Raw genomic sequence first — 288,358 nt, forward strand, 5'->3', positions numbered from 1 at the left:
CCTTTGCACCATGTGTTTTACATGGTTCACTCTGTCACGTCCTTTGAGTCTTTACTCAAATTAACTTGCTCAGTTAGGTCTATCCTGTCCACACTGCATAACAGACTTACAGCAAATTTTTTAAATTAATTTACATAATAATGGCTAATTTTTTGAATATTTTTATGTAATATGTAAATTTACAGATTCATTAAACACATTAACACATTTCATCCTAAAAACAACTCTGTAATGTAGGAACAACTATTTTCCACTTTACAAATTAGGAAACAGGTAAATTCTCAAAGATAATACATGGAGACTCCAAGATTAGTAGTCATATTCTTTATCTTATTTTCTATCTTTCAAAAAATTTTACAAAAGTCCTCCAACTACTCCTGCAGTGTTCCTCAATAGTTATTCATGCAATAATTCCGTGCAAGATGTATTAGCTGAAATCTGTGATTCTTTTTCTTATATCGACTATTTAAATGCTGATTTTCTATATATCTTTTATCCCTGCAATTAGCTCCTGTGGTTATACCTACTTTAAAAAAATAAATCTCACAAGTTTTAATATAGTGCTCATTTATTCATGTCCTGATGAACACTGGATGATAAATATTTGGGTTTATACAACTTTGATAAGAATGTATGTTTGTGTGTGTGCATTTTGAAAGTAAGAGCCTTTTTTGTTTTTGTAAAGGAGTTACTAATACACTTGCTTCTCTTCTTTTATATTGAACTATAACAAATTGAAGGCCTTCAGCAAGCTAAAAGATTCTCTAAGCAGCCCTTAAAACATGTCAATGAAATAATACAGGGTAATTATTTTGTGCTATTTTTAAAGATGGCACTTAGAGGTTAGGTAATTTTCTTGAAAGCAGAACATTTACATACTGTATTTTTAATTAAGCATCTTAAATTACCTGTCCAATTTACTCCTAAAATTTTTATGAATGTACATGTGGTTCAAAAGCTAGCAACCTGATGATTCAGAAGGTAAAGAGCCAACAAGTTTGTGGTGAAAAAGAAAAAAATCACCAACAATCATTACAATCTCTGTCTACTAAAATGGCCTAGTGATATGTAATTGTAGTCATTATTTAGATGAACTGAGTAATGGAGGTTAATTATAAATCAGCACAGTGTAAAGAAAAGTAAATATGGGTTAGTTAAAACAGTCTTTGTGAATCAAAATTCCAAAGCAGATTAATCTCTGAAAATCCAAACCAAACTAAATAAAAGTTAAATGCTATATTTTATTTGGTATACGGGCACTTACTAGGGGAGTGACAGCATTAATCTATGCCTTCCTGATAGGTATGCTTGTGTGTGTGTGTGCATAGGCATACAGTGAGGCTCGTATATGAGTGGTAGTTTTTATAAAACAACAAAAATAAAATTTAGCAGTTGACAAAATAGTATGGTATTTCTTTCTCTAACATGATTACTAAAGGTAAGATAGAGATTAGTGAAGACAAGGAAATTAGTAGAGGACTGAGGTGATATGGCTTTTGTGTGTATGTTTCATGTATGGTACACAGATACAGAGAGCAACTTTACTAAAGATCTACTTCTCAAGTCTTCCCATTCTGGGCATTATTTCTTCATTGAATTTGCACATACCTTCTGTGGTAGATAGGTATTTAAATGAGGGCCATCATTTCCTTCCCTCTCTGTATGCGTGTACTGCTTTTCATTTGTTCCTGGTCTAGCCCTAGTGATTTGTTTACCCAACAGCACGCAGTATAAGTAACATTCCCTGGTTTTACAGGATCAGATCAAAAGAAGTCTTGCAGCTTCTATCTAGGCCTCTTGAATGCCTGTTTTTGGGATGTTTTCACCGGGAAACCAGTCCCTAGGCTGTGAGAAGTTAGTGGAAGCCATGTTGAGAGACCATGTGTCACTCTCTGGTAGGCAATAAAGATGAACTTCTAGGAAAGAGTTAGCATCACTGACAACAATATGAATGAGCCATCTTAGATATCTAGCCCAGTAGAGCCTTTATATACTCCAGCCCCAGCTTCCAACTTACTGTCACTTCATGAGAAATCCATAGTGACAATCAAATAGTTGAGACCAACCAACTTACAAAACCAGGGGAAATCACAATAAACTGTTGTTTCAAACCATTGAGTTTGGAAGTATTTTCTTCACAGTAATAAATAACTAGAACAAAAATTAGTACCAGAAGTTAGCTGCTGCCAACACAAAAACCTAAAACATTCTGGGCACCTGGGTGGCTCAGTTGGTTAAGCATCCGACCTCAGCTCAGGTCATGATCTTGCGGTACATGGGTTCAAGCCCTGTGTCGGGCTCTGTGCTGACAGCTCAGAGCCTGGAGACTACCTTGGATTCTATGTCTCCCTCTCTCTGTGCCCCTCCCCCGCTCGGGTTCTGTCTCTCTCTCTCTCTCAAAACTAAATAAACATTAAAAAAAAAAAAAACTTAAAAAAAAACCCAAAACATTCTTTGTAACTAAAAGGCAGGCACAAACTGGAGGGATCTCGAGGAGATTATGGTAGTCTTGAAAGGCAAAGAGGTAATTTTGTTAGAGCATGGATAAAAGTGACCCATTTTATGTAGCAGCAAAGTGTCTGCAACAGTATAGCTAGGGATTTGAAAGAAAATAGAAAATACATCAAAATGAATACATCAAAATGAATTTTGATTAAGATTTCGAACACCATAAAAGTCCAATTGTTTTTTGAAAGCCATATATGATTAAGTACATGTAGAGAAGAGATAAAAAGTGAATTGTTCAGTTTCGGGAAGAACTTTGAGGAAATATAACAGAGCCTGGAAATTCTGGTTCAAAACTAAACTGTTTCTCATTCTCGGACTTTCATGATGACAAAAAAGCTTTCAAAATAAGGAATGGACTCAGGGAAAAGATCAAATACAAGGTGTTACCAGTAAAATGAGGCTACAAGGTAACAATGTTCAGACTGAGGGTGTGGTTATACGACCTTTTGTTAAGACCTCAGAAATATTTAAGGCAGTGCTTTGTGTACCATCTCAGCTAGATGAAAAGACTTCTAAGAATCTTAAAGGTATACTTCCTAGACATTTCCAGCTGGGAAGTCTAATAATGATGTATCTTTTAGATTCTCTCTCAAGGCAAAAAGATTTCTAAAATCTTAGTAACACTATGCCATAGCACCATGACTCCCAGCCCTCAAAGAAATTATTGACTATGCCTTCAGTCAAGTAAATTGAATTTCAATAAGATTTATTAGAAATATCTATCATCTTAGGAATATTGGATTAACAAAAATGTCATGCTGCAGAGTAAAAAAGGCAGAGGTAGTTAAAAATGAAAGCCTTTGGGGCCTTCCACTTTCTGTGGGCAGAAAGCAAGAGAAGAGGTATTTAGCTGCACACATAGTCTCATGGATGACTTAGACTTCAAAACCAAGGGTCCAGAAGATAGAGTCAAGAGCCACGGAGAATAATTCCTAAGGAGATTTTAAGCTAATGAGGCAACTGGTAATATGTATAGAAGGGACTTCAAATTGCTCTACACTGGTGGTGGCTATGTACTATCTGTCTTTTCTCTCACTGTTGAAATGGCATGTCTATTGCAATTATCTTATCGCTGCATCAACATTTTATATTGAGTTTGGGATGTGGGGTGGAAGAGGCAAAGAAGTCACCTTTCTAATTCACAGATTCTCAGACTGAGATGAGTCTGAGATAGCTGAAGACTTGGATTCAAACCCAAGTTAGATGCTAAAACACTGGATTTAGAGCCAGTAATGTAATGAGATGAGTTTTGAGTTCTTGGTTGGAAAATAAGTGGATGTTACAAGTGGAAGGAACATAAATTATGGTTTCTACAGTGTAGTCTGTGGAGAACAGTCTCAAAGATGCTCATCATCAGTTCCTTTCCCTGGTATATATGTCTACTTCTCATATCAAGAGGTCAGTTACTTCTCCCCCTAAACATGAATTGGATTTAGCAACTTATTTGACTACTGTAATATGGTGAAAATGACATTCTGAGGCTAAGTTTTGGAGTTGTGGTCCATTTGGATACCTTAAGAAGCTGACTCTTAAAATTCACCTTAGAAAGCACCTACCACAGTATAAGAAGCATAAACCACAAGTGTAGCCACTCCCTGAAAAAATCAATCTGAGTTTCAGTTGAGATAATCATAATCAATGATCAGCCATGGGAATGAATGAGCTATTTTGGACATTAAGGCTTCAGGTGACACCAGTCACAGCCTTCTTCTGATGTCAACTACAAGGAAGACCTCAAGTAAGGACTACCAAGGTGAGCCTGTCAACAGAGAGAACTATGAAAGATATTAAAAATTAATCTTAAACCAGCAAGTGTTATTCTGTCCACAGCAGTAGATAACTGACACATCGTCATTGTAGCAATTTCGGAGCAGGATCAGAGACTAGAGAGAGCTTATCCATGATGGCAGCATGTAGGAAATGATTGCTGGATATTGGGGACAGGCACTTCTGTGGACCCTTCTGTATATGAAACAAAACCTTAAGTTGCTTGGGGAGAGTCAGCAAACACTCTTATCCACAAAGTGAAAATGGAATGATAAGCAGTAGCACAAGGGAATAGAGGTTCTCTTTGATGAAACAATAGCCTCTGGGGGAAAGGAAAATTCTCTTTGGCCTTATACAAACACCAAGAAGAGGTTTCTTAATACTAGAGTAGTGGTAGAAAATTGCCCTAATTCCAACTACAGACACAAGGTTGAGTTAGGCTACTGTGGGAAAGTGCTAAAAAAAAATCCCACCCAAGATCCAGGGGCATATGCCCTCCTCTCTAAGACTAAAGTGAGATCAGAATAACATATAACCTGCCCACCTCAAAAACAAAACAAAACAAAAACAAAACAAAATAAAACAAAAAAAAAACAACAAAAACAAAGGTAGCACATATTAACAAGCAGTATCAGTCAACTATTGAAGGATGAACAAGGATGTGGAGAGAGACCTTTTCTGTGGTATAGGCATGTGTAGATGGTAAAAGCTGAAGGTGAAACACAAACACTCTAAAAAAAATTGTCACCCCCAATCTGCCCTCCCATACATGTAACACAATTGCAGTTGACAACTAGAGGAACTAAAGCTTGTGATATACTGACATTAACAATAGAAGCAACAGAACTGAAACTCAGCTCAGTTTCTGATTAGACTGACTCAACACCCACTCTAATGGCATGAAGGAAGAAGATAAATGCTCATATTTAGGTTAAATACTACTTACCTCATGCTACAGAGCTAAAGACAATGTCTAGAATTCAATGAAAAGTTACAAGACATACAGAAAAAGTATGAAAAATTCCTATTGTCAAGTGATAAGTAATCAATAGGATAAGATTCAGACATGACTCACATGTTAAAACCCAGAGATGACTATGATGTTGGAAATTTAAAAGAACTATGATTAGAATGTTAAAGGATCTAGTGGAAAAGGTAGACAACATGTATGAGCAGATGGGGAATTTCACAGAGAGATGGGAAAAATAAGGAACCTAGTGGAGGTGCTAGAAAAAAATAAAACAGTGTCTCAGATGAAAATTTCTTCATTGTGTGCATCAGTAGAGTTGACATAGTTGAAGAAAGAATTAATGAACTTGCAGATAGTTAACTAGCAATAACCAAAACTAAAGCACTAAGAGAAAAACAAAAGGTAAATAAATGAAGCAAAAAAAATCCAAAATCTGCAGGACAATACCAGATATCTTAACACATATATAATTTGGTTTTACAGAAGGAGAAGAAACAGAGAGTGATGCAGATAAAATATGTGAAGAAATAATGACTGAAGATGTTCCAAATGTTATAAAATGCATCATATCACAAATCCAAAAAACCCAAAGAACACTATATAGGATAAATAGAACACAGCACTACAGCAAAACTACCACAGCACTACAACAAAAAGAGACCTCTAGACACATTAGGGTAAAACAGGTAAAAAGCAAAGGTGCAGAGAATATTTTCAAGGAGCCAGAGAAAAATAACATAATGAACAGAGGTGGGTAGTGGGGATGTTAAGAATTGGGGATGTTAAGATTATAGCAGACGTCTTCAGAAACTACATAAGCTGGATGACAATGAAGTGACATTTTAGTAGTGGTGAAAGAAGTATCAACCCAGAATTCTATATCCAGTTGAAAGATTTTTCAAAAATAAAAACAAATGAAAGATTTTTTAAAGTTTATTTATTTTGAAAGAGAGACAGCATGAGATAGGAGGGGCATAGAGAGAGGGAGAGAAAGAATCCCAAGCAGTGTCCATGCTGTCAGTGTAAAGCCTGATGCAAGGCTCGATCTCATTACCTGAGCCAAGATCAAGAGTCAGATGCTTAACCAACTGAGCCTCCCAGGCATCTCAGATTAAAGATTTTTTAAAACAGGAGAAGAAGAAGAAGAAGGAGAGAGAGAGAGAAAAAAAAATTCTTTTCTAGCAGGCCAATACTACAAGGAATGCTCTTAATGTAGACAAAATATGGTACCAGAAAGGACTTCTTTCTACACAAAGAAATGAAGTGCTCAAGAAAGAGTAAAAAGGAAGGCACATATATGTACCACTATGTGTCACTTTCTCCTACCCTAGATCCTTTGTCTTTATCTCTCTCTTCTTTTTCTACAACACTAATTTGCATGGTGGAGGAAGAAGTGCCTGGATAAATTTTTATTTTCTTCCCAGTTCACATGATAATAACAAGTTCTAGAGCTCCTAAGTAGTCCTCTATTTAGATTCTTGTAAAAGAGTAGTTCTAGGTGGAGAATCAGGGGTAACTAGTTTGATATTATATCTTAAAAAGTCTTTCTTCCTTTCTCCCTCTACTCTCCCTTTCATTATTTATGAAAATGGAAACTGTACTTCTTAATGGATTAATAGTATATGTTTTCACTAACCTTTGCTTTCTGTGGAGCTTGGGACCGACACTGGGCAGCTACCAGATTTGTTAACTAAACTGATTGCAGAGGGATATACAGCTGTACACAGACCCAGGCCTTTTCCATGTTTCCACTCCACCACTATCGTGCTAATTTTTCTCTTGGTTGAAAGAATCTGTGGATTTTATTATCATGATAACATCTCAGATCAGAAAGAGTTTTTATCAGAGTGGAAAACCTTTCCCAAAGGACATCCAATAGAGTTCTCCTCAAGTAACATTGGCCAGAGCCCTGTTGTGTGCCAGCACGAAAATAATCACTGCAAATGGAATGAGACTACCGTGACCCATTTAGACAAACAATGACTTGTTCCTGGGCCAGAGGACAGTGACCATCTCCCATGAAAGATATGAAGAATATGGGTGTAATCTGAAGAAAATTCGAGTTTGGTTAGAAAGGAGGAATATGCCCTCTATAGATTTTAATCAGGCAATCGCTTCCCCTTACCCAACACTTTGTCCAAGAGTTACTTCAAACTCTCAGACAAAGAATCAAGCATAGAGAAAGCAAGCAGGGCTTTTCCAGATTAGAGAGCATGGCTGACTGAATATGTAACACAAAAGCTATCCATCCACTAAGTAAGCATTCAAGCTATTGGAATTTTGCAGTGTGTGTTGGGGAGGAGCAAAGCTTCTTTGGTAATAACAACATGTCTTAAAATGAACACTTAGTAAAGACTGATGATATGTGTCCTAAAAGGGATGATGACTGAACCAGGACAGAATAGAATGGTACATGAATAGTGTGGAAGGCAAGTAATAGGATTAAGCTAAAGCTGCAAAATAAAACAAGAGGAATTCGTACCAAATCAGGACAACTTCATCCAGTTTTTCTCACTTCCTTGAGAGTAGAAATGGATAATAGCACCATGCAGAAACTTAAGGGAAAAAAAAGGTCCATGTAGAAACTTAAAAGCTGTTGAATCTTGTTATGTCCAGGTTAGTTCTATATTCAATATAATCCTATTCGCTAGTAGATTCCCACATACTCTCTCACTCTCTCTCCTTCTCTCTCTCTCTCTCTCCTGTGTCTCTCTATCCTCTCTCTCTGTGCTCTCATTCTCACACACACACACACACACACACACACACACACACACACATAATCTTTATAAAATCTGGATTTATATCTGGTAGATATTAGGAATGAGTGGAAGTTATAATTGTATTAAAAATTGTCACACCCTTACAAAACATTGCATTAACAAGTCATAGATTGTATTTTTGTGTTCACTCGTTACAACAGCACATTCCCTTTCCACAACGGCCACTACAATTGCACAGTGTTCTGTATTTGGCTTTGTGGGTATACACACATCACTATGTCCCATAAGCATGTCATTAAGAACTGCTTATGGTCTATTTATTTCCCTGTCATGACTCTTATTTTTTCTCTTCCATTGACCAAAATTTCTCACTTTTTAATTTCCATTAAGCTTCTATTCATGTGCATTGTTCACTTATCTTTCTTACTTCAGTTGTTTTTAAATTTGACAGGCTAAAAACCCATTAAAGAATTGAAGTTAATACCTCAGAAAAGGGCATGACTTTAGAATTCATACTTTTATTACAGTAATATCTTATGCTTTAATGCATCTAAATATACAAGCAGCTTATTCTTAAATGGAAATAACTTTTAAAAGTGTACAATAACCAAAGCTTTGAAATTCTCCCAATATTAAATGGCCAAAAGTAATTAACTTAATATTACCATTCTTCCAAAGGCTTTTATGCAGTGCCTTGCTGTTATTTATTTTCTCCACAAAAATGTATACTTTGGATATTTAATTATAAAATTTCTATAGATTTTACTTAAATGAGAGTCACCTTCCAATTAACTATATCACTGAGATTAAGGCTACATTATGATTCTCAGGTGGATCATTTAAAAAAGGAATTTATATTAATAACCTCAGAATCATTATTAATCACTGTTTTATATTTTTCTTCTGTCTGTGGCATGCTTTTCTTAACAATGATCTTATTCTATACAGTCAGTAATTCACATGTCTGCCCCTACCATTAAAATACATACCTAAGGAGAGAATCTGATACACGAAGGTCCTGAGCCTCTCATTTAAAGAGTACATGGATGAATAAATAAATAAAACAGTTCAGTACATCTACCACCTATTGGGGGCTATATGGTATAACTAATATATCTACAGCAAAAGCTTTGCTCTTTTAAGAAAACAAAGCAAGTCCTCCTTCGGCCTGATGCCAGGGGCGGCTTGATTAGCTGTGTGTAACTAGCTGGCAAAGTGAAAACATCTTATTCCTTTTGTCTGCTCCCATTGATATTCTGTCTTATAAGCTTTTAAATTTCCAAGATTTTTTTCCTCTCTGCAGTATGTACATTTTGCTTGTCTTCTACTTTCTGTTTTTCACATATTTGCATAATTTTTCCTTGACTCGTAACCTCTTCTAGCACTTATATGGTGCATGATAGGTGCTTCAGTGGAAGTAAGTCTATATGTCAACATGTACAGGGAAATGATGGTCAGGATGGACAGAATCTTGAAGAATTGACTCAACATCCATGCTAACTCATCCCATGATAATTTTCAGGTTTTTTTTTCAAACCATCATGTTTTGCTTCTTGAAAGCAATAAAAAAAAGCTTTAATAATGAAAGGTATACATTCTTTATTGGAAAAAAAAAGTCTCTTTGGTAGAATTCTATAGGAATGTTCTGCTGCCCAATAGAAAGCCCCTTTGATTTCAAAATTTTCTGGTAGAACATCAGTTGTACAATTATTGCTAATAAATATTTTCCAACTGTAGTAAATATCCTCAATTATGATAAAATTTATTGAGTACATTACTTTCTCAATGAGATATTTTAGCTGAAAATAATATAAAATAACAAGGCTATGGTACATGTACCCATGTAACTAATTTTTAATTCAAATATAATCTCGTAATTTTTATAAGTATTCAATTTTTAAAATATAGGTACAAGTGAGATTTATCCGTTTATGGCTTTAATCTTGGAAAGGCAGTAATACATTTATTGTATTTGCATCAATATTATATCAAATTAGCAACCTATCTCAGGAGTATATATTTATGTGCATATTTACATACTAACAAAAACATACTGGCACATAATCTGAACACAACTAAGCGTCTTCATTGTCAAACTTACCTAAACTAAAATAAAATAAAAAATAAAAGTCTTTTCAGTTCAATAAGTTCAAATCCATCTGGTGGCAAAGAGAAGTGAATTGGCAATCATTGAATTAAGAGGAAGAGACTATATTCCAGTGCACTGAGCCAAAGCATTATTTTATTATTTCCTTAAATGTAAGGGCTGAATAACTTATTTCATTAAAAATGATAGTGCAGTAAGTTTAGATTCTCTATTTGCATATTACTTCTGCATCTATGAATTAACATTTGATGTACTCTCTTTTGTCAATTTGTGCATATGCACAGACAGATTTTCATTAGAGCTACAGCAAGCTGCTTCCTGAGATCTTAAAGTCAAAGAATAGACCCTTCTCAAATGGTCTAGAAGACATCTTCAAGATTAATAAAATGTTAGTTGAGCCCTCTGGATTTAAGAATTAAAGATGAAAGAAGAGAAAGATAAGAAAAGGAAAAGAAATATGTTTTCAGTCAGGCTTTTCTCTGATGAGCTTACTTGTAAAGTCACTACATGTGAAGCGACTTAAAATATGAAAACATTGCTCAGGAAGCAGTGGTTACTTTCCAAAAGGACTTGTTTGAAAACAAAAGTAATAGAAAGGGAGTGTTATCACTGCCAAGGGTAAACACTTTTTTAAAAATATTGTTTCAGTGGAAAATTAGTAATTTCCATAGGCCCTAGTCTAGCCCCTGCTTGAAGAGCCAGCTGTTTCTTAAGGAAAATTCCCTTGCCTGCCCTGAGAGCCCCCTGCAGAAACTGGGCAAAGTGCCCTGGCTGAGGGCTCACCGTGTGCAGCGAAGGTGACCGTAAAGACACCGTTTCCCTACTTATCTTTGAATAATAGGTCTCTTCGAGCATATTTCTCATAGGGTATGTGCCTACTTAACTGCTTTAAGCACTGGATAGGAAAGATTAAAATAGCTCGTCTTCCAGATTAAAAAATAAAGCATCTATAGTTGTTGCTCTGAGTCCTAGCTTCTCTAAGGTGGCCTTCCTTTGGGAACCTTGCTTTAGCTCTTTCCCAGCAGAGAGTGGAGGTCAGAATTCAGAGTTCCTGTTTAAACAGTGCAGTCCCACGAGGTCAGCAGGTTAGCTTTTCTAACAATTTACAGAACAACTGGTTAACCCAGGAAAAGATACTGCCCTAAAGAATGACAAAAAAATAATGGAGTTTGTAGTGGAATCTGTTATTAAAGCACACGCAGGCACACATGCATCTGAAATCTGCAGCCTTTACATTTTAATTTGTTAAACAAAACCCTTCCTAATTTCTATCTTGTGTGCGTCTCTGGGAGGAAATGCACCACAGAAGTGTTTTTAAGTCACTTAAACAGATTGAGGCAAGATGACAGGAGGAAGAAAAGTAAAGAGTCACCTTGTGCTGAACCCAAGAGAAGCAGGCACATAGAAGACAGCACGCAGGGAAAATCAAACTCCTCAAAATGACCATGTCTGCTTTTTAAGAATGGGAGTGGGCCTCCAGCAGAAAATAACTCTAGAAGTAGCTAAATTTGGGTTCTTTCTCCGGACGGATATTCATCCAGGAATATTGAGCTAGCTTGCAAATTTAGGAAAGACCAGAATGTGTCCTAATTTAAAAACATTAACATAATGAAATTTGGCATACAATGTGTGTGGGAGTGTAGATGATTAGATTAGACAGTTTTTACATTTTACATGAAGAGTTGGATTACTGGGAGTAACCAGTAACCACAGACACAAACAACTTGAAACTGCAACCCTGCCTCATTATTGTTTAAAGTTTTAATTTTTTCAAGTAAGAGTTTCCCTTAATACAATTACATATTGTCTCTATTTGCATTTGTCGAAGTGTGTTTCTTATCTTTTTTATTACCTTTTCTTTGTCGGGGGGAGGTGGGACAAAGGGATTAGGAAGGCTTTGGAGGGGATCTGGGAGAAACACAACAGATCTAAAGTTCTTTCATCTCCATCCTTAGTAAATCTCTAGCCTGGACAGGACGAAGAAGTATGGCAGCTTTTCTGGCTTAGAAAGAAGGCCTACTCAACTAATCTGCCAAGCATGGCATGAAAAGGCAGGAGCAAAACCTGGTTCTCACTTTACCCTCACGCTGTTGGACGCCGTTGAAAGAAATTAATCTGAGCAGATTTAGGACTGAGGGCTTTATGTCCATATGGATTGGCAGTTGGTGAGACCTCGCTATTAACGGTGCACAATTAATAAATAATATGTCTCTGTTTGCTTCAGTAGCTGTTCAAGCATTAAAAAGCTTATAAAAAGATTGCCTAGACAAAACCCCCACATATGGGCAAGGTCTTGATCCATGCTGGATGTCGTCCATTCAGGAATCCCATTTGCATTTTGCATGGTACATCGCCCCCCAAACACCAATTTGTTATTCACTTTACCATGATGGACCAGATGAGTTAGGTACACTTATCGGTGATTCAAATAGGTAAATAAATAAACAAGTGAATAAATAAGTAGCATGAAAAATAAAAAGAACAATAGTATCCTACAATGGAATGCTACTGTTCCAGCATGTAGGCGGAGCTGGGGATCTGAGCAGCTACCACTTACAGTGTGAACCTGTGGTTCCTCAGCATTTATGTTCTCCCGCATAATAAATGACACTGATACACTACTTCCGTTCTAATTTCAGAAGCAAATTAAATTTCAAAATTAAAACAAATTTAATTTTCAGTGTCTCTTTTACAACACCTGTCTACAGCAGACCTTACCAAGAAAAACTGTAGGTTCTGTGATCCTAAGAGATTTTTGACCTGATTTAAACCTTGGGACTGGGAAGTATAAAGACCAATGAAGGCTTCCGCTAAAATATCTCATCCAGCATATGCTAACTCATATTTGATGGCTGCTCTGTGTTCGCGGAAGCTTAGTCTGAATTATATCAAACCCAATCCATAAACTGATACATTTTAATTATTTTAATTATTTGTATTTTATATCGATAGCAATGGAATCCATGCAATGCTGTTTAAAGAAGAATCTGATCCCCTTATAGTAACAGTAACTTTGTGAATGAACTGAAATAAAAATAAAATGGAAATGAAAGCACCTGAACCCTATGTCCTTAAAAATTGGCTCATATATCATAGACATATGTTGACATTATAGAATATGGTATTATAAGGGTATCTTCATTCTCTCTTTCTATAATTCTTCCAGGTGAAAGTATGTGCCTGAATTTTCTTTTTCTTTATTATTATTTTTTTTAATTTTAAGGGAACTCTTACTTACTCTTCTACAAGTGAAACTTTCCAGGAAAACCTATATGGTATTACTGTTACATGAGTGACATTTGCAAATATTGAGCATAATTCAGTTTCCTTTGAAATTGGTCACAGCTTTTCTACAAGAAATTCAGTTTAATGGATAGGTTGTAGTGGATCTGCAGATAAATCAGGTAATTTTGGATGTACTAAATAAAGTCCCAATTCTCTTATACTCTTTATTGTATCACTCTGTAACACACACAGGTAAGGCTAGCCTGTGTTTAAAAGTATTACATTGTATTTCCTTTCAAAATTAGGACAATAATTTCATTATTTTGGTTGATTTATTAAATTTATTCATTGCCAATAAGTCTGGGCAAATGAACAAACACATTCATTAAAGGGGGAAAAAATCAACCCTACCACTACTTTTTCTGGAAATAACACTTCCTGGGCCTTCAGCAAAGCAATTACTGAAATAGTTGCTGCATTCTCTTAGAAATTACAGGGTTACCTGCAAACAAGACTTCGTGCAGGATTTTCAAATGCAGATTTCTAGGAGTAACTTTTATTCAACTGAGAATCAGGAGAAATTACACTTTATATTGTAATGTAGATTTCGTGTCACCATGGTAAAATGGGGCAGGTTGGGAATCTTGTCAGTCATTGCTTTATGGTACAACTTCAGGAAAACACTGGAAACAACACCCCCAGGACTGTCCTAAACTCTTCTTTATTGTCAAGGTGTCAGAATACTACATCAGGTAGCCACTAACCTTAAAAATGATGTATGCCTCAAAAACACAACTAAAGATTAGTTTGGTTTTATCATTTTGAAAACTGCCAGAGAAGATCTTTTAAATTGTATCTTTTTTTTTCCCTGCTCTGAGCAATACAACCCACAACAGAGCAGTTAGCTCATAAAAAGAACATACATTATAAGAATGTTCTAAATTTTCACATTTTGTTTATATTTTATTGCTTTTACTTAGGTTAACATGTGGTACATTTTTACAAAGCCTGATTGTTCACATATTTAATTTCTATGCCCATAAAGCCATATATTTTTAATACAATTCAACCAGCAGGAAATGATCAGACTCTACTAAATATTTTAATATTAGCCTGAAGTTGTGAAGTGAAATATAAAAGGGAAAGTGGTTTTGGAGCCTGTGACATTTCACACTATTCCATCAGTAATAAAGATATATAAATCAACTTTTCTGGAATGTAATTTGGGAATTTTAAAATCCTAATGCCAATGCCATGAAATAATTAATGAAATATGATACGTAAAGTCAACAATGAACATAACACAAGAGTATATATACTTTTTTGTTACTAACCCCCTTTCCATTATTAATACAAGGAGTGTTCATTTTCAGAGACAATCCATTCCTTACACAAATAGAAATTCTGGTGGTTTGTAAATTGAAGTCTTATATTGTTCTCATGTCTGCTACATAAAACTGCTGTTCAATTTAGTTGTAAATTTTAGGCATGTTTAAAAATTCACATCTCTGTTAACAAAACACTATTTTTACATTTCCTTTTTTCTCCTACTTATAAATCATTTGAGTTTTAAATTGTAATTCTGTATACATCCCAATTATATGCCAAATGGAGGAGCGCTGATCATCCCAATTACATTAAATGGAGGGTTGTTGCAACTCTTGTGTGGCAAGCAGGAAACGGTCAGATAAAAAATCTCAGAAATAGGTGTACTAAAGATTTTTAACTCCAATTTCCGAAGCCAGACTATATTTGAGGGACAGGAAAAAAAGTATAAGTAATTTTTATATTTTTGAATAATGAAGGAAGATCATCTAAGTGGACTCTTCAAATGTTCCTTTTTTCATATGAGACCAGAAAACAAATAATTGGTAGACATTTTGTAGGCACTCTTACAGAGGATATTTTGTGAATGTGTTCACATTAGAGAAGGGTCCCATCTCTTAAGAACATTTTATGGAATTGGTTTGTTCCATCAGAAAACAGAAACAGAAAAAAAAATAGCATTTATAATAAAGAGACCAATCACATCTGAGACACAATGTCTCAAAGCTTTAAAGGCAAAGATTGAGCGATGTCAGAGAGAGAAGATATTTCAGTGAGGCTCAGGTCTTCTACATGGGTAGAATCTGTGTGGAATGAATAAGGAAATCAGAGAAACAGAACCCAGGAAAGGACAGAATAGAAGAATCTGTACCAGATTTTGGAGAAAAGAGTATCTGATCATTGCTATTCTGCTCTTTAAAAGTCTTTGATGTCTTCCTAATTCCTAGATCTAACATACTTTCTACATTCTGCTCTTTAATTATTTCTCTAACTGCTCACCATTTCCCCAATAAACCTATATCTTAACTGCTTATAGATCCTTGAGTGTAAGCTGCATCTACAGCTTTGCACATCCTTGGCCCCATGTTTTGAAATGCCCTTTACTTCCTAGCCTATCAGGAACTTCTATTCACCTCTGAGTCAGCTAACCTGTCACGGGGGGTGACGGGGGGGGGGGATATCTTGTCTGATTTATATTTTGTACTTTATGCCACCATTATAATTTGTATGGATTTTTATTATATTTCTCAAAATGTATTACAAATATTTATGCATATCTTTTCTACCTCCTAGGCTTTAAACTCCTTACTAGAACAAAAATTAACTTATTTCCTATACCTCTGGTTCCTAACATAATACATGATATGTGGTAGAGATAGAATTAATTCTTGGTGAATAAATGAGTGGATAATGGAAGGATATTTGCTTAGGTACTACCAGTTAGGGGCATTACCAAGTAACAAATAAAAAACAGAATTAGACATTTTGTTTCACTGTTATATTTATTTTCTACTGCTTAAGATATTCTTTGAGGGTACTATGAAAAAAAATATTAGAGATGATAGAAAAGAAGAGGGGGCCACCTGGGGGGCTCAGTCAGTTGAGCGTCTGACTTAGGCTCAGGTAATGATCTCACAGTTTGTGAGTTTGGTTGAGACCCACATTGGGCTCACCGCAGTCAGCTTCAGATCTTCTATCCCCTCTCTCTCTGCCTCTCCCCCACCAGCACTCACTCTCTCAAAAATAAACATTAAGAAAAAAAGGGATTAAAATAAACATTAAAAATAAAAGAAAAAAGGGATTAAAATCATAGATGTGGTAATCTAGTATTTGAATCCACTTGCATATTTTTTAAAAGTGCACGGAAGTGGGTGCCTAGATGGCTCAGTCGGTTGAGTGTGGCTCAGTTGGCTCAGGTCGTGATCTCCCAGTTCATGGGTTCAAGCCTGGTGTGGGGCTCTGTGCTGACAACTTGGAGTCTGGAGCCTGCTTCAGATTCTGTGTCTCCCTCTCTCTCTGCCCCTCCACTCGCTCTCTCTCTCTCTCTTTCTCTCTCTTTCAAAATTAAAGAAACATTAAAAAAAATTAAAGTGCACAGAAGATATATTATTTTCTCAAACACTTTAATCAACTGGATTGTATTTTTCTCTGTACATAACTGCTTTTTGACTGGACCACTTGAGTTCCATGATTATAAAAGTTACCTACTTGCAGCTTTCTATCTATTCATTCAAGGGCATTCTGCTAACAATCTCTAGGACAGCAGGAAAACTAAATTGCTTTATTAGCTACTGCTGCAAAGTTACAAGGCTCCCAAACAAGATATACACATATAATTTCTTTATAATAACAGCTAAACATTAGTGAGCTCTCACTTTGTGCCAGGCACTGTTGTAGATTCTTTATATGTACTATCTCCTTTATCTCAGCAATTTATGAAGGCAAGTGTTTTAAGCCCATTTGTAGACAAGGAAACTGAAACACAGGTAGTTGCCCAAGGTCACATTGCTAATCAGCGAGCACATAAGAAAACTAAGTCATAGGAAATTTACTTGAGAAAGTATGAAACTTGTTTTTCACATATCAACACAAATTCCTCAGTGAATCTTCCATATTTACATATGCCATTAGCTATTTGTGCAATAACTGATCTTATTTCTGAGTTCAACTTTAAAGTCAATAGAATGATTAGTATTTGAAACAGGGGGAAAATAATCACTCTTCTCATTTTAACCGGACTTTCATATGTGAATCTATGCTTCTTCACCACAATCCTTTAAAAAAAAAGTCTTCTATATTTTAAGAAAGCAAGAAAAAAATGATTAATTAAATTTTAGCTAATATTAATATTAAAATAATGTTTTTAGCTACACCTCATATCATATTGAGACTTTTTTAATAACCAGTGCATAATTTATTATCCTTTTGTACCTCTTGGAAGTTAACTATTTCAAATTTTATACATGCCAGTAGTTCTATTATTTTGAACTTTGTTACATATTGCAATATATTTACTACATACATTTGCAGCCCTGACTTGGTCCCTGGGCTTTCACCCTAAGTCTTCAATTGCCAGCTGGATCTCTCCAGAGATATTCAACCATTACCTATTTTTTAGTTATCCAAAAACACATTCATTATCTTTTTCCCAATATAGTTCACACCTCAGATGGCTTTCTTCCTATCATTGACATAATAATTCTCCCAAGGTCCTAGCTTGAAACCTTGGAGTTATGCCTGACTTCATTCTCAATCACTCTCTCTACAGACATTAAATCACCATGCCCTTTCTCTATTGACTTCTATATTTTCCTTTTCTTTCCCACTTGACCTACCTTGATCCAGATCCTACTACAGCAGCAGAGACTATCACCGGAAATGCACATTGACGTTCCTGAAAACTGCTTTGACACATCTTTCCTAAACATTTAAATGGTATGTAGCCAATTAAATGACATTCCATTTTTTTGTTTGCTGTTTAGCATATTTGGCTATTAGCTCTTTCTCCATTTCTTATCTCTCTAAACATATCCTCATCTATACTCTCCCAACAATTATTCTTTTGTTCATCTGAATCACATTTCCAGTTGTTCATTTTATTCCCCCTTAGTTTTGTTGTCTAAAGTGTCAGACCTCCTCTCTTTTTTCTTGCCATACCACGGGCATCATTTTGTCCTCAGGGCTTAACTCGAGCCCCACCACCTCCATAATGCTCTCACAACCATCCTATCATATCTCTTCTCTTTTGCACTTACTTTCTGTGAGAAATAAGCTCACTGACCCAATCAAAGGAGGGACACAGGGGTTGGAGCACAGTGAAGCGAGGCTTTAACCAACGTTCTAGCAAAAACAGGTGTCTGATAGGCAGGCTCACTCAGGGCAGTTACAGCAGACAATTTATCTTCTAGCACGAGTCCCTTCCCTGGTTCCTCATTGGCTGAGTACTACAGAAGTTACAGCCTTACCCAGAAGTCGCCTATGGTCATGTAAAGCCAAAAAGTAGTCTGATTGGAACAAATGTACATTCCTTGAGGTGACGCAGAGACTTCAGTTCTTTGGTGCATGCTCATTTGCAAAGCCCGTGAAAAATAAGCTCACAAAATGGAGAGGGGAAGAAGAACCAGGAAGTAAAGTGGCTAAGTGTTTGGGACTCCACTGTGGAAGTGGGGGGCAGGGATTCATACATATTTCCAATGGGGTGTGAACCTAGTGTTAACTAGACAGCACAGTTTTTATTTGGTAGTTCTGAAAATGAATCATGTCACTTAATTCTCACACTTCCCATGTCACTCATTGGGCATATGTAGCTCTCTATTTATCTCCTTAACTGGACTACAAATACTTAAAAGCAGGATTTTAAAAAATGTAACCATTTAGCCTTTTACCTTGTGTTTGTATGCATAACCACTATGCAGCAATGCATCTGTTTATTAACTACTATTGAGTGCACACTGTGTCCTTTTTTTTTAATATAACCATTAGTTACTTTTTCCTAAAATGCTAAGTTTGTTCAGTTCATAATATATTTAACCTCAAAAATTTAAAATTTAATCTTCAATGACTGTCAATTTTCAATGGAAAATAGTCCTACTTTGGTGTGCATCACCTTAACTGTGACATTTCCCTTCACAATTTTACACATTTGTATTGTTCAAGTCCAAACACATAATATGCTGACTCCTGTATTGCCAGATGCACTTTCATGAATTTTTCTGTTTTTGCTAATGAGAGTCCTTCATCTTAGAATTCAATATTCCTGTGAAATCCCAGTAAATTTTCTATGCTTCACTAAAAAGTTACTTTGTCCAAAAAGTTTCCTTCCTCTTTGCTGCCAAAGCACTTTGCTTGCCTTTCTATTATAAAACTTCATTCATATTTGTGTTTTAGTCATGCATGCATGCATATTACTTTGCCTGTACTAAATTGTAAGCCTCTTGAGGTCAGTTGCTGTGTAAACTATTTCTCTACACCCCTATCGATATTCCAGCATTACAATGCAGCAAGCATGCAATGAATTTACACTAAATAATTTGTTCTTTATAATTTAATACAGGGTCCTATTTTCCAGTTTGGGTTCTGATACTGAATACAGCTTTGTACTCATATAGAAAGAAGACAGCAATAGGTGCTGTTTGTAACTGATGCATGTGTCAACTGTTAGGAACCAAGCTCCTAGGCCCTATGGAATGAGAGTTGGCGCAAAGAACCACACGGCACTCCGACTTCGGCAGAGAGTCTTTACTGGTGCACCAGGGCTCCCCAGTGTTAGAAAGCGGGAGAGCCCCGATATACGGGGTTACAGGTCTTTTATACCATTTTGAGTTACATTTGCATACAGGCTGGTGGTAGGCTCTCTGCTCGGTGGTGGTTAGGGTTGGGGGTAATTTCGTCCTGGGAAAGCTTGGGAAATGGAGTTTCTCTCGGCTGATGCAACTTGGAGCCCGGGTGCGAAGCGGCTGGGGACTTCCGGTTAGGGTTGGGAGCGTAAGCAGGTTTACAGAAGCGAGATGAAAGCGGTCATCGTTATTTATGTGACAACCTGTTCCTGTCTTGCGTAGGGAAAGGTGGGGGTACAGCTCTCCCAGGGTACGGATGTCTAACTGCAGATATCCTGTTTGTCAACTGGTGGAAGTGCAAGCCCTGCAAGTGAGGCGTTACGGAACTGAAGATAGGGTGGGGGTGTGTTATTAAGCTAAGCAGGGGTCTTTCATTCCCCCATTTTCTTTTGGCGTCGAATGAAACCTTTCATTCGATTGTATCTGGCCTTTCTGCGTCAAATTGTCTTAGTTGGTGGTACTGTTGAGTTAGGACCAAGGCCTGGATGACAGAGAGTCTTTCTCTTATGAATTGTACCAAGCGGTTGAGGATGCAAGGTCCGAACATCAGTATTAATAGTAGGAGTATTAAAGGGCCCATGAGGGAGGAGACTAGAGTGGTAAACCAGGGGGATTTGTTATACCACCCCTCAAACCAGCCTTGCTGAGATTCGAACAGCTTTTGTCTTTGTTTGAGTCTCTCCCTCAGCTTGGCCATGCTGTCTCTCACTATTCCTGTGTGATCAGCATAGAAGCAGCACTCTTCTTTGAGGGCAGCACATAACCCACCTTCTTGTAAGAACAACAGGTCAAGTCCCCTCCGATTTTGTAAAACCACTTCTGAGAGGGAGGTTAGGGATCTTTCTAGTGCCGAGATGGATTCTTCTAGTGCCTGTATGTCAGAATGCATAGCGATTTGTAACTGCTTGAACTGATTAGTTTCTATGAGAGCTGCGGTGCCTGTCCCTATGCCAGCTGCTAAACTTCCCATAGTTAATCCCCCTAGGAGCAGTGCTACGGTGAGGGAAACTGGTTCTCTCCGGAATCTGCCGCCGGGTTCGTAGTGGCCATAAATATATTCTGAGTCATGGTAGAAGATTTTTGGCCAAAGTTCAATTAGGATGCAATAGTCGGCAGTATTATTGAGTACCTGGAGCGAGATGCATGGCGTGAGTCCGGTGTTACAGACCCAGTACGTTCCGTTGGGAGCGGTCAAATAATAGGGACCCTGCCCGACAGATGGTATGGTCTGACTACAGAGATTCTGGTGTGAGGGTGGAATTTTCCCAATACATAGGCCGTGACCGGTGACTTCAGTTAAAGTGAGGCCGTGTCGAGGTGTAGTGCTACATCTCAGTGGGGCATTCGTATGGTTAGTAAAGTTCCCAATTATAGCAACTCCCTGATAGTAAGGGGGTTTAGCCGTTAGGCAGAGCCAACAGTCCTGAGTTTGATTTGGGGCCGTAAGGTTGAGAGTTAAGTATACCCCTTGTACAAGGTTTAGGAGCCTATCTCCTGTGCCCGGTCGAGAGGGGGGAGTCGGGTATCCTAGACTGGGGCTTAGAGTGGAATTAACAGGGTTAATTCCCGGTGTCTGAGTTGGGGCCCTTGGTGGCTGGACTGGGATGGCTAGCTGGACCGGAGCTTTTTGATCGGCCAATACTAGGTTGGGACCTACGGTTTGGGTGATTGTATCTATTTTTAATTTGATTTTTAGAACAATCCCCCTATCTTTTCCCGGTAGGTACCATCGGAGTCCCCATGTATAGCCCGTCTGCCATCCGAGAGCCCGTTTTCCTGAATCTGTAAAGGTAATCTTAAGAGGTAGAGACAGGGGACTTATCCAATGATGATACCCTTCCGTGCCCTTTTTATAGTAGCAAGTGTGTCCATCGGGGTCAGGTTTGGTGTAACCTCTTGTAATGGTGATTAAGTCCCAGGAAGAGGTAGGTTGCCAGTAGGCATCGCCAGTAGTTTCGCAGCCCCATGCCAAGCAGAAATATTCTTTATATCCCCCACATCGGTGGGCAGTGGCCCTATCCCTATTGTCTCGAGGACAGACATAGAACTCTGCCTGGGCTAATCTACATCTGGCAGTGGGACTACTGCATCCATGGGCAGTCATCTGCTGGATTCTTTCCCCCATGTAGGACTGCAGGTTCTTGGGGCTTCTAGCTGGGATATCCCAAGTGTCTAATCCAGCTGCCAGCTGGCAAAAATCAGGGGTAAGTGGGGGCCACCAAGTATTAAGCGCATGGTTACCTTGGACCTCCCAGACAACTTCCCCACTCTGGGAGTAGATTTGCCAAGTCAAGGTATAAACCTGATGTGGGTTCCCCTCTTTGACAATTTTAGCCCCAATTCCCGCCCCCAAGCTTGTGAGGACCCACAGAAAGACCATTCCCGCTGGGGGTTTCATTTTGGGTTTGTGCAGGGACAGGGTGGATTAGCAGTCAGACACGGGAGAGTCTTATCTTAAGAGGGTTCTCCGAACGGTGGAGCTTCCAGGTTTTGGGAGTTTCCGGTCCAGGGGTTCTTGGGGCTGCCTTGGCGTGCGATGCGTGAATCCAGGCGGCAATCCCGTCAACCTTTATGGCGGTGGGCGTGGTCAGCAGGACGATGTAAGGTCCCTTCCAACGAGGCTCCAATCCTTGAGAGCGGTGCCGCCGGACGTACACGGAGTCTCCTACCTGAAATGGGTGGCTAGTTTGTGGATGTCCTGGCCGGTACAGTTCGGCCAGGGGTGTCCAGATTTGGGCCTGCACCGCTTGCAGCCCTTTTAGTCGGGCTTGTAAATCAGTCTTAGGATCGGAGGGGGAGAAGGAATTGAGCAAGGTTGACAAAGGGGGGGGTCCCCCATAAAGGATTTCATACGGGGTGAGCCCGAAACGGTTGGGCGTATTTCTGGCTCTTAACAAAGCCAGAGATAGGAGGCGTCTCCAATCTTTTAAGCCAGTCTCTAAGGTCAATTTAGTAAGGGTCTCTTTTATTGTTCTATTCATTCTTTCTACCTGTCCTGAGCTCTGGGGCCTATATGCACAGTGTAATTTCCAATTAATCCCCAGTGTCCTGGCGAGCCCCTGACTTACCTGGGAAACGAAGGCCGGCCCGTTATCTGACCCGATTACCTTGGGAAGTCCAAATCTGGGGAAGATTTCTTCTAAAATCTTCTTGGCTACCACGTGTGCCGTTTCTTGTCGGGTGGGGTAGGCTTCTACCCATCCTGAAAAGGTGTCTACAAACACTAATAGGTACTTATACCCCGCATGGTGAGGCTTTACTTCAGTAAAGTCTATTTCCCAATAGACTCCTGGGCGGTTACCACGAGTCCGTTTTCCTTCCGGCACTCGGGTAGCCCCAGCGTTTACCTGTTGACAGACCTTACAGGCGGAGGTTACCTGTTCTATGAGGGTGCCTGCCTTAGGGATTAAGAAGTCAGTTTTTTCAATCAGTAACTTCAGCTTCTGATTACTTAAATGTGTCCAGGCGTGCATTTGTTGGATCATTGCCAGGGCTTCCTTTCGGGGAGGGACTATCTTTCCTTCTTTTTCCCAGTCTTTAGTGTCCTGATTCAGTATAGCCCCTATGGCCTTTGCCTCTTCCTGGTCTTCTGGGGTGTAAGCATATTTGTTGGTCGTAAGATTGGTTTCTTCAAGTTTTGTGGTCAAAGTCAACGTTTCTGCCACAGCGACTTGCCTGGCTACTTGGTCTGCCTGTCTATTTCCTGTTGCAATTGGGTCTTGTCCTTTCTGATGCCCGGGGCAATGAATTATGGCTACTTTTCGGGGAAGAAAAAGGGCCTTTAATAATGCAATGATTTCAGCTTTGTTTTTAATTTCTTTTCCTTCTGAGGTTAGTAGGCCCCTTCTTTCATAAATACTCCCATGTGTATGAGCCGTTGCAAAGGCATATCGGCTATCTGTGTATATGTTAGCCTTTTTCCCTTCGGATAGTTCTAGGGCCTTGGTGAGCGCTATCAGCTCGGCCTTTTGTGCAGACGTGCCAGGAGGTAGTGATTGTGCCCATATGATGTGGTGGCCATCTACTACCGCCGCTCCCGCCCTCCGGGTACCTGAGTCGATGTAACTGCTCCCGTCCGTATACCAAGAGTGATCCGCATCTGGGAGCTCTTGATCTTTAAGGTCTTCCCGTGTCCCATGGGTCTCAGCCAGTACTTGCCGGCAATCGTGTGCGCTCTGTTGGTCTTCCGGTGCCGGTAGCAACGTGGCAGGGTTCAAGGTAACCGGAGGTCCAAATTGGACGCGGTCTGTGTCCAGTAGGAGGGCCTGGTAGTGGGTTAGGCGTGCGTTGGTTATCCATCGGTCCGGTGGCTGCCGCACTATGGCCTCTAAAGCATGCGGGGTGATAACAGTTAGTGGCTGTCCAAGGGTTAATTTGGCAGAGTCCTTGACCAGCATAGCAGTGGCTGCCATGATACGAAGACATGGGGGCCACCCCGCTGCCACAGGGTCCAACTTTTTGGACAGGTATGCTACTGGCCTCTTCCAGGGCCCTAATTTTTGGGTTAGAACTCCTTTGGCAATTCCTTGTTTCTCGTCTATGAAAAGGGTAAAGGGCTTGGAGGTGTCTGGCAACCCGAGAGCCGGGGCGGAGAGGAGGGCCTCTTTTAGGGCCTCAAAGGCTGACTGATGTTTTTCCTGCCAGGTGAAGGGTGCACTCTCTTTCGTGAGGGCATAGAGGGGGGCGGCTAGCTCAGCGAACCCAGGTATCCATAAGCGACAGAACCCAGCAGTTCCCAGGAATTCACGTACCTCTCTGGGGTTCTGGGGCGGCGGAATGCGAGCCACAGTTTCTATTCGCCCAGGGGTGAGCCATCTTTTCCCCTCACTCAGTATGTACCCCAGGTAGGTTACCTTGGTTTGGCAAATCTGGGCCTTCTTGGCGGATGCCCGGTATCCTTTTTCTCCTAATTCCCGGAGCAGATGTCTGGTACCTAGTATGCAGGCTTCTTTTGTGGGGGCGGCCAGAAGAAGGTCATCCACATATTGGAGTAGAGTTACTTCTGGATGTTGAGTCCGGAAGTCAGTTAGGTCCCTGTGAAGAGCCTCATCAAAGAGAGTGGGGGAGTTTTTGAACCCTTGGGGTAAGCGGGTCCAGGTTAATTGGCCTGAAATTCCTCTTTCAGGGTCCCTCCATTCAAAAGCAAACAGTTCCTGGCTCTGGGGGGCCAAGGGTAAGCAAAAGAACGCATCTTTTAGGTCCAGTACTGTGTACCAGGTGTGGTCTGGGCTCAGGGTGCTGAGCAAGTTATAGGGATTGGGGACCGTAGGGTGGATATCCATAGTCCTTTTGTTGACTTCTCTTAAGTCTTGGACGGGCCTGTAGTCCTGGGTGCCAGGTTTTTTTTTACTGGTAAAAGAGGGGTATTCCAAGGTGAGCGGCAAGGTCGCAGGACCCCAAGCTCTAGAAATCTAGTAATGTGTGGCTGAATGCCCATATGAGCCTCCTTGCTCATGGGATACTGCCTGATAGACACAGGCATTGCCGTGGGCTTTAGGTCAATTATGATTGGGACTTGGCATTTGGCTCGACCGAGCCCTCCCGTTTCTGCCCAGGCCTGGGGAAAGTCCTGCAGCCAGGCTTCGAGGAGGTTAGTGGTGACCGGGGTTTCAAAAAGTCTGTGTTCGTCTTGTAAGGACACAGTTAAGACTTGGATAGGCTGGCCATCCCGGTTTAGCACTTGGGCCCCCGTTTCGGAGAAGTGTATCTGGGCTCCAAGCTTGGTTAGGAGGTCTCGTCCCAGAAGGGGGTACGGGCATTCGGGTACCACCAGAAAGGAGTGTGTCACCGTCCCTTGCCCTAAGTCAACCGTGCGGCGGTTAGTCCATTTGTGAATTTTTCTTCCTGTCGCTCCTTGGACCCAGGAGGTACGCGAGGACAGAGGCCCATTTGCCTTGGTTAAGACCGAGTGTTGAGCTCCCGTGTCCACCAGGAAGGTGGTGGGATGCCCCCCTACAGATAGGGTTAGCCGGGGCTCGGGGGGGGCTCCGGAGCCCTGACATCCCTATTCGCTCTCTTCGCCTAAGGCGAGCACAGAGGCAGGTTTCTTTATGTTCCCGGGGCGCTTAGGGCAGTCTTTGATCCAGTGCCCGCGTTCTTTGCAATAGGCGCACTGGTCTTTTCCTACTTTGGGCCGCCTCTTCGTTTCCCCTGACTTTCCTGTTCCGTTTTCTGTCACTACAGCTGCCAGGATTTTGGTTAAATGTTTATCTCTCTTTCGATCTCTTCGTTCCTCCCGTGCTTCCTGCTCTTTTGCTAGCCTAGCCTCCTTTTCCTCTGGGGTCTCCCTTTTGTTATATACCTTTTCTGCCTCCCTAACTAGTTCCTGCAACCCATAGGTTTGAATCCCATCTAGCCGTTGGAGCTTTCCTTTTATATCAGACGCTGCCTGATCTATGAATGACATGGCCACGGTAGCCTTATGTTCTGGAGCCTCGGGGTTAAATGGAGTATACATCCGAAACCCCTCTAGAAGCCATTCCATAAAGGCTGCGGGGCTCTCCTCTTTTCCTTGGATTATGGTCCTTACCTTGGCCAAATTGGTGGGCCGTTTCCCTGCCCCCTTGAGACCCACCAACAGAGCCTGGCGATAGATTCGGAGACTCTCCCTACCTGGAGCCGTTTCATAGTCCCAGTCCGGGCGGGTGAGGGGAAACCCTTCATCTATTTCATTGGAAAGCTGAGTTGGAAGACCTCCAGGCCCCGGCACATTTTTCCGGGCCTCCAGGAGAACTCGTTGCCTTTCCTCGGTAGTCAAAAGGACCTGTAAGAGCTGCTGGCAGTCGTCCCAGGTAGGCTGGTGTGTGAGGAGGATAGATTCTATTAGTGAGGTTAGGGCCTGGGGTTCTTGGGAAAAGGAAGGGTTATGAGTTTTCCAATTATAGAGATCGGATGCAGAAAATGGCCAATATTGGACAGTCCGGTTGACTGTCCGGAGAGGAAACAGGGAAGATTGCCAAGTGGGAGGGCCGTTCGGGTCGTCCGATCGCGGGAGACGGAGGCGGGGGGTCTGAGGTGGGGTCTGGGGAGTTAGATCGGGTGGGGCTGGAGTAGAGGATGGGGCTGACGTACAGGCGGGGGAAGAAGTTGGGGAGGGGGAGGAGGAACTGGAGGCAGGAGGGGAAGTAGGGGGCACCGGGGACAGGACGGAGACGGGGGCCAGGGGTGAATTATAGGGTGGAGGTAGTAAGAGGGGGTTGTGGGGCGGTGAAGTCTCTTCGGGGGCGTGGGGCGGCGAAGACAAAGCGTCTAGGAGGAGGGGGTCCCTTTGGGACTCATCGGGAAGAACCGGTTTGGGCGGATCTGGAGTTTGGGTTGAGGCTCGGTTTTTGGAGGTTTTCAGGGGAAGGAGGGTAGACTGAGAAGTGGGGCAGGAAGGAAGGAAGGGTTTCACCCATGCCGGAGGATTCCGGATGAGATCCTCCCAGGTGAGGATATAGGCCACTTGATCTGGATGACCTTGTGGTCCAGGATCCATTACCTTCATCTTAACCTGTAATATAACAAAGAGGTCAAAAGTCCCGTCCCGGGGCCACCCTACAGATAGGGTGGGCCACTCCGATGAACAAAAAGTTCGCCACCGACCTTTTCGAACCTCAACGGATAGATTGCGAGCTCTTGCCTGGACGTCCGAGAAATGAGTCAGAGTCAAAGATAGAGGAGTAGTCAGTGTCTGTCCCATGGCTGTGTCGTCCTGTCCACGCGTCCACACACGCACACTTACACACACACACACGAATATGACTACAATGTCGATACAGACCAGACAACACAGACTAGACAACAACCAAGGAGCCGCGGCCAGGTATTCAGATTCAGATGGCAGGGGAGGCCTGCCTTCGGATTTGGGGAGTCTGACGAACTTGTCAGTTCTCCTCTACAAGCACCACCGAGGCGTCCCTCGGGGCCGGGGTGTGAAGGTTCAGGACACGTCTGTCCTCCTTCAACACTCCTACTGAGGTGGCCGGCCGGCCTCAGAATTCACAGTTCAGAGACAAAACATAGAACACAATACCTGTGTGCAGACAAAGGCACAGAAGTCTGTCTTCAGTCAGTCCGTCAGTGGCCCGGGCCGGAGAGTCATCTACCGACGGGGCCGGGGTTCTCCTGCCTTCCCTCGATTCCCAGCCAACGCACCAAATGTTAGGAACCAAGCTCCTAGGCCCTATGGAATGAGAGTTGGCGCAAAGAACCACACGGCACTCCGACTTCGGCAGAGAGTCTTTACTGGTGCACCAGGGCTCCCCAGTGTTAGAAAGCGGGAGAGCCCCGATATACGGGGTTACAGGTCTTTTATACCATTTTGAGTTACATTTGCATACAGGCTGGTGGTAGGCTCTCTGCTCGGTGGTGGTTAGGGTTGGGGGTAATTTCGTCCTGGGAAAGCTTGGGAAATGGAGTTTCTCTCGGCTGATGCAACTTGGAGCCCGGGTGCGAAGCGGCTGGGGACTTCCGGTTAGGGTTGGGAGCGTAAGCAGGTTTACAGAAGCGAGATGAAAGCGGTCATCGTTATTTATGTGACAACCTGTTCCTGTCTTGCGTAGGGAAAGGTGGGGGTACAGCTCTCCCAGGGTACGGATGTCTAACTGCAGATATCCTGTTTGTCAACTGGTGGAAGTGCAAGCCCTGCAAGTGAGGCGTTACGGAACTGAAGATAGGGTGGGGGTGTGTTATTAAGCTAAGCAGGGGTCTTTCAAACTAACTAGCTCATTCTCTTGTTTCTCACCAATGACTTTAAAAAACATGTTTTATTATTGAGAGACAGAGAGACACAGAGTGTGAGCAGGGGAGGGCTAGAGAGAGGGGGAGACACAGAATACGAAGCAGGCTCCAGGCTCTGAGCTGTCAGCACAGAGCCCGACATGGGGCTCGAACTCACGAACTCTGAGATCATGACCTGAGCTGAAGTCACTCGTCAGTCGCCCAACCAACTGAGCTACCCAGGCGCCCCCCACCTTTTTTTTTTTTTTTGAAATACAATTTGGTAATGTTTAGTTGGCATTTTAGCTTCTCTAGCTGACAATTGGAGGAGAGTCAGCTTGCCAGAAGTTTTAAACTTTGTTCTTGGGAGACTTTATATGCAATACTGTGATACTTTAGGGCCATCAAAGACTATTTCTAAGAACAATAGGATTCTTCAAGTTTTAATGAGTTTCTCTAAGAGGCAGAGGGTCTAGGCATTTGCTGTGCTCATTGGGGGTAATTCTGTCAGTTTTATAGAGTATCAGCGAATGCATAGCTTTCTTCCTATGCCTTAGCTGAATCGTTAAGAACTCTGCATTCCATCTCTTTGTGGTGAGACATACCATCAAATTCAATCCTGTCATCTTCACTGTGCTGTAGCGCAACACTGTATCAAGCAAAAACAAAGAAACCAAAACTATCTGAAGTAGCAAGGGATTAAGAGAGTCATTTACAAAAATAATTTCTGTGTTTTGGAATCAATTTAGAAACACACTTGGCTCTTGATATTTATTCCTTAAACATTTTTATAACCACCAATACACAGCCCGATATATGCAATACAGTGTTCAACTAGGATATAGTTTGCCATGAAATTCAGGGTTCACTTGAAGTTATTGTGTTAGTAGAAGACAGCTCCATGGATGAATTGAGGGATTCAGTAACCTTTACATCAACATGGTCTTTTTATGTTGGAGCATCAAAATTCATGGACCCAATACTGATTGTTTTCTAACAAAATCTGATTGAGGACCTTTTGCTGAATTAAAATAAAATTTAAGAAACTCAGAAGATCTGTGTGAACATTGTAGTTATATCTGTACTAGCAGAATGATAGGTTACCGTATACATTTATGCCCCATACATTATAATTTCAAATGTACTGTATTAAATAATTGCTCCTAATTTGAAATATCTTATTTACTCAGAATTAGTGTCAGACTCCACAGATTTAAGGACTCAGTCCTACAAGACTGCCTTCCCTTCAGAGGCCAGCAACAAGTAACATATCCCCAAAGTACCCACTTGTATTCAGCTTGGCTACAAAGTCAGGGCTCCCTTCCTCATCCATTCAATAATTTGTTATAATGGCCCATGAAACTCAGGCAAATATTTTACTTATGTTGACAAGTCTATTATGAAGGATATTGTAAAGGATAAAGATGAATGACCAGATGAAGAGGTACATAAAGTAAAGTCTGCAAGGGTCCTGAGAACAGGAACTTCTTTCCCTTTGGAATTAGGGTATGCCACCCTCTCAGCACATACATGTGTCCACTAATTTGGAAGCTCTTCAAACCCTTTCTTTAGGTTTTTATGGAGATTCCATTATGTGGATATGATTGATTATATCATTGGCCATTGTGATTAAATCACTCCTCACCCCTCTCCCCTCCCTGGAAGTTGGGGGGGTGGGGGTTGAAAGGTTCAACCTTGTAATCACTTGGTTAGTTCCTCTAGTAACCAGCCCCCATCTTCTGAGAGTCAGTTAGTACAAACGCAGGTATGGTTGAAAAGGGCTTGTCATGCAAAATAAAAGATGCTCCTCTGACTCCTATCACTCAAGAAATCACAAAGGTTTTAGGAGCTCTCTACTAGGAACAAAGGATGAAGACATTCTCAAGTAAATGAATGATCAAAAAGACCATTAGGGCAATGAAAATAATAAAAGCATGAAAAGCAGAAAACATGAGTATTTTAGCCATGCATGATTTCAAAATCAAGTCTACTAATAAATGTTTACTTGCCACAGTTTTGTGAAGGTCATAGAATTCCCCAATAGGCTTTTAAAATTTTCTGATTGGGAGAGGAATTCCTTTCTTTAGTGCTTTAAATGATGTGAGGATTGGGCATTACCAATTTTTTTTTCCTTACTGGTATTGATAGATTTTTACTTCAACTTTCTTTTGTTATTTAGCACAAGTGAATATTTTTTAAACATGTTTTCCCTAAACAATGTTTATAAACATCTGTTGTTTTCTATACTTTGGTGATATTTTCAATGATAATTTTTTATAATGCTAATTTTCTTGTTTATTCCTACTACCTATTCTATTATTAAAGGAACTTCAAAGGAATGTAAAAAGAAGTCTCATTCTGCAGACACATTTTTACTCAGCTTTGAGGTTATGTCTTACCAAATTGAACAACATATTCCAAAAATTTTAAAATAAGCCTATCAAAAATAAAAATGGTGATTTTAAATACTTTTTTATATTATAAATGAGCTATCGTATACAAATATAATGATGAAATTGAGAAATTTTTCTTTGCCATGTTTGCTCCTTTCTATACCTCTTCTTGATTTTTTAATTAAATTCCAAAGAAAAAAGATAAGTATACAAAATTAGAATTTCTATCAAAAAATAGAATCATCTAGATGTTATTATTAGTTTTTATTATCAAAGTACCTCTCTCAAATAAAATAATTCATATCTATATTTTAAAAACCAAAGAAAAAAATAAAAGTGAAGAAAAACACATTTAAAAATTTATTCTGCTTCTTCTTATATTCTTTTCTTTCCCTAAGTAGGAACAGAAACACTGTGAATACAAGATGGTGAAATTTAAATTTAAATGATTATTGTTCTTTTCATTTTCTCCTTTTGAATCATTTTATTAATTTTTACATTGTTCTAATTATATATTTTGGATTTAAATACCATTGAGGACTTTATTTCAGTTAACTCATGTTACAATTTGTCAACTCACACTTAAAAAATTATACGCATAAAGTGCCACCATTGAATACAACATGGACTTTCTCAAGAATCAAATTTTTAAAAATCCATACACCAAAGTTTAATAAACATACACCTCAAATTTTCAAAAATTATAAATTTTTATTCTAGAATGTACTCTCATACTTCTAATTTACCTCCCAATTATTAGATAGAGACAATTCTGGATGTGTAATCTATAATACCTGATAGCTAATAATTATACAACACCTCTCCAGCAAGACTCTAATGAGACTAGGATGATAAAGAATATTTGAAATATTTCAAAGTCAGTATCATAATCAATGACTTGCACATGGTCCAGTGGCTTTCCATGGCTGAGTGTGTGAGAGAGAAGGAAGAGTAGAGAATGACAGCTAGATCCCTAACGTGGGCAATTAGGTAAAAGGTGATGTTTATATCTGATATAAGGAATAACAGAATATTTTATGGGGAGGATAATGAGCTCATCTTTAATATAGAAAACCTGGTGCTTATGGGACACTCAATGGAAGTATCTAGTAGGACATAAAATACATAGATCTGAGCTAAGGAGAAAATCAAGCATTGACTTTATCAGCATATATATATATTATAATTGAAGCCATGAAGAAGGGTGAGATCACCTAGGGATAATGTGAAAAGAATAAGAAAAATTGCTGGAGAATATCAGAATGAAAGTTCATCTCATAATAGATTTTGAGAAACTCTTATCAGAGGAGTGACAGGGATAAGAAACAGTGGTATCACACAGACACAAGTGAAAATAATTTACAGATGACATGATACTATACAAAGAAAATTCTAAAGACTCCAAAAAACACTATTACAAATAATGTACATAAATCTGTTTCATTTCTGTACACTAATAACAAAATAGTGGAAAGAGAAGTTAAGAAAATAGTTCCATTTAAAATTGCACCAAAAAGAAACAAATACCTAGGAATAAACTTAACTAAAGAGGTGAGGGGCGCCTGGGTGTCTCAGTGGGTTAAGCAGCCCACTTCGGCTCAGGTCATGATCTCGCAGTCAGTGAGTTCAAGCCCCGCGTCGGGCTCTGTGCTGACAGCCCAGAGCCTGGAGCCTGTTTCAGATTCTGTGTCTCCCTGTCTCTGACCCTCCTCTGTTCATGGTGTCTCTCCCTGTCTCAAAAATAAATAAAACGTTAAAAAAAAGAGGTGAAATATCAGTACTCTACACTATAAAATGTTGATAAAAGAAATTTAAGATGATACAAACAAATGGAAAGATATTCTATGATCATGAGCTAGAAAATTTAACATTGTTAAAATGTGCATACCACCCAAAGTAGTTTACAGATTCAATGAAATCCCTATCAAAATTCCAATGGCATTTTTCACAGAACTAGAACAAGTAATACTAAAATTTATATGGAACCACAAAAGACCCTGAATATCCAAGCAATATTGAGAGAAAACAAAGATGAAGATATTATAATCACAAATTTCAAGATATACTACAAAACCGTAGTGATCAAAACAGTATGATACTGGCACAAAAATAGACACATAGATCAATAGAACAGAGAATCCCAGAAATATACACATGCTTTTATGGTCAATTAATCTATGACCAAAATAGTAAAAATATACATGAGGAAAAGACAGTCCTCTCAGTAAATGGTGCTGGGAAAGCTAGACAGCTACATGCAAAAGAATAAAATTAGACCATTTTCTTATACGAACACAAAAATAAACTCAAAATAAATTTAAGACCTAAGTGTGAGACTTGAAACTATAAAACTCCTAGAAGAAAACACAGGCAGTAATTTCTTTGACATTGATCTTAGCAACATTTTTCTAGATACGTTTCCTCAGGCAAAAGAACCCAAAGCGAAGATAAAGTATTAGGACTATACCAAAATAAAAAGCTTCTGCACAGTGAAGGAAACCATCCATGAAACAAAAAGGCAGCCTACTGAATGGGAGAAGATATTTGCAAATGATGCATCTAATAGGGGGTTAATATCCAAAAAGGACTCAGACAAGTCAACATTAAAAGAAACCAATAATCTGATTAAAAAATAAGTAGAGAACCTGAATAGACCTTTTCCCAAAGAAGACAAACAAACGACAAACAGGTACATGAAAGGAGTCTCCACATCACTAATCATCAGGGAAATGCAAATCAAAACTATAGTGAGATATCACCTTACACCTGTCAGAATGGCTGGAATCAAAAAGACAAGAAATAATGACTGTTGGTAGGGATGTGGATGAAAAGGAAATTTTGTGCACTGCTAGTGGGAATGTAAGTTGGTGCAGCCCCTGTGGATAACAGTATGGAGGTTCCTCAAAAAATTAAAAAATATAATTACCATGTGATCCAGTAATTCCACTACTGGGTATTTACCTAAAGAAAATGAAAGCACTAATTTGAAAAGATATATGCACCCCTATGTTTATTGCTGCATTATTTACATTAGCCAAGATGTGGGAGCAACTCAAGTGTCCATTGATAAATGAATGGATAAAGAAAATGTGGTATTCATTCAATGCAATACTACTCAGCAATAAAAAAGGATGAGGTCTTGCCATTTGCAACAATATGGATGGGCCTAGAGGGCATTGCGCTAAGTGAAATAAGTCAGACAGAGGAAGACAAATAACCAATGACTTCATTTATATGTGAAATCTAAAAACAAAACAAAACAGCAGAGACAGCCCCATCAATATAGAGAATAAACTGAGGGTTACCAAACCGGAGGAGAGTGCGCAAAATTAGTGGATGGGAGTGAGAGATACAGGCTATCAGTTATGAAATGAGTCTGTTACAGGGATGAAAGGTACACTGCAGGGAATGTAGTCAGTGTATTATAACAGCATTGCATGGTGACCAATGGTAGCTAGTTACACAGTGTAACATCAGAGATGTGGAATCACGATGCTATACACCTGAAACAAATGTAACATTGTGTGTCAACTAGGTTAATTTTTTTTCAAATAACAAAAATAAAGGTGTCCCTCCACTTGTAAAAGACAAAAAGAAAATTTGTTTTCATCCCACATCAAAATCACGTTTTGCATGATGTTTTTTTGTCAATTGCTCAGAAAGATTTTTTAAGTCCAAGATGAAAAGGATTTCTACTGTCTCTCTCAAGTAGTCTCTGCTTTTCGTTTTTTCTCCGTGTGCATAATTTCTCCACTCTTGGTTGAGATGTTCTACTTTGGGGTGGTTATTTCATCCTCAAAAACTTTTACATGCATAATTGAATTAACATGCTTAAAGTCAAGGAAGACCTTTAAAACCAGGTGCCTCCAAGGCAGCAAATAATTCTCTGGCTTTCAGCTTCCTTTTTATTTTTGGCCCCTGGAGGATTTAGCTTGATTTCTCAAAAGCTAAGCTATACATTTAAAAAGATGTTTGTTATATAGTATCCAGAATGTATTGACGTTTTGCCTGGATGATATTAGTGATATCTGCCATACTAGTAGAAGTCACAATCCTTGGTCAGTTGCTTCTAATTCTAGCAGTATCTCCTCTTTACTTTCATCCTGTGAATTCTATCTCCAAACTCTTCCTGAATTTTAATTTTAACATGAATACATCCAGGTCAGTATTAAAACCAGTAAGAAATTCTGGAAGGAGAAAGAGGGAATACGGTTCTGAACTTCTGAATCTGAAGTCTCCTGTGTGCAGCTCTTGCTTTCTAAGGCCCTTCTGAAGAAGGTGTGGGAGAGACACCTGTGGGATGTGGCGCTCCATTCCTATTTGGACTATGCAGCACCTTGGTTGTCCCTGCTCTTGGATACCAGTCTTCTCTGTCCCTTGGATTCCTCCTCCCAAGATTGCTGGGTTTCACCGTGTGAAGCAGGGTGCCAATAAATTAAATCCCCTTTCCAGGAAATAAAATTTTCCTCTTGGAGTCTGAGCTGAAACTCAATATTCCATTTGAGCGGTACAGTGACATTTTCTGTAGAACACCACTAATGCCCGGCTTTCCCCTCCCCCTTTCTGCTTCATTATTCCCATCTGTAAAATACTCCCTCTTCCCATACTAGGCAATAGTGAATTTAACCAATGCCACAATCACAATCACATATATAAACATTTATTATTGTCATGTCCTGGGGTCTGCTACAACTCAGCAAGAATCCTAGTTCTCAGGTGTTGAGAGAAATGTTTTAACTCAAAAAAGGATGTGATCAGCTAAATAATGGCCCCCAAAGATGTCTGTGCCCTACTCCCTGCACCCTGTAAATATATGTTGCGTTACATGTTAAAAGTTAGGACTTTGCAGACATGATTGAATTATTGGTCTAAAGATGAAGACATTATCCTGAGTACCCCGTCATAATCACAAGGGTCTTTATGAGCAGGAGGAAGTAGAATTACAATCAGAGAGAAGGCTCTGGAACGAGAACAATCAGAACAGATTGGAGTGATGTGGGCAATAAGGCACGGAATACCAACAGCCTCTAGAAGCCGGAAGAAGCAGGAACAGATTCTGCCTTGGAGTCCAGATGGAACCAGCCCTGCTAACACCTTGATGTTAGCCTGGTGAGCTTCATTTTAGACTTCTGAACCATAGAGAATGTGTGTGTGTGTGTGTGTGTGTGTGTGTACTTTAAATGTTTATTTATTTATTATTTAGAAAGAGAGAGAGAAAGTACCCGGGAGTGGGGGAGGGGCAGAGAGAGAGAAGGATGGGGGAGAGAGAGAGAGAGAGAAAGAGAGAGAACCCAAGCAGGCTCTACACTGTCACTACACTGTCAGCACAGAGCCCCATGTGGGGCTCAAACCCACGAACTGCAAGATCATGACCTGAGATAAAATCAAGAGTAGGACTCTTAACCGAACTACCCAGGTGCCCCAGAATTGTGTTGTTTTAAGCCACTAAGGTTTGGTAGCCACTAAGGTTTATTATAACAGGTAGAGGACACTAACATGACCTGCAATTCAAATATACACAAGAATATGCCTTTGTCTCCAAGATAATAACTGTAAACAGAGACAATTTAGTAGTAACAATAGCAGTAAGTAGTCGTAGCTTCCACTTACTGAGATTCCTTTATTTACAAGAAATCCCTCTGGGGGGTTTACTTTATTTAGCCCATGTAATAGCACTGCAAAAAGCATATTACTATTTCCATTTTGCCAAATTAAAACGAGAGAAACTAATTTACACACTGAATGAGTAGCGGAGGCGGGATTTGAACACAGGACTGTGATCACACAGTATTAATGTATCAATTTAAGAATTGGTACATTATATAAGCAAAACACAAATTTATGAAGAGAAGTTAAACATGACTGAAAAAAGTGTGGAAACCTGTAATAAGCAACATTATAGGTTGAAATGTCTCTCTCAAAAAAAATTATATTAGAGTCCTAATGCCAAGTCCCTCAGAATGTGATCTTATTTGGAGATAGAGTTTTACAGAGGTACTAAAGTTAAAATGAGGTCATTAGAGTTTCTCTAATCCAGTATGTGTGATTCTTTATCAAATGGAGAAATTTAATTACAGAGAGAAACTTGTTGTTTGGGAGGGGCAGAGAGAAAGAGAGAGAATCCCAATCAGGCTCTGCACAGTCAACACAGAGTACGAAGTGGGGCTCAAACTCATGAACCATGAGATCATGACCAGAGCTGACACCAAGAGTCAGAAACTTACCTGACTAAGCCACCCAGGTGCCATAGTTACATAGGGAGAAACTTGAACATAGGGAGAACACTAAGTGAAAACAAAGGCAGAGATTGGGATAAAGCTTCTATGACCAAAGATTGCCAGTAAATCCCCAGAAGCTAGGGGAAAGGCATGGAACAGAATCTTCCTCACACAGCTTAGAAGGAGCCAACGCTTTTGACACCTTGATCTTGGATTTCTGGCCTCCAGAACTGTGAGACAAAAAATTTCTGTTGTCTAAGCCACCCAGTTGACAGAACTTTGTTATGGAACCCTAGGAGACTAATACAGGCACCAATGATAATGGTGATGATGATAATAATGAATTCTGTGGTTGTTTTTAAAAATCAACATCCATTCCTTACAAAATTTTAAAGTGTAGTCCTTAGAAATCCTTTATATATATATTAGCTTAGCACATTTTAGCAATCACTTTAAGGGAGGGGGTCTTTGAATAAAATTTGATCACATTTCCAATTTAATTAGATACCTGCAAATGTTATAAACAGCATCGATAAAGAGAATATTTTCTATTTCTCTTTTAATATTTCACTGTCTGACTTAAAATCTTCTTAAGCACTTAAATAACTTCTAATTAATAAATAAATATGTTGAATCCTAAAGACTATTAAATGTTCTAACACTGTATATAAATGGTAAGATTTCAACTTAAAATCACAAGCCTAAATCAAGTATGCTTAAATTTATTTTTACGGTTTACATTTTTTTTAACCTTTCGAGCACATAAAATACAAAAACTCCTTAATCCAAATATATAAAAGTTATGGAGTAGATATGCTCAAACATTCCTATGCTGAATTCTAAATCTTTCTCAGGTTGACAGATCCTTCTGAGGGAACAGAAACAACGTATCATCCCACACAATTCTGGGGTTACCTTCTCATTTTGCTGACGCTACCTCTAAAGAAGAGAAGATCATAGCTGACGTGTGACTGGGCTCCTGTCTATGTGCAGGTAGGAATTCTAAGCCTTACTCATGGCCTGCAACAGGGACGTAAGGAAGAAAATTGTCTTATGTTTCATATGCCTGAGATTTGAATCAAAGTCTTATCTACTTTTTAAGCAAAACAAATTCTTTACCCTGACCCCATGTGGCTACACCAGTTGAGGGTTTTTGCTTTTCTCTGACTCTTAAAAGCAAGAACTAACATGATATTAATAATGTGCCAGAGATGCCTGGGTGGCACAGTCGGTTAAGCATCCAACTCTTGGTTTTGACTCAGGTGGTGTTCAAGCCCGGCATTGAGCTCTGCATTGGCAGTGCAGAGCTGCTACTTGGGACTCTCTCTCTCTCTCTCTCTCTCTCTCTCTCTCCCTCTCCTGCTCGCATTCTCTGTCTCTCAAAATAAATAAATAAATAAATAAATAAATAAATAAATAAAATAATGTGCCAAGCATAGGTCTAAGTACTTAAAATATAGTAACTCATCTAATCTGTGAATTGAGGATTTATGTTTCAGTGCTGGACTCGGCATTATATCAGCATCAATAAATGAGGAATGTCTACTTTGCATAACAGAAATATCCTGTAGCTAGAGGGCCAAGGGCAACAGAGACAAATTTGTTCAATAATCATATCTAGGAACAAGACATTGGAGTTCTTTAGTTTGAATATAACCAGTTTTAGTAGGGAGGGAAAAGGAATGTCCCAGGGTGACAGATCAGTCAGGGAATAGCAGGCTGTGCAGATTATAACTCTGTACTATACCAAGTATGACAACTCATAGCTCAAGGTGACTTGCTGCCACAGCTGGGTTGCATTTTTGTCCCTCTACTAACTCTTGAATGTCATAGTCTCTGGCTGAAGCTTTAGGACCTCTCCCTGAAGAGGTCTGGCATAGGATTGACACTCAGTAGCCTAGGAATGGTGAAAATATCCTTCATGACCAGGTAACTGATGGGCCATCAAATGCATCCAACCTAAAGTTTGAGGTACTGTGGCCTTGAATACCAACTCTAGTACATGGTTGTATATTGTATTTGTTGATTAGAAAGCTTATTCTGAGTAGATTAATTTCATAATGGAACATTTTTATAGTAAATATTCCAAAAATAAGTATAAGTGATTTCGAAAGTTTACCTTTTGTAGTTTCCTCTTAAACATATAAGCCATTTGGGGTGCCTGGGTGGTTCAGTTGGTTAAGTGTCCGACTTCAGCTCAGGTCATGATCTCGCGGTTCATGAGTATGAGCGCCGCTCTGGGCTCTGTGTGGTGGCTCAGAGCTTGGAGCCTGTTTCAGATTCTGTGTCTCCCTCTCTTCTGTTCCTCCCTTGCTCGCACTCTCTCCTTCTGTCTCTCAAAAATAAATAAAAACATTAATATATATATATATATATATATATATATATATATATATATATGCCAATGAACTGGATATGATGTGCTTCACCATAGAATTCTAACACTGTAAGTTTGATAATGTCTTTCCTATATCTAATAATATAATTTTTACAAACCCATGAGTTACCAATTAAGAAACTGAGTCTGATAGAAGTTAGTAAGAAGGCTGGTCAGTAAGAAGCAAAGCTTTGATTCAAACCCAGAGCTGTCTGAATCCCAAATTTGTGCCTTTGAATGTTCCATTGTCCTTCCTGCCCAGTGATTTCAATGGGCTTTTAGCCCATTGCCCCTGTTGCAATTGGTTTAGGAAGAAAACCCCCATTAGACCACTATATTCTGAAATTGTGGATTAAAAAAAAAGGAAGAAGAACATGAGAACTTTGTTAAACTTAGTCCTCCTTTCACTTAATGATAAATGATAAATAAAAAATAAAAATGGTAACCTTTTTGGAGTTTGTGACAAATAGGAATTAACATATTGGACAACAAAGAAAAAGACAGAGATAGATCCTCACTACATTTTCTTTGGATTGGGGATTTGGGGTGGGCATATATCAGGTGGAAAATAGGAATGGAAGGTGTTTCAAGTTTGGCATTTCAAGCTATCAAACTTGAAAAACGGCAACATTTCTAATCATTATCTCATAATGGCTATAAATCTTGGTGCAAATCTTGCCTTTATTTCTGTGATTTAATACATACAGCACCCAGCAACTTACATTTTAATAAGATGACAATTTATTGCTGGAAGTAATTTTGTTTAAGCTATTTTTACTTCTTATCCCCCTCTTGTTAACTGTTGGAAATACTCCGATCAGCATATTCAGCCCTTTCCTTGTTATGGAAGTGTTACATGCTGCTGTGGTTTGTAGCTTTCCCTTTGTTTAAGGCCAGGGAAAATATTCTGGATAATTCATTTTTATTATTCCCTTTTCTAAGAGTTTGTGTTCATTCTTAAAGCAGTAAGCTTTATTTTCCTTTCTGCCAGACAATCTGCAAATTATAAACATACCACAAAAATTCTTGAACATAATGAATCCATACCTTTTGCAAACTAAAACCAAAACTTCAGTTTACAACATTTTTTCAAAACAATGATCTCTGTATTTATTCCTTTTAGCCTGTTTAATTTAAAACACGGTCAGAGTCAACATTTGGCATATTTCAGTGCTATCCAGACTTAATTTTCTCCTCCTCGGCAGCCTCTGATCTTGCTCCAATGCTACCTTGAAGCAGGATCAGCATTTTGGTGGATCCTAACTCCACGAGATTAGGCTTTTCACCAAGGACTCCATGGGGAAGGAAGACATTTATTTAATAAAGTCCCCCAGTCAATGTGTCTGTTTCCCCCAGAGGTCCCCTGAAACTTCCATTAAATATTTTATCTCCCCTTTCTGAGATGTGATAAGACACCCAAATAACACATTCAATATTTTTTCAATAAACAATTTTGAAAAGATGGTTATAACTTTGCTTTTTAAGTTACTTAGCAAGAAGTGACTTACAATAAAATTACAATTGGTTCTAATTGTACTGTATTAATCATGATAACTCATGGATTCTTGCAAAGTGAGAAACTGTAACCTAAAATTGTTCTCATATATCATGACGTTTATTTTAGAATTCAAATTTTAATAGGGCGCCTGGGTGGCTCAGTCGGCTAAACATCCGCCTCTTGATTTTGGCTCAGGTCATGATCCCAGAATCATGGGATGGAGCCCCGCATGGGATTCTGTGATGAGCATGGAGTCTGCTTACAAATCTCTCTCTGTCTCCCTCTCTGTCTCTCTCTGTCTCCCTCTCTCCACCCACGCCCTGCTCACTCTTTCTCTCTCAAAAAAAAAAAAAAAGCATTCAAAATTTAACAATTAATGAAGTTGACATAAGGTTATGCATTTGTAGACATTTAATTAAAATTTAATTAAATATTTATTTTCCACTATGTAGGTTTTTTTCCTGTGATTTGAAGCCAATGCTTCCCTGAGGTCTGACATATTTTCAGAGGACCCTGTAGATGTTCAGCATAATGCCTTTGAGTGCTAGTGGATAAAACATCCACAGCACTAGGGAAAATTCCTTCAGCGTTCTCATCCTGTTAGCACTAGCCCTCAACTCAGATAATAATAATGCACTCAGAAAAACAAATGCTTGATGATTAGCACTCCATAGCCCCTTTGAAAGATTTATATAATTTTTTTTCTCCTGTATACCATGACATCATTAAGAAATATAAATTTGATGAAAGCAAATCTTCTACTTGAGAGGTTGCTAACTCTAAGAATAATGGTTTTCCTCCTATTAAATACCTCCTTCTCAACTGGTGTATATTTGCTACCCTCGGCAAATCTACATAGGCCGTTTTCCAACCAGATGTGGGTCAGACATTGTGCAAGAGTCTCCCTCTGGAACAGAAGGAAGTGTAACAAGGGTTGCGCCATCACAGCCTGCAGTCTCTGCATCCAAAACACAGCCAGAAGTGGACCGGATCTCACCGCCTCACCTACTAACACCCTGTCCACGCCACCAAGTCTCTGGCTGTGCTATTTGAGTGGCCTCCTAACTGGTTTCCTGCTTCAGCCTTTGGCGTTCTGCAGCCATGATCAACACAGCAGCCAGGATGGTCTTCAAAGTGTCACCCCTTTGTCATTGCCCCCATCTCACTACACGTCCTTACGATGGCCTCACCACATCTAGGTCCCTTTGCTTCCTGACCTGTCCTTTTGTTGTGTCCTATCTAGTACACTCCATTCCAGCTGCACTGGCCCCTTGTTGTTCCTGGAACATAAGACTTCCATTGAGGGCCTTTGAATTTGTTTATTATGCTGGGAACCCTCTTCTCCCAGTAGTCGACCAATTTCCCTCCTTTACTTCTTCCTTAGTCCCTTTTCAGTTTCCCCTTAGCACTTACCACCATTAGAACACACTACATATCTGACTCACTAATCGTGTTTGTTGTCCCTCTTTCCTCACTAGACTCTAAGTTCCATGAGGCAGGAGTTTTTTGTCTGTATTGCACAGTGTTGGGCCCCTTGTACCCAGAATAGTACTTGGCTTATTTTATATGATATTTTAATATTTATTCAATTAGTGGGTACGTGATGTCTTCTTTTCTTAAAGGAGTCAATGAGAAAATTGACATGGTATTTACTGGTAGTATCTAGGCCTCTATCACTTCAAGACTCAAAGATTCCTCCCCTAATCCAACGCCCAATTTCCTTTCCCAGGGGGCTGGGCTAACTCAACTGGGAGACCATTTTTAGGAGAGTTTTTACCTTGGGCAGGTGATTTCTACCTGGAGAAGGTTCATGTCTCCTATTCCTTCTAGGCATTCCCCAGTAAGAGCCAGGCTACATCTCTTGCCGTCTGTGTCAGTCAACTCTGTTGTGATAAATATACTAGAAATAGGGTTCAAAAAGGAAAGGAACTGGGAGACGGTACTTGCTTCGAGCTGGGTCCAGCACATTTTAGGACAAGATTCGAGTCTATTATGAAGCCCACGATCAAATGTTGAGAAGGTATCTGCTTATCCTCCTCTGATTGACTCCCTTGCCTATGGAGGACCGCATTGCAAGGACAAGCATCACTTCCTACTCCCCAAACACACCACACAGCCAAGCCGGTTGCTCTTATTCTGTGTAGAAAACACAAGCTACCTCCTTACTTTCCTCCTCATGTTCTCTCAGAACTGCAACAGCTCAGGAAGTCCTTGGTGACATTTTTCCAGCAGTAGATCCATAGTCCACATAAATTTCTCAAATGGTTCTGAACCCCTCAGGCCAGACTCTTCCAGCAGCTCTTATTAGCCCTTCATACCAGTAGAGTCCCTGTAACGCTCACAAAGTTCCCTTCTCACAGCCATCCTTCCTCTCCTGCTCATGTCTGCTGCTCTTTTATAGGGGTGGCCATCCTGGTGGCTCCTCTGGTGAATTATTCCAGCACAACTCAACTTATTCTTCTGGTCCCTGGTATTTCACTCCCAACACATGCTGTCTTTCCTGCTCCTATGTGAGAAAATATGAGCTCCTTTAGTTCATGTGACTGGTCCAGGCACAAACTGGCATACACAATCTGAATCTCTCAAGATCCCTTTTAGACACTAAAAAAAAAAAAAAAAAAAGTCAAAACTGCCTCAAAATAGTTGTCACGCTGTTAGTGGCCACTGAGTAATTGAATAAGAAAAATTGTGTGTGTAAAATATACCTATAATTTGCCTATAGAATCACTGATTTTTAATTTTTTAATGTTTATTTATTTTTGAGAGAGAGAGAGAGAGTGAGTGGGGGGAGGGACCAGAAGAGAGAGAGAGAGAGAGAGAGAGAGAGAGGGAGAAAGAGAGAGACACAGAATCAGAAGCAGGCTCCAGGCTCCAAGCTGTCAGCACAGAGCCCGATGTGGGGCTCGAACTCAGGAACTGCGAGATCATGACCTGAGTTGAAGTTGGGTGCTTAACCAATTGAGCCACCCAGGCCCCCGAGAATCATTGATTTTAAGTTAGACAAATTTCTTATAGTAAATGTATCAGGAGTTCTGATAAAATATGGCATACTTAAAATAGGATCATTTGAGATGAGTTTATTTACAAAAGGCAATTTATTTAAAAAGTGTGAGCGTAGGGGAACCACAAAGGATAGTGGAATAACAGAGCAAGTAGCTGCAAAGCTGTTACCACACTCAGCCTGAAAGGGGCTGGGGAAAGCAGTTCCAGGAAGCTGGGAGGAGAAGAAGTTGGCTATCTTGACAGAAGCAGTGACTTCTGGTCACATGTTATAAGGGAGCCAAGGGGTCAAATACCCTGAACACATTTTCCTCTCCCTCATTTTCTGCTGGGATTTCCTTTGGTCCTACATAACTGGAGGTCTGAGGGCATATTTAGTCCCTTTAAGTTGCCCCCACCCCAGGAGAAGGGGGGTATATTTAGAGTGAGTACGGTGAGCTTGTCTCCATTCCTAAACTATTGCAATCCCGTGGCAATTCTTCATTCCTCAGACATTTCTGTCTCTCAGTGCGAGACCATACCTTAGAAGAGACTTCTTTTTTTTTTTTTAATTTTTTTTTAACGTTTATTTATTTTTGAGACAGAGAGAGACAGAGCATGAATGGGGTGGGTCAGAGAGAGAGGGAGACACAGAATCTGAAACAGGCTCCAGGCTCTGAGCTGTCAGCCCAGAGCCCGACGCGGGGCTCGAACTCACTGGCTGCGAGATCGTGACCTGAGCTGAAGTGGGACGCCCAGCCCACTGAGCCACCCAGGCGCCCCAGAAGAGACTTCTTAAACCTGCGCTTTTTGCCCTTTAATGAGGTTTCAAAAATAAATGGTCATTAATAAATGCTAGCTATGAAAATAGAAGGAAAATTCAAAAAGAGCAATAGAAAACACTATACTGAATATTTCTTAGACCAAAGAATTAAAAAGGTAGAAAATCCTACAGAGAATTTCTGAGGCTGAAATTTTAAACTGCATTGAAACCATCTGGAGGTTGATTTTGAAGTTTTCATGTCTGAAAATTTTTTTTCTTTTAAAACTTCCATTCAGGTTTTCAGATGTTGATGTATTACCCACAGGGAATAAACTGCAATCCACAAGGCGGTAGGTTGGGCTATAGAATTCTTCAGCCTCAGGTTATATTACCAGATATCTAGACTTTGGATTTGTTAAGAGGATCCTTGCGGAGAATCTTGCTGAATTACAGTGTTCTCTTTGCATATTGATACTGAGTACATAAGTAACAGAAATAGATTTTTAAAGGTGTGCATATTTTCTATGTGAAACAATATGTATTAAATAGGTTAAACTTATTTTAAACACAAGAGAATATTTTGTCCCCCTAGAAGCATTTAGTAGAAACAAAAAAGAAGCACAATCCAGTTAGCATAATGACAGTCTTAACAAAAAACTTGATAAGATGAAGGGGTTGTCGGAAATTATACAAAGGGAATTTGGGAGGCTATTTTTAAAAGTCATTTCTAATTACTTTTTAATGGGAAGATTTCATATAGAGTGTGTGTGTGTGTGTGTGTGTGTGTGTGCGCGCGCGCGCGCGCGTGCACACGTGCTTTAGATTAGCTCAGATGAACACCAACTACAAAAGAGCTGACTGTTTTGTTTTACAGATGCATTTTTAATTTGTCTCTATACAAATAAACAGATCTCTATCTTTAATTTCACAGCCTTTCCATTTCATGTTTTGATGAAAAGACTCAATCCTTTGGCTTTCTTATTATCTGAAGTGCTTTTGTATTAACCTACTTGGAAAGAAAAAGAAAAAGAAAACGGAGCTCATATCCTAGGAAAGAAATTGTCTGGGCCAAACAGATCAAAGTGATGCTTTGAGTTTGTAGTGGACAATTTTTATAATAATGTTGCCATTCGAATGCATTTGAGATTTTACAAATAAAGAGTAGCACTTTTCATTTAACTTTGGGTGTAAATTTTCCCAAATATCTCAGTCATATTCCTTTTTTTGCTCAATCTGAAATTGTCTTTGGTATCTTCTGCCTATGTCCTATTGGAAAAGATTGCTGTCATAACGCATTATTTATTTTTTTTGGAGAATGCAGTTAATATAGCAAATCATGATTTGTTTTAATTCCTCCTAATTTTATGTTTGCTTTTGATATTAAATTTTAACTCTGGATGTTTAGAATCGAAAATAGTTGTTGTGACACATTTATAATAATTTTCATTGATTTAACAACCAATTGTTAATTCTATATTTGGTGTTATTTTTATGAAGAAAAAGTAATGGCATTGGTTTAGGGCTTGGGCCATTTTAAAATGGCACAGAGGGAAAAACTGATAAATTTTAATGCATTCAAATTAAAACTTCTATACTAAAAGAGACATGATTAACTAGATTCAAGGCACAGATCAGACTGAGAACATACATTTTCATCATATGCAATATACTATGAATTACTATCTAGATTACATAAACTACTTCTAGGAAATAAAATGAAAACTATGAAAAATGGGAAAATAATCAATGAATATAAGTAATTCAAAAAAGAGGAAGAAGATTGTCTAAAAACATAAAAGTTACTAAATTTTAATGACAAGAAAGTGAAATTTCAAATAATGATCATGCTTTTCAATTATTGAACTGGCAAAAATAAATATCTGATAATACCAAGTTTCAGTGAAACTGTGGAGAGTCAGGAACCATCATATAGTCCTGGTAGGAATGTATTGTGCTACAAAATTAACCAGAATTAGTAAAATTATAAATACAATCATAGGCAGAATTCTGAGAAGGCCTCCATAATCATCCCCTCTCCCTACTCTGGTGTTATGCTTTGTATAATCCCCACTCCTTGAGTTGAGCAGGACCTATCATTTGTGACTAACAAAATATGGTAAAGGTGATAGAATGTCACTGTTGTGGTCAGGTGACAATATATAGTTAGTCCTTGCTTTGCACAGTTCTGACATGCACAAATTTCATTTACTATAGTAAATGATCTAAATAGTCCACTATACATTCTGATACCCTATGTCTTTTGGATGGCACATTTAGTCCATTTACGTTCAGTGTTATTATAGAAAGATATGGGTTTAGAGTCATTGTGATGTCTGTAGGTTTCATGCTTGTAGCAATGTCTCTGGTACTTTGTCTCACAGGATTCCCCTTAGGATCTCTTGTAAGGCTGGTTTAGTGGTGACAAATTCCTTCAGTTTTTGTTTGGGAAGACCTTTATCTCTCCTTCTATTCTAAATGACAGACTTGCTGGATAAAGGATTCTCGGCTGCATATTTTTTCTGTTCATCACATTGAAGATCTCCTGCCATTCCTTTCTGGCCTGCCAAGTTTCAGTAGAGAGATCGGTCACGAGTCTTATAGGTATCCCTTTATATGTTAGAGCACATTTATCCCTAGTTGCTTTCAGAATTTTCTCTTTATCCTTGTATTTTGCCAGTTTCACTATGATATGTCATGCAGAATATCGATTCAAGTTACGTCTGAAGGGAGTTCTCTGTGCCTCTTGGATTTCAATGCCTTTTTCCTTCCCCAGATCAGGGAAGTTCTCAGCTATGATTTCTTCAAGTGCCCCTTCAGCACCTTTCCCTCTCTCTTCCTCCTCTGGAATACCAATTATGCGTAGATTATTTCTCTTTAGTGCATCACTTAGTTCTCTAATTTTCCCCTCATACTCCTGGATTTTTTTATCTCTTTTTTCTCAGCTTCCTCTTTTTCCATAATTTTATCTTCTAGTTCACTTATTCTCTCCTCTACCTCTTCAGTCCGAGCCGTGGTCATCTCCATTTTATTTTGCAGTTCATTTATAGCATTTTTTATCTTCTCCCGACTGTTCCTTAGTCCCTTGATCTCTGTAGCAAGAGATTCTCTGCTGTCCTCTATGCTGTTTTCAAGCCCAGCAATTAATTTTATGACTATTATTCTAAATTCACTTTCTGTTCTATTGTTTAAATCCTTTTTGATCAGTTTGTTAGCTGTTGTTATTTCCTGGAGATTCTTTTGAGGAGAATTCTTCCGTTTCATCATTTTGGATAGTCCCTGGAGTGGTGCAGAACTGCAGGGCACTTCCCCTGTGCTGTCTTGAATAACTTGTGTTGGTGGGCGGGGCGCAGTCCGACCTGATGTCTACCCCCAGCCCACGGATGGGGCCACAGTCAGACTGGTGTGTGCCTTCTCTTTCCCTCTCCTAGGGGCGGGATTCGCTGTGGGGTGGTGTGGCCCATCTGGGCTACTTGCACACTGCCAGGCTTGTGGTGCTGGGGATCTGGCGTATTAGCTGGGGTGGATCAGTAAGGTGCACGGGGCGGGAGAGGCAGGCTCAGCTGGCTTTTCCTTCGGAGATCCACTTCAGGAGGGGCCCTGAGGCAGCTGGAAGGAGTCAGACCCGCCGGAGGGATGGATCCACAGAAGCACAGCATTGGGTGTTTGCGTGGTGCAAGCAAGTTCCCTGACAGGAACTGGTTCCCTTTGGGATTTTGGCTGGTGGATGGGTGAGGGAGATGGCGCTGGCGAGTGCCTTTGCTCCCGGCCAAGCTGAGCTCTGTCGCCCTGGGCTCAACAACTCTCCCTCCCATTGTCCTCCAGCCCTCCCATTCTCCGAGCAGAACTGTTAGCTTATAACCTTCCAGATGTCAAGTCCCGCTTGCTGTCGGAACACACTCCGTCTGGCCCCTCCGATTTTGCAAGCCAGACTCCAGGGCTCTGCTTGCCGGCGGGATGCCCCTCCGCCCTGGCTCCCTCCCGCCAGTCCGTGTAGCGCGCACCGCCTCGCTGCCCCTCCTACCCTCTTCCGTGGGCCTCTCGTCTGCGCTTGGCTCCAGAGACTCCGTTCTGCTAGTCTTCTGGCGGTTTTCTGGGTTATTTAGGCAGGTGTAGGTGGAATCTAAGTGATCAGCAGGACTCAGTGAGCCCAGAGTCCTCCTACGCCGCCATCTTCCTCTCCCACCTCCTGACTTATTATTTCTAAAAAGTCCACTATATAGAACACAACCCTATTAAGAACTTTTGGAGGTAAGATACAGAATTGCAAAATGACCATAAAGGAGAGGCTATTGTTATGGACAATGGAGAACCTAATAAATGTGAACTGATTGACACAGATGATGGAAGTGGCCATACTGGAAGGCACGAAGATGTCCAGAAGAAGAGACAGACAGAACACCTTGCATTCAAGGAACTCTGAGAGACCTCTCATGATATTGAAGGTAAAAAGGTTAACATTTTGGAAGCTGACTCAAACTTAGAAAGGACGATGACATTTCACCAAGGCATGGAAAAGATATTTGTTACATATAATAATTATATAATGAGAAATAGGCAAGCACTGTTCAAACGACTTGTTATTTTTTTTTACAAAGAAATCAAACATGAATTATGCACATTTCTACTGTGAAATTACAGTTCTAAATATATTTTTGTTTTACTATTTTAAAATATTTTTTATATATTTTTAACATACAGTAAGAGAGTTGTCAATGCTTTGACAAAAGTTTGACAAAATTTTTTTATGAGGGACAGGAAAATAATAATGAGAATTATAATTTATTCCTGCTAGTTAAGATCACTCTGCATGGTTTCAGCTTGTACTACCATTTTTATATTATATATATAATATTTTCTATTGCCAAAATATAAAAGAGAGGACTGCTTATGTATCTGATATTCAGTCTTCCCTGTCACACACCGGAAGACAGATATGCTGACCTTGAAGAATTAAGTTGTCCTGTTGTGAACTGCCAGTAGAGAGGGTCATGGGGAAGGGAACTACTGTCCTCAACACTACAACTGAAGGATCTGAATTCTTCCAACAGCTTTATCAGCATAGAAGAGCCCCTCAATCTGTAGATGAGACTATACCTCTCACTGTTACCTTGATTATGGCCAGTAGACTCTGAGGAGAGCACCAGGTAAACCATGGCTGGACTCGTGACTCATGGAAATCGTGAAATAATAAATATACATTGTTTTAAGCTACATTTATCTTAAATCCACGTTGATTGAACTAGCGTTATCTTTATCAGCATGTATAGTTTAAAACCATTTTGACTGACAAAATCAAATATCAAAATGTAACACATAAGGGGCGCCTGGGTGGCTCAGTTGGTTAAGCATCTGACTCTTGGTTTTCGGCTCAGGTCATGATCTCGCAGTTTGTGGGTTCAAGCCCCACATCAGGCTCCACTCTGACAGCATGGAGCCTGCATGGGATTCTCTCTCTCTCTCCCTCTCTCTCTCTGCCCCTCCTCTGCTCTCTCTGTCTCTCAAAATAAATAAACTTAAAAAAAATTAAAATAAAATGTAACACATAATATTATGTCATTTATGTAAATAAGAAAAACACTCAAAATGCTATATATTGTCGCTGAGAATACATATATATATAGTAAAGAAAATGAACTAGAAGTGTTTACACTGCATCGCAAATGATGGTTGTCTCTTGGGGATGGGAATGAGGTATCGGAATGAGACCTGGAGGGTCAAACAGTGAGAATTTTAACTTTAACAGAAACAATTTTTTTTGGTAAAAAAGAAAAAAATCACAAAAATGTCGATAACTTGAAGTTAAATGGCAGGTTCACAAGTATTTATTATTTGTAATTATCCAATATTTTGATTTGCTATAAAGCGGATGACTATAAATTCTAATCTCTAACACACATTTAAACCCTAATTTATATCTAGCCGTGGAACGAAGATGATGAGGAGTTAGTAAGGAAAATGTTCAAAATGTTTTGTTGACGGTAGAGTAATTAATTGTTGGGTCCTGGAGAATAAAATCAAAACTAGGGAGATTCTTCCTTTCTGCTCCAGAATGGTTGCTCTCTGGGTTTCAGGAAAAACTTTCTTCAGTCTCCTGCTAACCACTTGCCCTTATTCCTGTGCAAAAGCGAGACTCAGCTGGCTTCCACTGGGAGGAAGCTCAAAAGCACTTCAGCATCTCTCTCCAGGTAGTTTGTGATGATCTCTTTCAGAATCGCCCGGAGTGAGTGCTTATTAATGACACAGATGCTTGTGCCCACAGCACATTTATGGAGCTAAAATTTCTGGGGAATATGGCTAGGAATGTTCATTTTTACAAACTTGCTAGGAAATTCTTAGGCACTCTCATTTTTAGAGTAATTATTACTATTTTAATAGTAATATGGGTCACGAAAAAGACAAAATGTTGAAAAATTTAACAGCTATATACACGAGTAACATTTTACTAGAAACCCCTCTTTTAAGGACATGGACAGGAAGTATTTGTTGTGCCATGATTAAAAATGTATAGTTTTCCCTTTGACAGACTCCACTCCCAGTCTTGGGTAAGGTACCAAAGTAAATTCAGGATGAATGAAAAGGACCTCACTCCTTTGTTCTTTCTATTTTTCTTTGAACTTCTAATTTGAAAAAATTACAAATGAATTAAAAAGTTTCAAGAACACTTTAATGAACTTTCTTATTTTCTTTACCCACACTCACCAATTGTTAGCTTTTGTCATATTTACTCTGTGTGTGTGTGTGTACATATTTCTGTTCAATTTTAGAGTAAATTAAAGATATCATACATGCTTATCTCTAGATATTTCAGTTTGTATGTGTTCTTTAAAAAGGACATTCTTTTAGGGGCACTTGGGTGGCTCAGTCAGCTAAGTGTCTGACTTTGGCTCAGGTCATGAGTTCCTGAGTTTGAACCCTGCACTGGGCTCTGTGCTGACAGCTCAGAGCCTGGAACCTGTTTCAGATTCTGTCCCTGTCTCTCTCTCTCTCTTTGCTAATGCTCTGTCTCTCCCTCTCTCTCTCTCAAAAATAAATAAATATTAAAATAAAAAAGGGCATTCATTATACACAGTGCTATTATAAAATATTTGATATTGTTAAATACTATTATTTAATTTACTATTCATATACAAATATTGCCAATTGTCCCAATAAAATCCCATATAAAATTTTTCTTCTAACAGAGGCTTCATGTCTCTTAGCACTCCTTTATTTTGGAATTGTTCATCACCTTTTGCCACTTATGACATTGGCATTTCTTAAAAGCACTAACCAATGGTTTTATTGAATGTTCCTTAATTTGTTTTGTTGTTGCTGTTGTTGTTGTTGCCTCATAGATAGATGCAAGTTCTGTGTTTTCGTCAGAAATACAAATGATTTCTTGTCCATCTCAGTGCATCACAACAGAAGACACATGATGCCAGTTTGCAATTATTTGTTAATGTTAACTTTGGTGATTTTTGATAATGTGTTGTTTGATAACGTGTTGTTTGTTAACGTTGTTGTTTTGATAACGTGTTGTTGGTGACTTTTGATAACGTGTTGGTGACTTTTGATAATGTGTTTGATAACACTGAAAAGTTACCATCTTCCTTATAATTGATAATAATCAGTTATGACACACACTGAAACTATAAATATTTTATCCCCACCAAGCTTTTTTTGGTTTTAGCATACGCTGATAATGATTTATTTTCCTGAATTGATTATTTCTATGATTATTAAAAGGATTTTATGAGTCTAATTTTTCCATTTTATTGTAAGGAATATCTTTCTCTTTTCTCATTTATTTATTTAGGATTAGCAAAGACTTATTGACTTTTTAAATATAAAATGGATTACCATCACTATTTATTTTGATGCTCAAATTGTTGGAGATTTAGCTATTGAAAGCCCTATGTGTGTTTGACATGGTTCTGTCATCTTTATTTTATTTTATTTTTAACGTTCATTTATTTTTGAGACAGAGAGAGACAGAGCATGAATGGGGGAGGGTCAGAGAGAGGGAGACACAGAATCGGAAACAGGCTCCAGGCTCCGAGCTGTCAGCACAGAGCCCGACACGGGGCTCAAACTCATGGACCGCGAGATCGTGACCTGAGCCAAAGTCGGCAGCTCAACCGACTGAGCCACCCAGGCGCCCCGACATGGTTCTGTCATCTTTTGAGCACTTTAAAACTTTGTGGCACCATAAAATATTCCAGACTAGTTTGCACTTTTCCTCTAGAACCCTTCAATTAACCGTTTCTCCTTAGTACCTTGATTCTCCTTAGAATGAAATAGTATGTTAGAAGTGAAAATGTGCTCAATTTGTTCACAGCTATGTGAAGTAAAGGCATTTCTCAGCTTTTCAGCCAGCAGTACTCATACCTTTCATTTGGTCCTTCAGGATTTTCCATTTCCTTTCCCATTCCACATTTTGTCTTTCTTATTTCATGGTGAGATTCCTGGATCCAAAATGTATAGGTGATTTTGAGAACCAATGCAACAGTGGCTCTGAAGGCACTGTGGGTGAATGCCTGAAGCCAAACACAACCAAATACATGAACCTTGGGAAGCTAATGGTTGTATGTGGTTTCCCCTTGGTTCTGTACTCAGTCACACGGGACAATGCTATCCAATGACTAGAGAATATTACTAAGACATTTTTCATCTATACTGGAAAGGAAAATAGGGCGCCGCTGCCCTGTGAATGAAGTATTCTGAACAATCAAGCTGATTTACCTTAGGCTTCTTTTTTCTTTTCTTTTTTTAACTCAGGGACTACAGTCAGATGCAATAAAGAAGGAGGTTGATAGGTATACTGTATTCTATACTTGATTACACCTTTGTAGATTTATATTTGGACTTTTAAACCACACTATATGAGAGTAAGCTAAATATTCTCATCCACTCTCCAGTAAGATTTCTTTTTTAAATTTTTTAATGTTTTTATTAATTTATTTTTGAGACAGAGAGAGACAAAGCATGAGCAAGGGAGGGACAGAGAGAGAGGGAGACACAGAATCTGAAGCAAGCTCCAGGCTCTGAGCTGACAGCACAGAGCCTGACGCGGGGCTCGAACGCACAAGTGGTGAGATCATGACCTGAGCTGAAGTAGGACGCTCAACCGACTGAGCCGCCCAGGCGCCCCTGTCCAGTAAGATTTTAATACAAATCAGAAAACAGAGTAGAAGTGAAAATAAATTTTATTCCCTTCTTGGAAATCTCCATATGTAATTGAATAAAGGCAAAATTAACAGTAAAAGGGAGAAGGCATTAATTTCTTCAAAAAATATTTCCTGGAGCGCCTGGGTGGCTCAGTGGATTAAGCGTCCGACTTCGGCTCAGGTCATGATCTCACACTTTGTGGGTTCGACCCTCTTTTCCGGCTCCGTGCTGAGAGCTCAGAGCCTGGAGCCTGCTTCAGATTCTGTATCTCCGTCTCTCTCTGCCCCTCCACTGCTTGTGCTCTGTCTCTCTCTCTCTCTCTCTCTCTCTCTCTCTCTCTCTCAAAAATAAATAAACATTAACAAAATTAAAAAAAATATTTCCCTATTTTAGTTGCATATCAGCAAAAATAATTTCATTTACAGCTTTTACTTTTCTGTTTCTCTTTTAACACAATAATAATTACTAATATTTATATACTGAGTGGGATGATAAGCATACCACATGCATTGTATTTATGTCTTGAAACAGTTATGGATGGAAGAAATTGCTGTCCTAGTTTACAGATACAGAATTTGGAGTTTGGAGAAGTTGAATGATTTGTGCATATCCACACAACTGGTTACTGAACAAAAGTTCTGTCCAGTTGAAGCCAATATATGCACTGATATAACACATTAACTAAAATGTGAAAGTCAACAATTTTAAATTTTAAGAAATAAAGAGAGTCTTTCATGTAGTTTATTTTTGCTCCTTATAACTTAGGAAGAGTTCATTTTAATTCATTACTTTCAGACAACTTAATTCTTTTAATTCAATAGCTAAAAAGAGTAAAGTATGATTTCCTATCTTTCATTGTCATATCATCACCATCTAAACATAGAAACATTATACTGCACTGGATTCAAAGTACTCATCGTCATTAGAAAGCATTTAACAAGATTCAAAAATTATTTGAATGTATAGTGTGTATTCTGGAAGTTCAGCATCAGTGTCAAGCTAAAAATAGTTATTACTTAGATTAAATTAAGATACAATTTTCCCCTTTATTGAATTATTATTAAAATATTTCTTGTGCCTGTGCTTTAGAGCTTAGTTCTTATATAAATCCATCATTCTCTCTCTCTCTCTCTCTCTTTTTTTAATTTATGTTAGAGTGAGAGAGAGCAAACATGAGAGAAGGGCGCAGGGAGAGAAGGACTCTCAAGCAGACTGAATGCTGCACCTGGGGCCCCAGGCAGGGCCTGAATCCCATGACCCTGGGATCATGGCCTGAGCCGAAAACAAGAGTCAGAGACTCAACTGACTGAGCCACCCACGTGCCTCACAAATCCTTTATATTCTTGAATAATTGCCTTTTTTTGAGAGAGAGAGAGAGACAGACAGACAGACAGACAGGGGGTGGGCTTGGGGGGTAGAGACAGAGGCAGAGGGAGAGAGAATCTTAAGCAGGTTTCACACTCAGCACTGAGCCGAACATGGGGCTCTATCTCATGACCGTGAGATCATGACCTGAACCAAAATCAAGAGTCTGATGTTTAACCCACTGAGCCACACAGGAGCCCTGAATAATTGCCCTTTTAAGAGCCTGCCTATTCTAACTGGAGGAAACTCTAGCTCTTCTTGGTCCTATAGGTCACTTGATTAGTCACCTGACTAAGAGAAAAGCAGTCTTTGTGTATCAGTCTGGCCTGGGAAACAACCTTAGAACTATTTGGATGGGTGGGATGCCTGGGTGGTTAAGTCGGGTAAGCTTTGGGCTTCAGTTCAGGTCATGATCTCAAGGTTCATGAATTCAAGCCCCACATCAGGCTCTGTGCTGATAGTTCAGAGCCTGGAGCCTGCTTCTGATTCTGTGTCTCCCTCTCTCTCTGCCTCTCCCCCGTTCATTCTCTCTGTCTCTCTCTCTCTCAAAAATAAGTAAACATTAAAAAAAATAAAAAAAAAACTGTTTGGATGGGTGATAAAATAATACTTTGCAATACTCCTCAGGTCTGGGAAGTCTTTTCCTCTGTACTTCCCGAGAAAAAAAGTCCTTATGCTGCATTCTAGTTTAAATGTAAAACATCACCTTTAGAAAACTTTCCAAGACAAATTAAAACGTTTCACTGTAAATTCTCAAAAAAGAAAATGAGTCAGGATCAGTTCTTTGGGTTTATGCTTTCCATTCTATAAAGAAATTACAAATGTGATAATACTTTTATACATTTAATTTATATGTAGAAACATTTCCTTTCTTTTAGTGAAAAAATATTGAGAACTGGCTCTTTTCTGTAAGAGTATAATTGTGGTATAAATAAGCTTTATTTTTATATTTTTTTAATTAGAGAAGAGGTAAATTCTTACTTAAAGCAATATAACTTAGAAAATAAGGAACACAAATGCTGTGGAGTCAATTCAATATAATTATAAATCACAGATGATGATGGTGAGGATAATGATGATGCATACATTATGTAGCACTTACCATTTACCATGCACAATTTGAAGCATTTACATACACACACACACACACACACACACAGACGTACACACTCTCTGTGTATGTGTACATACATACATTTTATATAACTACTTTATGAATTAGTACCATGCTTATTTTCCTTTTACAGATGGGGGAAAATGAGGTACAGAGGTTTAGTAATATGCCCAAGATCACCATTAGTGAGTACCAACTATGTTAAAGATCTAGGTGTTTCTATGAGGATTTAATGACAGCTGGAAGACCCCACATTACTTCAGAACTGGTCTTGGATAGAGTAGATACGAGGAACATGGAACTTATCTTTAAAGCACTGACATGAAAATGAGATTAGAAAAGAGTAGGACATAATATCACATGTCAACCATATTTCAATTACAAGAGTGGGACAAAAGTCAATATATGGAGAATGCGATTTAAAAACTCAATGTAAAAACTTTCTTACATAGCTGGGGGCACTCGTCTGTTTGAAAATTGTTCTATTGTTCCCAAGGCAGGCAGAAAGGACGATTGACAGGACATACCTTTAGAAGTAGATGGACGTGGATTTGAAGCTCAGCTTTACAATACCTTTTTCTACCTGAATAACCAAGGACAAGTTACTATCTCGTCTACAATTCTGGTTACTCATTAATGGGCTGGACACATTTCTTTGCAGAATGTGAAAGGATTTTATGAGCATCCTGTGCAACAGAACCTAGCACAGATGGTTGGTTCAACAAGGTTATTTTACTGCAGTTTTCCTTCTTGCACCGTTGACTTCTCCTATGTCGTATACATTTCCTAATTTTATTCTCCCAGCCCTTTACTCCCTTCCTTCTTGCTCTCAGCAAAGCATCTTGCCTTCTACATCACGGAGAAGTACATCAGGTATATCAAGTATAAAGTAAACTTTATCAGTTTAACTTCCTCTAGTTGGGAGGACAGACACTAAACTAGCAAAGACTCCAACGTTCTGCAATTATAATCACGTATTCTCCAGAGGAAGCACAGTTCTGAGGATGTGTAATCTGTTGCCGTTTTGAAGGTACAACACACCACTGGGATAAGTGAGTCTTCATTTGTGACCTCTAGACTCTAGACATCAAAGTGGACTAGAGTGTCTATTAATATGAAGACTGTTGTTGTTGCTGTCACTCCCACTCCAGAACTTCTGAAGCAGTGTCTGTGGGGATGGGACCCTGTAATACGTATTCTTAGTAAGTTTCCCAGGTGCTTTTAATGACCTGACATTTGAATGTAACTGAGTCAATGAGTCAGGATTACATAATTTTCACTCACCGGGAGACTAATGCCTCCTGCACAGATAATAGAAAAATATTTGAAAGAAAAACTAGGTGAGACAAATAGAAATCTCTGTTATTTCTAGAAGAAAGCCATTTTTGTTCAACTCACCAGACGTTGCATGGATAGCTTTTGGTATTTACTTTCTTAACATATCTGTGTGATTCATACAGTGGCAGAGCAGACGACCTTTGCACTGAGGCTCCCTGTCTGCTACACATGACTTTACGTGATCCAGCTTCCCTTTACTACGCTCACCTCTTCTTTCTGCTCTGCCCCAGCTCCATGGGCCTCACTGCCTCATACACAAGGCACATTCCCCTCAGGGCTTTTACACTTGCTGCTATGTCTTTCCGGAAGTCTCTTAGATGCTCACAGTTTTGCTCTCTGACTTCCTTCAATCTTTGCCAAGTGGCCCTTCCTAATGAGGCTTTCTTGAGCTTGCCCATATAAAATTGCAACAAAAGGGGCACCTGGGCGGCTTAGTTAGTTAAGCGTCTGACTTTGGCTCACATCATGATAGCATGGCCCATGGGTGTAGCCCTGCACATTGGGCTCTGCCCTGACAGCTCCCAGCCTGGAGTTTGCTTTGGATTCTCCCTCTTTCTCCATCTCTCCCTTCCTGTCCCCCACTTGTTCTCTGTCTCTCTTAAAAATAAATAAACTTAAAAACATTGCAGGTACATCCTTGTCCAGGGTTCTCAACCCACCTTCCCTGGTTTGTTGCTTTCCAAAGCACTTAATAGCTTTGAATATGAAAAATTATTTATTTTATTACACGTCTCCCCAAACTGGATTATAAACTCCATAGTGGCAAGGCTTTAGTTATTTTTTTTTTCATTACTATAACTGGAGTGTCTAGAAAAGTACCTGACACATGAGTGTTCAATAAACACTTTTTGACTAACCTGCTATGTAAGTTTTCAACCTTCCATTAGTCAATAGAATCCACCTAAATGTATACATAACATGTAATTTCTTCCTCTTAGAATTTGAATTATTAGATGACAGGTAACATATTTACTTATTCAAATTCAGATAAAGTTTACATGTAAGTCAGAAAGTATATTTTTGATACCGTTATTTACATAAATAGCAATGGGGAAACATGATTACAAACAAAATAGTATAAACATAAAAACACTGGGACTTAATAGTAATTCAGCCGTGAAAGTTGACAGCTTCTTTTATTATTATCAGCCATGGAAAAGTGTATTATCTAAAGATTTTAGGTTTAAAAAAATTAAATCAGAGGAATAGCAGAAGGTAGTCCTTTCAAAGTTCTTAAGAAATATAAGAAAATTTCCTTATATGTTTGAATGATAAGAAGATGCTTGTTCTTTCTGATATGGTGGATTATAATTCAAATATTTTTCAACCACTCAAAATATATATAAATTTTGAAGAATTGGGGAGTGCATTACATTTTTTAGTTTAGTTTTTAGATACTTTCTCCCCTTATCTATCACTGTGTCTCACTGTTCCTTCTCTTCATATCTCACTAATCCTCTGCCTCCATTTTAGGGCAAACCACCTTCATCTCTGTTCTAAACAATCTCTACAGGTTATTCAACTGCATGTAGTACTTTAAAAATTGTTAAAGAGCTTTTCTCTTTTGCCTTTCTGATTATATGATTTTTTGTCTTAGTGTTCTGGAAACACCTGTCTGCCTCAAGATCTAGGGAGGGGGCTGTGTAAATGGAATTTGTTGCAGAATGAAGACTGAGAAATATGGTGTACATACCCTTCTTCCATGAGGGTATTTTGCAGGGAGACTATCTCTTGGTAGTGAAGTTTGTTGAGAGAGAATAATCTGAATTCTTCCACCTCCACTTTATTTTTACAAGAGGCAAGAGATTAGAACTCAGTGTTTCCTATTACTTAAAAAAATTTTTTAAATGTTTATTTTTGAGAGAGAGAGAGACAATCTGCAAGCAGGGGGAGAGGCAGAGAGAGAGGAAGACATAGAATCGGAAGCAGGCTCCAGGTTCTGAGCTGTCAGCACAGAGCCCCAAGCTCAAACTCAGGAACTGTGAGATCATGACCTGAACCAAAGTCAGTCGCTTAACCAACTGAGCTACCCAGGCACCCCTAGTGTTCCTATTATTGAGGAAATTTTTTCCATGTAATGGCACAGAGTGCCTCTTCCTGGTGTTAAGAAGATTTGACAGAACTGAAGTAACATGAAAACCTGGCTTTTTCTGATGATTTGGGGAGTGGAGAATATAGTGTAGAAGAGAGGGAGGGAAGGAGAAGGCTGGAGAAGGAGGAGAATCTGAAAGTCACCACACTTCCTTCTCCATTTCCTACTCCCATGAAATCACCCAGCTGGCCAGTACCTTGGAAATATCCAAATGACACCTTTAGGGGGAGAATCAGGGAGTAGAGAGGGAAGCTTGATGACAGTGTTTTCATCACAGAGAGATTAAACATCAAAGGAACCGTAAGTATCAGGTCTGATTAATCCTTACGCAGAATCAAACCTTTATTACGCCCCTCTGTGCTGACCAATGGGTAAGAGATAGGAGGAAGTTAAAGACAAATATGAAAACTTATAGACAAACAACACAATCCATATATTGTTATGCACACTTGTAATGTTGTTTTAATTAAATCCTGTGGGTAATTAGATTCTGTGATCTAAATCAAATTATCTCAATCCCATGTTTAAAAACCTTAATATCTTTCCTTTAGTATAATATACAAATCCTTAATATGCTAGGCCTAAGGTCTATGGAATCTGGCCTTTGCTTATTGAAATAATATCACCTTGCTCCAGCATCTGCCTGGGTCACAGGCTCCAAAAGATAATTTCAATTCCTTAAATGTGCCAAACACACTGCCACATAGGATCTGCCTAGGCCACTCCACTTACCATTTTTCACCTGTGTATTCTAACTTTTTCTCGAGTGCTTACCTGAAATGCTAGTTTCTATTAATTTTCCTATGATTTCTCAACCTATAATGGCTCTCACATTATTATAATAATAATTATTATTATTAGCATTCTCTCCTTTTCTTCTTTGCACTATAATATTCTGTAATTATATACTTACTTGTGGATGTCTGTTTCATGCCTGCAAGCTCTGTGTTTGGGGACTGTACATATTTTATTTATTCACCTCTACCTATTCATGGCCTGGAACATAATAGACATTCCATAGATTTAGAGAATTAAAACTAAATTTTTCCCATGAAAACTGGCCATATGTTATTTTCAAGGCCACTTTGAAATTCCTATAATTATATGAATTATATATGAAGTTTCTGTAATTACAACATCAACATTTTGTGGTGATTTATACTCTTTAGCACCTTTAATATTGTCTGGTCTAGTTTTAGCCCAAGTGATTTTAACCTCTAATAAATTGTCTTAAGTGAACTGGGTTTTTAAATGTGTATAAAGTCTTTGGAACGGGAGTAAAAGACAGATAAGAAATTATGAACTGCAACTAACTGGGAGTCATTCCTACTCATCAGTGACTCACTCTCATCATTAAGATTAAACACCAATAAACTACTGTTTCAGAGGTGCTCTTAGATCTTAGGAGAGAAAAAAAAAGATGTGTATAGAGAAAATGGAGTACAGTTAGCAATTTTCCTGTTACATTAACATGATGATTTGTGTTTGAAGAAATGAAAAAGAGTATATTTCCATGTGTTGGGACGTACTTGAACAACTCCAAGTGTGGATACATTTATTGCATGTGTGGTGAGATTACAATTTAAGGAGTCACAGGAGACTCTGAAGGTGTCTTTTTATTCTTAATGTCACAATGCCTCTGAGGATGGCTCTAGAATTTAGCAGAAATAACATCAAGTGAAGGGTTACAGAGTTTCCCTGTTTGCCCCGCTCCCTCATCAGCTGTGTGAGCTCAGGTAACTTGGTTAATTCTCTGAACTTTGGAGTCATTTGCTGAAAAATAGGGGCACATATAAATGGTCTCTATCATTGCTAATAAACATGAAGCACTAAACACTGCCACTTCACATAGTAGGTACTCAATTAATGGCAGATATTTAAAAAATTTTTTTAATGTTTTTTATTTATTTTTGAGAGAGACAGAGACAGAGCATGAGCAGGGGAGGGGCAGAGAGAGAGGGAGACACAGAATCTGAAGCAGGCTCCAGGCTCTGAGCTGTCAGCACAGAGCCTGGTGCGGGGCTCGAACCCACGAACTGTGAGGTCATGACCTGAGCTGAAGTCGGACGCTTAACCGACTGAGCCACCCAGGAACCCCAATAGCAGATATTTTACACCATAGAGCTGCTTTCAGCATACAGTGGCTGCATAAATACTGTGTGATACACAGTTCAGCCTCCAAGAACTTCTGTGGGTTGTACAAGTAAGAAGCATTAAAAGATCACTTACTTTTAACTCTTCATTATCGGGAGCATCATGTGAAAAGTGATTTTATTTTTCTTCTCCATTACACAGAATAACAATGAAATTGCTTATGCATTTATAAATGACTATCTTTGGGGCATGTCTACACAAAGTGGTAAAGAACTTATTGCTGAACTGAGGTCAAGCATGGTGTTCTGCACACACCAGGTACTCAATATATATCTGCTAGTTAGCTGTTGCCTTTTTTTTTAAACATTTGCTTTTCAGATTTTAGCCTTTTAACTTTTCTCTTGGGGTTCTTTTTCATATACACCTTAATCGTGCTTGTGCTCACTTTTTTTCTCATTTAAAAACTTTGATTGTTTCTGATTCACTGCTATTTCAGAATCATCCCTGTTGTTAAGACTTGTACTGGAGCAGCTGGGTGGCTCAGTGGGTTGAGCATCCAACTCTTGATTTCAGCTCAGGTCATGATCTCAGGGTCGTGAGATCAAGCCCTGCATCAGGCTCCACACTGAGTGCGAGACTCACTCTCTCTCCCTCTTCCCTTCTGTCCTGCTCGTGCTCTCACTCTCCCTAAAATAAAAAAATTAAATTAAAAAAAATTCTGTGTTAATGATAGTTCACTGCTCTCGCATTCAAATATGCCAGAAATACAAGTCATAATGACTCTGTACACAAATACATATTAAACAACCATTTTATAACTGAATAACTGAAGACATGGTTAATTAGTTAGCAACTGATATAAACCATCCACCAACTGGGAATTTGCATAGACTCATCGGTATGATCTGGTCAGTCACGTCAGTTGAGATAAAGTATTGTGCACGTTAGGAATATGAATGTAATAATATTGTTGACACTGGCACTTTGGAATTTAAAAATAGAGTCAAGATTTTAATCAGAAACTATTAATAATAATGGAAAATTTATATGTACAATAAAGAAGTATTAAAGTCTTTTTTTTTCAGGCAACATTGAAATCTTCATGTCCTCTTTCTACTTTGTCAAGAAGAGCCCTGTGTAAAGTTCTGTACACTTACTCTATTTCTTTTAGTTTTGTTTTCATCCAGACATTAGAGACTTTTGGATCTCTAACAAATACACAAAGTCTCTAAGAAGAAGGATTGCTAAATGTGAAATCTGTATTAAAGGAGCTGCTTCAAAAATGTGCTCTCTTTGAATATGAGAGATATTGAAGGAGGACACATGAAGAGAGGTATTTGGCAAGTGTAGCCAGCAAGTAATCAGTAGCCAGAGAATCACTAGATGTCCTTATTCAACTTATTAAAATTATTTATAGGACATCCTTACTTTCTTTACTGTTCTCTTCAATTATGAACAATAGATTCTTGACATTTTACATTGACATTTACTTAAATTTTCAACTCTACTGTGATCCTGATTACTGGTAATGAAATCGCACAAAATTTTAAAAAGTAAATTAAAAAAAAATTACCTTCACGTGTGTTTCTTATGTCATCGTTGGCAAAACATCAAGATAAGCAAGTAAACTCCATTTTCCGTACTTCCTTGGCTATTGTAAAATGGAGCTACAAAAATAAGATCCTGTAGGGTAAATACATAGACTGATCTTATGCAAAGAGCAGATAGGAAAGTATATTGGGATGTTAGCGACATGAATTTATCGCAAACGAGAGTGGTCGTATTTTCTGAAAGCAAACCTTGGGAAATGATTGACTAGAAATAGATTTAAGGATGAACTTCTGGAAGTGTAGATTTCTCCAAGAAATCAAAAGAATCTTGAAAGTAGAGGCCCTATGGGAGTCTATTTGAAAGTGAACATTAAACATTTCCCTCAAATCACCTTGGGAAATTCTAGGATTATCCTTTATCTTAGGAGAATTTCTGAATTGGGAGTGGGTAGGCTTATACACAGAGAGACCCTTTGGAAAAGACTGAGTTAGGCATAATCTCTTGGAGGTCTCTGTTATGGGGCCTTGTCAGGTCTCACAAAGCTTCCCTAGAATTTCAGATTGTGAGTTCCAAGGTCTAGAGTCCATCTACAGTAGACATAAACCAATGATATTTAGGCACAGAACACTTTTGACATGTCAGTTTCTGTCAGTGAGACCTGGTTATCAGGCATTTTCAAGGTAATTTATATGAAGAACCTCTAACAGTGCCAGTTATCAAAGCTGAGTGGAACAAATATGCAATCAAACTTTATTTATTTCACTTGAATATATGAATTAGTTCCTGCTGTTTTAACAAGTATCCAACTGGCATTCGTTAGAATTAAATGATGATCTCCAAGTGAGAAATATAGTATGTTAGTAATCATTAGCATTTTATTGACCAATTTGGAATCACTGAATAAAACTGAAATCAAACAAATGGCTGTTAGTATAGTAAATAAGAATAAGAAAAAAAGAAAAGATCTTTCCCCTGTTGCAATGTTCTTTTCAAATGATTAATGAGGAAATATGAACAGAAAGTTAAAAAAATAACCCACCTATCAGATTTAGCATTAGCCAAAGGGCACGGACCATAAAGTCAATTACTGAAATTCTTAGAGATTTCCAATTCCTATTTATATTTTGGAAATAGTGTCCTTAAAATTAACAGAATTAAAATCTGCAATATTTATGGTCTCAAATAAAACTTGTTTTCACTTTGTTTACTTAGCTAAGGTAACGAATTTTTGCATAAATATTTGAGTTTTATTGTTTTCCCAAGATGTTCACAATGCTTTCTTAATACTTTCTCTAATAGTGTTTTCCCTGTTTGGTGATACCACAAGGACATACAATGGTGTCTCCAACATTTTTATATTTTTTTATAAGGCAGGGAATTTAGAAAGTTGTGAATTCTTGAGGTAGGTCAGGGACTGCAGCAGTAGCGGTCTGTGAAGTCACACTGAAGGAAGTAAAAGAAAGGAGAAAAAGGAAAATAAAGAGAAGGATGGAATGGGGGAGAGTTCAGGAATTCATAGGGCACTACTTTCACGAGAAACATTACATGAGTCCTTTCATTTACTCCTTACACTTACCATGGATAAAAAACAGTGCTCTAATTTTAACATTAAAACCAATGAGGCCCAGATAGTTAAGTAACTAGTTAGACAGCTAGCCATTCTAAAAGAAGAAGGATTTGAACTCAAGTCTATCTTAAACCGTAGCACATTCATTTTCACTAACATCCTGGAGGGCCAGTATGTTTCAAAACTCTAATCAGTATTTAGACACTATGTGAACAGGGATAAAGCCTGATGGTGAAAGTTGCAGACTTGCAAAACTCCAGTGCACATTCCCACCAGGTCTCTTATGGTAAGTTAAGAGGGGTGGTTAGAAAAAAACAGGTCCCACAGATATGCCTTGGGGTCAGACACAGATAAGGCTGAGAATTTGAATCCTCGAATCTGTCCAAATATTCTTCCTTTTTTTAAAAGTAGACTTCCCAGCCAGTGCAGGGCTTGAACTCACGACCCTGAGACCAAGACCTGAGGTGACATCAAGAGTTGGACGCTTAATCAACTGAGCCACTGATGTACCCCTGTCTGAACATACCTTTCTAATGGAGTAACCCCTCCTACCATTCTGCCTTTCCCAACTACTTATTCCTGTCTAAGAGAACCAGTCTTGTCCCACATTAAGAATTAAAGCCACAACAAACAAAACAAAACAAAACAAAACAAAACTTCAAATGATGTTACCTGGGGCAGATACTTCATAAGGAGGCATTGATTCTCTTTGGTATGCACTCCCAATGTCCCTCATTGACTCCATGTCCCAAATGAGAATTAAGTCCAAGCATAGCACAGAGAGATAAATTGGGGCCTCCTCCAGGAGAAGACTGCTATTATACCAAGACAGTTGTTGTCTGGCAGGAAATTCTCTTCACTAAGGCATTAAGGAATACGTCGCTGAGGGGATCACTGGAATTCATGAAACGGGGTTGTACTCTGTAGGCTAGAGAAGACAGTGAGCTCTGCTGCAATGGAATTAGGCTCCCTGGTGGAAAAGATGGGACCCCAGAGTGGTAGAGGTCAGGTGTTCGCATGTAACCTTTAGAGATAGAGTGGGCACAATTACCATAATTAGCCACAGAGGTCTAGAGCAGTGGCTAATTATTCCCAGGGCTCTGGGAATGAAGTAGCTGAGCGGCCTCCTAATTGCTGTTTGACTTAGGTAAGCAGAAAAATTCCAGGTCTGCTGAGCAAAAACAAGACTTGAAGTAGTGTAGTGGGGTTCATGGCCTCTTACTCAATCCTAAACCTAAATGATCTCATGGACCAGAATGACTTAATTGGCAGGAAGGCCAGCCCTTTTTGAGGAAAGACTCTTGGAAAGGGCCTCAACTCTTTACTGTGAATCTCCCTCCAAGTCCTCTCTGGAGGCTTAATCCCTTAATAATGTGACTGAAAAAAAGCAAATAACCAGACCATAGGTGATTATTAGATACTGGCTCTGAACGGAACAGGGACTAGTGGAGATTAGGTGAAAGACAAAGTCTTGGCAAAGTCAATGTTACCCCAAATTCTCTGGGATTGTTTCTCCTGTTAACTCCCTAGTCCTGAACTATTTGAAGCAAACATACACTAACTGGTTCTCTATACGATGGAATGAGGCTAGAGCAGACAGTGAGGTCTGCTGCAGTGGAATTAGGGATCCCAGAGTGGCAGAGGTCAAGTGTTGGCAGGTAACCTTCAGAGATATAGTGGGCACAATTACTCTAATTAGCCAAGGAATTCTATAGCAGTGGCTAATTATTATAGAAATGTTCCATACAACTTCCTCTTATGGGATCCTCCCCCCTGAGATGCAATACTCAATCAAAAGCAATACCACATTCTTGGTGGATACTGCCGACACCATTAAGAACTTAAGAGATAACAGAGTAAATGTTTCTATTTTATACCCATTTGACTTTCCTGCTTGACTACTGCAAAAATTAGAAGGATCATGGAGAATGACTGTTGATTATAACAACCTTAATCAGATGTTCTGGATATATGTTCACTGGAGCAAATGAAAAGTAACGTTGACCGTGGTATGCTATGTTATTACCCTAAAAACATTGTCTTATTTGCCAGCTACTTAACATAATCCGAGACAGTGTGCATTCATGTATCGGGGACAGCAGCACTATTTACCTTTTTTTGTTTTTATTCTATGACAAATCTTTTGCTTTCTGTCTTAATCTCACATGGAGGAAACTTTGTTGTTTACTTGTGGCATTCCATAGCCTACACACTGATTCATTGCCTTATGCTAACTGAAGCTGGTCAGAAGGAAGTTACAAGCACCATAGTTGCTTTAGTGATATACATGAAGGCCTGCCAAGTCCATGTCAGGAAGGCATGTCTGGGGATACTTTCCTAAAGTAAAAGACAAGGTGCTGCACTTGTTACTACCCTCCAAAGAGAAAAAAAGGCAGAAATGCTTAATTTACTTCTGTAAAATTTGGTGCAAATGTATAAAATATCTGGGCATGTTATTTTTTAATGTTTGTTTATTTTTGAAAGTGAGAGAGAGACAGAGCATGAGCGGGGAAGGGGTAGAGATAGAGGAAGACACAGAATTCAAAGTAGGCTCCAGGCTTTGAGCTGTCAGCACAGAGCCTGACGTGGGGCTGGAACTTATGGACAGTGAGAACATGACCTGCACTGAATTCGAACACTTAACTGACTGAGCCACCCAGGCGTCCCAGGCATGTTATTTTAATATATTTACCAGGTAGCGTATAAGGCTGCAGTTTTGAATAAGGCCCAAAGCAAGAGAAGGCTACACAGCAGGCCTAGGCTATAGTGCAATCATCCTGACATATGGACCTTATAACCCAGCAGGCACAATGATGAAGGGGACTGTGGTATACATAGATATTTTATGAGATCTCTGCCACATCTGAACATGACAATAACAATGGAGACCACTTGGGTTTTACATTAGATCCATGCCCTATTCTGCCAGTGATTATTCTCCATTTGAAAAGTAGCTCCTGGTGTACACCTGGGTTTTGGTAAATAAACCCCAATTGCCTAATCATGGGACACCAAGTGAGTTTATGATGCAAGTTGCCCAAAATGGAAAAGCAGACAAGAACAGATTCTAAGGGGTACAATGCTGAGGGATGAATTGTGCTGATTTTTCTGTTTCTTCTTCCAGTTCAGTTCTTTACTCTTTTTACCCTGCTGTGTGCTCTGAAGTATATCCTGGGCCCCCTTGCACCTGCAGCTTCTAGTTGTGTTTGGCCAGTGAGAAGTAATGAAATGGAGGGCAGTGGGAAATTGATTACTACTTTATTTCCTTTGCCTCCTCTCTGCTGAGCTGAGGTTTCACAATAGTTGTGTTTCCTCTCTAGATCAACACCTCCTTTCCCTAATGGCCACAACTAAAACTCCTTGAAACAGTCTGAGAATAGTGTTGCCCCCCACACCCCCACCCAAACCCGTTGCTAGTCCTTGGGAACTTCAACATTCTCTTTTGTTGCTCCTAACCTATTTCACACCTCTGTAAATAGTTCCTTTATTTAACTCTCAGCCATTATTCCTTTGAGTATGCAATCATTTTTTTGTCCCCTCAGAATCAATGACAGAATGAAAAGAGGATCCTGGGAAAATATCAGGTCATACTGTACTATGCATTTATGGGCTTTTCAGTAAGAGATAAATAAAACCTATCTCTTTTAAAGATACTGTTACTTTGGGGTTTTCTATTGTAGGCAGCCAAGCATAATCCTCAATGATATAATTCCTCACTTTGGTAACTCTTTCTCCCACTTGCCTGGAAAGTGCCGCTGTTTTGGACTCATCCCACTATCCACTGTATCCCATAGATGTCTCTCCTTCCTCTGAGTATCAACAGACTTAGTGCCTTTACTGCTTATTTTGGGCTGAGAATGTCTAAAATGTATCATTATCTACCATTCCCATATCATCCACTGTCCCTTAACCAAAATTCAGCCAACATGCCCTGAACTCAGTAGGTAATCAATGTATGTTGTTGATAAGATGGTATTTCCCCCATTTATTTAGGAGGAGTCAAATTTCATAGCCTTTTAAGTGCAGAAGACTGATAGTTTAAGTAGTTTCTTTCTGGATTCTTGCCATAAGTCTGTCTTATGACAAGCTTTTTTTTTTTTTTCCTCTGACTCTGCCAGAAAAGCAATGTGGAAGACTATCAGTGGGGGATGCTTTAGTAAAGAGGGAAGAAGAGACTCAGGCCGTGTCATCTGGCTCCACGGTCACGTGCTAGGGCAGCCTCTGGTGCACATGGTCCTCAAAGACCTTTCTGCAGGTTGTGATCCTGTCAATCTTCTCATTTCACTCCGGTGAAAACTCCTCTTTCTTACCCACACCTATTCTTCCAAAAGCTGTAGCTGAGACTGCTAGTCCCTCACTAAAGGATGATTTTTGTCAGTCTGTGTGTGACTGGCACATATCTCGTGAGATTAGAGGCACTAGAAGGGCAAAGGCTTTTTCTGCCTTGGGTACTTTTATATCCTTAGTGGCTAACACATGCCTGCGTTATAGCAGAAAGTCAAAGGAGTAATTTTACATAAAATAGTAAACACATCTCCAAGATCTCAGTCAAAATCCAGCATAGTATTCCTCCATAAAATCTTCCTTTCTACTATTTTTCGTCACCTTCAAAATGCTACATGTGATAGATTTTACTCCCTCTATAATTCCATAGTAATTCATATGTTTCTCTTATACATATTTGTTATTTGTCATGCTACCTCACAATTACATGTGTGTTTCCTACTAGCCTATGTCATTATCAAGCATAGTAGCTATACAACTGAGTGCTTAAACACCTGGGCTCTGAATTCCAGCTCTGCTACTTTATACCTATGTCTTCTTAAGTTAATGTAACTGCTAAGAGTCAGTTTCCTTATTTGTAAAGTGGAGACAATTTATTTATCCATGTATTTATCATTGATGTGTTTGTTATGTGTTAGGTGCCAAGGTAGGTATTGGTGATAGAGTTAAGAGAAAAGAAAAAGAAAAAGGAAAGGAAAGAAGAGGAAAAGAAAGGAAAGTGGACAATGTCCTTGCCCTGATAGACAGCACCTTCTAGCTATAGATATATCCATATCTAGCCATGTCAAGATCTTCAAAACAAGCAAACAATACAATTTCATACATTTACAAGTCATCCAAAAAAATAAAGGAAGATAAGGGAGTAGAGCTTGATAGAGCTGGCAGACGGTCCTGGTGTTTGTTAGGGAAGCTGATTTGTGAATTGAAGAAGACCCTCAAGTCCTTATGTTCTGTTTCTTCTCCTTGAGGCATTGGTATGATTACACATTCTATTGTCTCTGGAGTTAGGCATGACCTTGTGAATTGCTTTGGCTCATGAAAGGTGGACAGAAGGGAGTCTCATGCAGAAGCTTTAAGACAAGCCAATTAAAATTTGCTGTAACTTCTTTCCCCTCCTGGAATTATTATGGAAATATTTATTGAGAAGGGGCCTTCATTAGCTTAGGGGACCCACACTGGACATCGGCCCATGATTTGAGAATTGTTTTTGCTACAGCGTAACCTATGTATCCTTACTGACACATGCCTCTCATCACAATGTCTGTCACCCAGAAAGTGCTCGTAAGTTCTTCTTATTATTAATTTTATTTGGGTAACATTTGTATTGCCAATGTTGAAACATAGTAGGGAGTCAATATCTTTTTCCTAATAAGCATGAGTTTTAAGGCATTAAAGTGCAAGTCTTTCGAGCCTACCTTCACAGATAGGAAAAGTAAAGTCCAAGTAATTCAAATTACCTGTCAGAGGGGGCACAGTGTCAGCCTGCAGATCCAAAGAGGACCCCCGGGGGGAAAATTAAACTTTAGGTTTCTAATGCTATTTTTCTATTGATTAGCAATATAAAACTAGATACACACACTTTTGAAGTTATTTTATTCGACAACATAATAAATCTAATTATAAATTCAGAAAACCTTTAAAAATCAAGTATATAAATAAAAAATGTTAACTCAAGTAAAATACTATTAGGAATAGGAAACTTTGCCTCAAAATGCCAATATAAACTAACAATGGTTATTTATTTTGAGCCACAAAATTAAATTTTAAAAGAAATAACTAAGTAACTTAACCAGACAGAAATGTCTGTTTGAACTGAAATATAGCTCAGTTTCTCTTAAACCTTTGCAAGGGAGCCACAGGAAAAAAACCCATAACTTTTTCTTGTGGCAGAAATTGCTAACAGCACCAGAGTAAATCTGCTGGTTGTGAAACATGTAAGGACAGATCTGGAGAAGGGGGAGAAATGCAAAACACATCAGAGGCAATTTTTCAGTGGATAAAATTAAATCAAAGGAAAAAGCAAGTTTACTGGGACATAAATATAAATGATAAAATGAGAACTACATTTTCTAAAATAAGAATGTGTCCCTTACGTATTTGAGTACTATCTATGAAATCAACTCCATGATTTAAAATTCTATAAATGAAATTTTAAATATTCTATTTCTGATGTATACTAAAAACTAGTGAATTGATTATATTGTTTCTTTTTAGAGCTCGCTAGCTACCACAACAACTGCTGGAGCAAAAGAATAAAATTGAATTTGTATTATATGTTGATGACAAATACAGTACGATCACAATAGTAGCTTTAATAGACTTGACTTGAAATAATGTGCTTTAATAGGCTTGATTTGAAAATATGCAGGTAATGGTTTTTCTAAGTTGTTGAAATAACCAATACAATTTCGTCCACTCTGGGAACTGAACAAGAAAAAAATTAGTCAGTAGACTAGGCCATAGAGTTACACTGCACTTTAATTTTCCTGTTGTTTTACAAGACATGTTAACCTAAATAGAACAGATTTGTGAAATGTGTTCTAGTAAGAATGAGAAATTGCCTTTTGCTTTGCTTTTAGATTTTTTTCTTTTTATTCCAAGCTTGTAGCGCTGATTATGTGACTATCAAACGAAACCTTAACCAATCAACCAAGTTTCCAGAAAGAGTTTTCTAGGAACTGCATGGTTCAATTTGTGTAGGTATAAAAAACAAACACACCCATACAAAAATTACTACAACAATAAAAATGACGTAGTTCTTAAGTTTGTATCAATAAAAGTTTATTTTAATTGATCTGTATATTTATTTCAGTTGACAAGTAGCTTTTAATTTGGAAAATAGAATATAAAAATCTTTTCAAATAGTAAACCATTAAGAAAAATAATTATTTTTCAAGGAAGAGATATTCATATATATCCTATATTAAGTCATATATACGCTCTCTATGACTATATACACACACATTCCACATATAGAGGCATACGTATGTATATGTGTGGCTTCAAGTCTGTGTTTGTGTACAATATTGGAAACAATATGAACAAAGTTTGAACTTATTTCTTTCTCATTTGTTTGAGAGAGAGCCTGCAAGTGGGGGAGAGGGAGAGAGAGAGAGACAGAATTGTAAGCAAGCTCCCCCGTGACACGGGGCTTGATTCCACAACCATGGGATCATGACCTGAGCTGAAATCAAGAGTTGGATGCTCAACCGACTGAGCCACCTGCATGCCTCAATTTCTTTTGTGATAAAGTGAAAGCACAGTTCCTGTCGTTTTCTTGAGTTCAGTGAGGTTGCTTTAAATGGCTTGACATGGGGCGCATGGGTGGCTCAGTCGGTTAAGCGTCCGACTTCAGCTCAGGTCAAGATCTCGGGGTCCGTGAGTTCGAGCCCCGCGTCGTGCTCTGGGCTGATGGCTCGGAATCTGGAACCTGCTTCTGATTCTGTGTCTCCCTCTCTCTCTGCCCCTCCCCCGTTCATGCTCTGTCTCTCTCTGTCTCAAAAATAAATAAACATTAAAAAATAAATAAATAAATGGCTTGACACAACTGTATTAGCAGGGGTAGTCATACTCCCCTGAGTTTCTAAAATGTATTAAAATAAAAGACTCTTCCACTAACAAATTCTACTAGAATTATCAATTCTTCACCACTGAAGTTTAGTCATTAGGCAGATGGATGGGTTTTTACTCCTCCTATCATTTTTAATTGTCATGGAATTACATTTATCCTCCCTAAACCAGTACAATGTATGCTGTTCTTGCTTCAGTTGAAAGGGATGCACCCTAGAAGAGATAAATTATTCCATTATCACCAAAACATTTATTAAATGTCCATATTTTTAGGAGGCAGGGATGAATGTTATAGATGGGAATTAATTAGGCTCAATTCCTGCCTCATTGGAGGTTAGAGTGTAAGATGTCCAGACAGCAATGATGCAGGCATTTTAAGGCCATGCATCAAACACGGGGAAAGAGATGAGTTAAGTAAGTTTCTATCAAGAACATTTGCACCCTTGAGCAAAGTATATCAGTGAACTGGGTGAAAAAGGACACCCTCGGGTGATGCATGTCATGGTGATTCACAACCACTCCACCAATCATGTAGGAAAGACCCCTGCCGAAATCCCAGGATTTAACTGAGTGCTGTTCAGGATAAGAAGGGGTAGGCACAGTGGGATTTTCCCTAAATCTTCCATATCTCATCTCAGAAATTACTGAAGGGAAGGGATTGCCAGCTACATCTGCTCTACATATTTTGTAAATGTCTTATGTGCTGGGGGGAAGAGGGGTCAAATAGGGAATAAGCCACTTATTGGCAAACATCATGGAGAACTACACTAGAGCAGTGGACACCTTTCATACTGGTAGAGTTTTAAGTAAGTGCTTAGAGAATTACACCCATTTCACATATCAGATATCCCTAATACACCAATATATCACTACCTCTCCTTTACTACCCACCGCTAGGTGGTTCCCGGATCTTACTAATTCTACCACATTTCTATTGCTCAACTTATCTCTCCTTCATCTTTTGCAAAACAAACCAAATTAACATAGATTGCTAATGTTTTCTTTTTTTTTCTTTTTTTAAATGTTTTTATTTTAGAGAAAGAGAGTGCCTATGAGAGCAGGAAGGAAGGGCAGAAGGAGAGGGAGAGAGAGAGGGGGAGAGAAAGAGAGAGAGAGAGAGAGAGAGAGAGAGAGAGAGAGAGAGAGAATCTCAAGCAGGCTCCACGTTCAGTGCAGAGCCTGACACAGGGATCAATCCCACGACCCTGGGATCATGACCTAAGTCATAATTAAGAATCAGTCATTCAACCAACTGAGCCACCCATGTACCCCTGTTTATCTTTTCTTTCTGAATAACTGCCTAGCCATTTTTTTTCTCTCTAGTCTGTCTACCAATTCTTTCCATAATAGGTCCATGTGGCCTATTAATTTGAGATTAATTTTTTTCAAAAATATGCATCATATTATACATTTTTCACTTAAAAAAATCCAAGAGCTTTCCATCAGTTAGACAATGAATGCTTGACTCATGAAATTAACACGTAAATGACTCTGATGTATCAGTTTTTTCTTCAAGAACTGTTCCCTCACTGCCTTCCTGTTCCCCCATCTCAGCCATGAGCTTGATGAATGAATGCATTGTGAGTTTTCCCGCCTATCTGTATGTATATATATTGTTCCCTCGGCTCGAAATATTGTTGTCGTTCTTCTCCACTTGAAGAGCCCTTTATTTACCTCCAATATCAAGTCTAAATGTCGTCTCTTTTACATAGATTTCTGGTGTGTTCCGAGTCAGCTCAGCACTCCCTACTGTTTTACCCATTACATTTTATGGGTCTGATTCTTCCAATGTAGGAGAGCTCTTAGAAGGCAGACACGGTCTTGTTCATGCATCCTCACTTGCCAACACTATCGGTGAATTAATATCATTTTCTTACGTGTTGATTTTTATTTTTATAGTTATTTCAAGCACATCATTTCATTTTATGCTTTCCATAAGTTTGTAAAGTATTACACAGCAGATGTTGTTCCCATATAACAGATAAGGAAATTGAGTATTAAAGCCAACACATCACTGAGAGCTTTTGCTTTGTTTTAAATATTTGCTTTGTTTTGTTTTACTTACATTACAGCTTAATATCTTTCCAGCATATTATGGCATTTGTTTTATAAACATTACATTTAATCACATGTGAGTGTGTATGTGTTTCCCTCTGCTATGGGGTAAAAAGAAAAACTACCCTTTTGCATGTATATGACTTTCTTTGAACATTCATTAAAGATCAGCATATTATAAACAACAAAAAAACCCTCTTATCCCTTACTTCTTTCATTTTGACTCTAACCTCATCATGACATAAAACTACTGCTTGACAGATGATCCAACCAAGGTATTATAAAACATTCTTGATAGGTGCTTTAGGTTAATGATTTATGAAATAATTGTTGAGGTCAACTACTATGAACAGAGCATTCCAAAAGTCTTAGTACAAAAGTTCTAATAGATCATATCCTTTGTGCACTTTAGGGGAGGTAACCATAAATTTATTTTGATAATGTCTATGTCAGTTGGTATGTTTTATTTTTTTTCATGCAAAAGAATGAGTATTAGTATAAGGGAAAAACCTGTGATTAATAGAGGCAAATGCAAAAGGAACTAGTTAATGTTGTTCCTACATTTCTATGTTGAAAATAAACCAGATTAAGTTTTCAGCATATATGAGAGGAAAGAGGGGAAATAATTATTAGCCAATAAAACCAACTCATTTTTCTTTCCAGAAAACAGCAAGATTTAGGAACATAGATAGGGAAATATTGAGAGAAAGAACATTCAGGCATTTTTAGAACTCTTAAAAGGAAAGGCAAATGACTAGATGATGGGTTTTGTGGGATAATCCTGTGTTTTCCTATACACGACAAAGTCACTCAGGCAGCTGTCAGTGGGGCACATTGCTTCAATTGCTTCTATAGTGGCTGTGATGGTTTTGTCCTGGCTCATTCACATTCGGGAGCCCGATCCCATTTGTGTGCACAGCCCTGCATTTATAAGCCGATGCCTGAGATCGGTTAGTGATTTTCTTCTGACCAAATGTGTGTGTACAAATATCTCCTCTTATCTGAACATTTTGAGGAAAGTTTGGTAAATAGTGCAAGAATCAGGAGGGAAGACATAAATCAAAAGTAAAATCATGATTTCAACGCCTTGAACTCTTGCTGTGTATTTTGTCACTCTTGGGCCTTACTCAAATGGTTAATGAGACCAAAACTATTTGAAATGCATGTCTCTAAAATTTAAGTGGGATGCCACCACATTTGAGCAAAGAGCTATTAAAATGATGAAATCATTATATTGGGTCCAAGGATGAAAGACCTTGTAAATATTTAGTCTTTCTCAGTCACAAACCACTTAAATGGATGAATATAGTCTAGTCATTGGTTTATGGTTCTAATAACCTCCAGGAAATGTCAAATTCACATGCTGTCCCAGAACACAAGATTTAGCTTTTGGATTTTTAATTTAACTAAAAGATGTGTAAAAGCACACAGTCATCCAGCTCCCTATTGGCTCCACATCTGTGTAGGATTATATGCAAACAATGTTTGAGTTAGCATTGGCAGTCACATAGGCTTGCTAGCTGAAATGTAATTAATTGTATTTTTTTTTAAGGTAGACAAAATGAATGAAGGAGGACAATTTGGAGAAGCACTGTTTTCAGCAATAATCTTACATATGAGGTAAGGCTCAAAGTTGCCAAAATGGAATCTGGAAATAGAGATACATCAGCCTTATGTCTAAAGTAAATCATAATTGTTCCGAAAATGATTAACGCTGGGTGACAGCCAATGTTCCTTTGATAAAATAGTACTTAGTCTGATTCTACAATTGAGCAGACAGGAAATGGCTCACCTTTGGTAATGAATTAACTCTTTCCTATAGGACTTCAGTAATTCCTAAACCTAAGCCCTCAAAATGTCTAGGATACTAGGAAATTAAACAGAGTTTCCAAGGGTAGCAAACAGTTATTCTTTCTCTATAATTATCTTACATTCCTTAGTTTTACTCTTATCTGAAGATTATGTTGGACAATATACCTATTGCTGAGGGAACTTAAAAATTCTCTCTGTTGATTTGGCTTCCTCAAAGTAGAAGTTCATAAACAATGGCATGGCAGTACTCCTTGGTGACATTTTCAGCCTGCAAAAGTTACACAAAATATTTTTCAATACTTGATAATAAAGTGAGACACAAGCAGAGCAAATTTCTACAATTTGTCAAATGTAGTCCATAAATTTGTAATAAGATTTGCAATTTCCTGATTCCTGAAATGCAAAAAACAAAAAGCAAAAAAAACCTTGAAATACCCCCCCCCCCAACCTAAAACAACAAAGTATGAAGCTGGGTCTCCTTCATCATACTGTGTATTTAAATGCCTCTGTTAGACACATGTCTCCCCATTCCACACCATGCACCCTATATGCAACGTTGCCAAGCCCAGGCTCTTCCTTCCCATGGGGATAAGTTAAATCCATCTAGAAAATGATTCGATCTGCAGAATGCAGATCATTTTAAACTGGAATGAAGAATAAAGCCTTGGAGACAGCACAGAATGTGGTTATAGTAGTCCACGTTAAAAATGACCAGAGCATCAACAAGGGATTTGGCTGCTAGACTAGTGTGGTTATTAATGGACAAATGCTCTTTCCTCAACCGGGGAACTGCTTCTACTCCTTGTGGTTATGGGAATAGGAAATGGAAGGAGACAACACTTTACTGGCAGACACATTACTGACCCTGCAGAGGCAGCAAGAATAATGAGCAGAGAAGGCTTTAGAGAAGAGTGTCCTGCCAAGCAGAATAATTGCTACAAGAAGTACAGGATACATTGGACATGATGGTGACTGGGTTGGATCATCCTCTATCAGAGTAGGGTGGATCAACCAAATGTGCTGGTGAATCAAATTATCCTAGAATGTTGAAATCACTGGGTAGGAAGCAAGGGCATCCTAATTCCTGTCCATTTATGAGTCATGGATATTTGAAGGAACCAACTTTTTATGTCAGTTATGACACATGTAGACAGCTACTTGCTACCCATATATCTGGAATGGTCCTGAGTTCAGATATCCATTATGCAATCTGAATATGTTGTGATATATTTTGCTTTAATCAGTATTGCAATATATCAATATGTCGTGATATATTTTTGCTTTAATCAATATTGCAATCAAAATTGTGTAGAAATGCAGTTTTAGACTAGAACAACTCTCCAAGACATGCTTAAAACCAACCAACAAACAAAAGGGTTACGATGTTTTTTTGTAATTACAAGTTTTTGCAGTTATGTTTGGTTAGAAATGAACAAATATTAAATGTATGTTTTTTGGTTTGATATTTTGCTTATTTTGCGTCTCAAAACTATTTACTTATGACAGAATCAAATCCTTGTGAAAAACATATCTGGAACAGAGTCAAGACAATATAATGCATCAAAGAGATGAAGGAGAAATAAATAATGAAAGAACATAAATAAATAAAATAAAGTGAGAAAGCAAGCCATGTTACTGTAGGCTAAATGATATCTAGACGGGCCCCTCCTTAGAAACAGATATTCTGTTTAGTGTTTTTTCTCTTTTCTCTAACACCTTGACTTAGGGAGCCCAAAGAATAGCTTCTCCTGAGAACAAAAGCACAATTAAAGGAGTCATGCAGAGGGACAAACCAGTCCTCACCTCTGCCACTTAGAACTTGACACATAAGTGGATAATTTCTGAAGCAAGACAGCTTTTGCAGAACTATATTTTTGAGATGCTTAAAATTCCTCCACTAACGATATATTCTTCCACTTGTGATTTATTATTGAATTTTAGAGCAGGAACTTATCAAAGCTTTTTGGGGTCTCTAAAGAAACAATTTGTTGAAATGAAACTGCCCCTGGTAAGGGTCAGAACATTATGAGCAGGCACTCGGGCGGTTTTCTTCATAATCATGTTAGAAAATCTTGCTTGCTGGAAAGGGAAAATAAGATGACCCCTCTAAGGAGCTATGGGAAAAGGAAAATAGGTGCTTTGAGTGGGAAGCAATGCAAGTGAAAAGGTATTAAAATGGACTTTCTTTGGATCCCTGCCTTTTCTGCTGTTTGCCCCCACTCTGCATACAAAGGGGTCCAGCTCTGGCTGCTCTTCCTGATGATATTATTGGCAGTCAGCTGAAAGTCTGCACAGAGAATGCCACAGTCACGGCAGGATTGTTTCTGTATTGAAAAAGCAGAGAGCAACTTCTTGGCACTCCATCAGAAGAGATGTGATTTCCTAACGAAAGTGGAATGCTCGGTCAGAAGAGTTGTTGGAACTTCCCCCTCTGCCATGAAACCTGGTGAATGGTTTGAGTTTTTCCAAAATTATTTCAAATTGAGCTGCTAGGAGGCTGTGCCGACCGTTCCAATTTTCCTCTCAATTTTGCATTTTGTTGGATGCTTCCCTCAAGTCTTCCAGTGTAGTTCAGTCATTAGTCAGAGCTGGAAGGTTTATTATTTATTTTGACAGTCACCAGCCTATTTTGTCAAACAGTACACATTACTGCTCCATTTGACAGGTGTTACTCTTAAAATCCTTCAGTTTCTTTTTCCTCCTTTGAGCGAGGCTTCTGTGTCTGCTGTCTTGTTTGCCTTCCCAAAGGAAGCACGGTACATTTTCTGGTTGATAAAAGCTTTATGTTGTTGCTACTTTTCAGTGACAGATTAGGCAGCCATTGGTCAAAAACTTTTTTCTTGATTTAATCTAAATTTTGGTGATGTGCTTAAGCTGGGATCCAGTGGGAGATTAAATAGAAGGATAAAAGAAAGGATGGTGGGCACAGTGTAACTAGAGGCAAGAAAGCACTGCCATTTCGCCGAAAGATGAATATTATGAGGTTACAGAGGTCAAAACGAGCTTTAAGTTTAACGGTGTGAGGATTAGGCTAGAGGGAAAAAAAGCCACATCATTTATTTGTTGCTCTTACAAAAGGAAAATGCATGTGACCATAATGACCTAGAAGAGAATGGTAGGTTGGATGAAAGAGGTTAGGTAGGTCTTTGTGGAGAAGATGGCTTCTGAATTGATTTAAAAAAAATAATGTTTATTTCTTTTTGAGGTGAGAGAAGAGAGAGAGAGAGAGAGAGAGAGAGACAGAGAGAGAATGAGTGGGGGAGGGGAAGAGAGAGAGGAAGACACAGAATCTGAAGCAGGCTCCAGGCTCTGAGCTGTCAGCACAGAGCCTAATGCAGGGCTTGAGCTCACAGACCATGAGATCATGACCTGAGCCTAAATGAGAGGTTTAATCGACTGTCCCACCTAGGCGCTCCATGAATTGATTTTTAAAGGTAAATGGTAATACAGACAAAAGAAGAGGTAGTGAGAAGGGCTTTCTATAATGATGCCAATATAGGTGGGATGGTGAATTTGATTTTGGATATGTCGCTTAAAACATATTATGAAGTGTTTGGGAATGAAGTTTTCTCTGATATTCATGGCCCATCACTGTTATCCATTTGGTTGGCTAACTTCCTTATCTACTCAAGTGTCATTTCCTCAGGAAGACTTCTGACTTCTGACTTGCTGACAGTGTGGAGCCTGCTTGGGATTCTCTCTCTCTTCCTCTCTTTGTCTCTCCCTTGCTTTCTCTCTTTCTCTCTCTCTTTCTCTCTCTCTCAAAGTAAATAAATAAACTTAATAAAATAAAGTAAAGTAAAATAAAATAAAATAGGTATGATACTTTCATCTCAGGATGATTGTGGAGATTAGTTTTGAAAAAAAAAAAAAAACTTTCTAGAAGGCCTGAATTTGTTAAGTACTCACCAAATGCAAATTTATAACTTCATGAAATCTTTCTATAGCACTCATCTGCACCATACTGATTGGTAACACTTTAAGTACATGCTATATCTTCACAATTAAGGAGTAAACTACTTGAAGGCAGTGACTTCCCAGATCCTTGGCATAGGGCCATACACATTTAGAATTTGGAACATGATAAAGTCTGTTGATTAAGGCATTAACATTACTTTAAAAATATAAGCACCATTTTGGGGGGAGTAAATGTGAACTCACTGGCTTTACTGGAATTAAGACAATGTGTATTAGTTTGTTATTGTTTTGCATTCTACATTATGCTGTCTTCTCTATAAGGCAAACTTTACTTAAAAGAAATGTATATAAGAAAATAAGAGGGCTAGTGTTTTGACAGTCAGAGGAGGGTTTTCAAAACCTAATGCCAGATGTTAGGTCAATCTTGGGAATCATGGTCATTTTAGTTTTACATTAAGAATTTTATGTCTCTTTTTAAGACATCCAATAATATTGCAGCAATTACATTTTTAGGCAAAAGCATTTTAGAGATCAAATGCTTTTTTCCCCTCTTTCTGAAATATGATTATTTCAATTACTAGTAGCAACAATTAATCACTAACTGATTCATCAGCCTGCAGCTGGGATTGGAGAGCTGACTTCCTTTCTTTATTCCTATTTTATGTTCTACTGTGCTCAGCAGGGATTGACTAATAGCAAGCTAATAACCTTTCCCTGCTCTCAGTACCTTTTTCTAATACCCGCAAAGAAGAAAATTTTAAATACTTTTTCCAAGTACATCTTTACCTCACAATTTCTGAAGGGAACTTTAACATTACAAGTGTCGATCCATTTTGTTGTAAGAATAAGGAATTATAGGAAGACATTTCCTTAAGGTTTGTCTGACCATTCTTTGCTATGTTTCGCTAAACAACTCATGCTAGAGGGATGGTTATATAAGTCACTCCAAATGGGTAACGATTTTCTATTTCTTGGAATTTATCTGAGTCATATGACTCCATATCTATAATATACCAATATATACATACCCATCTATATAGCAATAGATCTTCTCCAAGCATTCTAGTGTTCTGATTATCAGTATGTTGTATTTCCTAGAATTCAGTGAGAAGATATTGTAACCTATTTGGATTATTCCTAGGAGATGCCAGAAGCTTGGCCCAGAAGAAGCATACTCATCCGCTACTCCAGAGGAGTAGGTTCTTTTAGAGCAAGGGCTCTCAAATAAAAAATCCATAGACTTCAAACTATCTGCAAACATCAAAGAACAATTTGTGTCATTGGGCATTTTCCATATTTTGTGTAAGTTTCTCCAAATTATTAACATAAATCCTCTTAATGGAAACCAGAGTTCCCCTCAGGACATACAGAATAACCTTCTAGATAACCACATTCATTTATTTACTTAACTATTTTAAAGTCTAGTATCCTTGGAAAATTTTTGCTACAAGATCTATAGGCTAAAATTCACTCTTCTTAATGTAACTGAAATCATAATTAGTAGGCACTGGTCATACAGCTGTCAAGAACTTAGAAGGGTCTGAAACTTTACCCTACCTATGTGCCAAGTTAGCTTGCTACAGTTCCATGGGTGATGGCAGAAGACATGACACCCCTGAATAAGACACAAAGAATTTTATTACTCACAGCAATGGTAGTAGTCAGAATATTGGCATTTTATGCTGGTGTCCCACAGGGCAATGCTAAAAGGGTGAAATGCCTGCTCACACATAGTGGTTGTATTATAGGAGTAGAATTCCAACCATAGGAATAATGAATCTTTTATAATGGGCAGTAAACCTGACTGATCTTTGCCCTAAAGAGAAACAATATCTTTGTTGTATTGAACTGTAAACATGCAGGACCCATGGAGAATTGTCTTCCAACTATACTTACCCCTTGATTCAACACTCTTTTGACTACTGGAAAAGTTTCCTATTAGTACACCACTCTGTCAGGTGCATTGATCAATGACTCATAGAGATTAGGACCAAATCTCTTAAATTTGTCTCATACTATATTTAATAAGGTTACTATCAATAGGACTCTGAGCAGCAGGATAAGGCAATATTCAATATTAACATCAAATGTTCCAGACCCAATCATGTGAGCAAATCTTATAAACCATCTCGATCTACCTTAGAAATCCAGGTGTATTTCTCCTTAAGTTTCCACCTTGACCTTCCCATCTGGATCAAGGCACTAATCCAGGTATAGTAGGATATATCAGTGATCACACAGACTCTACCTTGCCCTGCAAGAAGAAAATTTATGGCCAATATCATCTATAACAAGCCTGGCCACTGAGTTAAGGTTAACCTGAATACATTCCAGGACTGAGGTGGTATCTTTGATCACCTCAACTAATATTGAAGAGAAATTTTGTGTCACTTTTTCCTTCATGAACTTGTGTGTCATCCTTGTGCAGGGGCTATGCTAATCTTCGCTGTATCATTGCAATTTTAGTATATGTGCTTCTGAAGCAAGCACTTATATCACCTTGTCTAATACAATTTTCTAATTCTAATTTTTCCTACTATGACTCAGATTGTAGGGAAAACTATGACATTGGTATAAGTAGCAAATCAGTTACCCCTCTAGAAGGCTCCCCAAGCAACTAAGTGTAGCTCATTTTGGAGATACAATACAGTCATTTAAGGGTTACATTACCCACTGGGAGTGTTTTTTTAACTTGGAGACCTCTTGTGATTACTCTTAAGAGGACAATAATAATTTTATGGGAGAGAAATAAGGTAATACTTGGCTTCCACACAAGACCTATAATCCCAAAAGTACTCTTGATGTCCCTAAAAGGATGGAGCCATTTATAATTATTGGAGCTCCTAAAGTGGAATCTATATCATCCAAATCACAAGTTGACATTGCCCAGTGTGGCCTCCAAGCCATCTGGTAGGTCTCAGGTTTCTCAATTCAGTCTGAATACTTCAGTCTAGTCATTGTTTTTGTAGGTAATGTTTGAGGACAGTTACTCCAATCTGTCTTATGTACACCATCAGCCAGATAACCTTCATCCATTCCAGAGAATCACTCTGCTACAGCAGTGGAAATATGGATGAAACAGATAACTAAAGGTGTTTACAAGAATTTTACTGGGAAGTATAGGGACTAGGATTATCACCTTCTCTTTTGATAGACTTTTTGGTAATTTTAAGATGAATGGCAATCAAACGGTGGCCAGAGCTTCCTTATAGGAAATTACAGACCCAGAAATCAATTAAATTTAAGTGCTTATTAGTTTGGGAAAGATACACAAGAGGATTTTTCTTGAAGAAGGCTCTAGGAGTGGTCTATAGGAAAAAAGAAATATTAATGTTCCTTTGCCATCCGTCTTTCCAAGGGTCTAAGATGATCTTGCCCAAGTGACAGTTTGTTGCTCTCCTCCAGTGCCTGAAATATTTGTATCTCATTACAGTAGCTGTAACTTTACCTTTTCTCAATCATCCCCTCTTGACAGTCACAGTTTTAATTTTGAAGGGACAGGTACAAAAGTTATAAGAACAATTTAATTAAAATTATAAAGCTCTGTTATTTCCCTTACTTTGGCCAGTATGGGCGACTGTCGGCAACTTAACAAGCAATGTACTCAACCAAGTGGTCATTATCTTTATAATGTAACTATTCCACTCTTCTAAGATAATCTAGGTGGTTGAATAAGAATTAAATAAAGTTTGTACAAACCAAGATATCCCAGAGTTGACATTAGGGGAAAGTAAAAAGTACCATGCTCAATAATGGTCAGGGTGGAGTTCCAAAATCTGTATCTATCTCTATCTCTATCTCTATCTCTATCTCTATCTCTATCTATCTCTATCTCTATCTCTATCATCTCTATCTCTATATCTCTATCTCTTTATCTCTATCTCTATAATCTATTTCTATTTATCTATCAATCTATCTAATCATTTTATCCTTTTTGGAAGCAGTGACTGAAAAAAGATGACCCATTTCTGAGCACAGCTTTATTTGGTGGCAAAGTGATATACTAAGGTGTGTAAATGAGGAAGACTTGAGGGAGATATGCCCAGAAACCTTTTTAAGTCAATTTTTGAGAGTATTCCAATGTTCTACAATACAAGATGCCTGTGGTTCTTATGTAGTATAGGAAGTCCATTGAATCGCTTAATTATTAGCTCATCATCATGTGACCTTTAGATAAAAGATGCACCAGTATAAGTCTGTAAGTGGTCTATAAAGCTGAACATGTGACATAGACTAGTTTAAAGAGCTGTTGTAATGTGTCAGACTATGCTGATCAGATATGGAACTGTAATCTGAAAAAAATGTCAAGAGCTGTGAGGCATTGCTGATCCCCCTGAGAGGGCTCCATAGTTTGGTTTAGTCAATATGCTTTGAACAGGTGAGTGCAACACCCAATTTGCTGTGGCTTCTCCTACCACAGGACAAACACATCCACTTATGGTAATATTCATACGTCTGGCATGCTGTGGTAAACTGTAGATTATAAATTTATGGTCCTTGGGACGCCTGGGTGGTTCAGTCGGTTAAGCCTCAGACTTCAGCTCAGGTCATGATCTCATGGTTCATGAGTTCAAGCCCCACATCAGGCTCTGTGCTGACAGCTCAGAGCCTGGTGCCTGCTTCAGATTCTGTGACTCGCTCTCTCTTTGTTCCTCCGTCTTTCCCTCTCTGTCTCTCTTTCTCTCAAAAAATAAAAATAAACATTAAAAAAATTAAACTTATACTCCTTGACTTTGTGCTCAATGTATGGCGATGGATATGTTGCCATATCTGGTAGGAGGCAAATCTAGACAAGAACAGGAACACTCTAGACAATGCAGCATACCAATTCCACTTGGTCTCATCAAAGAACAGGTCTTCACCGATCACTGTAAGCATCTCCATGATTGGCCCAGATGGTTCAATAAGCAGTATGGTTTGTTTCCACAGTTTGTAGTCCTAAAGAGATGTCTCTAATCTGCCAGTCTGTAGTTCACCAGAATAAATAATATAGACTACTGGCAACAGCTCAAGAGGCAGTAAACATAAAATGAGTTTCATCAAGGAGTGTATTGGTTAACTGAATTGAACCATCATGTCCATGTTCAGTTATGCATAGCTGGTGTTGCTGTTGTACAGCTGTAGCAGTCCAGTGGATACCACCAAGTGTCAGTTTAGATGAAATATCAGTGAACAAGGCCTAGGCATTTAGGGTAACCTCCGTGAATCAAGGATCCTGTTGGATCCAAGGTCCCAAAGCCAACAGCTTTGCTTCAATTGGTGGAGAGGAGGATAAAGATTTCCTCAGAGAGATGATTAACATTTTTTTTTCTTTTCATATAAAGAAAAGATGCTATAGGGGCCAGGCAGGCACTATTTTTGAATATACCATTTCTATTTGACGAGTGAGGATTATTGGACCCTTCCTTGTTAGCCATTGTTACACATTGAATCCAAGTCAACCCTACCCCAAATGGTAATATTAGGCTGGAAAGTCACAAAGCCTTCAAGGAATCAGTGTGCAGTTTTAAGCAGAGTCTTACAGCAGCTGATTGCTGCTTTTCATAAGGGGTAACTATGTCATGGAGGCAACAAACCCAAAATATCAAAAAACATCTCTGAATGTAGGGTGCCTCCTTTTGCCAGAGACTCCAGACAGCAAAACTGTCAGTCAGAGACACTTGCAGCTTCAAGAGGATAGTAGTTTAGAGAACATGGAAAGCTCATTGGATAGCTTCCAGCATACATTTTGGTCTGGACCCCATTCAAAGGATGCTTATTTGTGGTCTAGCCAATATAATGGTCCAAGTAGAATGCCCACTTGCTTCAAATACCCAAAGAGTTCAATAAATTATTGGATCTCTCTTTGGTGAATAGCAAAGTGACAGTAGTTTTTCCTTAACTGCTGGAGGTTTGAGAGTTTTTATATAAACTCACATAGGCCCAAGATACTCCATGGCTGGTAGCCCTCTGAATTATGTTGGAATTTATCAGCCACTCTTGTTGGTAGAAATATAATAACACTGCAGTCAAGGCCATTGACATAAAGGCTTCTGACTTGCCAACCCCCAACTCATCTTTTTAGTGAAGACTTCAGACGTTAGAAAGTAGAGGCATTAGTGTTATCCTGGCCCAACTCCTGGTGGCAAATGGCAGGGGGAACTTACGTACTCATAGATGAGTACTGCAAATGTATATTGAAGGTCTTACTATATGAAGGCACTTTGGTCTTGGTCCTTGGGTACCAGTGGGACAGAAAAGAAGGTACTGGCATTGTTCAACACAAAACACCAAGTGTTATCATTCTGTGCAATGGATTCCTTTATAGGACTATAGCAGCAACAACTGGATCCAGTTAGCAATAATCTAAAGTAAAGCTTTATCTCCTGTTATCATTTTTCACTGACCATAGGTTTGTTGTGTTAATTGGAACCTACTCTTGCTACTTTAAGATTTAACCAAAGCTGTGATTTCCATTTGTCCTCCTTATATTAAATATATATTTTTGTTGGACCACTCTGAGTTGGACAGGCAGACACATTGGGAAGTGATTTATATGTGCCACTAGCAATTTTCTATATGTAACACTCCCTGGTTGGGAGAATCCACTCTGGATTTTATAAGTGTTCACAGCACACAGATTAATATACATAAATGTGTATAAAACATTAATATACATTACTGTACATTCAGCAGTGGAAATCCTAATAGTATGTTGAATTGGCCCAAAGAGTCTCATCCACAAAAATTTATTAGCTCTTCTTCCCCAGTGTGTACCTAGCCTAAATTTTATTGCCTGAATCTGGATACCCCTACACCTATGGAACCAGAGAGGATTGTGAGTTGGGCACCTTTCTCCAAAAGAATTATATAAGTTTGAGTTTCTTTTTTTCCCAAATTTTCCAGCTTACCTAGATGGGTGCACATGGCCTTTAGTTCTACTTGTGTTTCAAGGACACCTAGAACTCATTCAAACCATCTTTCTCAAAGTGGCTTAAGTCAGGGTGATGAACAGAGAAGAATCAGAGAGCCTGGAGGAATTAGAAGGCAAGGCACACTTGCTTTCAAATTTGAACAGTGGTGACAGCATGTAGCTCAACCAAATGAACCTCTAATATTTTCAGTCCACCCAAAGCCCTATATGAGCAGCAGGATCATCCTGACACCCGATATTTTAGGTTTGGGGACCCCTTCATTCAACTGCCATTGTCACATTGCTTTCTGGTTGAAGCTGCGCAATTCATTTCCTTTGGCTCATTTGTATTTAATATACAGAGTAATGCTGCCCTCCTCCCCTTCCTCTTTCTCTTCCTCTCCCTCTTTCTCCTCCTGTTCCTTTTTCTCCTCCTTCTCCTCCTCCACCACTTCTTCCCCTTCTTCTTCTTCTTCTTCTTCTTCTTCTTCTTCTTCTTCTTCACAGATTTCACTCTAATCTAGGGCATTTTCAGTTACATTATCAAAATAACAACTAGTAAGTTCTTGCAGAGTTTCAACATGAAGCCTAAGGGAGTTTTTCACGGTGGCATAACTTGCTAAACAAATTTATCTAGATTTTCTTGGGTCCATTCTCATTCGTTAGTGGGCCATTTCCATCAGCACTGTAAAGCTAATTCAGGGAAGTAAGAACCCCAATATTAGTCAATGCCTCATCCATGGTTTCTCAGAAGAGTTTGTCTTTCCCAAGGAAATATCCTTTAAAGGGACAAAACTCCCTCAAAGTAGCCAGGACCCACTGCAAAAAAAACCCTGAGGCCATTACTGTCATCTCTGAAAAGATCTAGGGTTGGCATGCTATGTCACAGAAACCTCTAAGCCATAAGACAACTCATCTATGGCCATTCTTTGTTAACAGGCAGTATGTGCCCCAAGTTAAGCATTATATTCCTCATGTCTCATCTCCCAAATCAACTAACAAAAACTCTAATCCTTTGCCTGATTTCTGCCCACAGAGGTCATAAATTTCCCTCTATTTTCCCTTGGCACATCTCATTTGAATGAAAAGTGGTGGACCTTTCTGTCATCAACCCCCAGGAAAAATTTTAGTACCAGTTGTTGCAAAGCCAAAGATCTGAGGATGATCACTGGGGGGGGGGGGGGGGGGGGCAGTTTCACCTCTTACAAGAGAATTAGCAACACCCTGGGCATCATTTTAGTAGTTGTCTTTATACTTACTTCCTAGTGCTTGGTCTGAAACCATCTCTTCAATTCCTCTTAATTAAAGGATTATAAAGTGGAAGATCCTACTTAACCCACTTAATGATACATGAACTTTCCTCTACCCCTATTAATAAGCCTGTGAGACCCTAATCTTTCTGCTTGGAGAAAGCCATGTCTCCATCAGCATCCCATCTCTCAGAAAAATGGAGGGATTTGAGATTTTACCTAATAAGTTATTCTACCTCTCTTTCACGGATTCTCAGAGAAGATGATCAATCAGGCAGTCAGTCTCTTGGATAAGAAACAAAGAACTTTATTATTTCCTATGACTGTTATATCAGTATTTATGTTGGTTCCTCAAGCTCCAGTTCCCATAGGGGAGCACAAAGAAGTTCATGTAATATCTATATATGTACTGGGTTACAATACCAGGAGAAAACCTGAGTTAGAAAAACCAAATCCTTTCTACCAGGTAGAAAGTATGCCTGATTTTTACCCAAAGGGAAAGATATTTTTGTTGTACTGGACAGTAGTATTAATGACAACAACAAAAATCAACAAATCCAATGAACCAACCAACCACCAACCAACCAATAAAACAAAACCAAACAAAACAAAAACACCAACACCAAAACCCAACCAACCAACCAACTAACCAACCAACCTACCAACTGTTCTTGCTCCAGAGGAAAGAACTACCTCTATTTCCTGAGGCTATTTGCTATGCTAACATCCTTGAAATAATAGTCCAGAACAAAGGCATAAGACTTGCAGAAATGTGAGAGACCCATGAAGAATTATCTTCCAACATTACCTGTAAAAATGTATTAAAGTGCATGCTCTCCCTATCTTTGTCTCTGTCTCCATCTCTGTCTTTTCTACAGTCTCTCTCTCTCTCTGTCTCTCTCTCTCTCTCACACACACACACACACACACACACACACACACAAACACACACACACAGCAAATGTTGAAGAAGTGTTTCTGAGGTATCTTACAGCTTTAAAACAATTCTCAGGAATTTTATAATAAAAAATATGAGGATGTTCATTTGATGTGAACCTTAGAATTTCTTTAATAGCTGATAGGATAAGAAACTCTGACTTCTTCAGTAATCATTAATGGGAAATGGAATAAATTCCTACCATATTCATAAACTAGATAAGAGGAATGGTGGCAGAGAATAAATGGGAAACTGATATGTGGCAATGTTGAAAGTCACAAAATTAGGAGCCTTATGTGCAGCTAAGCAGATATCAGGCTGAGGAAATAGGCTGGAATGAGAAAGTTTGGCAAATATTTGAAAAAAGAAAACAATTTGAGTTAAATTTATAAATGAAAAGAAATCCAGTCAGTTAAGGTGATGGAGGAGGAGTGAGGGTAAAGCAGTCCCGCTTCACTGAGCAAGATAATAGTCTGCTCAGTGTATTCTGGACCCTGGAATTTTAGAGACTAAAGATTTAAGGTGGCTATAAAAGAATGAATTGTAGTAGTTGACATAGGAAGGATGAATAAGGATATCAATTGAAGCCTACTCAATGTAAGAAAAATCTGGCAATGTTTCAGAGATGATGATAGTCAAAACTATATATGGAAGAAGAAAAAACTCCTCTCAGAATTTTTCAGTACAGAAGCCATTTAACTCACATGGAAGTGAAGGTCTTTGGGACAGCCAGCTATTTCACAGGACATAAAGATCTTCTCCAGTGGGAGGTAACAGATATAGCCCTCCCAGCTCCTGTCTGAAGATATATGCAGCCCAAGTTTAGGAAATGCCTATTATTATATTATTTTTATTGTACCATAAATATTCATAGCATCATACCACAGAGGAAAATTGTGCCGAAGGAGAGATAGAATTCCAGCATCAATGAGCTTATGGAGCAATGTAATATGCAGAAGGAACAGAAGGAGAAATGTAATATACTGACTTTTAATTTTTATTTGAGACTGATGTTCATGCCTATCTAAAGCCAGGCTCATTAGCAGAGGAGCAAAATAAATTATATTAGTACAGGAGGGAAGCATACTACAAATCCCAGACTCTAGTTTTGACAGACTTATTTATTGCATAAATATGATGAAAATGTAATGATTACCATTTATAATTATGTTTTGCAGCCAGGTTTTGTTAGTCCTTTTTAGAAACGAACACATGTAATGTACAAGAGATATAGAATAAGGCCAGTTTATTCTCTCAAGAACAAATATCTTTGTACAGTGAAGGGTCTCACACATAGAATGGACACTTCTTATTTGATATTCCCATCTGGATCTGCCTTGAAACTGGGAACTAAAAAGAGCAATGCAGAGGTTTAATACATCAAGACTTAGTCTTCCTAAACTCTCTAGCATAACTCCACAATGAAATACAGTCCATTTGTACTTAGCTTTCTCAGAAGCCACCTACTTTGATTGACTCTTGAATCATGCTGCATGTGTAGTCTATCTTGCAACAAAATCTAAGTTTATGTGTATATGTATTACAGAAGCTAAACACATCTGGAAAGTAGGACTGTGGAAACACATTTGTATAGATTTGTGTACATTGTCATGTACACAACAAAGTGGATTTTGAATTGCAACTTTGGAATACAGTTCTATCAGTAGCTTTGTGTAGACATGAGTATGTGGAATTGACTTTGAATTCTAGAAGTATGGGTTCAGTTTGATTTTACTTGCAACATCTCTAGGGAAACCACTGAAGAAAGTTGTATTATCAAGTAAATAATAATTTTAACATTTATCCAGTCTTTTCTATGTGTCAGGCATGAGATAAACATTTATATGCAAATTCTTATTTAATTCTCACTACAATCCCATGAGGCAGATACTATCTATTATCTCAATTACATACATGAGGCTTAGGAAGTTATGTAACTTTCCTGAACTCATAAACCAGTTAAATGATATTATCAGGACTTAGGCCAGGTTCTAAATGACCTTGGAGTCCAAGTTCTTCATCAAGATCTCTGCATGATCTTGAGAAACACCTAAGCACAGTCTAGGATTCTGCAAAGAAATAAATCTAAAATTGATTTGAAAAAGAAAGATGAGGCATGTAATTCAGTTAACTCAATTTGTTAGGACATGTTATTTAAAAAATGTTTTCTGTTCTACTCTCCCACATTGGAAAGTTATCTTTATCAAGAATCCTGAGTCACAGAGTGGAAATCCAACCTGGGAAACTGCCCTGCAAATACAAGCTGCTTTTTTCCAAAGGGCCCTGCATTATTGTGGGTGGTTCAGCATGAAATATCACCTTTTTCAGAATCATACTCAGTCCATTATAATCCCAATGATAATTTCAACATCTCAACTTTATAGCTAAATCTCTCAACAATAGTTTGTTATGAAAAATAGGGACACCTGGGTGACTCAGTTGGTTGAGCGTCCGATTTTGGCTCAGGTCATGATCTCATGGTTTTTGAGTTCAAGCCCCGCTTTGGGCTGTGTGCAGATAGCTCAGAGCCAGGAGCCTGCTTTGGATTCTATGTCTCCCCCTCTCTGCTCCTCCCCTGCTCATGCTCTGTCTCTTCTGTCTCTCAAAAATGAATTAACATTATAAAAAAAATTTAAAAAAAGAAAAAGAATTTTAAGAATTAAAGAAATACCTTAAAACGCTGCAAGTTACAGAGTCCATGTTTAGACATATCATTGAGTACAGAACAGTCATACTTAGTAGTTCAATGTATATTGATCAGAAATAATAGTTCTCTAATCTTGCAAAATGATTTACTCAATAAAATATTTAAATGATCTATATAAATGTTCAGGTGAAAGCTGAACAATTACATTATTTAATTGTGCTCAATTATTTTCCTGGGAAAATAAAATGGATTCTGCTTAAAATTTTGATAGAATAAATGAATCACCACTTTGTATGAGAACTAAGAGACAAGAGTTTTAAAAATATATAGCCACAATAATTTGTTAATGGATACACAAGGTAAAAAAGATGTAAATTATAACATCAAAACCATTAACTATGTGTGGAGGGGCAGTGAGAGAGTTAAAATGTAGAGCTTTAGTATGTATTCAAAGTTAACTTAAACTAGACTGTTATAAATATAAGATGTTTAAATATAGAGAATAAACTAGTGGTTGCCAGAAGGGAGATGGGTAGAGGAATTGTTGAAATAGGTGAAGGGAATTAAGAGGTAAAAACTTGCGGTTATAAAATAAATAAGTCATGGAAATGAAAAGCACAGCATAGGGAATATAATCAATAATATTGTTATAACTTTGTATGGTGGCAGATGGTAACCGTACCTACAGTTAACATTTCATAATGTATATAAGTGTCAAATCACTGTGTTGTACACCTGAAACTAATATAGTATATGTCAATTATACTTCAATTTAAAAAAATAAGTAAAGGATGTTTTATGTAAACCTCATGGTAACCACAAAGCAAAAATCTATAGTAGGAACACAAAAGATAAAGAGAAGGGAATCTAGAATAGAATATCATCATATAGAATATCATCATATCACGAAGAAGAAAGCAAGAGAAAAGGGAAGAAAAAAGGAATTACAAAACAGGCACAAAATAACAAAATGGTGACAGTAAATCCATACCTATCAATAATTGCTTTAAATGTAAATGGACTAAATTCTCCAATCAAAAGACGAAGAAAGACTGAATGGGTAAACAAAATAGCACCCAACTATATGTTGCCTATAGGAAATCCATTTCAGCATTAAGAATACACAGACTGAAAGTGATGGGATGGAAATAGATATGCCATGCAAATGGAAACCCAGAGAGGGCATGGGTAACTATACTTAGACAAAATAGACTTTAAGACAAAGTTTGTAATAAGAAACAAAGAAGATCATTATATATTGGTAAAGAGGTCATTCTAACAAAAGGATATAACATTTCTAAATATTTTATGCACCCAACATCAGACTGTCTAAATATATAAAGCAAAAGCAACAGATCTGGGGAGAAAGAAACAGCATAACAAAAATAGTAGGGAACTTTGATATCCCACTTTCAATAACTGATTGATCATCCCAACAGAAAATCTATATGGAAACATTAAACTTAAACTATGCATTAGACTAGATGGACCTAACAGGCATACACAGAATATTCCATCCAAAATCAACAAAACACACATTCTTCTCAAGGGTACATGGAATATTCTCAAGGATAGATCATATGTTGAGCCTGAAAGAGGTATGGTGTCCATGCAGACATGGCCAAATAGGTCCAAGAGGACTCATCCTGGATTGTGCAGGAGCAGGAGGTTGGACCAACATGAATATCTGGCACTGGACAGAATGGGTCATCATCAGCTGGCCCAAGGGGAAGCTCTGTGAAGTCCTGATGGACATTGTTGTGGAGAATTCAAGGTCATTGAGCTGAAGGAAGTGGAAGGCAAGGTTTCCAGCAGCAGCCACAAAGGAAAGCCGATTTTCCTCAATGAGTGGAACATGAAACTGGGGTGGAAAGGTTCAATTAAAGAATCTGGTGTGAGGCACAAAGGATTGATTGAAATTCTGAATCTCTCTGAAGAAAATGAAGTAGATGACGCTGAGGTAAACATGAGTAAAAAGAAAAATGATGGAGATATATGGAAGGATATTAAGAAAACTTTAGGCACCACCAAGTCAGGGAGGTTCTTGGAGATTACCTGAAGCAATTTAAGACAGAATTTACAATGGGAATAATTTTACCATTGAAAACTTTGGCAACCCAGGAATTGACTGCTAAAAGGAAAGTGAGTGAGAGTACTTTACAGGCCTCATTTCCAGTGGTGTTGGGAATAAGGATTTTAACTGTGGCATTACTCATGATGAAACTGTTTGGCACAACTGTGAAACAGCTGTGCAGCATCTTCACTGTGAAAGACTTTGTGCAAAATTTTCTAAATCTTCAGTTGTATTAGAAGCTGTAAAGGGAGGGAAATTCTAGGAATAAAGGATACATCACTGGTGAATATATAAAATTGTTAACAAATAAAAAGGTCATCATGAAATGGAGATGTAGGGACTAGCTAGAAGAACACTATTCGACAGTTGCACTGAATTTTGTGTCCTCATCAGGGCAAATGAAATTACAGTTGAAAGGTAAAAGTGTTCCTGTCCCTAAAGAAGAGAACATGAAATTCTGTTGCCAGAAGCAGCATTTTGAAGAAATAAAAGGTTTGCTGCAGCTGACCACCTTAAATTGTGAATTGGAAAATTTTATAAGGGGATTACTTTCTGTAAGTAGAAAAAGTGCCAAGTTTACTTCTTCCCCATTGTTACTTTTAAAAAAGGAAACAAAAACTATTAGTTTATATTGGATGAAATCCATGAACTTATAGGGAATGTAAAGCATTGTTTTAATCTTTACTATGGCTTGATTCTGCATTGAGTTAAAAGCAGCAAGCAACCTGAAATCAGACATTAACCTTACCTCCCATAGATACTCCTTTGGGAATAGATTGAGTCCCTGAGTACAGATAATGGAAGTTTCCCAAGCTAAAGTTTTTCTGAGCAAATTTAGTTCAGGAAGAAAAAATAATAAATTGCACGTTGATAGTATTTATTCATTGAAAAAAAAAACAGGGAAAAAAAACAAATGAAAACAAAAAACTCAAAATGAAAACCTTAAAACATACTTGTTTTTTTCTTCATGTTTTTACATTTTAGTAGAGAAGTTCTACCTGACCTCTCATTACATTTTCTTGAAGAGAGCAATGCACCTATTATCTATTCAAATTGTTCTGCTAAAAAGATAGGGAAAAAATTAAGCACAGTATTTACCAAATTATTAATACTCCAGAATTGCAATAGCCATTTTTGTTTACATTTTGAAATTAGATCCAGACAGGAAGCAGAGGATCCATTATGGAAAAATCTTTTAAAGTTCAAACTGCAATTTTAAAACAACCCTTTCATTCTCCCTATTTTGTGAATACAGGGTGAATATGGATTAGCTTTGAAAAGGAAAGTATTCAAAAACTACAAAATGGACAGGCCTGGGGAGCAAGAGACCCAAGTCATGCTCCTAGGTTTACTGCTAGTACTAATGTGGGCCCCAGTTGCAAGGTCAACAGCACAAACCTCACTCTTGTCTTCATACAGTGTGAAGAAACTTTACAAATATCTATGAAATGAAGCGCGTGGCTGTTCTTCGGAGTTTCAGCATGGCCATGAAATCTGTCTGTGCAAAGCAGTTCTAGTGCTCCCTTGAGGGTTAGAAATAGTCACAGAAGAAGCTAGCCTTGGACCCAGCTCAGTCAGAAGGTTCTGTATGAAATGAGGTAATGAGGTTTTGTTGAAGTGGGGATCAGTTTAGAATGCTCCCAAGGATCATGAACAAAACCAGATCGTCTTTGAGGTAAACTGTCAAAGTTCCCAGGAAAGAACTCCAAGAATGGACTAAGAATGATCCATCCATGACTCTACTATAAACTTCTCTGGTCCCTTAATGGTAACAGTCCTTCCAGAATTTCTTTAAATCTCCAAATTTATATCTGTGTAAAAATTCATGACTGGGAAAACTTCTGTGCTGCTGATTCCCTTCCTGAGATACAGTCATGCACACAGGGGCACTGGTCAGTTGCCTCCAAATTTACAGAACTCAGAGATTTGTTCTCACCATAGGAAGTCCAACCACTCTAGGGGCTAGTGCAAAAGCAGTGCATTGAGAAAGGCCCATTCTTTGTGTAAAAGAGTTTCATATGTTACCTTGTGTCTTGCAACCTTGTTATGATCACATATTAACTCCAGGAGACCTTTTCTTTTCTTTTCTTTTCTTTTCTTTTCTTTTCTTTTCTTTTCTTTCTCTTCTTTTCTTTTCTTTTCTCTTCTTTTCTACTCTTTTCTTTTCTTTTCTACTCTTTTCTTTTCTTTCTCCTTGCCTTCCCTTGCCTTGCCTTGCCTTGCCTTGCCTTCCCTTGCCTTCCCTTCCCTTCCCTTGCCTTCCCTTCCCTTCCCTTGCCTTCCCTTGCCTTGCCTTGCCTTCCCTTGCCTTCCCTTGCCTTGCCTTGCCTTGCCTTGCCTGCCTTCCCTTCCCTTCCCTTCCCTTCCCTTCTCTTCTCTTTTCGTCAATTCTTTTGGGTTTTCTACATAGATAATCTTATTCTCTATGTCATCTACTTTTCATTGTCAATCTGGATTACTTTAGTTTATTTTGCTCTTTCTTTATGAGAGTTCTTATCATGAATGGTTGCTGGACTTTGCCAAAATCCTTTTATATAATCATGTGATTTTTCTTTTTTAGCTTATTGATGTGATGAATTACATCAATTTGTTTTTGAGTGTTGAACCAGCCTTGCATACCTGAGGTAAATCTCACTTTGTCATGTTGTATAATGCTTTTTATACATTGTTAGATTAGATTTGCTAATATTTTGTTTACTATTTTTGTATCCGTGTTCAGGAAAGTTATTGGTTTTAGTTTTCTTTTCCTATAATGTCTTTTTCTGGTCTTGGTATTAGGGTAATACTGGTCTTTTAGAATAAATTAGGTTGTATTCCTTCTGCTTCTATCTTCTGAGTTTTCAAAGAATTGGTATAGATTATTTCTTAAATGTTTGGTAGAATTCACTGGCCTGGTGCTTTCTATTTTTAGAGATTGCTGATTATTGATTCAATTTCATTAATAGATGTAGGCCTATTCAGAATGTATATTTCTTCTTGGGTGAATTTGGCAGATTAAGTATTTCAAGGAATTGATCTATTTCATCTAGGTTATAAAATGTGTAGGCATTGAGTTATTCATAGTATCTAATTTGCTTTATTATTATCCTTTTACTGTGCAATCTTTATCTAGTTTTTTAAGCTGGAAACATAGGTTATTGACTTAGATCTTTCTTCTTTTCTAAGATATTTATTTAGTGGCATATATTTCCTTCTACTTACTGCTTTCACTGCATCTCACAACTTTTGATAAGTTGTATTTTCATTTAGTTCAAGATATTTTAAAATGTATCTTGAGATTTTTTTTGACCCATGTGTTATTTAGAAGTGGATTTTGTTTCTGACACTATTCAATATGCAGGCTATTTTTTCTCCTCAATGATTTTAAAATCATACTTACAACGCACAAATTTGTATATATACAAAAACATATTTCATGCTTCTTATTCTGTTTTACAGACATATTTGTCTATTTCCACATATACACTACAATGTTTTGCTCATTTGGCTTTACAGTGTGCTTTGATATTTTCTACACCACTAATTCTCAATACCATGTTGTTTCATGTCGCTAGGAAATATTTGGAAGGTACGGGAGTGTGTTAAGGTGTCACAATGGCTGAAGGTATGCCACTTGAATTTACTAAGTGAAGGCCAGAGATGTTGATAAATTCCAATAAATGAAAGACTGCCATTGAACAAAAAAAATATTTTAATCAAAATGTCAGAAATACCTTATTTGAGAAACCCTGTTTAAGGAAAAAAAACCAAAAAACAAAAATAAAAGAAAACAAATGAACAAAAATTAAATAAAAACCAGTATAGAATCAGTAGGTCAAGTACAATTTTCAAACATGAATTTGGCTGGCATTCTTTTGAACCTATTAACTAATTTGGAGGAGAATTAACAACTAAGGAGAATTAAGAATGAAAGTAAAAGCTGATCATCCAGGAAAACCAATTTTCACCTATTTGACATCTTTAAGAAAGTTTTATTTTTTTTCCTCCACTTAGGTTTTATACATCCTTGTCACATTAATCCATAGTAACCTCATAGGTTTTGCTACTACTGTGAATCAAATTTGCCTTTTATTTTGCATGATATTTTTTATCATATATTTCCATTGTATTTTCTAGTAGTTATAGATTATGTGAAAGAATAAGAAAGCCATCAAGTTTTGTTTTTTGTTGTTGTTATTGTTCTTGTGGGGTTTTTTGTTTGCATATGATATACTCAATAACATTTTAGAACTCTTTAATTAGACCTAATTTTTAAAATTTGTTTGGTTTATTAATTCTACTATTATTTTGAGATAGACCGTCATGTTTTTTGCAAGAGCAAATTTTTTCTACCATTCAAGTATCTCATGTATGTGTTACTTTGTATAATTACATTAACTAGGAACTCAGGTAGTGATGATACTGGCATCTTATTTCTCACTTTAATGGACTGTTGCTAATATTTTGTCATTAAATATACTGTTGGCTCTGTTTCTACTAAATATGCTTAAACAAACATTTTCCTTTATTCCCAGAATATCAACTATTTTTTTATAAAGAAATGTTAATCTGAGTATACACTCTGCAGAAAACACTAAATTATTATGGTTTAATTGTTTAATATAAGATGAAAAGTGGGAGACACCCAATTGACCAAGTTGTTCCAATGGCAATTTTAAAATCAATTTTAGTAACAATTCCCCCAATACTCTCTTCTCTCTGTATTTACATATTTGTATTTATTTTCTTCAAATTTGAAATGGCTCTAATGTTGATTCTACCTCAGTATTACTACTGCTAGTTAACAAACACCTGTAAGGTAAATACTATATGCTGGATACTACTCTAAATGTCTTGTGTATATTACTTGGTTTTTCCTCCTGACATCCTCATGTAGATATTATTGCCTTCATTATAGAGATAAAGAATCAATCACAGGAAAGATAAGTGACTCATACAACTGATAATTAACTATAATGAAAGATATTGGATGAAGATGGCATACTAATCAAATGTCTCTTAATACCCTTCCCACTTAATCTCAAATAATGAATGGCTTTATTGCATTCCTATGTATCACTGAAAGATATGATCTTTTGTTTCTCATCTGTTCGTTTTGTATTCTTTCTGATAGTTACCAGTGATCTGTATTTGGATTAATGTCCTTCAGATTTATGATCTATCATTTTCTGGGGTGTGTAGCACTGTTGTATCTAGCAGCAAATCTGTACAATGGCACCAGTGGTACCTATGGGGCATCCACACAAGTGCATTTCTTCAGCGCAATCTTGGCTGTGATTCCTCCTACAAAGCTTCTGTTGTTTTCTGCCCATTTTCCTAGCAGCTCTTCCATCCTGCCAGCTAATTCTGTGAGCTATCCAACATTCTTTCAACAAATTTATTTTCTCTTTTTATTAGCTAGAGCTATGTTTGCTGCCCACAACCAAAATCCCTAACTGAGAAAGTGTTACCAGGGAATGGGGTGCATTGGATACCTGCAAGGGAATGTGGAGACTATCAATCCTTTACCTGGCAGAGCTGGGTCAGAAACTAGTCAAAATCTTACTTAAATGCCAATATGGGAATTCAGCAGCCGTGAAAAAGCTAATCAAATCATTGCCTGTGGTCACCTGGCATCAAGTGCTCGTTGCAGGCATGACTTTTGGGAGTTGAGTTGCGTCTACCATACAACAATAGGATGTACATGAAGAATTTATGGACTTAGTAAAGGGGCAGCTGCTTTATACATCAATGGGCAGCTTAAAGAAAGAGAATGACAAGTTAAAATCCTTGAATTCTAGGCTCATAGCACTGACTAAAATCCAGGGAGTTTCTAGGATCAAGATAAAAAGAATCTCTTATCTTTTGTTGCTGCAGGGACTGAGCTGGGTAAAAAACAAAATGTGGTCTTGGAGATAGCAAAATTCGACTATCAGTTGAATTCAGAGCTTTTCCTTCTCTTGTGTGAAAACTACAAAATTGGTAGGAAAAGAATATGTCGGTGTTCTGAACACTAACTTCCACCCGTAGTCCATTGACACTGAAGAACATATTAAAAAACTTCCTCATAGTCCTCCCTAAAGACAACTGTAACCACTTACCAGGACAAGGGTTTATTCCCCAGGGAAAGGGGAATACGCAAATCTTTGGAAGATGCTTATATACAAGCCTTAAGCATATATTAATCCATTGTGCCTATTGGGAAGATTTTCTTTCTTTATGACCTACAAGACCACTTGTGGAGCTCAGGATCAAAATAATGCCACGGGAAGTCCAGTTTTCTCTGGTGCTGGTATATCATGTAGATCTTCACAATTATTTTACATTACCTTAAAAAACAATCTACAGGGGTTTATGGGAGGTGGCTGTTGGTTTTCCTAGATAATAAGGGATTCCCAAAGCAGCTAACTTGGAGATTAATAACAAGGATTTGGGGGAGAGGGGAAAAGCAGAGAATTTCTTAAAATGAGCTAAGAACATAAAGAATATCCACGCTGCATGTTAACTCAAAGGACATTTCCTCTCATAATAATCGGGTGGACAAGAGACCATAATTTCTCAGTGTCAGTTACCTCTCCTTCATAGCAACTTCAGATCTTACTTAATGAACAAAGTGACTATGGTGATAAAGACGAGTGCCATTCACAAGTGCAACAACACAGGATTCCCTTTACAAGTGTATGAGCATAATTTTCCGAAAATGGTAAAAGTGAACCTTTAATATTGCATCATATGTTTTGGTGTCCATTGAATTTCTTTTTTAATAATTTTGCCATGGAGAGTCCCTATATTGTGGATTAGATACTTATTTTGGATTTGGGTTTAGATTTAATTTCTCTATGCATCACGCCTCAAGTGAGCATTGTTAATGAATGTCTGAGACAACTGGGCGCCTTATTCAACATCATAACCTCTCATATTTTCTTCCAAGTAAAGAACTTAACCTTCCATAAAAGAAGAAAGACAATGGGATAATGCCCTCATGTTACTTTAATCTTATCACATACCTTATTGAAGAATCAGTTATGATACCAAATCATACAACGTTATTTATGATTTGAAATATTGACTAATATATATACCATTTCTTGCATAGTCGGTATGTATGAGTTGGAATTGGAATTAACACCTCTCCCAATTAGACTTAATCAACCACATTTTCCCCCATTCTTGAAATTACGGCAAATACTGGCTTAGAAGTCAGTAATAACCAAGGAAGAGATGTTCTACCAGAGAATTCAGCAATGGTTGCATGGAAGTAAACAATGCCATCTAGACAATTTAGTGTCTGATTACAATGAGTGAGTAAATGTTGGGGGTACTAAATAGATCCTGAAAATCAAGAGAAAATGGTGTTGATGCTGCATCAGGGAGAATGAGTACCTAGCTGTTCCCTGGGAAATTTTGGTAAAATCTCTAGTTGTGAAAGACTAGATAGAAAGACTCTACATATAGGGCTAGCAAGAGCTCAGAATCCATTGCAATGAAGGGTTGATGACATTCTGGCTAAAGAATTCTACAATAGTAGATAATAGAGTAAATATAGAATGTATAGAGAAAAATAGAAGTCATATATATAAAACTTTGCAACCATTATAAAAATGATTATGGCTTCAATGTATATATCTTCACACATACATAGTCTCTGTAAATCTGATTATGAAATATATATAGATATATATAATTGTAATTTATTTCTCCTTTCATTTCCTTTCAATTCAGGCATCGCTGCAACAGGAATAAGTAATAGTGCAGGTTATACTTATGGATATATTTTGTTGAGAATCAAGACTGGTGTCAAGTGAACTAGGGTCAGAGTGGACATTATTCAAGGATTCTGGTCTTGTAGGGAGATGCAGTGACTAAAGAGAATTATAGTTTGCCCTTTTGAGACACTGGTGAAAATGGATTTTTCTATGAGAGGAAGTTGCATGGTGTTAGACAAGAGGTTTTATCTGTTATAATAGGAAGAAGACTTTACGTGAATGCTGGATTGCCAAAAGGACAATTACTAGTGGATATATTTGGGGACCATCATACAAATGGTTGCCTTTTGGGGAAATAAAGTCCTCATTATGTGGATCTTGGAGGGAGTCAGGTTTCAATATCAGACAAATAGGGTCAAATACCCTTTTTCTTTCTTTAGTCACCTAGAGCAGGGAAACTGAGTTAGGTTGCACCAACCGGATGCCCCACTTTTAATTTTGAAGGAGTGATACAAGTAAGAATTTGTTAAAAATTAATTGACCATAGTTGTCACATCGCAGGGCCCAGTGACAGCATGTCTAATTACAGAAGTATCCAGAACAGCAAAGCAAGGAAACCTATGTTCTAACCAGGGACTTCTTTTGGTGGAACTTACGTGTGGTCTTTGAAGATTGACATTCTTGTTTTCTAAAATATGATTATCTAGCTTCAATTCAAGTCCAATCTCAACATCACCTCCAATAGAACACTCTCTCTGACCCCATATAGCTTATTTAAATGTCACTTCAGGTGCGCTTGGATGGCTTATTCGGTTGACTTCCCGACTCTTGATTTCGGCTCAGGTCATGATCTCATGGTTTGTGAGTTCGAGCCCTGTACTGGGCTCCACACTGACAGTGTGCAGCCTGCTTGGGATTCTCTCTCTCCTTTCTCTGCCCCTCCCCTGCTTGCACCTTCTCTTTCAAAAATAAAATAAATAAACTTTAAAAAGCGCCTCTTCAAAAACTTTGTATTATTACCTCTTTCATGGTACTTCTTATATTATAATTGCTTTCTTTATCATATTACCTGATCCAATTAGAAACAGGAATAAAACTTTCTTATGTTTAAGACACTCTAGCCTTACACAGGGCCTCGTATAAAGTAAGAACTCTGAAACTATGGTTCCAGTAAAGGAGTGTGGCTAATTTTTTGGCCATGACCTATGCAAGCTATCAAGTTATTGCCTTTGAGCTCAAACTCTTTCTTCTAGACCCTGTTCTGTGATGTTAAGTAGGGCTAGAAATTTTCAAATTGTGTTTGCTTTGCCAGCAGCCTCTCTGTTAGTCTTGGCCAGTAGAAAGCAGCAGAGGGAGCTGTAAGGATGGAGGAAGAAGAGGGACTCACATCTTTGCTTGCTGTTGGCTTCCTGTTGGCTTCCTGTCCCTTTCAGCATCACCCTGGCCGCCTCTCACCTCTTTTCCCTGGCAGCAGCTGTTTGTTTCAGCAAAATGTTGAACTGAGTTTTCAGGGTCTCAGCGCTTACAGAACCAGCCTCGATGTGTTGCTGTTGCTCAATATCCCCTGTTAGATGACTGGTCCTAGTCCCATGAGTCTTTTCCTCCAAGATAAGAGACACCAGCATGGGTCAAGCAGCAGCCCCTTCTCCGAGGTCTTAGTTTCAGCTCTGTGGGACCCCTCCTCCAAGCTTGCATGTTTGCCACTCCAGCCCTAGGATGTAGACACTCCTATAATTACTTAGTTTTCCCTCTTCATTCTTCAATACCTAATTATCAACTTTTGTATAAAACTGCTTCTGTTAAAATAACTGATTGGATTTTTTTCCTCTTCTGACTGCACCCCCGCTGCAGTTAAACTCCTGTTTAAACTCCTTCCCAGGGTAGTGAAGGCAAAAACATGTTCTATTGTATCCCGAACTTCTGTTCTGGCCTATTCAAATCCTAACTAGCTCAGAAAAGTGCATCTTACTGTTTGTGTTTCTGCGTGTGATATATTGACTCAGAGAACTAGAAAAATCCAGGTGCTGAAGCCAATTTGAATTGTATTTTCAGTAGTCACAATCAAAATATGTAATGAGGATGCTCGTGTTTCACTCTATTTTTGTATTGTTTGAATAATTTACAAGAAGAATCGTGGATCAATCAAGGTCCTGCAGAAAACAGATTACATATTCAAATCAGGTCATTTGAGATGAATTTAATAAGAAGACTATTTACAAAAGCTAGGGTCGGGTATAGGGAAAACAAGAGAGAAGATGCAGTACCCCAGGATGAGTTATGTGGACAGACTTGTTACCACCCTTAGATCTGAAAGGACTAAAACCCATAAGGAGACCTGTCAGCAAGAATCACCTGTCAGGAGCTGTGACCTTTGGTGGAGGTACACAGTCAACCTGCAGAGAAGGAGCCAGGGGAATAAATTCCCCCACCCAACTCTGATCTCCTGCCAGGGATCCCCATTAGCAGAGCTCAACTAGAAACCAGAGGGCAAGGGAATTGCTTGATGCAGTTCACATAGGTCAGTCTCCTGGTCTAGCTGGGTGGGGAAGGAGGAACAGAGAATCTAGAGGAGTAAATGAGGGATGCCTTGTACAAATGGGTTAATTATATATGTAATTAAAATGCTTTTAATAACAGCAACATGTTTAGGAAGAAATTGTTTTGAATAAACGAAGAAAATATACTGAGGGTCGGCAGAGGGGGAGTGGGGTGGGAAGGGAAGAGAAGCACATTCACAAAACATTTCTGGAAGCACAGAAGTTAAATATCAAAGAGAAACACTCTGTCATCTGAAAACATGAAAGGAATTGGAAACATAACGGTTCGAAGTAACATTTTTATTTTTAACAATAAATACAGATTTTTTAACAAACTTCCATCTTGATTCTGGAAAGCATTTTAGTGCTAAGTAGCATAAAAAAAACACTGAAACAGTTTGACAAATACCTCTACACACATATAACATGTGTATATATGTATGCTTTAACATTTCAAAATATAATATGTGATAAGTTGCAGAGCATTTATAATTAATTAAGCTGTTTTCACAGCCCTCTAGAAGAATATTTTTCCACGATAGCTGACTGCATAATGTTGTGCATGATTTATTTATAGACTACTAATGAAGACATATCTAATCATCATAATTAATTGGTATTTTTGTGCTTTGGGGCCTAATCACAAAATCTTTCATATGCTGGCTCAAAGTAAACCTGGCTATGGGGCAAACATTTAGGACAAACCCTGCTTGCTTTTTCTAATATACAGCTCAATTGTATTGATTTATTTATTCAACATTTCTGGCTGTTATTATACAATGTCAGGGCAAGTAGCCCATTTGGTCAATCCAGTTTTTCTTTTAAGGATTTTCTTGAACAAATCAACAAACAAAAAGAAACCAGGGGAGTCATATGTGGCATGATAGATGAACACTTGAGTTGTTTACATTATTTATTATGTTATATTACTGTCAGGTCATCATACTATTTATAAGAATTTTGACTATCTTGACGTCAAAGCAGAATTTTGAAGGAACTACCACTGTAGAATCAAAAAATACATTTTTCCCTTCAGATCTACTTCTTAGTTTTTTTTTTCTTTTTTACTTATGTGAAAAGTAATTCAAGCTCATTGCTATGAAACAGATAAGGATTTGTTTATTCTATTATAATTATTGGGAGTTTCTGAGGAAGACCCTCAGAGTCTTTCAAGTTCGGACACTGAAAGAGTAAGGAATTATACAATAAGTAGTGAGGGATATGGTCAGGTTTAGGATGTGGATTATATTTGCAGAGTTAGGCTAGTTCTTACTCCCATTCAGAGGCAGCCCCATTTGGAAGGACTGTCCTGGGAGAGTATGGCAGAACCTATGCCATCTTTGAGCAGCTTCCGAAAAGGAGGAAGGGCAGAGTGGAGTCATGTAAGCCCAGCTGTTCCTACCCAAATTTACAAATTCCTTACATCACCACACCTCTGAAGAACAGAATGAGTAAAGAGTTAGAGAGGGGAGCACTGTTATGCTGATTGATATCCTTTCAAAGGAGAGTTGGGGATAAAAGATTTGGTTCTGTTACAAAGAAACAGAAAACAATACTTTGTTTTTGCCAACAGCTTTATTAAGTTTTAGTGCTTCTTTGAATATTTTAGGATTGAAATATTCTAAGCGTTTCATTTTATAGGTCTACTGGTAATCAAGCAAACCTATAGCATGGCTGCTGTTTCCAAAGAAGACAATACTGTTTCCAAAGGAGAGAATAAGCACTTGGGTATTAAGATTTCCTCCCTATAGTATTCACCCCAGGTAAAATATATGGTAAAGAGGAATTAGTCATTTTGTGGGTCTAATGGAGCAAGGGTTGTGACCAGAAGATGAGTAGATGACCAGTGTGCTCTTCCACAGTGAATCAGCTTCTTCAAAAGTAGCCAAGTGGTGACCTTAGAAGCCTGGGTGATTGGGTACGGACATGGCAGAAAGTAGCCATGGACAACCCACTTATTTCAAGAGTCATTATACTGTTTTTTTTTTCAAACTATTCTGACATAGAATGTCATTTAGGATGTTCAGAGCTTACTTTTACCCACATTAGAATGGTAGTCTAGGTATTGTGGAAAAACTGACATGTGCCAATCTGATCCCACTTAGCTATAGGGAGAGTAGTCAGCAGACATCACCAGCAGTCAGCTCTTTCAGGATCTATCTGTCTCAGCTCCAGACAGCTACTTTCTTTGACTTTCTCAGAGTAGCTCCCATCTAGTTGCTAAGGGAGGTAAAGGTAAAAATGCCAGCCCATTTGGGCCCAAGGCAGGTCAACTCTGATGGGCAACATTGGCCCAGACTTGATAAGCCTCTGACTCATAATCTTACTTTTCTCATTTACCAGAGGTGTCAATCCCTATTAAACATCTTGAATCCCAAACTCCACCTCAGTGTTTGTTCAGAGAACCCACCTGCGACAGGTGCCCTCCCCTACATATATATATATATATTTGAGCATGTTTTTATAATGAGATGTGAATTGGAATAGATCATAAGGCAATTATCAAATATAACACTAATGGTAAGAAATTAGAATATACCCTTACATATTTACTTCCTTCTTTAGATTTATCCAAGTTTTTGAATATTCTTTTGCCTTTTAACTAGAAACATCATTTGTTTGATCATCTGTGAAGTACAGTATATCTTCTGGATATTAATTTCTACTGAATTTTCTGTAGTTAGAATAACCTTCATAATTAAATTAGAAAATCAACTAATTTTTTATTATTTTTCTGTAGTCTGTGTATTTCATTTAAGCCAGTTCTTATTGACTCAATGTTATGTACAAACTTGTAATAAACAATTAAATCATCCCTATTGAAGCCCTCCTGAGAAACTACTAGAATGCCAAAAAAAGAAAATGCTTTATCTAAAAGAAGGAATCAAACTAAAGGAGCAACAGACTAACACAACTGGCATAAATTAATCTTATATAATTGCTTGAAAATTCAAGTATTAGGAACATGTTTGGTAAAAATGGGACACATTTTTAAAGTGATGCATTTGTAAAGATGTGAACTATCTAAATATTTGTATTAGTCAGCTTGGGCCGTTATAATGAAACACTGCAGACTGTAGGACTTAAACAACAGATATTTATTTCCTAGAGTTCTGGAGACTAGGAAGCCCAGGATCAGCGTACCGGCTGATCCAGTCCTGGTGAGAGCCCTCTTCCTGGATTGATGACCACCTTCTCTCTGTGTCCTTACATGGCAGAATGCAGTCTCTCTGTCTCTTCTTGTATAGCCACTAATTTCATCATGAGGACCCTTCCATCATGACTTTCATTTAAGCAAAATTCCCTCCCCAAAATCTTATCTCCAAATACCATTACACTGAAAATTAAAGAATGTTGAGGGCACACAATTCAGTGTATACCACAATTCACAAAGGAATATTTTGAGATGAACAGAAAAATGAGTTTTCCCGACTGGAGCATTCAGAGTCCATTGAGTCTTGGTATGAGAATACCGAACTGAAAGTACAGAGACCTGGGACTGAGTTCCAATGACTTGGCATGGATTAGGAAACGTCTAGCACTTGACTTTCTTTGGTAGTAAGCTGGGTCTACCAAAAGGTTTTTCCAAAGGGTTGTTGTGTATTTCTAAATTAGATAAGGAATATGCTGTGTCAAAACAATAATGGAAAATTACAGGTAAGATAATGTTAAGATCACTTCTTTGTTTTAGAGATTGACATATGAGCTAAGTTTTTAAAGCAATCATGAGAATGACAAACTTTAGAGGAGAGGCCACTTGGAAAAAAAATAGTGTTAGTATGTAAGAAAGATGTTTGGGGAACTCTGTGTGAAGTTTTCTACCACTGACTGTCTTACTAACATTTCTATACTCATTACTGGATATTGTTCTTCCCAGGAAGTTTCATTTCCTTTCTTTAAAATAGAATCTATGAGATTTTAAACTATTTTTTGCACTCAATTGCTCTAATCACTTAAACAGAGTTGAATGGTTTCATAAGCAGTGCTGTCAAAACTGATGGGTAATTTGTTAAAGAAAAAAAAAAACAAAACAAGAGAAAAAACAACAACACACTGTGAGATTGGGAAGAGAGACACAACATATAAAGAGACCCTTGTGACTGTGTTAGAGCATTGGGTTAATTATTACTTTCCAGAAGTTAACGATGAGGACTCTTGGCTCAAATGTGAGAGTGAGGACAAGAACACAAATAAACTCAACATTATCTGTTTTTCAAGTGTGAGAAAATATCATTTCCCTACAATGTGACTGTCTATTTTTATGGGTAGATAACCTTTAGGGACTGTGCCCAGCCAGCATTAGATATTGGTAATGAGTGTGTAGCAATACATTCGATTAGCACTACAAAGCAGGTATTTTCCAAATGAACACTTTGCCTAATTTTTATTAAATATAAGCACACATTTTCTCCTTCCCCCCAGTCTTCCTCTACTTGTTAAACATTTGTCATCCATCTTTAAAAATTATGCAGAAGACACAAAAGCCCTTTATAGCTTGAACAATAAATTGTGCCTAGGAGATGTACAAGTTTAGCTAGCACAGGGACAGAAGACCTGCTGTGTTTTATTCCAACTATAAAAATAGAAATGATCCCCAGTGTAGTTTGATAGATAATGATGGAGGTTGCAAAAATTATTGTGACTAATTGTGTTTACCCTTTTTGGTTAAGCTCATTGAAAATCAAAGTAGAATCTCCCTCTAGATAAATTCTATATTTTATTACATTTATAAAATCATAAAACAGTATGTCATCATCAATTTAAAAAAATAATTATATTGTTCTTGAAACTGTCAGAACATATTTTTTGACTGTGTATTACATAAAGAGGTAAGCAATCTGATATGGTGACCTAAATGTTCCCAGTTTAACCATTATAAGGCTTGGTTCTCTGGCTTTTGTTTGGAAACAGTGAATCAATTGCATCTTATAACATTTTTTCCTATGAAGAGGATCCATTATAACAGTGTACTAAATACTAGAGATTTTTGTTCTATAAAAGGTCTCAGGGTCTTAACTTTATCATTAGGGTTATACATTGTACAAACTTTGAAGAAACTTTATATCTTTAGTGTCTTTATATCTTTCTAAGATAAAAGGAATAATTTAAATTCATTTTGAGAATTACAAACTTTGGTAGTCGATTGTCTTCTTTTGTGCTCTAAGTTTGCAATTAATGAAGTTTAAATAAAACTTCAGTCTGGTGGATAAACTGGTTTGGGCTTTGACTTAATTGATTGGTCAGTTTGAAACTGTCAATTAATTAGTTTGCTTCCACCACCTCCTCTGCCCAACACCCCCCAGACCCTGAATGAGCTGTTGTTTATCTGAGTAACCTATTAGCCTGATTTTATGTATTAGCATAGACTCTGGTAAGGAAGCTTATCCAAATGTATTTGCACTTTGACAAAGCACTTGTTCAATAGAAAGGACCATAAAAGTATTTATCATATTTTTGATGTGTATTGGTCAATAAAAAGCATTATTCATTGAAATCTAACTGGATGCAGTATTAGATGGGGTGCAACTCCAAAGGGAAAGTAGAGATCTTTCCGCGCTGGTAAGAAAGATACATCTACGTCGAACACTATCTATATTGTAAGGATGCTGGGAAGCAGGCAGCTGGATGAAATCCTGAATCACCTCACACACAGCTGCTGCTTCACTCACTGTGAAGAGCAGGGTTATGCTGATTAAGCTACGGGTATTTGTAGAGGTGTTGTTGCTGTTGCTGTTTCCTTTTGTTGTTTTCTGGCAATCTGTGCATCACAGGCAAACAGGAATGGGTGGCTCTCTCCCTGCAGCAGCCTGTTATCAATCCAAATACTCCTCTTCACCTGTAATTTTGCCCTGGCCAAACTGTTTTTCCTTATTTGATTAGATTCTCCGTTTTCTTCTCCCTTTCATCCTGTGTCTTCTGCCTAAAATTATTTGACTCCAATCTTCATTCATCAAAAGGTACCCGTGACCACCTTTTCACCGAAACCTTTGCTTATCACTTGTTCTCATGTAAATACTTTGCCTATACCACTGTGCTGGAATTTTTTTTTTACACATAACCTAGCAAAAAACAAACAAAAAAAAAGACATGTCCACAAATTCCTTGATACTTCTTGTTACAAAAGGTGCAGTTTAATTCAGCAATTCCTTAAGTGAAGGTTGGACTTAATTCTCGTGAATAGCATTCGGAAGAAGTAATGGAGTGTCACTTGCAGCAATAGATTATAAAGATCTGCGGTTTCCTTCCAGGATGTTATGTCTTGTTGTCTCCTGAATCACTTTCTCTAGGGGAAACCAGTATTGTGAGAAGACTCAGAAAACCCTTGGAGAGGCTCACATGGGGAGGAGGAACTGAGACCTGCCAAAAGCAGTGACCTTGGAAAGTAATCCTTCCCACTGAGCCTTGAGATGCCTCCAGCTCCAGGCAACAGCCTGACCGAAACTTCGTGAGAGACTCGTAGGCAGAATCACCCAGCGAAGCCTTGTGGAACAGCCGCTGATCCTCAGGAACAGCGAGATAGTGTTTTTTTTTTTGTGTGCACTGCTAAGTTCGGGGTCATTTGCTTTGCAGCAATAGGTAACTAATACACTTATAGTTCCTTACTTTCTCTTCTACTAAAGTATAAACTTTTGGAAGACAAGCATACCTGCTACTGATATTCCATTTTTAGTCAAGGTAATACGTGCCTACAGCTGTAAAAATAAAACCTCAAAAAACTTAGTGCAATAAGAATTTACTTTTTCCTAACACCAAATCCAATATAGGTATATTTCTCTAAGTGGTGATTCAGGTGTTTAGGCTCCTGATATCTTTTGGCTCCATTGTTCGTTAGTCACCTCAGAGGCATATGTTACTTTCCTTGCATCTGGAGAGCTGAGAAACAAAAACAGAGTAAAAGAGGCATGTTGGTTCTTTAATGTCTTGGAATGGAAGAGAGCCATTGAATTTCACTCATATTTCATTCCTTTTAGAACTCAATCACATGGATCCATCTAGTCAGTCACACAGAAGGCTAAAAAATACAGTTTTCTTTTGTTCCTAAGGAGGAAAAGAACCAGATATGGGAAAAAACTAGCAATGTCTTCCACAAGTTTCTAAACTTTATAACATTTAAGTCAGTGTTCTATAAAATTAGTGCTCTAAAGAATTTGTTGAATGAATGGATGAATAAACTAATGAATTATCATAGAATAAAATTTTATTTTAAAATTAGTTGTCTGAATGTTGCATTTGATATTAATTCAAGACAAATGTTTATTGAGCAGTTACTGTGTGACACAGTTCTATGGGTTAGCACATAGCACATAGCAGCAGTGATCAACAAAGACAAAATTTACTCCCGACATTCCAGTGAGTGAGAGATAATAAAAAAATAAATAAGTAAATAAGATAATTTCCAATAGTAATTAATGTTCTGAAAAATATAAAATATTAATTTGACAGAATGACTGAGGAAGGGAAGGTGCAGGGCAAGTTTAGGTAGAGTGTTTAGAAAGGTCTCTAGGAGGAGCTGATATTAGAACTGAAATCTCAACATGACCAAGTGGCTCTACAAAGATCCAGGGAAGAGCACTGCATACTGAAGAAATAGAAAGAGCGAATGCCCTGAGGAAGGACTTCCCTCCTTAGCTGGTTGACGGGGAATGATGTCAGATTGGTAGGCAGCCGCCTGTTAAATAAGTATTTAGTGGGCGGCAATGAAGAGGGTGAAATTTTGGAGAGTTTTTAAGGAGAAAGATAACATAATTTGACATACATTAGGCTTTTTCTGTCTTGCGGTCAGTTTTCTAGAAGCAGAGCATGAGGCAATAAACAGTATCAGGACAGTTTCAGTGAGCAGGCAGCACAGACCATGGAAGGCACACAGTACAAGATTTATTTTGCACATTTATTTGATAATTTTTTTAATGTTTTATTTTTGAGACAGAGAGAGACAGAGCATGAACGGGGGAGGGTGAGAGAGAGAGGGAGACACAGAATCTAAAGCAGACTCCAGGCTCTGAGCTGTCAGCACAGAGCCCGACATGGGGCTCGAACCCACGGACCGTGATATCATGACCTGAGCCGAAGTCAGACGCCCAACCGACTGAGCCACCCAGGCGCCCCTATTTAATAATTTTTAAAAGAAGCTACAACTTTTCAAAAATCACTAAGTTGGGAGTTATTTTGAAAGCTCTTATGGTTGGCACTCATTAATAATACAATAGTTGTTGTTATTCAGGCCAATGTTTACTCTTCCCCCCCCCCCCATTTAATGTTGTCTTAATGTGGACTTTCACACTTAGTCCTACAATTAGAAGTCCTACAATTAGAAGTCCTACAATTAGTCCTACAATTAGAAGTTTTTCCTCCAGGTCAACTCTTAAATATCTTAAAACTGTTCCCTTTCTTTGGTTCAACATATCCTCTGTTTATCTTATTAAGGACAATTTTCGAAGAATTAATCAAAAACAGATTTATTTATTTTTTTTTTTTACTGTATGATTCTGTTTATTTAATATGTACATTCTTTTTTTATATATGAAATTTATTGACAAATTGGTTTCCATACAACACCCAGTGCTCATCCCAAAAGGTGCCCTCCTCAATACCCATCACCCACCCTCTCCTCCCTCCCACCCCCCATCAACCCTCAATTTGTTCTCAGTTTTTAACAGTCTCTTATGCTTTGGCTCTCTCCCACTCTAACCTCTTTTTTTTTTTCCTTCCCCTCCCCCATGGGTTCCTGTTAAGTTTCTCAGGATCCACATAAGAGTGAAACCATATGGTATCTGTCTTTCTCTGTATGGCTTATTTCACTTAGCATCACACTCTCCAGTTCCATCCACGTTGCTACAAAAGGCCATATTTCATTTTTTCTCATTGCCACGTAGTATTCCATTGTGTATATAAACCACAATTTCTTCATCCATTCATCAGTTGATGGACATTTAGGCACAATACCTAGGAATAAATCTAACCAAAGATGTAAAGGATCTGTATGCTGAAAACTATAGAAAGCTTATGAAAGAAATTGAAGAAGATTTAAAGAAATGGAAAGACATTCCCTGCTCATGGATTGGAAAAAATAAATATTGTCAAAATGTCAATACTACCCAAAGCTATCTACACATTCAATGCAATCCCAATCAAAATTGCACCAGCATTCTTCTCGAAACTAGAACAAGCAATCTTAAAATTCATATGGAACCACAAAAGGCCCCGAATAGCCAAAGTAATTTTGAAGAAGAAGACCAAAGCAGGAGGCATCACAATCCCAGACTTTAGCCTCTACTACAAAGCTGTCATCATCAAGACAGCATGGTATTGGCACAAAAACAGACACATAGACCAATGGAATAGAATAGAAACCCCAGAACTAGACCCACAAACGTATGGCCAACTCATCTTTGACAAAGCAGGAAAGAACATCCAATGGAAAAAAGACAGCCTCTTTAACAAATGGTGCTGGGAGAACTGGGCAGCAACATGCAGAAGGTTGAAACTAGACCACTTTCTCACACCATTCACAAAAACAGATTTAAAAGAAGGTAAAAAAAAATCTGAAAACGAACAAACAAGCCCACTGACATAGATGTTTCCATAATGAATGGCAGATATCAATAGAAGATGTAACAGGTTATTGAAAAAGTTCTTGGCATTTAGTGCTTAAAAGCAGGTTCTATGAAGAAAAATCCTTTGCCGTACAACAGGTCCTGTGGTAAATTTGGGCAAGAAAATACTCTGCTGGATGTGATAGGGACTATTGGTCACATGGTCATCATCACCATGACCCCTAAAAAATAAAAACGCAATATACAAAGCATGAAGATACATATACAGCTCCAAAAACATGTCACTGATTCAGATTTGCAAAAGCTGGCAGCTTCCTGTTCGTTGTCGTGGAAGTGTTACGTTCCCTCCAGTGCAGATGTGTGCTGTAAGTGCACAATTAACATCTACTGAGATCCATAATCAGGGATTGTTTCTAGTTTTAAATTTAGATTGTCTATCAGAAGAGGCTTTTCATAGGCAGTTTGAAGCCACAAGAACTGATTTTTCCCCCAGCTTTATTGATATATAATTGACTTCTAACATTGTGTAGGTGTGAGGTGTCCAGTGTGGTGACTTGGTATACATATATATTGTGAAATGATTAGCACAATAAGGTTAGTTAACACATCCTGACCTCACATAGTTTTCATTTTTTGTGTGATGAGAACATTGAAACTCTACTCTTGTGGCAACTTTCAAGTATACAATACAGCATTGTTAACCATAATCACCGTGCTGCATATTACAACTCCAGAACTTACTCATCTTATAAATGAAAGTCTGCACCCTTTGACCAACACCTCCCTATTCCCTCCTCACTCCCCAGCCTTTTGCAAACACTGATCTACTCTGTTTCTGGAAGTTCAACTTTGCTGATTTTTTTTTTAATTTGGCAAAATAATTTTTTAGAGGTAGATCTTATTTTCACGAAAACTTCTTAGATATTGTGATGTTTTAATATGCTCAAATGCTTTTGATTTGCCTTAACTTTGGATAAAAAACTCATTAATATGGCAAATCAATTACAGAGAGGAAATTTCAATTAGATTTATCAAAAGTTATTCTTAATTCAGGGTGCCTGGGTGGCTAAGTCGATTAAGAGTACGACTTTGGCTCTGATATCATGATATCAGATATATATCTGATATCTGATATCACAGTTCATAGGTTCGATCCCCACATTGGGCTCTGAACTGACAGTTTGGAGTGTAGAGCCTGCTTTCCATTCTGTGTCTCCCTCTTTTTCTCTCTCTGCCCCTCTCCCGCTCTGCTCTCTTTCAAAAATAAATAAATAAACTTTAAAAGGAATGTTAAAAAAAAGTTATTCTTAATACAAGGATAGGTACACAACTATTCATGGCAATATTCAATGAAAAATTGCTAGGTAGAGATCTTTTAATCTATATAAAATTAGCTTATAAATAATGCATTATCACACCAAAATATATTTTAAATACATTAAATTTCTTCTAGATATCTTCTTTGCTCGATTAGTATTCGTAACGTATTCTTTTTTCCTCTTTAATTTCAAGTCTAATTCTATTTAAATCATCATAAATTCTCAATTAGTGAAAATTACATTGCAAAGATTTTACTGAATTGGTGAGAGTATTGGTCCATTTTAATTTTGAAATTAAATTATAAACTGTTTTGTTACATAATAAAGAGAACTAATAGAATTAGGACAGTGACTAAGTAATTTAAAAATAAATATGTATTCAGTAGTCACTTTATAATTCTCACAATTCAGATTATAATTTCTCTCCCCCCTCTCTCTCTCTCACACACCCTAAATGAGAAAATATGGAGATAGAGACTCACGCAGGTTAAGTAGCAATAGTAAAACACACACAACTAATTTTACTTTAAAATCTTCTTGATAGCAAAACACATTGGATTTCTTCTTGCTTTGAGAAATTTAGTGAGAAAATGACAATAGGAGACAGACCTCTGTACTCTGAGGCGAAGATGTGGCTATATAGAAGCTATGTGTTTCTTGGGGCGCCTGGGTGGCTCAGTCGGTTAAGCGGCAGACTTTGGCTCAGGTCATGATCTCGCGGTACGTGAGTTTGAGCCCCGTGTCGGGCTCTGTGCTGACAGCTCAGACCCTGGAGCCTGCTTCAGATCCTGTGTCTCCCTCTCTCTGACCCTCCCCTGTTCATGCTCTGTCTCTCCCTGTCTCAAAAGTAAATAAAAAACGTTAAAAAAAAATTTAGAAGCTATGTGTTTCTTAAAAAAAAAAAAAAAGAATCTAAACCTCTAGCCTCTGGTTTTCTCTTCTGCAAAGCAGGTTAATATCTACTTTACAACGGTGTGAGGATTAGATTCCAAAAGGCCTGTTTTACCCAGGTGTATTTTTTCTTGCACTTTTTAAATGGATTGGCACATAAAATGAGAAGCCAAAAGAGGAAAGACACTCATTTGCCATGTTGTGCAAGTGAGGAGAGAACCGTACCCATGATGGTTGGGCAGCAGAAACTTAGCTAGATCGTGTAAAGCAAATGTTGTCTCTGCCAGCAGCGATCAGTGAGGGGTCTGTGACAAAGAAAAGGGATTCCATGCACCTGGCATCAAGATAGACAACTGTATTTGTTTTCTACTGCTGTGTATCACATTTCTACATATTCAGTGATTTAAAACATCACTTATTATCTCACAGTTTCTTTAGGTCGGAAGTTTGGCTCTGGCTTAGCTGGGTCCTCTTTCCAGGTTTCACACAGTTGAAATCAAGGTATCACCTGGGGCTGTAATCTTATCTGAAGCTCAAAGTCCACTTTCAAGCTCTGGTTGTTGGTGCAATTCATTTTCTTGTAGATATAGGATAGGTAGTGGTGCTTGGTTTCTAGAGGCCATGCATTGCTCTTTGCCATATGGCCTTGTCCACAGCATGGAAATTTGATTTCTTTAAGGTCAACTTGAGCACATCTACTGCTGCTTCCTACTTTTTGCCCCTAGATCCTCTTTTAAATGCTTCACCTGATTAGGTCAGAACCACCCAAGATAAACTTTTTTGATCAACACAAACTCAACTGAATAGAGACCTTAATTATATCTTCAAGTTCCCTTTATCTTTTCCATGTAGAGTAACCTAATTACAGGAGTTATCTCATTATATTTATAAATCTCACCCACAATTTAAGGAGAGGAATTACAAAATGGGGTCATTTTACAATTTCATCATAGTTGATATTGGGATATTATGATTGTCATCTCATGATCTATTTCACTTCTTTCCCTTACGTAGCAGTCACACAGTTTGGGACAATACTTTGTTTCCTGGAATAAGCCCTGATTAGAATAAGCAAGTGCAGGAGTGCCTGTGTGGCTCAGTCAGTTGAGTATCCAATTCTTGGTTTTGGCTCAGGTCATGATACATATATATATATCATATATATCATATATATATATACATATATATATGATATATATATGATAGATATATGGTAGATAGATAATATGATAATATATGATATAATATGTATCATGATATATATTATATCATATATATATCATGATACATATTATATCATATCATATATATATATATATCAAAAACATAAGCAAGTGCTTTTAAACATTTTAATGCATTTGATAAATGCATAAACACGATGCATTGTAATCTAATGCACATACACACATATAAATGTATAAATTAAAACATCTGGGATTACTGTGTAATTCGTTCTATTATTTTCTCATCTAGTCTAATGTAGTTTATTCCACTGCACAGTTAAATGTTAGTTGTACTTCATCAAATTGATATCACAAACCCATTCATGTATTATCATAGGAAGTAAAGACACATTGGACTAAGACAACCATTGTAACTCTATTCCCTTGCCAGTGACTGTTGTAGGAAAGCTAAACATTTTATCCCTCAGAATAAGACAGATGAAAAATTCAGAGGGAATGAGTTCTCCAGCAGGATAATTAGTAGGGAAATTGGGGCATTTAAAAGCAAAGAATGTGGAATACATGAGAGTGTGTATAGAAATATTTGCAACTGTAAGTGGAAGACACATTACAAACTCATATTTGTTATCCCACTAAGGCTGTCCTGGGTTTTTAGCAAGCCATACTAGCATTGATGGTGTCCCTATTCATTCTACATATTCTCCTCGATTGAGTAAAGCAATACTGTGGCTGAAGCCTTGTCTCGTTTCATTTGTTTCATGTCGCCATGCTTAGTAATGTAGTGGGAGACTTGGAAGCTGGCATCACAGTTTTACATGTGCGATGGCAATACCAGAGTCTGAAATTCAGCTTCAGAAGATCAGGTTTGCGTACCATGTGAAGACTAATTGTATAAATGTCAGTCTTTTCGGGGGTTCATTAAATTATGATATTTAATTAACATCAATGTCAGTGAAAAAAAAATACCCAAGGCTTTCCTAAAAGCTGTTCCTATTCAAATATATGTTGATTGATAGAAGCCTATTGTTTCTCAGTTCCTGGTAAAGATCTTCACTGCATATATTACCTGGAGACTTCACCAAACACTGAGGTATTTGGAATTCTAATGGAAAAATAGCTTCTGCTTTCTTAGATAGAAAGTTCATTTTCATGAGCAGACCTAGTGACTCTCCCTATCCATCTACTGAGCATGTATCTACAACTTGATTGATTTCGACACATTCTTTACCAGCTAGTTATTGGTCACAGAATCCCATGAATAAAAATAAGAATCCATTTATTGGTTGACATATCAGAACATGTTAGGAAGGCCTGGTTTCAATTTATGAAATATCATATCGACTTTATTCCTAGGTATTAAGGCATAATAATAAACATGCAGCTCTGTGATTTCTTAATTGAAATGGACTTATTCAATATAATTTAAGTTAATTTTGTAAAATATTTAGTAAGTGATCACTAAATAATGAAAACAATTAGGCCAGGAGTAGGGTCAGACTCTAAAGTAGCCATGCTGCTAACAAGTAAGAGTGTGAAAGGAAATATGAATCTAGTCACATCTTTCTTGAGCCTTATTATTGGCTACATAAAATGTATTAGTTCTCTGATATTTGTAAACAAAAAGTGATTCTAACTTCTTTTGCAGAATAAGAAGAAACATGAAGTGACGAAACCTATTGAACAGGGCAGATGGTAGATATCCATGATCGGTTTCAATGCACATTTGTGATTCGAGATGAATAGGTTACGGCAATCACAGTGATCCTATAGCAGGGCAGAGTATAAAGAACAGAGAAACAAATTAAATAAAAATCAAACGTATTCATTAGGAAACACAAAATGTATCGGCATGTTTTTACTTAGCTTATAAGTACATTGTTTATCAACGCCTTCAGCATATGGCAAAAATGAATTCTTTCTTTCCCTGTACCCTTAAATGCCTTTAAAGTCATCAAAAAGAATAATGCAGCACTAGAGAATAGGCCCAGAAATAGAAAAAAGCAGTAGAGAAAAACACAAACAAGTGAATCTATAAACCAGCAATCTAACTCCTAATGAGAGAGGAAAACTATAAGAATAGACTCAAATAAAAGCTATAGTTATAATATAATATTAACTTCCAAACAAAATGTAATTAAGTGTAGAGGCAAGACCTAGTTCCATAAATAGCTATCCATAATCATATACAATTGGCATGCCATTATTTTCTATTAGAAAAAAAAGTAAATGAGAGTAAAATGCAATATTAAATGTCTGATAAAATTGAGCTCCTAATTAAGTCTTCAGCTGAATTAAGTAAGCATTTCCCTTTCACTTTTTCTTTATGTGTCATGTATAGGCTGTTAAAAATGCTTGGCGTCATTACAGTCAAAATAGATGTATTTTTGCCTGTTCTGAACAACATGAAGTTTGGCAGGAAATGAAGCACCCAAACCACAGCCAAATTACTGCATCCTTGAATTGCTCATGCAAGCAAGAAAAACCTATGGTCTCTTAAACTGGAAAAATAATTATACTTTTGTGACTTCTCTGTCCAGCACACAGTTTACAACAACAACTTCCTGCCACATCCAAAATAATCCTTTACTGGCACTCAACTGTAAGCAGTAGTTTAATCCACTGAATATTTATTATAGGATCCTCACTAACATTTCTTATATTAGTAAATTTTAAAGAAATGTTTAAATCCTTCACCTTTTTTGCAGCAAAGGGTGAATTTTTCCTCCAAATTGGTCACATTTCATTAGACTGTTACACTTTGGCCTTTTTTAATAAGCTTGAGATCTCTACATTTCAATTCCTACAAAAGCTCAATTTTGTGGCTGAGGGAAAACATGTGGGGATATGTAGCCTTTAACCACTAAGTTTTACATTTAAACCCAGTGTCAGTTGTCAGTAACCAAGTGGCATTGCATCTCACAGCCATTCTAGAGCTGCTGAAAAAATTTCAGTCGCCTCGGTTTAATTTCTCGTGAATATGCTGTTTTTATTACTTCAAACTAAAGCCAGATCTGGCCAAAAATCATAGTGGGTCCACAATTAAAGGGGCCAAGAGTTTAGATGCACTGAGTCTTAGTTGTGTGTGGAAATTCTAATTTATTTGGGAAACTTTTGCTCTCTTCTATAGTTTCCAAGAGTTTTAGAAAGAAACAAAAAATTATAACTCAAAAATTTCCGTTAGTATGTCGTAATTATTTTAAAAAAATTACTGACAAAGCTATGAAACTTTAAAATAAACTATGTTTCACCTATATTAAAAACAATACTTATGACTGCTGGTCTTGGCCATGATGAAGTAGCTGGTATTAATCCTATTATAAGAGCTTCATTTTTTTTGTCATACAAAATGATAAATACTGGAAATATATGTAAAACAAGTTTTTGAGACATTAGACAGCAAAAAACAGAGTGCCACAGTTCTTGAGACGAAGAACCACACATTTACCCTGACTTTCTCTCAGAAAGCATTTTCCAAGTTACATAAGGAAACAGAGCCTAAGCTGACAGCAACTCTGGATGGCGCAACAGAGTTTGCTATTCAGGCTTGCCTAAGGGGGTTAGCTGAGGTGTGGTGGATAGAAAAGAAGGAAACCACAAAGACCAAATCTCAAAAGTCTGCATCAGAACACCCAACATATCCTTGGCTAACTCATAAGTTGTGCATATGCAAGGCGAGACTCCAGGAGGCATAGCAGAACTGAACAGAGATTTCAGAAGTCGCAAACTGCTGTGGAGATATTAGAATTCAAGCCCAGCCAGAGTGGAATGAACTTGATGAACAGCCCAGGCACTGAGTTGAGACTTCAAAGGACCAAGCTCTTATAGCCAGGGCTGTCCTACCCCTAAGAAGTAAGGACAAGATTGAAATAGACCTGCTCTGGAAGAAGGTTAAAAACCTAGGCTTGAAGTGATTTAACTGCCTACTGGAAAATAAAACAACCTTCTTTGCAAGAATACAATATAATCTAGAACCCCAGCAATGGCCAACATCTAATATAAACTCACTAGGCATGTGAATAAGAAAGAAACAAGTGACAGATAATCAAGAGATAAAGTAGTTTGTAGTCACAGACCCAAGCAGGAACTAGATGTCAGTGTTAACAGGCAAAACTTCAAATGTGATTAGATGTTGCTACATGTTTAAAAATTTAGAAAAAGGTGAACACAGGGATTAACAGATGGAGTAATTAAAAAGAGAACCAGACGACTAAAAAGAATTAAAAGACACTTTATAATTGGAAAATACAGTATCTGCAATAAGAACTCCTTTGATAGCTCTTGATTTGCATCAGCAATGTCACTGCAATTAATGGGGAAAAGAAAGTACTTTAAATAAATGGAGCTATAGCAAGTGGATATCTATATGGCAAACACATGAACTTTGACTCATTTCATTCCATTAATAAAAAATCAACTTGTGGGGCACCTGGGTGACTCTGTCTGTTGGGCGTCGGACTTCAGCTCAGATCATGATCTCGCCGTTCATCGGATCGAGCCCCGCATCGGGCTCTGTGCTGACAGCTCAGAGCCTGGAGCCTGCTTCTGATTCTGTGTCTCCCTCTCTCTCTGCCCCTCCCCTGCTCACACTCTGTCTCTGTCTCTCTCAAAAATAAATAAATGTTAAAATTTTTTTTTAAATCAACTTGAAGTGGATCAGAAATCTAAATGTGATAGTTAGAATACTAAACTTCTATTAGCAAACATATAAAAACATCTTCATACTCTGGAGAATACAAATATTTTAGTCATATACAAAAGGTACTGGCAATAAAAGGAACATGATAAATTTGACCTCATCAAAATGTGAAATTTTGCTCACTTAAGAGACCACTAAAATTTTAAATTCAAGGCAGATACTGGTAGAAAACATTTTCAATACATATGTCTGACAAAGACTTTTATCCAAAGTACATAAATAACTTTTACCAATCAGTTTGTAAAACACAAACGATTTTTTTTCTTTTTTAACAGACAGAAGACTTAAACAGGCATGCACACAAGAAATAAAAGCAAAAAAGAATAACTGAATGGTCAATCAGATTATTTATCAACATCACTCATCATCAGGGAAATGAAAGTTAAATATATAAGTTAGAGTTAAAGTATAACTAAAACATACTTTCCAGATTGAGTCAACAAAACAGACTTGCAACATCAAAAGTTGGAAATGATATAGAGCCGCTAAAACGCTCATATATCGCTGGGAGGAGCTTGAAAAGTATAAGTAATTTGTAAAATGTTTGATAGTATTTTATAAATTGACATGGTAATCCCATTACTAGATAATATCCCAGAAAAAAAAAAAGGTACATTTTTTCAATTCATGGCCAGTGTATTCATGACAGACCACTACTAGAAACAATCAGGGCAAAACTCAAAAAACAGAAGAATGGATAAATAAATTGCAGTATATTCATTCAATGGACTACAACTCAGAAATTAAAACAAACAAGATTGTGATATTGATACACATAACAGCATGGATAACCCTCAAAAAACATTATGTTTATTGAAATTAGCCAGGAAACAGAGACATTCTGTGATTCAACTTATTTTAGGTAAATAAAGGGAAAGGGACAAATCTATTTATGGAAATAGAAATTATAAAAAGGATTACCTCTGAGGAGTAAAGGGAAGGGAGGCGATTGACACAAGGGAACATTCTAGGTAATGGAAATATTCTTATGAGTACATGCATATACAAAATTCATTAATCTCTATACATCATATCTGTACATTTCAATGTATGTCAATTTTATTTCAATTTTAAAAATTCATTGCATGGCTGTAACAGTTGTCGAGAAACTGCAAAAATCTGATTTATGACTTCAAATACAAGTGGATAAAAAGCATCTAATTTAAGCACAAAAAGAAAACAAGGAATGGAAAAGCAAAGTGAGAGATATGTGGGAAATGGTCAGATGATCTTATATATGCTTAATTGGAGTATCAGGAGGAGAGATGATAAAGAATGGGATATAAGTGATAGTTGAGGAAATCACAGCTAAGAATAAAAAAAAGAGAGAAAGAGAGAGAGAGGGAGGAAGCCAAACCATAAGAAACTCTTAAAAACTGAGAATAAACTGAGGGTTGATGGGAGGGTGGGAGGGAGGAGAGGGTAGGTGAGGGGTATTGAGGAGGGCACCTGTTGGGATGAGCACTGGGTGTTGTATGGAAACCAATTTGACAATAAATTGCATATTAAAAAATAAGTAAATAAAACAAAATAAAGACATTAATCCGTAATTTCAAAAATGACACTGAACTCTGACCAGAAAAAAAAAAATAAAGAAAAATAATTAACTTACATTATGGTCAAAAACTGCTAAAAACTAAAATATAGACTCATAAAAACATCAAGAGGAAAGAAAGACACGTTACCTTCAGTGGAACAAGAGAAATGTCTGACTTTTCAATAACACTATAGAAGCCAAAAGACAGTGAATAGACATCTTGAAAATGGTGAAAGGAAAAAAAAAAAGCTTTCTCACTTAGAATTCTATATTTATTTAAAATATATTTTAAAAATAAAAATGATATACAAGTTTAAAAAAAAACTATCTGTCACCAAAAGACTTGCACTACAAGAAATACTAACGAAAGTTCTTTAACCTAAAAAAATTATCTCATATGGAAGCATGAAAGTGCAAGAATGAATTAGCAACATAGAATGAATGTATGTGAAAATGTGAGCAAAAACTGACTGTCTAAAACAACATGAATTTTAATGTTTTATGAGGTATATAATATATGAAGAAATAAAATACATGAGAATAATAGAATAAAGATGGACATTATAGATGAAATTCAACACCAGGTATCGTGTGGAAGTGTTGAATCACTATACTGTCTACCTGAAACTAATATTACACTGTATGTTAACTAACTGGAATTTAATAAAGACAATAAAAACATAAAGTAAGCTCTTCCAGGGGTTTTTGTGTTGTTTGGGATATGGCAAAAATAACTACATATAGTAGACAATAAGAATATGTTGTGTAATTTTAGTGTAATCAGTAAAAAAAAGACTAATAGAAGAGGTTAGATGGATTAATGTGAAATTCTTAATTAACACAAAAGAAGGAAGTAATGGAGGAATAAAGTAACAAAAACACTCTTGGCACAAATAGGAAAAACAGTGGAGCTAAGCCTATTTCATCAAAACTCACGTTAAACAATATTTATCAATATCTGACATAGGTACAGAACATACTTTAAAATCATAACCTGTGTTAAATAGTCAAAAGTCCAGCAGCTATAAATAATTTTTAAAAATTAAGGACGAAACAGATTTTAAAGTTTAGTTTCCATTCTCATGTTTATTTGTCATGTTCAATTTATTGTGTAAGTATGCTATATTATTATGAACAACAGGTGATATACTGGATGGATGGACTTGATATCACAGGAAATGTACTCACTCATGAAAGATAAATGTCATATACATCTATTGGTATGTTAAGAATACTTTGTATTTTTCACATTTTGCTTTGACTTTTTTTCATGCTTATTTATCTTGAGACAGAAAGAGAAAGCATGCATGTGCAAGCAGGGGAGAAGCAGAGAGAGAGAGTGAGAGAGAATCTCAGTAGGCTCCGCAATGTCAGTGTGGAGCTTGACTCAGGAGTCAAACCCACGAACCCTGAGACAAAATGAAGAGTCTGAAGCCTAACCGAGTGTGCCACCCAAGCACCCCGCTTTGACATTTTTATTACAGTTCAACAATTTTGTCGAGTGAACATTTGTGTATCAGCATATTGTTACTGATCAAGTGACATAAACCACTCTGAGTCTGGTATCCCAGAAAGATAGTGTCTTAATGTGATATTGATATATCAGGGTTCGTGAATACAAGCAATACTGTGTGCAATCAATCAATGTAGAGTTCCAGTCAATGACCCTGTTAGATTAAACCCATGAAACAAGCTTGGAAACTCTCCTTAGTCCTTAAGCAAAATGACGTTCATTGTTCAGTCAGTTCAGGTCTCCATCTGCCAGAACTTGAGACTTCTATGGGGCTCTCTGAGTTTATCTTCCTGATTCTTTTATATTTTAGGATAATTCTTTTCAAATCATCCCAGAAATACAAATTTATAAATTTTTATAATTATACTTATACAATTACACTTATACAATTGTTGTTGTATAATGCAGAATCCTTAATTATTAAATTGTGAATACTATGATCATTTTCCATCGGTGGGGAGATATGAAGGATAATGTAAGCAAAATGCAAAAAATAAAATAAGGGAAGCAAGACTTTGCAATGTTTAGAGACAAATTCTTTTATCAGCTTCTAAAATACAAACAGCTTGGTAAAATATGAACAGCTTCTATTCTGATAGCGTATTACTTCTCATTGCCTCAGCAAAACTATTTTTGAATCTACAAAGCTTTTGCCACTATCCTATTCATGGGAAATCTATCACAGTTCTGCAAATCACTCAAATTTTGTAGGAAATTATAATGCTGAAAATGATCACACAAGGCTCCATTTTAGCTTCATCCTAGTTCTGTTCTTGGGTATCAGAATATGCTGCAGGTGTTTAATCCTGAAACGACTCCGCACAATTTGTTTCTTATTACCAATGAAGTAGTCATTCCTTTTCAAAAGTCATCAATCTCATATTAGTGATGATTGTATTTTATACACTTTTTATAGTTACCATACATTAAGAAGTTTGTGTTTCCAATTTTTTAAAGTCAGTATTTTTATGTTTACTGCTAATATTTTAATAGTAAAATATTACATTTGGAATATATCCTAATTCTAAATCTATCTGCCTTGAGATTAAACATTTTCACAATTTCCTAGAGGACAAAGTAAGGTAGGCAATTTGAGAGGCAGGGAAAATCTATGGAATGGAGTTAGAAATTGGTTCATAAAAAGGTAAATAGACTTAGGAAATGAGACACACATATTTTGTGCAAGTAACAGCTAATCTTGTTGCCCACGGCTTTACGTCTAATTTTGGAATACCTTAGAAAGAAAAGCATACTTTTTTGTTGTTGTTTGATTGATTGATTTTGGGCCAGTAGCTACTTACTTCTATCAAAGTTAAATCTTAGTTAAACGTATCATTCGTGGGCATGTACTTCTAAATTTGCTTTTCGGCTAAGGCAAATGCAAATTTTAAGATACAAGGAAAATCTTTCTCCAAATACTGCAAGGTTCCAATAACTTTATAAAATTGCATTAAAATGAGTAAATTGACCCAGGAGGCCACTGAAGTAAAATTAACAATTAGAAGTTGGCATTTGAGATATTAGGAGATATTGAAATAGATTTATTTCATATAGGATATGCGACTCCTAAAATATTAATTAATTTCATGATTACTATGAAAGTTTTAGACAAACTATGTATTAGAATTAGATTTAAATCAGAAACTAATTAAGGTTTGTTATAATTATATGCATTCTTATGTAGATTCTCATTTATCTACCCAACCAGATTTCTGTTTTTATAATCCAGAGACAAAATTCACTAAAATTCCCATATGAGATCAGGATAGAGTCAAGCAAATACAGAGAAGCTTTGTTTCTTCCTCCTTCTCACCCTCTCTGATATGAAAAATTGGATGCTGAGAGAGTTCTACTTTTCTGAAAACTTTAAGGTGCGCGAAATCTTCTTGTCATTTTCTTGTAAGTCCTGATGCTAGGTTGGTATTATCAGGAAGAGACCTATTTTGATGGTCATGCCTGTAGTACTTCTTGCATATTTATTTCTTAAATTATTTGACTTAAACAACCATAAAAGGCCAAATATATTTGAGCTATGGTTTCTCGCAGTTCTAAAATTTATAACATATTTACCTCTGCTCATAAGACGCATTTGTAACTGGTCAGGTAATGTTTTATGGGAAGAAAATCCAGGTACCAACTTTGGCTCAAACCAGAGTCAAGATGAGCAAGTCTTGGAAACAAGTTCTTCAGATCAGGTGGGCAAATTGGAAATATCTGAATTTGTAAATAATTCTATCAGTGTCGTGTAATTCTAAAGGGGGTGGGCTTCACAGTTAGGAATTAGCTCCAACCGTGCTACTTGTGTGCTTGTGCTAATTTCAGAGCAGCTCTCATTCTTAGTGTTCTCACGTTAAAATCCGTTTATTAATTTAGCAAGAAATTGATTACGCTCAAGCAAAAAGCAAAACATCATGCAGTGGGTGAAAACGAAGAAGTACGGTGGTACAGGAATATTAAAATAGGTATTTCATAATCCCCAAGGAAGGGTCAAGCAATAGGCCTCATGACTGTCTGGAAACAAGAACTTAGAAAGACATTAATAATGAACCCAGGACATGCCCTGTGTTATCTAGGGACACATGATCTCACAATTTCACTTTTCTCTGGCTCTGCTCTGTTATTTGTTCTTTCTGCACGTTTTTTTTTTTCTGCCTGTCTTGTATAAGGTAGATTCACAGCACTCTCTAATTCTAGCATTCGTAATACAGTACACTTAACAATTTGCAAAATAATCTTCAACTATACTTAGTAGTTTTCTGTCAATAGTGATATGATAATGTAGCTTTGAAACCATTTTATAAATATTGTATGAAAATATATGTGTGTGAGAATAAATAGGTAGAGGGAGGGGGGATTTATTATGAGGAATTAGATTGCATGATTATGGTAGCTGAGAAGTTTCATAATCTACCATCTGCAGACTGGACACCCAAGAAAGCTGGTGGTATAATTCCACACTGAAGCTGAAGGGGAGCTGATGGTGTAAATCCCAGTTGAAAAGCAAAAGACATGTCACAGCTCAACAGGCAGGCAGGCAGTCAAAATGGTGAGTTCTTCCTTTCTCCACTTTTTGTTCTATTTAGGCCCTCAAGAGATTGGATGATGCCCCTACTTTACTAAGTCTACAGATTCAAATGCTAATCTCATCTAGAAACATCCTCACTGACACAGGAAAAATAATGTTTAATCTAGCCAACCGCGTTGCAGTTACGTTGACACACAAAATTCAATATCATAACACCTCAATGAAGTCATAAAATTCGGCATCATTAATGGTGGGACAACCTAACAATATATGCTTTCTGTATGACACAATAAAAAACTATACTGCCTATAAAGTGCAATTTTTCTACTACGACATGTATCTTCATAAGGTAAATTAACATATTCAATTGGTAAATTGGGAAGTAATGTCAATAGAATATAGAAAGTATGATGGTTTGGGGTGCCTGGGTGGCTCAGTTGGTTAAGCGTCCAGCTTTGGCTCAGGTCATGATCTTACAGCTTATGGGTTTGAGCCCTGCGTCAGGCTCTGTGTTGATAGCTCAGAGCCTGGGGCCTGCTTCAGATTCTGTGTCTCCCTCTCTCTCTCTGCCCCTCCCCCATTCACTCTCTGTCTCTTTCTCTCTGTCTCTCTCTCAAAAATAAATAAATATTTAAAAAAGAAAGTATGATGTTTATTTATGAATTGTTTTTAATCAAGAAGAGCAGAAATAGAATTATTACCTGGCATAATATTGCCAGAGAAAACTGGCTCAAAGAAGAAAAGATGTGCTGTGTTTAAGGCAGAAAGTTATCAACATGTTTAGAACCAGTCAATAACAGGTATAGGTATATTCAGAGGTAGGCCAAGGAATAGGATGGGACCTTATCACAATTAGCTACAATTATAAATATATTCTTTCTTGATTTCTTCTAAAAGCTTTATATTAATACTTTTCACATTTAGTACTGCAATTCATCTAGAATGAAATTTTGCATATAGTCTCATAGAAGTGTCTAAGTTTGTTATTTTTTTGTGTATGTATATGGTTTAGGTAGCATCACTATTGAAAAGACTGTGCTCTTTCCCTTGCTCTACAGTGTTGTCTTTGCCATAGACCTTCCTCTATTTGTTTGTGGATTTGTTCCTAAACCCTCTATGCTGTTTCTCTGGTCTATTTTTCAATCTTTGTCATTGTTGTACACTATTTAGTGAGGTGTTATAAGAAGATGTTTAAGTAGTAGTCTAGTAGTTTAAGATTGTCAATTTCTACTTATTCAAGGCTATCCTGACTATTCCTACCCGTTGCATTTCCAGATAACTTTTAGAATTAGCTTGTCATTTTCTAACCCCTCCAAAACTGAAAAAAAAAAAAAAACTAGGATTTTTAGTGAGATCATATTATCTCTGTATAAATTTTGAGAATTGCCTTCTAGTCCATTAGACATAGGATAGCCCCAGTTATTTCGATCTTTCCTAATACTTGTCAGTGTTTTGTTGTTTTCCACATATAGTTCCCACATAACCTACATTAGATTGATGTGATTGTAAACTGTATTATTTGAAAAATTAATTCTTGTTTTTGCTAGTATATAACTACAGTTAATTTTTATAGTAACTTCATGTCCAGTCCAGTGATGTAGCTCAATTCATTAATTCTAATAGTGTGAGTGTATTTTCTTTTGAACTTTCTATGGGAAAATCATGCTCTCTGCACATTCAGAGATTTTTTTTTGACATCATCATTATCATTTTATCATCATTTTATTACTATTATCATCATTATCATCATTTTATTACTATTTGGTTTATTGCACTGGGTAGGCCTTACAGGAAAATCTTGTGTTAATAGGTCATAGGAGCCATTCTTGTTTCACTCCATAAATCAAAATCTTTTATTTTATTACTAAAATTGTTTGTGTTTTTTTAAAAAATAGATGCCCATATAAGAAAATAGATGCCATAAAAATAGATGCCCAGAATAAGAAAGTTCTGTTTTATTTCTAGTTTTCCATTATTTAAAATTATGAATGGGCTTTGAGATAATTATTATAATTCTTTCATTCTTTTGTGTTAAATTAGAAAATTACATTGCATTTATTTTAAAATTTATTTTATTTTAAAATTTAATCCATTCTTGAAGTCCTAGAATAAACATAGTTTTATGACATATTGTCTTTTTAATTAATTAATGGATTCCTTTAGATAATATTTTCTTTGCAGTCTTTACATCTATTCATTAAAGATACTTGCATTTTAAGGTTTTGGTATCAAGTTAATCTGGGCTCATAAAAAGAGTTTTGAATATTCCTACTCTGGATTTATAGAAGTAACTATTTTGATTATATTTTTATTTATTTGTTTAAATATTTTCACTTGGAGTTTTATCTTAAATATTTTATTAATTAAAATCAATTATAAACCCTAATTGGATTTTTATTTCTTCTTTCAATTTTGAGAAAGCTAAATTTTTCTAGGAATTTCATTTACATTTTCATATTTACTGGCATAAAAGCAGCTTAAATATCCTTTTCTTTTTTGGCCCCACAGTAGCTCTATGAAACAAATTACCTTAAGGATAATTGGCCTAAAAAAAAATTCATTGCCTTTTGTGCATTGACTAAGTGTCCAATGAACTACATGAATTCATTAATTTTAGTGGCTTAAATAGAATTTGTTTGTATTATCTTTGTAATAACATGTTATCTACAAATAACAAGAATTTTTTTTCTACCTCTCCAATCTTACACATCTGTTATCTATCTACACTATTTACACTATCTATCTATCATCTATCTATCTATCTATCTTTCTATCATCTATCTACCTATCATCATATATCTATCATCTATATTGGCTTTGTTCTTTCTGCTTGTCAACTTGGCATAGTTCTTACAGTCTAAGCTGTACTTGAAGGGATCACATCCTTCATCGCCAGCTGTGTTAAGCTGGGCAGTTGTGCTGGTTTTGGCTGGGTCCCTCTCAACATATCTGGAGCCTCAGCTTTGTCTTTTGTGCTTATTCAGCTTTGCTCCACATGGTCTCCCATCTGTTCAAACTAGCTTGGGCTTGTTTATAAGGAAGACATAAGGGTCCAAAAGAAAGAGTGGAATCACAGAAGGCATCTTGAAATCTAGGCTTAGAACTCACATGCTATTGGGATGCCTGGGTGGCTCAGTGGGTTAAGCATCCAACTTCGGTCCAAGTCATGATCTCACAGCTTGTGAGTTCAAGCCCCACATCAGGTTTGTGCTGACAATCAGAGTGTAGACCCTGCTTCAGCTTCTGTGTCTCCCTCTCTCTGCCCCTCCCCCATTCACACTCTGTTTCTCTCTCAAAAATAAATAATAAAACATTAAAAAAAAAAAAAGAACTCACATGCTATCATTTTCTACCACATTTTATTAGCTAAGAAAATAATAAGACCCGGTTCAAAGAATGTAACCAACTGGGTGGCTCAGTTGGTTAAGCATCTGATCTTGATTGTGGCTCAGGTCATGATCTTACAGTTCATGAGTTCAAGCCCCACATCAGGTTCTGGGCTAACAGTATGGAGTCTGTTATAATTCTCCTCTCTTCCTCTCTCTCTGCTCCTCCTGTGCTCTCTTGCACTCTCTCCATAAAAATAAATTTAAAAATAAATAAAAATTACAAAAAGAAGGCTGAAATATATTCAACCTGTCTGTAGGAGGAACTGAAAAGTCAGATTTAAAAAAGAAAAGATAGAGGGAAAAATGGAAATAGAAGCCATTTTTACAATCAATCTGTTACTCTCCTATTTTTTTCATTGCCTTTACCACTGTAGTATTTTCACTTTTTTTTCATTTTTGATATTAATTGTTCCTCTTTGTTCTGTTTCTTGGTTAATCTGTATAGGTTTCTCAATTATTAATCTTTTCAAAAAAAAATCAAAATTTGGCTTTGCTGATTTTTTTCTTTCTCTTTTTTATTTCATTAATTTCTGTTCTTATCTTTATTATTTCCTTCATTCAGCTTTTTGGAGCAGTAATTAATTACCTGTTTCAACATTTTACAGAAATTCTTAAATAATTGACTTTCAATCATTTCTAAGTAATTGACTTTTAACTTTCCCTAACATATATGATTTCAAATATTTTCTACTTTGCAATGTGATCTATTATTTGAAAAATAAGCTACTTATGGGAGTCTCTTTATTTCAAAATGTCTGGAGATTATCAATAAATTTTTATTATTCCTCTATAATTCTATTATTATCAACAACAACGTACACATTTCCAACCTTTTGAGTTATTTTTTCCCCCAGCATATGATTCATTTTTTTTCGGTTTTCATGAGTATTTGAAAAGTATGTGCAGTAATCATTGTTGGCTGCAGTTTCTTACATGTATCATTCGGTCAAATTTGTTCATCATTCTGCTCAAATATTCTAAACTCATACTGATTTTGGCTTTCTTTTTTCTTCCTGAAAACAGTATGCTACAATTACTACCAGGATTGTGGATTTACTTGTATCTCTTTTTTATTTTTTTATTTTTTTAATTTTTTTTTTCAACGTTTATTTATTTTTGGGACAGAGAGAGACAGAGCATGAACGGGGGAGGGGCAGAGAGAGAGGGAGTCACAGAATCGGAAACAGGCTCCAGGCTCTGAGCCATCAGCCCAGAGCCCGATGCGGGGCTCGAACTCGCGGACCGCGAGATCGTGACCTGGCTGAAGTCATACGCTTAACCGACTGCGCCACCCAGGCGCCCCATATCTCTTTTTTAAATCCATCCATTTTATTTTCAATTGCTAAGTATAAACAATTTTGGATAGATGATTTTAAGAAATTATTACTGATTTTCTAGGTATGAAAATGGCATATTTATCTAGGCTAAGATTATTATATTTAGAAGATGCAGAATGAATAATTTAAGGCAGAAGGCATCTGAAATTGAAACCTATTATCACTATTTCAGGAAATAAATTTTGTTTTTTATACACATATAGTTTTACAGCAAAAAATTTATCATTGCTAATTCTAGGAGTTAGGTATATGGGTGTTATAGTACAATTGTTTTAAGATTTCTGTATGTTTAAGGCTCTCATAATTAAGCATATTATAAAAATATTTAGAATGTTCTAAAAATATTTCTGAAGTTGTTTTTTAGATGCCTTATCATGCTGACTAGAGACAGAAAAGGATTCTTACAGTAGAATGGGGGTAAGTTTCTCTTTGTGTATTAATACTGGCACTTCAGTATGTATGTTAATCTTTTCCTCAAAAATCTGACTTAATGTATTCAGAAACAATCATCTAATCCATTTATCTCTGTATTATCAATCTATTTAGAATATTCTATGGCAGAAAGTATCTGTTTCCCCATATTACGCCCTTAGTCAACCTGTGTTGAGTGACTGCAGATGAAGATCTATGTTCCACAGTATGTTATTTTTTCAATTTAGGGCACTACAACTTGGTCCAATAGCAATTCTATGTACTCCACGTTTTTCTTTAAGGATCTCATTGCTTGCAATTCCACTCAAAGAATAAATACCAATATTGAGCCTTATTTAATTGCAGGGAACAGAAGCCTACTTAAGTTTGATCAAGTAAAAGGAGATTTATTATACAGCTATTAATGAAAAAGAGTGTGCTGATCAAAGCCTCAGAAAGAGAGGAAATTTAGGCAGTCATAACTTGTTAATAGGAGATTGCTTTTAGTTTCTTTTCTCTCTTGGTTTTTTATCATCTTATGTCCTCAACATCTTTGTCTCAGATTTATCAGGAGAGAGTTTCTGATTGAATCAGTCCAGTTGATGGATTGTTCTTTGGAGTAGGAGTCTTCCCCATCCATTCAGATGCTCTTAGGTGGGAGTGAGGGTATATGTCTCATATTCTAAATGGGGAAACCATAACTGTTGGTCAGAAAAATTCTTTCAGAAGAGGTTGTGGGCTGGGAAATAGTGATCACAACTTCAAGACATTCTGTCAACTCGAGCATTGTCAAGGCCCTCAGCAAACTGAGCCAGTTTTCAGCAATGATTCTAATTTAGAAAAGTAAAAGGATTAGGTCTGCATGTGTGTGAATTCAGCTGATATTTTATAATAAATTATAACAGTTAAAAAAATCTTATCTTCTATGTTTTATAATCAGCTTTTTGGAAAAAGAGGCTTCCCTTAATACATTATTTTATTAATATTATATGAAATGCCTCAGACTTTCATCAAGGTATAACAAAATGTTTAGATAAACTAGCCAATTTGGTTGTTTTATGTTTATTTATTTACTTTTGAGAGAGAGAGAGAGAACAAGCAGGGGAGGGACAGAGAAAGAGAGGGAGACAGAATCTGAAGCAGACTCCAGGCTCAGCACTGTCAGCACAGAGTCCGATGCGGGGCTTGAACTCCCGAACTCTGAGATCATGACCTGAGCTGAAGTCAGACACTTAACCAACTGAGCCACCCACGCGTCCATAAAATAGCCAATTTGTAATCGCAGCAGTGATAGAATCTGCTCTATTATTTGATCCATGGATCTGCCACAAGAAGCTCGAATGTAGCAAAAGAGGGGAGAACAGATTTACATTTACATCTGTTTTCCTACAGAAATAGATGAAAGAAATTCCATACATTTTAAAGAGGTTTCCAATGGATGCTCTCTGGTTGGACCCACCTGTCTCATAAAGGTATTTAATTCAACTTAACAAATATATACCTTTATAGCTTAAGAATACTAAGTTTTGGGGGGAGATTAATACAAAGTCAGTACCCTCATAGAACTTAAAGTATTTATGATAATAAGATACACATAAATTTGTGAGCAATGCTGTTACATGGTAATGTTTCTGGTATAAACTATGTGAAAGAATAGTTTGGAGTAAGTGTTATTAAGGACATTTTCCAGGCAGGGTGTGTAATGACCTTGACAAATAGGTCAGTTTAGGATAAATGGAGAAGAAAAGGGAGATACAAGCACAATGGAGGAATATTATAAATAGAGTGTGATGAATTAAAGATTAGGCTACTAAAGACCAGAGGCTAGAATTGCTATAAGTTTACAAGAAATCTTTGGAGAAGGGAAAGGGGAACATATCCTCTCCACTCTGATTTTATGGAGGAAGTTGTTGTGTTTTGTGGAATTAGGACTGGAAAATTATTCTGAACAAGCCTGGTGAATTTGAAAAAGATGTTTCATTTCTTTGTTAATCTAACTGAATTTTTAATGACTCAGGAAGATGTGAGTGTCATTTTGGTGACTCAATATTATCTATTTTCATAAGTACCATCCAAACACTGAAACAAACACAAAGACAAACGATGAATTGTTTGCTGCTTCTTGGCAGTAGCATAGTAAATGGTTTTACTAAACTCGATGTTCATTGTTTTTCAAATATTGTAATTAAAGTCTGACAAAAATTCTATTAAGTAATTTTTTTCATTAAAGACACACATTTTAATTTGAAGTACCAAGGATACGTTTGACTATTTTTCCTAGGAATCACTCAAAACCCTGATATTTTTTTCCCATAGATTGGAAGTTCATGTCGTAATACAATATGTAATTTATTGTTATAGCTTATCATCAAAAAATAATTCTTACCTTTTTCTCCCACTAGCTCCTTAGAACTCGCACATTTTAAAAAGCTATCTTCCGCATTTTTATTTTTCAAAAGTAGTTAGTGATATCTTCATGTAGGGTTATAGTAAGAATTAAATGAGATATTGCAATAGGTCTATCTATTTTTTTTAAGTTTATTTATTTATTTTGAAAAAGAGAGAGAGAGAGCAGGGAAGGGGCAGAGAGAGAATCCCAAGCAGGCTCTGTGCTGTCAGCACAGAACCTGATATGGGGCTCCATCCCACTAACCAAGAGATCATGACCTGAGCCTAAATCAAGTGTCAGATGTTTAACCAAGTGAGCCACCCAGGTGCCCCAATATTAAAATAGATTTAAATGTGTGAACCTGAGTAGGAGCAGCTGCAATAATCTAAGTAACAGTCTGATACCAAGGTATGTTCATAGCAATTTAACACTGTTAATGGCCTGTCAAACATGGGAAACAGCATCATGTAGTATCACTACATTGTAAATATGATACCTTTTTACTCCTCTCTTTACACGTTATTTCACCTTTATCCTTCATTCCTTATAATCAGTATCAATACTCTTTCTTGATATATCTCTTTTTTCTCCAGCCAACTATTATTCTCTACAAACAGTCCTTCAATATGCAGAAAATAAGCATTTAAATGCTAAGTTTTATGTAATTCATAGTATATATAAGTTCTCTGTTGTGACTTGAAGATGTGAGTTGGTCTTTAAGAATTCTGAACAAAGAAGCACCTGGGTGGCTCAGTCATTTAAGTGCCCAACTCTTGGTTTCAGCTCAGGTCATGATCTCATGGTTGGGTTCATAGGTTTGAGCCCTGTGTCCAGCTCTGTGCTGATAGTACAGTGCCTGCTTAAGATTCTCTCTCACCCTCTGTCCTTTCCCCACTTGTGCATGTCCTCTCTCTTTCTTTCTCTCTCTCTCTCTCTCTCTCTCTCAAAGAAAAATTCTGAACAACTTGCGGGGCTTGGGGAGCTCAGTCAGTTGAACATCCAACCCTTGATTTCGGCTCAGGTTGTGATCTCAATGGTCTGTGGGATTGAGGTGCTAGGTATTCTCTCTCTCTCAAAATAATAAACTTAAAAAAATAATTCTGAACAAATTGAGAAGTAAATATAGCTTCAGAAATGGCCCCAAATATCAACTTCTTTTTTGGATTGGAGAATGAGATAAGTCACTACTGCTACCATGAGGAAGGGTTAAAGCTTATAAGAGCTGGAGGGAAAGTGGAAATATTTTATCCATATGCCCCTGGAACAGCAGAGGTTATTGAGAGAAATTTCTTTCTCCTGGACCAAAGAAAGAATGCAGAAGATAAAAAAGGACATGTCCTTCTACACCATGCTACCTGTTCACAGTTGGGAAATAAGATATATGTACAGTTTCTTAGTGATCAAGAGAATATTTATACCAAAGGTGATGTTAACAAATATTCCTCTGAGGTTTGAAAATGCATGATTCTTCTACATACCTGTGATAATTCTACTTCGACCTTCTGTCTCATACCAATATTAATGTTTTCAGCACAATTTCAGTCTCTATACTATTTTAATAGATTGCTGTTCCTGAAACTCTAAGAGACTACTGTTTTAAGTGAATCCATAAATTTCTTCTTTTATTCTAAGACCTGACAATTCTTTCCTTGAGAATAGCCTAAGGAGTTCCATTACAGCAAAACTTGTGAATGTCCTTAGATCTTATTGAGCAGTCCTTAAATTAGAACATCTTCATGATTAGTTAAACAAAGCTCTTCTTTTTATTTGAATGTGGGGCATTTTCTGGAGATTTAGCATAGAGATTTTATTGAGAAATAAGCCTATATTATTGTGAACACATTCATAAGGCTAATATTTTACAAAATAAATTCTCTCTGTATTTCACTCCCCTTCTTTATAGTTCATGTGACTTAACCTTTTTTTAGATACCCATGATTCATCACCCATTTAGGTTATATTCTTTATACACTGAAGATAAAGCTAACAACATAACATGCTTAATTTACTGTTGGTGATTGTATCTGATAAAATGACTTTAGCTACATGTTGTGCAAACTGATTAAAACTGGCTCCAACAATCAAAAAATGTATTTTTGTCTAAAGATAGGATAAATTTCAGGGCCAGTTGATTTCATTTTCCTGTTTCCACGTGTGTGTGTGTGTGTGTGTGTGTGTGTGTTCCTAATCGTACATGTTGGCTCCAACCTCAGGCAGCATTTCTTAAGGTAGTGCCAGCTTTCCCACTGGCATTCTTCAGCATGCAAAGAAAGAGATGAATGCTTTTGTCTTAATAGTGCCAGAAAAAGTCTTAAGATTTACTACAACCGGAATGTTCAGATCACATATACCCTGATGCTAGTCATGGGAATAAAATACATTGATTAATTTAAGCCTAACTCAGGAATTAAGCGTATGGTTGGTTATACCCAAAGCTTAGCTATAGCTAAAACTTAGATGTCTTAACCAGATTGCTATATTTATTACTAAAGGGAAGAAACTGCATAAGTGATCAACTTGCTCACTACAATGATCTTTTTTTGAAACATAACTTTTGTCCCGTGTATTTTTTTTTTATGATCAAGAACAGTTTTATTCTACATCATGTAACTTTTCACATAAGGAGAACTTTTTCCCCTTTGCAAATCTTACAAGTACATATCTAGTTAAATATCATGATTCTTAACATCCTATTTAAACCCTGGGACTAATTATCTCAGAGGTGATCCATTAGATGATTAAGGACAACATTTAGGTTATTAAGATCTATTGATTATTTGTCTAATTTATTCACAGGGATGGTGTTTCTAATCATTGCAATCAGAATGCGCTTACACATACTTTCTAAAACTGTGTTTTAAAAGTAATATTTTATAATCATGCTTCAAATATTTTGAGGTTTGCATTCTTGGAAAATCAGTGTATGCTCAAGTGAGGGATATCAGATATAATGATCCCATAGAAATAATTTTGTAAGGGGAAGTTATCTTGTTATATTGCAGATCAAAGGTCTGTGCATTTTTAGTTTTATTTTGTTTTAAAAATGGCTACAAACAAACCATTTTATCCATTTTTAAATCAAATAAAAATATATTTCTAAGATAAGTAGTGTGTTTTTCAGTGGGTTTGCTGAATTGGGCAACATTGTGCCCAAGTACATAAAATTTCATAAATTCTGATAGGATTCTAGATTTTTTTTACTTTAGGAAATTAAAAGTAGAAAAAAACATTAATCAGGAACATAGGATTTAATGGCTCCTTTGAAACAATTCTAACAGGAAGCTTTAAGCTATTTTTAGGAATATTAAGGATGACTGCTGGATTTTGTTTGAATATTTACTTGGTTGTTTGTTTGGAAGTTGGTTCATGAATGTTTATTTTGATAACTTCTATTGATCATTGTAATATTTTTGGCAGCAAAATAAGTTTAGATTCCTCTCTATTTGACATTGTATCTATTTCTTCATGATTGGGTAACATAATTGTGTTATATCTAAACTGTTTCAGAAAATTTATATGCGCTTAAAGTACAGCGTTAGGCTATCATTGCCAATACTTAATGATCTATTTTTATTTTTCTAGCTTGATTGATTGATTGTACTTGGAAAGAAGAGATTGTAGAGTTTGGAGGGAACACAGATGTTCCCATCCAATTATTTATTCGTGGGGAATTCCTTCTACTGCAGGATTGTCAATGCTGTCCATGAGAGACGTTAGGCAGATACCCAGTGCAGGCTAGCTGAGGCCAATACAGGGGTTTTGATCAGCTCACAGAACCAAGAAAGTCAGGAATGGAGCTGGGCCAATGCAGGAATGGAAATCAAAAGCATTCCTTGTTCAGATTCTCCGAGTGCTTGTCTCATTTTTTTCTCTTCTAAATATGCTTTCTCCCTGTGCTACTGCCAACTTTAAGGTTTAATCAGTTTAGCTCCAGATTTCAGAAAAAGAGGGCTTTTCTCTGTGTCTCCATATATAAAACAGCAGGCAGTGAGGTCCAAATAGTCAGACATGGGTCATGAGTTTGCAGCCTGGACTCATGAAATAACCTACCATATCAATGTAATGCAAGCCTAAGTCTCTTGTGTGTAATCCTGTGTCTAAGGAGAAATGGAGAACTATGATTGGACTCCCTCCATCAAATTTATATGGAGCTGGGGAGAAGAAGAACTTTATGAAATGAAGGTGACCATAACAAGAAGAAAGCATAAAGAGATGATGGACAAATAGAAATAGTAAGTACCCAAATGCCTACCTACGGTAGGCATAATGGCCCTGAAAGATATCCACACCCTAATCCTTGGAGCTTATGAGTGTTACCTTATGGGACAAAAAAAATGACTTTGTAGATATGATTAAGTTGATAATTTTGACATGGGGAGATTATCCCAAAGAGTCCCTAAATGCAATCACATGTGTTCTCATATGAGAGAGCCAGAGAGCAATTTGACATATGATGGGCAAGAAAAGATATTGCACTATAAGGGTAGAGATTAGAGTAATGGGACCATAAGTCAGGAAATGCGGGAATCCACTAAACCTGGCAGAGGCAAGGAATGGATTCTCCTCCCAGGTCCTCGAGAATGAAGGCCTACCCAACATCTTGAATTGTGGCCAGGGATACTGACTTAGGAGCTTGGCCTCCAGAAATGTGAGAGAATAAAATTATTTTATTTCAAGTCACCAAGTTGTTGGTCATTGACACAGCAGTCACAGGAAACTAAAACAACACCTAGCAGATTGATATTTATCTCATTGTAATTATTACTCATTGATGAATCTTGATTGTATGTCTCAACAACCAAAAATTGGTTAAACTGTTTTTCTTTCTTCTTGGTCCTTCTGGAAGTTTTTCAAAATAACTCTCCTGGATTTTCTTTTTGAGGGCTACATGTATAATCCTGATCACTCAGCTTCCTTCCACTATACTATATTGCCTCAAATCCTTTTAGGAAGGAAATATGGATGATAAGAAAGACCATGCCTATTTTAATGAAGATAAATAGGTTCAATGCTAGCTTCAAACTTCTCAGTTGTTTGATTTGTACATATTAACTAACTTCTTTGATGTTTACATACGCACATATTAATGGCACACTTACATAGGAAATTTGGCATACTGTAGGTACTAAAAACACTCTTAGTTACATTTGTCAATTCACCATCACCTTCCTGTCCATGCACATGGAGAGATATCTCCTATTGTTAATGGTCAACATCTCTCTTAAAATATTGCACCAATTATCAGTGCATAATAGCTAGGCACAATAAACCATATGTGGGACTAGTTAGCACATTATTTCCCATTATCTGGAATACATACACACAAATTATTGATTACAAAGTATTTCAATTGATCATAAAACAATACTACAGGTACTGATTGTGACATTGTGATTTATAAATAAAAAATACACATATTTGGTCATCCAGGTGACCAAAATATATTTCTTATATATATTTGTCTTCAGCCATGGCTCCTGGCTCATATCTCCCTAAACAAACACTTGAAGTTTTGGTAAGTGTTAAGAGTGATAAAGGTGTCTTTTGTTATGTTGATAAAGTGACTTTTGGAAATCACCTAAGGAGGGGTGCTGGTTGCCTGTGGATCCAACCTATGATTAGAAGGTTGGAATTTTAGTCTCACCCCTTGGACTTTAGGGAGGGGATAGGGACTAGAGATTAAGTTCAATCACCAATTGCCAATGATTTGATCAATCATTCCTGTGTAAGAAGCTTCCATAATAAAGCCAAAAAAAAGGGGTTCAGAGAGCTTCCAGGTTGGTGAACACAGTGGAGAGCCTGGGAGAGTGTTGTGCTTGCTCACAGAGCATGGAAGTTCTGAGCCCTTTCCCCATACGCTACTCTATTTGTGTTTTCCATCTGGCTGTTTCTGAATTATATCCTTTTATAAGAAACCAGTAATCTAGTAAGTAAAATGTTTCCCTGAGTTCTGTGAACCACTCTAGCAAATCAATTGAACCCAAGGAGGGAGTCGTGGGAACCTTTGGTTTATAGCTAGTTGGTCAGAAGTACAGGTTAACATCCAGACTTGTGAATGACATCTGAACTCCAAGGAGGAGGTCATGGGAACCTCTGATCTATAGCTAGTTGGTCAAAAGTACAGGTAACAACCTGAGTTTGTGACTGGCATCTGAATGTATGTGTGTGAATCTTGTGAGACTGAACCTTTAACCTGTGGAATCTGATGCTATCTGCCAGAGACAGTGCCAGAATTGAGTTGAATTCTCAGACACCCTGCTGGTGTTTGAGAATTGCTTGTTGGTGTGGGAGAATTCCATACACACACACACACATTGAAATTAGGTGCAGGAATCTTTTTACTAATATACCCCAAACCACAATAAAATAGATATTAATGTTGGCCATTATTGTTTCATGAAAAGAAATCAAATTTGACAGGTTTATTAAAGTTCATCTTTACCACCCCTACTCACTTTCTTAATCTCTACAGGGAAAGACTCACCTGAAACCAGCATATTTCAATCTGATATATGTTTTGGTCACTTGGCAGATATAAATGCATTCATACACATTATGTTATTGCTTTGTACGGTTTAAAAATACAGAAATGGTGTAATGTATGTACTACTTTATAATTTCCTTTTAACACCTAAAAATATTTTAAAGATTTATCCATGTTGAATAATGCAGAATTAGTTCCTTTAATTATTCTTTATTATTCAACTGTTTGTTAAATGCATATATTCAAATTATTCATTTATACATTCCCTTGCTGAGGAATAATTAGGCTGCTTCCTCTTTCCCCTATTACAGTCATGCAATTAACGTGCTTAAATATGTTTTCTTGTAGTGTTCCCTGTGAACCCATGAGTGTAAATTATTAAATAATGAGGGATATGAGCATTTATAATTTTATTACATATTATCAGATTTCTTTGCAAATGAATTGCTCTACTGACAGCTATGCAAGAGAGATTCTATTTTCCCTCAACTTCATCAACACGTGGTGTTTTCAAAATTCTTATTTGCGATCATATGATTTTAATGATACCTTAGAATTCTAATTTGCATTTTCTGGTTTCTGTGTGAAATTAAATCGACAAAATGTTTAATATTGTCAGTGTTAATTGCCTTTTCATACCTTTGCTCATTTTTTTTGATGGGGAGTGTTTTTTGTTTGTTTTGTTTTGTTTTGTTTAATTTTGTTTTAACTTAATAGATTTAGAGGAGTTTCACATTCTCTAAATTTTGAATTTTCATTAAATTATATATGTTGCAAATATTTTCTCCAAGGCTTTCCCTTGTTTGTCATTTGGTTGATGGTTGTTTTTGTTCTCATGATTTTTTATGATATAAAAACTTAAATTTCAATGTTATCAAATTTAATGACCTTATCTGATTACATAAAAATATCTTATACATTATATTGTAATAATATTCATATTTACGTCTTTAACCATTTGGCATTTAATGTATAGGTATGAGGTATGAGTTAGGATCCAATTTAAATGTTTCCATATAGATCGCAAGTTATTCCATTCTTTCTCCATTGTTTGTAAGGTATGTGTGTGTATATATATATATATATATATATATATATATATGTCTATTTCATATATATGTCTATTTCCAGATTCTCTCATTTGTTACATTGCCTCAGCTTTTTATAGCATTCTTAAAATTAGTCTTATTTTATTGTGAATTTTATATGTTTTTGGATAACTCTTCAAAGTTAGCTGGGCTGTTCTTGGACCTTAAGTCTCACATATACATTTTAGCATAGCTTTACAGTTCAGAAAATATCATGTTGGGATTTTAATTGAAACTGTTTTATATTTAATTTCATATTTAACTTGGGCAAGATGACATCTTTATAATTTGGGTCTTCTGATCCTGAATATGCTATAATCTCTCCATTTATTTGCCCTCTTTTATGTCTTCCAATAAAGTTTTATATTTTTTTCCATAGAGAATTTGTACTTCTTTGGTTGGATTAATTCCCAGAAATCTTATGATTTGGGTTGATTTCGTGAATGCTAGATTTATTAGGCTACATTTCTTAATTATTTTCTTGTGGCAAAGTAATGCTATTGATTTCAGAAATTGTTCTCATTTCCATCAAACATAATTAACTATGTAGCCTATCAATTAGGAATAATTATAGCTTTTTTCTCATTCACTTCAGAGACATTCTTGTCTTGTACTGAATAGGATCTCCTATACGATATGTATAGATACAAAGATCATGAACTTTCTTCTCTTGCTTCTGATTTTAAAGATGATGCCTCCAGAAATACAACAGTAAGAACATTTTCTATATTATCACTGTTATTATTATTATTTAAAAAATTTAATGTTTATTTATTTTTAAGGGAGAGAGATAGAGACAGTGAGAGCAGGGGAGGTGCAGAGAGAGGGAGTCACAGAATCTGAAGCAGGCTCCAGGCTGTCAGCACAGAGCTCAACGTAGGACTCAAACTCACAAACTGTGAGATCATGACCGGAGCTGAAGTCAGACGCTTAACCAACTGAGCCACTAAGGCACGCCTGTTATTATTTTAATTTGAGAGTGAAAGAAAGAGAGCAGGGGAGAGAGGGAGAGGGAGAGACTTTTAAGCAGGCTTCATGCTCAGTACAGAGCCCAATGTAGGGCTTGATCCCACAACCCTGAGATCATGACCTAAGCCCAAATCAGGAGTCATACACTCAACTGACTGAGCCTCCAAGACACCCCTATTTTCTATATTTTCATTGTTAGTTACAAATATCAAGTTAAAGAAGTTTGTTCTTGTAGTTTGCTATTGGTAGTTTTCTTTTAAATAGATGATATGTTTTTTCTGCATTTAGTGAAATTACCTTTGGTTTTCTTCGTTAATCTGTTAATATGTTGACTAATATTAACTAAGTGTCTACTATTCAATACCTGAATTGGGGAAATGAATCCAGAAGTCTGGAAACATGCCTTTGTTTGTACTAATTTTGCATAGTTTTGCATCATGGACAGCAAAGCTGACCAACCATCCCAGTTCTCCTGGGACTGTCTTAGTACCAAAAGTCCTGCATCCTGGAAAACTCCTTTCTGGAACCCAAAAAGTCTCATTTTCCAGTGGTAAGTGTGGAAGTTTGGGAGAAAAGTAAAAAAGTCAGATAACAACCAAATAATAGATACTGAAAACAATGTCGTTTTTAGTATTAAATGGACACAGCAGGCATGGTTGCCTTTCACTGTCCCTCCTGCTAGTTGTCCCTCACCGCTGATATTGGCAGTCACAATTTGTAGCTCCTGATAATGGATCATCCAATGGTGCCATCACTTGATTGATGCAAAGTAATTGTGTAACTCAAGTGTGTTGTATTTGTGAACAACATTAATAATTTGCCTTTGATTTTTTATGTGGATAAACCATTGTGCCTTGTATCAAGATACCATTAGTTGAGTTTCAAACATTGTAAATATTGTGATTGGCTTTTCCAAGAGTTTAGATGATGAAAATGAGAAAAATTTTATATTAAAATCAGAATTAATTAGAACTGAATGGAAAAAAAGGACTAAACAACTGTATAATTTGATGACACATAAAACAAGGACACAGGAACTATGTAGCCAAACAAATCACACTGTAAAATATGCAGAAATTAATTTGAGGGTGGGCATGGGGGAGGAAGCCCATATGAAAACTGAATTTCATAAGTCAAAAGCAGCCAAATACTTGTAAGTCAATTATGGTATTTTTTATCTCCCCAAAACACTAATGCTCAAAAATTATGGTTACTGAGTTAGCCTAGGCATATAACATGCAAAAACATACGTGACCATATCTATCCCTTGTTTGCTCAATGACAGTGAGTATATCACATTTCCTGATACAGAGATTGCAACTAAAATATGTTGTCCTTATTTAAAAAAAATAAGAAAATGTTCCTTACAGGGTAGTGCTGCTTCTGTTAGATCCTACTAATGATCATACTTATATCAAGGTAATAAGTCAAATCATGGCAACAAAAACAATGGTAATGACAAAAAATATTCCTCCTGGTTCCTAGATACTCTAATTTCTGAAATGAAGGTTCGAATAGTCTGCTTAATTTTCATGAAAATTTTAATGAAATCATAGAAACTACAAGAGAATACATTGCTGATATCTCATCGAAATACAAACCAGGCCATGCTTATCATTCTGCTTATTCAGCAGAAAGTGTAAATATAAAATTTGGCAAATTCCATTCATCTGTAAACTTTACACCAAAGAAAATAAACACCTCTAATCTGTTATATGCCCTGCATACCTTACATACTAAAAAGAGGTGTAAATTTCTCACCTATAATATTGACACTACTATAATGAAAGTTTTTGGTCACTTTTCATTTCATCAGAAGCACAATCAGAAGAACTTGCAGAAGTTCTTATAGGATATATATCATTATTGCCTCCCGTAGAAAATATTTTTTTAAATCTGCTATAGAACATATTTGCAAAATGTGGGAAAGAATATCCTTATTTAATTTGGAAATATGTTGATGATGAGTGTGGAGAAAACAATTACAGTAAAGTAAAAACTTATATGCTATTTCTCTGAAACTCGCTGGTGATCTTTTGTAAGAGGCCATAGGGAGTCTAAAAAAGGAGTTAACTAACTGGGAACTGAATTGCTAGAGTGATGTGTAGGTTGTGACAAAAACTTATAAAAAATGAACAAATTTTTAAATAGAAATAAGACTGCTTCCAAACCCAAGAATGTGATCAGAAGAGGACAATGAGGTAAACAGGGCTTTTTCCGTTGTTTAACAAAACTGTAACTTAGTGGAATATAATTTCAATTTCACAAGCTCTAATTGCCCTATGCTTCAAAATTTTTTCCTGAAAAAGAGAGGTTAAAATCTGCTGACATTCAATGTGAGTCAGTGTTTAAAAATGTTGGCTATTTTAGAGATGGATGGTCTATACCATGAATCTATAGATGCGAAGAACCTGACTACAAAAACTGGCTTGCCTAGGAGCCCCTGGGTGGGTCAGTCAGTTAAGCCTCTGACTTCGGTTCAGGTCATGATCTTGTGGTTTGTGAGTTTGAGCCCTGCATCGGGCTCTGTGCTAACAGCTCGGAGCCTGGATCCTGCTTGGGATTCTGTGTCTCCTTCTCTCTCTGCCCCTCCCCCATTTGTGCTCTGTCTCTCTCTATCAAAAATAAATACATAAGATTGTAGAGAGAAGATGGCAGCATAGGAGGACACTGGGCTCACTTCTTCCTGCTGATCGCTTAGATTCCACCCACATCTGCCTAAATAACCCAGAAAACTATCAGATGACTAGCAGAACGGACTTTCTGGAGCCAAGCATAGACAAGAGGCCCACAGAAGAGGGTAGGAACAGTGGAGAGGCAGGGCTTGTTACACTGACTGGAGGGAAGGAGCCAGGGCAGTGGAGGGGCAGCCTGCCCAGCAAGACAGAATGCCTAAAGTCTGACTTGCAAAAGCAGAGGGGCCAGACTCCATGAGTTCTCACAGCCAGTGGGACTTAACATCTGGAATGTTAAAAGTCAACACCTCTGCTCTCGGAGAGCGGGGAAGGCAAGAGGACACCAGGAGAGAAAGCTGTTGAGCTGCAGGGCCTCTCCTACAGGGGACCACCTGCAGCAAAGCGAGCTGAGCCTGCCCCTCCCGCCCCTGTGCACCTTGCATATCCACCCCGACTAATATGCCAGATCCCATGGAAGTAGCACCACAAGCCTGGCAGTGTGCAAGAAGCCCAGAGAGGGGCCACAGCACTCCACAGTGAGTCCTGCCCCTGCAAGATGGGAAGATAAGGTACACACCAGTCTGACTGTGGCCCCAGCGGTGGGCTGGGGACTGACACTGCCTCTGACTGCGGCCCCACCCACCAACACAAGTTACTCTGACAGCACAGGGGAAATGCCCTACAGTTGTGAGCCACCACAGGGAATACCCAAAATGACGAAACGGAAGTACTCTCCTCAAAAGAAACTCCAGGAAGTAGCGACAGCTAACAAATTGATCAAAAACGATTTAAGCAATATAAAAGAACAAGAATTTAGAATAATAGTCATAAAATTAATTGCTGGGCTTGAAAAAAGCATAGAGGACAGCAGAGATCTATTGCTACAGAGATCAACGGACTAAGAAATAGTCATGAGGAGCTAAAAAATGCTATAAATGAGGTGTAAAATAAAATGAAGGTGACTATAGCACAGATTGAAGAGGCAGAGGAGAGAATGGGTTAATTAGAAGATAAAATTATGGAAAAAGAGGAAGCTGAGAAAAAGAGAGATTAAAAAATCCAGGAGTATGAGGGGAGAATTAGAGAACTAAGTGATGCAATCAAACAGAACAATACCTGTATCATAGGAAATCCAGAAGAAGAGAGAGAGAAAGGGGCTGAAGGTGTACTTGAACAAATCATAGCTGAGAACTTCCCTGATCTGGGGAAGGAAAAAGGCATTGAAATCCAAGAGGCACAGAGAACTCCTTTCAGATGTAACTTGAATTGATCTTCTGCATGACATATACTAAAACTGGCAAAATACAAGGATAAAGAGAAAATTCTGAAAGCAGCTAGGGAAAAACAGGCTGTAGCCTACAAAGGGAGACCCATAAGAATAGTGGCAGATTTATCTACTGAAACTTGGCAGGCCAGAAAGGAATGGCAGGAAATCTTCATGTGATGAACAGAAAAAATATGCAGCCGAGAATCGTTTATCCAGCAAGTCTGTCATTCAGAATAGAAGGAGAGATAAAGGTCTTCCCAAACAAACAAAAACTGAAGGAATTCATCACCACTAAACCAGCCCCATAAGAGATCCTAAGGGGGATTGTGTGAGTGAAATGTTGCAAGGACCACAAAGTACCAGAGACATCACTACAAGCATGAAACCTACAGACATCACAATGACTCTAAACCCATATCTTTCCATAATAACACTGAATATAAATGGACTAAATGCTCCAATCAAAAGACATAGGATGGATAAGAAAACAAGACCCATCTATTTGCTGTCTACAAGAGACTCATTTAAGACCTGAGGGCACCTTCAGATTGAAAGCAAGGGGTTGGAAAACTATCTATCATGCTACTGGAAGTCAAAAGAAAGCTGGGGTAGCCATACTTATATTAGACAAACTAGAATCTAAATTAAAGGGTTTAACAACAGATGAAGAAGGGCATTATATAATAATTACAGGGTCTATCCATCAGGAAAAGCTAACAATTATAAATGTCTATGCGCCGAATACGGGAGCCCCCAAATATATAAAACAATTAATCAAAAACATAAACAACCTTATTGATAAGAATGTGGTAATTTCAGGGGACTTTAATAGTCCACTTACAACAATGGATAGATCACCTAGACACATGGTCAATAAAGAAACAAGGGCCCTGAATGATACATTGGACCAGATGGACTTGACAGATATATTTAGAACTCTGCATCCCAAAGCAACAGAATATACTTTCTTCTCGAGTGCACATGGAACATTCTCCAAGATAGATCACATACTGGGTTACAAAACAGCACTTAATAAGTATAAAAGAATTGAGATCATACCATGCACAGTTTCAGAACACAATGCTGTGAAACTTGAAATCAAGCACAGGAAAAAGTCTGGAAAACCTCCAAAAGCATGGAGGTTAGAGAACACCCTACTAAAGAATGAGTGGGTCAACCAGGCAATTAGAGAAGAAATTAAAAAATATATGGAAACAAATGAAAATGAAAATACAACAATCCAAAATCTTTGGGATGCAGTGAAAACAGTCCTGAGGGGAAAATACATTGCAATCCAGGCCTATCTCAAGAAACAAGAAAAATCCCAAATACAAAATCTAACAGCACACCTAAAGGAACTAGAAGCAGAGAAGCAAAGACACCCCAAACCCAGCAGAAGAAGAGAAATAATAAAGATCAGAGCAGAAATAAACAATATAGAATCTAAAAAACCTGTAGAGCAGATCAATGAAACCAAGAGTTGGTTTATTGAAAAATAAACAAAATGGATAAACCTCTAGCCAGGCTTCTCAAAAAGAAAAGGGAGATGACCCAAATAGATAAAATAATGAATGAAAATGGAATTATTACAACCAATTCCTCAGAAATACAAGAAATTATCAGGGAATACTATAAAAATTATATGCCAACAAACTGGACAACCAAGAAGAAATGGACAAATTCCTAAGCACCCACCCACTTCCAAAACTCAAACAGGAAGAAATAGAAAACTTGAACAGACCCATAACCAGTGAAGAAATTGAATCAGTTACCAAAAATCTCCCAACAAATAAGAGTCCAGGACCAGATGGCTTCCCTGGGGAATTCTACCAGACATTTAAAGCAGAGATAATACCTATCCTTCTCAAGCTATTCCAAAAAATAGAAAGGGAAGGAAAACTTCCAGACTCATTCTATGAAGCCAGCATTCCTTCAATTCCTAAACCAGACAGAGACCCAGTAAAAAAAGAGAACTACAGGCCAATATCCCTGATGAATATGGATGCAAAGATTCTCAATAAGATACCAGCAAATCGAATTCAACAGCATATAGAAAGAATTATTCACCATGATCAAGTGGGATTCATTCCTGGGAAGCAGGACTGGTTCAACATTCAAAATCAATCAATGTGATACATCACATTAATAAAAGAAAAGAAAAGAACCGTATGATCCTGTCAATCGATGCAGAAAAAGCATTTGACAAAATTCAGCATCCTTTTTTAATAAAAATCCTCAAGAAAGTCAGGATAGAAAGAACACACTTAAACATCATAAAAGCCATTTATGAAAAGCCCACAGCTAATATCATCCTCAGTGGGGAAAAACTGAGAGCTTTCCCCCTGAGATCAGGAACAGGACAGGGATGTCCACTCTCACCGCTGTTGTTTAACATAGTGTTGGAAGTTCTAGCATCAACAATCAGACAACAAAAGGAAATCAAAAGCATAAAAATTGGCAAAGATGAAGTTAAGCTTTCACTTTTTACAGATGACATGATATTATAAATGGAAAATCCGATAGACTCCACCAAAAGTCTGCTAGAACTGATACATGAATTCAGCAAAGTTGCAGGATACAAATTCAATGTACAGAAATCAGTTGCATTCTTATACACTAATAATGAAGCAACAGAAAGAGAAATAAAGAAACTGATCCCATTCACAATTGCACCAAGAAGCATAAAATACCCAGGAGTAAACATATCCAAAAATGTAAAAGATATGTATGCTGAAAACTATAGAAAGCTTATGAAGGAAATTGAAGAAGATATAAAGAAATGGAAAAACATTCCGTGCTCATGGATTGGAAAAATAAATATTGTCAAAATGTCAATACTACCCAAAGCTATCTACACATTCAATGCAATCCCAATCAAAATTGCACCAGCATTCTTCTCGAAGCTAGAACAAGCAATCCTAAAATTCATATGGAACCACAAAAGGCCCTGAATAGCCAAAGTAATTTTGAAGAAGACCAAAGCGGGAGGCATCACAATCCCAGACTTTAGTCTCTACTACAAAGCTGTAATCATCAAGACAGCATGGTATTGGCACAAAAACAGACAAATAGACAAATGGAATAGAATAGAGACTCCAGAATTGGACCCACAAAAGTATGGCCAACTAATCTTTGACAAAGCAGGAAAGAATATCCAGTGGAAAAAGTCTCTTTAACAAATGGTGATGGGAGAACTGGACAGTAACATGCAGAAGAATGAAACTAGACCACCTTCTTACACCATTCACAAAAACAAACTCAAAATGGATAAAGGACCTGAATGTGAGACAGGAAACCATCAAAACCCTAGAGAAGAAAGCAGGAAAAAACCTCTCTGACCTCAGCTACAGCAATATCTTACTTGACACATCTCCAAAGGCAAGGGAATTAAAAGCAAAAATGAACTATTGGGACCTTATGAAGATAAAAAGCTTCTGCACAGAAAAGGAAACAATCAACAATGCTAAAAGTCAACCAACGGAATGGGAAAAGATAGTTGCAAACGACATATCGGACAAAGGGTAGTATCCAAAAATCTATAAAGAACTCTCCCAACTCCACACCCAAAAAACAAATAATCCAGTGAAGAAATGGGCAGAAAACATGAATAGACACTCTCTAAAGAAGACATCCAGATGGCCAACAGGCACATGAAAAGATGCTCAACGTCACTCCTCATCAGGGAAATACAAATCAAAACCACACTCAGATACTACTTCATGCCTGTCAGAGTGGCTAAAATGAACAAATCAGGACACTATTGATGTTGGTGAGGATGTGGAGAAATGGAAACCCTCTTGCACTGTTGGTGGGAATGCAACCTGGTGCAGCTGCTCTGGAAAACAGTGTGGAGGTTCCTCAAAAAATTAAAAATAGATCTACCCTATGACCCAGCAATAGCACTGCTAGGAATTTATCCAAGGGATACAGGAGTGCTGATGCATAGGGGCACTTGTACCCCAATGTTTATAGTAGCACTTTCAACAATAGCCAAATTATGGAAAGAGCCTAAATGTCCATCAACTGATGAATGGATAAAGAAATTGTGGTTTATACACACAATGGCATACTACTTGGCAATGAGAAAGAATGAAATATGGCCTTTTGTAGCCACGTGGATGGAACTGGAGAGTGTTAGGCTAAGTGAAATAAGTCATACAGAGAAAGACAGATACCATATGTTTTCACTCTTATGTGGATCCTGAGAAACTTGACAGAAGACCATGGGGGAGGGGAAGGAAAAAAAAAGTTAGAGAGGGAGAGAGCCAAACCATAAAAGACTCTTAAAAACTGAGAACAATCTGAGGGTTGCTGGGGGTGGGAGTGAGGGGTGGGTGGGTGATGGACATGAGGAGGGCACCTGTTGGGATAAGCTCTGTGTGTTGTATGGAAACCAATTTGACAATAAATTTCATATCAAAAAATTAACTAATTAATTTTAAAAAACTGGCTGCCCTAAACAGACTGTAGAAACAAGGTATAGGGGCAATTTGAGAGAACCAGAAAGTAATTCCAACAAGTTTAAAATTTTGCTATTGCAGGGAGCAGTAAAATACTGGTATTCCATGCTCAAATGCTTTAATTGGGAGGCTACATAGCTTGATGGTATCCGACTGACACCAGAAATTATTGTAATGGGACTTGCTAAAAATAGAAATGGAAATTGAAATTAATCTTGTGATTGATTGTATTCAGTTTTACCTCCAAATAAAAGAAAGATGTTCTAAAGGCTGAAGGCAGTGCAGGGAAGAATTATTGGAAAAGGAAGCAGAGGGGTAAAAATACCCTATTGTATCTCAAAATAGAAGGAAACATGTCATTATTATTTCGTATTGAATATAGGTAATATTTGTTTAGTTAGTCCTATTGTGTTATGTTTTTATTTTAAAAGGTATTACATTTATAAATTTGAAACACAATAGTCTGTTTATTTAATTTAACATTCAATAAGAGTAAAAAAGAAAATAACTTGCTGTGTGAGAACACAGGAAGAAAATTTCAAATGAGCACGAATTTTTCATATTTTTAAAGAGAATAACATGTACGTGTATGACTCTTATATAGTATTTGCTATTACTTATTATAATTGTTGTAATTATTTTTATTGCCTCACATGGCTGTGTCTTGAGTTTACTCTCCAAAATATTGACTTTGCTAGGTACAGTCTGTGTAATGATCTCTGGTATTTGTTGTATTGTTGTTTAATATGTGGTTAATTTTTGCTTGAAGAGAATATATTCATTAATTGTAAGGGTTAAGAGTTAAATATTCATGTCAATATATAGAGATTCATATATTTTAAATTATTTATATTCTTTCTTTTATTCTGATTGATCTACTCATTTCTGAAAAAAAATGGTATTATGGTCTCACACTAATTGAAGTTATGGCCAGTTTTCCTCACAATACAGACAAATTTTGAATTATTTATTTTGAGAATTTTTTAAGCTCATTCCTGTTTCAAATTACAGTGTCTTGTCAAATTATTCCTTTAATCATTGTGTAATGACTTTATCTCTAATAATCATTCTGCCTTGAATTCATACCTGTTTGATTAATATCACTATATCGACTTAACTCTCATTAGTATTTGCCTCTATCATTTTATATCCTTTCACGTGCAATCTTTCTCTGTCATTTTGTTTTATATGGGCTGCTTTATACATCATATAACAGATTTCTTTTTAAATATATTTTAAGAATTTATATCAACTAATGACATTGACTTGTGTTTATTTGTTGTAATATTGATATATTTGGATTTATTTCTGCCTTCATGTTTTGTACTTTATATTTACCATGCTTTTAGTTCCTTTCTCCTTACTTTTTTTAAAATTTAATAAATTTTATTTTTAGAGCAGTTTAGGTCCACAGGAAAACTGGGTGGAAAGTACAGAGAGTTCCCATCTACCCCCACTTCCCGTACATGTATGACCTTCCCCACTATCAGTATTCCCACAGTGGTACATTTGTTACAACTGATGGACCTACACTGACACATCATTATCACTCATAGTTTACATTATGTGACTTAGTCCCTTCAGGCTTCTATAATAGAATGTCCTAAACTGAGTATCTTATAGGCAACAGAAATTCATTTCTCATAATTCTGTAGACTGCAAAATCCAAGAAAAAGCTCTGGAAAATTCCATGTCTGGTGAGAGCCAGCTTCCTGGTTCATAGACGGCTGTCTTCTCTCTGTGTGGAAGAGTGGAAGGGGTGAGGGATTTCTCTGGGGTCTTTTTATACAGGACGTAATCCCATTCGTGAAGGTGCCACACCCATGATTTAATCATCACTAAGGGCTCCATATCCAAATATCATTACATTAGGAATTTCAACATATGAATTTTGATGGGACATAAACATTCGGCCTATAGCATTAAGGTTCAGTCTTGGTGTTGTACGTTTTATGAATTTGGACAAATGTATAATGACATGTATTCATCATTGTAGTATAATACAAAATAGTTTCACTGCCCTAAAAATCCTCTGTGCTTGTATCCATTTCTCCTTCCCCCAACCACTGGCAACAGCTGATATTTTTTCTGTCTCTATGGTTTTGTCTTTTCCAAAAGGTCCTATAGTTGGAATCATATAGTAGGTAGTTGTTTCAGATCGGCTTCTCTCCTTTAGTAACATGCATTTCAGTAACCCTCCTCCACCCACCCCATGTCTTTTCATGGTTTGATAGCCCAATTATTTAAAAATTTTTATTTATTTATATTTTACATTTATTTATTTTTGAGAGACAGAGAGAGACAGAGTACAAGTCGGGGGGATGGCGGGCAGAGAGAGAAGGAGACACAGAATCCAAAGTAGGCTGCAGGCTCGGAGCTGTCAGCACAGAGCCGGACACAGGGCTCGAACTCACGAACTGTGAGATCATGACCTGAGCTAAAGTTGGGTGCTTAACCGACTGAGCCACCCAGGTGCCACTGATAGCCCAATTATTTTTAGCACTGAATAATATTCTATTGTCTGGATGCAGTACAGTTTATTTATCCATTCACCTGCTGAAAAACATCTTGGTTTCTTCCAAGTTTTTTCAATTATGAATAGACCTGCAATTTTTTTGTGTGGATATGTTTTCAATTCATTTGGGTAAATACCAAAGAGCATGAGAGCTGGACCATATGGTAAGAGTATTTAGTTTTATAAAAGCTGACAAACTGCCTTCCAAAATGGCTGTACCACTTTTGTATTCCCACCAGTAATGAATAAGAGTTCCTATTCTCATCAGTATTTGATGTTTGTAATGTTCTGAATTTTGGTTGTTCTAGTAGAAATGCAGTGGTATCTCATTGTTGTCTTAATTTGTGATTCCTTAATGATGTAGGATGTTGAACGTCTTTTCATATGGTTGTTTGCCATCTATTTATATTCTTTGGTGAGATGTCTGTTAAGGTCTTTGGCCTATTTTTAAAATTGGGTTGTTTTCTAATTGTTGAGTTTTAGGATTTCTTTGTATATTTTGGATAGCAGTCATCTAGCAGATGTGTCTTTTACAAATATTTTCTCCTGATGTGTAGCTTGCCTTCTCATTCTCTTGAAAGAGTTTTTTTCAGTGCACAAGTTCTTAATTTTTATTAGTCCAGATTATCAAGTATTTCTTACATGTATCACAGCTTTGGTGTTAAATTCAAAAAGTCATCATTATGCTCAATATCATTTATGTTTTTTTCTATGTTATCTATAGGAGTTTTGTAGTTTTGCATCTTATATTTAGGTTATCACCCATTTTGAGTTAATTTTTGTAAGGAGATTAATTTTTTTTACATGTGGATGTCTAGTTGTTTCTGCACCATTTGTTAAAAAGACTGCCTTTTCTCTGTTGCATTGTCTTTACTCATCTCAAAAATCAGTTATATTAATGAGGATCTATCTGTGGGCAGATCAATTCTGTTCCATTGATCCATTTGTCTATTGTCTCACGAATACCACAATGTCTATTGTTATAGCTTTATGGTAAGTCTTGAAGTTGTATAGTATCAGTACTCTGACTTTATTCTTCTTCAATATCAAGATGACTACTCTGGGTGTTTGGCCTATCCATATGTAGTTTAAATTAGTTTATCAATAGGCACAAAATAACTAGATGAGATTTTGATTAGAATTGTGTTGAATCTATAGGTCAAATTAGTAAGAACTGACATTTTAAAAATATTGAGGTTTTTGTCCCTGAATACAGACTATCTCTTCATATATTTAGTTCTTCTGTGATTTCATTCATCAGGGTTTTGTAGTTTCCCTCATACAGATCTTGCACATATTTTGTTAGATTTACATCTAAGTATTTTTAGTACAAATGTAAATGTCATTGTGATATATAGTTATATATAATTTCAGATTCCACTTATTTATTGCTAGTTTATAGGAAAATGAGTGACTTTTATATATTAACCTTGTATTTTACAACATTGCTATAAATGTTTATTAGTTCTATGAGTTTTGTCTAGTCTTTTGGATTTCCTAAATAGATGATTATGTCATCTGCAAACAAAGACAGTGTTATTTCTTCCTTCTTAATCTATAATATGGGATGTTTGGGATCTTTGATGTATGTATTTCCCACCATCTGGGGGAATGCAGTAGGTAGGGAGAAAAGTTAATATAGAGAGTAGAGTCAGTAAAAATGGCAGGGAAGATTCTTGGGACAATCTTGAGTGCCTGGTAGTTTTTGAGGCTAAGCAAGAACACTTCTTCTTTCAGAATCTGAAGGTTAAAATTCCCTTCAACCTTTTTATACAAGCTACTATCTTTTCAGCAATTGCTTCTGTGCTTTTCTGTCATTTGCACATAAATGTGTCTTGATATATTCACATTAGAATGTTGGGTAAAAAAAAAACAACAACAGTGGAACTAAAACTGTATTTACATGTATAAGAACAACCTGAAACATGCAAAGTAAAACATTTTTTAAAATTTTATGAAATATCAGAATTCATTAGTCCATGCACTTAAAAAATAGTATTGAGCATATACTCTCTGTTAGCCATGATTTTTTTAGGCATTGAATTTAAAAGTAATTATTTTCTTTTGGTGTTGGGATCACTGTTAATTTTATTTCTTATTTTTCTTTTCAAAATGTTTTAAAATGAACTGTTATTTTTAAAAGAAATATACAAAATGGAAAAGCGAAAATATATCTTTTGTTACAATATAAGCAAATAGATTAAAAGACTAGTTGTAACAAGTGTGTTAATAGATTATATACTTTTTAATGTTTAATTTTGAGAGAGAGAGACACAGAAAGAGAGAGAGAGAGAGAGAGAGAGAGAGAGAGAGAGAGAGAGGAGGGGGAAGGAGAGATAGAGAATCCCAAGCAGGCTCTGTGCTAATAGCAACACATTAATGTTATTTATCAGGATTTTCTAACCTGTGTGCTGAGGAACATAGTAAGCTTACAAATAGGCTAGGGTGGTGTTACCTTAAAGATCTTTTCAACTTTCCTAGGAGCTGAGTGGGGGGGGGGGGTGGTGGCCAGATGTATATAGATTGTTTTCCACACAATCTAAAAGACTTACACAGTCTACCTTCATCATTACTTTCTTAGTGGGCCATCACAGAGGCTTGGGAATATTGTTTTAGGTGATAACTTGTGTGACGTCTATGAATTTTGAATATAACATTCAGCTCCATCAAGATGACAGATGGACAAAATATAAAACCCTTCTGCCACACGTAGCTAAAAATCTTTGAAATAAAATAATTAATCAAGATAATTTGAATGCATGTCTGAGTTCCTAAAATTGGAAAAGAAATTTGAAGCTTCCAAAAATGGAGCAAAAGGTGAAAAATATAAATATCAACTTATCACATGAGGATGGCTCCCCCTACCCCTATTTGGACATGTATTCCCTGCCTCCCTTTCTTGGTTGCCAGAGCCATTTTAGGGCTGCTTACAGGTGCGAGATAAAAATACATACATTGTACTGTCTCTGATCCCATACCTTCACCAGAAACATAGTTCAGTTCCAGACAAACTGTGAAGGGCTGGTTGGGGGAGAGTCTGTGTGGCCGCTTCTGACCACCTGTTCAGAAGCCCATGCCTTCATTTGCTCTTTCATCCTCCCACCCCACGCTGACTGAGGAAATTCTGCGTGGCTCCCAAGACTGAAAATAAGGGGCAGAGTGGAGGGATGTCAGGGGGGCAAGATATACCTCCACTTCTAGGATTTTTTCCACCCCTCCCCCAATTTTATTCAAGGCCCATATACTTTTTTTTAAATATAAAATTTATTGTCAAATTGGTTTCCATACAACACCCAGTGCTCATCCCAACAGGTGCCATCCTCAATGCCCATCACCCACTCCCCCCTCCCTCCTACCCCCAGCAACCTTCAGTTTATTCTCAGTTTTTAAGAGTCTCTTATGGTTTGCCTCCCTCCCTCTCTAACTTTTTTCCCCCTCCCGCTCCCTCCCCCCCATGGTCTTCTGTTAAGTTTCTCAGGATCCACATAAGAGTGAAAACATATGATAATCTGGCTTTCTCTGTATGACTTATTTCACTTAGCCTAACACTCTCCAGTTCCATCCACGTGGCTACAAAAGGCCATATTTCATTCTTTCTCATTGCCAAGTAATATTCCATTGTGTATATAAACCACAATTTCTTTATCCATTCATCAGTTGATGGACATTTAGGCTCTTTCCATAATTTGGCTATTGTTGAGAGTGCTGCTATAAACTTTGGTGTACAAGTGCCCCTATGCATCAGCACTCCTATATCCCTGGGGTAAATTCCTAGCAGTGCTATTGCTGGGTCATAGGGCAGATCTATTTTAATTTTTTGAGGAACCTCCACACTGTTTTCCAGAGCAGCTGCACCAGTTTGCATTCCCAGCAACAGTGCAAGAGAGTGCCCGTTTCTCTTTTTGAACTGGCTTTTTTTTTTTTTTTGTCACTTAACATTCTTGTTAGTCTTTGGTTTATAACATAAATGTTAAGAGTCCTTCATTGTGCTGAGCTTTAGCTTTTAAACCTCATGAATATCATCTTTGGTCTATTGTTTGGACCTAGGGTTCCAAAGGCATAATTTGAATTTCAAAGCTGGGAATTTTTTGTTTTCTTTTCTAATGTGACAGCCCTTTCCTGCAGCAACAGATGAGTCAATCTCATGTCTAATTTAAGGAGAGAATCCACAGACTAATAAGGGAATTACAGTCAATAAAGAATACATGGTCTGATATAACCAAAGTTTACTTTGTCACTTCGTTATAGCTTTGCTCTACTCTCTCCTGTGAGGCAGACCCACCTTCCTGGGTCACTGCCAGTACAAGAAGATTCAAGTGAAGCAAAAGGCTGACCACATGGCTCGAGTCCCTGGTCAACTCCTACAAGGATATAAGGTAATAAACTTCAGCTCTTCTGAAATCTATGGTTGCCTTCAACAGTGGAAATGGCTAGAGAGTAGAACAGATAAGACCATGAGAAATTTGACCACAGGCTGATTAACTCCACTGACTTAATTAGAGTCAGCAGGAGAAGGAACAGAAGATAATATTTGCCCCTTTGATAATATTGCCACTTTGACATGAGAGAAAACTCAAACACTGCGTACAGAGCTCACTGACATTATGGTAATGATAGACAAGCATCATACTTCATTAATTTTCTATTACTGCTGTTACACATTACTCCAAATTTAGTGTTTTAGACCAACAACTACTTATATCTTATATGGGTCAGAAATGCACGTGGGGTTAGCCAGGTGCTCTGGTTAGGGTCTAACAGGGCTTAAATCAAAGTGTAAACTGGCTGAGTGCTTAGCTATGGACTCTAAGATCCATTTACAAGTTTATTCAGATTTTTGGCATAACTTGTTTCTTTGCGGTCATGGTTACTGATGTCCCATTTCTTTGACATGTTGCCCCCACCATCTTCAAGCCAGTCACGGTGCTTCAAATATTTCTTATCCTTTAAATCTCTCTGACTTCTGTCAAATCTCTCTGATGTCCTCCTGTGCTTTAAAGAGCTCATGTGATTCCACTGGGCCATCTAGCTAATCCAGAATAATCTCACTATCTTGAGGTCAACAGATCTGTCACTTTAATTATACTTGTAACGTCTCTTTTGCCATGTAACATAATAAAGTCACAGGTGTTACACAAGGGGACAAAGACCACGGGGGCCAAAATTCTGCCTATCACACATGTATACAATATCAAAATTTTAAAGATGACACAGATTAACATATAGCATAGTTAGGCTCTACAATTCCAACATTCACCCACAATACGCTTGCCCTGCACGTGATATCTGGCCACTTACAGAAGCAGAAAAGCTCTTCTAGTCTTTGTTTAGACAGTATATGGCTTTAGATACATCATTTAATTTTTCCATGCCTCTGTATTTTTATCTCAAAAAAGAAGTAATACATGTTACCATACCTAACTGGATTAACTGATGTAAGCATCACACACACGCAAAAGCAAATAGTGGTATTTCAAGAATTTAGTGACTATTTCTTATTTCTTATCATTGAGACTACAACAAGATTAGAATCACTACTCTTGGTATAAAAAAAAAGAAATAAGAAAAGTCAATGTTTAGAAGATGATGTATTTATATTTTTTAACTCTAATGAACTTTAAAAATCCTATGGAAAAATCCATATGGTGTGTATAAGTGCAAATAGAAAAAAAACATCAGATGAGGAATCTATTTCTTTTCATGTTTCATTTTGCCAAGAGATAATGCAGTCCTCGCTCTGGAATCTCATCTGTCACACTGTGCTCTATAAAGTGACAGGACACGATGTGACATGTTGATGAGACCCTACGTGACACAGGGCATGGTTTGTGGTCTGTGTTGGCACAGATAATTAGGAAAACCCTGGAAAAGAGTAGTTTGAGAGGGATTGAATGAGGAATTATTAGGACAGATAAATAAAAGGTAAGGATGAGCACACCTTTTTTAATAAAATACAACATGCAGAATATTAGATAGTCTCCCCTTGGACCCAAATTTTATAATCATCTGTTGGCATTTAACCTTCAGATATGATTAAGATAGCAAAGCTCATACCATAGCATTCCCTTGTAAGAGGAGAATATAGTGATATGAGGTAATTGAATTTTGTTCTGACCCTCTTTGGCCTCTGTGCAGAAGCAATTTGTGAATTATTTAGGGAAAAAAGGAAAAGGATATTTGCCTCAAGAGAGAAATGCTGGGTGCAAAGAAGAATTTAGTTCAGTGGCACTGTCTCTTAGAATACATCTGCTTTCCCAGCTTGAAATGAAAATCGAAATGGAAATTTCTATTCATCCTTATGCATTAACAAGATCCCTTCCTTTCACTGCCATGCTTCATATGTCCTAAACTAGACCAATGGCAGATCTAAAACTTTATAAATCATGCTGAAGCCTTTGTTATTAAAATGACAATTTATGAGTGAGCCAATAAATGAACATAACCCCACTGTAAATAAAAACAGCATGAATATTTGAGCTTTTCAAGCCAAAACTAAAGCCAAAATTAAGAGCAGTAGAGATGTTAATTGTACCATTCCTGTTCAGTTATACCTCTGTATATTTATACACTTTAAAAAAAGAGCTGTAGTTTATAGGCCAAAGAATGGTGGTGAAATGAATAAAAATTCCTTTTTTCTTGTCTCTTTCTTTGGTTTTGAAGTACTTTTTTAATGTTGTGATTATATAACTTTCCGTCTGAACGAATAAAACATGCTGGTATTATCACTGAGCTTTATTTTTTTTTTAATTTTTTTTAACGTTTATTTATTTTTGAGACAGAGAGAGACAGAGCATGAATGGGAGAGGGTCAGAGAGAGAGGGAGACACAGAATCTGAAACAGACTCCAGGCTCTGAGCTGTCAGCCCAGAGCCCGATGCGGGGCTCGAACTCACGGACCGCGAGATCGTGACCTGAGCTGAAGTCGGCCGCTTAACCGACTGAGCCACCCAGACGCCCCTATCACTGAGCTTTAAAATAAATCACGAATATGTCTATAGAACACTGTTCTCCAAAGATTCTGGATACCTTACTTTTTATAGCCATCAACAGTACTAGCATGTATGTGACAGCAAAAGGGTCAGAATGAAAATGATTTAATAAAGAAATTCCAAACTAATGTAAACAAAAATGAAATTGCAGCCAGCCTGTCACAGCCTTAGAGAGTTGAGAGGTCAGTATGAAACATTTTGCTTTATTTCTAAAGCTTTGATTGGCCTGCCAACATGCATTTGGGCCGTCACTCTGAGGACCCTTCTAGTAGCACTGAAGTGGCAGGCAGCTCGTGATTGATGAGTGTTTGCATCTATTTTATTATTTGTTGCATATTTCTTCCCTGACATGCTTAACTAAAAAAAAATTCATACGAGAACTTTTACAATGACGTGAACCAACTTGCACCAGCATTCGATTTCTGTGTGGTTAGCAAACTGCAGCAAAAACAAACGCTCGCACAAACACAACAGGCTCTTTGGAGATAAGGAATATTGTGTCAGTTCCGTAACATTATTAATACATTCCCATGGAAGAAATGGGGAACAGAACATCTAATACCCAAAATACAAGGTTGTAAGTAAATCAGACTTGGTGGAGAACTTTCTGAAGTTGTTTCTAACAATCTCTTTGTGGACTACCTGGCTATTTTTCCATTGCAATTTTTATTGGCCAAAGATAAACAAGTTTGAGATCAAGACTCTAAATCGCAGAGTTTGAGTGTCTAAATCTTCGTGGGCAGTGATTAGAGGTGACAGTGGCCTTGTAACAAAAGACTTAGTATTCTCCCTTCCTGAGCTTCTGCAGGTTTGTGTGGAGTTAATGCCATAAGCCCAAGGTTGGCTCCGGGAGCAGGTTGGAGCGCACGTATTGGCTTCAACTTGGTCTTCTATTGTGCCACCTGGCTGAATAAAATGCATGAAAAATATATTCTCTCCTTGATTATTCTCCCCTTGATTTCACTTCCCTAATATAATGGAGCAGTTTTAGTGTGTGTGAGGTCTCTTTGTGTTTCAGTTAAAAAGAAATTAACGCATACTGGCTTAAATGGTACTTGATAGGAGGTGGGGTTTGCTTGATCCGACTTTTATAACTAGAAGATCCACGGGTGGGCATAAATGAGGACTGACTTGCTTTAGTTGCTCAGGGCATTGCCACTCTGCATGCCTTGTTCAGGTTCGGCCACATCTTCCCACCGGGTTCTCTCAGAGAAGCAGAATGACTGTCATAGGTTTGTTTACACTTCACATTCACCTACCGCACACTCAGGAATTAGACACAAGCCCAGTTTCTTTCTCAGAATCCACAGAAATTTCAGTTGTCCTAATTGAGTCAGATATTCTTTCTTGAGCCAATATAAAAAGCACAGTTGACAATCACCAAATACCAAACATAAAACAAAATTTTCTTAAGGGAATTTTAAGGCTCGTGAATTAAGGATTAGTGTGTTGATAAGTGTGGTGAAGAAATTTTTGTGGAAAGTGAATTAATGAGTATTGAAAGCTTCTCTGAAAGAAATCATTATTTTAAGAGAAACCATAAATACAGGAAAGAAGTGTAATGAACTGTGGGGGGGTGTATACATAATCATTCCTATTTTAATACCTATATGCATGCATCCGTGATGTATGCATCATGTATATAAGGAAGCACTTAAAAACAGCTTCCCTAAAGCACTATTGTAAGTGCTATGCTGAGTTCTTTATAAATATTAATTCATATCATTAGAATAACCCTGTTTAAAATTACATATTATTATCTTTATTTTGTAGATGAAGAGATTGGATTTCAGAGAAATTAAGTAATTTTTCCAAGATCACTTATAGAAAGTGATGGAGGATAGTTTGAATTCATATCTTCCTTAAATTTTGTGGGGTTTTTTGAGTATAGTTGACACATAACGTTACATTAGTTTCAAGTGAATAAAATAGTGATTCAACATCTCTATACATTATGCTATGCTCACAAGCACAGCTACCATCCGTTATTGTGCAACACTATTACAATACCATTGGCCCATATTCCTTATGTGTACCTTTTATTCCTGTAATTTTATCACAAAACTGGAGGCCTGTATCTCCCACTCTCCTTTACCCACTTGCCCATCCCTCCACCCACTTCCCTCTGGCAACCGCCAGTTTGTTCTCTGAATTTATAGGTCTGATTCTGCTTTTTTGTTAGTTTGGTTACTCATTTGTTTTGTTCTTTAAATTCTACATATAAGTGAAATCATATGGCACTTGTCTTTCTCGGTCTGACTTATTTTACTTTGCATAATACCCTTTGGGTCTGTCCATGTTGCTGCAAATGGCAAGATCTCATCATTTTTTATGGCTGAGTAATATTGCATTGTGTATTTGTGCGCACATACCCGCATGTATGTGTATACATATTACACACACACACACACACACACACACACACACCACATCTTCCTCATCCATTTTATCTATCATGGACACTTAGGTTGGTTCCACATCTTGTCTATGGTAAATAATGCTGAAGTAAACATAGGGGTGCCCTATATCTTTATGAATTAGTGTTTATATTTTTTTGGTTAAAATATACAGTGGTGGAGTTATTGGAATTATTGGATCATATGGCATTTCTATTTTTATCTTCTAATTTCAAAGTTCATGATCATAACCACTGCATTATGGTTATACTCATATTTTTTTGGTTTACAGGTCAATCTCTCATTATTGTGAACTTCCTAAGGGCAGGGATTTTTTCTGCTTCATTCATTACCATCTTCCTCAGTGCCTAAAATAGAGTCTGGATTACAGTATTGCTTAGTTAACATTGAAACATTATTGAATAAAGGATTGTATCCCTTTGGCTAGAAAAAAGATGACACTTAATGATTAAACTTTGGGAAATCCTAAAGTTTATTGCTGTATAAGACCAGAGGGATAGAATTTACCATACCAAAGTAAAATAACTACAATGTCTGCTATGACCCTTGAGAAAAAAATTTTGGATTTGATATTTGGCACCAATTTTCATTAGCTATATAACTTAAATATAATTCCTTGCCTCTCTTTCTTCATTTAAGAATTATGGTAATTTACAGCATATATAACATTTTTTATGTGTTACTGAAATGATTAAATAAGGTTACATATATTAGACAATCATCCTATCTGCTGAAAGTGAGCAATCACTGATTATTAAATATTATTTTTACTATTATTACTTTCTTCTTCAATTTCATCCTCCTCCTCATCATCATCTTCATCACCATCATCATCAAGTCTCAAAGTGACTTATTTATATATATCCAGAGGGAAGCCATCTTCATGATCCGTTTTCAACTGTAAGATGGTTCTTAATAGCATCAATAAATCTCTTTCAATTGGATAAGTATGCCTGCGAAGAATATTTGGATTTATTTGCCCTAAATCAGAAACTCCCTAGAGACTGTCCTCATCAGAAGTCATTAAAATTCTATCTAATGAGGGTTTTGCCAGTAGCAACACAAAGAACTTAAAGGGTCCCTTTGATATCTAAACAGAATATTTTAAATTCTGACTTAGTAGATGCAGGTAGCCAAAATAAATTACCCAATTTTTTCCGTTTCTGGAAAGGTAGAATTTAGGAATTCTGGAAAATAACAGTTGATTCCGAAGACTTAATTAAATTTTATTCCCACTCTGTAAGACTGATCTTAAATTCACCTCTGCTTTAGAAAAATGTTTTTAATCACTTTTCATCCACTGAAATGTTAATGCTTACACCTGACATTTGTAGCTATTTATCACAAAGAATATGACAGTATTATTTGTTGTTTAATGTGTATTAGACTTGTTTTTCTAAAAGTTTTTGTTCATTACATATTCTCACGCTGACAGCATCTTCCAACCTTAAAACTCACAATATAATTAATTGTATACAGAGAGACAGAGAGAGAACTTAGCAATTCTTTTAAAATACCAACCTTATATGACATAGTGAGAGCAAGTAATTTTATTTTGCCTTGGAGAAAAGTCTAAATTTCAAAGCATTAAGTCATTTATTCAAGGTGACTCATCTAGTAAGTGACCGCAGCTTTCAACTCAGGTAGGTCTTTATACTTCAAATCTAGTACCTTGGGTTTTTTTGTCCTACTATAAATATTGGTGTTACATGTATGTATTCTTGTACTAGATTGGCAGATTTATGAAAGCAGGTACTTTTTCTTGATTTCTTTATACTTCTCAGAATGTTCAATGTATTTCTCGGAATATACATAGCGACTATAAAAAAAGGTATCCTTAAATGATAAGAAAGGAAGCTCAGAAGGGTGTACAGAAGCTGTATGTTGGAATGATCTAGTCCTCTCTCCTGTGAACACTTTCAGGTAATAGCTTTAGGCAATGCTGATATTCAGCTTCTTAGTTTATAAAACACTGGAAATGGCACACTAAAATTTTGATAACTTGGTCACAGTTTATTTAAAAACATAGTAATAATAAAAATGCAGTGGGGTTTAGGGGAACTGTAGGGAATAGTGTAAGAACCTGGGACTTTTCTCCATCCTCAGGTTTGAAGAACCTGGAAGGAGAGAAAGTCTGTAGAGCAGACTCCCCAACCAACTGGAGAAAACTATACAAGATGGAATCATGGGAATAAGGAATCTGACTCTACTCTCCTTCCTTTCTCTTGCCAATCTTTTGAATGGCAGAGCAGTCTATTTTTATGGTCCAGAGAGGCTAATCTAGAGGAACAGAGAAGGGGATGTGGAAGGGTGGAGACTAGAGTGGAGATACAACAAAGATACTGAACACATGATCTTTATGTATAGTTGTGAGAAATAATAAACTCACATACATAAATGTGCCTGGTAAACTGAAATGAATAAACATATTCTTTATGTTATTTGAAGGCTTAATAAATAATCATTAGTCAATGGGATCAGAGTGTAATTCTTTTTATAAAATATACAGATCTGTAACTTGTCCAACCAAAGAACAAAATCATAGTTCTATGACATTTTCCAGGAAAATATGGTGGTTTAAATTTTTTTTAACGTTTTTTTATTTTTGAGACAGAGAGAGACAGAGCATGAATGGGGGAGGGTCAGAGAGAGGGAGACACAGAATCTGAAACAGGCTCCAGGCTCTGAGCTGTCAGCACAGAGCCCGATGCGGGGCTCGAACTCACGGGCCACGAGATCATGACCTGAGCCGAAGTCGGCCGCTTAACCGACTGAGCCACCCAGTGCCCCTATGGTGGTTTAGAATATCTCACCTATTTTTTTTTTAATTTCTGAGTAAATTAGACTTATAGTTAATTTAAAAAAAAAAAAGGATGACACAAAAACAAAAACTGCATTTGGGCTGCAAATGTCATCAGCTTTTTCTGTCTTCAAGTCCTCTGCACTTACTTTAACAATACTTAAACTGAGCAAACTCATTCCTCTAAAACTCATAAATAAGAAACGTGGGGAGCCTGGGTGGCTCAGTGGTTAAGCCTCTGGCTCTCGGTTTTGGCTCAGGTCATGATCTCGCAACTCTTGAGTTCAAGCTCTGCATTGGGCTCTGTGCTGACGGTGTGGATCCTGCTTGGGATTCTCTATCTCCCTCTCTCTCTTCCCCTCCCCCACCCTCTGTCTCTCTCTCTCTCTCTCTCTCAAAATAAATAAACTTAAAAAAATAAGAAAACTAAGTGAAATGACTCAGAATTTTACACTTAGAAGAACTTGAAGATGATTAAGTCCTCCATTTTCTAACTCCAAATGATGGAAGTAAAGCACAGAAACAGAAAGTAACTTGTCCAGGGTCATGGCATTCTCAGCTGGGATTGACTATGAAGGCTCTGACTTCCTGCATGGGTCTCTTTGCATTACTCTATCCTCATTCAGCTATTCCCACTGAAGAGGGCTGATTTATTTAGGCAACCTCTGATTTTTTTTTTTTTACAGAACTCTTTTTTTTCCCCAGTGTTTTTTATTTTCTGAACATTTATTATAACATATAGAATAGGAAAGTAGTGTGTCAACCCAATGACCTCAGAACTGGTTCAATTTATTTCACAGTATAGATAGGGGTTCTACTTTCTTCTGTACTCCCACAGTCTTTTCTAATATTGCATCCTTACACAAAGATGACCATTCCATAGAGATGAGGAGATGAGAATGCAGACCTTGCTAGAGCCTCTAAACAACTAAACATTATTTAACCAACTGATTATCAAGCATTCATCCACGTCTTTATGTGTTTATTCATTTAATAATAATTATTCAAATCCTGTTGAATCAGCAGGGATATGACAACGAATATAATAAAGTCTCTGACCTCAGATGGTTTATAGTCTGGTAGATAGGGCAAAAAGGAACACTGATAAAACCACAGAGATAAATTTGATCTTTGGAGCAATGATTGGGTTAATAAAAGTACTTACCATGCACCAATATCCGTTCTGAATAGTTCACATGTGTTGGCTCAAGTAATATTCACATATGTCTGAGAGATAGACAGATATGAAAGAGAGATATGATATATTACTTCATCATACACATAATACAAGAGAGACCCAAAAAAATACAGTAAATTTCTCAAGGTGGTTATAATTATCTGATGATGAAATCAAAGCTTAAAACTACACTGCCTGACTGAAAAATCCGTACTACTTCCTTGCAGTCAAAGTACTTTGTGTTTACTAATATGTCACTCATAAGATTCTACGATATATGGTAATCTGTGTGTATGTGCCATTTTTTTCTGCTAGATTTTCAGCCCCTCAGAGAAAGGAACCATTATTTCATATATCTGGGACTTACTCACAGTATCCACCATCATATTTTGGAAATAATTACTTTAGAAACAAATTAAGAAGTAAATGACCACTTCTTTTTATAAACCCACAATTAAATATATGAATAATATCAAATGTACAGAATCAGCCAAACACAGCGAGCAAAATTTGCAAATGCATTTTGTAATAGCAAAATGTAGGCTCTTATAGTAATGCAGGATGAGCTTAACACTCAAAGAATAATCCTGTTCTATTGTTAAATCAAATAGGATGTCTAATTAGCTTAGCATAGATTTTTTTTCTTTCTTTTTTCCTCCTCCAGAAACCCATTCAATTTTTAAAATATTCAAAATTCTTAAATGAAACAATTTTAATCATCTATCTGTAAGTTGGTAGCACTATAGGAAATTGACAGCCTAGCATCAGAGTTAAACACCCTTTTAATTCTTCTTGCTCCTAATTTGTATCATTAGCGTATCTTAGTCTGTCAAAGTAATCAAAGCCATCAGTGGGGGAGAAAATGTGACTTGTACGTACGGGTATCATGTATTTATTAATATGATTATTTAAATCATTTAGTTGGAGAGAGCTTATTTGTAATGAGCGCAGTTGCTGACCACGTATATATTAGCATCTCTCTACAATGGCAAAGGTCCCATCCACAAGTAAGCAAGCTGTGACTGGCATCGAGGATTGATAATACAGCTCTGAGTAATGTGTGCTCATGCACTCCGAGGGTACACATGTGTGGCCTTTGTGTAAGGCATAAGTAAACTAGTAAACTCAAATCAAAGGCCTCTGGGATGGCATCTCTCATTTCATTATTCTCCAATTAGAATAATCTGAGACCTTGTGGGCACGTCATCGGAATGAAAAACCAAGTTTCACACTGAGTATGCACACACGGTGCACCTTAATTGTTGACAAGAAATGCTTCTCTCCTGTTCAGGAAGTTTCTTTCTCAGCCCATTACCTTCCAGGAGCTGCTGCGTCAGGTGGATGATGGCGAACTTCTACCTGCCCTACTCTTCCTGGCTTCTCACAGCACGTGTGTGATTTTATGCTGCAACTGCAAATCTTCCAATATGCCAAACTGAGTTTGGTCAGTGCCAACCACTAGAATTGTAAAAGCAATTTGAAGAAACTAACATTTGTTTTGGGTCTTTAGGATGGACTCCTTTTTCCTCTTCCTCTTGTCCACTGCCTGATTCCCAGCAAAAGAAAAACACACGTAAGCAGCTATGTGCATGAGCTATACATATGAAAGTAGAGAGTCATATTCATAGATGAGAAACAGACACTTACCCCTTCAGAATTCCCTAGGAGGAAGAGCAGAACTTAATAGAATGCGGTGTTTTATTTTTAGTTTTGAGAAAGTATTCATTAAGGGTAAAACAGGAAAGACGATCAAAGCACATGAAAGAGAAACTGCATTCTTTGTACTTTCCTTGTTGTCTTGACTGAAATTTAGTCCTCTTCACCTCTTGCCCCACTGGATTCACTAACCTCCAGTTTTCTTCTCCCTATTGTGCTAAACTCAAAAAAGTGCCTAGAAACCAAAGAATAAGGTTGCCTGTGACTTATGTATGTTTGGAATAGGGAATTACCATGCCTAAGTCTTCTCAGATACTTTTGAATTATTTTTACCCCCTCAAGGAAATGGAATCTTTTTTTTCCCTTGCTTGTTCCCCATCCCACCCCACTTTGTGGGTTTAAATGCTGTCTGAAATAGGCACTGTGAAAACACTGGGTGGCAGTCCCTCTCCCTTCCAGTCACCAACACTGGAATGGACTGTCATCACCAGTGCTCCAGCTATATAGCATTGCATTATTTCTGTGGGTTTGTCTTGCAGCCCTGAAACTCTAAATTCTGCCGAAGCCCCACAGTTCAGTAGAGACAGGGCAGTGCAAAGCAGCAGAAATAACAGCTTTTCCTAAAAGCGTGTGTCACAAAGCAAAACCATGAGATTTCCTAGGTCAGCCAAAACATGAAAACTGGAAGTGAAAAATGTCCTGTTCAGTGATCCAGTCAATGGGATTAAATCAGAAAACTCCCAACAGTTGTTTTCAGTAATCTCATCCGTGATTTTCTGAGTACAGATGCATATCTTGTGATCCGGTATCTTTTTCTGCTTTCCACATCTATTCTGTGTACTGTCATCATTTATATGAGTTTCCTGTAATGAAAGCATCTGTAAGCTCTAGCATCTGGAATCTTCTGTTTCTTTTTTACTCTGCAAACGCCTCCTCCCCCACCCCATTCAAGACATGAATTTGTGTTATGGAGCTCCAAAGTATGCAGCGTACATTTGCCCCCTCGGACTCCACAGTGCCCCAGTGCAGGACTTACAAGTCAGCTCCTTTCTGAACTCTTGATCACTGCTGGATGGAAAATAAAGATTTTTTCAATTTACTTTAAAGATTTAAAAATGTGACAATACAAGACTCTCAGAAAGTAATTAAATAGTCAATGTGTGACGGTATAAATACTATAAGAAAAAAAAATCCCATATGGTATATCTGATATAAGATATTTAACTAAAATAGCCCAAACCATTTAAAGATCCTGAGTTTCCATCAGGAAGAAGCAGGTGGCTTAACCAGATGTCATAAGACATTGTACCTAAATGGAAGTTATCCATATCTGTATCTTTATCTACATCTAGTGTTTTTTTTATTGTTGATGCTATGCCACGAATATTCTAAAACTCAAAATAAGTAAACTAACAAAGAAAAAAAGCAAATAAATACATTCCAAAGGTAAAGGCAAATTTTCTCAGCAACAAATTAACCATGAAGTGTTCCATGTCCCTTTAAAGGACTTTTTCTTTATCATCAATGACCATAAAGAGTTAATAGGAATAATATTTCTTTAATGTTAATTATTGTAAAATTAAACAAAACAAATTATTAAGATATAGCCTCCAAAATCATGCATAATAGTCAGAAAAGGGTTGTAAGAATTTATCATTGAAGTAATTTTGTAAACAATAAGAATTTGTTAATAATTCCTTCTTTTAGCAAACTCTGCTTGAGTTTCTTATATGTGGTACATTTTGTTGTGGGTTCTGGAGATTCAGCAAGGCACAAAATAGACGAAGCCATCCTTATAGGGCGTATACCTCATATATCAAGCATCTGTCTCCAATTCTACATTAAAAGGTGAGGTAACCATTTCTTATACAACATTAAGTTATCTAGTCCCTTATCTTAGTCTTTGGAGATGCTCAAATTTTGTTTTAAAAGTAAATTAATTACAAATGCCTTTGACGACGGGATGCTTGCTTGTAAAAAGCAGTATGCGTGCATGCACAATGATCAGCCAAAAGATTTTTTCAATGCCTACTTAATTATAAAGAAAAATTACATTAAAGTCTGTATTGTAATGTCAATTAGAATGTCTAGCATTTTGATAACACATTTCTAGAGACATTACTACATTGCTTACTCCTCTGCCTACAATTTAATTTGAATATTTATAATAATATACACAGAAATGGCAACATTTTACTTTTACCAGAAATTCAATATTGAAGTTTTTATATATAAAGTGGAAAATCTTGCCCATGTGACTCATACATTGTGCCTGTGACTTTAATGCCTTTAACAAGACAGCCTAATGGCCCATTATTGTTTTTAACATGCCACCTTAAAATAACCTTTCGGCAAATTTTCTGACATATTTTATCTTAGCCTCCATTTATTTCATTTATATTGACCCTGGTCCCTTTAAAATAGCTGGTTTTTGAGAAACATTGGAGTAAGCACAGCATTTCTGCAAAGACTTTCGGATTCTTCCAGTAATTCCACGTTGACGTTGCTTAGTTTTATGGGTAGCAATCTGCTCTTCTTTTGGAATCTGTCAGGATCAGAAAAATACACATTAATCATTTACTATAGGAGCCTGTGCAGCTCCAAATGTCCCCTATTTCAAGATGACGATTGGACACTTATCAGGAATTACCCACATCCTTACAAGTGAGTAGTTGGCTATGCCGTGCTAGCTGTGGACTGCAGCTCTGCATCAGATGGTGTTCCTAGAGACCCGAGCGTGGACCTCTACAGATTGTCATGCGAATACAGGGCCTGCCATCAAAATGTTCTTTGTTTACCGATGTGCCATAGCTATGGATGTACGATAGTGACTGTTTCACCTCCAGATTAAACCTGAACCCTGATGCAGCTCCAAAGGAGCGAGGCAGCTGTTGAAGGGCCTCTGGGTCAGGGGCAATGCCACCTGCAAAAGCCCTCATCAGACTGGAGTTGGGTCTAGTAGTGGAGGAGGCCAGGAAGACCGTGGTTCTAAACTGGACAAGTAGTGTTGTGGGGATTCAGGGAGAGATTTAGTTAGTTAGTTTCTCCCTCAAATGCATGAAAACACCTCTTTGACTGTTTGACATTGTGTGAAGATGTGTGGTCCCAAGAAATCATTAAACAGAAGTCTTGTGGAATAATTTTCACCAACTGAATGTCTTTACATTTTTGTTATGTTTGAGATTCTTACCTTCTCTAACATTCTGGCCTCGGAACATAGCCTTTTAATTCCTCTTCCTGTCTGTAGCAGGTAGTGCTGTGGATCGGGGTGAGGGGGGGCAGGTGTGGGCAACCCCTCTGTGTAACCCTTGGAAATGCAAAACTCAGAGTCGGCCATGCTAGCTGACTAGAATATTACTTTTCTAAAATATATGAGAACTGAATCACTCTTTTTTAGAATGTAAGCAGGCAAAACACAAAAGAAAGGCATATGTTACTTCTTACTTAATCCTAGATCATTCTGTCTCTGAAAACACATAATTTTTTATTTTTCATATTTTGACTCACATTATCCCCAATATTACTAGGTCATTTATAGTGTAACTCCTACCCACATGTACACATATATTTTCAGTTTGAAAGAGAGAAAAAAGACAGAGAGCTAATATATGTATTCACATTAATTCATTTCTTTCTCTTTTCATACTGTTTTCAAATCTATTTTATTCTATTCACTATTAAGAGATTAAAACTGGAAAGTAAAGATTTAACATTTAGTAAAAGATAAATTGAAGTATGAGTGGAAATCAACTGTTGAATTAAAATATTAAATAAAAAATCTCAAACACATGAATGTTTTTGCAATGCAAATTCAATATTTTCGTCAAATACACACATAGATAAAGTGTGAGAGGTAAAATGAAAAAAAAAAGCTATGAAAGACATTAGAACTTGCATCTTTAAAAAGCCCTCTGGATAAACTTTACATAATCTTTCCAATAAAAATGACCAAAGTATAGTGTAAGTGTTAAATCCAGCGAGGGTATATGTAATTCCAATACACATTAGATCCTCAAAAATTTTGTTGAATAAATGAATGGATGGATGAGTGAGCAAGCCAGTAAATCAATCAATCAATCAATCAGGAAAATTTGTGTTGTCTGGATTTCATGAAAAATCAAATCTGGCCCTTGAATGAAAGAAATCTGAAAAATAGATACGAAGAGCAGAGTGCTATGTTAACATTCAACATGTGGAGCTGAGAGTATGGAAGTCATCTTAGCAACCGAGGTTAGAAAAAGAGGGAACGTTTTTCAAAACTTATGTAAGTGAGGTATTCAAAGTGATTCTTAGGGAAGATTATTTTGGCAAAGTAGGAATATAGATTAGCAGAAACTTTCTACCAAATAACTTGATAAAACATATCAAAACCCCTTTATTTGAATGTTTAGTATTTTCCTGGCCATCCAAATTTAAAAATTTATCATGAAATAATTGAAGATACATAAAAGCATATAATTATTGGGGTGCCTGGCTGGCTCAGTTAGTAGAGCATGTGACTCTTGATCTCAGGGTTGTGAGGTCAAGGCCCATGCTGGGGGTAGAGCTTGCTTTCTTTTTTTAAAAAAAAAATTTTTTTAACGTTTATTTATTTTTGAGACAGAGAGAGACAGAGCATGAACAGGGGAGGGGCAGAGAGAGAGGGAGACACAGAATATGAAACAGGCTCCAGGCTCTGAGCTGTCAGCACAGAGCCTGACGCGGGGCTCGAACTCACGGACCGTTAAATAAATTCATCCATAAAATGTGTGAATGATTTCTGTGGAAAAAATGCCCAGAGCATACTTATTAAAGAAAAAATGAGTTATAGATTTTATTATATAATCTGTATGTTAAAATATATATTTCTTTTTTTTCTGAATCTTTTTGTAATATGCAATATGACCTTTTAAGGCATTCCATGATTCCCTTGCTTTGAATCTGCATTTTTAAGATTGTCTCATCTATCCATCTAAATTTACCTATTAGTTCTACTTAAGAAGAATTTATCCCTAAGCACACATTTCTCTTTCCTGGTTGGCAACGCTGCTTTTTTGCCTTGGCTATGATTACCGATCCATTACGATTTATATGTCAAGGTCCTGTTAAAGCCATCCTTAATCTTCCAGGCCAAACATAACTTCTCAAAACTTCCAAGGCAATTTGCCTATAGGAGAATCCTGATGTCTGCCTCAGTAACACACAGATTTGATTCTCACTACCCTTCCTTATTAGCTCTGGTCTGAAGGAACTAAATTTTGCTCTCTGAACCCCAAGCTCTTCATCCTGAAAATGGAGCCATTAAGTGTGAATTCATAGGATTGTTGTATATATAACATATATACAACACCTAGAATAGTGTGCCTAACTCAGGTGAAAGGCTCTAGACATGTGAGTTCTTCCTCTAGGCTGCTTATATGATGTTTCCTGAACTACATTGAATAGTTTTTTAAGCGTAAATAAATTGTAATCCTTTTATCCCTGGTGATATGATAGAGCACTGTGTATCTAGTAGTTGTTTGACAAATATCTGTTGACAGTGTGAATTTAATTCACCATAATGGAAATTTGAAATGGCTTTTTAAAGTATCTTTTTGGGAGACATGCATAAAATGGAAGTATTTCCAAGAATATACACCCTTTTCTCTTTCCAAATGTCTTTATCTGTCCAATATCATGGCAAAACTTTGCTAATGCAATGGGAAACACAAAGCAATAGCCTTGGTGAAGTGTACACTGATGATTTTCTAGTTAGTCACCTACTCATTTGGTCAGACAATGGTGAGAACCACAGAAGAAGCAGAGACAAAGCTCAGAAAATACGACAGAGCTCAGCAAAAGAAGTTATGGAGTTTGTCAAAATTATAAAAACAGCTTACTTTTTAAGAAATGTGAGTCCTTAAAAGAGACTTCTTTTTCTTATTAATGAAATATGTTGGCTTTGTTAAATTTGCAAAAAATTGCCTTCTTGATCAAGGTGAGTTATTATTGGGGAAATTACTATTACTATGGGTTTTTTTTTTTTTTTGGTTCAGTTGTTTCCTTTAAGGGAAATAAGCAGTCAAGTGAGAAAAAAAAATCCCTGAGAGAAAGGACCAAGACTTTGCTATTAAAATTTATTTTTTAGATTAAGAATCATTACAATGGAATACTATGATCACCTCAAAGTAAAAGCTAGTTACATTTTTTAGGCATTTAGTTGGCATAGTCACAGACATTTACCTGGAGAGAATAGAACATGTTTTGTTGGAATAGATATAACCATATTTGAAAAAATTTGCTCAAGTTATTTGCAAAATGCACTAGAAACTAAATTGGAAAATATTTGCAAGGTCTGGCTTCCACATTTAATCAGGTGGTATCTACTGGGCTCTCAGCTAACAGACTATAAATGAATTCTGTAACATTATTAGTAATTGTAGCATCACATTTCACAAAACAAGCTAAAAATAATAGCAGTGTGTAAATCTCATTGCCATAAGGCCCCCACTGCTGAAGCATCTACTTTGCATCATATCCTCACCAAAAGGGAAAAAAAAAAAACAGATCAATAGAACTGTCACTGAGTCATCGACACTTCTTAACTCTGTTCCCTTCCAACAGATACAGCACCTGCTGTTGTTTCTGGTTTTCCCTCTTGCTTGCCTCGAGAGTGATGGTATTTACTAGCAATCGTAGCAACCGAGCAGGTTCTGACTCAGTGTCACTGAGGCCAATGTATCCTGCACCCTGTAAGTGAGGAGACCTGCCAACAACATGTTCTCAATTCACAATGGAGGGATGACGAAACTGAAACACAAACACAGAAGCTGTGTAGGAAAGGAGGAAGAAGAGATGAGAAATAGGAGAAAGTGGCAGATGTAAAGTCTTTGTGTTTGTTTTTCCTTAATGGTTCTAGGTTTTGATAAACGACTAATGAACAGAGTGTTTTAATCATGCTTTATAAAAGACCCATCTCTGGCTAGAAAGTGAAGAGATACTACTTTGAATTTTGGAATAGGAAGCTGTCATTATTTTCCACCTATTTTTCTTTTTCTTTTTACCTCCCCTCCGTCCTTCCTACTTTCCTTCCTCTCCTTCCGTCCTTCCTCTTTCAAAGTGTATAATCACTGAAACAACTTTTAGCTAAATATTTTTGAAAGGAAGAGAATGTTTCTGAGTGTGTGTGCGCGCGTGTGTATGTAGGGGCACAAGTAAAGTAACATTTTCTGAACTGTGTCCCTGTTGTTTTAAAATCCTTCCCCTGAATTTTTTTATTTTGCCAGAAATGTATTTGTTTTTCTTTAATTAGATAATTTTAATTCTCAAAACTTGTGTGAGGACATCTACTTATAATATTTTTTCATGTCTTAATACTTGAGATTTAATTTAAATGTTCTTATATGTAACAAGAAAAAATGAAAATGATGACTACATTGACTGTTTCTTGAACTAATTAAAATAACTTGTGTTCACTGGAAACAGCACAAATTAGCCTTTTGACAATGGGAGAAAAAATTGGTTCGCCCTGATTTTACTAAAGCAAAATCTTGTTACAACATACCATTTGTAAAATAACAGCGCAATCTCAATCTCTAATATAAATACTGGCAAGAATTGTTTTGTTTCTTGGGTCTGGATTACATAAATCTAAATTATAAAATGATTTGATGCATAAAATAGTTAGCGAGGTATTGTGCTTTAGAAAGAAATCATTTAAAGTAGCGCTGCTATTTTCAAAGAATCTTGCAGTCTACAATATATCAAGGATGTGAAAATGACTTTATATGTTAGAAAATTGGCCTTTAACAAGAAAAAATATTAGACAATTTTAAGTGCAAAGCTATTAACTGGCTGATTTCTGATCCCTGACACAGGATGTCATCCTCAACCCAGTGGCTGGCTGCTCAGCCTCCTGTGGGAACCACAGGCTTCGGAAGATTTCTCTTTACAAGTAACAATCAGTTCAGATGGAGGAGACACAAGGAGAGCCAGTTAAATCTTTCACATCATTACCAGCCTCATTGTTTTGCAAATCAGTAGCATAAAGTAGAACACGTGCATGAATCCTCTTACAGGCTCCTGAATGCTAGGGATTTCAAAGATGTGAATCCTGTTGATTAACAGTAAATGAGTAAGCCACATGATAAATCATTACCTTTATCAGCTAGGTAGCTAGTTTAAATTAAAGATTATAGGTTATCATTTGAATTCATCAAGCCTTGTCCATCTGAAATGATGAGGCTTTCCCCTATTCATATGTCAGTCCGTCATTATTGTGAAGTCTGCCACATTTGATCACTAGCTCACTTGAATAGCTCAAAAACAGCATTTCGAAAGTATCCTATTTATAGTGGAGATATGTAGAGTAATCCAAAACACTGTCTGCTTTAGCATGCTAACCCCTCTCTTGGCAAGAAATTCTTCTCAGGAGACACCACAATTTCTGAAACGATCAGGTCCCAAAGCTGAGTGCTGCAACAATGGGATAAAAAGTGATTTATCTATATTTTAACTGGCTGTTCCCCCCCCCCCCCCACACACACACACTTCATAATTTGCTTTTACAAATGCAATTATTCACTTTCTTCAGTAGGTGACTAAGTTGATCATACTGCACTTATAGCTATTTAATATTCATTTTCTGGTAATGCTTTCTCAGTGCTATTTTCCACAAATGTCAAAATCCTAGGTTGTTTATTTGAATCCTGCGTTACCGCTCTAACAATGAGAAGCTCTAATTATAGAGTGCAGTGAACTAGGCAGCAGAAACAGAGCTTGCATCCCAAATATTACCGCTAATATCGAGACATATGATGAATGCTAGTAACTTCTTTAAAAGACATTCCCTACTTTCTTGTGTGTGGATACAGACTATTGTCTTACTCTTAGAGGGGTTGCCGCAAGCTCTGGAGTTAGAAACTCTGTAACCTTGTTTGTACTCTCTATTCAAATTGAACTTCATCTCTGCAAGCAGAGAACTTACCTGAAGCGTATTGCCCTGCAGTGGTGACATAACACTTTCTCACTACTAAAATAGCAGCAGAGAAAACAGACTTGGCATCGACCCTCACCCTCAATCATTCATGTGGGTGGTACGATGCCACTTCACTTCAAGCACTTGTTTGTTACACACATCTAAACAATATTAGTTATAGGGAGCACACGAGGAAAAAAAAATTCCCCTCCTACTCCCCATCTGTTGTGGAAAACACACAGGTTTTTCCACCACAGGTTTAGAACAACCTCATGTCCTTGGAGCACAGATTCAGACTGCGTTGTAATAACAGTGTGATCCTCCCTCCCACTCCTCAACCCACAAAACTATTTTTAAGGCTGCACTCTGAGAATAGCCTTCACCATGATGCCGTTGGAACATAAGCTACCAGGTTAAGCAGCAATGACGTGAGACTAGGTTGGAATACCTGCACTATTCTCTCAAAAGGTAAATGGTACAAAACTACTTTTTTTTTGAGAGAGAGAGAGAGAGAGAGAGAGAGAGAGAGAGAATGCATGTGCCTGCGAACAGAGGAGGGCCAGAAGAACAGGTAGAGAGAACCCGAAGCAGACTTGATGCTCCGCAAGGAGCCTGGTGTGGGGCTCGATCGCACTGTACTCTGGGATCATGACCTGAGCCAAAATCAAGAGTCAGACACTCAACTGACAGAGCCACCCGGATGACTCAGTATAAAACTACTCTTTATTAAGGCAAAGCCTAATTTTATTATTTTTTAACTTTACACATTTAATGCTTTCACTAAATATTTGATGATTTTTTATTAAAAAATTAAATGCAATTTCTACATCAGTTGTTAACTTAATGCCTCATCTGCGGACTCAGTGATCAGAAAATACGCATGAGGGATCAAAATGACTTAAAAGATAGACCTCAGGAAGAACGTTGAAGAAACAGCTGATTCAGCAATAAAGTTGAATTACAACTCAGAATACCTCTCTCTCACCTGACTAGCACAAGTGATTTAAACAAAGTGTGACATGTAAGACAAATTAGACGTGGGCATCAGATTATACAGCCATGGATCCAAAGGCCTCAGTGCTATTCTTGGCTTAATCACAAGTAATTTGTAGACTCTTTCCTAAATTATTTTTAACCATTTCTCCATATTAAAATAGACTCGACATTAATTGAACTGCCACTCTTTTAATTAAATAAAAGTACATTTATTAGCAATTGACTATGGAAAGCAGAAGAACAAGATGGAAATAGTCCTTATAGATCCTACTACTTTTTTTGCTTTAATACACTTTTAGTATCACTCAGGAATTTTTAAAAAATGATAATACCTGAAATAAAACAAGAGAACCTAACTTATTTTTTGTTACTTTTTTTTTTTTAACGTTTATTTACTTTTGAGACAGAGCATGAACAGGGGAGGGTCAGAGAGAGAGGGAGACACAGAATCTGAAACAGGCTCCAGGCTCTGAGCTGTCAGCACAGAGCCCGACACGGGGCTCAAACTCACAGACCGCGAGATCAGGACCTGACCCCAAGTCCGACAGTTAACTCACTGAACCACCCCGGGGGCCCCAAAATCTAACTTATAATAGCTAATAACATCTGTGTAGCTCAGTCGATTGAGACTCCCAACTCTTGATCTCAGCTGAGATCATGATTTTAAGGCTCATGAGCTCGAACTCCAACTCAGGCCCTGTGCTGACAGCGTGGAACCTGCCTGGGAGTTTCTCTCTGTCTCTCTCTCTCTCTCTCTCTCTGTCTCTGTCTCTCTCTCTCTCTGCCCCTCCTCTATTCACTGCCTCTCTGTCTCTCAAAATAAGTAAGCATTAAAAAAATAATTTTACCTCAAAATTTAGTTAAGAATAAAATTTTTAGATAGTCAATAAGTGACAAGATTCTACATATAACAATTAATTTTTTTAATGAAACTTAAAATTAATTGCTAAAGACACCATAAACAAGAACAAATACGTAGCACTTCCTACTGATTTCCCTGGAGACAAGACTCCAGAAGAATGGAGACTTGATTCTGTTGCATACGTTACCAGATGATTTAAATATTCCGTGGAAACAAAGCACACTTCATTTTTCCATAGGTTAACCTAGTAGTGACATTTTAAGTTCTGAAGAGAGAATGAGAATAATAATTATTTTATTTTTTTCAAGATGGCTCTTATCTGAAAAGCTAACTCTTCATAGTTAAACTTTTTGCCCTGGCTTAAGCTTCCTAAATCTTATCTTTGGATAACTAACTTTTCACAAATAAGTCTTCATAATGCATTTCTCATAGCCAGCCCTTTTTTCCTGGAAGATATGGTCATTACCTTTTATTTAGTCCGCTAACATCCTTCCATTGCTTGGTACCTCCACATAACGTTCACTGGTGAACGCTGCTCACCGGTGGGTGCTCTCCTTCTGCCACTCAAAAATCCGGTGGAATCCTCTCTTTGTAGCTGGGTCTCTAAAGAAGATTTGAATTCTTACCTCAAAGGTCTCTCCAAATACTGTTAATTACAAGGAGATAGATACTGAACACTTACCAAAGGAGACCAATAGGTTTATATCAATAAATAAATAGGTTTATATTAATAGGTTTATATTAAATAGGTTTATATAGGTTTATATTAATATAGTAATAAATAAAATAAATAGGTTTATATTAATATAGGTTTATATTAATATAGTTTAATAAAAATAGGTTTATATAATAGGTTTAATATTAAATAGGTTTAATAAAATAAATAAATAAAATAGGTTTATAAAATAAATAGGTTTATATTAATAAAATATAGGTTTATATTACATAAAAATAGGTTTATATTAATATAGTAATCAATGATATATAGCAGAAGAACCTAAGAATATTTTTTTGTATTTATAAAAAACCTAAATTTATTTGAAATAAAGAAAAGTGTTAGTCATGGAAAATTAAATGGAGAAATAAATTGAGATCAATATAAATTAAAGTAGCAGACTTGATATAAAAGTTTTAAGAATTGAGTGATAAGAAAATAATGAAATTTTCAATAACAAGCTCTCTTTTATCCAAAGTTAGAATGGGCCTAACATATCTCAATGACATCCGTTTCTTTTTTCTTTTACCATATCAATGAGAAATACGGGCCAATACTCAGCAATACTTTGAATACTTAGAAACCCTAGTGATTTATTTGAGTTTATACTATATAAACTTACGTACTCCCAAAGAACTTGTAATGCCAATGGCATTTATCAGTTATTGTTTGTAAAGGATATGAATAATAATAGTCCATCTGCTATATTCCCTGTGCAGCAGAGGAACCATACAAATTAATGTCAGCCTGGATGTAATCCATTTAGGATGACTCATGAGAGCCATAAAAATGAGATATCTCTCTTTTAAAGAAATTCCCTAGCTAGTATTTGTCCACCAGTTATTTTTCCTGCTTCTTTTTGTAAAGTCCATTTTAAAGTCCTTTAACTCTGTCAAGTACTTTATCACTATCTGGGAAAAATACCCAGCAACATCGACAGGACCACCACCATCAACAATGATGTTAAATTTATATTTATTTATTAATATATTTATTTTTCTTTAGAGAGAGAAGGAGAGCACAAGTGAGGGAGAGAGAATCTTAAACAGGCTCCATGCTCAGCAGAGTCCAATCCAGGGCTTGATCTCATGACCCTGGCTGGATCATGACATAAGCTGAAATCAAGAGTCGGATGCTCAACTGACTGAGCCACCCAGGTGTCCCCAAACTTATATTTATAAAGACCTAAGCTTATGCTGTGATATTTATGGGAGAGAGAGAAAAAAGAGAGTATATGCAGGTGTATCAATATCACAATATAAGAAAAATGAAAACATTTATTAAGGGTTTACCAACGACTTTTAAAATATTATCTCCTATTGATTTTCACAGTATCTCTTTGATGCAAACACACAAATTAACCTCACTTTACAACTGAGGAAACAGAACCTTAGAAAGCATACAGCATCATCTTGAGGCCACACACTGAGAACATGACAGAGCCAGTACTGAAATGCCAGTCTATTATCTGACATATGTATGCTCTTACTATGAAAAATAGTCTTTGTTCATGGGCTGGTGGAAAGCAAACCTAGATAATAAAGTGGTGTGGAATGACAACATCTTATGACTAAATAAATTCTATTTATTATGAAAATCATCTCTATGTAATACTTTTTAATATTGGTAAACCATATAAACCAGGTACAATTTATTTCAGTTCTCATTCATAAGCCAATAGAATTTTCCCTCCAATTATTTTCTGAGGAGAGTAGCAAACGAGCTCTATTTAGTTGTATCTTTACATTTTCTGGTACATGACAAAATGGAAGATTGGTAATAGCTCAGAAATAATAAGAAAAAATAATACATGGACAGCTCATGAGTGGGAGCTATCCCAAGCCTTACAAAAATTAGAACATATACAGTTTTGGGGAACACTTTCTATTAAACACTCTGGCTTTTTCTTCCATTATATTTTTTTCATCCTGTTCCATCCTCCCTTTTTTTTGCCAAGTTGATCTATTTTTTTCCATGTTTCATCACAATCTCCTTTCTTTAACTTATGTACTACTAATGTAATCACAATGTAAATAGTTGAAGCAGAGAAGAAAAGATTATATTATGGAATTTTTTATTCCAAAATAGAAGATCTATTGTTTGAGTGACTTTCTTTCGGACAATAAAGGATCTCTCTTGTGCTTCCTTATTAGAGAGAAGGGTGGTATAGTAGAAAGCAAACACTAAAGAGTCACACACATTGGGATTTAAATTTTAACTCAGGCTACCTATTAGGTATAAACATTTGATCAAGGAGTTTTTGTGTTCTCATTTTATCTGTGCATTGAGCTAATAATACTTATGTTTATTTTTTAATAAGTTAAAGATCATTTATATATTTAAAAAATGTATTCGGTGCTGGGGCATCTGGGTGCCTCAGTTGGTTAAACGTCCGACACATGCTTGGCTCAGGTCATGATCTCGGGTCATGGCTCAGGTTTGTGAGCTCGATCTCTGCATTGGACTCTGGTGAAAGCACAGAGCTTACTTGGGATTCTCTCTCTCCCTCTCTCTCTCTGCCCTTCCCCTGCTCTCTGTCTCTGTCTCTGTCTCTGTCTCTCTCTTTATATATACATATATATATATATATATATATATATATATATATATTAATGTATTGGGTGCTTATCATGAGACTAGTAGTTTTTCAGTTTCTTGGGTATACCATGAACAAAATAGATAATTATTTCACTACTTTTATAATTCACATTTTAAAGAAGAGAGACAAAGTGAGTAATTAACATAATAAATAAATTATTCTAATGTTAAAAAGTGATTTGGAAAAAGAAAAAGTAGTTGCATTTTCTACTCTTAATCCGATTCTTTAAGCATAGTATGGACAAACCTGAATTTTTATTTCTTTAGGCAAAGCTGACACAATTTTTTAGGAACCTGAGGGGTCATACCCAAGTAAGAATCTACAGTTTTCAACATAGAAAGTTGTTATGGTTCCTTCCTTATATTAGTGTACAAGACCTACAAGCACAAATGGGATTAGCTGTAAAATCCTGATCTCCACTCAATCACTCATGAAGCCATTGGTTATGGCACCCAGATATTAGAATCATTGACGAATACAATTCTCGTGGTTTAGGAAACTAAAGAGTTTACATCATCCAGTACTCTTATTGGACATTTGGAATTCTCATAAAAAGAGGGAATCAAATATATGTGTGACTTTAATCTTAAAATAATTAAAAAATTGATCCCACATAAATGTGTCAACCAGCAATGTCCATCCAATATTTAGCATGTACGAGGAACTGAAGTATTTAATTAAAGCATGGCAAATACTCATGATTTAATATTAAAAGAAAATTTGATTTTCAGCTAAGGATTCTCTAAGACCACTTATAGTTCTCAATAATACAGTACACAAAGTGATTTTTGTGATTTTGTTACCTATAATGTTGGGATATATTAAAGCTAGGAGCTGTGAGAGGTGAAAAAGCCAAGGTATTATTGAGATGAATCAGTGAAAATTGAAGATCTAAAAAAGTAACTTAAATGTTCAATCAAATACTTTACCCAAAGGACAGAAATATCTATCATGTTACAAATGAGAAAAAAAATGTCATGTTGAATCAGGAAGAAAAGAACTTTTTTTTTTTTTAAGGAGAACTTTTAACTGTTTCATACCATTCTATCTCTTCAGTCTTAGTAGAACACTGAGGATAAAACTTGCTGCATGAAGAAACCAAGGTGACTATACAAGTAAGCAGCAATAAATTCGTGTCCGCTGATTATCTCTGCAGAATTTTTTCATGTAGACTTCCTATTCTGACATACCTTCTGTATCTGTCACTATTGTATTCTACGATTTTTCAGCATCTTACATTAAGTAAGGGACTCTCATGAGAGGTATTGGTTATTTGATATGCCATTTAGGTCTTAATTTGTTTTGGAAAAAAATCACTATGAACTACTGGTATAAATCCCACTTGATTTTGAAAAAAGTCACATTATTACGTTACATAATGCCTTATATATACAGCCAAGTTATTACAAAAATATAGCTGGGAAATTTGAATTCTTTTTTCCTTTTAAAAAATTTTTAATATCTATTTATTTTGAGACAGAGAAAGTATGAACTGGGGAAGGTCAGAGAGAGAGGGAGAGAGAAAATCCCAAAAAGACTCCACGCTGTCAGTGCAGAGCCTGACGCAGAGCTTGAACTCAAAAATCATGAGGTCATGACCTGAGCCGAAATCAAGAGTCCAATGGTTAACCGACTGAGCCCCCTACGCATCCCTGAATTCTGTTTTCTAACTAAAATAAAGAGTTTTATTGTGTTTCTGGTGTAACATTAGGCTTTGTTTTACTTTGTTATGTTTCCTTTGTTTTACATGTTTAAGTGTCATGAACTTCACCTGACAAACTAAAGAATTTTTAAAAATTTAAAATCTCATTTACTTTTACTTTTAATACATATAAAAGTCCTGTGTTTACAGGAAGCTGCTACTCATAAATTAACGGATTTACTCCATATTCCTGAGTTAGTATATAAAATTAAAGAAATTTAAATTCTAGACACCTTGAGATTTCTACTTTATAAACTTCCTAATTGTCATACATCTGATAGAAGAATGTCTGTAGAGTAAAATTAGGTAGTCCATTGATAATGACTTCAACTTCATTTTTAGGCAAGCTCTTCAAGAAAGATAGTTAACCTTTTATATTTCCTTTAAAAAAATCTTGGAAAGAAATAGGCTGGCATTCTTCATTCTCTGACCCAAAGCCATCACAGGCTCCATTAAGAGCCTCTTGTCCTACAGAAGCAGAAATACAATCAATGTAGGTTACTGATCATTTTCCCAAAAGATGAAAAGGGTAGCTGAGAGTTAGGAAACACAATTAAACTGCTAAAATAAAACTTTCTTGACTGTGATATACAGTATGTGTCTGGCATGAAGGCAAAAATGGATAAAATGAACACTTTACATGTATTAGAAATTTAGTGCATTTAGTTAGCTTTTATTTGACTTAAATGATTGCTCTTTTGCTCAACATTGTGCTGTTTTTCTTTGGACCGCTTTCAATTTGAGAATGCTATTTTCATGTATTCCTCTTTATAATATCTGAAAACCAAATCACTTTTATTTTTTAAAATCTAAACTAAAATTGATTCATCATTGAGTTTTGTACAATTGATCCACATGAGGCACCGTTCTTGGTTCTAGGAACACAACTGTGAAGCAGACTGACATTCCTTGTTGCCGAGGAACTTGTGGTTTAGTGGTAGGTACAGACAGGGAAGCAATTGAGTACAATGTAGGATGAGGGTTGTGAATAGAAATATAGGAGCTCAGTAGATGCGGGAGCTCGAGGGATCTACTAATCTGGACTTGGCACATTTCAGCATGTTTTTCAACATCAAAGGTGGAGTCTGACAGGTGAGGCAAAGTTAGTCAGATAATGGGGAAAGGAGCAAAAATAAACAGGGCAAAGAGAATAGAGGAAGCCAAAGAACTTGATGACTAGTGAGGTATGGGGAGTGAGAGAGAGAAGTGAGTCAAGCTACTGAGAAAAGAGCAGGGCCATTCAGCATAAAAAGAAGGAGGAGAAGAGAACAAAGTTAGGGGCAGATATATTGACTTTAGTTTTGGACTCACTTAGCTTTTGGTGAACATGAGATGATCAGTAGTAACGTGTGTGTGTGTGTGTGTGTGTGTGTGTATAAAGAAAAAACATGTGTGTACAAACATATTTTTTAGGTTTTGTTTCTAAGAAGCATATATTTTCACATTTTAATTTTCAAAAATCCAAATACATAGCACAAGCAAAAGTGTCTTGGAATTATAATTGCCAATGGGCTTTCTTTCTTGCTCGTACGTAAAGTATTGGTGCATATTACAGTGAATAGTATCTCAAATTGAATGAAATATGATATGCCATAGACTTCAGTCTCATCCTGCAATATTTAACTTGAACCTAAATCATTCATAGCCAACTTCCAGCCATTATATATCATTTTTGATATCTTTAGTGAACTTCAAACTCTCTTCACCCTGAAACCAATTCCAAATCCAGGCAGCACAGCACTTTCTAAGCCATGATTAGAATCCCAAAACAGGTATGCTCCCACCATGCTGTTTAAAAGAGTGATTTAGAGCCATATTGTCATTTTACTATTCTCTATCTCTCAATCCCCACAATGTATCTGGGAAACAAAAGCACATTCTTACCTGAGAAGTTGTCCAGGTACCTTCCCGTGAATACAACATATCTTACAGGCAGAGCCAGGAGAAGAATCCATGCCTCCCCGACCGCCTTTGTGCCTGTCAGCAGTATTCAGAGACTGTGTGCACACTTATGTCAAACCTGCTGGGATTCCAGGTGACCCAGTCCTAGATTTCCCTCCTATCACCTCTTTTCCATTTATTTTTTACAAGAACCATGCAGTAACTCTAAGTAATTTTTAAAATGACCTTCTCATCTAGTAACTCTGTGAGACCTCATGCTAATTAAGGGCTTAAGGGTGATAAACTAACATAAAATATATCTCAGACTTAGTCTCTCGTGAGATTCCAGAGAATGTGCTTAGTTGAAGATTAAAGCTTCGCCTGGAATGTTATGCTTGATTTTTTTGTGAGTCTTCTTGTGGTAATCAGAATGAGTAATGTTGTTTTGAATGAACAAAAGGTTACTTAATAACTAAGTTAAGTAATCTTCAGTTTTAACTTACTGTTTACTTATGTTTAGTTTTATTATTTTTTTCTTTTTTTAAGTTGTTAATTTTAATTCCACTGTAATTAACATACAATTTTAACTTATTTTAAACTATAAGCTAAATAAAGTGTGTGTGTGTTTGTGTGTGTGTGTGTGTGTGTACACGTTACTAGAGATACAAATAATGAAAAGATGCAAGGCACATTTCCTTTTATCAAGTGGTAGACACACATGTAAATATTCTCTTTCAATAGAGTGAAAGAGAGCAGAAAAACAGTGAGAACAAAGGAACAAAAGATTTAATCTGGAGGTGAGAGGGCTTGAAAGAAGAAGGTGTAGTTGAGATATTCTTGATTGGTGGGGGATTAGGAGGCCATTAAAGGGTAAGGAATAAGCACAGATGCCTAGAAGCATGTAATGCATCCTGGGAATGACAGCAGTCCTCTGTGGCAGGGAAGCAAGTTTGCAGAAGGCTAAAATGGGAAATGAAGCTTCAAAGGTAGTTTGTACAGTTAGGGCCAGACCATTGGGCTGCGCTAAACTGTTTGTTTATTATTTTGAGGAGAAGGAGAAACTATTGAAGGGTTCTGAGGACTGGAGAGTCATTACGAACTCCTGCAAAGCTCCAACATTGAACAAGACCTTGGATGTATGCAGTCTTACACCACACCACAAATGAGGAAACTAAGGTCCAGAGAGAAAGCTGGTTAGTATTAGCCTCGTTCAACCTACTGTCCTATTGTTTGAGAAATAACAAATTGGCCTTAACAATATTATTATTACTGATCAAAATATGTAGGGATTCTAAATGAACAAGAAATGTTTCAAGAACCTCATATTTAACTACACAAACAGACAAGATATCTTTATTTATTTTTTTTTTAATTTTTTTTTCAACATTTATTTATTTTTGGGACAGAGAGAGACAGAGCATGAACGGGGGAGGGGCAGAGAGAGAGGGAGACACAGAATCGGAAACAGGCTCCAGGCTCTGAGCCATCAGCCCAGAGCCCGACGCGGGGCTCGAACTCACGGACCGTGAGATCGTGACCTGGCCGAAGTCGGACGCTTAACCGACTGCGCCACCCAGGCGCCCCGACAAGATATCTTTAAATTAGAGTCACAAAGGTATCCCTATAACAGAAGAACCTCCCACCCCCCAAAAACACAACCCAGAGATGTCACAGTATGCTGGGGACATGCGACATCACACTGGGTACTAGGAGGGCTCAGTTTGTTCCTGGTCCTTGGCTCCTAGCTGACATTCCAATGAAGGAGTCAGGATACAGATATAAAATCACAAGAAATTATCTGAGGGAAAAAGAGGTGAATATGGTAACTATCCAAGCTCATATCAGGGAAAAAGTGAATATGTGTAAATTTGGGGTAAGAGATAGAAGAGCTGAAAAGGAAGAAAAGAAGTTGCATTTTATTTCTGCTTTGACTACTTGTTGTTAACACTCCTTGCATAATCTTCAATCCTCAGTTTAAGACATTTTTTCCTATTGAAGCAAACCATTGGGGAAAAAAAAACATAGTGCAGAAGAGTGTGAACTTTTAATAATAGAACACCATTAAGTCTGATATAAAACTGATCTCGTCTTGTTGTAACATAAATATAGGATAATGTTAGTCAGTTTAGGCTGCCATAATAAAATACTGTAGACTGGGTGACAAACAACAGAAATTTATTTTCTCACAGTTCTGGGGGCTGGAAGTCTGAGATTAGGATGCTCGCATGATTAGTGAGGACTAATTGGCTTGCATAATTGGCAAGATTTCTTCTTGGCTTGCAGATGGCCACCTTCTTGCTGTGTGCTGGCATGACCTTTCCTCAGGGGGTGTACATGGAGAGACAGGGAGAGGGAGAGGGAGAGGGAGAGAGATGTGTTCCTCTTACAAGGCCACCAGTCTTAATCAAATTAGGACCACACTCTTATGTCATCATTTAACCATAGTTACCTCCCCCAAATCCCTATCTCTAAATACAGTCACACTAGGGGATAGGGGTTCAACATGTGAATTTGGGGAAGGGGATAATTCAGTCCATAGCAAGTTATTATGGAAAATTTGGAATATGTGGAATGACATTCCAAAGAAAACACTGTCATTGTTCATTCCTCCTCTCAAAGTTAACCACTCTACTCTTTATGAAATAACGGTTATTAATATTTCAAGGATACTTGACATGTCTTTTCCCTTTAACTTTCAGAGAAGTTGATAGAGCTCCTTAGTAGTGTAGTCAAAGAAATCCTTAAAACTGAGGAAGTCAGATACATAATGGATGATATGTGTTCACTCCGTTCGTTCATTCATTCATTCATTCACTTATTCATTCACTTAGGATTTACTGTATGTAAGAACTGTTTCTGCCAATTTGGGAATTAGGTAGAGATAGGAATTAAACAAATAGTCACAGGTTAACATAAAATTGAAAAAAGCAATGAAGAAAAAAATTGCAGAGTATATGGTAAATAGACTAAATTTAGCCCGCATATGAGGGTACAGAGATCAGAATTCCTCTTTGATGAGAAGTGCTGTTAATATTGTTGAGGATTCCTTGTATGTGGTGCATTTTACTCTTGATGCAAGATTTTCTTTTTGTCTTTGTCTTTTGAAAGTTTGGCTGTGATATACCTTGGTGTGGATTTCTTTAAAATTATCCTACTGCAGTTTGTTGAGGTTCTTGGTTATATACATTAATGTGTTTCACTAAATTTGGAAAATTTCTGGCCATATTTCCTCTAATATGCTTCATGTCCCTTTCTTTTTTTCTCTCTTTCCCGGACTCCCATTATGCACATGTTGGTACATTTGATAGTATCCCACAAGCTCGGGAGGCTTTGTTCATTTTTCTTCATTATTTTTTCTTTCTTTTCCTCACACTGGATAATCTCTATTGACCTATTGTCAAGTTCACTGATTCTTTCTTCTGCAAGTTTAAATGTAGTGTTGAGTCCCTCTAGTAAATATTTCATTTCAGTTATTGTACTTTTCAACTGCAGAATTTCTGTTTGGTTCTTTTTTCTAATTTCTTTAGTTTTTTTCTAAATAAATTTTAGATTTGGATAGGTTTTTAGATTATATTATTGATAGATAGATAGATGATACATAGATCGATGATAGATAAACAGATTTTATTTTCAATAAAAGGTGATTTAATATCTTTATCTAGCACATCCAAAATCCAGCCACCATAAGAAGAGTTTCTATTGGTTGTTTCCCCCCCTGTATATGGCTTATATTTTCCTATTCTTTTAGAGTCATTTAATTTTTTGCTGAAAACTGGACATTTTATGTAATATATCGTGGCACTATGAAAATTATATTCCTCCCTATCCAGCGTTTATTGTTGTTATTCTTTTTATTTGGTTAGTGACTTTCTTGGACTAATTCTACAAAGTCTGCATCTCATGAAGTTTGTGTTTACTGAAATTGCTGCTCAGTTGGCTTCACAGTTAGCTAATGCTTAGTCAGAGATTTCCCTAAATGCCTGAATCTGGTAAATCTCCTATCTTTTGTTGAGGGATACTGCATGCATGAGATGGGGTGGGGAGAGGATATCTTATATACTATGATACATCTTTGCTTTAGACTTTAATTCCTGTTGTGCAGACCTTCAGGTTCAGACAGAGATGAGTAATTCGGACCTCTTAGTTATTTTCTGAGCATTTTCACAGTCCTGTGTGTGTGTGTGTGTGTGTGTGTGTGTGTGTGTGTGTATTCAGCCCTTTAGATCACCAGGATTATGTCAGAGCTTTTCAGAGCCCCTGTGGTCATCACTTTCTACAAGTCTTCCTTTCATTTTTTTGTAAGCTCTTGCTTGTCCCAACTTGTATCTCAGTCTTAGGCAACTATGATATTAAATAATTGCAGCTGATTGGTTTTCAACAAACATATTGGGAAAAGGACTCTTCCCAAGAATGAACCCTAAGTTATATCAAATAACAGCAATTCACCGTGATGATTTTTCAGGAAGCTCTGGGACAATTCAAATAGTAACAAAACTCTGGGGATGGGAAGTTTTGAGGAACTCCAGTCCTGGTCTACTCTCTCTAGTGGCTGTAAGGTGGCTAATTTTCAAAGCTACCATGATTATAATGCTGCTTGTTTTAAAAGCCACTGCTCTGTTGGGGAGATGGGAATAGGCTCAGGTAAAAATCATGAGTCCTGCTGACACAACTTTTCAGCAATTTGTATGTTTATTTTCTGAATAAACTACTCTTAAGGTTGTTTTTTACCTTTAATTTCTGAATTCTGAAAAAAATGATTTGAATAATTACTCCAGTATTGTGTGACTTTTATGGAACAGTGTATTTATGGTGGTCCTTTCTCTGCTATTCTGGAAGTCCCACCAAGATATCCTCTTTGAAATGTAAATTTGTTTGAAAATTGAAAGATCAGTAGAAGTTTGTTAGATGAAGACAAGCTAGCATGTGCAAAGTCCCTGAGGCAAGAGAGAATCTACTATCTAAGAGAAACATAGCAAAGATTAGTAAGTTGGAGTATAAAAAAAGGAAGGATAAGGTTACAAACATGACTTTGTATATTACAATAAGTGTTATGGACAACAAATAAAGAGTAATAAGGAACTAACATGATTAGATTTTACTAGAAAGATTACTCAGGCTATTACATGGAGAAGTAAGTGAAATACTGTAAGAGAAATACTGGTTTTCAGTTAAAAAGGCACTGTTATAAAATAGGCTAGAAATGATCCTGGTTTAGAATATAATAATAAGAAAAAGTAGCTGAAATACATTGAACAGTTTTAGTACTTATTTATGTGATACTTTTATAATATCTTGTAAGATTGAAACTATTACTAGTCTTATTTAGAAGATAAGGAAACAGAGTCACAGAGTAAATACTTTTTCCAGGTAGCGTAGCTATTAGATGGAAGAGGAAGAACTGAAACATAGGCACATTGGCTCTGGAGTCTGGTCTTAACTACTATACAATACTACCTACAATTTAAGACTAAATTAGCTTAGTCAAATTAGATAATTTGTAAGATTTAAAGGAACATTTTGGAGTAAAGATTATTAGGAGTTGGTGATAGATAAGATTGGAAGTGTAAAGGGGAAGGAAATATAATTCTGGATTCCTGGAATAATACTTGGATAAGTGAAGATGCCATTTATTAAATGGGGAATACTGGAAGACAAAATAATTTGGTGGAAAGAAGAAATTTGGAATTCAGTTTGAGATATGTATAAATACCCACATATAATACTATGTGCATTCACCTATGTGGAAATATCAAATGGATAAAGTTTTGGTTCTAAGGTTCAGAGGGAACAACCTGGATTGGAGACACAAATTTGTGAATTCTGGAGATATATTTGCCATTTGAGATCATGGCAGTACATAATATGGCTTAGGCATAAAGAAGGGACCAGAAAAATGATGCTGAGGTGTGCCAATTTATGGTTTGGGTAATCACTTCTACAACACAAACACAAAAAATTACCTTTCCTCAGTAAATAATAATTGGTATAGTAGTATATATTGTTCAGTTGCTCAGTTCATTTTTATTTATTTTTATTAATTTTTTATTAATTTTTATTTTTTAAGTTTTTATTTAGTTAACATACAGCGTAATATTAGTTACAGGTGTAGAATTTAGTGATTCGTCACTTACATACAACACCCAGTGCTCATCACAATAAGTGTCCTCCTTAATGCCCATCATCTATTCAACCCATCCCCACCCCCACCTCCCCTCCAACAACCCTCAGTTTGTTCTCTATAGTTAAGAGTCTGCTTCCTGGTCTGCCTATCTCTTTTTTCCACCCTATGTTCATCTATTTCATTCCTTAAATTCCACATACGAGTGAACTCATATGGTATTTGTCTTTCTATGACTGACTTATTTCACTTAGAATAATATTCTGTATCTCTATCCAAGTCATTGCAATTGGCAAAATTTCATTCATTTTTATGGTTGAGTAATATTCTATTATATGTATATATACCACTTCTTCTTTATCCGTTCATCAGTGAATGGACATTTAGGCTTTTTCCACAATTTGGCTATTATTGATAATTCTACTATAAACATTGAGTGCATGTATCCCTTTGGATCAGGTTTTTTTTTTTTTTTTGTCAACATTTATTTATTTTTGGGACAGAGAAAGACAGAGCATGAACGGGGGAGGGGCAGAGAGAGAGGGAGACACAGAATCGGAAACAGGCTCCAGGCTCTGAGCCATCAGCCCAGAGCCCGACGCGGGGCTCAAACTCACGGACCTCACGGACCGTGAGATCGTGACCTGGCTGAAGTCGGACGCTTAACCGACTGTGCCACCCAGGCGCCCCTGGATCAGTATTTTTTGTATCCTTTGGGTAAATACCTAGTACTGCAATTGCTGGATCATAGGGTAGTTCTCTTTATAATTATTTTAGGAAACTGTATGGAATTTTGCACAATGGTTGCACCAGTTTGCATTCCTACTAATAGTGCATGAGGGTTCCTCTTTCTTAGCATCTTGCCAACATTTGTTGTTTCTTGTGATGTGAATTTTAGCCATTCTGACAGGTGTAAGGTGATAACTCATTGTAGTTCTGATGTGTATTTCCCTGATGATGAGTGATGTTGAGCATCTTTTCATGTGTCTATTAGCCATCTGGATGTCTTCTCTGGAAAAATGTCTATTCATATCCTTTGCCCATTTCTTAACTGGATTATTTTTTTGAGGGGGGGAATATTCAGTTTTATAATTTCTTTATATATTTTGGATACTAACCCTTTATCAGACATGTCATTTGCAAATATCTTCTTCCATTCCAAAGGTTGCCTTTTAGTTTTGCTGTTTCCTTCACTGTGCAGAAGTTTTTTGTTTGTTTGTTTGTTTTATCTTGATCAAGTCCCATTAGTTTATTTTTGCTTCTGTTTACCTTTCCCCAGGACACATACCAGAAAGAAGTTGCTTTGGCAGGGTCAAAGAAGTTGCTGCCTGTGTTCTCCTCTAAGATTCTTATGGTTTCTAGTCCCACATTTAGGTCTTCATCGATTTTGAATTCTTTTGTGTGAATGGTGTAAAAAAAAAAGTGGTCCAGTTTCATGCTTTTGCATGCTGCTGTCCAGTTTTTCCAACACCATTTGTTGAAGAGATTGTCTTGTCTTCCATGGGATATTCTTTCCTGCTTTGTTGAAGGTTAGTTGATCATAGAGTTGTGAGTTCGTTTCTGAGTTATCCATTCTGTTCTATTGATCTATGTGTCTGTTTTTTTTGTTTTGTTTTGTTTTTTATTTAATTTTTTTTATTTGAGAGAGAGAGAGAGCACATGAGCAGGGTAGAGGGACAGAGAGAGAAAGACACACAGAGAGAGAGAGGGAGAGAGAGAGAGAGAGAGAGAGAGAAGAGAGAATTTTAAGTAGGCTGCATGCTCAGTGCAAAGCCCAATGAGGGGCTCAATCCCATGACACTGTTTAATACTTTATCATTAAATATGAGGTTAGCTACAGGTTTTTCATGAATTTCTGTTATCATATGTCAAATATATTTTTCTACTTTTGTTTGCTGAGAATTGTTATCATGAATATGTATTAAATTTGTGCAAATATTTTTTTTGCATGTAATGGAGGTAAGCAGGCCTTTTATCTCCCTACTTCATTAGTGAAATTAGATTGGATTTCAAATGTAAAATTAACCTATATTACTAAGATAAACCCCTTTGGTCATAATATATTATTTTTTGTGTGTTGTTGGATTCAATTTGCTAATATTTTTTAATGATTATGATGGTCTCTTTATTTGAGATATTGGTGTGTAGTGTCCATTAGATTTTGGAAATAGAGTAATGCTACCCTCATAGAATAAATTGTGAAATGTTCCTCTCTTCTACCTTTTAAACAATCAATATAGAATTGATGGTTTTTATTCCCTGAAATGTTTGACAGAAGAGTGAAACCATCTGAGAGCGAAGTTCTTTTGTAGGCAGATCATTTTTCAACTTTATTTAAGTGTAATTGATATCTAAAAATGTGTACATATTTAAAGTGTACAAATTGATGAATGTTGACATACGTACACGCCCACAAGACCACTACTGCACATGGCTCTCCCTATTGTGCTCCCTTTTCATATTTACAACTCAATTCTCTGGCAGTGATAAACCCAATTCTTAATAGTTTTGGTATATTTAACTTGTTTGATCAACCTCTTAATAAGTAACCAACTTCTTGCTACCACAACCACTGCACTCCACCACCATTCAAGTGGAAGTTCTCTATCTCCTACTCAAGGTCTAACACCCTGCCCTGTACCATCACATCTCTTCCTCTACTTAGATGCCCTCTTTTCCTTGCCAAGGTTCCAACTTCTGTCTCGCATCCTATGTAGGTTGCTATTATGAATCAAGTTATGTCTCCTCAATTTAATAACTTGAAGCCCTAAACCTCAATATGACTGACTATGATGAGGCCCCGAAGGGGGTAAGGTTAGATAAATTCATAAAAATGAGATCTTAATCCAGTATGACTGATAATGCTTATGAGACTCCATGCACAAAGAAAATGCCACATGAGAAAACAGTTAGAAGGTGGCATCAGCAAGTCAAGGAGAGAGGCCTCTGGAGAAACCAAACCTGCAAACACCTTGATCTTGAACTTTCAGTCTCCCAAATTCTAGGAAAATAAATTTCTGATGGTTAAAGCCACCTGGTCTTTGGTATTTTGTTATGGCAGCCTTACCACAGTAATACAGTTGCCTCTTCACTCTATTCAAATTCCAGCACCCCATGCTCAGTCATCCTATCAAGGAGAAGTCTCACCCCAGGCTTCAACAACTGCCACGAGGCCAACTCACCCTACTGACTCCCTTCAACCCTTTCAGATTTCACCTTCATGTAGATGTCCTGTTAATGACATTTGTGCTCCAACTCTCCATTGTAGATATCTTCCCTAGTGGCAGGCTTCCTCTTACATCATAGGCTACCTTTCCATAGCTTCCGATCCTCATATTCTGATACTATATTTTTGCATCCATGTGTGGATGCTGTTATCACTACATTTCGACTTTCACACTGTACTCCAGGGTGGCCTTCTGTAGAGACGTTAGGTCATCCTTCTGCTTGAATGTCATTCTCACTGTGTTTGGGCTTGGACAACTTACATCAAACTTCTCTTTCTACATGGATGTCTTTTTCATGCTAAACTTTTACATCTCACACCGAGAGCCCTTCTACATAGATTCATCTCTCATTCTGCTCTGGTTCCAATCCTGTGCTCTATATACCTGTGAATTCCCCTTTACCACCCTCCCAAATATGTATGTTTTGTTGGCCTGGTTATACCTAATAACTTCTATTTTTTTTTGGAAAAGAAATAAATAAGAGGAAGGAAATGAAAAAGAAAAAAAATGAGAATTGCTTAGAAACTTTTTAGTCTATACTGGACATTGTAAATATTGTGCTGTAGAAACTCTGGATTTAGTTTTCTTGGGGTTCCTGGCTGGCTCAGTGCTAAGAGCATGTGACTCGTGATCTCAGGTCATAAGTTTGAGTACCACATTGGAAGTAGAGATTCCTAAAAATATAAACTTTCTAAAAAATAATATTAATTTCCTTCCTTAAGGAGTGTTGATTTTTTTTTATTTTGGTAACATTTATTTATTATTGAGAGACAGAGAGAAACAGAGCAGGTAGGGGCTGAGAGAGGGGGAGATGCAGAATCCAAAGCAGGCTCCAGGCTCTCAGCTGTCAGCAGAGCCCGACAAGGGGCTCGAACTCACAAACCATAAGATCTTGACCCAAGCCAAAGTCGGACGCTTAACCGACGGAGTCACCCAGGTGCCCCTAGAAGTGTTGATTTTTTGTTTTTTCGGAAAGCTAATTCTGGTTGATCACTTTGAACTTGTGTAGGCTTCGGTTAATGCTTTTTATAGGGTGGTCTCTAAGTTTTACGATTACTCCTAGCTCTTTTTACTCTCTAAATATAATTCTATTCCTAAGTCAAGAACTTTCTGGAAATTTAACTGGAAACTGCAAGATATTTATCAAACTCTTCTAAGTTAGTGGGACTCAAATTCCAACTCTATCTCCTTTGTAGTAGGCACCAGCTGGCAGTCTCTGCTCAGGCTTTTCAAAACTGTAGCTTTTCTCTGGACACTTGAAGTCTTCTCCACGCATGTTCAATTCAGTGGTAGGCCAAAGATTTAATGGCAATTTATACATAGATTGGGGGTTCTCTTTCTTTTGACTTCTTTCTATGATTTTCTTCCTCAATTTCCATCTGCATTAAGAGTTTGATACTTCAACTTTTATCACCTCAACTCTGTGAAACAAGCTTTCTCCTTAAATTCCAGACAATACACACAGTGTAAGAGAAGCTCTTCTTTTAGAAGAAAGGTATGCTAATGTGCATATCACTAAGTTTCATTCCATGCTTTCAAGGGTCATGTGCTCCGCTTTCTATCTGTAATTGTTGTATATCAGTATCTTCAAATATTTGTGTATGTGTTTTAAAGTTGTGTTCTGACTTTATAACTGTTATTAGCAGGAGGCTCAGTCCAATGTAAGTAATTTCACCATTACTAGTATTGCGATCATTCCTTGTATTCAGTTTTAATATCTCCTAGGCATGTACTAAGTACTTGAAATTTTTAAATTTTTTTCTGTTATAAAGTGTTAAAAATTATTTTGAAGAAACAATACAAATGTTAATCTTATAAGTAAAGATACAAATGTAACATTTACATATTTTGGTATGTTATACAAAAGAAAATATCATACATATATTCTAGAAAATTTCTTGTAGGTTTAGTAATTGTGATTTAAATGCATTTTCTACATTTTTGTGTGTGTGTGTATATATATATATATATATATATATATATATATATATATGTTTTCTTGTTTATTTATTTAAAGGAAGCAGGGGAAAGACCAGAGAGAGGGAGAGAGAGAGAGAAAGAGAGAGAGAGAATCCAAAGCAGTCTCCTCACTGTCAGTGTGGAAACTGATGTGAGGCTCAATCTTACAAACTATGAGATCATGACCTGAGCCAAAATCAAGAGTTGGACACTTAATTGACTGAGCCACCCAAGTGCCACCTACCACTTTCTTTGAATAGTTAAAGCTATATTGATGATAAGCTTATGAATAAAACATGACACTGCAAAAAGTATTTTGGAATAGGGCTAATATTTTATTTTTCAAATCACATATTTATGCAAAATATTCATGCTTATGTATTTGGTAAAAATTCACCTCTATTTATATTGAAATTTAAGTCAATGCAAATATATTGAAAGTTGAAAAGAAAAACACTGGACACAATTGAGAATTAATATGCTGATGGTTTTCCTAGCTTATATAGCTGGTAAAACCAACATTCAAACCTAAACATTATCATAGATTTAACTATCTATCTATCTACCCACACGTGCTTGTACATATACTCATAAGCATATACACATATATATGTATATATGTACACACACAAATACACACACACTTTTAAATTATATGTCTCTTTTTTATGGACATTTAAATTATTTACCGGTTTTGTTAGCATGTATTAAATATTTCAATATAATGCATAGTTTTACAATTATACTATTGGACTACTGTACATTATTAGAAGCAGAATTACTGGATCATAGAATTTCTGTAAGTTGCACTTTACTAATATAGCCAAATAGATTTCAGTTCATGCTCATATAGTTTCCTCACACATTTCAAAGACTAAATAATTTAAAACATGTGATTTCTTAGGATTTGGCTTAATAGTTTAGATGGAAAAAAGTATCACATTGTTGTTTTAGGTTGTATTTCCCTGATATGCACCTTAGTCTCCATGTCAGGTTGACATTCTGTTCATTTCTTCTTCAAATTGCCTGGTCACATACTTTACTTATTTCTCTATTTGGCTATTTTTGGGTAGATATACAGGACTCCCCTTGTAATGTGAATAATTAAGCTACTTTTGTTACATTCATCTTAAATAATTGTTTTTAGTCCATTGCTTGTTTCCAAATTCATTATGGATGATATGACATGCAGAGTTTTTAATCTTCTTAATCAAGTCTATCAGACTTTCTTTTTTCCCCCTGAGTTTCTGATACCTTAGAAAGACTCCTGATCCTAAAATTATGCATATAAAAATATTTTGCAAGCCTTCACAAGTATAATATGGACATTAAATTATTATCTTTTCTGGACTTCAAGCTGTATTACAGAGCTGTAATAATCAAGACAGTATGGTATTTGCACAAGAACAGACACTCAGATCAATGGAACAGAATAGAGACCCCAGAAATGGACCCACAAACATATGGCCAACTAATCTTTGACAAAGTGGGAAAAAATATCCAATGGAATAAAGATAGTCTCTTCAGCAAGTGGTGCTGGGAAAACTGGACAGCGACATACAGAAGAATGAACCTTGACCGCTTTCTTACACCATACACAAAAATAAACTCAAAATGGAAGAAAGACCTAAATGTAATACAGGAAACCATCAAAATTCTCAAGGAGAAAGCAGGCAAAAATCTCTTTGACCTTGGCCGTAGCAACTTCTTACTCAACACGTCTCCAGAGGCAAGGGAAACAAAAGCAAAAATGAACTATTAGGATCTCATCAAAATAAAAAGCTTCTGCACAGCAAAGGAAACAATCAGCAAAACTAAAAGCCAACCTATGGAATGGGAGAAGATATTTGCAAATGACGTATCGGATAAAAGGTTAGTATCCAAAATCTATAAAAAACTTATTAGACTCAACACCCAAAAAACAAATAATCCAGTGAAGAAATGGGCAAAAGACATGAATAGACAGTTCTCCAAAGAAGACATCCAGATGGCCAACAGACACATGAAAAAATGCTCCACATCACTCATCACCAGGAAAATACAAATCAAAACCACAATGAGATAAAACCTCACACCTGTCAGAATGGCTAACATTAACAACTCAGGCAATAAGAGATGTTGGTGAGGATGCAGAGAAAGAGGATCTCTTTTGCAGAGTGCAAACTGATGTAGCCACTCTGGAAAAACAGTATGGAGGTTTCTCAAAAAATTAAAAATAGAACTACCCTATGCCCCAGCAATTGCACTATGAGGTATTTATCCAAGGGATACAGGTATGCTGTTTCAAAGGGGCCCATGCACCCCAATGTTTATAGCAGCACTATTAACAATAGCCAAAGTATGGAAAGAACCCAAATGTCCATCGATGGATGAAAGGATAAAGATGTAGTATATATGTGGAGTATTACTCGGCAATCAAAAAGAATGAAATCTTGCCATTTGCAACTACGTGGATGGAACTAGAGGGTATCATGCTAAGCAAAATTAGTCAGAGAAAGACAAATATCATATGACTTCACTCATATGAGGACTTTAAGATACAAACAGATGAACATAAAGTAAGGGAAGCAAAAATAATATAAAAACAGGGAGGGGGACAAAACAAAAGACACTTAAATATGGAGAACAAACTGAGGGTTACTGGAGGGATTGTGGGAGGGGGGATGGGCTAAATGGGTAAGGGGCACTAAGGAATCTACTCCTGAAATCATTGTTGCACTATATGCTAACTAACTTGAATGTAAATTAAAAAAAAATAAATTAAAAAATATTACCTTTTACTTTCAGTAATTTAATATATATTTATTTTATGTAATGTGTATTGAGGTAGTTATAACATCTTATCCCCCAATGGCTTATCAGTTGACTCAATGAAATTTATGTTATGTATCCTATGACTATGATTTTTTATTAAACCACTTGTCTCTTTTAAAAGTTCACATTTTTAATTACTATTTTTAATATTATTAATGTAAATAAATGAAACTTCTTGTCTCCAGTTTGATCAAAAATATCTTAGTCATGATAAAAAATTTAACATAGATATTTGGTCAACTTTTTTTAATGAGTTTACCATCTCTTTGAAAATATTTTCTTTTTAAACTATCTCTTTACATTTTTAGGTATATTTATGTATATATTTATGAATGTATTTATACTCTGTCTCATACAGAAAGAAATTTAAGGCAGCTTCAAACATCACAAAATACAAAGATATAACTACAAATGAAATGAATTTATGGGAAAAGAAAGAAAAATATTTGAGACGTAAAAATTGCTTCATAAGTGAGATGAGAATTGAAACACAATAACCTATCTACATGCTTAGCTGAGACCTGTTCTGAAGGGGTAACGAACACCAGACTTACCCTACATCTTAAATTAAACTGGAAACTTAGATAAATTTATGAAACAATGGTATTGTGTTGTTAGTTAATAGGCATTGCAAAGAATGATTCATGAGAAAAGGAGAATAAATAAGGTAAGCTTTGTGAAAATCTTACTTTAGTGCCTGGAGAGTTTCCAAGCTCTAGTATAAGATGGGAGAGCCAAACAAAGCACAACACTCTCACTGTGTAGAGAATATTCAGTTTGGCATTTAGAGAGGCCATGGAAGCTAGAATTTGCAGGGCAAAACATCAGAGTGGAAAAAGCTGCAAAAAGAGAGAGATCTGTGAAGGGGTCACCTCAAGTCTTTGACAGAATCCTTATCTGAACATGTGAGGAAAGCACCCAAGGGAGGGGTTGATGAAAGAATACTTTAATAAAAGTGAACAGAACAGTCCCTGAAGCTCACACACTGCTGGAAGTAAATTTTGTTTCTCCTAGTCAAAGTTTAATGTCCTTTTAATACTGGCATCATGTAGAATCCTCAAAAGCTGATTGCCTCAGTTATGGGGACAACTAATTAGACTGTGACTTAGACTAAAGACTTCCCTGAACACATGCTACCAAGCTTAAAACAAGTCACGGAGGATCAAAATGATCTAAATTAACATAACAGTATCTGGGATACTGTTGTGTAACTAAAATGCATGTATGCATATAAAATGTATGTATGTAAAATGTAAGGGAATATAGCCCTTAATAGCATAAAATTCTAAGTGTTTAGTACTGAGTAAAAAGGAGGATATTTGACCCATAACTAGTAAAAATAATCAACAAAAATAGACCTGTGGTACAGATGATAGAGATATAATGATACAGATTATAGAATTAGGAGATTAAAACATTAAAAACATTATTATAAATAGACTTCATACTTTGAAGAAGGTAAAACATAGACATGATGAGAGAAATGGAAGGAATAAAAAACACAAATCATATTTCTAAGGATGAAAAATATACACCAAATGAAATGCATTTTCTATAAAATTAATAGAGGGTTAGATGTTTTGTAAGAAAATATTGGTGAATGAGAAAACATAGCAATATAAAGTATTCCAAAGAAAGCACACAGAGAAATAAAAACCATAAGAAAGTGAACTAAGAATCAGTAACCATTTAGTAAAGTACAAAAAGAGGGCAGGAGGTAAGAACTATTGGCCAGAACTTTTCTAATTTTGTGAAATCTATAAACTCACAACATTAAGAATTTCAACGAATTTCAAACAGAAATAATTATAAAAAAGATCAATCCAAGGCATAATCAAATCAAATTTCTAAAAACTGATAAGAAGTAAGCCTTGGAAGTGGCTCAAGGGGTGGGATGGGAGAGAAAAGACAAATGATATCTATTAAAAATGATATGTATGACAGCTGACTGGGTCATAAAAATAGTGTTTTATTCAATAAAATGGAACAAAATCTTTAGACTATTGAAAAAAAAAAACAACAAAGCCACCAATTTGGAGTGCTACACCTAAAAAATTACCATTCAAAATGTAGATAAAATAAAGCTTTTTATAGACAATCAAAGCATATCTGCCCTGTCCTTTTATAGACAATCAAAGAAGTGTTAAGGAAAGTTATTAAAATAAGCAGAAGGAAACTTGGATCCGCACCAAGGAATGCAGAGCACCTCAAGTTAAGAACTATGTGAATAAATACATGTTTTCAAATTCTCTTTCTTCTTTATATCAAATCATTTATAAATATCATTGATAATTTAAAATTGAATAATAATGTTTTGTGGAGCTTATAGCATAAATAGAAAAATATATGCGATCAATGTGGGAAATATAATTTATATTTTAAACTTCTTATAATAAACATGAAGTAGGATTCTTAAAGATAAAGCATTGCATGTTTTTCCATAAGATGGGGAATAGAGTTAAAATTCCCATTTTTCCATGCCTGTTCAACGTTATTCTAGAAGTCCTAGTCAGTTTAATAAGGCAAGAAAAAGAAATAAAATTGGAGGTTGTAAAAGGAATAAAGTTATCTATGTGTACATGATCCACTTGGGCATGTAGAAAGCCCTAAAAAGTATATACTTAAGGTATTAGAAATAATAAATGAGTTTAGCAGTGTTGCAAGTTGAAAGTCAATATATGAAAAAAAATCTAATATACTAGTAATAATTAATTCCAACTGAGAAATGAAAATATATAATTTATAATAGTCAACAATATAACAATTTAAGTTGAATTTAACAAAACATGCAGGAATTGTACAATAAAAACTAAAAGCATTACTAGAGAAAAAAAGAAAATTTAATTAAATGAAACATATGTAATGCTTGTAAATTGGAAAATGCAGATAGTGAAACTGTAAATTCTCCCAATTTTGCTCTATATGTTTATAGACCATAAACAAAATTCCAGAAAGATTTTTTTATAGAAATTGGCAAACTGATTCTAAAGTTTATATTAAAATACAAAGGACCTAAAATGGCAAAAACAATTTTAAAATAAAAGGACAAGGTTAAGAGAATTTATATTATCTGATTTTAGGACTTACTATAAAGTACAGTAAGCAAGGTCCTGGGGTTTTGGCTTAAAGACAAGCTAGGTCAGCTCAACAGAAGAGGATAGACTTGTGCATATACAAATGAATTTTTACTAATATTTCCAAGGGAAATTTAGTAGAGGAATTTAATGGGATTTCTGAGAGAAAGAATAGTTTTAAAAATGTTTATACCATAGACAAATTTATACAAATTTTATACATTTTGTATATACATATACAAATTTTAACTGTAAATAGATCATAGTCCAACATAAAGGATAAACTATAAAACATTATGGAAAACATCGGGGAACATAGGAGAAAAATCTTCATTTCCTTAGGATAGGCAAATGTCTTATAGATCAAAAAAGAATAAATTGACTAGTCTCCATAAAAATTAGGTAATTCTGTTCAACAAGAAACACTGTTCAAAAAATAAGAGGCCAAGCCACCAATGGAAGGAAATATTTGCGCTAAATATATCTAATTAACGACAACATACAGAATATGGAAGTATCATTTAAAACCCAGTTATCATCAACTCAGTAAAAATGAACAAAATGTTTTAACAGACACTTTGCAACATGAGATAGGAGAAGGGTCAAAAAGCACATGAAATATCCAATGTCAATCATGAGGGAAGGTACCATTGAACACCAGAATGAAAAACTTCAATACACATTTTAGAATGTCTAAAATAAATTGACTGGCAAAACCCAAATCCTGGCAAGATTTCAGAGCAACTGAAACTCTTCTTACATTGCTGTTGGGATTGTAAAATTATACAAGCATTTTGGAAAACAGTTTGGCAATTTTTTCATGAAGTTAAACATATACTTACCATGAGACCCAGCCACTCCACTGCTAGTTGAAATGAAAACATTTTTTTTTCCATAGAAACATTTGAACATGAATGTTTACTACAGCTTTATTCCTAAGAAGTCCAAACTGGAAACAACATAAATATAACAGTTGTATGGATAAAAAAAATAATGGCATGTTCATAAACGGAATAGTGTTCAGCAGTAGAAAGAACGAAGTATTGATGAGATGCATTGACATGGGTGCATCTTAGCAACCTTATCCTGAGCAAAAAGAAGCCTGGCACAAATGAGCGCGCACTGCATGATTCCATTTATTTTAACATCTAGCAGAGAACAATAGAATCATCGTGACAAATGAAAGTTTGGTAGTTGTCGTAGTGAGGGTAGAATGGACCAGAAAGGGTTATAAAGAAACATTTTGGGATGATGGTAATCTTCTGCATTTTCATTGTAGTAGTGGTTACACAAATCTACCAACTTCGCAAAACTCAGGAGTACACTGTGTGGCAGTTTGCCCATGTTCATAGGATCCATAAAACAAACTGAGAAAGAACTTTCCTCATATAGCACAGAGATGCAATGAATTGATCAAAGTGCAAAATAGCCATCTTGAAACATCAGTATTCATAAAATAGAACAAAAAAGTCAAAGTTTAAAAGCTTAATCAAGAAAAATAAAGATATTTGAAAAGTTTGCAGAAAAAAGATAATTCTTAACATATGGAAATGCTTATATCAGTAATTCTCTGCTATGCCGAGCAAAAAGTTAATCAGTAATACTTGATTATATTATTAACATTGTGAGAGCAAAGAACACTTTAGATATTAAGCATTTATTCTGAAACAAATATTTTTATTAGAAAACACTGTGGACAAAATGATGGAATACATCCAATGTTTAGATAGCTTGAAATTTGGCAGATGCTGGGTTTTTCTTTTTGTTACTATTCCATGGCATTCTCATATAAATCAGAATATCTTTAGAGAAAATAATATGCTAATTTCTCTATTTATGTTAGCAGGTTAATTCCATACTCATCGCCATAATACTTCTTTCTGAAAATCACTAGCTCTGTCATTCTTCTGTGGTTTAGAAATAGAATCCCAAAGTTAAAAAATGCCATGAACAGCTCATTGCTGAAATTCTATTTAAGTAAAAAAAAAATGTGAAGCCACAGAAAAATAACTGGCTAAGAGAAGGAAAGAACATACTAAGAGCTGACTTACTTTAGAAGAAATGAAGAATTAACCAGAAAAAAACAAAACAAAACATACTCTTCCAGCTGCCCCTAGAATTTTTAATTTTTTATGTGCAAAATTCGTTTTTATGTTTATATTTTACATAGCATGAAACACTGGCAGTTTTTCATGTTACAAAAGAGTGCATTTTCACACTTTTAGCTTTTTTGCATCACATTTTAATTAATATGTTGTATAATTAATATAATAATTTCAAAATCTTTATTCCATTATTAGAAAAGTATTTTTTACTTTGTTTATTTATTTATTTATTTATTTATTTAATTTCTTTCACTCCCTATTCAACAATTATTTATGTTGTATTTACCAGTCCTGTTCTAGACAATGAGTATAGTAATGAGGACAAAAATCTTTAATTTCACTGATTAGTGTTGCATAAAATTTTTATTTACGTAGGGAATTAGGGCTTTTGTATCTGATGTCCTGAGTTGTAATTTTACTTAATAAGTTTCTTACTTGAGCAAGATATTTTTCAGGACCAAGCCTCAGTGTTCTCATCTATAAAATGGGTATAATAACACAAGCTTCCTGTGTTTCCTGGGAGGATTTGTGGAGCTAATAATCAGAGAGTACTTAGTATGCAGGAAAGAGTAAAAAATTGTTAAAAGAATTATTGGACCTAAAGGAATTTACATTCTCTGCCACCACTGTACTTACTATGCCCATTGGTCACTAGGCCATGCTGCAACTTTCCTTCCACTGGACCTTCAGTGGGGTCTCCCTAGTCTATCGTCTTAACTCTTCCTTACTTAGTGCCTTGGGATCCCAATGAATCTGTATTTTAGAAAATGGGGGCAGTCTCTGCTACAAGGTGTTACTTTACCCTATATTTATATAAGTATGGGTCTTTTTAGACTTCCTAACAGAGTGAAGTTGATAGACTACAAGGTAAAGGTTTTCTGAACAAACCTATAAAAGAAATATTGAACCACTTTTTAAAGAAAAAAAAAATACACGTGTATGTGTATGTGTGTTCATGTTCTAGTAGATACATTATCGAATAGCAAATGGTTTGCTATGATTTTAATGTTTTCCCCTTTCCTGGTTCTATATAATTACTTGTACAGTCTCTATTCCATTTAATACATTGTTTGCTATGATTTGTGGGAATTATTATAAACTATAGTGAAGAATTTACCTGAATTTCTCTCTCTTTCCTTCCCACATGCCCATCTCTGATGTATATGTCACCCTCTCAGTAATGGTATTGTTTCTAACTATTTACCATCAATTGCCCATTTGAACATCTTCTTCAGATACTCTTTAGTATCAAAACACAGCACTGAAGCTTTATGTTTCATTTTTTCCTTTATTTTTATTCTTAGAGCAGGGGCTTAAGTGCCATTTAGCTTCCATTCTGTACAATAAGAATGCTAAAAGGCATTTTAGAACAAAAACAACTATTTCATTTTCCTTACATTTATTATTATAGGCTTCCTTAAACTCAGCAGTTTTAAAGCTTTATTTTTAGAGGCAAGTCACTCTGGATGGCAAGGGACTATTATTTGGCACTGAAACAATGAACTGTGTCCCATTCTTCTTTGAGACCTTTCTTTCTTTTTTTTTTTTTTTTTTAAATCAGCAAATAGCCAATTGTGAAGAATCCATTTTTCTGTTTTTAGTTCCAAAGTCCCATCAATCATAGCAGACCTGAGGGGAGAAGGCATCATGTGTACACTCCATTTCCAAGCCCAAAGCCGTGTTGCTGCTCTCTCTAGCAGTACCATCTGCTCTGAGCCAAGTTTAAAGCCAAGGGACTCCAGAAAACCAACACGTCAAAAACTTCCCACTACGCAGGGAAATTATTCTAAAGGATCTGTGTGAAATGTGAACCACACACTTCAAAAGAAGGCAACAATATCTGGAATAACACCGCAGAATTCAGAGTGCCCATCACAGAGCTCACAAAGCAGCAGCTACACTAGGAGGAGGCACACTCCAAAGAAAACTGCAAAAAGTAAAATGATACAAAAAAGAAAAAAAAGTTGATCAAAATACTATCATTAAATAAATACAAGCATACTTTAGTGATACTGGAGGGGGGAATAAAGTTTATTTCTAACGTTTTGAAAATACTTGAAGATTTTTTTGCAAAAAAAGTTTTATTTCTTTTTTTATATATATAAATGTTATTCTAATGCTTATTTATTTTTGAGAGAGACAGAGTGTGAGCGGGGCAGGGGCAGAGAGAGAGAGGGAGACACAGAATCTCAAGCAGGCTCCAGGCTCTAAGCTGTCAGCACAGAGCCCATCACGGGACTTGAACTCACGAACTGTGAGATCACGAACTGAGCCAAAGTCGGACACATAACCAACTGAGCCACCCAGGTGCCCCCCTCTCTCTCTGTCTCTGTCTCTCTCTTTTTCTTTTTTTTACTTAGAGTGATATTTTAAAATAATCTTAGTGATGCTCTATATTTAACATATTTTAAACCATGAGGCTATATTAATTTTTAAAAAATTAACAGGACATTCAAAGATGAAAACTAATGTTTAAAAAGTCCTAAAACTATGAGATGATCATGTTGTGGTTGAAGAATTTTTAAATGAAATAATAAAAATCTTATTTTTATGCAGTTATTTAGAGATAAAAAATATTTTTATTTTAATGATTTAAGTGGTTGGGTTTAAGTTCATTATGTTTAAATATATTTTCCTATAGAAAAGATGAAATAATATAATTTATGTTCCTAATCAGAGCTTAATACATACCAAATTATATACACAAATATATGTATCATATTTAATTGTGACATATATTTTTCTACTGGAAGTTTAACATGGTAATGCAACAACCAGGAAAAAAATCACACTTTTTAATTTTCTCACAATTATTTAATTTTGTCTTCATTTGTAAAGTATTATGTTGTGCAGAAAGCCTGTAGTAGAGTTTTTTGGGGAAAAAAAAGGATAATAGAGTTTTTGGTAGAGGAGAGAACAAGAAGAAATCTCGAAGAAAATGGCAATGTGGAAATTCTGAGCTTGAAATACCCCTAGGAAAGGAAAATTTAAAAGCAGGAAAGACTCCTAGATGTCAAGGATGTAGAGATGTTTTATTACATGCAAAAATTTGACCAAGGTTGTGGGTTTTTGGTATGTTTTTTTGGCTTCTGTTTTCTGTTATGAATGTTAACCATTGCTTCAGTTATCATTTTGCTATAGAACAATTTGCTCCAAAATTTAGTGGATTAGGACAACATTTATGATTATCTCTCACAGCTCTATATATTCATTGGGATTGGCACAGTGATTTTCATTCAGTGTCCTTCATGCAGATGTAGTTCAGATGGCTAAAATATTCTTTTGATTGTGTCACTACTCTAAAACAAATATGGGTGCTATATTTCCTATGGAACAAAGTTTAGAAAATACAAGATTTTTTTAAATTTGTCTTTACTTTCTGCTCTAAACTGCTTAGCAAAAAAAATGGTCTTTTCATTCATTAGCACCTACACACTTGCAACGTTTTAATATCTGTTCTCAAAGTTATTCACAGAAATGTACATGTTTCTGAAACCAGTGATCAGTTCAAATCAAACTTTCTGCAAGTTAGTCATTCCTTTATTCTTGAAATACTTTAATGTCTTAGTTGGTTTCTCTCTTACTACTTTGGGGAATTTCTTATTAACCTTTTTTTTTTATTGCTCCCCGCTACTCCAAGATCCCTTTCTTTTTAATTTTTGTTTTTAATATTTATTAATTCTTGAGAGAGAGAGACAGAGACAGAGACAGAATACAAGTCGGGGAGGGGCAGAGAGAGAGGGAGACACAGAATCCGAAACAGGCTCCAGGCTCTGGGCTGTCAGCACAGAGCCTGATGTGGGGCACGAACCCATGAGCCGTGAGATCATGACTTGAGTCGGAGTCAGACGCGTCCCCAACTGAGCCACGCAGGCGCCCCTCCAAAATCCCTTTCTTAAATTTCAGATAACATCTAGGTACTAACCAGTCTCCATTGTATATTTTCAGACAAGAGCTCTCATTTAGCTCCAGACTTCATTGTCTACAGAAAATCATAACCATTGCATGGCCGGAGTGAAATGAATGATCATCACATGCCCTCACCAAATCAGCTTTCCTCTGAAATTTTTTCTTATGAATACTCTCTGATTTTTCTCACATTTATACATCTCACTTTTAATTCATTAGCAATTTTTGCTAGCACTATCTTTAAAATTACATGAGTCTAACCACCTCGCACTATTTTAATTATCAAAACTTCAGTCGAAATTTCTTCATCCCTCTTCCAGTCTCATGCAATGATCTCATGGGTGTCCTTACCTCCACTTATGCTTATCTACAAGTTCATCTCCAACACAGAAACAAAGTGACCCCTTTAAAACATAAATCCACTCACATCAGTCCCCTGCTTAAATTACACCAGAGGCTACTAATTACACATGTAGTAAAAATCAATGTTCTTAATGCAATTTATAAAACTTTACACAATCTGGTCCCTTCTCTACATCTTGATGTAATCTACGGTCTACCATGTTCTGTATATTCTAATCAAACTGGCCTTTTTACTACATTTCAAACATGCAAAGTATGTTCCTTTCTCACTGTCTTTTTATTAGAAAAGCTATTCTCCTATATATTCTTTTAAAATAATTATTTTTGAGTACAGTGTGATATAGAGATTAAGGTTTAATTTCTTTTTCATGGGACACCTGGGTGGCTCAGTTGGGTAAGCATTCAACTTTGGCACGGGTCATGATCTCACCATTCGTGAGTTCAAGCCTCACTTTGGGCTCTCTGCTGTCGGCACAGAGCCACTTTGAATCCTCTGTCTCCCATTCTCTGTTCCTTCCAATCTCTCTCTCTCTCTCTCTTTTCTCTCTCTCTCAAAAACAAACATTTTAAAAATAAATATTGTTTCATAATGATATCGAGTTGTTCCACAAATATTTATTGAAAACACTGCACTTTCCTACTGAATAGCTTAATGTCATTGTACAAAATCCACCATACATGTGTGGATATATTTCTGAACTGTATTCTTTTTCATTATCTATACACCATCTCTACACTGTCTTGATTTCTGTAGTTTTGTACTAAGTTCTTGCAATTAGGTAGTATAAGTCTTCTAATTTTGCTCTTTTTTTTTTTGAAAGAGAGAGAGAGAGGGAGAGGAAGAGCACAGGGGGAAGGGGCAAAAGCAGGGGGTGGGGGGAGACAGAGGGAGAGAATCTTAAGCAGGCTTCATGCTCAGTGAGGAGACTGACACAGGGTTCAATCCCACAACCCTGGGATCATGACTGAGCCGAAATCAAGAGTCAGTCACTTAACTGACTGAGACACCCAGACACCCCTTTACTCCTCGTTTTTAAGATTATTTTGCTCCTATAGCTCACTTAATTCTTAAGCAATATATCTTTTTTTGTCCTCTGGGAGCATTTAATGTCACTTTGGTGTTTGTAATTATGGGACTATGTGCCTAGTTATTAAATCACTATTAATATTTTCTTCTACTTGGAACTCAGCTTTGATAATCCCTATGCATATTCAGATACCCATTGTATCAGTCACATTTTTAAGGGTCTAGTGTTCTGTGAAATGACAAGATACCCCAGATATCCCATACAAAGTAAGGAATAAATTATTTTGTCTTATAAATGCCATCACGTGAACAACAGGTAGGCCTATCCGTGATCTAGGACAATATATGACACTTTTCCAAGTCTCTTATTGGGTAATTTGGATAGCTGTCCTGTTTGCACAGCGTCAAGAGCAAGAAAGAGCTCTGCAGCAGTTCCAGGTCTCACTGGAAGCAGTACCAACTCTTGGGCCAAAAGCCTGGGACTATCTTATGGAAGAATCTCTGTGGAAAAAGGTACCATATGGAGTGTATCGCAGGACCTGGTGGGAGAATCTAACTGTGGACATCTAGGTTTCCGGAGCAAAGAAATGTCTCTAAAGCAGAAAATCATATATCATTTAAAAATAGTCTCTAACATGCTAATAAACCCTGGTAAAGTTTGAGGCTTTTGCCATGGACCATAAACGACTCTGAATCTAGATTCCAATAAGTTACAAGTGTAGGAAGATGAAGGAACAATTTATCATACGATGGAAGTGACAACTGTAGGAGTAGGCATGAGCAGGGGCACATACAAGCTTTATGAGTGGGTAGGCCAATACGTCTCCCTTAACTTAATCTAAGACCACCTGAAGGAGTTTCTTATATCCAACTGACTGAAAGCAAAAAGGCAAACTTGCATAATGAATGAGTCATGTCGGTGGTTATAAACTGCAAATGGACTGCTACTAGTCTGCAGTTCCAACCATTGGTCATCCACTTGGGTGCAAGATAAAACTTGGTTAAACTTACATACAGACTCATGGGCAGTGGCACATGGCCTGACTATTTAGTCGGAGGCTTGGAAAGAGAAAATATAAAAGATCATGGACTGAAGAATGGGAGAAAATATTTGCAAATAATATATCTGATAAAGGATTAATATCTAGAATACATCAAGAACTCTCAATACTCAACAGCAACAACAAAACAAGTAACCTTATTTTTTTAAATGGGCAAAGGACTTGAATAGGCATTTCTCCAAAGCCCATAAACAAATGGTTTAGCAAGAATATGAAAATATGCTCAATATTGTCATAGAGAAATGTAAATCGAAACCTCAATAAGGTATCACCTCATATCCATTGGCATGGCTACTGTATAACTTTGCTAGAGTGTCTTTCAAAATGTCACAGTCTTGGTGGCTTACACAACAATAATTTATTTTCTCAGAGTTCTGGAGGCTATAAGTGCATGATCAAGGAATTGAGAGGTTTGATTTCTCCTGAGGCTTCTCTCTTTGGTTTACAGTTACCTGCCTTCTCACTGCCCTATCACAGGACTTTCCTTGGTCACCAGGAAGCCAGAACCTGCAGTACTGTGGCTTTAGTTTATCTTTGTGCTCTACAATATTATGTCTGTTTTTAATAGCAGTTTTTGTTTTGTTTTGTTTTCCTATTTGATATATCATTGTCATGCACATGGGGCAGAAGCTATAGCAATACTGGGAAATCTTCAACATCTTTCTGTCACAATTGTTTTCTGGTTCTGTATTTTTCATGCATTATAAACTTTTAGTATGGTCAAAATCTTACCTCCTTTATAATTTTTAACACAATGATTTCATACAATAGGCTAAATTAAATATCTGTTAAAATGATGAGTTTAAGAAAAGTCCCATACAGAGAACGAAAAGAGCAGAAGGATGTAACTTGTAGGATCCCAAAAAGGTGAGGTCAACCTGTAAAGTCCACTTTTTCATTAATATCTTATATCTAAAAGTGCTGAAATTCCACATTACATTGTTGTAGCATAGTAATGAAACTGTGGCACCCAATAATACAGAACAGGAGTTTGACAGGTTTTCTAAACAGGCCTTAATAAAAAGAAAAGTATGACAAGGGACACATAGAGGGTTTAAAAGAGAGGGTGCCAAATATATCTAAGCATGGAATATTACTTAAAAAAAATTCCCAGTAGGTTTCCTCTTTATATGTATTTGTGTCTATTGGCCTTAGGGGAGAGGGGCTCCCTTGGGTATCAGGAGTCAGTGCAAAAGTGTTGGCCACCTAGGGGAACACATAGCAAATAGGACTTATAACTACCAACACTGCCAATTTCTCAATTTTTCTGAAAGCTACCTTGCAATGCTTATTTATTGGCTTATTTCCTTTTAAAATCACAATTACTATTTCTTCCTTAAAAATTATACATGTATTTATCTTCTTTAAAGATTAGGGGAGAGGTGTAGATTCAATAAGGGGAGAAGAAAAATAAAATAACAAAATAACAGAGAACAAGAAAGAAGATAGTATCTAAGCATTACTTCTAATTTTTATAGCACCTAAAGCAGTTTGGGCAGGAAATCTCAGCATATGACCCATATCATTTTAATTCTGCTACCATGGTTAATGAATTATATTACAGTATCAGAATGCGAGCTTATTAAAACCATGGTTCTTCAGTAGACCAAGTCCTCTCGCTTCCTGCTTTTTTTCTTTGAAATTTGGCTCCGTTATTTATTATGTATTATGACTAAACTAAAAATTGTTCACTTAAATATCATTGCGTATCTAAAATGAAGGTTTTATTTTACTGCAACTGTATTTTCATGCTTAATTTTTTTATTGCCACCAATTTCCAACAGTTCAATAATCCCACTGTGGTTTTTACATTGAGATAAAAGAACTAAAAAGACAAGCTTTGCAACCCACTGCTTACCAGGGTAAGCTCTTCCTAGTCCTCCAGCTTAGATCTCCTACACTCACAAGACCTAAAAATTATTTTGAGCTTTAAAAAAAGCCATGACACTAAGATGAAAAGAGAATCAATATGGAACAGTATGTGAAAATACAATACTGGATTAAAATGTAGAATGTTTCTCTAAGGTAACAAATCAGATATATTCATTTTTATAAACCAAATCCAACTTATTAAAAGTCAAGTTTTAAAGATTTACAACATTTAATGTGTCAGCCACCTGTCCAAACTGATATTAATTCAATTAATACAGTAAAACTTGTTTCATAATGCTTTTTCAAGAGGGAAATTAAAGAAAACATATTGAAAATTTTGTTACACCTTAAATTTGCTAGTATAAACTCAAAGGTATAGTTGTGACAGGATATTTTGAGGGAAAGCTCACATAATCTTAAATGTGTTGCATGTCAGTTTTGGCCTAGGTACTAAGTAACAGCATTCCTCAGAAAAATCTGGTACCCATGCCAGTGGCCTTCAGGCAGAAACCACCAAAAGAGGTGAGAAAGGCATCAGATCACTTAGCTCTGCTGCTACTAACTAGCTTTAGGAATGTGGATAAATTATTGAACTCTCTGTGCCTCAGTTTCCACACCTGTAAAATCAGGATGATGATAATAATAGTACTCAGCTCATAGAGGACTCATTAAACAAGTCAATAAGTTAATAGGTATAAAATATTTATAACAGTGCCTGAAATATTTTGCACACCCAAAACATGTTACCCATTATAATCACTGTTTGTATAAATTATTAAAAATCAAAGTGTGAAAGAAAAGAGGAATGTTTGTAGTAACTGCTTTGGAAGCCTTTACACTGTTCCACTGATGCCATCATTGCTCACAACCTATTTGCAAGCTTTTCTTTGAAAGTGCTTTCAAAGCCTACCAAACAAAAATATTCAGCTCACATTGAATATTGGCATATACTGTATGCAAAATATTATTCTTTGTTCTGGGGGTGAAAAATAAGTAAGACACAATTCCTGCCCTCAAAGGGTATATACTTCGGTGGTAGAGATAGAATACACAAATAAGCACCTCAGCACAGCATCTTCTCAGTATTTTAATATAGACATTTTGACAATGAGCCATAGTTGAGGATTTACATGCAATCTTGATTCTCATGGAGCTGAAACGTATACAGAGAAGGGATTGCCCATAACCAGCATCGGGACTAAAGGAATGTAAACAGCAACAGATATACATTTAAAAAAAATGGTAGGGTTGGTGGAAACAGTCAAAGCTTCCTAAGAACGAGTAATGTTTTCATTAGGTTTTGAGGGCTCAGTAAGTGTTTATTTGGTAGGGCATCACAAAAGTATTTTGTGCGTCCAGAATATTGTAAAGAGCTTGGTACTGGTGTAGTGTTTAAAAACTGGAGAAGTTTTCTAAGCCATCTCAAGAAGCAGAGCCCCCCTGAAGGGAGATTATCCAGAGATGAGAGTATACTGACTGAAACTGGAATCAAGGCTGCAGCAATTGAGAAGGAGAAGACAGATTCTGAGCAATTTAGGCATTACTATTTGCAGGATTTGGGGATGAATTTATGGGGAGTGGTGTGAGAAAGAGTACATAGGATGTTTTTAGATTTCAGTCTAAGGTGAAGTTTTGAAATGACCAGAGTGTGACAACTCGGTATTTGATTTTAAGTTTTAGAAACTTCTAACATTGTTAGAGTCATCATTTTTGAGTAAAATGTTTTTTATATTAAATTTCAGCAAAAATAGATTGTTGTTCTTTTATGGAATATTGAATGGTTATGTAGGCATGATTAGAAGAATTTTTAGAGGTGCGTGCGTGGCTTAGTTAAGCATTGGACTGCTGATTTCAGCTCAGGTCATGATGTTACGGTCATGAGATCCAGCCCGCACTGGGCTCCGTCGCACTGAGCATGGAGGCCGCTTGAGATTCTCTCTACCCTGCTCACACTCACATATGCTCTCTCTCTCTCAAAAAGAAAGAAAGAAAGAAAGAAAGAAAGAAAGAAAGAAAGAAAGAAAGAAAGGTGAAAGAAAGAAAGAAAGAAAGAAAGATGAAAGAAAGAAAGAAAGAAAGATGAAAGAAAGAAAGAAAGAAAGAAAGATGAAAGAAAGAAAGAAAGAAGAAAAAAAGAGAAAAAAAAAGAAAGAAAAGGAAAAACGGAAAAAGAGAAAAAAGAAAAAGAAAAAGAAAGAGAAGGAAGAGCTTCCACACATTTAAATAATGGAAATTTCAGTAAAGGCTATATGAAGTTAATTTTAAAGATAGAATTTATTTAATACATAAATTCTTTATTATTTAATATTGTCTTACGATTGTATTATATTTTATATTTGTTATTGCTCTATGACACTAGGACCTCACGAATGTTCTATAGGGCCTCCAATAAAAATTACTCTTTGGTTTGCGTAATTCAGAGTTGCAAAATGCTGATAGAAATTAAGGGGACAGAGGCACCTGGGCGCCTCAGTCGGTTAAGCGTCACACTCTTGATTCCAGCTTAGGTCATGATCTCACGGTTCATGGATTCAAGTCCTGCATTGGGCTCTGTGCTGAACGGTGCAGAGCCTGCTAGGGATTCTGTCTCCCTCTCTCTCTGCCCCTCACCTACTCACTCTCTATATCTCTTTCTCAAAGTAAATAAATAAACTTTTAAAAAATAAGAAATTAAGGGGACAGTATTTGTTGTTTGTGTTGGGATATCTATTAGTGATTTAGGAATTTTGTCTGAGGAACTTGAGCATACTATAACCTAGGCAATCTGTCTCTCTGCCTAGCTCCTATATTTCAGAAATAATAATATGACATTTGTGAGACACCTGGTTTTTTAACATCATTAGCAGAACCATTTTAAACGTTCAGAAGTCCCTCTCTTTTTTTAAGCTTATTTCTTGTGATCCTTAAACTGAAGAAAATGTCTTTAGACTATTTTCGTGCTACAGTTTTACCAAAGCTTGTACCTGTTCAATCGCTTGAATCTGACATTACAGAAGACTTTGTGGGGGTGATGGAAATGCTTCTAAAATTCAGTACAAGTCCAGAGACTTATAATATAGAGGTAGCAAAAGTTACCTTATTATGCATTTACTCTATGTATATGAAGATAAATTTCAAATAAGAATATAAGTTAAAGACTTAGACTACTCACATTTTTATTCCAGATTTACATGTACTGCTGTTTAAAAAAATGAATATCCACAGGTGCACCCAGTTACCTTGGGTATTTCTTTAAACTTCTTATGTATGTAAGGTATTTATATGCAGATCTTAGCAAAGCTACATATCAATGCCCACTTCTATGCAATACAATTACGATCAACACACAGGTACATTCAGTATAATTAAAAATTCTGTATGCACTTTGCATAAACAAGAAACTTTTTGATAATTTTAGGCAGTAGATTAATTGCTCTCAAATCACTTTTAACCCAAACCACATAGCACATCCCTAAATTGGACCATGAATGACTCAGTCTGTTTCATATCCTTTTTACTTAAATTCCAGTGATCTTTTTTTACCATATTTTATGGAGCAGCTGCGGGCCCTGAGCTTCTTTTTGTCTTGAAAAAAATAAAGGACTCATTTAGCTCCTGGTGGAGCTATGAGCTGCAATGTGTCTGTTAGTCTAATGCATCCGTCCTTTGTGTAGCCCCTAACTCCAGACAGCATCGTGACTCCCTTCCCTGCTAAACTATGTGAGAAGACAGTAGGTCATTGCTGGAGTCTGCCATCCAACAAAAGAAAGAGAGGTGTGAAGAAAATGTTTGTGTACATTTGAGATGCAGTGACTATCGCTAAGTAATTAGCATAAGACAGAGGCTGGCCCATAACCACAGGAAGGATAAGAAATTTTACTGACAGCTAAATTGGACCTATGCTAATCTGGCAAAGATTGCGTAGAAAGGATGCTTGTATTTAGTTACCAGTGCCATACTATGTACAGTTTTCTTTATCGTTAGGTGATATTCAAAATTCTTGGTGAAAGCAGTCAGTGTCCTGATCTGTGCGGTGTGAAACCATGGTCAGTTGTAACCATGACTACCCTGTCACAGAGAAGTCTGACAGACAATGGAATCCACTAATTATAGCATTATAACCCTCCCCTATCTCTAGTTTACCAAATTCTTCACAGGATTATTGCATTTAATTTGTCTCTTAGTGGATGACCTGGAAACCCCACAGCTCTCTTACAAAACCTTATCAGAGGAGCTATTTACCATTTCCAGAAACCTCCCTGAGCTCTAGCTACAGGACAACCTTTAGACTTTCGTCTCACCCAGATGTCTTTTCAAGCAGTGCAAACTTTTTTCTAGTTGGAAGATTTACTTCGCCCATGAATCATGTGTAATTGTTTCCATGTTACAGAGTTTTTAGTACATTCTCAATGATGTGATTTATTAAATTTTATGTTTAAAATGACTTAGTTATGCTCAGAAGCAGTAAAAGACATGCACGGTGCATTCAGGAAACACTACCCTGCGTTACAGGTGGTAATTACCTTGACATACTCGAGTGATTTCTTCCATTTCAGAGTCATAATTCATAACCATTTTTATGACCTAATTTTAGGATACTTGGAGTAAAAAAAGATAAACTTTTATTAATCTTTATGCTTTTCAAATGCCTATACTTACATATTTGTTAGTACTAGAAACAGTAGTGATAGATTTAACATTCTTAAGTGATAGGAAGAAAGTTCACACTGTGATTTCACATCATGATTTTCGCTTAGGTAGTTGGCAACTTCAATGTCTCTAAGAGTAAGACTAATATTATGTCTGAATTACGAAGCAGTCATGAAACAAAGTATGTTTGAGGTGTTTTTAAGTACAAAATTGTATGTTTGTAAGGTTAGCAGCAGATAGCAGTTGAGGTATTTAAACCATAAAACATTATAGCTACAAAGAAAATAATCATAGCAACAAAACCAGATACCAGATAGATACAAACTTAACTGAAGTCAGATAGAAAAATACATGTTCTAAATTGTATCTAAAAGCATGAAAATATAAAATAAAAATACTCGATGTTACGAAAATAAAAATACTCAATGTTACGTCAGAAATCATAAACCATAAATAAGTCATGATTTTTCATCTTTTGGTCTAAAGTTCCATAAGATTTGCTAAAGAGGTAAGATAAATTTTATTTTAATTTGTTTTATATATACTATTTAAATCCCTACACTCTATCTAATAGTTTGATGTTAATTGAGAATTATGCCTACATATTCTTAGGGAGAGGGCTATGCTAGATGCAATACATTTAGAACAGTGGAGGGAATTAAACACCTGGAAGTAAACATCAAAAAAAAATAAGGGAGAAAGGTAACCTCAAAAAGAAGGTTCTAAGGATTAAATTGTATGCTCCCCAAATTCATATGTTGATGTCCTAAACCATAATCTGACTGTATTTTCAGATAAGGCTTTTAGGAGGTAATAAAGGTTAAATCAAGTCCTGGTGCTATAGTCCTAATGCAATAAGATTGATAGCCTTATAAGAAGAGGACTGGGGAGAGTTCTCTCTCCACGCACATGCACAGAGGAAAGGCCACATGAGAACACAGTGACAAGATGGACATCTGTAAGCCAGGAAGAGAGCTCTTACCATAACCTGACTCTCCACACATCCTGATCTCAGACTTCCAGCTTCCAGAACTGTGAGAAAATATTTTTCTGCTGTTTGAGCCACCCAGTCTATTGTATTTTGTTGTGGCAGTCCAAGCTGACCAATGCAGAAGCACAATAAATAAATCACTCATTTATGTCTGAATATTTTTTACACCGTGAAAACTGTAAATATTATCCATTGCATACTTAAGCAAAATGCTAACTTCATTATTGGGCATAGAGCAGAAATGTAAAGCTTAGTAACCAGAAATTTTCATAAGTATTTTAATACCAATTGTCTTGAGATGTAAGAAGTAAGATTTTTTTTTAATTTTTTTTTCAACGTTTATTTATTTTTGGGACAGAGAGAGACAGAGCATGAACGGGGTAGGGGCAGAGAGAGAGGGAGACACAGAATCGGAAACAGGCTCCAGGCTCTGAGCCATCAGCCCAGAGCCCGACGCGGGGCTCGAACTCACGGACCGCGAGATCGTGACCTGGCTGAAGTTGGACGCTTAACTGACTGCGCCACCCAGGCGCCCCTAAGAAGTAAGATTTTTATCCACCATCTTCTCTATCTTGCTCAATCCTACTTTCACATAACTGAAAAATAAAGTGGACATATACTGTACATTAAATATTCTCAGTTATATGATCCTTGTTATTGAGAAGGACAATTATTGGGACTGTGGTTTTGCAGATCACTGATAATTATTTTCCTTATTCCTCCATATGCATATAATATATATATATATATATATATATGATCATAATGTATAATATGTACAGATATAATCATAAGGTATAAAAAGAGTAAGCACTTCTTAATTTCTTAACTGGATTATTTCTTCTTTGGGTGTTGAGTTTGATAAATTCTTAATAGATTTTGGATACTAACAGTTTATCAGATATGTCATTTGCAAATATCTTCTCCCATTCTGTAGGCTGCCTTTTAGTTTTGTTGATTGTTTCCTTCTTTGTGCAGAAATTTTTATCTTAATAAAGTCCCAAATAATTTTGCTAACAAACAGGCAGAAGACATGAACAGACACTTTTCCAAAGAAGACATCCAGGTGGCTAATAGACACATGAAAAGATGCTCAAATGTCACTGATCATCAGGGAAATACAAATCAAAACCATGATGAGATACCACCTCACATCTGTAAGAAAGGCTGAAGTTAATGACACAAGAAACAACAGGTGTTGGTGAGGATTCAGAGAAGGAGAAACCTTCTTGTACTGTTGGTAGGAATGCAAACTGATGTGGCCATTCTACAAAACAGTATGGAGGTTCCTCAAAAAGTTAAAAATAGAACTACCCTACAAATCCAGAAATTGCACTACTAGGTATTTACCAAAAGGATACAAAAATACAGATTTGAAGAGACACATGCACCCCAGTGTTCATAGCAGCACTATCAACAATAGTCAAAATATGGAGAGAACCCAAATGTCCATCGACTGATGAATGGATAAAGAAGAGGCGATACACACACACACACACACACACACACACACACACAAAAACACATGCTGGAATATTACTCAGCCATCAAAAATAATGAAATTTTGCCATTTGCAATGGCATGGTTGGAATTAGAGTGTATTACGTTAAGTGAAATAAGTCAATCAGAGAAAGCAAATACCATATGATTCACCCATATGTGGAATTAAGAAACAAAATAGATGAACATACAGGAGGGAAGAGGGAAGAAAAAGGAGAAGAGAGGGAAACAAACCATAAGAGACTCTTAAAGATAGAGAACAAACTGAGGGTTGATGGCGCTAAGTGATTGGGCATGGGCTAGATGGGTGATGGGTATTAAGGAGGGCACTTGTTCTGATGAACACTGGGTGTTGCATGTAAGTGATGAATCACTAAATTCTACTCCTGAAACCAATATTGCACTGTATGTTAACTAGAGTTTAAACAAAAATATGAAAAGAAAAAAAGAAATAAGCAACAGTGTCTATAAGTGACAAAGTTAAGGTATATAACAGTGCCATATGTAAGATAGTGTATTATTAGTTTTCCATAAAGGAAAGCTGGTGTATGTTTTTGAGGATATTTTCAAATAATACCCTTAATTAAATTTATTATTGTGGATGATGTGCAGAATCTCCTTTCGGAACCAAGGAACTCATTCCCACAGCTGCCTGGAATGCTTGCTGCTGACAGAAATCACCTCATTGATTGCTGAGAATTACCTTTGGCTGAAGGGAATTGCCTCATCTGAAGTCTTTCCCTGACTGATGAATGGTACAAAGGCTGTTCCCCTGCTTTAATTGGGGACATCTCTGAGGGGTCATTTCAGCTCCAGATCCCCTCTGGGGTGAGCTGATGACTCTGATGGGTGCATCAGCATCAGAATTTTCCATATACTGGGCAAATCTTCATTTCAAGTGTCGATTTTTCCATTTCTTATTGAAAAACTTATTTTATATAAAAAGGCACTTAGGGAGACATTTGATACATACCAAATAAGAATTTATGAGAAGTCACCTGGGAATGGTGATATTAATTAAGGGTAACTCACTATCGTGTTTTACACATTTGTGGGTGATGCTACAATGCATTCCTAGATTGTCTTACAGGAATGTAAGGACTATTTTCCAAGCTCTGGGGAGCATTGTCATAAGATTATCTTTAGCTGTCATCCAACTTTGTGGATTTCCTCAGATGATAAAAACCACCTCACCTAAGGCCATGCCTCTTTCGGGGGCAGACTGCATCCAATGGTATATTAAAGTGAAATTAAAAGCAGCTCTGAAAGGCCATCCCAGCTCAAGAGTTACTGGTGGGTTTGACTAAGAGGTGAAAAATCTCCCTTAAACCAAGGATGATTCTCAGAAAAGTACTCTAAACTGTTGGCAGCCAGTACTCTAGGCAGCTGTGGGAATTAATTCCTGCTTCTGAAGGGGTATCCAGGCAGGGCAGCACAAAATCCACTTTCCTCTGCCTAATCTTCCCTCTCTTTTCTTCCTTTTGTATTGGTCTGTAAGCATTCACTACTCAATTTAACAAGCTAAAATTTGCCTCGTCATCTTTCAAGGGAACCCAACCAATGATGATATATTATGTGTGTGTGTGTGTGTACAAGTAAATTTTATTAGGTGATTTCTAATTCTGTGGCTTATTTAAATACCTTAAGTTTCAGAAGTCATCTTTCTTTGCTCTTTGTCCATTTTACTAGGGTTACATTTTTGCGGAAACCTAGATTTTGCATACTTTATATTATAATTACAATTCAATATATTATCTTGAATATTATATATTGTATACTACTTCTTCCTTTTTTGTCCATCATGCACCTAGTTATGAGATAAACCCAATGCACTCCAGTATGAAGCCTGCTGGTAGAATGAATTATAATTCTGTGCCCTGTTTTGATATCTTATGAGGTAAGTTAACTGAATAGTCTCTTCTCCCATGATAGTTATGATCCCTTAGTATCAACAGTATGGATTTAGTGTATTTTCTTTTTATTGGGTCACTTAGTATATTGCTAATTTTTATGATGATAATGATAATGCAAACAAAGAACTCATCTTCAGTTAATAAAACTTTCAGCTCTTGCTAGCTTTGAAGTAGGAGGACAAGGTGCTGATGTTAAGTAGTGTGCTTGGCATTTGTCATGTTTTCTTTAACTGCACTACCAAACTTCTGGTAGTTCCATATGGTAAATTAATTTTGCAACTTATTTTTCAGTTACTCAAGTAGCCAATTTGGGGAAATTCTGTCTAGAATAAAAATAATGTAGCTCATATGTCAAGTTGTCAGGTACAGTTCAATGTTATATAGATATATAGGCTTATAATGGATATGGGCAAAATGCAAATTAGTTTTGAGACAGTTATCAGAGATATAAGATTGTAGCTGGATCTTCATACTTGGAGTAGTGATTCTGATAGACAGGGTCATGATGTGCACACCTGCAACATATAATATGGATGTTCTTATCTAGTGGAGTGCCCAGAAAGTCTCCCTTGAGATGGACAGGTTCCTTATTTGCACATCATTAGGAAAGTAGAGTGGCCCTTGATGGAAATAACAGTGTGTATAGCAAGTTGATAACTAGCTAGTTTGTTGGTGCATAATATAAGAAAAGTATAAAATTATAAAAACAGAGGTCAATAAACTACAACATGAAGACTTGGTGGAAAAGTATGGACACTCTTACACAATGGAACAAGGAAGAAGTGAAAGCCACCTACAATTGTTGAACTATGCTTCCAGATTCTCAACTGACTGAATGATAATCTCAGAAGAAAAAAAATACTTTTTTTTATTTTATGGGATTTAATAAATGGTAAGTATAATTTTTTTAAATAATTTTATTGTGGAGTCAAAAATGTAGGAAAAAAAAGTAAAAAGGACACCAAAAAGAATAAAATACCTAGAAATAAATTTAACCAAGGAGGTGAAAGACTTGTATTCTGAAAACTATAAAACATGTATGAAAGAAATTAAAAATAACAAACAAATGGAAAGATATTCCATGCCCATGGATTAGAAGAATTAATATTGTTAAAATGTTCATACTACCCAAAGCAATCTACATATATAATACAATCCCTACCAAACTACCAACAGCATTTTCACAGATCTAGAACCAATAATACTAACATATGTGTGAAACTACAAAAGACCCTGAATAGCCAAAGTAAACTTGAGAAAGAAGAACAAAGCCAGAGATATCACAATGCCAGATTTCAAGGTATATGACAAACTGGTAGTAATCAAGCAGTATGGTACTGCTTGACAAAAATAGACACATAAATCAATGCAACAGAATAGAGAGCCTAGAAATAAACCCATACTTATATGATCAAATTAATCAGTGAAAAACGAGTCAAGAATATATAATGGGGAAGACAGTCTCTTCAATAAATATTGCTGGGAAAACTGATCAGTGACATGAAAAAGAATAAAACTGGACAATTTTCTTACACTATACACAAAAATTAACTCAAAATGTATTAAAGAGCTAAATGTGATAGTTGAAACCATAAAACTCCTAGAAGAAAACAAGGCAGTAATTTCTTTGATATGAGCCTTAGCAACATTTTTCTAGATATGTCTCTTCATTCAAGAGAAACAGAAGCAAAAAATTAACTTTTGGGACTACATCAAAATAAAAAGCTCTTGCACAACTAAGCAAACCATAAACAATATAAAAATGTAACCTATGAATGGGGGAAGATACCTGCAAATTATACATCCAATAAAAAGTTAATATCCAAAATATATAAAGAGCTTATACAACTCAACACCATTCTTCGCAAATAATCCATTTAAAAATGGGCAAAGAACCTGAATAGACAGTTTCAAAGAAAGCCCACAGATGGCCAACAGACACATGAAAACATACTCAACATCATTCATCATTGGGAAATGCACATCTAAACCCCAATGAGATATCATCTTACACTTGTCTGAATGGCAAGCATCAAAAAGACAAGAAATAACAAGTGTTGGTGAGGATGTGAAAAAAGGGATTGCTCGGGGTGCCTGGGTGGTTCAGTCAGTTAGGAGTCAGACTTCAGCTCATATCATGGTCTCATGGTTCATGAGTTTAAGCCCCACGTCGGGCTCTCTGCTGTCAGTGCAGAGCCCACCCCAGATCCTCTGTCCCCCTCTCTCTCTGCCTCTCCCCTACTCTCTCTCTCTCTCTCTTTCAAAAGTAAACATTAAAATATTTTTTAAAAGGTAACTCTCATGAACCATTGATGGGAATATAAGTTATTGCAGACACTGTGAAAAACAGTATGGAGGCTTCTAAAAAAATATAAATAGAAATATCATATGATCCAGTAATTCTACTATTGGATGTTTATTAAAAAAAGAAAGAAAGAAAGAAAACACTTACTTGAAAAGATTTACACACCTCTATGCTTATTGCAGAATTTTCTATATTAGCCAAGTTGTGGAAGTAACTCAAGTGTCCATAAGTAGTAGAATGGATAAAGATGATATACAGTCATACACACACACACACACACACACACACACACACACAAACACACACACATATTTAAGAGGGATGGTGGGGGATGGGCAACATGGGTGAAGGGGAGTAGGAGATACAGGCTTCCATTTATGGAACGAATAAACCACAGGGATAAAAGTTACAGCATAGGGAATATAATCAGTGTTTTAAAAAGCATTGTATGGTGACAGTTAACTACACTTGTGATGAGCAATGCATAATGTATAAAGTGTGGAATCACTATGTCGTACATCTGGCTTCTATATAACATTGTGTGTTAACTATACTGTAGCAGGATTATCACACAGAAAGTCATGACACTGAGACTTTTCTTTACAGGAAGCAACTTTCTTTGTGCCAGCACTGCTCAGTTGGGTTCATACCTGAAGAACTGAGCCTTGAATGCCACGTGGCATAGTTTTGTATACATTATCTATTTCTTTGTCTCCCATGGATGATGACACACAAACATGAAGTTGATTAAATGGTGTCATGTTACAAGGTCACGAGGGATGTTGTCACGTACACTTATAGCCAGGTTGCCTTGAGGGTTTTTTTGTTTTTGTTTTTGTTTCTCCTTAGGGAGGGGACCCTACCACAATACCTCAATTAAAAAAAAAAAAGAATTGCTAAAAGGGCAGGATAAAAATGTAGTGATATTTTTATAGGGAGACAAAAATTTAGGTAAATGTATAAAAGTGAAGGAATATTAAGTGGGCTCTATTAACAATTGAGGAATTAAATGGGGAAAATTCATTTTATGGAAGAAGGGGATGCTATAATGTTAGAAATAGAACAAAGTAAGGTAAGATGCTTAAAATTAAGGATATCATATTTGGCAGTTAAACTGTATATATATATATATACATATATATACATATATATATACATATATATACATATATATATAACTGTATATATATATAAACTATATATATATATATATATATATATATATATATAAAATCAGTATCAAGGGAGTAAAAGATCAATATTTACACTTTTGTAACCAAATAATTTCAGAGGAGACAAAAACATAATAGGTGTTTAAACAGTAGAATTTGGTAACATGCAAAGGCCCTAATAATGGGCTATCCACCCTACAATGAAGTAACCAGAAACCAGATGCTAAGTTAGAGCTGGTCCAGCTAGTTTCACTCTGAGGGAAGGAGGGAGAAAGAAACTGACTTTGTGAGATGATCAAAGCATAAGTTAAAAAGAAGAGTATCTGAGTAATGCTTAAAGGGATGAATTTAGTGTGCAATTTTGAGAATGCTTTCGGATACTACAGAACTTGGTTTCATCCTACTGAATCTGGTCAAGTCAAGGCAGTTGCATATTCAAGTAATCTCATGTTTTGTTTTTTGACACTAGTAAGATGTCAAGAAAGAAATTTCAGGTGATTGATACTGGGAAAATGCTGATGCTCCTTCTCCTGTCACTTGTGAGTTAACTGAGGGACCAGAACTGTGGCAGTCGGTGCTGAGACTCTCAGTGTCTTACACATTTGCTCAGGTGCACTGCAGTGGGAGAGCAACAGAGAGCAAAGACATTAAACACACAGATTTCTAGGCTTAATATAGTTTGAAAACTTCCTTCAGGGATTTTGTTCAGGCAATCAATCCCTGATTAATTCTTCCAGGATTCTGGACTCTCATGTCTCATGTTTTTAAATTAAAAGAGAGAGAGAGAGAGAGAGAGAGAGATGCCTGACTGACTTAGTTGAGTGTCTGACTCTTGATTTCAGCTCAAGTCATGATCTCACGGTTCGTGAGTTCCAGCCCCACATCGGGCTCTGTGCTGACAGTGTGGAGCCTGCTTGGGATTCTCTCTCTCTCCCTCTCTCTTTGCCCCTCCCCACTCTCTCTCTCAAAATATATATATACATATATATATATTAAACTATATTGTTTATTTTACTTGTATGAAGTCATATATAATATGGTAAAAATGCCTTCTTAAACTTTCTATATTATTTTCTATAGTATGTGAAACACATAGAATCATATATTACAGTCATTTTCTGTATGCCTTATTTTTACAATTATTAATGTATAAGATCCTCGAAGGCAGGAATTAGGATACTATTGAGCACTTTGTCTTTAAACTATATACATACAATAAATGTATATTCAGGGATTGTTTTTGAAACTTCACCAGTAAGAGGATAAAGATCTGGCTATTATATATAGCCTGTAAGAAACAAAGCCTTTAACTCTTTGACAATTCCTGAATTTACAGGCTAACCCTGAGGGCCGTATTGGTCGTAACGTCAAGTTGAATATACTTTTAATATACTTTACTGAATAAGTCTAAATGTTTTGCTTTTTATCTTAAGTATGAAGGGCCCATAACTCAAAACCCACAAACCCAGTTGAGTTATTAAAAATTTTCTCTTAGGGAAAAAACAAAAACTTGGTTTATGATAGGATCTTTGTTGGTGAACTTCTCTGTTTAAAAATAAAAACATAAAGCCTAGCCTTAAAAAAATGGAACATTAAGAAAGTATACTCAAAATTCAAATAGAATTAGTTACAAAGCATTCACAAAATTTTACCAAGCCCACTGAGAAAAGCAGTGAATGATTTCATGAGGTTTCACTTTCTTTTTTTTATTTTCTTAATGTTTATTTATTTTTGAGAGAGAGAGACAAAAGGCAAGTTGGGGAGAGGCACAGAGAGAGAGGAGGAACAGAATCTGAAGGAGCCTCCAGGCTCTGAACTGTCAGCACAGAGCCCAATGCAGGGCTCGAACTCACAAACCATGAGATCATGACCTGAGGTGAAGTCAGACACTTAACCAACTAAGCCACCCAGGGACATGAGGCTTTACTCTTAAAATAGACTAGACATTTATTTAATATCATGCAGTTTATTATTTTAACTAGCATGACATACATGTTCCGTTGCGTCTGACATGATTAATGCGGGCACCTGCTAAAGAGATGTTGAATGATTACTCAGAAAGAGGCTAACTAATCTCCATGAAATTTTGTTCATCATAGTGATCCAGTATGTCCTACTTAATGTACACAGCAGTATCAGCATTAGCATATTTGTCTTATGAACGTATACAGAGAGAAGGTTCTGACTTGTCCTTACAGTAGGTAAAAGGCCTAATACATATGAAGAAATTTTAAAGCACTAAATATGAAGAGTTCTAAGATTAAAAATAAATCACTCTTTGTAAAATATGTTTTAAATTAACAAAAAAAGTTTTTTATGTGTAACAATTATCCCAACTTACAACTTAGAACTGGTGAAATTTCTACACTGGTGTGATTTCTTGCAACTTTTTAGCCATGTGTTTGTTTTTTTTTTTTTTAAACTAAGTTGAAATCCTAGTATGTATTACCATTTGTATTTGTTTTTTCATTTCACATACACTTAACTATTCTCATGTACCTCCAACTGGACATTAAAAAAATCAATGTATCACCTGTCTTTTAAATCCAACCCCCTTCTGGTATTTCCCATCACACAAGTGACACTGCCCGTTCATTCTGTTGCTTATGACAGACACTTGAGAGCCACCCTTTGCACTGCCTCTCCCTCTACAGTACTCTTGGCTTGGCAGAGTCACTCTTGCCCCTGCCAATATCATTTTCACACAAGAGTCAGAATGAGTTTTTCAAAATTGAAATACGGTCTTGCTACTGCTCTGCTTAAAACATTTCAATGATGTTGGCTTGCTCTTCCTTAACATAGGCACTTGTGATCTAGTTCATATATCTGTTCAGCCTCATCTTTCCCACTCTGGTCTTCTTCCACTAACTCAGATATTTGAAACTCCCTTATACTCTCTGGATATCTCATAATTTGCTCCTTCTGCCTGGAAGGTCTCCCTTTGCCCTTTTCACTTTGTTAATAATCTCAACGGCTTACCTGAACCATGTCACTTGCTCACGAAAATCTTTCCTCTTGTGTATTCTTGATATCTTTCTTATACTTCTGCTTAGCAGCACTCATCAAAATTTAACTTCTATAACTCCTTGTGTAATATTTATTTACCTTGTGTCTCGAAAATTCTAGGATCCATGAGTACAGGAGTGCAGTTGTTTTTTCAAACTATATATTCGGTATTTCTAGGCCAGCATCTGACACTTCTGGACACTCAATAAATTGTTGTCCTTAGTTTGAATAAATGAAAGATGGCACTGACTCTAATAACGTTTTTTTCTGACCTATTTGCTTTGAAAACTCCTTCCACTTTATTTTTGACTTATTGCTACATAGTCATATCTGTAAAACATTTCAATGTGAAATATTATATAGGTTTTAACCTTGGAGGTCCTTATTGATCTATACTTTTTATAAATATACATTTGTATTTCCATCTGGTTTTTGTTTTAAATTTTATATCAAATTAATGCATTTATATTGAATTATTTGGTATTTGTTATAAGATTGAAAATTGTCCTCAACCATTTATTATAATGTGTCTCCATTTCTCCACTGCTCTCTGATGTCACCTGTTGTTGTATTCTTATCTATACAGGATCCGTTCTACATTTCAGAGGTTTTGGAATTTATACAAATTCTTATTCTTATGTTTTTGTTTCATTTCACTGGAATTTTTGTTCATAAATGATGGCTTCTCTGTTTTGGTGGAAATTGTACCTCCCCCCCCACCACCACACATACTTTGAGAGTTTTCACTATTATGTTCGTGTGTATGCTTCAGTGTTATGTGCATTGGGAAATGCTCATCCTAATGAAAATTTACCAGAAAATTAAGCAGAGACTGCAGTCTGCTTCCATTTGAACTTGGGAATTTAAGGATTTATTATTTATTATAGTGAAATGAAAGCTGCCTTGAATCTAGTTGAGCTTTCCACTAAAACCTTCCTTTAAAGTTTGTATTCGACCAAATTTTCTTGCCTACTTTTATGCAGTCCTCTTGTTGGAATAAGATACAGGATATTTTATAAGATATAACATCGCTTCTATTCCTTGGCTTTGGCTTTGCCCAGCCATAATTAGAATGGTTTAGCACAGCTGATAACCCATCTAACCTCTCCTCTGAAGAAAATGCTAGTCTGAGTTTTGAATTTTTTATTACATGCAGTTGCTAGGTGATTAAAGCATGGTATGAAAATTTTAAAAATGAATTCAATTACCACAAACCATAAAACATATAACTTTGAGCCTACTATATGCCATGATCAGTGTTAGGTATTTTTCATTAAAAAATGCAGCATTATTTTTCACCGACATAAAACAAAATTTATAATTGGATTTTGGGTTAAATAATTTCCTAAAACTTAATAAACTCTTGGGCCAGAATTTAAATCCAAATTTGATTCCAAATTATAATTTATTTTTTACTTAATCATATAGAAGTCACCTAATTATCCATACACTGTGGCACAAAATGGTAAATGGTATTCCTTACCCTGTAAGGTAAATTAAGAACACATTCTTTGTATTTGATATTAAGTTTTGTTAGAATTAGAAAGGATTTTGAAAATCATGTAGTACATATTGGTTGGTCTATCAGATAATACTGATATGGATAATATTGGCTATCATACTATTCCACAGATAGAGGCTTCAAATAAAGATGAAAAAAAAAATGAACATAAGAAAACTGTAGGGCAGATAGAGCCTATGTTTATGCTCAGTGATAGTGAGCGAAGTATACCCTTCGCTATTTATTTCATAGGTAGCTATTAATAAAAAAATATATTGGATTATAATCTTATCAAGTTTAATCAGTAATAACTGTTAAAACTAAAATGTATGGAGACCTACTAACAGTTCAGAGGGGAAGGAATCTATTATTCAATAAATCACAACCAAATGACTGCTTTGGAAATTGTAAAGAAAAATCAATACACCCATTATTTCATACCTTACCTCAAAGCAAACTTGAAGTATGTTGAATATTTACATATTTATAAAACCAGGAAAAAATAAAAATGAACATATCTTAAATCTGGGTAGAAGTAGTGGGAAGCAGATTTTCTAAGTTCAGATATAGTATAGAAAAAAGCACACAAAACAAAGATTGATAAATTTAAGCACACTGCAATAGAAAACATTCGTGTATTTAATATGCAATAAAACTAATACATATGAAAATTATTTGGTATGAAAGTAAAGTTGATAATTAAAAAATAAATCATTCAAATTTGTAATCAAAGCAAAACCTCAAAATGTAAGTGGTGAAAAAAATATAAAGTCATCATGACCAACAACTAACTTGGAAAAATCATAATACTTATTAACAAGTAAAGAAATGCTAATTAAGCCATCAGTGAAACATTTATTTTCCCTTTCAGTTTAGGAAATATTAAAGAATACTTTAGGTTGATAAAAGAGAAGTCAAATGTTTATTTTCTTTGCTGTTGGAAGTGTGATTTCTATAAACAATCTTAAAAACAATTTTGCAATATTTGTTAAGTAATTCCATAATTCCATATCCTGGGTTCTAGTAAAAAGAAATTATCCTGGGACAGAATGGGAAAACTTGAAGCAAATATGTGTTTAGTGAGGCATTACTCTTAATATTAAAATTTGGAAATAACTTTGATACCTAACAATTAGGAATATGTAGATACTGTGGAATATTCATTATTACCCAGTTCTTAAAATGATATGTTCAAAAACTAGCACCATCAATTCATTTTCATGCAGTTTCCCCTTATAATTTTAAGGAATCAAGTGCAATGCAAAATAATCTTAGTCTACTTTAATTTGGGATTTTACTAGAAAGATGGGTTGCCCTTTTTCATCAATGAAATTGATAGAAAACTTTATGAGATTATGTTTTTGGTTGTTTCAATGTTGATATATTGATTTTCCCTAGTTCCTACCTGCCTGGGCATGTAAATTACTGACATTGACATAACTCAAAATCTCCTGGACTGTGCTGCTACCTACAAATGTAGCAACTCCAGTTTCCACTGCCCACACCATCGCACAGCCCATTGCCTGCTGAGATTTCATGAAGTTTGGAGTCCTCTGGTTTCTACACGTGCCTATGACCACACCCACTTTTATTGGGATTGCCTCTTCTCTGGGGAAGCCATTTTCTAAAAGGTGGTATTTGTGGGTGTTGTTCCAGGGTGTATGCAATAGTCACGAATCTAGCCATCTACACTGGGATCATCATGGTTTTACCACGATTGCTTTAGATTTAAGTGCTTTGTTTTTCTTCCTGAGCCCACTCCTATTCCAATGAGGTCGCAGTTTCTGCTGCTTTTTTATGGTCTTCAAGGTTGCCTTGATCAGGCCTGCTGCGTTGTGCTCTCCAGGGTAGTCACATGCACTTGGAAATCCCTGAGGCACAGCCAGGAAGTTCAACTTCTTAACCAAACAGCTGGAACTTCTTCACCAGGTGCAGGGGTGCTTTCACTGCTCCTCCAGGTAAATCCATCTGTGTCCTGTGTCCCTGTTTCTGTCTCTCACTGGTCCCTGCTGCCAAGCACTCATGGCGCCAAAATAGTACGACAACTATATCAAAGAGAATGCAGCAAGGAAAAGAAGAAAGCTTTTTTCCCCTTAATGTCACATTTCGCTAGAGGATCCCAAAGCTGTACTGCTTGTGATCCAAGGTTTTACAAAATGTACTTCCCATTTTTTTTCTTACAGCCATTTTCATTTCAAAGATCTAAATTCAAGTGACACTCTGCTGTATTCATAATCGCCAGCCTTTTTTGATGACTAAAATCTTTTTTTTACTGGCTTAAGACTCTCACATCTGGCTTTATGTCTTCCACATCTTCCTAGGAATCCAGCTGTCCACTGGCAGTTCTTTCTACCACTACCAAGCAACTTTCTTGACTAGAATCTAAATGCGGACCCTCTTTCCTGCCATTCCCCACATGTATTCAGTGGGAGGCATACACACATCTTCGCTCTGAGAAACTCTGGAGTCCAGAGCAAATCCAGTGCAGCAACAACTTCTCCTGTAGGTCATCATCAGAACATTCACTCAGTTCCTTGTTCACTTTTTAAACTTTGCAGCTGGGATTCAGGTGAGAGATTTAAGAACTGGATAAATGGTTCTCAGAACACACTTGAGAAACGTTGGCCTTTCAATCTCTTTGTAGCTCTCATGTATCACCTTAGGGTCTCAACAAAACCTCCCTTTTAATACAAAGTTACATATACTGTTTGTCAATAAAATCCCAACCCTAGAATTCAGTCGTATGATGGGTTTTCTGGATGTTAAAGTAATAACTAATTTGATGTGTTTTATTGTTTGTATTTTAACAGAGCAGATTACATCAATGAGGTTGTCCCTAAATAGTATCTAAGTAACTTAAATGTTTTCCTGACACTTTCACAATTGGCCCCTGAAGTACATTACCAAATACACATGTTGATTTATGAGAGGCTTTAGATCAAACAACTGAACTTCAACCTTTCACAAAAGTGTTTTTACTAAGAGACAAAATTACTAGATTTCTTGAAAAAATAGATTTCCTAAATTATCACAATATCATAATGTAAATTCAGATCTAGAATAGATCAGATTATTTTTCTTTGAGTGCAATTTTTATCTTTTACTTGGATTTGCATTTAGAAACCTTCATAAATAACAACAAAATGTTAATAATACATAAAGAATGTTTCTATGAGCAGTTGTCATTATAAAAAGTTTATTGTGATAAGCCTTATGGATTAAAGTGATACTGATGTGCTGCTGAACTTTTGAATATAGATCTAAAATAAATCAAATCTCCAATTTTTCCCCCTGGAAACAAGCGTATTGATTTGTCTTTCACATAATGTGATTTAGCTCTCTAAAACAAGATGTTTAGAGGAACCATTTTATGTTTCATCTCTAACAATTTTAGAGGCAATGGCCATGGATTTCCACTCCACCTTTATATATATATATATATATATATATATATATATATACACATATATATGGAATATATGTATATACATATGTGTATATATACATGCATGTGTGGAATGAATACATATATAAGCAATAAATAGATACAATACATATATGTGAACTACACATGTGCTTATATATATATGGAATGCCTATTTTGTATATGGAATACATATATAAATACACATATATGCATATGTATACTTATGTAAACATATAATCTCTAAATAAACAAAAGCAAACTAAATAATGAATTCATTTTAAATGTTTAAACATCCCTAAATTTCTGCCTATTGGTTTCTTAGCAAATTATTCCTAGTTTCTCACCTGCATTCCTTAAAATGGTAAGTAAATTTCTGTTGCTATGGTTTAGAATTTTGAACAGAAGACTGACAATTACATGATTCAAAGTAGATGACAGTTTGCCTTTTTGGAGGTAGTATTTATAGTCTAAAATAATAATTATCTGTAAGATTGTCAAGGAGTTACAAAGTTATTACAATTATTAAACACTTTTATTCATCATAGTGATTTGGAATGCGGCATTAAATGGTTAGTCTCTACCTTTGTAGTAGAAATTATACATTTTTCATATAATGAGTGAGGTAAAAGATTGAAAAGAGAGAAATCCAAATAAATTAGGCACTGACAATTAAATAATAGATATCTTAGTATAGAAGATTTGGCATAGTGATCAAACCAATGGTATATCCTTTCCATGATTCAATTTCTTAGTAATTCCGGCCAGTTAATATAATGGCAAATTTAGGATGGCAGCACAAATATATTATTAATGGCCTGGTTTTGTCCATTGACTAGGAATTTAACTTAACTCTTTATTCTATATAATATTTTGTGCTGTAGAAATCTGTAATAATCCTATCTACTGTGTTAAGGATCTTTCATTTGACTTATTTTTAAATGGCCTCTTTCATGATTCATAAGAAACAAACCATTAAAGCATTCTGGGATTCTCTATATAAGTCCATGTAAATAATATCAATATCCCTCATAATTCTATAAACTTAATTTATCTGTCATTCAATCTTCTTATTTCCAAAATAAAAATCTTCTTTGATCTTGTCTAATAGAAGAATATAGTTATTCTCTTAATTGTCTTACTCTTATATCTTTCCTTTCTCTGTTTTTGTTTTTATTTTGTTTTGAGTTTTAGTAAATGGTGATCCCAAACTGTATTCAGGTATTATTTCGAGGCCTTAGTGTGGGAGGAGCCCAAGTCAGTGTGATTTAATGAAAAAATATATTTGTTTTTGATCAAAATCTTGGCTCTCCTCATTACCAGGCATGACCTTATGCAATTTATTTTGCCTCTTGTCCCTTACTTTTGTTATTTATAAAATATAATAATACTTTCCTCATTGAATTTTTATCATATGTAAATGAGATGCCATATAAGTAGTATTTAGACATATTGCATAGAAGCTCAACGAACAGCAACCATTATTATAGCCATTATTATTAGACCAAATAAAGGACAAAGCATAACTGTTCTACCACCTGCCCTCAGGAGCATGTAATATTGTTGTTTGTTTGTTTGTTTGTTTGTTTGTTTCTGTTCATTCTCACCAGAAATGCTGATACAAGAGCCAGAGCCACGATCTTAGATGCATGTTCTTTATTCCTGAAAATCCATTTCTGGGACTGTTTCTATCTCCTCCACTTGTGAATATAGAGTAACTGCTTACTTGGAAGATGACTAGGCCTAGAAAGACCAAGATTTTACTAATTGTTAGGGAAAGCGCTTCTGTTCTTGCACATGTGGATATATTTTTTTAATTAACTTTTTCTTACCATCTGAGTTTTAGAATAGGCATAGACTACAAAAAAAGTGGAAATAGGGTCCTTGATTTTGTCTTTAACCTAGACAAAAGAGTGCCTCATCAGTCTAGCTCATAAAAAAAATCACATCAGACTTTGGTGACAAAGTATAATAGTAAGAAAGATGTGTAGAATTGGACTTGAACTCTGAATATGTCTTTCTTTGGGGGACCTTAAAAAGGACTTGACACTAATTGAAAAAGACTATGTTTTTATATGACTTATGAAAATCCATGGTCAAATATTTAATAGAGTCCATATGATAGAGCATTTGGTTTATTGTTTGTTATTTTTTACTCTGTGTCTCTAAGCTAGGTTGGCCAATTCTCAAACAGTATGGTTGGTCAGTGGTTAGTAAAAATACACATAGAGTTACTTTCAGCATTAACTCTCACTTTCTGTTTCTTTCCATCTTTAGCTTCTCTAATGTTGTATTTGTCTCGGTGACTGAATTTGTCTTCCTTAGCTTTGATCTTTGATACACACCCTAGGGTATAAGTTTCATTTATTCATTTAGTCTTATAAACAAACAAAAGCTACAATGTGATTAAAAGTTTGACCTTCTAGGTAACCACTGCCAGATCTCTGGGCTGCAACTCCCTTGGTAAATGGCCCAGATGGACATAGACTGGACACCCTCACAGAATGATCTAAATCCTGTTATGTTTTAAAACACATTTTACTGTAAAAATGAAGCACACATATTGAAAAGTACACAAGACAAAAATGTAAGTTTATGAGTTATCATAAAGTGAACAAATTTACTCACTAAGATGAAGATATAGAGTATCCTGGCACTCTTGAAGCTCCCTTTTTGTCCTAGTCCCGTTTGTCCATTCTTCCAAAGATAACCAGTATCTTGGCTTGTATGATAATCCTTGTCTGATATTCTTGATGATTTTATTACATAATTAGGCATTCTTAAGTATTAGAATTAAGTTTCCCAGATTTTTAAATTTTATTTCAAAAGAAACACACAGCATGTATTTTTATTTCGCTTCTTTCATGAATTATTTTGTGTGGCATTCATTCTTGTTTGTGGGATTTGTTGATTACTTCTCCATTGTCTGCATATTTCATAATTTAAGTATTCATTCTAGTTTCTTGGACATTTAAGTTAGTTGCTAATATTGACTAATATCCTAAGTATTTGTATTCATATCCTTTCATACATATGATTGCATTATTCTTTTGGATGTATTCCTAGGTGTGGACTTACCAGATCAGGAGGTAAAAGTATGTTCCGCTTTAACAGACAATGCCGAAAGTTTTCCAGAGGATTATATCAATTTACATTCCAACCACCAATGTCTGAGACTTTCCACTACTATACATCTTCTTCAACTTTTGGAATTTTCTGACGTCTTAATGTTGCTATTTTAATGGGTCCATAAAAATCATTCATTTTAGTTCTAATTGGCATTTCTCTGATAATAGTGAGCATCATTTTAGATATTTATTGGACATGTAAAATTGGGCTATTTGATGAAATATTTGTTTAACTGTTTTGTCCAGACCCTACTGGATTCTTTATCTTTTTTTGTTTGGTACAAGGAGTTCTTTATATATTTTGGATATCTTAGATTATAAGGTAGATGTTTAAAAATGAAATATTACTATTTGATATGCTTAAGTATCCAAAAATTTCAGTTATAGAATTTTGGCCTCATTTAAACATTCTCATGGATTAACTTAATAATAAATAAATGGAGTAAATTTTAACTTAAAATAAATATACACCAATAAAAATACTGAATTTATATTTTAGGATATGATTCCTATTTAACATTTGACTTAAACACCGAATACCACTAAACGCAAAAGTTAAAAACCACTGCATCCAGAAAACAAACAAACAAAATCCACATGAACTTATCAGGCAGATTTAAGTTTTTTCTAGATTGATGCTAAAAAATGCCACTTCCTTCTTAAAGATACACACATTATAAGTTTCCGGAATATCTTTTAAAATTGGGCTTATTAATTTCTAGATCGTGGATTGTGAGGGAATCCTCAGAATGGCTTTATGGTTTTCTGGAGCCCTTGCACATTTCTGCAAAATTGTCTATTTATATTTGAGGGGGGCAGTTGGGAGAAGAATGTATCAAAGCCTTAATTACACCTCCACTTTCAGTATCCCCAATAAAAGTATATTGCAGAATCAAAGGAATTTTGATTTTCCCAGCCCCAAGCAAAAGAGAACTGCAGGAAGGGCTATGGCTTTTATAACTTTGCGGGCTTTCTATCGGTTACAGAAGCACCCCCCTATTTGTTAAGGTGCTTTTCAGATTTTGATCACATTATTGTCATTGAAGGAGTCTGACACTAGTTGTCCTTCTGGGTTCTGTGTAGGAATATCAAACCTCTGCCTTCAGGGAATACAAAGATTCAAGCAAGTGCTTAATATTTAGAACTCAGCATCTTTTCAGATTGGTTAAATTACTCTGAATATGTCACCTTACACAAGTAACTGTGAAGGTGACAATGGCCACCACAGATAGCTATTGAAGAATTGGTCTTTAATTTTATTTATTTAATTAATTAAATAATTTAAATTTAAACAACCACATGTGACTAATGTGTAACACTTTGAACGGTGCAGGTCTAGAAAATTACCTGCCTCGAAAAATGTCTGAAGCATTTCTTGTAGGAACCATGTTGACAAGCTGTCATTCTTCAAGCATAATGGCTGCTTCAGAAAATTCCAAATTCTATACTACTTTTTGAAACTTTATATTGATATTTCTCAAAATGTCCTGGCCTTTTGATTCATTTATATCTGTTATATTGATATTTAGTGTCCTTATTAAAAGTAATGGAATAGCCTAAACTTTTACATGAGTTTATTTTCTCATTTGTGTTTCTCATTTATTGCTTTTTTCAAAAGAATTACTAAAAAGAAATCACCAAAAGTTCTGATGGACATAATTTATTGGGTTTTATTCCTATATCATGTCATTCTTTTTGCACAAAGTTTAACAAGTGGTCCCAATTAACAATTAAAAAAAAAAAAAAAGAAAGAAAGCTTGCTTTAGAACTTGAATGGCTATATTAAAATAGATATTTGTCTTTTGCCAATATATTTCCTCAGTTTTATATAGCATTTAGCCCATGACAGTTTGCTATCTTATTTTATTCACTCTCCCACTTTTTAAAAGGTATGACTTAAAAAAAATAATGACAATTTATCTGACAGTTGACAATGTGAACTATTAGCAGTGGATTTTCTGTTTCAACATTTGACCTTTTGGTACAAATAACACACTAAAAAGATGTTTCTTAAAATAATATACCCAATAGTTTTCATTTAAAAAATAATATTGTTTTGAGGTCTCCTAGGTGGCTTAGTTGATTAAGTGTCCAGCTTTAGTTCAGGCTATGATCTCATGGTCTGTGAGTTCAAGCCCTGCATCGGGCTCTGCGCTGGCAGTTCAGAGCCAGGGCCTGCTTCAGATTCTGTGTCTCATTCTCTCTCTGCCCCTTCCCCACTTGCACACTGTCTCTCTCTCTCTCTCAAAAATAAAATAAAAAACATTAAAAAAATAAAAATAATGTTGTTTTTAATATTTTCTTACTGCTTGTATTTTCCTGTAGTTTCACTTTTCAAAAAGTGGTGAGCATATATGTGTTTTTTTTTTAATTTTCATTTATTCTTCTGAATGTTGGCTTGTGTTGTTTCAATATTATTTAGAGTGAAACTTTCTGTACTCATTTTTGCTCTTTACTTAAAGTCAAATTCAATATCCTGGCTTGCTTTGTGGGTCTAAATAAATTTGTTTAAGGAAGCACCCTAACTTACCTTAAAACCTTAATTCAGCATTACATCATGGTAGAGTAGTCCATGAATCTTTGTGTTAAAAAGACAATTGAAGCTTCCTAGTACTTTAACTACAGTTTTGTAACTCTCATTAACTTGTTGAGATAGTTCATCTATAGAATAACTATATCTGTTGTACTAAGGACTATTAGTCTATAATTATTAAATTGTTGGAGTGTTTAAAATATTAAATGGTCGGTTTGAATCTTTGTAGGGTTAATATTATTCCCAAGCATGAATTTTGAGAAAAAACAGAACACACCTAATTACTCAGGAGAAAATAGTGCTCAAAACAACAAGAAAATAAAATGGGGTAAATGGGAACAGAGAGATGGGAGTGTGAATTACAAGGTATCACAGTATCACAGAGGAGTAAAAGCAAGGAATACAATTTCTTTTTGTGGATACCGACATTTTCCCAAACTTTTTGTTTTGATTTGATTTGTCTATCCATTTCTCCTTTTTCTGATAACTCATTCATATTCATAAAGTTAATGAAATTATCAACTTACTAATAAACTTTACTATCCCATATCAAATAATTTGAGAAAATATTCTTACTGGTCAGGAAATGCTTATCAAACCAACCAAACAACTAAAAAATGAACATCTTCCCTAATTTTTAAAACACCTTTTAATTCACAGATTTTACATTGTTTGAGTCATTTAGTTAAGATGCTTGGAATAAGAGAAACCATAATCATAGCTATTTCAGAGAATACTTCAAAACTTAGAGGATGTAATCTCAATCTTACAATAAACTGAAAAATTTAGCAACAGATAATTTCACTTCTCTGTGTTCATTCAGTAGACTGATAAATCTTAGAATGTGGATTTGCAAGATTCTATGTTATGTTGACAAATGAGCCATACTTATGCTTAATTCACATCATTCAATGTAACTCCAACATGAAATGCCAACCTGTGATCTGGGTTTTGCAGCCTTATGTTAATCATAAACACACACCTAATGTTAACAGGGAAAAATAAGCAAGAATTTCTATTAATACCAAGGTAGTTTGTATTTTTAACATTTCTCTTGAACCATCCTGAAATGGCAGTGTTGACTTTCGCTCCTTCATTTTGCTTCCTTCATTTCTCCTATTCTCCTTTTGAAATACACTCTCAAGACATTAGTGAAACTGATAACAGAAGCAAAATTATTAGAAGTCATTATGTCAGACAAAAGCCAAAGCACATACCAACAGTGATCTCACATGAAGACTTTAAAAAATATTCTCATTGACATCATAACTTTTCTTCCTAATCATCAGAAATGGTTCAATTATTTAAAAAATAAGTAAATTTTCCAAAACTGTGCTAGGATTTTTTAAAAGATAGAACTTTTTAATAGATCTCAGAGAACTTAAACAAATAGAACTGCCCATAACTTCACATCATCATTCTTTTTGTTGTTAAAGGCAACAATCAGTGATAATGTTGGCAGCTAATAGCGTAACAGTTAAGATTTGACATCGACCTCTGACAGCACATTTTAGCTTCCATTTATTACTGAGACATCAGCTAACAAAGATCGGAAGGGACAGTCTGCCCCTCCCACATCCACTTTGGTGTGTTACAGCAGAAGTAAATTGATTTAAGTGACAAAGTCTCAATTACCACTGTTCTTTTCACGCAATATTTAATGGATTCTAAATCTGTGGAGAGAATCATACTCAGACAGTGTCTAATTCTAAATAGCATCGTAACCATAAAAATGTGACTCCTCTGTCAGCCCAACATAGGCCTCCTATGGAAGATTTTAAAAGAACCATGCACAGAGCTGCAAATATTTCATTTTAACTTCCATCCCATCCCATGCTGTGATGTTTTCCTTGTTCCTTATGTGCGGGTCAGTCTGCATATTTCCCACAGAATTCCCGCAGAGGACCTTTGACTTGTACACGAAGTTATAAAAACATTTGGTTGAGCTAGGCTACGGAATAAGGAGACACATTCCAAAACTTTACCCTGTAAAATCCTATGAAAATAGTTACAAAGAGAAAGCTAATTACCTGAGTGAGAAGTTGCCTTTATTCAATTTCTTTATTGTAATTTTTAAAATGTTTCCACAAATCCCATGGAAACTACTATCAGTAACTTAAAATCAAAATACACACATGTAAATATATTTTCTTTGCCTACGTTGGTGGCCTGAAGACGGTAATGGGGGAAAAACTTGTTTTGAGTGAACTCTGATATCAAGAATGGTACTACATCCTCTACATGGCATAGTCAAGAGTGTTCTAACTTTCCAAAAGTTACCTTTGAGGTAAGTAGATTTTTTGTGTGAGTGCAAGTTAGAGGGGTGGCAGTTGGTGTTTATTATGTGGCTATTTGGTTCATAATATTGAAACCAGCATGTTCTAGAAGTGAAGATATTAATTAATTAAAACAAGGTAAGTCACCTTCTTTAAACCAATTAAAAACAAAGTATCACAGAGTGGTTTTTGGTTTTCTCAAGGCCTAGTTATCCCTAACTTCAAAAGTCACTTCAGGAATTTTGGCATTACCACATGTGATATTACAATCTTTTTGGTTTTGTGAACAGGTATATTAGGGATAATATTAACATTAAATTAATTTAATATTAGTGCTAAATTGAAGCTGTGCAACAACGTGTGGTGAGGTGAGGAGATAGAACATTCACTGCCTAGCTTCCTAAGCTAATTGGCTTCCCGGTGTTTTGCCTTTCAAAAGGACACCCTAGAGTGCCCCGCAGTTCCGCACCACTCCAGGGACTATCCAAAATGATGAAATGGAAGAATTCCCCTCAAAAAAACGTCCAGGAAATAATGACAGCTAATGAACGGATCAAAAATGATTTAAACAATATAACAGAAAGTGAATTTAGAATAATAGTCATAAAATTAATCGCTGGGCTAGAAAACAGTATAGAGGACAGCAGAGAATCTATTGCTACAGAGATCAAGGGACAAAGGAACAGCCAGGAGGAGCTAAAAAAAATGCTATTAATGAGCTGCAAAATAAAATTGAGACGGCCACGGCTCGGATTGAAGAGGCAGAGGAGAGAATAGGTGAACTAGAAGATAAAATTATGGAAAAAGAAGAAGCTGAGAAAAAGAGAGATAAAAAAATCCAGGAGTACAAGGGGAAAATTAGAGAACTAAGTGATGCACTAAAGAGAAATAATCTACGCATAATTGGTATTCCAGAGGAGGAAGAGAGAGGGAAAGGTGCTGAAGGTGTACTTGAAGAAATACTAGCTGAGAACTTCCCTGATCTGGGGAAGGAAAAAGGCATTGAAATCCAAGAGGCACAGAGAACTCCCTTCAGACGTAACTTGAATCGATCTTCTGCATGACATCATAGTGAAACTGGCAAAATACAAGGATAAAGAGAAAATTCTGAAAGCAGCTGGGGATAAACATGCTCTGAAATAGAAAGGGAGACCTATAAGACTCGTGACCAATCTCTCTACTGAAACTTGGCAGGCCAGAAAGGAATGGCAGGAGATCTTCAATGTGATGAACAGAAAACATATGCAGTCGAGAATCCTTTCTCCAGCAAGTCTGTCATTTAGAATAGAAGGAGAGATAAAGGTCTTCCCAAACAAACAAAAACTGAAGGAATTTGTCACCACTAAACCAGCCCTACAAGAGATCCTACGGGGGAATCCTGTGAGACAAAGTACCAGAGACATCGCTACAAGCATGAAACCTACGGGCATCACAATGACTCTAAACCCATATCTTTCTATAATAACACTGAATGTAAATGGACTAAATGCGCAACTAAAAGACATAGGGTATCAGAAGGGATAAAAAAACAAGACCCATCTATTTGCTGTCTATAAGAGACTCATTTTAGACCTGAGGACACCTTCAGATTGAGAGTGAGGGGATGGAGAACTATTTATCATGCTACTGGAAGCCAAAAGAAAGCTGGAGTAGCCATACTTATATCAGACAAACTAGACTTTAAATTAAAGGCTGTAACAAGAGATGAAGAAGGGCATTATATAATAATTACAAGGTCTATCCATCAGGAAGAGCTAACAATTATAAATGTCTATGTGCCGAATACAGGGGCCCCCAAAACAAACAAAAGGACACCCTAATGAAGGGTGAGTTTACTATGATAGCATACTCCCCATTTGGGTTGAAAGAGTTTGTCAATGCTGGGTTTTATGGGAAAGGAAAAGGCTTTGCCGCTGTTTAGCACACCTGTCCAGTGGTCTTTCATATATAACTTATCCTTTCATGAAGTTTGATGAAACATTTTCGAGATGAAAAATGAAATTTTGAAACTTATACACCATGGTTCTTTATAAAATATCACCATTCTTCTTCCTGCCTTCCTGCAGCACTCCCTATAGCTTTGAAAGCTTTTGGTAGACATCCTGTAATGCTTAATATCCAGATGGTCAGAACATTCCAGAAGACCTGAAGGAGGGGAACATGTATTCCAGGGCTAGGACATAGACCAACACATACTACTCCTATTGACTGTGTGTCCCTTTCAGGTTTTCTGTCCCTTTAATCTTTCTCTTTCCTTACGCTTCCTTTAATTTAATTTAATTTTTAATTTAATTTATTTTAGTTTATTAAAAAAACTGTTTTAACATTTATTTATTTTTGAGACAGGGAGACAGAGAGCATGAACAGGGGAGGGTCAGAGAGAGGGAGACACAGGATCTGAAACAGGCTTCAGGCTCTGAGCTGTCAGCACAGAGCCCGATGCGGGGCTCAAACCCACGGACCGCGAGATCATGACCTGAGTCGAATTCGGATGCTTAACCGACTGAGCCACCCAGGTGCCCCTATTTTATTTTATTTTTTAAGAGAAAGAGATAAAGAGAGTGGGGAGAGGGGCAGAGGGAGAGAGAAAGAATCTTTTTAGAAAATGTTTATTTTTGAGAAGAGAGAGCCCGCAAGGGAGAAGCCGAGAGAAGGAGACAGAATCCCAAGTAGGCTCCACACTGTCAGTGCAGAGCCCAGTGCGGGGCTTGAACTCACAAACTATGAGATCATGACCTGAGTTGAAATCAAGAGTCAGATGCTTAACCAACTGAGGCACTCAGGTGCCCTTCTTTATGCTTTTACTATGTCCTTTGAATATCTATCCAGTTCTAAAGGTTTCCAAAGTTTGTGTTTTTTAACATGCATCTTATATATATAATTTCCTAAAATTAAGAGGAAGGAATAATATGTGCTATGCCATTCTATGTTTTCTTATCAAAAAAGACAAACAGATATGTATAAACTCATTTTTATTTTTCTTTCTGTGAAACAAATCTAGTTGAGTTATATGGCTCATGAGCCAAATGAGAAATTTTATCTTTTCACAAATAATGACCTACATTTGACTCTCCGTGGAGCTTAAAGAGGGTAGACATAAATGGAGCTGTTCTGAAAATTTTTATCTTTTAAGGTACTCAGAAGATGTAGCTATTCAGATGATCAGAGCCCCAAAATCCAAGATTTAATAAATTTCCTTTATTTTTTGAAACTCTATCAAATGTAAACAGTGATAATGAATTAGTTGTTGTTTATCCAATATTAACAGTATTCTTTCTTTTTCACTAACTTTTTTTTTGGCAAGATTCATTTTTTTAGGTAACCTCCATCATGACATATTGTAGTCAAATAATTGGGAACATCTTTTAATGTCAGGAAGACCCTAATATTCATTCATGCTTTCATTCAATGGTAAAGAATATTAATTAAGCAAACAATATGTGAGGTACATTGCACCAGGATACATTAGGTGATAAAATTATGTAGACAATCCGGTCCCTGGTTCCAAGAAGCTTACACTTAAGAAAAAATGAATTCCAATATAATTATGAATGAGAGTAGACAATACTGTTAAAAATGAAGTTCAGGAAAGTCTATGAGACTAAAGAGTCAGAGTCGACAATTAGATTTGTCAAAGGAAATAAGGTGTGAAATAACATATGAGCTAGATACAGAAGAATGTGTAGAGCTCAACAGGTGGAGGCCAATAGAAGGGGAATATTATGAGCAAAGGCAAGGTAGTGGAAACATTTGTTCAGCAACAAAACAGCTCTGGTGAAAGGTTCTACATGGAGCAGTAGTGAATTTTAGCTAAAAAGTTTGACTTAGGTGTTAAAACCCTGGAATTTCAAAACTACATGTCTCTACATAGTTCGGTAAGCAAAAGGGAAAAATTAGATCCTTCTAAATCTGAAAGCGAGTTGCCTTGAACAAATTATTACACATTGACTGTACTTTGTTAAATGTAGAGATAGGTGATTATACATCACAGGAAATGATACAAGTGAGTTAAAATTTTTATCTTTCATATTAGAGAATCAATACATACCATCTTGAGTAGATGAGTCAAGAAAAAGAGGAAAAACCCTAATATTTAGAATTATCGAAGTAACTACTAGAAGAATGAAAAATAGAAGCCTAAAGAGGACATCTCAGAGAAATGAGATTGGAAGTAGTAAGATGTGGAAATGCATGGTGTTACTTCATAAGTTCTTACCGAAAAGGGAGTAAAGGATAAGAATAACTCTCAAATACATAGCTCTAGCACAAACATCTCCACTGAGATATAGACTCACATACCTAACTGTTATATGAATATAAGCTTACATGTCTATTTATCCCATTAAAATATAAATTCTATGAAACTGGAGCCATTGACTGTCTTGTTCACTGATTCATGTCCAATTCTTGGCCCATAATAGTATGTGGCCATAATAGGCACTGGATAAATATTTTGCCAATATACAGTCCTCTCAAACTTAGTGTACCTACTAAACAAATCATTATTTCCTTTACCACAGATGGGTTTCATTACTCTTAAACTTTTGGTGCCTCAAATTTCTCACAGTAGCATGTAAAAAATGGCCAACAATGCTTTAATAATAATTTAATGAAAGAAGAACACAAAGTCTTTGAGTAACGTTCAAGTAAACAGTATTTTATTTTAAAAACTGTTTCCTTTTTTAAAAGTGCCCATTTATACTTCAGGGTTAATGCCTGTTTGGTTTTTTGTTTTGTTTATATTTATTTATGCATCTATCTGTTTATACATTGAAACTCATTGGCCAATATCAACAGAATTTCAGTAGCTATGATTACTTGTTTTGTGACTTAATAAACTGAATAGAGCATGAAGAAGAAGAGAAAAATGTAGTGTATTTAATAATTATTTTCTGACAGCCAGAATTTTAAAAACATTCTGGTGACAGAATTACTGTTTTCCTCTGAAAAAATAGTTTTCATAGTTTTGAACAGTTAGGTGGATTGACAAAGCCTCTGATTATAAGGACGGGTATATAGCAAAAAAACAAAACAAAGAAATGAAAAAAAATTAAAACATTTTTAGCACCAGAGAGACACATAATAACCCACCTATAACCTCTGATATGCAATATTTGCAAAGGTTTTGAAGAGAGATGGAGAGAGTGGGGTGGGAGTAAAGAAAATGCAGGAATGTAGTAATAAAAGAAAGTGGATGTGAGTGATATAATCTTACTACTGGATTAAGCAAGAATTTAAGCTTTTGACAAAGAGAGAGGTGGCCTCCCTTCCCTGACCTACCCTTCCTTCAGGCTCAACCACTGCCTCCCTTCTTCAGGACCTGGGGTTCCTAATGTCTGAGGCTCTCCTCCAGCCCCTCTTTGCAGGAAGGATAATGGGGGATGTGGCCTATAGGATCTTTCTTCCCTTTCTCTTAATTACCTTTCATACTCTGCTTTAAGACTTCTTGATTGTCAATCTCTGTCACATCCAGTGATTATTTTGGTTTCTGTTCCTCTCTAAGTGCCCAAAAGGTTTAGAACCAACATTTCCTTCCCTTTCACTACCTTCTTTTTTGGAGGCAGATGGAAGAGACTGAAATTGGTGGGGGGGATGTGGGAGGTGCATTAATAAAGAGGAAATCATCAACCTGAAAAGAAAAAAAGAATTTAAGCTTTATGCCTTTCAGTTTCAAGAATCATTACATTCTTGTTTGGGCTCAGGCAAATAGTTTGAGAGTGGAGTTTTCTGCAACTCGAGATATCCCATATGTTCTCAGGTTCATCCCAGCCTTATTGGAGAGCAATTTTTTTAGCTAAATTCTGAGGGAAAATAGGATATTAACATTCCATTTCATTATTTTTCAGTAATATGTTTATTTTTGGCCTTCTTAGAGGATAATATAATAAGGAAGTGATTTGCTGTTAATCTATTAGAAATTGAGAAAGATAATTGGAAAATAATTATGATATTTCAATTGCTGAGCATCAATATGCTGAGCCTATTTTTCTACACGGATATAAAAATGAGTAAAACAGATCCTGAGCTATGAAAAGGTCTAGTCTACTAGGCAGAAATATAAACACATGATTAAAACTTGATGTAGACATGTAATGAGAGAACTGTGCACATTTGAGACCTGAAGTATTATAGAAACACCACTTGAACTCAATTTTAATGAAAAAAAAGAGAACTTATTTGGGTTAAAACAAGCCAATAAGTAAATGGAAAGGAAGGGCAACTTTTAAGGGAAAAGGAATAGCAGAAGCAAAGTCATGATGGGAATGGATGGCATGGCGTGAACAGCTTCACAGATGCTGATGTGTAAGCACTTCCACTGTGAGTTTTCATGATTATCCAGTTTGATTTCAGGCCACTCCTCTTATCTATCATTGAACATCTTCTACTGTTCTCTAGAATTATTTTTGCTTCATGCATCCATTTTCCCTATAGACATTAAGCTCCTTAATGGCAGCAAAGTACATGCCAAAAATTAAGAATGAATATACACACACGCACATTAAATTCTGTTGCCCTAAATACTTAAAATAATTTCTTCCTCACTCATGCTTTTTGGTTTATAAAGTATTTGAAGAATGACTGAATCGATGATCAATAAATCCAATAATCAGTGAGGAGAAAATGAGTACATGGTGTTTTTGACTTATTCAGTTCTCAAGATGCTGATATTCCCGAGGATTATTTAGAGGACCCTGAAATTATGATAAAATTGTATTTATAATAATTTAGGCAAAACTTCCCTAAATTTAATTTTTACTTGATTACCATTTTAAAAAGTTTTAAAGCAAGGAAATATAATTTCTTTGGAATGAAATAAAAAGCAGAATGCTTTCAGTTCTCAACACCAGTATGGCTACAGATTATTAAGAAAACATCAAGGGCACCTGGGTGGCTCAGTCAGTTAAGTGTCCAACTCTGGGTTCAGCTCAGATCATGATCTCACGGTTCATGGGTTTGATCCCCACGTGGGGCTCTGTGCTGATGGTACAGAACCTGCTCGGGATTCTCTCTCTCTGCTCCTTCCCTGCTCTCTCTCTCTCCCTCTCTTTCTTTCTCTCTCCAAATAAATAAATAAACATTAAAAAAAAAAGAAACCATCAGTAATTTTTAGATTTTCACCAACATAGTTTCAGAACAAAGTAGCATGTTCAAGAACATATTTTCACCTTGCCTACTTCTCACTTCTTTGCTTAGAATTCATAGGAGGAGTGACAAAGAGGAGATCTCCAAAACATAGAAAGTTTTAATATTAGATAAAAACTGATTTTCTACCAGCCTCTTTTGAGAAAACAAAACATTGTATACATAAGCCATGATATGCTTAGTCCATATTTATGTGGCTGGCCCTTAGCCATATATGGAAATGGATGACAGCTTAAGAGTTTTCTGATTCATTTTTTCAGATGAGTTACAGCTCTGCTTGGGGCACACCATCCCTGTTGCCTTGCTGTGGCCCGTTGGCCTGTGCTTTGAGGACTCTGTGCCCTTAACGTGGATAGTATGCAATGCTCTCAAGAAAGACCTCTTTCCTCTCCTATCTATCAGATCTTATCTCTCCATCAAACCATTCTCATCGAAACTTGTGACTGTTAGGTGCCAGTGGGAATGGTGGAAGGTACATTTTTAATGATGAAGAGAATGACGTACGTCAAACTCATAGCTAGCTAAAATACTTTAGACCCCTTAGATAACCCCATGCTCTGGCCCACTTAAAATATAAAATCTTATTGAGAAATAAGTGCCTGGAGGTATGATATTAATGGTGAAGAATTTCAACATAAGGGCAAATGAGTGGATTAACATAGAATAGATATTTTTAGGCATGTTTTTGGTGTCACTTAAATCATATCAGTGAAATGATATATTCCATTTCCACATAAAGTTAGGCCTTCTCATGAGGTCAGAATTGAGCAGTGGAAGAGAACATGAAAAGTAGTAACTGTATAATGCATACATCAAAATAAAGTTTAGATTTGGGAGATAAATTTCAACCTATCTTTTGTGTGTGTGTGTGTGTGTGTGTGTGTGTGTGTGTGTGTGTGCAAATGGTTATTTTTGTAAACTAATAGTAATACTTTTGATATACAGTTTGCTCTTATCAACTATTACTCTAAAAACTCAGATAAAAAAGTGACTCAGTCCCCAACAAAATATGTATGTATACAGACAAAATTGAAGCTACGTAACACTAAGGAAGAAATGGGGTTATGAGTAGTTGCTATTCAGACTTGATTATCTATAAGCCTAAATCCACACTCAACTCTCAGGGAGTAAGATTTAAAAATAAGCCTTTCTAGTCCATGCCACATTATAATCTTTCTTTCAGGCTGTTTTTTTTAATAACAAATTAATGTCATCCCTGTTGAAATTTTAACAAGAATTTGACTGCAAAGGAGCTCAAGAGCATTTGGTCAGCAATTCGTAGAATCACCACTTGTATACTTCAAGGCAGTTATTAAATCACTCCTCATGCTTCTCCAATCACACATTTAACATACTGTCATTGCTTCTTTGAAATTCCAATTTTCTAATCACTTAATCTGCTTCTGTCTTTTGGGCCTTCTACAAATTCTTCAGATTTAAGCTGTCCAAACTTGGACATACTGTTTGAGTTTTCAACTGATCAATGTAAAATGTAGATGAAGTTTTATCTTATAATTTTTTATCAGAATAGCCCTATTTTTTATAGTACACTTCGGTATTATGTGTTCAAGCCTCTAAAATAATGCTGCTGAGCTGAATCATGTTCAATTCATGTCCCTGTGATCTCTAGGTTCTTTTCTGCCACGATCATGCCTAATTAGTCATTCCCTGTCTTGCATGTATCATGTTTTTCCTTACAGTAGTTCCTGCTTTATATCTGACCTCAGGATTTTCATTAGTTCCAACTACTCTTCCAAATTGTCAAGGTCAATTTGAATTATAATCTTCTCCTCTTAAGGGCTAGCCAACATACACATTTACTCATCTAGGTCACTGATAAAATATAGAAAACTGTACTCAATTCAGAACCTATAAAATAGCCTTTACTACTTCTGTATAGTAGGTATTAATAATACAGTGTTAAATGAAAAACCTGTCTGTGTAGTAGCCAATAGGTAAAGAATGCCAAGGTTATATAACTTTAATCTTACACCAACCCATCGGCTCTCCTATACTTCTTAATCACAGATGATACTTCTGACCTTTGTCACAAGTGACACAAAGACATGCATATTCACCATTTGAAAGATAAATTGGATGTCCAAGAACACTAAATATCATATTGTTACTTAAAGGATATAGCCTATTATAAGAAGTTGATATACTTACCGGTATCAAGATACAAACTAAATATGAAGATAAAATGTAGACAACCAAGGACAGCAATTCAGGCTAACTATAGTCAACCAATCCTAAGTAAGAGAACTGCAATGAGAAGCATGGGTTGAATAGTTAAAAGGTAGAGATGATGCAATAATTTATTCATTTTATTCTTCTTATGATTCTCATCATACATAGAGTGATCTTTATAAAGCTATGTTAAATATTTGTCTTGAATCTTTTAAGAAGATGATAAAATAATTTTATGAACCAAAGGTTTTTGAAAACAGAAGTAATAAGTATTATAAGAAGCAGCCGTTTTCTCCTTATAATAATTCTGAATAAAATTTTATATGCAGAGAGTATAAATACAAAGTCTAACTAGAAATTTTTATACAAAGATTATTCATACATATGTTGAGTTGCCATTTCCCTTGACATATAAGACTTGCTTGTGGAATAATAAACTTGACTTCCAGATCAGCACATCCGAGAGATGTTCTACTTATTGAATGGCACCTACTTTGCTACTTCCTCCTCATCTGCCTGGCCTTTTAATGTTAGAGAAGTTCAGAGCTCAGCCTGTGGGTCGCTTCTACTTTCTATCAACCTCTACTTGCATCAACTTATCTCATAGGTTTATATCCTGTCTACATATTAACCCCTACATATCTATCTATCATCTATCTATCTATCTATCTATCTCTATCATCTATCTATTCATCCAAGGTAAACATTTGCCTTTAACTCTTTCTTAACCACAACTCCTACTATTCATTACAGTCCACTCCACCCACAGTGGCCTCCTTGCAATTCTTCAAATACTCAGGCATATATGTACCTTAGGACATTTGCATTTGGTTTTCTCTTGATCCTTCTTACCCTACATATGAACATATGTATTTTTTCTCCCTTTTCAATACTTCACTCAAAAGTCATGTAAAGAGATCTTCCCTGGTCACCTTTATATATTTTGACTACCCTCTCTAGACCAAAATGCAGATTGTTTTTCTCAGTTTTGTTTGCTATTGGATTTCAAATGCTTAGAATGGTGCTTGGCATATAATGGCATTTCAATAAATATTAACTGCAAAACAGGTATCAGGATTATGTATCAGTAGACAACGATACAACGTAGTTAAAATGTATGCTCTTAAGTCAAATTGCCTGAGACTAGAAGCGTGGCTTCATCACTCTAATTGTGTAACTTTGAGCAAGTCATTAATTCCATTGGGCTTTGGGTTCTTTATCTCTAAATGGAATAATAATAGCTACCACTGGTATTAGTTTCCTAGCGCTGCTGTAACAGATTACTGCAAACTGCTTGGCTTAAAACAACAAAGTGAATTATTTCGCAGTCCAGGAGGCAGGACCATGCTTCCTTTCCAGGATCTGGGAGATACCCTATCTCACGCCTCTCCCATACTTTGGCTGGCTGCCCTCAACCCTTAGCATTCTTTGGCTTCTAGTTGCATCACTCTATTCTTTACCCCTGTTGCCAGATGGGTGTCTCACTTGTGTGTCTCCGTGTCTCCAATATCTCTCTCCTTTATGAGGATAGCAGTCATTGGATTTAGGGCCCACTCACTTAATACAGTCTGACCTCATCTTGCTCATCGTAACTCTACTATATCTGCAAAAGACCCTATTTCCAAAGGAGAGCCCATTGAAGTAATTGTGATAAAGATGACAATGATGAAAAAATGTAATAAAGTGGCTATCTCATACTACTACCTCACACTTTATGCTCTGCACTATCCTGTAATTTGCACTTGTTAAGTATTTTGAACTAACCTCATAACAACTCAGTTAGTTAATAGTATTATTTTCTCTTGATTACCTGCTGAAAATGAAGACACAGAGAGGTTAAATAAACTTCCTGAAATCACACAGTTAATAAGTGGCAGAGTCAGAGTTAGAACCCAGGATGTCTGACCCTAGAGCTTTGGTTCAAGATCTTACACCTGCTCTTGTTAATATAATCCCCCTTTATGTTCTAAATTCTCTTACACTGTGAATTCCATCAGGGCAAAGCACCTGCTCTTTTGCTCACGGTGCGCACTCAGGGTCTAACATACTTTCTGGCATCAAAGAGGTACTTTAGTTTATTTAATAAATTACTGGCTATGCTATTAATAGGGTGGGAGTTGATACACTTTATGTGTATAAAAAAATGTCGAGCAGAAACTTTGATCCTGATTTCTCTTTAAATTAGAAAAACCTAAGCCTGAAAACAGTGGTCCTTGTGTAAATATTATATGGATGTATTACCAATTGATTAGCTCTGAAACCATTTAAGTCATCTTATAATCAATAATCCATTTAGCAACTGGTGTGCAAACATTTCTTAAATAATGATTTCAGAAGAATTATTATCACAAATGCAATATTCCCATTTCATCATATCTCCTCTCTGAGGAGATTTAACATTCCTTCACTTAGCATTCCTTTACAGTAGAAATAATATGATTCTAATCATTGGGTAATATCACACATTTAAATTGCTCAAATCTTCTTCGGTGATTTTCAGAAAGACAAATGCATAATATGCACTTGCTATGAACTGTAAACAAAATGATTATTCATTACACCATTGTGTACTTTCTCTTATGTCTAACAGAATAAATCTATGGAAAATATCCTGAATTTAAAGAGGTAATTTAATGAAGTAAATTGTTAGTTAAAAATATTAGGTTGAAAATTTATAATATTGATATTATAAGTAATAGTCGAATATTACATATGTATATGCATAGAAGTGTATGTATACATATATGCCCTGCATCCACAAAATAATGTATGAAAGTACTCAAGATTCAACAGGGACAAATACATAAATATAGGAAGGGGAAAAGTGAATATGTCATAATATGCAGAGAACATGATTACATGTTATAGGAAAATAGACAAATGTGACAAAATACAGAGGTGAGACACAGACCCTCACATATATAGAAACCAATATATGACAGCAGTGGAAAGAACTCAGTGGAGAAAAGATGGATTCTTCAGGAACTCTACTAGCAAAATTTGGTTATTATATAAAATATAGAAGACATGAATTAAAATGGATTATATATATATGAAATAATTAAATGTTGAAAAAAAACCTTTAAAATGTTAAGGGAGGATGTAAGAAATTAGAGTTTTAAACAAGCATGGTGGCAGATTCTGGACACAGGATGTAAAAACACAAAACCTTAGAAATAAATTTCAATTATTTAACTACATCAATATAAAAAGACTTTGCATAGTACAAAAGGAACCATGAACAAAGTTAAACATACCAAGGCATGCATAGAAGAGTTTACAACACATGTAGAAGGCAAAAGATAGCATGTAGACACATGATTAAGTCTTTAATTCTTTATTATTTTAAAGCTTAAATATTAAGTACCTGCTTTTTGTTAGTCACTTTTGTAGGCTCTTGAGATAGATTGGTGAAAAAAGGAAAAAGAGATTTCACCTTTTAAGAGTTCACAACTGAGGTAAAAATACTACAGATAACAAATATTATGTGGGAAAATATAAAAGAAAACTAGTAATGGACTATGGAAACAGTTGAATTGCAATTTTAAGTCTAATGGTTAAGATAGGCCATGTTGAGGGGTGCCTGGGTGGCTCAGTCGGTAAAACATCTGACTCTTGATTTCAGCTCAGGTCAAAATCTCAGGGTTTGTGAGTTTGAGCTCTGCAGTGGGCTCTATGCTGACAGTGGGCTCTATGCTACTTGGGATTCTCTGTCTCCCTCTCTCTCTCTCTCTCTCTCTGACCCTCCCTCTCTCTCTCTGCCCCTCCCCCACTCACTCTATCTCTAAAAAAGGAAAAAAAAAAGGCCATGTTGAGAACTTTGCTTTATTTAAGTGAAACTTGCAGAAGTGTGGAGTTAGTTTTTCATGTACCCACTCTTTAGGCAGAAGAAATTTTGCAAAAGCTCTAGATGTTGAAACTTGTCAGTGTATTCAAGGAAAATAAAGAAGCTGGTATGGCCTGGAGTGAAATGAGGAAGGCAGTGCGTAGTAGAGTAGTAATAGTAATGTCAGAGAAATAAGGAAAAACAAGCTATGTAGAGTCCAGTAAGCCACTGTTAGGATGACTGAATCAGGGACTTTTAGAGGACTTTTGCAGGAACTTTTGCAGTGTGGTGATAAGATATGAGTTGTGTTGTAAAAAATACACAATTTTGGTATTAAGAGTGCATTTATCATGATGAGCACTGAATAATGTATAGAATTGTTGAATCATTATATTGTATACCTGAAACTAATATAATACTGTATGCTAACTCTACTGAAATTAAAATTTAAAAGAATAAAAAAGAGGACAATTTCTAATCAATAAAGAACTTACAAATACAATCACAAAGGAAGCAAAGGATGTAAATAGGCAAATCAAAATAGAAAATTAGGGTAATTTATAAACATAAAATATGCTCTAACTCACTGGTAATCAGAATCATACAAATTAAAAAATGAATAAAGTATTATTCCACAGTCATGCAATTGACAAAAATTTTGAAGCCTGGTGACACCATTTATTGGTGATAATGGTGTCTCCTGTACACTGATTGTGAGACTATAAATTTATCCCAATAACTCGGGAGAACAATGTGACACCAACTAGAATAGATGAAGATATATATACTGATGAACAACTCTCTTACATATTTTGGTTATATAAACTAGAAGCTATCTATAATTCTTTGGAAATCCTGCCAACATAATAGACAAAAATTAGTATCATTGCTTAATTTGCATATCCTTACTTATTAGTGAAGATGAGGAATTTTCATAAGCTAGTCTCCTGTCCCTCATTTTTGGTTTTTTAAAAAAATCATACTGTTGTTTTCTAAGAAAATTGTAAGTGCTTTTATATGTTGAGAAAAATAGTATATTTTCAGGGTATTAGAAATACCAATATTTCAACATATTAAAAAATTATTGCAAATGCAATGTCAAGGAATACTTTCCCTGTTTTCTTCTATAGGTATTATGGTTTCATGTCTCACTTTTAAGTTTTTAATCCACTTCGAGTTGATTTTTATGTATGGTATAGGATAAGGATTTAATCTTATTCTTTTGCATATTGATATCCAGCAACATTTGCATGTTGATATCTAACAAAATTTATTGATTAGATTTCCTTTCCACATTGTGTATTCTTGGCATTTTTGTTGAAAATCAGTTAACTGTACATGCGTAAGTTTAATTCTGAACTCTTTGTTTATTCTGTTGGTCTATTTGTCTATTTTCATGCTATACTATTTTTATTACCAAAGCTTTATAATATAGTATGAAATGAAAAGTATGATACTTCCAAGTTTGTTCTTTCTCAAAATTGCTTTGTGGTTCCATATAAATTTAATTTTTTTTTCTATTTTGGTGAAAATTCCACTAAAATTGTGGTAGGGATTGCATTGAATCCCTTTAATTGAATTGTATATTTATTTGGATAATATGGACATTTTAATGTTAACTCTTCCAATCCATGAACATTGGATATCTTTCCATTTATTTATGTCTTTAATTTCTTTCATCAATGTTTTATAGGTTTTCTGTACAAGCCTTTCACCCCCTTTGGTTAAATTTACTCCTAGTATTTTTTTTTCTTTTTGATGTTGTCATAAATAAAATTGTTTTCTTTTTTAAAAATTTTTAAAGTTTATTTATTTTTGAGAGAGAGAGAGGGAGACACAAAATCTGAAGTAGGCTCCAGGCTCAGAGCTGTCTGCACAGAGCTCAATGTGGGGCTCAAACACATGAACCATGAATTTATGATCTGAGCCAAAGTGCGATGCTCTACTGACCAACCCACCCAGGTGCCATATATTGTTTCCTTGATTTCATCTCTGATAGATTGTTGTTAATGTGATAAATGCAACTGATTTTTATTTTATTTTTACTTTTTAAAGTAAGCTCTATGCCCAACGTGGAGCTTTAACTCATTACTCCCAAATCAAGAGTCACATGCTCTACCAATTGAGCCAACTAGGTGCCCCTTGATTTTAAATTTTGATTTTGTCTTTTGAAATTTTACTGAATTTGTTTATTAGTTGTAATATTTTTTAATGTGGTCTTTAGGGTTTTCTACATATAGGGTAATTTCATCTGTAAACAGGGACAACTTTGCTTTTTCCTGATTTGTATGCTTTCTATTTCTTTCTCTTGCCTGAATGATCTTGCCAGAACTTCCAGTATTATGTTGAATAGAAGTGGTGAGAGTGGTCACCCTGACTTCTACCAGATCTTGGAGAAAAAGCTTTCAGTTTTTACTCATTGATTTTAATGTTAGCTGTGGGCTTTCCATAAATGGTCTTTATTGTGTTAAGGACATTTACTTTAAAAACTATTTTGTTGAGAGTTTTTATCATAAATGGATGTTGGGTTTTGTCAGTTGCCTGCATCTATTAAGATAATCATGTGGTCTTTATCTTTGCACTGCTAATGTGGTGTATCACATTGATTGATTTATGTGGGTTAAACTTAGATTGCATCCCAGAGATCAATCCCGTTTGGTCACAGTGTGTAACTGTTTTGATGTATTGTTGAATTTTGGTGCACTAGTGCTTCATTGAGGATTTGTGCATCTATGCTCATTAGGGATTTGGCCTACTTTTTGTGTAAGAATGAAAAAAGGATTGATATTAATTCTCCCTTGAATGTTTCTAAGAATTCAACCATGAAGCTATCTGCTCATAGGCTTTTCTTTGTTGGAAGATTTTGATTACAACCTCAATCTCTATTCTAGGTTATCTAATTTGTTTGCATATTATTGTTCATAATTGTCCCTTAGGATCCTTTTCATTTCTGAGGTGTGTGCTAAAATGTCTCCTTTTCTATTTCTGATTTTATTTGAGTCTTCTCCCTTTTTTATCTTGGTCAAGTGAAGGTTTGTTGATTTGGTTTATTTTTAAAACATGCACACACACACACACACACACAAATCTTTACTTTGTTGATTTTTTGTATCATTTTCCTATTTTCTATATCTGCCCTGTTCTGTACTGTTTCCTTCCTTTTATTAATTTGGCTTCATTTTATTCTTCTTTTTCTAGTCCTTGAAGTGAAAAGTTAGATTGTTTATTGAACATCTTATTTTTTTAAGGTAAGCATTTATTGCTATAAACTTCTCTACTATGCTGCTTTTACTGCATTTCATAAGGTGGGGTAGATTGTGTTTTCATTGTCATTTGAGTATTTCGTTTTCATTTCATTTGAATATTTTTAAAATTCTCTTTTGATTTCTTTGTTGATCTAGTGGTTATTCAAGAGTATGCTAATTAGTTTTTACATATTTGTGAACAATACCATTTTCTTACTGTTATTGATTTCTATTTTCATTCCACTTTAGTCAAAAAAGATACCTTGTATGATTTTGATCCTCTTAAATTTGTTGAGACTTATTCCATGAACTAATATATGATCTATACTAAAGTTCTGCATTCACTTGAGAATAATGTGTATTCTTTTGCTGTTAGGTGAGTGTCTTTTAAATAGCATGTAGCAGGATTTCTTGCTCTGTGGTATTTTAAATATACTTTTCTCATATTTTAAAAGACATGTTATAACAAATGTTCTTTTACTCTATATATTACAATTAAATATTAATTAAGCCATTTCCCATGATTCTAGGACACTTTTAATCATTTCTCATTTTGAAAATACTATATCCAAATATGAAAGGATCAGCAATATTGAAATTTTTTAAAAGGAAAAATAAAAATATAAAAAGAAAAATAATCTTGTAAGACAATGATAATAACTATTCTTATCTTTTTTATACAATTTGTGACTATCTATCGCCAATATTTTCCTAGTTTATAGAATAATTTTCTAAAATATGTGGCAACATTGGGTTTTATAGGTAAAATTTGATTGGTACCCTTATTAATAAAGTCTTGCACACATCTTTAGCATATAGTTTTAGATATTCAGTATTTGGGTCAAGATTGGGTCATATCTAAGTTTTTAAACATATTGTGAATTGTTCAACTGAAGTGTATCAATTTGTTTGCACTTCAAATATATGAAAGGACTCATTTAAAGCTTTCATTTGCAACCACTGGGTATTGTATTTCACTCTTTTACCAATTTATCGGGCATAAAATAGCATTTCATTCATTTAATTTGAAAATATACAAATTTGAACTATTTTTGAATATGCTTCATGAGCATTTCAGCTTTTCCTTTTTCAGTGCTTCTAGTTTATTTTATTCAATTTTTCTCCTTATTATTATAGCTAAAATAGTTTTTATTTTAGCTATATTTATTAAAATAGTTATTGCAGCTAAAACTGCAATAATTAATGCATCTCATTTTATTTCTAGTTTGATTTTATGCTTATTTCATTTTTTTCATATCTGGTCTTATGCCAAATTGGACAAGGATCGTTCCAGTTTTTTACCCTCCTCAATTAAAATGATATGCAACTCCAGCTGCACCCCTAGCTGCTGATTATCTTTATATTCTCTAATTCATGAAGAATAGACTGTTAATATAAGGTGAGGACTAGAGTAAGCCTTTATTCTCTGCATTCCCCTTCTACTTAGAGATTTTATAACATGGGACTGTTATTTGAAGTTTTGCAATACATTTTTTGAAATTGATTTTATCCCCTTCCAGTTGGCTTTTTGGATACATCATACTGTAGTAGGATCTCCAGTCCATTACTTTTATGAATACTCTCCATTCATTAGCTCTTTTTTTCCTTCTTACTTCCTGTCTCCTCCATCTTAAAACTCTACTTAATTGTTGTAACATTCCTGCAACATACAGATTTGACTGACCCTCTCCTTTTGTTGCCCCAACAGTCAAAGATCTAGCCTGGATGAATGTAATTCTCCCTTTGTTTTAGTTTTTATTTTTGCCTGTTATCAAGGACAGTCAAACACAACTGAGGACAATCGCACAGCAAAGAAGTAGACACTGTAACCCTATGAAGTCTCACTTATCAGCCTCAGTTCACCCTTAGCAATCTTACTATGATTCCTTGCATAATTCATGTGTTTACCATCAATCATACCATTTCAAACTATCTACATTTTCCATAAACTTCTGAAGCTCCACACATCTTCTCTCATCTTGCTTTATACTTCTCAATGAAAACAGAGGCCATTAGATCTACCAACATGCAAACTTATCCATGTCTGCACCCATCCTGTTCTTTCTTGCTTAAAAAGAGGAACTCTCTTCTACTGGGGATCAGTTTCTCCTTTAGATCTAATCCTTTAACTACTTATTCTCAAATAGATCTTTTTTAACTTTTAAACTGGCTTGAGTCTTTTTTTTTTTATTAGAAAAATCTCATCCCTTTTTTCTTCTAGCTGCAACTTGGTGTTTTACCTCTCAGTCAATTTGTCTCTATTTCTGTACTATCCATTATGTCTTTATTTCCTCAAATCTAGTAACTGTAAGGTCACTAGGAACCTCTACATTGCTAAATATAATGGATATTCCCTAACTCTTAGAGTGAAATCTGGTTTTCATCTATTCAGTAACTTTCAGTTACTTCTTCTGACAAAAGAACCTCTATTTACTATAAAGAATTTTTGCTATGAGCTTTAGTTGGAGCCGATGTTATTTTTTTGAAATCCTAATTGGGTGGGCCTACCAAATCAGAATGCCTTATTCTTATTGTTCAATGACTGGGCAAGAGCAAGCACATAGTTCAAGCACAGTCAAGCACAGAAACTATCACTGCCCACTTCATCTGTGAGATGACTTTCCACATCACTCCTTAAGAAACTGATAAGAACAACAATACCAAGAGTGGCTAAAACTTTTATTCCTGAAGTTAGGCGTTGAGCCACTTGTCTCTTCCATTTAATAGAAGAGATTAAATATAGACTGTATATATTTTTATATTGACATAGTAAGGTTCTTACTGAGAGGAGAAGAGAAGGAACACATTCCTGGTTACTTCAGAAAACAGGTTGCCTGTGGTGAAAAAGTGCACATTCACGGTGGTCGGTGTATGTTATGCAGCCCAATCCTTGCTCTGAAAGTAGAAGTGAGTCTGATCTTGATCTACTTTCGTTTTTTAGTAACATTGTTTTATAAACTTTACATTTGCCGTGAATTTGTTGTTTACTGTTTCTCTGTTTACTGCAGATAGTAAAGTTCTTCATTGATTCTAGTTATGGGGTTAACATTTATCCTTTATTCCTATTCTCATTGCAATTCTTTTACTTTCTGTATGTCTTTAAATAAGAGAAGATTCCAGTCTCTGTTAATTATCTGCCATCTCAATCTATATTTCTCTATTACATGTGTTACTTTTCATCTGTGTTAATAACTGTAATTATTATTACCTATAATTGATTCCCAAATATGAGGGAAGCATGGTGCTAAGCACTTTATATGCATTTTATATTTTTATCCTATCACTCTTTAAGATTACAATTGCTATATGTACTTTACTAATGAAAAAACTGAATTTCAGCAAGGTTACATGAATGATAATGATCTTAGAGCTGGTTAGTGGTGAAGGGGAACTTGAAGTGAGATTCTGTGCTCCAAAGTTTATGTCATTTATCACTACGCAATGCTAACTCCTTTTTAAGCATTTTAATACATATGCCTTAATCTGTAGATACCACACCATCTTTTTAGAACTTAAAACATAAGTTTAACCAAATCACCCATACTCTTATTCATGGATACCTACATGAGTAATAAATTAATCAATAAATTTAAATTCATATTATGAAAGTATCTACTCTTCGCTGAATATTAAAAATTAATATTGTTTTAATTTATTTAGTAGTATTTTTAATGTTTATTTATTATATCTATTTGCTACTCATTCAATAACAAACAAAAAATGTCATTTTCTTAGATTTTAATCATTATGATAAATACTTGTATATCACTGTTTTTCTTCTCTCAGCTAAATTTAAAAAACTCACTCTTTAAGGTTTATTTTTAGGCATTTGTTTCATTTTTATTGAAGCAAACATCTCAATATAGTACATTTTAATTCCAGAAAAGCAACTGGAACCTAGTCACATTTCCAGGGACAGATAGATTCATATTGTATTGGTTGAGAATGAATAGGATATTTGATTACAAAGTGGTAAGTGACCTTTTGGAAACAGCAATTAAAGTTAACTTGATATGGTTAATAAGCCAAACAGAGGAGGACAAATTGAGTGTAAATTACTTCTTTTCTAGTGATCAAACGCAGGCATTATTAGGAGTGATCTTTATTAATTCCTAGTAGTGAAATTACATACATATGAAAACTGGTCAAAATCTTTTAAAATGATGTTTTGCTTCTTTTTATTTGTAGGAGGAGTTTATTTAGTCATTTTTCCACATAAATAAAAATTCGAAAAGAAATAATTACTTTTCACACAATGCACTTATAATAGAATGGACCAGAGAAATTATGTTTATAGAAATGGGGATTCAAATATTAGCTTGTATTCTGTTTATTAATTGGATCTGGGAATAATTAAAGACTTAGTTTATAAAGACCTTATAATACATTCCAGAAATGATTCCTCTTTATTAGGTATCCATCCTTTTTGGTGTGTATATAATTTGATAAGCCTGTTTGTTTATTTGCTTATTTTAGATTGACAGGTTTTAAAGGACCTCAGGTAAGAAAACAGCTGATGAAAAATTAAAAAAAAATCAATCTCCTGAGGAAAGGAATCTTTCCTCTACAGTTACATAGATGTCAATTATAATAGCCCCACTAAACTTTAGAAGGCCAAAAAAGAAAAAAACTCTGGTGACAATCATGTTAGGCAATCATTAAAAGAAGCTCGACATGTGGGTGGAGTTGAGAACAGTAAGTCATATCATTCTTCCTGTTTCATAACTTAATATTTGGCACTTGAATTTGCTGAGAGAACATTTAATTGCTTTCTTGTGTTATGCAAAATGCAGCCGTAATTATCTAATATCTTAGTAAAACAAAAGACTGAAAACATTTTTTACAAATTTATGGTCACTGTTAATTTTGGAAGGCTACTTTTTTTTTTTAGTTTATTTATTTATTTATTTATTTATTTTGAGAGAGAGAGAGAGAGAGAGAGAGAGAGAGAGAGGGAGAGAGAGCTGGCAATGGGCAGAGAGAACCTTCCACACCGCCAGTGCAGAGCCAGACATGGGGCTCGAACTCAGGAACTGTGAGAACTGTGAGATCATGACCTGAGTTGAAATCTAGAGTCCAACTCTTAACTGACTGAGCCACCTAAGTGCCTTTGCCAAGAGCTGGTTTTTAAAAGTCACAGACCAAAGTTAGATATTATACTCAAAAATTGAGACAAAATCTGAAGTCCCTACATGGATTTGGCTACTACACTTGTTAATTTGTATGTATTGAGTTTAATAATACAACTTAGGATAAGTGAAGTCTAGATAAAATTTATTTTTATTTTTTGTATTTTTTTTTTTAATTTTTATTTTAGAGAGGGAGAGCACAAGTGGGTGAGAAGGGCAGAGGGAAGGAGAGAAAATCTCAAGCAGGCTCCATGTGACCCTGGGATCATGACCCAGCAGAAATCAAGAGCTGGATGCTCAACCAACTGAACTACCCAGGCACCCCTGGATAAAATTTATTTTGAACTAGATAGAGTCAATTATCCCTAAACTTTTACTGCTAGGAGGATGTTTAATGATGTGATAGCAGAAATGCCAAGTTACTTCCCAACAGGTCAACTTTCTCAGAAATGGGATGAGAAATTGCTTTCCCCAACCCATGCCTGGGGATGCACCCATGTCTGTCACTGCCACATAGGAGATAATATTAATTCCAACACAAAGCGAAGATTCCTGAGAAGTCCTCCATCAGAGAAGAGATGCTTTTACGAAAACAAAACACAAAACCTAAAGAGCTTCACAGGGCATAAAGGAAGAAAGAGGGCTTTATTAAGATTTCATTTAAACTTAACTCTTAAACTCACTATGAATATATTAATAGTAGCTCTGAAATGAAATAGACACTAACGGGATAAAAAACTATGGAGCAAGAAACTTTGTTAAAGACTGACAGGGGAAGCGAACTTGGGTGGGGCTCAGTCAGTTAAGCTTCCAGCTTCCTCTTAGGTGATGATCCCACGGTTCCTGGGTTTGAACCCTGCACCAGTCTCTGTGCTGACAGCTCAGAGCCTGAAGCTTGAGCCTCAAACCTGCTTCGGATTCTGTGTCTCCCTGTCTCTCTGCCTTTCCCCTGTTAGTGCTCTGTCTCTGTCTCTCTCAAAACTAAACATTTCAAAAAATTTTAAAAGACTGACAGGGGAGCACAGAAAAGCTTGGTAGTAAAGGGGAGCAAGCCAACTAGACCACAAGGGTGACAACTCAGCTACTGGAAATAGAATCTATAGTTCTTGCTACAACAAAATACAAAATACATACTTCTCATTGTAAAATACTGGTTTATTCCTTTTCCAGAAATCATATTTTTTCCTTATATATCTCAAGTTATTTATCCCAAGTATTACTACTTATAGATCATTGGACAAGGGGAATGAGGATTATAAAGTAAATGAGAAATAACCAGGTGCTGCTGATGATGTGAAAGAATGGGCACTCACCCTACTAGAGGTAATTCGACAAAATGTAAAAAAAGATAGGTTTTTAAAACCTATAATAGAGGGAATTTTCTTCTGGAATTGACCTTAAGACCAAATAATGAGACTAAGACCAAATATTTATATATTAGGACATTAACTGCAATTTTTAATTATGAAAAAATAGGTGCCATGGTTCATTTGACGTCAACTTGACTGGACCACGAGGTGCTCAGAGATTTAGGTGAAACATATTTAGAGTATGTCCAGGAGGTTTTTTTCTGGATGAGATTAATGTTTAACTCAGTGTACTTGAGGAAAGCTGATTACTCTCCTCATTGTAGGCAGGCCTCATCTAGTCAATTGAAGGTTTGAAAAGAGCCTGCGGAAGGGGAAATTTACTCTCTCTGCCTATCTTCAGGCTGGGACACCAACATTTAGTGTCTTTGAATTCAGACTGTGACTCACATTGAAACTTATACCATTGGCTCTACTTGTTCTCAGGTCTCTGGACTCAGACAGGAGCTATGTCATCAGTGCTCTTGGGTCTCAGCTCGCCTTATGAAGATCTTGGGACTTTTCAGTCTTCATAATAACATGAGCCAATTCCTCATTATCTATCTATCTATCTATCTATATCTATATTTATATCTATATCTACATCTGTATCTATATCTACATCTAGATCTAGACCTATATCTATCATCTATCATCTATAATACCTTATAATATAGCCATAGAGATTTATATATATATATGTATTTATATATATGTATTTCCATATATGTATATACATATTGTATGTATACATACATATTGTATACATGTATACATGTATACATACATATTTTATGTATACATATGTATATACATATATATTTACATATATATACATATATATGTATATATGTAAATATATATGTTTTATATATATATATATATATATATATATATATATATAATCACTACTAAGCAGTGAGGAAGCCCGTGCAGCCATATTGAAAAGCCCATATGACAGACAACTGGGATCCCCAGTATGAGCATCCCTCTTAAACTCCTAACTAAAGACAGAATCAACTTCCTAGCCATGAGAGTGAGCCATCTTCAAGGTGACCCTCCAATTTCATTTGAGCATCTCCAACTGAGGTTATATCAAGCAGGGAGAAACTATCTCCTGAGCCTTGTCTAAGTCACAAAACCAAAACAATGAGCAAATTAATGATGGGTATTTCCACATAAGTATGTAATTTGTAAGAGACATACTGGAATGCTTTAGTAAACCCCCAGGGTTTCCATAGGTCATTATAAATTTTAGAGAGAAGCAGAATATTTGATGTCTATCAGATACTGGATGATTTGCTAGTTTCATATAATTAAGTTTCAACATTACGATGGGCTATAATTTTTTCAGTGACAATTGTTCCCTTACAAAGCTAGGTTTCTGGCAGTTCTAGGGAGTAAAATAAGCACTGTGTGAAAACCAGTGTGGAAAAGGAAATGAGAGTGGGCGTGTCCAATATAATTCCAAGGTTTGAAAAGCAGGAAATGCCCAGGGGTGCCTGGGCATCTCAGTCAGCTGGGTGTCGGACTTCAGCTCAGGTCATGATCTCGCAGTTCGTGGGTTTGGGCCCCACGTTGGGCTCTGTGCTGACAGCTTGGAGCCTGGAGCCTGCTTCAGATTCTGTGTCTCCCTCTCTTTCTGCCCCTTCCCCTTTCATGCTCTCTTTCTCAAAAATAAATAAACATTTTTTTGATTAAAAGAAAAGAAAAGAAAAGAAAAGAAAAGAAAAGAAAAGCAGGAAGTGCCCAAAGGTGCAGACATCCCATCTGTGATTGTGGTTATTTAGGAATACATTTTTCTTCTGTATTATGTGCATGCTTTTTCAAATGGAATTAAGATACAAATGCTTCTTAAGGACCATACTACTATATATTAATGATATAAATGCCTATTAAGGTTAATATTATTAGGATATAAATGCTCATTAAATTATTTGCTTCTAACTTTTTAATAAATAGAACTATTTATTAGAGGTTCTGTGAAAAAATAAATACTGAGGCACTAAGAGCTGCATAAAACTGAGAAAATTTGGGAACCTCTGCCATAAATCCTTACAGAATACGATTTGGTCCATAAAATAAACATTTAATTTCTTTTGAAAATGTTCACAATAGAAACATTGTGTGAAAATAGTTTGTAAAATAATATATACAACATACTATATAGTGTGATCTGAATCTTATGATATCTAAATATATATAACCTTGTTTTAAGTAAAGATTGAAATTAGAAATGCCTGAATGTTAATAGCATTTATTCCTACCTATTGGAGTATGAACCATAGAGAGTCAAAACTTCAGGTTCTGATATCAGACTCTCTCTGTGGATTCCATTAGTTGCAATCTGTAGGACTTTGAATATGTTACTTTTCTTAGTTTCTTCATCCGTAAAATGGATACAATTATAGGATCAAATTCATGAAGTTCTTGTGAGAATGAATTAATTTTTTAAATTGTTGATTACAATGGTAGCATAGAATTCAATAATTGTTAACCATGACTTTTATGATGATGACATTTCTAATTCTTGATGCATCATGAAGTGCTAATCATTATTGGAAGTGTTGTGAAAGCAGAAGCATTTATGTTACCCTTCCCTGGGTTACATATAAATACTTTTCCCTGTCTGTTCCCTTTCTCCTTCTCTTCCCCATTATTCAGTGTCATGATCTTGCTTAAGGATATCTTGGTGTGGACACTACTGAAATGCATATTCTAGAAGCAACGTGGAACCAAAACCATTGGAGTGAGGGATTTTCAATGGTAGGACACCATGAAAGAAAATGAACAGAGATCCAAGATTGAACCTCAAATGTGGCAGGGAACATTTAGTCCACAGTACTGGTTCTAACTATACTCGGGGAAATTTACCAGAAGTTCCAGAGTAAGACAAGCAGTGGTGTCACGAACAAGTCTCAGCAAGTAGTCTAGCACTGAGAGTGGCCAGAGAGCGGGCATAGGTGTCTGGTACACATTTGTGCCATTTGTGTTTAAGTGTACATGTGTACGTCTGTACACATATGTGTGGGTTTGTGTGTGTGTGAGCGCACATGCTTGTGTGTGTAATAAGGAGAACGTACAGTTTAAATAAGTTGGTCAGTTCTTCCCTTCTTCACTGAAATTATCCTATGAGATTCTTGTACCTGACAATAAGTATAGGTGTAAGTAACGTGAGATTATAAGGTTAATGAATTTGAGAAAATGTGTTTTCATATTGCCCCAAATAACAATATACCTTTCTGCCCTATTATGGGATCTAAGAGTAATGACAAAGTATGACATGTGATGTTACTTCAAATTCTATGCATTGAATGTGTCTTTTATGAAATTCATGATATACTAATATGAAGTAAACCATTTGCTTCACTTCAATGCAAAGTGACAATGAAATTTCAGCCATAATAGTGATACAAATTTTAAATCATTTATTTAAGTACAAATATGATTTGGTTTAAAACTATATGTAATGCTTAAATGTGACATAAATCATGATGTTAATACATGACTAACTCAAATTTGGGAAATACTGCAATAGGAGACTGAATGTGACAAATTAGACAGGGAAACGGGACCAGCAAAGTGATGAATAAGATTGTGTTCTGAATATTTTGATAGAGGGATAAAATAGCTTTGTTCTCCCTGTAACTTTGCCTCCCTCATTTACTGAAAATACCTATTGTTCTTTGCTTTTGACGTATGGTATCATGAGCGTGTCACAGTAAAGGCCAGTTCTTGATTGGTGATCTTTTCCAGATGACTGGCAAGGGCACCAGGGGGTCCACCACAGTCACCCACCCGGGAAGGCACACATTCCTGCCGCTCATCTGATGAACATTCCACAAGCTGATCAATATGCTCCCTTTCCGTGATGGAGACATTTTCCAACCTCTCTCTACATATGAGAGGAAGGGCCTCTCTCTACATATGAGATCTATCATTCTAGAGCTAGAGTCATACAGGGAAAATTAGAATCCTCCCCAAACCAAGAATTAATTTCAGTAAACACTTGCTCTATTATTCTTGATGATGTTAATAATGTATATTTTTTGAAACAGGCAATTATTTTATGCATAACTAAAAGTCCTGTGTTTTGCTTTTTTAAAGTTTATTTCTTTATCTTGAGAGAAAGAGAGAGAGAAGGAGCAGGGGAGGAGCAGAGAGAGAGGGAGAGAGAGAAAACACCAAGCAGGCTCTGCACTCTAAGTGTGAAGGCCAACGCAGGGCTCAAACTCACAAACCACAAGATCATGACTTGGGGGTAAATCAAGAGTCTAATGCTTGACCGACTGAGCCACCCAGGTGCCCCTAAAATTCTTGAGTTTTATATAAGTAAAGAGAATAGTGAAAGCTCAGAGAAGTTAATACAAGTGTTTGTAGACATATGAAAATCAGAAATGTTCAACTTTCTAGAATAGGTTCATGACATTCCAATGTCACAATATTAGACCTTCCTTTTTTTCCTTCTTTTTTTTCTTTCTTTGTTTCCTTCCTTCCTTCCTTCCTTCCTTCCTTCCTTCCTTCCTTCCTTCCTTCCTTCTTTCAATGTTAGACAGAGCACGCAAGCGGGGGCAGAGAAGCAGAAGGAGAGAGACAGAATCTTAAGCAGGCTCCATGCTCAGTGTGGATCCCAATGCAGGGCTAAATCCATTGATCCTGGGATCATGACCTAAACCGAAATCATGAGTTGGTCACTCAACCGACTGAGCCACTCAGGCACCCCGCAATATTAGACATTTCTAATAGTTCTAATATTTATTGCTACTTCAAATACTAATACCTCTCAAGTAACATTAACATCTGTTTAAAAGGCACCCATAAAAATTTCAAGATAATTGGAGAACTACTTGTATCTCATAGGATTATTAGATTAAATATAAATTTTTCAAGATAATAGGAGACTATATCATAAGTACTATGTCTATGTTGAGAAAAATTAAGTAGCATAAGCTGTGCTTCTTTGGATATTTCTTAATAAAATGTTAATTTCTACAGGGGGAATGGTTGCATTAAAGTTTTTCCACAGGTAGATGTTGTCCTTTCCTTAATGTTTTACATAATGTCTTCATGTTAATAAGAGGAATAATATATTCCAATAGTGACCATCCTTTGTCATCTTTCCCTCTCCTCTATAAGAATAACATTCTTGGTAAAAAGAACAGACGGCAGGTATGATAGTGAACACTACTCTGTTCCTTAGTGTTATTTGGGATGATTGTAAAATATCCCCATGCTGTTTGTGAAGACAACGATATCAAAATAAACTCACGTATCTTTTTCATTCTGTTAATTTAATAATTTTCCCAATAATCATTATCTTAGTAAAGAAAAAAAAAGCATTCATACTGACAAATACATGTTGACTCAAAAGCAGAAACATTTTTTTTAGTGTCTGATCAATAAAATAAGACAATCTGCAGTATCTTTCCTGCACAAGCCTAGTTCGTATATTTAAACTTCATTACCAAGCAGTTTTGAAGTGTCATGAAATCATACATGTTCGTGGTAAATAAAGTACTTTTGTGTCAGGAATACTTATAGTAGAAATAGGAGAAATCTAGCAAAAGACTAACGCAGCACTGGCATTTCGTCGTGTTATAAAAGAATTATTTTGAATATAGAGATGTTGTCATCAATTTGTAAAATCTTTTAAGCTCCACCCCCCACTCCACCCAATGCTACTGGTTTCTTCAAAGGAATGAAATGCTTTATCTTCTTGACAGAACAAATTAACTGGAAAATTACATAAATCCCTCAGCAGATGTTCTTTTCCACTTTGTTTGGGAATTTGCACTGAGATACAGTGTTTCCAAGACCCATGCGGAGATAGGCTTGCAGGATGCAATCAATGTATGCGGAGTCTACCACAATGAATGCAAAGGCTACTAGTTATTCTTTGGTTGTATAGCCAAGTGCGATTTCGGCAATAAACCACAATACTATTTCCTAAGTTTTAAAAAATTATTAAACATCAGAAAGACTTGAGCTATTCAAATTAGCTATACAAACACTAAGCATTTTCTTCACCAAGTGAAATTCCAAGCTCCAATTGCTAGAAATATGTCTGCCATAATGACTGAGTCTTGGAGTCAAGGATGTCAGCAGCAAAGAGTAGGAAAAAGAAATCAATTTTGACTTCCAATCCCCTGCATCATATCTCTATCAGTATGGCATACTAATCTGTGCAAATCAGATGGCATCTTCAAAATTATAATGCACACCATTGAGTTAAGCATCTGTATAACAATCTGAATTGCCATCCATCTCTCTGTGAACAGTATACTGCAACTTAGTGTCACTTAATGCCAAATGACATCCAACTACATAGTCTGCTTCTCTGTCTACCATGGTAAACTTTCAATTGTATTTCATCCAGTTTATTTTTAACACTTTGAAAAAATATTTTTTCTATGCAGTGAAAAATAAGAAACACTAATGCAACTAGCTCTCAATAAAAGGCTATCAAGCTGTTCAATAAATTATATATTAAAAGCACTTCAAAGGAGATGTTTACTTTCCCCAAACATTGCAAATTCTTAGCAGCTCTTTGGAATGTATTGATATTTTCAGCTAAAGAGATTATTTTTAGAGGGAAAGGGGAATGAGCCATCCAGAAGTGGAATAAATGCTTCAATGAAAATTCCAAGAGTTACAGTAAGTCAGAAAAAAATCGAGATAATATTGGTGTAAATTGAAATAATGATTGCCATAGTAACATGATTCATAGATGGATAACTGTTCTATACATGAGCTTTCATTATGTAAGCTGGGTTTCTACTGAAGTGTTGATTATGAATCATAATAAGTCATACTTCATAGAAATTACCACCCTCTAAAGGAAAATGGTCACTCAGAATTTGCTAACTCAGTCCAAATAGATTTCCTAATAACTAAGATTTCATTTTGGTGGCTTCTTCTGAATATTTAATTTTAAGCACAAGAAAAGGATAATTTTTTCACCATGTTTTCCTTACGCAAATGACACAGGACTTTGCACTGATAAAGAGCTAGACCTGCTTCCAAACTACTCGAATTCTACTTCAGGCTTTCCCAGTAATTAAATGTGTTTCATTGTTCAAGCCATTCGTTGGATGCCATGTTCCCTATCTGTAAAATTATGGAGGTTCCTTGTTCCTCCCTAAGATCCATTAGGTATCATGGATGAGAAGTGTGGAAAGGTTGGCAGAATGGAGTCTTTGGGAAGATTTGAACCTCACATCAAGTAGTATGAATTTTATCCTACAGGGAAGAGGCTTGTTAATGTATTTCAACCATAGCACTAACATCAATTATCAGTGCTTCAAGGCTAGAAGTTTGAAGAAAACTCAACAAAATAAAAAATTGACTTCCAAAACTCATGTTTGCTAAGTAGTAATTGCAAGAAAAAAATAAATTTTACATTTTGCATGATGTTATTAAATAAGTTACAATAAAAAGAAAAAAATGTGAAAAAATGTGTAGAAAGTAGGTATATTCTTTGATTTCTGCTTCATTTTACATGATGGAAAAGATTTTCTTGAAATGCCCTATTTTTTTTCCTAAAGAGCAGATACTTCTTTTTTGAGATGTGATTTGGATATACAAAAATAATCTGCTTTCATATACCAAAATTCTCAAAAAAAATCTTTTAGTCCAAATTTTGTATAATCGACAGTGTCTCTATCATTTAAATATACATTAAATTGCAGGGGCTCCTGTGTGGCTCATTTGGTTAGGTCTCCAATTCTTGAATTCTGCTCAAGTCCTAATCTCACAGTTGTGAGATCTAGCCCCGCTTTGGGCTTTGCACTGGGCAGGTAGCCTGCTTAAGATTCTCTCTATCTCCTTCAGCCCCTCTCCCACTCATGCTCCCTTTACAAAAAAAATGTTTAAATGTATATTAAGTTAATACCAAAAAATGATTGAATCTGGTGAATGTCTGAGAATATTGTATTATAATTATAATCCCAGCTCGACAATATCTGAGTTCAGGAGTTAAAGCCCCTGTGACTCACAACTAGGCTTTTAGATTAGTGGCTAATGTTAATAGCCTAATTCCCTTTTTTATTTTCAAGTACACTATCAGAAAATAAAATATAATATATAACTTTCTGAACGTAAGTATATCTGGTAGGGCTATTCTCTATTTTCTCCCTTTGGATACCCTGAAAAAATATGCTATGTAAACAGAAAGTTATAACAAATATGGGTTTACTAAGCACCCTCATTATTATTTATCACTGTAAATGCTTCACAACTTACAAGTGTTTAAAGCAGGCATGGCTGTAATGAGCTTTCAAACTCATCATTGTTTTGGAAAATATCATGTGTACAAAAACAAATACAAGTGAACAAACAGTACCCCCAACCCCCACCCCCCAAAAAGCCAAATAACAATGTTTCAAGATGATAACACCATGTCAGAAAATACCCGTACAAACCTGCAAGAAATCATGCTTTCCTATAAATCACATTAGGTAGATACTGCATTTTTCCCTTACTCTTAAAATACTGTTTCTTTTCTACCACCAGGTAAAAATGACTCAATCTAACTTTGTTAATCTATAATATGGCATATCAGGAATATCGACATTTTATGAGATCATCTTATTTAAATTTTTTACAGTTTACATAGAGTAGTCATTTCAAATTTGTAATTATCTTAAAAATGACAGTGTGGGAAAGGGATATTTTTCTCTTATCTCAAAGGCAAGCACTCTTAACTGTGTGATGAAAGGTCCAGGTATAGGACACAAAATCACCATGAGAAGGAATTTATAATCGTGGTAGAATAAAACAAAAGTTGCTTAATTCTATCATGAGATTAAAATGGATATTGCTGAAGTCACATGGCTTTTGAAGGCTCACTTTACTGCATGTGTTTCAGTAAAAGAAGTCCTGCTTATTTGGGGCTGCTTTCACTTCTACCCTGCATCTCTGATTTAGGTTGCCTTATACAGCTCTTTGACTTGCAATACATTATCCATCAAATTCTTTTCAACTCATCTGACTAGAATGAATATTATCTATTTTGTTATGTGCTCTTTCTGTTTTAATCCACCTCTATTTCCATACTCTGCATATATGTTTGTTTAGCAAGCCTTGGTTTTGTCTGATCATCAGCCCAATTATTTACACATCATTTAAATTTTAATAACTTAAACCATAGGAATTTAAAGAATAATGGGCCTCAATCGAGGTTAGTAAATATTCTCTTGTTAGAAATGTTCACACATAATATAAATTAACTCTCCATGGACCAAAGCTTGTATGATTATGGAGTATTTTGGAAAATTCTGGTGGTGACTGCTTCTTGTTTACAGTTCATGGGCACAAGGAAAGTTAAGGCTTTAAGGTGGGCAGAATTTCTTAGGGAGAACTGTAACCAGAATGTAAACAGGGATTCAACTCCTTGTAGTAATCAAAATAAATAGATCAAAACTAAAATAAATCCTTTAACTGCTCAAAATAAGCCAGTAATATTGTTGCGTCATATTTTGCCCCCAAAGAAATCCGTTCAACATTTATAAAATATATGGAAACTCCTCTAAGAATTGATTAGGTCATGTTTTTTTTCTTTGGTTCTCTACTATGTATAAACCTCTCAACTTCAAAATTCCAGTTTCAGGAATATCCTTGGAATTTCTTCAAACAAGTCAAGAGCATAGGGAATATAGGCGATAATATTTTAATAATTTTGTATGGTAATTAATGGTAACTACATTTATCCTGGTGAGCGTTTCACAATGTATGTAAGTGTTGAATCACTATGTTGTACACCTGCAACTAATATGATATTGTATGTCCGCTGTTCTCAATTAATAAAAAGGTGACAACAAATCACTATGAAGAGTCCCTCCATTTCCGTAGATTTACTGCCACTATTCTCACTGTAAATTATTTCACTGAGTGATAAGGGTCTGGGAGAAGTAGGAGGGTTTAGGTTTAAGAATGCATTTCAGAAAAGTGTTATCTGAGTATTGTGTGATCTTCAGTAACCTGTAAGGGTAAAGAAGCCAATTAGAAATTGTCCTTACTCTCCAGTGTGCTGGGTGCCATCACCATTTTTTATTTAAAAAGCAGACAAGGGGTACCTAGGAGGCTCAGTCGTTTAAGCACCCAACTCTTGATTTGGGCTCAGGTCTTGATCTCACAGTTTGTGAGTATGTTGGGCTTTGCACTGACAGTATGGATCCTGCTTGGAATTTTCTCTCTACCTCTCTCTGCCCCTCCCCGACTTGAGTGCATGCACTCTCTCTCTCTAAATAAATAAATAAATAAATAAACTTTAAAAATAAAGGAAGACAAATGGGCACAGCACATGTACAGCATATCAAACCAGTATTCTAAGTGAGTGTTCAAATGTATCACAACCTTCTATAATAATAAAAACCTCATTTGGTTATAAAATCAATAGGGAAACTCTGATTATTTTATAGTAGATCATATAGAAATATTTTAAAGAAAAATAAAGTTTTAAAAACATTTCAAGTAATAATAGAAATGCAGGTGGTACTTACCTGAAATTTTTAAAAATTTCCAAATGAGTATTAAATTGGCACAGAAAATATACAAAATGGTTTGATGTGTGTGTGTGTGTGTGTGTGTGTGTGTGTGTGTGTGTGTGTTGGGGTAAATGGATTATAGTGGTATAGGATATATGACAAAGATGACAAAGGTAAAATGACAGACAGAAAAAAAAATTATGTTCTGGTAAGTGACAGATATATCAAATAGCTGTTCAGAAAAATAGTTAAGGGTGCTATGGTTCTAAATCATGCTGTTGAGGGTATTCTATGGCCCATGCTTTGATGTATAAATATTATCTCCCTCTTAAGTAAATATTTAACAGTTATGCATGAAATTATTCCACCATGCAAAATATAAGCTCGCAGGTGCATAAATAAATGGACAATGAATGGTCTTCTACAGATGAATGCACTTTGGTGGTTTTATTCTGAAGACATTTTTCTCTCCGTGAACATAACTATTATAAGAGATCATTAATTTGAAAACTGGAATATTTTGAAAAAATATAATTTGACTAAGTTATTATTATCCAAAGTCCGTACATTGTGTTATCTTCTTAAGAAAAGCAGTTTTCTTTTTTCTTTCTTTTCTTTTTCATAAATAGAAATCATACTATGAGTTATGGGTTCCATCAAATAGATGAAAGTATAAAATGGAGTATGGTCATTTAATTTATTTATTTGTTTATTTTTTGGTGTACTCTCATTTTAAATGTCACATGATTGTAATTATTGCTAATATGATTTCAAATAGGTATTGTTTCAGTAAAGTAGTAATAATAGACTTTGCTGTTATTAGTGGATGATACTACAGATGCTAACTTATTTCCTTTTAATATTTATTATTAAAAGTATAATTTGTTCTTCCTAATACATATTATAGATTCTGTCAACTTAGTATTTACTTGGGAGTAGTTGGCTTCCTATCAGGGAGAAGAAAAATCTTTTATTCTTATATCTGTATATCTAGACTTACATGCGTGCACACACACACACACACTTATATTTTGTAGAGTATTTTAGCCTAGGTAATTGATTATGAAATTTAGAAAATAATAAATATAAGATAACAAATGCCAAATATTAGGTGACTAAGAATTTTTTTGTTTTCTATATTTTCTACGTAATAACTTACTCCATGAAAATTTAAAAAAGTTCTTAGGTAATGTGAATTCACAACTTCTTGCATAGATTTGCACTAAATTCTTCTAGAATTTAGAATGTCTAGTAGTAGATTAGACCTTCTAGCACTTTCAAAACAAAGTCTACAGATATGAATAAAAAATTTTGAGTTAAAATTTTAGCTATTCAACATTATCAGCACTGAATACCATGACTTAAAAGATTTAAACAATAGGGGCGCCTGGGTAGCTCAGTCGGTTGGGCATCAGACTCTTGATCTCAGCTCAAGTCATAATCTCACAGTTCGTGGATTCAAGCCCTACATCAAGTCCTGTGTCAGGCTCTGTGCTCAGAACATGGAGCCTACCTGGGATTCTGTCTCTCCCCCTCTCTCTCTGCCCCTCCTTGCTCTTTCTCTCTTTCTCTCAAAACTAAACATAAAAAATATCTTTAAAAAAGATTAAAACAATATTTTAATAGCATCAATTTTTTTATGTCACAAAAACAGGAAGAATATTTGGATTGAGTCTTAAATTTCAGAACTGTAAGTTTCTTCAGTGCTTCCAATTTCCTAAATGTGTCCAGCAGATAAGAATTTGTAGGCACAATCTCTAAAGTTAACTTGAGAGTAAAGTTGCTAATGTTACTATAGAAAAGTAATCTAGTCCTGTTATGTTTTATTCTTTGAACCAGAAAATGGAGAGGTGATTCTAAAATAGATGGGGGGAGGACTGAAATATCCCCACCATACGAATTCAAAATATAAATATGTTCAGAAGAACTAAATGAAAAAAAAGCATAGTAGTATATCCATGGCTATGAAACATAGCCCTTAATTTTTTACTTAACTTAAATAGGTTATATGATTTTAGCAGTTTCCTGTGTGTACCAGCTCCTCAAATTCTTTTGAGTTCTTCAGTTACCAGTGTAGTAATAATAAACCTTATTAAAGGGGTTTGATAAAAAAGGGTTATTATTTACCAAAGCATGTTCTGCATAACACTGATCCTTAAAATATTCTAGAAGAAAAGTTTTGCCTTAAAGTAAGTTTATGAAAGTCTGCACATTATACTTCACTCTTGAAGATTTATTTATTTTTCTTTCTTAAGTTTATTTATTTATTTTGAGAGAGAGAAAGAGCATGAGCAGGGTAAGGGCAGAGAGAGAGAGTGAGAGAGATAATCCCAAGCAGGCTCCATGCTGTTAGTATATCATTGTCTCAGGAACCGTGAGATTATGACCTGAGCTGAAATCAAGAGTTGCATGCTTAATTGACTGAGCCACCCAGGCACCCCTCACTCTTGATTCTAATGCACAATTGTCATTTCATAGTGCATCATGAATGTGTTTCTACTATATTAACTAATCTTTAAAAACACTTTTTAATGACTGCATAATCAATCAATCAATCAATATAGTTCTCTAATTTTTCTGTTTCTGTACTGTTAACATAAGGATTTTCAATAGTCTAATTTATTAACGACATTGTAAATAAAGCTTCATGCCTACTTCTGATAGTTTTTATGGAATAAAATACTAGAATTAGAAATAATAATGGATTATACTTTATGAGTACTGTAAAGGTCCTAATAAATATTGTCAAGTTGCCTTCCAGAAAGTTATACCAAAATGAGTGTATTACTGCATATATTCCCAAAGTTATACACATAAGAGCTTTTACAAATAAACTTAAAAATCCCAAATGAACAATGAGCAAAATATTTAAAAGTGGGAAATTCAAATAGTCATAAATGGAAAAATAATGTGCAAACTCTTGAATAATTAAAATAATGCAAATTAAACCAATGATTAAATATGCTTACTCTATTAGATTAATTAAAATAATTTGAGAATTAAAATAATACTGTAGGCATTCTTATATACTGATAATAGGATATCAAAGTGGCCCAAACTATCAGGAAAGCGATTTAGCAATATTTATCTAAAATAAATGCCTAAAGTAATTAATTTCATTAATACTTTTTCTTAGAAAATTAGAAATGTGGATAGAAATGTTTTGTTTAAGGGTGATCAATGCAGCATCAAGATAAATCTGCTTAAATAGCAAGAGTAGAAGGCTGAAATATCTATGCTGATATTGCTAATATTGCCTAATAGTCTGTGCTCTCCTACTTCTTTTATTAAAGCAATCCTCTACTGTTAATTAATATGTGGCCACCTAGAAAATACTGTAACTCTAAGCCTTTCTCTTTGCTAGAGTGATGTCATGACTATATTCATGCCAATTGGATGTAAGCAAACTATATTGTACAATATCTGTGGCCTTAAAATGAAGGGTAGTCCTCTACTACTTCTGTCTCCTTGCTATAATGTGGACTTGGTAGAATGATCTGGAACAACAATCTCACCCATGAGGTGGGAGCATGGATGGCAGAGAAATAAAGTAAATGATCTTGGATCTCTGATGACTTTGGTGCTACAGGAAATTAGTAGACCACCTGCCTCTGAGACTTTTATTTGAAAGATAAATAAGGGTCATTCTTGTTTGAACTATTGTTTGGGCTTCTTTTGTTATAGTAGCTTCAGAACTACTTCTTACATACATGACCCCTACATGTAGGGATGTTATGCAGCAACTAAAAGCCTCATAATAGCATGAAAGAGACCAATAAAACAATGTTGCAGAGAGAAAGCAAAATATATTATGTCATTTTTTATTAAGATATTAAAGGAAATTAATTTCCAAAACACTAATGGAAGTCAAATCTTGGTGGTAAGATTGGTGATGATTTTTTTTAATGTTTATTTATTTTTGAGACAGAGAGAGACAGAGCATGAATGGGGGAGGGTCAGAGAGAGAGGGAGACACAGAATCTGAAGCAGGCTCCAGGCTCTGAGCTGTCAGCACAGAACCCGACGTGGGGCTTGAACTCACGGACCGTGAGATTATGACCTAAGCCGAAGTCGGACGCTTAACCGACTGAGCCACCCAGGCGCCCCAAGATCAGTGATGATTTTTAAGATTTGCTTCTACTTCTAATCTAATTACGAAAAAAATATCAGACAAATCCCAACTGAGGGACATTTTACAAAATACCCGACCAGTACTTTTCAATACTGTTAAGGTCATCAAAAACAAAGCAAGTTGAGAAACTGCTATAGCCAAGAAGAGCCTAAAGAGTCATGATGACTAAATGTAATGTGGTGTCCTGGGTACGATCTTGAAATAGAAAAAAAAAAATTAGGTAAAAACTAAGGAAATCTGAAAATGGACTTTAGCTAATAATATTTTAATATTAGTTCATTGATCGTGACAAATATAGGAATATAAGATGTTAACAATAGAGGAAGCCAGGTGTGGGCTGTGCAGGAAGTGTTAAGCAGCACACAGTGCACGGTAACCAATGCCAAGGGAGGATTCCAACTACGAGGAAGACAGCAAAGATCATCACCATTCCAGACACCAGAAATGGAAGTTCAAACACTTCTGCCCACTGCATTTTGGTATGTGAGTCATCAAGGAAAGCACAAAACAACCAAGCATTGGATGGTACAATGCTTTTGCTCACATATAGAAGACACAGAGAAAGATCCGTTCCAATAGTGAGTGTCAGTCCCTCATAGCTAGCAGGTGTCCCTGGCAGCCAATGCAAGGCAACCGGCCTACGTGTCCTCCACTAATGCCCCCACATAAGGACACGGACCCCTCCCTTGCCAAATACTGAAAGCCATGAGCAAGACTGAAGGCCATTGGTTGATGTACATGCCTAAGCAGAAAAAAAAAAAAAAGGAACAGTTGTTGATCTTGAAATGGGGAAAGATATTCCCACACAAGGTAGCAAATACCGGCTCTACCTCTTGGTAAGGAAAGTTAAAGCCCAAGGCCTGTTCTTATGTGGCTGAGTGAGAGTCCAAAGACCATGCACTTAAGACTACCTTTCCCAACAGGAAGACTTGTACTGTCTTTACAACTTTTCTGTAAATATAAATCCATACTAAAACTGAAAAAAAAAATATATATATATAATATATGTAGTATATTATATATACAAATATATGTACATATATATATATATATATATATACACACACAAATACATACACACATATATATAAATATATTTGTATATATATACAAAGGATGTTTCAGGCACTATTGGAGGCCATAGACTTTGCTATTGATCTGTTGTTCACTTTGTGTGGGCACAAGTCAGTCCTGCATTATCTCAAGCTTCTGCCATATTCTCCTTTTAAGCATCTCTGACTTCCTAAGCCATACGCATGTTTAGTTCCATGATCAAAAACAGCTTCACCTTCAAGTCACTGATATCACTGAACTTGGAGGTATGGAGGCAGTGATGAATCAATCTGGGTCTCAGGTTCTTTTCACGGATACCAGTTTTCCTTTATTCTCCACTACCATCATGTCCCTCTTACCTTCCAGGTGCCTGTCCTTCTGACCTCAGTTCTATGTACCACCAGGATCTGTGGCAACAGATGAACATAAACTATTTAAATAGTTTCCAAGCAAGGTGAAAACCATATAATAAATCCCGTATATTATATCTGCTCTGATGGTTATGATTCTCTGATCAAACCTTGCCTGAAAAAGCTATGTAATCTATTAGGACCACTTATTAAAAATCTTATCTATTGATCACTAACTGCCTAGTTTCAAGGGCTAAGGGTCACAGAACCAATCAATCAATCAATCAATCACAAGGAGAGTGAAGATTAAAAGACAACATGTCCTTGAATTCTGATACTGTATCTTGAACCTTCTTAAATGTTGCCATTTTCCAAAATGAATCAAGATAAACAACCATTTTGTTGAGCTCTCCACTGAAGAATTAATAGTATTAATGAAATCTACTATCTAATCTCTATATATTCTAGCTCCTTTCTAATTTCAAATTCATTACATCTATAATGAAAATAAAAGATATTCTTAGTGGTCAAAAGACATAAAATGATTAATCACATATCTGCTAATGACATTTTAAAAGTACCTCAGCCCAGAAATGTGACACTACAATCATTAAAAATCAGATTCAATTTTCAAAGATACTAATCTTAAACTTTATGCTGCTGGCAGAAACATAAAATTATATCCAGTAAGCTCAGATGCTCTGGATAATGGAAAAGCTCAGTTCAATGGTGCTGCCAGAAAATAATATGCTTTTAGAAATTCTGCAAGTTGAGTAGGGAGATAACTGATCAGGATATGACAAAGTGATGTTACAAATTGTTCAGAACAGAAAAATTCCAGATCCAAAGAGATTTTTTTTGAGACACTGATTGAGGTCCAAGAGCAGCATAATGGTACCAAATGGATAAAAACAACAATAAAGTCACTTCTCATGCATAATGCATACACATTCTCTATTGGAGTTGATATCACCATCTGGTGTCTAATTATTCCCGCCTCATACCACACGGTGGTATGCACCTAATGGAATGACTGTACATTATAATAACTCAGTACACAGACTCTTTGATGCTAATTATAAGGTGCTAGTTTTTGTTGTTGTTTTAAAGATCATGGAAATCCCAAGGAATTTGGTGTTCATGGCTTAAAATAAATATTTTGTAGGGTGTCACTAGGAAATGAGAACTCCAGTTAACTTTTATTTTTCTAAAAGATCTATTGTTCCTTTATGTTTAGTTCATTTCTTCTAACATCTGTACCACAGACATTAATTAAGGTCCCGATTCCCTATTCTCATCACATGATCCTTTTTTGAAACTGCATCTTTTTTTTCAAACTATTTATTTTGATTTATTCGTATATACCTTCAAGTTGTAGGAATCAGGCTTAACAGTTATTTGTTCTTTCTGAAAATAACAAAGAAATGATTCTTATGGAATCAGACAGTTATTCATCTTCATTCATTCATTCATTCATTCATTCATTCAATAAGCATCTGTTGCATATTTACTAAAAATTAGAAAGTTTAGGGTATGAGAGAATAATTTATGACCACTTGAAAAGGACCAAGGCTAATTAATAAAAAAAATATATAGAGAGAAATAACAAGAAAGCTTTGAAAATACTGTAATAGAAGTATTTACAAGTTCTTTATAGAGTAGAGAGGATTCTTCAAGATACCTTTTAACCCCTGAAGGTACTACTTCTTTTCTTGCTTGCAATTTTAGTGATTTTCTTCTGCACAATAAACTTCCTGCAAATGCAGTGGTTTAAGATGTCAATTATTTACTGATGATTTTGTAATTTACTCAGGGCTTGGAGGCAACAGCTCATGCTTGTTCCACATGGTACCTTGAGAGAGGCTTTACTAGAAAAACTGGAAGATCCACTTGAAGGTGGCTCCCTCACATGGATTAAAAGTTAGTCTGGCTTTAGCTGGTAGCTTAGGTGGGATGGTCAGTTGGAGATCTCAATGATCTGTTACACTTGGTTGTTTGGATTTCCTCACTGAATGTCAGGTTACATTCAGTGTAACCTAAGTTACAAAAGAGCAGAAGTAGACGTCACCAGCCTTTTTACAGAGTCAGCCCAGACCTGGGAGAATATCAATCTCCCGCCATATTCTAAGTAAGAAGATGCAGGTCCAGTCCAGATTCATTGGATTGAAGAATTAAGCTCACTTCTCAGAGCTCTATTTTTGGCTATCTTTAATTCACTAGTTGGTATAAACTTGATCAAGTAAATATAATCCTGGAAAGTACTTTAGGGAGTAATGTAAAGGCTTACTTCTCTTAAAATCCAGAGTACCTGTATGTAAAATTTCATTTTAATACTATGGTTCTAAAAAGGAAACGATATTCCATGGAATCTCAAAAAGAGAGGATCTAATTCTAGGTTTCCTGAAATGGGTGTGCTAATCAATAGAAATTTTTATCTGTAACAAAACATGTTAGGAAGTTTGATTTCGTATCGAATTCTATGTACATAGCATTTAGAAAATACTTGTTCCATATCTTAAGGTGATGAATATTTTCTATAATATTTCATTCAATCGCCAGAACAAAAGCTTCAGGCAAAGTTATTATTTCCCTAAGAAAAGTGAGGCTAAGGGAAATGAACGGTTTATCTGAGCTTGTACAGCTAATATGTGGAAGATCTTGGATTCAAGCCCAGGATGCCTTTCTCCAAAGTCTTAATGCGATGTCATACTGCTTAAGCACAGACAAATTGAATATGAAGTTTTACAAAATGTATTTTTATCTATTTTCTCTTCTGATATATTCAGCGTCCACTTACAATAAAATGTATGATTATTTTAATAATAATATATAAAGAGGGTTGATAGTCTGCTAACATGGTTTCTAATAACTCGAATCTGAATGATTAACATTATTTATGAATTAATTATGAATTATTCAACCAAATTACACTCTATACAAAAATTATAACTTATAAAATTGTTTGCAGTGAAAGTATGTATAGCCAGATATGTGTGTGTCACAAATTAATATTTAGAATAAAATAGATAAAACTGGGAGATAAAATTTTATATGTTTAAATATTAGATTTAGGTTCCAGGTTCTATTATGAATCATCTAGTTGCTTAAGTTTTTACCTTTCCTAACTCCTTCTTTTTCTATTTCATAAACTCCATGATGGACAGTAATAAGCCTCTTACTTTATACACAAGGCTGACAGCCTAGTAGGTACTGAATGAGGAGAATAAGTTGTAAGAGTCTTATGAAAAAATTATGAAAACAATTAATTGGGTGAAAAGTCAATCAGAAGACCCAAATCCATAATACTAGGTCAACTGTAATCATACTGGAAAATTTCCCTGGGAGTCTTTTGCTCTACATTTTTCTGTTATGTTAAGAGAAAATTACATGAAAGTAGATTACAGTTATACTTTGAGACAATTATTTCAAGACCATTTGAGAGCAAAGAAGAAGTACTGAAAAGCTTTTTGAAAAATTACAGTTGTATTTTTTTAGAAGGTTTCTCCATTAACGTTAATTATGTTCTCCCTAGTGTCATGAGCTAAGGCGCCTTCTGAAAAGGAAAATTTATTCACCAACAGGTGAATGTTTTAAGTTTTTAATTCATTGCCACTTGACCTGAAACATTTAGAGTTGCTTCTTTTTCTTAAAAAAAAAAAGTTAGCTTTATTGAGATATAATTTATGACCAAAAAGTTTGCCCAATTAAAGTTCTAATTCATTGTGGGTTTTTTTTTTGTCTACTAAGTTTTGTGATCATCACCATACTTAAAATATTTTTATCACTCCAAAGAGATATTAGAATGTTTTAATTACTCCAAAAAGAAACGTTTTACTGAATATCAGCTGCTTCCTATAACTCTGCCCTCTCATCCTCTGTGTTGTCCTAGGTAACATAATCTATTTTAATTTGTCTTTCAGTTCAAATAGAGAAGTGGGGAAAGGAAAGTATCGTCAGATTGTGGATAACATAATGTGTAATTCGTAGATCCATATTGCCCACGTATCAATCCCATGTTAATAACATGTGAAAGACTAGGCAGTATAGCTTTAAGTGCATCCTATGGAGCAAAAAAAAAAAAAAATGGTTTTAATGCAATACAGGAGTATAGCAGTAGAGGCTGGCTCACCTTTCATCTCAAGAATCTTGAATTAAAGTCACCTTCAGAGACCTTACTAGGAATAACTGGAGAGAAGAAACATACGGGCTTTCTGCATACTTGTTTCGTGCCCCTGTTTTTTATTCATGTCCTCCATTCCTAAAATATGTTTATGTACCTACACTCATTTCTAGTTCTTTTTGTTATGACTTTTCCCACATTTTCCCTGACAGTCACCACTTTATTTTCACTCACTCAGCATTCCTGTGAGTCTCTGCTTCCTAATCCTGCCCTGCCAAAAATACACATATTTTTAAAGTTTTTTTCTTTTTCCTTTATCCTTCTTCTTCTTCTTTTTCTTTTTGTATTCTGTTTTGTTTTGTTTTTTTGCTTTCACAATCAATCTCTGTTCAGACTTCTGATTTACTTCACAATGATTCTTACTTTTTACCTTGGACAATTTCTTTGCCTTTTTTTTCTCTCTTTCTCACCATTCCTAAAAGTAACATCGTATTCCCTTAACTGAACCCTCCAGTGGGTCCCTGCCTTTTCAGTGAAGTCTATTAAATACACCTTGCATAACCTAGTGTAAATGATGCCCCTAACAAATTCATCAACATCATATTTGTGCCTCTAGTGCCAGATTTTCTGTTGTTGAAATAAATAAGTATAGGTGCATTTTTTCTGGCATTCTTTATGTAACTATGCAAAATAATATAATAAAATGATTAAAGACATGGATTTGAGATCATATTATAGACATAAATTCCCAATTTTGACTTAAATCCCAAGTCATTTGAATTATCTAAACTATAATCTCCTCATCTGTAAAATAGGAATGATAATACTGCTCTCATGGAACTGTAAGGAGAAAATAATGATGCATTCAAACAGCAAAATGCTGAAAGTGGCCAGTAATATTACCCATTACATTATTTTCATTACAACTTTTCATATACATTAAGCCTTCACTAGACTTCTTTTGGGTGAATCTGGGTAAAATACATCTAAAATATGATTTTTATGGCAAAGTGAATTCCGCATAACAAACGAACTTCAACCAATTTTTTCATTGGTTGTTGAAGGCTTGCTGTGTAAGACTAGCATAAATATTAAAAGATGATCTAGTTGATTCTCTGCTCTGTAGTCTGGAGTATATACAAATTCATTTGCCTCTTAAATTTCTCCCATGAATATGATATC

The 288,358-nt window shown here is 36.1% G+C and overlaps 1 protein-coding gene, 3 long non-coding RNA genes and 1 pseudogene across 6 annotated transcripts; 2 read left to right on the top strand and 3 right to left on the bottom strand.

Annotated features, from left to right (window-relative positions):
* Window positions 1-22,394: 22,394 nt before the first annotated feature.
* On the bottom strand, window positions 22,395-27,970 carry LOC111560607. The gene is given in 2 exon segments (XM_045057860.1): window positions 22,395-25,307; window positions 25,310-27,970. Coding segments are annotated over 2 exon segments (5,247 nt in total). The 5' UTR covers window positions 27,644-27,970.
* Window positions 27,971-35,987: 8,017 nt separating this feature from the next.
* On the top strand, window positions 35,988-112,023 carry LOC123385470. Of its 3 annotated transcripts, XR_006598045.1 has the most exons (5): window positions 35,988-36,164; window positions 38,128-38,266; window positions 49,228-49,332; window positions 76,620-76,687; window positions 111,107-112,023. It is a non-coding gene; the product is annotated as an uncharacterized LOC123385470 (long non-coding RNA). The 3 variants fall into 3 exon arrangements; XR_006598046.1 differs by lacking the exon at window positions 49,228-49,332; XR_006598044.1 differs by lacking the exons at window positions 76,620-76,687; window positions 111,107-112,023 and adding an exon at window positions 49,939-50,103.
* LOC111560623 lies at window positions 83,173-83,287 on the bottom strand (annotated as a pseudogene).
* A 15,202-nt stretch (window positions 112,024-127,225) lies between the features above and the next one.
* LOC123385471 lies at window positions 127,226-162,329 on the top strand. Its single transcript, XR_006598047.1, has 6 exons — window positions 127,226-127,384; window positions 128,434-128,559; window positions 133,618-133,681; window positions 135,068-135,147; window positions 140,167-140,296; window positions 159,771-162,329. It is a non-coding gene; the product is annotated as an uncharacterized LOC123385471 (long non-coding RNA).
* Window positions 162,330-168,200: 5,871 nt separating this feature from the next.
* Window positions 168,201-188,790, bottom strand: LOC123385472. The gene is made up of 3 exons (XR_006598049.1): window positions 188,255-188,790; window positions 181,821-181,957; window positions 168,201-173,106 (listed from the first exon to the last, which is right to left on the bottom strand). It is a non-coding gene; the product is annotated as an uncharacterized LOC123385472 (long non-coding RNA).
* Between the last annotated feature and the right edge of the window lie 99,568 nt (window positions 188,791-288,358).

This window comes from Felis catus, chromosome B2 (assembly GCF_018350175.1).
Source record: "Felis catus isolate Fca126 chromosome B2, F.catus_Fca126_mat1.0, whole genome shotgun sequence".
In the NCBI taxonomy this organism is placed as follows: Eukaryota; Metazoa; Chordata; class Mammalia; order Carnivora; family Felidae; genus Felis; species Felis catus.